Consider the following 229,221-nt stretch of genomic DNA (forward strand, 5'->3'; position numbering starts at 1 on the left):
GACGACAAAGATGAAACCACTCCTCCGCGACTTAAATCTTCATGGATATCTGTAAACACGCCTGTACGGAGGAAGCACAGGCACTTGTTTCTATCCATTGGAAGACCCACTATCAACGTATATTTACGAGAAAGTACCCAACTACTTTTTTTCACCTCTCCGCTTAAAACCCTTATTTCTCTGTCAATTCAGTCTCAAATTTTTTGTTCCATACACCATTCGATTCATGAAAAGTTTTTCTTTCAAGTGATATGCATTGTATTTTCCCTTAGAGTACCCCCTCGTAAATATACGTTGATAGTGGGTCTTCCAATGGATAGAAACAAGTGCCTGTGGGAGGAAGGGCTCATTTGAAATGTTAATGGATATAGATCATGCCAAATCAATAAGAAGCAACCCTAACTACACAAAGATGTAGAGAAAATGAATGATTAGCTTGAAAAATAAATATACTCTCTCTATATTAAATCTATCTTCGATTGCAATGAGTATGCTCCTTTAGGATAAGGGGGGCTGCCCCACTCATTGCAATTATTCTCTTTCTTACAATATTAAATATACCCAAACTGTGTGGCCTGTGTGAATTCAATTAAAACATGTCCTTAGGAGCTATGCTGCCAATTTTTTTTATGCATTAAAAACATTTCAGTACAGACCATTTACTTTTAATGGGGTGCTATGGATTTCACCCCAAACTTTAGATTTCTTTGGTTTTCTTTAAAGCCTGGCAAAAATATAACCTTATCACATATAATTAAATATTGTTAGAAATATGAAAACAGTCGAATGTCTTAATACTTTTTTTTCAAGTTGCCTTTTTTTCAATTGAGGAAGATTCAATGGTTATTTTTTTTTTTTATTAAAAATACACTCTTTAATACATTGTCTTGTAAATCTTTAATATCTACATTTTTCTGATGAAAATACTCTACTCATGAAAACATTCTAGTCAAGAAGCATACATGTCTGAATATATTTCTTTAAAACAGTTCTAGTCATAATGACATTCCTTGTTTATAAGTGTTCCAGTATTTAATAATTATACCATATTTTATGTCATAAATTGGATAATGACACTATGTTAAAGTTTCAGTTTTGGTTAAAAAAAAATTTATCTGAAAATGCCTGTTCATTTGATGTTGGTTTTCAGCATGTCCAGTGTTTGTTGTTTTAAAATGTTTTTTTTTTTTCTTCACAAGAAACTTGGTTTAGTGTAACTGTTTGTTTAAACTGTATTTTGGCTGATAAAATAAAATATTTTTCCTACCTACCGACCCTTCAGTCTGAAGGTACAGTCGGAAAACTGCAAACAAACATATTTTTAAGGTTGACCTCAGTTAAGACTATTTTTAACGTCATTTGTACCACATTTTATTTTGACGACAAACATTTTTCAGAAGTTGAATAATCGATAGACATTTTAAGCTATTAAAATCCCATGAGGTATTTAGGTAATTTAAACTCGTTAACTAAGCGACTTTTTTAACTTTCGCCGCTCCACTAATATAAGCTCATTGTAGAAAATATATTAATTTTATACTGTACAAGCTTTAGAAACAACTTTTGCGGTGACTTACTTAATCATTTTTCTTATAGACTTGACACTTGTTTTGGACTTTTTAATACTTTGAGAGTCACACAGAGACCAAAAGCAATTTCTATTAAATTATTCAAAGATGTGATGTCAACGTTTACAGTGATCTATAATAAAATGCACCATAGAAGCTCCACTAAATGCATGGTCCAGGAGAAACAAGTCCGGCTAGAATTGTATTTTTTAGAATAAGAAACTGTAATTAGTTTAGACGATTGCTATTTGGTTTGCTGGTATACAATTATCATGATTATATAACTTTCCTTTATATTGTCAAAAGAGGCAGATGATATAAAGAAAATACTCAAAACTTAAAAGTCGATACGAAACCTTACGCGGAAACGGCACAAACAAAGTTATGAGGAGACACTCCGTAAATTGTATGGACACCATCACGAATTGTGTCTCTGTCTTAACTAGCTAATGACATTTTTACCACGTCTTAGATTTTTGTTTGCCATTAACGTCGTCTGGTCTTTTTAGTACTGTTATACCACTGTCCCAGGTTAGGGGGAAGGTTGGGATCCCGCTAACATGTTTAACCCCGCCACATTATTTATGTATGTGCCTGTCCTTAGTCAGGAGCCTGTAATTCAGTGGTTGTCGTTCGTTTATGTGTTACATATTTGTTTTTCGTTCATTTTTTTGCATAAATAAGGCCGTTAGTTTTCTCGTTTGAATTGTTTTACATTGTCTTATCGGGGCCTATTATAGCTGACTATGCGGTATGAGCTTTGCTCATTGTTGAAGGTCGTACGGTGACCTATAGGTGTTAATGGCTGTGTCATTTTGGTCTTTTGTGGATAGTTGTCTCATTGGCAATCATACCACATCTTCTTTTTTATACTATCCCCGAATTTGCGAGTTTTGCTGAGTGTGATTTCGCTTTACTATAAGACGTGTCAGTGTTCTTTGCTATCCAGAATTAATTTATTTCGTTATGATGTTTTATTTGTAATTCTGATCGGATATTGTTAAATCTGTTATCGTTTGCAATTGTAATTCTTAGTTTTAATATTCTATCCGTATGTAAAAGCGAAGATAATTAATCACCCAGTTCAATTATAACATTTTAGTCTGGGGCAACTTGACGTATTCGATTTTTTTTTATAGTTTCATTTAGAAGAAATATCGATATAGCTTGGTAATACGATTAATTATCTAATTACTAACACAATTCTACTTTAAATAAATTCTAATTGTTATAGTATATAACTAATACCATAATTACAAACCTGATTTTTATACGCCCGTCGTCTTTTAGACGGGACGTATTATGGTATACCGTTGTCCTTCTATCCGTCCGTCCGTCTGTCCGTCCGTCCGTCCGTCGTCCACACTTCGGACAATAACTCAAAAACGCTTTCACCATTTTCCATGAAACTTTAGTGAATTGTTTATATCTATTGACGTAAGCTCCCTTTCGTTTTTTTTTAATTTCAGATTTTAAGTTTTGGATTTATGGGGCTTTATTCATAAAAAAGGGGGGATTTTCCACACTTCGGACAATAACTCAAAAAGGCTTTCACCAATGTCCATGAAACTTTGGTGAATTGTTTATATCTATTGGTGTAAGCTCCCTTTCAATTTTTATAAATTTCAGATTTTAAGTTTTGGATTTATGGGGCTTTATTCATAAAAAAGGGGGATTTTCAACACTTCGGACAATAACTCAAAAAGGCTTTCACCAATGTCCATGAAACTTTGGTGAATTGTTTATATCTATTGATGTAAGCTCCCTTTCAATTTTGATAAATTTCAGATTTTAAGTTTTGGATTTATGGGGGCTTTATTCATAAAAAAGGGGGATTTTCAACACTTCGGACAATAACTCAAAAAGGCTTTCACCAATGTCCATGAAACTTTGGTGAATTGTTTATATCTATTGATGTAAGCTCCCTTTCAATTGTTATAAATTTCAGATTTTACATTTCCGTGTTATGAATTTTTATGCTTAAAAAAGGGGGGATTTTCCAATTTTGGGACAATAACTAACACTTTCACAAAATTTTATGCAACTTTGATAAATTGTTTATATCTATTGACATAAGCTCCCTTTCCATTTTTATAAATTTTAGATTTTACGTTTTTTTATATAATGAATTTTTATACTGAAAAAAGGGGAATTTTATGAAACTTTGGTGAATATATTAATGTAACATCCCTTTTGATTTGTATATATTTCTAGTTGATCATATAAATTCATTTAAAGCATAAAAGACAAGTTAAAAGAGCAACGGGCGTATCATGCGCTAAAGCGCAGCCCTTTATTAACTATATCATACTTTGAGAAAATTTACCTGTGATGTCATTTTGTAGCGTTATTCAGTTGGTGACATTTTATGGTTCTTTTGTGCGGTTTTATGTGCTGTCCTACTTTTTGTTTTTTGTTTTAATGTTTGGTTTTATTATGTGGTTAGTCACTACTTTGGTGTTGACATGAACATCAGTAATATGGTCATTTTTATAAATTTACTGTTTGCAAAAGTATGAATTTTATTCTAAATACTAAGGATTTTTTTTTAATTCAAGGCATAGATATCCTTTGCCTTATTTAGCACAACTGTTTAGAATTTTTGGTCATCAATGCTCTTCAACTTTGTACTTGTTTGGCTTTCTTTGCTATTTTTGATCTGAGCGTCACTAGTGAGTCTTATGTAGACAAAACGCACGTATGGTGTATTAGATTATAAGTCTGGTACCGATGATAACTATTAACATGTCGAAATGTCCTATTGTAATGTTTATTTGTGTATTTCTCTGTTCTGAATGTTTTTGCATTTGTTTGTGCTGTAATCCTATCATGTAATGTTGTCATTTTGGTGTCATATTTGACATTGCCATTAAAGCGAGAGGTTTGGCTAGCCATAAAACCAGGTTCAATCCACCATGTTTTCTTAAATGTCCTGTACCAAGGCAGGAAAATGTCAGTTGTTATTTCATAGTTCTTTTCTGTGTGCGTTGCATTGTTGTTTTGTTTTTTTGTTGCACTTCAGTGTTTCTGTTGTTTCGTTGTTTTCCTCATATGGTTGATTATTTTACCTCAGTTTTAGTTTGTAACCCGGATTTGTTTTCTCTCAATCGATTTATGACTTTCAAACAGCGGTACACTACTGTTGTCTTTATTTGCCACTCCATGAAAAAAACCTAACGAAACGCACGAATAGACAAACAATATTACAAAACTATTACATGTACATAGAAAACCGAAGACCGAGCAACAAGAATACTTCCGAAATTCGGTTGTAATTGTTGGTGCTCCGGATTGGTATAAAGGCTTTTTTATATGTGTAAATAATCAAAAATAGTTTAATATGCAACATGTCTACCTTGCCGCGTTTTTTTACTTGTCTTGTCCCTTGTCAAGTTGTTATGTCTAATTATTTTTGTTTAAATTAACCTTCTAGACAAAAAAAAAAGATAATTAATAAATAATAGAAAACAAAATATCTCAGGCATGTACCGAAAATTGAATCCGCGAAATGTTTTAAGCAATCACGTTTTGAATGATTATAGAAACTAAGAATGTCACTTTGGAGTCTTTCGCCTCTCTGTTGCAACCTCTCTAATGAATTCATTAATATTGGTTTTAAAAGTACTGTTTAACTAAATACATTTATTGCATAATGCAACGTGAATGTTGAAGTGTGGGTGTAAGTCTTTTCCGGATAATAAATCTGAAAGCAGAATTATTCAACCAATGAAAAAGAAATATATTTTTGTTTAAAGATAAAACATGTATTTGTGAAATACTTTTTGTATTTAATCATAGACAACGGGGATATTCGATTGTGTTCCCTAGTTTTAATTATTATTCAAATTAAAAATTGAAAAAAAACTTACCTTCCCTTAGTGTAAAAAAAAACAATTAGTAGTATGAATATGATGTAGTTAAAATCAATTTTTTTAATTACACTTTATCCTGCAATCAGTCAACTATTGTACAGATAAAAATGTAACATGTACTAAAATGTACATTTTGGATTTATTTGTACTTTAACAAATAAAGTCTGCTGTTTTTAGCTTCCATGTTGATAAAGCGAATATTTCTGTTTGCGTAACAGTTCTTTAAGGTGTTCTCTTCGCTGTCCGTGTTGAAAGTATTTTTTGATTTGTATTTTAACAACTTAAGTGTTAAGTGCCACGTGAAAATTACAGGTTAACATCAATATAAGTATATTGCGGAAATATAAAATATGTTTGTGCTCGCTACGGAACAGGAGAAAAGCTCGTCGATCCTCGCTGTTCGTCCTGTTTCTAAAGAACGAACAATGTATTTTCTCTTTCTGACAATATTCATATATTGTTTATGTATTTGCCAGTGTTGTTTGATTAAGAATATATTTCTTTTTATTATTACATTAAGGTTCCACTAAAGTTAAAATATAGGACACTTCATAAACATCTAAACTTTGCCTGTATTTTTCAACCTATAATGAATAAAGTCATAAACTATGAGAACATATGTTCATTTAAACATACTTTACATATAAACACTGTGTAAATTGTAGATAAACTTGAAATTGTTATGTTGTGGCCAGACCGGTTCTTGGGGTGAACACTAAATTTTCAAAAAAATCTGGAGACCTGCGAGACGACTTTATTTGCTTAAAATTGGTATGGACGAATACTGTTACATGTAATGCAGGGCAAGCTCATGTTGATTTGTCACATACATATGTTTTAATGGCATATTTGTCCAATTTCTGTATTGTACCTTCGATATTCGTTCACTTAGATACATGAAATTAACTGAAACTCGAAAATCAATACATTTTATGAAAATACAGGCAAAGTTTAGATGTTTATGAAGTGTCCTATATTTTGACTTTAGTGGAACCTTAACCATTGGCTTATTAATGAAAATAAAGTAAACAATGCTAGTTACTTTATGATATATTCCCGACCATTCCCAATTCGCTTTGGCAATGTCTTGACACCATCCATTGTTGGGTGACGTCTGATTAGTAAGTCTTTTTCGGTTTGTGAATCTGCAGCATTTTACAAAGCAAAATCATTCAATCAATGACAACGTAATATATTTTTTCAAAAGATAAAACAAACATTGCAACTATCGTGTGTATCAAATCACAGAAAAAAAAGGTCAGATCAAACCTATCTTATCTACTTGACCTCCGAAGACCTCTAATGGTAATTTAAGCGATATAAACATAAATATAGATATAAATAGATACGAACTCGTGCAATTTGATGTTTCTATGTTTGTCAAATTTCATTTCATAGATTAAAAGGATATGTTAATCGTTGTGTTTCCCTGTATAAGGATGGTTTTTTTTGTAGATCGAATCAGTCAATCAAATGATTTGCCTTTGTTTCCCTTTCAATGTTTACATCTTCTTTTCCTTTAAATAACTCAACTCGCACAATTTATGCGTTATCCATCTCTAGCCAAGGGGTTAAATTGAAATTCATATACATACGGATTCGATGTGGTCGTTTCACTTGTAGGTGAATAATTCATCAATGTTTCAAAAGCTTATTTTGACAAAGTTGGACCATACTGTCTAAAACATCGAATTATTATTTCACTATTTCACGTTCATCAATGATTGAACAAAACACATCATATGTGAGATTTGTTTTATATATCTCGTATTTATAGCCCCTTTTAAAATAAATGCTAAAAATAACTAAAATACCATTTATCAGTTTTATTTGAACACGAATATCATTTTTATATATTTTATTTTTTTTTCAAATATAATTATGGAATGCAAAATGAATATGACAAAGTAAATATCCATTGAAAAAGTAGAGATGTTTGAACGTTGAAGTGTGTTTGTAAGCCTTTGTCTGTTAATAAATCGTAGGACAGCATGTTAAGAAGCAAATACAACCAATGGATGAAAACTAACTTAAAAAAAAAAATAAACAATAAATGCAGTTACTGTTTGTATTTAATTACAGAAAAAAGGAGATAAAAAATGTTTTATTTTCAGGGAATGAATGATGATTGATTCAGGCTATGGCCATGGAAAATGTTTTTATGGGCGCAGGACATTTGAGTGAAAATAATTAAACTACTAGGGGACATTTTAGCGCCGATATAAGAGCCAATTTTAGCGCCGGATTAATCTGTTCACCTGTATATTTCATAGCCCTTACTTGGTTGAATAATACTCACCTTACTATAACCATTCCCATTATGGTGAACAATTTAATAGTTGTCACTCAGCTATTTGCGATTTCCTTGATACTATTATCAAATTGCAAACAACCACATATTATATAAAATACAAAGTTCAGACGAGATAAAGAGAAAGAACAGTTACTAACGCAATACTGTGAACAGTATTGTACAGGGTATATCCAGATCCAATTACGGTCTCAAGGATATAAATTCCAGGCTAGAACGAATTTAACATTTCATTTAACCTTTTAGGGCTGTATTTTATCTAGGATATATATTCCAGATTAGAACGGACTTTTAACATTTAATTTAATCTTTTAGACTTTTAGTGCTGTATATTTTAATGGACATGATATGTTTTATATTGTGCTGTCTTGAGTCAATTAATATTTCGTTTTATTAATTTATCATTATATTATTTATTATAAATTTGTTAGCAATATTTCACTAAAATGGGTACTGACAATTTTAATTTTCGCTAAAATGGCGCTTAAATGGGTTGTACTTTGGCGCTAAAACGTCAGATTAGTTTTCGCTAAAATGTCCTATCAATGTGCTTACTTGTCCTCCGCCGGTTTTTATATTCTTTTTTTTTCTTGTTTCACGTTTTCGTCAATTAATTATTTGATAATTGAATACACACCCTTTGGTATATAGCGCTTAACAAAAAGAAGACCAACATAACAATTAATCATAAACATGCAGATTTAAATCAAATGAATTTTAGTAATCATCTTTTTTTTCAAGTTTTAAACTTCAGTGATTTTTTAGTCACGAATATATTCTTTTTTTTTTGCATAGTTGAATTTTTCGGTTTTTTTTATAAAGCTATATAATATTACATTTTCTATATCCATGGGTTATTGAAGAAAATAAAGCATAAAATGTAAGTAACTATATATTTCCATTCATTCTCAATTCGTTTTAATGCAATGAATTTGACAATGTCTTGATAACATCCATATACAGTAAAACCTGTTTAAACCGAACCTCGTCGGGACTAATACTTTTGTTCGGTATTGGCTGATGACATACATTTTCTTCCCTTTAGTTTGAAGAGTACACATGGCACTTTCCTCCTTTAAATGTTTATGAAGAAATCACTGGTAGATATTTTTCAATATTGGTAACGTTTTTCATTTTTAAATGTTTTTTTTTTTTGGCGGGAATGAAATAAATAATGTTTTAAAAGATCAAAACAATAAGATTATAAAACTCTTGAACCTGTATTTGATAGACACAAATATACTGTTTAACGTGAAACAAGAATGGTTTGATATAAAGGGAACTTTTGAGAGTTTAGATAAAAAGCAAATATCAAGTTAATATTCGGGAAAATCCGAAACTGAGGTTGCTATAGTTACAAAACTAAGTCGTTGACCCCATTTTTGTCCACCATATTTTGTTCCTCAAATCATGAAATACTTTCACACAAAATTTTAACGAAAAATCACTGGTAGAACTGAATAGGCAGTTTGGTCTTTAAGAACATTTTTGGTTTATGCAGATTTTCGGTTTATACATGCATGAACTGGTTTAGCCAGGTTTCACTGTATTTGACAATGTCTTGATAATACATCCATATACTGTTATAACACGTCATAGAAGTGAAAGTATCGGATTTATTTTACTGGGAAGTCACGTTATTTCATTGCATGTAATGGCATAATACATTTTGATAGAGGCTTACGGAAGAAATAACAATTATCTCCCTTTCTACATTTTCTATAGATTTTACACAGATATTTGTGGCATGCCCTGGAAATCAACAGTCAATATTGACCACTTGGAAAAACCCAAGCACGGGAATGAACTATGACATTGAAAACATTAAAAACCCGTGTACCAACATGAATAATCAACACATTAGGAGTACAATGATTGACAAATGGGGTGTGTTACCTATTGACCAGGTAAACTATTATATAACTTATAGATAATTTTACTTCCTAACAGGTATAAATTCAATCTAGTCATTCCTTAATCGAATGGATTTTGTTTATTCGAGAGCGTACCTGACGAGTCAGACGTCTTATTACATGTCTATCCTGTTACACATGTATTATCATTAATATGGTTATATTTATAAATGAAGTGTTAACTTTACCATTTTTTTTTTCGAAATATTAAGGATTTTTTTATCCCAGAAATAAATTAACGTAGCTGTATTTGACAAAACTTTTAGGTCTTTCTACCTTTCAACTTCGTACATTCTTTAGGCTTTTTTTCTTTTCATATTTGAACATCGCTGGCGAGTCTTTCGTAGACGAAACCCGAGTCTACCTCATAAAATTTCTATCCAGGTATCTATAATGATTACATTCAAAATGGATTACGGTAGAACTCCTCTCGACTTATGCATTTATGTTTTGTAATATGTAATATACTACAAAGATTTGCGATGTTTTAAGCATTGCACATAAAACAGGGCTACATTTTCTGAAGATACACATCATTGTTTGTGTATTAATCATATCTTTCAACTCATAAAAGCATGTGTAATACCCTTGCGTATTTACTTTAAGACTCAATACTGCATTGAAATACATCTGAATTCAAAGTTATATTTTCATTTCAGGTCAAAGTTGAGCTATTTAAAAATGGAGAACTAACTGTACAGATTTACTTTGATGGTCATGGTTCAACAAATTCTGATTGGTTTTCAAAAGATCGACTTCGTTCTAATTCGTTCAACGACTTGACTCAGTCGTCTATCACCAATTTGTTTTCAATGGACGGGTAATAATAGTCAAAGAGAGAGAGATTTATTGCTATTTTACATATGTTCCAGCCTTAAAAAGATGTTCTTATATCATCGGCAACCTAAGACCTTGCGTTTCTCTCCATATTGTGACTTTGTTGCTCTATATCCATCGCAGGTGCACTGATTGGCATATTAGTTATTTAGAACAGGGTTTATTGATTGGGTGTGATTGGACTTTTTTTTAGTACAGCGACTACATTTAGATCGCATTCGTTGATTGGTTAATATGTTAATAAAGAATAATAAAAAAGTATAAAAAAGATACCGACCTCCGAGTCAAATTCAAAAATAAAGCGTCTACAAAAACTGACAAAAGCAAGCGCTATCATTCAGACAGTCGGTTTTTCTTAAATTTTTAATCGTTTCAAAATATATACTTTATAACCTCCACAATGTTATGCTAATAAACAGTATGGTTTTTGACCATTGATTCGCATTGTTGTCTCATTTGCAATCATATTACATTTCGTTGTTTATTAATAACTAAATAATAGATACAGCGATAATAAAAATCTACATAATGACTCTGTCTCTGTTTATTTTTACAACAAGTATAATAATGTATCTCCTTATTTTTGTAAACAGGCATCCAAATTATGGCCGCCATTTATTCATCAGTAAAAGATCCGGAGGTTGTAATGCAGACTATGGTTGGTTGGTAGTGATCGACATCTCTGATGCCACTAGCCGTTATTGTAACTTTGATAGGCTACCAGGAAAGGCTTATCCATATATTTTGTATGGCGCTGATCATCATGTGGCACGATTTAATTATGGTAGGTCAGGCTCGTTGGTTCATGGTTAAATACTATATTACGTCGAATATACATTTACTGTAAATTCAGAAATTATTGCGAGGTTTTTATTATTGCAAAAAATGCGACAGAGTTGTAAACGCCATAATTCAAACTCTCATTTTGAAATATTTTATATGAATTAGACAGGACTTTTCACAATATCGTAAAAAAATTAAATCGCATTTAAGGTGGAATCCAACACCTTGACTAAAATTAATTTGGCTCGTTTAATTTTCATTAAATTTTGACAAAATATTTGCTGAACCTTTGAAAAAATTATAAAATTTCAAAAACAAACAATCACTTTCTCGGAAAAAAAATGGTTGCACAAACACTCCTTTCAATCATTGAGAAGCTTGATATTTCCGTAACAATACATTGTGATTAAAACTTTTAACTGATTTTACAGAGTTATCTCCCTGTAGTGTCAGGTACCACAGTAGGTCTAAAATTACAAAATCGCAATAATAAATGTTCGCAATAATTTCTGAATTTACAGTATAATAATTCCTTATTATTTTCAAAATGACCTAACACTTTGATTTGTGCTTTGTGCAGCTGTTTTTAACTGTATTTAAATTGTAATTGATGAAGTAATGAGTAAGGTATCTTAACTTTTAGCAAAAATCGTATTAACATCAAGATATACATATTGATGACTCAGATGTGTACCTTTCCTTAAATTCTTCGATTGCTCATGCAGTTCTCGCTATATTTATTTTTCTTCAATTTTACTCGATCGTTTCATAATTTGAAGTGTACCTGCTGATACGAGTACCACGGACTTTTGTCTTAGGTAAATATTTGACTTATTGGAGACCATATGACAAGTCTCTTATAATAATTATACAGTTTACAAACTTGTTATATTATAATGTTCGAATGTAAATAATGAAATGCTGTAGGTCCTTGACTCAAAATTCATATAACCACAACACCAATAGCAAAATCAAAGTGTGTTTATAACTGTTCTTCATATCATAGACATATCTATGTTTTCGTAACGCAGGAGAATCTTACACTAATGTACATTCTAATGCAACAACGTTTTTAACGTTCATTTCGATTGGATAACGTCACTTATTTACATGGCATCAATTGACAATTGATGTTATGGGACGTACGCGCAAGCGCAGACGGCATATGACAAATTTTAAATACATGTTTTAACGTTGTTTTCTGTCAGTTTCATTAGAATGTAGATAACTATATTTTATTTTAAGCTCCGATGGCATCAATTGGGGATTTGATGGTCGCAAATACCTGTTTACTGTCTCCGCTAACACGTCGCCAGTAAACTTAATTTGCGACCATCAAATCCCCAATTGATGCTGCCACAGCTTAAAATACCATACAGTTATCTCCTAAATGTCTGTCAGTAGTGCCTGCTTAGGTAATGACGTACATGGTTTGGCTACGATGATGGTTATGCGATTCTCCCAAAGTCAGCAGATTTGGGTTGCGTCAAAACAAAATGGATAAACGTACAGCAGTGATACACGTATTGCCTTTAACGGTTAATGGCACCGTTGAGTGGTTTTATAGAGTAAAGGTCGACATTGCTACTTTACGACTACATTTCAAAACGAGGCTGCATTGTTAAGTATTTAAGCAATATAACACTTCTCGTGATAGATTAATATTTAAGTGCGTAAATCAAGTGAAGGGTGCAAAAGATGTGTAACCTACATTTTGTTCAATTCTAAAAGCCTTGATAAAAGGGTTGATGAATAAGAGTTTCAGACACCTTAGGGAGTGTCAATTGTAGACGGTTCTGAAAATCACTAAAGGATTTTGATCTAAGCGTCACTGATTACGAAACGCGAGTCTGGCGTATTAAATTATAATCCTGAATACCTTTGATAACTATTTCTAGTATATACATGTAGCTATTAACACATCAAACATGGTATCGGATGTGGTCTGAATATAAATTGACCTGCACATTATAAAATAATTAAATGCACAGAGTATCTTATATGGCTTTTTCAATATCAATCCGTATCAATCCGAGACAGGAATATAATCCAAAAATCTCCCAACCGTGACTGATATCGAAACCATCACGAATAGTTACAAATAAACTCATCATAGATTCCAGGATAACATTTTATATTTACGCCAGACGTGCGTTTCGTAAACAAAAGACTCATCAGTGACGCTCGAATCCAAAAAAGTTAAAAAGACCAATTAAAATACGAAGTTGAAGTGTATTGAGGACCAACAGTACGAATACCGTTGATCGTACACTTACAACATATATATTTGTGTGTGTATTTTCCACAAAAACAAAATTTATTCTATTTGAAAATATAACAAAAACTGTATTACTAGAATTCCCTACCATAATTATTCGCTTTAATACTTGTTCTTTTATTTTTCAGACTATGAAGTAGACTTAGCTGACAAGATGATTATTTCAATCTCAATGGTTTGAAATTCAAAATAATATATTCTACTTGAAGTTATAAAGACAGGAACATAGTAATTTGTATATATTCTCCAATAATTACTAACAATATAGGTCCATAATAAGACGTTTAATCCTTTGGATTTAGTCTGTGTTTAATTAACTGGGCTGAAGAACGTCCATAATCTATTTTTTTTTTTTCATTTTCAAACTTCAATTATATATTTATTATAAACTATTACATTATTCTTTTCTTAATTTTGAAAAAAGAAACTATAGAATGGACCGTCACTGTTTTTTAGCGCGGTGTATATGTAATCTTAAACTGACCCAGATTACTCATTACTCATAAATACATTTTTTTTTAAATATCTTAATGGATTTGTTTGCTATACGATACACACAATTGATAATGGAAACGGAGAATGCCCGACCAAAGAGCGGAAAACAGCCGACGGTCCCAATGGTTAACAACACAGTAAAGACCATTCTACACCCGGAGTCGGGCGTCAGCCCATTTAAAAAATCACACTTATTAACTTCGAAACATTTAAATGAACCAAAATGTAAAAAACAAAAAACAACAAGATAGATAAGGACTAGAGGTTCCTCTCTTGGGACAGACACAAACAACGCAGAGGTGTTTACACAAATATTATTAAGGCACTACTAGTAGCAACGTACTAACATACAAGCTCGAGATCTCAATTAAACTGATTGAAATATTATGTCTTCTTCACATGAAAATCAAGCACAAATTCCTCCCGTACGGAGGTTTAGTATCCTACCATCATAAAACATGCTTTAATATATTGTCTTTTAAAAGTCAGCCCTTGATTTATCCACATCCTCATGAAATATAGAACTGTTACAATAGGGGTAAAACCTGCTAAACCCCTCCGCGTTGTGTGTTTATACTTTTATAATGATTAAGATAATAACAAAATGTTGACTACTGTACCCCTCTTTTTGACAAACCCTCTAGTGTTGGTTAATACAATGTCAAGTATAAAATATGACATTATAACGGTTCTCTAGATATAGAGCAAACACAATGTGTAACAGTCGGACCGACGGACGGTCAAGAGCAAATTCAAAGCTTGATTTGGACTAACCAATAGATAATCTAATGCTCTAACATAGGGCGTTCCTGATGAAGGCAATTCAAGAAAAGTGATTTGGACGCATGATATTATTAACGTGTTGTTTTCGTTATATATTATTACATGAACATTGAAACCAAGGAGAAATATCTTGAATTTTGTGCTTCAAATCCACCAAAACATTCAAGATATAAATAGTAAAAAACACAAATACCGAACTCTTGAGGATAATCCAAAACAGAAATCCTGAAACAAATGACAAAATCAAAAGCTCAAACACATCAAACAAATGGCTATCAACTGTCATATTCCTGACTTTGTAAGTTATTTTCTTGGTGAATTAAACCTTGCCATAGCTAGCTAAGCCTATCACTTCTATGGCAATCGCATAGAAATTCCATTATATTGACAACTATGTGGGAAAAACAAACTGTCTGTTGTAGTTCTGTCTTTCAAAGGGGAAGTAATTCAATTTGTTTCTGTAAGACAAGAATACAAAAAGGTATCATTAGTTTATATCTATTCATAATGAACTCTGATAGAAGTTCATATGTTGCATATATGTTGCGTTCGGAGGAATCAATCTGATGAGTGAATAATTCTTTTCCGCTGAATTTGTAGTGGGTTCTATATTAAAGGAAAGTGGGGAATATGTCAATGAGAAAACAACCCGACCAAATAGCAGATAACAGCCGAAGGCCACCAATGGGTCTCCTATGACTATGATACATAAATTAACAAAGGACTACTAGCAGTAGTACTCTTCCACCGCTGTCAACGGTAAGTGAACGGTTTCGGACACCATCCATCCTTACTAATTAGATAAATACGTTTTATTTACACAGATATCCAGTTTTGATTACTTGTAATGTGTTTGGTGTCAAATTCTGCATGTGTCTATATCAAGTCATGAGCTTTTAATCAGTGGTTGTTGTTATGTATCATATATTTTTTCGTTCATATTTGTCATCTCGGGGCATTATGTAGCTAAAAATGCGGTATTGGTTATGTCATTGTTGAAGGACGTACTGATATATAGTTTCCACCTCATTTTTCTTATATTTTTATGAATTCTCCGACTGGTACATGTATATACGACATTTCTGAATTTGATTTTCCCAACAACTTTTTGTCTATGTTTAAACTTAGATTGGTTTATCATGTTCATTTCTGTGAAAGAAATTTAGAAATTTCATAATCAGATTCTATATCCTTGACCTTATTGTTTTTAGACTTTCTTGTTAGTGTAAATATACTCTTATTTGAAGTTCGTAAAACGTATTTTTACAGAAAATCCGTATTTGTTCAAAATATTGATATTCAAAGAGTTATTTTCCATATTACAAGTGACTAAGAGATTATTAAGACGTCCAAAATCAGTAATAAACCTCAAAAATTACTTTAACTTTACTTTGTTTTCGTTTGTTGCAAAATTGTGTTGTTATATTCAGCCATTTAATTATCTTTTTTCAAGTATTTGATATAAATATACTACATGATATGGGAAAACTGATTGATTAACGAATGACAAACGTCAAGCAGCAAATATTTGACATATATTTTTTGGATGGTTACATAATTATAGAATGCATTTTTATCACAATGAAAATAGGCAGTCTTGTTTAAAGGTATTGAATTGTGAAACAAAAGTTAATTTCTACTGTTAAGCAATTTCTTCACGATTTTTTCCTCTAAGCAAATCAAACTTGGAAACACTTCGTTGGCTGTTTCTCAATACCTCACCAATATTGTGTAAGTTTGAAAGATTTGGAACTTTCAGAGCTGGTGAAACTCGTCCAGACTTTACACTTTTATTCCAAGAATGCACACCTGACTGCTCTTCATCATTCAAAAACCAATTGCATACGTCAGGATTTTCTTCTTTCCTGCATAATAATTCAGTAAGTATTTTGTGACAAGCTACTTCTTACTCCGGGCAATTCATATGTTAAGAAATATAGAACTTGCCGATACCAATTACAGTTTTGCGAACGTCAGCATTGCAATCCTGTCCTTCACAAAGATAGTCACCAATCGTCGACACACACTCGCCAACCAATGTTTCCATATCTTTATCATCGTCATGGTATTGACGACGGGCGCACTTGACAATTGTCTCGTCTACCTTTTCCATGTTTTCCCGCCTATCCATGCAATGGTGCCAATTAAGTCAGAGGCTGGACTGGCGTTGGCATTGGCACACCACAAAATTGCGATGACAAGAGAAACTAGTTTCGACTTCATTCTGAAATTTGAATATTTTCATTAGAATAACAATAAGTTGTTTATGTAACATGCAGAGTGTTTATTTGGTCACTGATAGTTTGACAGAGAAAAGAGGACTTACACAACAGTGTGTTTATTGGTTTTCTTTTTTTGTGGGGAAAAATAGGAAGGATACATTTAGTTAGGATATTTTTAAATATTTATTAAGATAATATTTAAACGTACACAAATGTAGGTATGTACAATTGTGTTGCGATTAAAAACAAACAATACAGATACGGGTAGCACTTTGTCAAGAAAGCTGATACACAAACCACGCCTCTTTTGGATAGATATTTGATATTCATTGATATATGATATATATATGTTTTGTTTACATACTGGTTCCCAGATACGATCTTTATGTGTCATATCATAGAGACACAGTAACATGAGTAAGGACATTTATCAGTAAACAACTGTTGGATAGCTGACAAAATAATTTTAAATATCGTGATGACTCATTGAAGTTCGGGGTGTAGTATAGAATTTTAAAAGAAACTTAGAAGTGTAAGGCGTATAATTATTGAAAACATGTCGCACAAACCTAGGTTTGAAACTTTGCGAAAAGTGATACTGCATATGATTTAAACAGAACTTTCCATCCCAGGCTATGAGGTTTTACAAAACTTCAGCGTAAACGTGGCTCAGTTGTAGCCGTAAAAGTAGTCTCTATGGCAAATGGTATTGTTTATATTGTCAGTAGTGCAACCTTATTAATAACACTTTAGTGTAGGCATTTTGAGGCATACACATATGTACATGTATGATACGTTGTAGGTAGAGAAACCAAATAAACTAGCATTGCAGATAATGAAATGTAACTGATACTTTCGAACACGAATCTAATGTAAATTGTTTGCTTCTTTGACATACTTGATTTTTCCTTTCCATAAACGAGATACATAACGTTTGCATGTACATGTATTGTTAAAAATATAGCAGTAATGTCTTATTATTTAATTCTAAATTCAATTTTAAGCCGGAGTAAATCATGAAAATAACGTTGACGCAACATGTGCTTTTGGACTAAGGGAACGACACTGAACTTCAAAAAAGGGGTCGGGTACTGTTTTTTCCTAAAAAAAATATTCTGATTCCCACATTTATAAAAAAAAATCTTTTCAAATAGACCGCAAATAAAAATATTCTGTATTCATATATTATATCTTATAGTTCTAAATTTTGAACAAATAAATTGATTGATAGCGTTGAAAAACTAAATAAAACTGTTTGCACTGATCGATTAAAAAAACCCTAAATATCTGACTCAATAAAAAAACCTAAATATCTAACTCAATAAAAAAACCTAAATATCTGACTCAATAAAAAAAACCCATAAATCCCCTCCTTGCGATTAATTGGTTGCTTCCTAAGACATCAATTATTCAATCTATACGGTGTGCGTTTTGCTTAATTTTTTAAGGACGTAAGGTGACCTTAATTCAAGATGTACTTTTCCTTATTTTCAGGTGTTTGTGGGTAGTTGTATGTCTCATTGGCACTAATGCCACATCTCCTTAAATTTGAATAATGAATTAAACATTTTACAAGCAAATAAAAGCTTACCTTTAAAATGTGGCTTTATTGAAAAGACCGTAAATGCAAGAACTACCCCAAAATCTACGTCTCAAGACTTTTTATTACAATAATTTCTCAATTTTTCCAATGAAAACACGATAAAAAATCCACCAAAATATTACGGATTAAACAAGTACTGTTTTCCGCCTATGTTCTCTCAATACAATGATTGGAGTATATTCCGCTCTATCATAATGTATAGTTATGCATTTCATAAGACGTGTAATTTATTATATAATACCGTTTATTCTGCTTTAAAATAATAATTTATAACAACAAATATCAACAAATTCTGTTTGATCTGTTGATTTAATGCGCCATATTGTATTTACATGTTCTGTACTTCCTTTTCGTCATATTTACATAACAGTGCATTTATTATGGTTTTAAAAGACGTAAAAAGTACAAGAGTATTCAAGTAGGAGATCAATTGAAATCAGGGGCGTAGCTAGAAGAAAATAATGTGCAAGCAAGTACCGCCGAGCGGAGCGAGGCGAAAAAAATTTGGGACCCTTTAATGCAGAAAAATGTTTTTTTTTCGGTTTTCGGTCATAGGACGGTTTAAAGAGGAGCTACATGTAGATCAGGACTTATTTAACAATTTATGAACGTAAAACTATTAATACTTGAATCTTCCGAATAGAGTAAATCATGGTTAATTTAATACATAAACAACACATTTTTGAATTACAGAATTTACTCAACATTGACCAAAATCTGCTCTTTGGGTCTAAGCAGAAACGAACTACTCTATTACTTTGTCAACATTCACACTGAAATCCCGATCAATATTCAGTAATGCTAGCGATGATAACCTGTCGTTGTTCATTGTTGATCGTACATTTGTTTTCAACAGACTTAATACCCTGATAGATCTGCATGGTAGCACTCGCGAGATGTTATAAACCAGCGTACGTGTTCTCCATCGAGCGACCTCCCGATTGAAATTGTCCGCCAAATACATGTCAGATCATTTTGTATGTCTCAGACAATGTTTAGAATTATTCGTTGGTTATATTTCCTACAACACGAGGAAGAAGCAGATACGACACAAAGAAGCTATTTTCTGATAATACCAGACACCCTCTACTCTCCAATTTCATTATCATAATGGTCTACGTGTGTGAACGCAAAATATAATCAATGAGACTTTCAAATGCTGTTTTGGCGTGTTTTCATGGTGATTGGCTCTGGTAGTCTGTCGAATACACCGCCTCGGCGTATCATAGTTTCCATTATATCAAAGGGTTTCGATAAATCTAATGGTCGATTGGTACATCGCATCGCAAACAGATAAGCCGTACTCTGTAAAATGTGCTCCGAAACTACACGTCTTAGACTGAGTATAATAAATTCAAATCTGGTAAAAGATACTGTCCGATTTTTACATGAAATCCAATAAATAAAGGCAACAGTAGTATACCGCTGTTCAAAACTCATAAATCCATTGACAAAAAACAAAATCGGGGTAACAAACTAAAAGTGAGGGAAACGCATTAAATATAAGAGGAGAACAACGACACACCATTAAAATGTAACACACACAGAAACGGACTAAGCATTAGACATCAAAACCAATACATGAATTTGGGATAGATAAGTACCGTGACACGTCTTATAGTAATGTGAATTCACACTCAAAAATAAGAGAAAACAAACGACACAACGGAAACACAACGTTAAAATGTAACACACACAGAAACGAACTATAATATAAACGTTTATTTTGAAATGCCGTTATTTAATGACAGTTCATCAATTAAAAAAGTGACAACATATGTGTTTCCTTTAACCATAATTAATTTATAAATTTTTATTTTGGCAATTTTTTTTTTTTTTTTGCTTGCCGAATCGATGTGCACGCAACTGCGTGTTAGCGTATAGGGAGCTACGCGCCTGGAAATAAAAGTCAACCAATCTACTCAAGTTATAAATTTCACTTGTTTCGGAAATAACTGTAATTTTTTTTTCTGGCAATGATGAAATAACATAAAAATGTGGTGCACACTGAATAACCCGCGTAGCGAGTTATTTTAAAGTGTGCATCTTATTTTTTATGTTATTTCAAATAGACAAAAAAGGAATAACAGTTTAATTTATAATTCAATTTTAAGCCGGAGTAAATCATGAAAAAACGTTGATGGCGTCACGGTCTCATGACAAAATAATGTATCTGAGCTTATAGAAGAAACACTGTCAGACAATCAGAAGCTGCGTTACATCCAATATTAAATCATTGGTGCATATATCAAAGTTTTGAAAGTTGTCAACTGATTTACTGCCTATATTTACAACAGCAAAAAAAAACCAGATAAACTGATGGTATATCAGATATAGAACAGATCGAAATAAAAAAAAAAACAACTTTTATAATAAAGACATTTCAGTGACCTTTACATAATTCGTTTGTTGTGCTTGTAGGTTGTACATGATGTGTTGATAAAAAGGGGCATAATTTATACCAAATAGATAATCAAATCTAGACACAAAAAAATGGTGGCAATAAACAAAAAGTGTTAGAAAATATTTCATAGAAAAATAGGGATATTAGAGTAACATGAACTCCACCAGGGGTAATGTCGGGTGATCCGAAAATTTATATCACTCATATGATGCTTTGATATTATAGCACGAAATTACTAAACTGTTATGCCATTAAAACTCAGAATCAATAAGTAAATACATTTTTGTCTGATTAATGTTAAGTGGCTCATATTTTATAAAGACTATATTGTTTTCAAATATTTGATATAACTACATGTACTTTGAAAAACTGAATGATTAGCGAACCCATAACAATAAACAGCAAATATTTGAATATATTGGATAATCCTTTGAACAAATGCATGGCTTTATAAAGTAGATATAAGAAGATGAGGTATGAATGCCAATGAGACAACGCTCCATCCAAGTCACAATTTGCAAAAGTAAACCATTATACTATTATATCAAAGTATGGCCTGCGACAGAGAGCCTTGGATCACAGCTAACTGCAAGCTATAAAGGGTTCGACAAATGACTAAGTGTAAAACAATTCAAACAGGAAAACCAACGATATAGTCTATAAAAAAACGAAAACGATAAACACATTTGAACCATATCAACAAACGACATCTACATGTATGGACTTACAATGTAGTATCAACCACTTTTGGACTAATTCTTAATTTTTGAGAGACGAACAGAAACGTATCAAATTCCAATTTTTTAGTCCTTAGTTTGATCCGACCAAGGAGGTTATATGACCTCCTTGATCCGACTGAGGATCAAAACCTCTACTTCCAATATTCAATGGTGTCAACTTTGCCACCAGACGTGGCCCTGTGGGTATTAATAATTCACAACATGCGATTAAGTATGTGCATAATAAGTAGTGAAATATTTTTGATTCTGAATTAACTAATTGATCAATATTCGAATGCACTAATTGAATGTATTTTTAATGATAATGGGTAGTCCTGTTTTAAGTATATTGTTCGTCGCGGTCAGCAGTCGGTAAATTTCGAACAAAGTTAATTTCTACTGTTGAGCATTTTTTTCAAAAAGCCTTTTTCCCTTATGAAATCAATCTTGGAAGCACTGTTTTGGCTGGTTCTCCTTTCCCCACCATTTTTGGGAAGGTTTGGAAGATTTGGAACTTTTGGAGCTGTTGAAATTGATCCTGATTCCCCGCGTTTATTCCAAGATTGCTCTCCTGGATGATCTGCATCATTCAAATACCACTTGCATACGTCAGGGTTTTCTTCTTTCATGCGAGCTAAATCGGTAAGAGTTTTGCGACAAGATTTTTCCATAACAGGGCAATGCATATGTAAGTACGCATAGAACTTGCCTATGTCAATCAAAGCTTTGGCCAATTTCTTCGTCTACCCTCTCCATGCTTTTCCCGCCTATCCATGCAATAGTACCAACAAAGTCAGAGGCAGGACTAGCGTAAAATGGCGATGACGAGAGAAGCGAGTTCCAATTCCATTCTTAAAAATAAACAAACTACGTAACATGAGAATTTGTATGTGACGGTCCCTCAGGTCACATGACATTGACCTCAATAGATCATTATGATGCCTAACAATAACTTGAGTGTATTGTTTTTGTAAAACGAGAAAAAAACAATTTCGTGTTTAGGGGTTTCCTTTTAAAAAAAAATAGGCAAAGAAACTAGACCTTTTTTTTTTTTTTGCTCCATTATTTTATCTTGAGTAGTATGGGAACCACATGCAATTTATTTTGATTAACAACCAATTCGCCCATTTACCTTTAGGGTAGACCTGTTGAGGCAAGCACATATGACAGTCGAGAAACCCAATTCAATGTGCCGTATTCAAATAATAAATGATAGATTCATTGATTGTAGTTGTATGCTTCTTTGATTGTACCCTTCCAAAAATGTTTAATATATATAAGATGTGGTATGAGACAACTCACAATTTATTAAAGTAAACTATTATAGGTCAAAACACGGTCTGCCACACGGAGCCTTGGCTCACACTAAACAGCAAGGTATAAAGGGTCCCCAAAAATACTAATGTAAAACCATTCAAAATTACTAAAAATGAAATACATAATTTTTGACAAAACTGTTTGAGGTCGACTAGACTCAACATCGGCTTGTGTGCTAAGGTGGCGTATTACAACCACCGATCAATAAATCCACAATCCGTTTAGTCCATGATTGATTGATTTTTCGTGTTCTAAATGTTCAGCGGCAAATATTTCAGGTATATTCAGGACTTTTTCCGGTGATTTTTGTTTACTATTTACTACACATTATGTTTATCAGAATATGTTTGTCAACATTATTTGACAAATTAAGACGTTCCGGAACCTTTTATACCTTTTTATACGTTAAATGTTTTGCTCATTTTTGAAGGCCGTTAGCCTAAGTGGCCTGAAGATGTTCTGTTTCTAGTCTTGTTCTTGTGTTCTTAAGTCAGTATATAGTTTTCAAATATAAGTTTTTCATATTATCGACTTTTGGTTATATATGTTTTGACAGGTTACACAGTCACAGACAATTCCGGCACACGGTTAGAAAGGACCAACAAAAAATAGTAAAATCAAACAAAAATTAGTTGCAATTTGGGGGCACTTACGGTATTCTAATTTCCGATGATTTTCTCGCCTAAAACAAACATGAAACAATTAATCCCCCCCCCCCCCAAAAAAAAATAATAACATATATTATACAAATTGAAATAAGAATGATCATGACAATATTGTATTATTGTAGTGTGGTTTTCCATAAATAAAAAATTGTAGCAAGGATATAGTCAAAATGCAAAAGGTGGTGTTAAACACCTAGAATCAAACATCAATAAATTAATGTTTGGATTTTTTTCTTCTATTTTTAGCTTTATTCGATTGGTTTCATTTCTGCAGTCTTCGTGCATTATTCCTATAGTGTAAACCCAGAGTAGACGTGGCCGGGTACTTATATATCCAAACAGCAAAAAGACAACAAGTACAGATCTGAGAGGACTCTCAGTTATACTGACAGCTAGTTCAAAGTTGATTCCTTTTTTTTTTAAATTTTTTTTTTAGAAATTCTATCTTTTTGAATTATCTACAGGTGTATATGACGTACTTGGTTTGTTTGCGACTCATTTAATCAACAACAGGACGAGAAAAAAGAGAGTATGCATTTATTGAATTATGCCAATGTAAAAATTTAAAATAATATAATATACAAAGCGCGTTCTACATTTTGGTTTCTGTTGAAAATAGAAATCAAAATGTAGAACGCGCTTTGTATATTATTTTATTTCATAATATTCACCGCTACCTGTACTTCTGACATATATCGAGTCGATATTAGAATTGAACGATGGACAATAAGTGCGTGAATTTTTCTTGCTACCTGATTGGAAGATATTACGAGACGTGAATAATCAAAGTTTATTGATTGGTTAGGACAATCCAAACCTAGTAAATGTCCTTCAATCCCGTAGAGTATCGGATTTGTCCTCTCTATTTTAGCAATTAGATTTTGCCTGGCCATTAACAACGTTAAACGATATATACTACTTCATAACGTGGGACCTCACTTGTGTGGTAAAATTTGTTGATTGATGCACGTGGTTATTCTTGTAAATGAATTAATCTACAAAGCGAGAGCACTTTCCATTTTCATCAGCTAAGAGTCGACTAGCCCTTTTTGAAAGGCTAATGCTTGTAAGACATACAAATCAAAAATTAGTGAGCGTAAACGGCAGAAAAAATGTCAGCAAAACATTTTTGGTTTGTTTTGTATAATATATTCGCCAGGTTAACAACTGAATCGGTTGCCAAGTCAATTTTGAAGTTAAATGTTGGTTTTCATTAAATTGTTAACTTTAGAACGATGTTTTTCCGAAACCAACACAGTTCTCTTACTTCACAGACCTGAGTTTAAATTCGCTTCACATGTACAAATGTATGTCTCTGTCCGAAGTCATGAATGAGCCTTTGATTCAGTGGTTCAGTAAAAAGAATAGTGGCAAAATGAAACAAAGTGTGAGTCTGACCCATGAATGATTGCAAGACCTGAAAAGTTTAAACAACGGGGGTTCAGACTAAATTTACAAATGAAAGAAAATCTTTCCTGATGATTGTTTTTCGGTTGTTCAAGCTATGCAATTTTACCAGGGTGTGTTTCTTGTTCACACATGTAGAATGCTCCTTCAAAACGTGAGTAGTGTCACCGTATTACACTGTCGCAACAAGTAGGTTGGGTAAATCGGAATATCTCAATACACAACAACCACGCTAGAACATTTGTAGGTAATTATTAACAATTGGATTAGAAAACATCAACGTCGATTCTTTTACATGTTTTATTTGTTTCTTTATTATTTATTATAATAAATGCTAAACACCTCCAGCTTTGCTTTGGGTAAACTTCCATATCGTCCCATAATCCCGGTTGAGGTCATTTTTACATAGCTTCATGCATGTATCTTGCATTGATTGGTTTGAATCAATAATTCTTCCTACACATATGCATAAACTACAAAATGTATTTACCACTGGACGTTGCGCAAGCAACAATCAATCGATCATTCAAGATGCTTTAATGAAAAGGAATGAATATCATAATCAAGAACGAGATATGTTTGTTCGTTTATTGCATACATTTTTGTAATCTTCAAGGTAAAAATACCCTGTTATTGACATAATGCAAAATAATCTAATTCAACATAAAACATGTATTGAAAAGAAGAATTTCGAAATACTAGTAAAATTGAAAATATTACCTATAGTTTCCGAACTTTTAACTTTGCAAAAGTTTAAATGGAGAATTATGAATACGTTGAATTAGTAAAAATCAACACACTCTTAATGATAAAGTAATTTTATATAAACCACCGTCGATAAGGTACACAAGCTGATACTTTTGATTAACTATAATTATGTATAAAATAAGCCTGTCAGGTTTACGTGTACAATTTAATCTAGTAATTATTTCTATCTTTTTTTTTTTGATGAAACGAAGAAATAGAAATGAGAAAAACAAAAAACAACCAAGATAGAGAAAGTTATTCTTTTATTCCTTCACAAAAACACACTTTGAAAGTTCACATCATCTATTTGTTATCGTTTCCTGGACATGATTGAGAGTAACAAAGATATAGGAAGTTTTTATAAATTCTTTCAAGATATTTAGTATGTAAACTCTTTAGAACTTGAATTGAACCTTCAACAATGAAATACTATGCAAATAACTGATACATTTGTGACATGGGTTAGTATCATTTTGAAAACTAAATTTTGACAATGTAGTATAATATATGATTTGCGAGAGGTCACACTTTGGTCAACCGAATGTAAAAAATAAAAAATGGATATTTCTGGATCTCCGCTAGTTTGGATATACCACACAGCCTATTATATATATTTGGTTGGTAATTTGGTGTTTACTTAACATCTAGTAGCAAACATTTCACACATATTCTCGAAGAGAATATTTTTCTGCGGTATTTATTGACTGGAATGAGGAGACGAAAGTTAGGAATATCACTGTAAATAGTAATCATGTTAGTTAGCAGCGGACGTTTTACCTGGCAAAAAGGAATCCTTCTCTCGCAAATATTACACATTATTATTCATTTACCAGCAGTCAGTCACTCCAAAAGTACATATAATTATTTATCGTCGATGGCAATACATTGCTATTTTTAAGGGATCATTTTTATACGCCCGTCAAAATTTTGACGGGACGTATTATGGTATACAAATGTCCGGTGTCCGTCCGTCTGTCTGTATGTCTGTCCGTCTGTCTGTCTGTCTGTCTGTCTGTCTGTCTGTCTGTCTGTCGGTCTGTCTGTCTGTCTGTCTGTCTGTCTGTCCGGCGTAAACATGTCGCACCGTAACTTGTTATTGAGTATTTTGTAAAAAAAGGGGGAGGGTTTTTTTACATGTCGTGCCGTATCTCAAAATCGATTGATGATTATTGCTTAAAACTTTACACACTTCTTTGTTATATTAATCTAAAGATCTGTATACTTTTTGGTGATGACTCAAAATTTTATTTTTGAGTTATTGAGTATTTTGTAAAAAAGGGGAGTTTTTTTTAACATGTCCCTACGTATCTCAAAAACAATTTATGATTATTGCTTGAAACTGTACACACTTCTTTGTTATATTAATCTAAAGATCTGTATACTCTTCGGTTTGATTCAAAATTTAATTTTAGTGATATTTAGTTTTTTGTAAAAAAAAACAGGGTACTAGGGGTGTTTCACATGTCCCGCCGTGTCTCAAAAACAATAAATGGTTATTGCTTAAAACTGTCTTAGAAACTATTACCTATAGTTTTTTGCAAAAGTTTAAATGGAGAATTATGAATACGTTGAATTAGTAAAAATCAACATGGTTAGCAGTGGACGTTTTACCTGGCAAAAAGGAATCCTTCTCTCGCAAATATTACACATTATTATTCATTTACCTGCAGTCAGTCACTCCAAAAGTACATATAATTATTTATCGTCGATGGCAATACATTGCTATTTTTAAGGGATCATTTTTTATACGCCCGTCAAAATTTGGACGGGAAGTATTATGGTATACAAATGTCCGGTGTCCGTCCGTCTGTCTGTCCGGTGTCCGTCCGTCTGTCCGTCTGTCTGTCTGTCCGTCTGTCTGTCCGGCGTAAACATGTCGCACCGTAACTTGTTATTGAGTATTTTGTAAAAAAGGGGGAGGGTTTTTTTACATGTCGCGCTGTATCTCAAAAACAATTCATGATTATTGCTCAAAACTTTACACACTTCTTTGTTATATTAATCTTAAGATCTGTATACTTTTTGGTGATGATTCAAAATTTCATTTTTGAGTTATTGAGTATTTTGTAAAAAAAGGGGGAGGGGGTTTTTACATGTCGTGCCGTATTTCAAAATCGATTTATGATTATTGCTTAAAACTTTACACACTCCTTTGTTATATTAATCTAAAGATCTGTATACTTTTTGGTGATGACTCAAAATTTTATTTTTGAGTTATTGAGTTTTTTGTAAAAAAGGGGATTTTTTTTTTTTTTACATGTCCCTACGTATCTCAAAAACAATGTATGATTATTGCTTGAAACTGTACACACTTCTTTGTTATATTAATCTAAAGATCTGTATACTCTTCGGTTTGATTCAAAATTTAATTTTAGTGATATTTAGTTTTTTGTAAAAAAAAAACAGGGTACTAGGGGTGTTTCACATGTCCTGCCGTGTCTCAAAAACAATAAATGTTTATTGCTTAAAACTGTCTCAGAAACTTTTTATGGTTATTGCATAAAACTTCCACAGGAGACGTCGAGCGTATCATGCGCTCGTGGCGCAGCTGTTTATTTTTAATAAATTGTTTTAAATATCCTTAATTTCTTAAAAACAAAAAGTTTTAGATGGGCAGCGGTTTTTTTTAGTACATTTCCATTAAAAATTACTGCAAAAAAAATATTTAGTGTTGAACGCTTTTTTCACTCACCGCTACTAGATGTTGGAGCCTGTTTTTATAGGTGAAGAAACTTAAGTCGGTATGCTCTGAGAGAACCTCCGCTCTATGGTTGGAAATCTTCCAATCATGCCACGGACAAGATTTGAACTCCCGACCTTGATGTTGACAGTCTAGACTTACATGTAGGGATACAGCAGTTGGATCAGTCAGACAACTCGAAAAGGCCCCTCTCTCCCCCCCTCCTCCCCCCCCCACACACACACACAAGATATTGGTTGGTACCATAGCAATATCAAGTCAATGTAAACTGGCTTTTTTTCAAATTTCAAATGGTCTCCAAAGGAAATAAGGAACACACTTTCATTATCATTATTAGTATCATTATAAGTTGGTTGTCTTAATTAGAAATAAATGTCATACACACGGTAAAGGAGATGTTCTTGATTGACATACCATTTTATTTACATACCATTTTCTTTAAGTTCAGAGGTCATATTTTTGTAGCATTTTCTCGTTACATGTAGTTAAGATATACATATGTAGTAGATGTAAATGTGACGACACTAGCGCAGTATTTATGGGGTCTATGCTGTAGAGTTACACTTACATGTCACTAAGTTTGCTCTTAGATACTCGTGTTTTAGGAATTTAAAAAAAATCGAACTAACAAAATAACATAAAGCTCTCTGTAACAATATATATACGACATACATCTCCATCACGCAATATTGATATTAATAAACATCTGTCACAAACAAACGTACCATATAAAAGTACTGACACTTGAGCGGTTATTTTCAGTAATTGTTTTCGATCATTGCAAAGTAGGAAATTATAATGTTTTTTACTGCAGCACTGTTCGTGCTTTGTCTTCTGGGAACTGCCAGGCTTCACAAAGCTTCAATTTTATATGATCGACGAAATGTTGTGTCGACGTCACAGACAGGTAAGGAAGCAACCATTTGATTTTTAGGGGGAAAAGGGTAAGGGGTAGGGATACGAGGTGCTGGCATGGATGAAAAGTTCTGCATTTTTTAGTTGTCATCTCTGTCCTGTCTTTTTATATTTCACCGTATCCTGCATTTAAAAAAACGTTTATCCTGACTTTTTAAACATAAATTGTCATCCTGCCTTTTTACCAATTGTTCATCTTGCCTTTTTATTTAACTCCAAACTCTTGTCCTGCCCTTTTTTTTATTTGCTCCTAAACCTCCCCCTTAAAACTCAAATGGTCCATGTAGCTCCTTTAGAGTAATTTTATGTCCTTTAAATTTGTTGCTATCAATCCATTTTGGGGTACAAACAAAAATGTAAATGATTTGATAGTTTACAATTTAACAATTATATCATTATAATATAATAATATAATAACAGATTTTATTGCATAGCAATATGATATTTCCCACAGAAAGTAACCAAAAGTTAGCGTGCAATAAATTCTAATATTGCACTAGTGCAATAATTTTTCAAAATTCATGACGTCATCAACGACAAAATCTTAGTTTAAACCAATTTTTACTTTCAGATATTATATTGGTATACAATAAAAGGGTTTTTGCATGAATATTGGAGAATATTGTCAATCGTAGAACATATATTGCACTCACACGCTCGTGCAATATAAAATTCTACTCGGGATAATATCCCCCAAATATTCATGCAATAACCCTATATTATTTCATAGCAATATAATATTTCCCACAGAAAGTAACCAAAAGTTAGCGTGCAATAAATTCTAATATTGCACTAGTGCTATAAACCTTCAAAATTCACGACGTCATCAACGACAAAATCTAAGTTAAGCTCGTGCAATATAAAATTCTACTCGGGACAATATTCCCCAATATTCATGCAATAACCCTATAGTATGAGTAAGATTATAGAAATAAATAAGCAAAAAAAAATAAAATCGATTGTTTTGTAATTTGTATGGCATTCAAGATTTTAATATAAAAAAAAAGAAGCAATAATACCAGGCTGCTAAAAGTGATGGAGGACGCTCTCTGTGGATAAATACAGAATTATTATCACTTAGTAACACAATTTAATTCACTGTAAAGCCCCAGTCTCACTAGACCACGATCGCACCACGCTCACCGCGATCTAAAATAAATTCAGATCGTGGTGAGGTCGCAGTATGAGCGGCATGAAAATGTAAATTTCCATCGCTTTTACGATGCTACTACGTCCTCATTACGCTTCTACAACGATCCCGCTACGATTATACGACGTTCTCACCGCGCTTATTCTGCGACCTCACTACGCTTATCAAGATCTTTCTACGCTCATCATGTTCTCACTACGACCATACCACGAGTTATCCGATTGCAACACGATCTTACCACGCTTCTACTGCGCTTATAGCACGTTCTTACCACGATTATACTACGTTCATACCACGATCTTACTACGTTCTCAACACAAACGTCCACATCGTGTTCCATATCAATACAGTTCCATTCTTTCTATTTCTGATAAATACGTAGATTTTTCTGAAACAATACAGTCATGCCACCAAAATCTACTAGAACACGTGGGCGTGGTGGTAGGGGTTGATGTAGAGGCAAAGGGAGTTCTGATAGTAACGAATCCTGATCCAGCAGAGATGACGGACCGACCCCAATGCAACCTAAATTACAACCTATTGCTGGTTCATCAAGCTCAAATGACGATATTTTAGTGAACGATAGCAGAGATGACACACATGTGTCAATATTAGTAGATATAGGAAGATGTGGTATGAGTCAATGAGACAACTCTCCATCCAAGTAACAATTTATAAAAGTAAACCATTCTAGGTCAAGGTACGGCCTTCAACACGGAACATTGGCTCACATCGAACAGCAAACTATAAAGGGACCCAAAATTACTAGTGTAAAACCATTCAAACGAGAAACCCAACGGTCTAATCTATATAAAAACGAGAAGCATGGTTCGGAAAATGGACAAGAAGTCCTTATTACAAACAGACAAACAAAACCTTGAGAGATTTCATATATTTTATGTGAAAATGACAATAAGAATGAAAGTCGTAGTATGAACGTAGTGAGGTCGTAAGAAGAGCGTGATGAGGACGGAAAGGGCGTGCTAGAATCGTACTGTGGTCTTGAACAGCGTGGTGTAAACGTGGTATGGTCGTAGTGGAAGCGTAGTTGGGTCGCGTTGAGAACGTGATGGTCGTAGTGAGGTCGCAATAACGTCGCTGTGAGATCGTAGCGCAGTCTCTCCGAATAGAATCACGCTTTCGCTACGCTCTCGCTACGATGGCACAGCGACCTTTGCGATCTTTCCACGACCTAAGTGCGCTCTCACTACGCTTCTACTACGACCTGTTTTCATCACGACCGCACCACGATTGTTTTGAACATGTTCAAAGTTGGCCACGCTCACCACAATCTTGAAGACCTCACCACGACCGTGCTACGACCTTACTGCGATATACACGATCGTTCTACGATCATCAAAATTTGCATTTTTTTCGCAGATCGTAGTGCGATCGTGGCCTAGTGGGACTAGGGTATAATTGATTTTTTTGTCGAATGATGACATTCAACTGAAGATTCAGTTCTAGTCACAATGGAATGTATTTATTTGTTTACAAGATTGATCGTTTATATAAATATACAGTGTTTAATAATTTCTATTGTTTAACAATGCAAGCGTACATTTTAGATAAATACAGTGAATGAAAACTACGGTTCCTTATTTGTGCATTGTGATTTAAAATTCGTATGTTTTGTTTACAACTCTTTCTTGTATTGTTCTGGTCGTACTATTGCAAATATTCAATTTCATGACTGTATTATGTGTTTCCATAAGTTTACCATAGTACTATCACATGGTTAGGTTAGAAATTAATGGTAAACCATGTGTTTAGTGTTATAATCAATGTCTAATCTTACCGTTTTAATTCATTGACATAACTGAACGACTCGATTATCAATTAACAGTATTAGATAATCGTTGCAAAGAATCCACTTCAAACTTTTGTGAATGACGGTTTTAACTTTGCAGTGTTCCGAGAGTTTATGTTCTATGTTGAAGGCAAATGTAGTGACCTGCAATACAAGTACCGTTCAATTGTGTTTAGTCATATGTCTTGTGTTTCTGTCTCTGACCTATGTTTTCTGTATTTGGCATGTGTAGTGCATCATGACACAAGACATTGTTGCGTGAACCATTATGAACTTTCGTGCAGGACTGCAGTGTGTATTTTTGACATGGAATTCGAACTCTTGACGAGACTATGACTTTTTGACTCTTGACCTATGCACGTTGGGTGTGTCATCTTGATACAGTGTGTTCCTTGGTATATTACCTTGACCTCAAAATACAATTTTCAATTGACCTTGCTTCTGAATATGTGGTATGTAGATGTATTGTCATAAGATGGTGAGTCTAGTGGCACGAGGAACTTCATGTGAGCTTGACCTTTGCCCTCAATAGACAACTTGTATATTTTGTTTGAATTAAATGAAGAATTGTCTGATTGGCACTCATACCACATCTATATTAGATTTAGAGCTATGTTTGTTAGTTTTGGTTACCACGATGTCCCTTTCCTGAAAATCTGCTTGGTGTTTTTTTTGACAAGGAACTCTTGACCAGGCTATGACTTTTTGACTCTTGACCTATGCATATGGGTTGTGTCTCTTGGTATGATTACCTTGACGTCAAGTCAGGAGTCTCTGGTTGTGTTAGTCTTGTATGTTTTTTATTGTAAGTTCATTTTTATGTTTTGGAGTTTGAACTAGTACACATTTTGTTGAGAGGCCATCTGAAACCCGCCTCCGGTTGAGGGATTTTCTCGCTTTATTGAAGACCCATTGGTGGCCTTTGACTGCTTTCTGTTCTTTTGTCATGTTACTGTCTCTTTCACACATTCCACATTTTCATTCTCAATTTTAAAGAATGTTTGATTCAAATGAAAACTAAATCCTTTAATTTCCGCGAAAAATAAGAGAGAACATTTACTGCTTCAGTAGCAGCATGTGCTGCCAGTTGACTTGTGATAGATAATGCTAAATATTTCAATCATTTTACCTTAAATTTTATTTCATCGACATGTAGGTATGGATAGTCTGTTTTTACATCTTAAAAATTCACACAGAAGGTATACGAATAAACTGAACTCAATGCAAAGAACCTTTAAAGTACACTTAGACAGAGAGCTCAATCTAGTGAAACTCTTTGTTATGCTGGTCACATGTAACGTGAAATTTCACTGTCTGTTACCAAACTGAACAGAAACCCTAAAAAAAATATGCAAGTTAATTCTATTAGAAGTAGAATTCAATGGAAGTAAATAACCTGTTTACTGAAATAAATGTATAGAATATGTCTATTGGCCACAGATGCCTCTGCTTGTGAAAAACACAATGAATAAAATTCTACATATTATACATGTAGACGCAGGATTCACGGGATTCACGTAATTTTGACCGTTTTGTGACCATAAGCATTGTGTATAAGTTTCAAAACATTTAGTTGAGACAAACTAACGTTAAAGAACTGAAACAACAAATTTAGCATTTTTCCTATTTTAAGGATCAGTGTTGTCATTTGTATCATTGGTACTCGTACCACATTTTCTTACATCTAATAACTCATGAACAGTGACGCCACCCAATATCGAACTTGATAGATCTGTGTTATGGGGTAATAAGTATTGCGTATAAGGTATATAACATTTGATTGAGTCAAACTTTTTTAAGAGAACGGAAACGAAAAATTCGGCATTGTCTATGTTTTTAAAGGGACACGATAACTCATGAACGGTTAAAGTGACGCTACCAAATTTCAAATTTGATTTTGTGTTGTGTGGTAATAAGCATTGTCCCAGATTAGGGTGGTGGGGGTCCCGCTAACATGTTCAACCCCGCCTTCTTCGGTATGTATGTGAATAAATAAAATCATCATATATACATGTACCAGGACTAAATTTAGTATATACGCCAGAAGCGCGTTTCGTCTACAAAAGACTCATCAGTGACGCTCGAATCCAAAAAAGTTAAAAAGGTCAAATAAAGTACGAAGTTGAAGAGCATTGAGGACCAAAATTCCTAAAAAGTTTTGCCAAATACAGCTAAGGTAATCTATGCCTGAGGTAGAAAAGCCTTAGTATTTCAAAAATTTAAAGTTTTGTATTAAAACAGTAAATTTATAAATATAACCATATCAATGACAATTCATGTCAGCACAAAAAAGTGCTGACTACTGGGCTTGTGATACCCTCGGGGAAATAAATCTCCACAGTGGCAGTGGCATCGACCCAGTGGTTGTAAATAAACTAATCATAGATACCAGGACTAAATTTAGTATATACGCCAGACGCCACACTGTCGCAGGTCAGGAGCCTGTAATTCAGTGGAGAGTTCTCAATGACACTCATACCACATTTGGTGGAGGGCGGGGATCCCGCTAACATGTTTAACCCGGCCTTATTCGGTATGTATGTGCCTGTCCCAAGTCAGGAGCCTTTAATTCAGTGATTGATGTTTGTTTGTGTGTTACATATTTGTTTTTTCGTGCATTTTTTGTAAATAAATTAGGCCGTTAGTTTTCTCTTTTGAATTGTTTTACATTTTCATGTCGGTGCCTTTTATAGCTGACTATACGCGGTATGGACTTTGCTCATTGTTGAAGGTTGTATGGTGACCTATAGTTGTTAATTTCTGTGTCATTTGGTCTCTTGTGGAGTGTTCTCATTGGCACTTATGCCACATCTTCTTTTTTATATTGTGTATAAGTTTTGTAGTATTTGGTTGAGGCAAACTAAAGTTAGGATAACGGAACTCATTTTTGGGGACGTTCGGGACGAACTTTATGCCACTCCAATATGGCGCCAATACAGAAGTTCTGGCTATTGTGCTGGTATACTCATCCACTAGCACTGTTGTAACACACACACAATTTTATTATTATTTTATTATAAAAATATTCAATCTTAACTTTGATTTCTTTATTTTAGGCCGAATGATTATATGCATGCCCTTCACAAAGAGTATCACATTTGACAAATTAATTGTACATATACATTTTTGTAATATTTTGCAGCTTATTTTTCAACTAAATAAAGCTTACAAACTTAAATTGATCATCTTTTTCTTTTTATATGTTTTTTACCATTCTGTTTCGATCAAAACGATTTGTTAAATATACCATTCCCGTATGCAGGGGGCGTGAGTCCAAATACCCTCCCCCCCTTTGGAAATTCTTGGCTACGGGGCCTGTATACTTCACATGTATTTCTATCAAATCTGACATTATTACAAAGCCAATTAAATAAAGTTACGTCGAACTTGAAAATAAATGAGCAATCAAATATATATGCAAGTCGTCAACTGGTCAAGTATCACTACACACATCCTTGGCTAGATGCACATATCGTTGGCCAATTGAACGACATGTCGTAATTGGGGGTGTTGCTAAACGGCGGAAACGGAAAACGGAACGGAATACGGAACGGAAACAGTAAACGGAAACAGAAAGAATTAACATAGTAAGTAAGTAAGTAAGTAAATTTTATTTAGAGTCGGCATATATATACATAATAACAGAGAAAACATGAGCTCTGGTGAGCTCTTTAACCGACTATCACATAAAAAACATGCAGCATCATGCAAATACTACCAAATAAAACTAAAAAAACATGCAATATAATGAAAGCAACTCTATTTGATTTGTGAGCCTCCAGAGTCAAAGTTCATGTGGCAAGTGCCTCTATGTGCATTGAAACGGGGGAATCAGCAAATCACTTGGGATCATAAAATATAACAGACTAAAAGCATAAAAACAATAATAAATAAATATAAGCACTAGCATTTAATGGCAGATATATTACAAAAAAATGCATAAAAAGCAGAGCAAAAGGCCATTATAAAAAGAAAGAAAGAAATTTCAGCTTTGAGACAGCACTGGGTGGAAACGACATGAACTGCAGTAACATTTTTGACCCCCACACCAGGAATTTATATAATTCCTAAACTGGTCAAAAGAAGTCATGAGTCTAGCCTCATTAGGAAGTGAGTTCCATACTTGTGCTGCCTCAAATCTAAAGGATCTTTTACCATAACTGGAGGTTCTAGGTCTAGGTACCTCAGCAGTGTTTACATACCTGAAATTATATGAACTGTTTTTTATTACAACTAAATCTTGAATAAATAAAGGACATTTTTTATTAATTATTTTAAAGGTCTCCAAGGCAATTGAGCGCATTCTACGAGTTTTTAATGATGGAAGGTTCGAAATCTGCAGGAGTGTTTCGTATGAGCTCTGATGGTCTTCATAAATAAATCGAAGCGCTCTTTCTTGTATTTTTTCTATTTTCCTGGTATTTTGTTCCCCACAGAAATGCCAAGTCAAAGGGCAATAACTAAAGTTAGACATGATAAAAGAGTAGTAAATTGTAAGCTTACTCAGTTTGTTTAGATGTTTCCCAATTCTTTTCAAAACATTTAATTGCCTTGCAGCCTTTTTACAAATATTTGAAATGTGTAAATTAAAGTTTAATTTAAAATCAATCGTAACTCCAAGTAGTTTAACCTCATCCTCACATGATATAGAAATACCATTCAAATCAAACACAATCTTTTTATCATGTGTTTTTTGCCAAGAGAGATAGCTTGAAATTTCTCTGGGTTGGCCTGCATTTTATTGGAAGAAAACCACTGTATTAAAAAATTGCTGTCTTCCTCAAGAGCAGAAATTACATCTTGTAAGGAATTTCCAGACTTTGACAAAGTATTGTCATCAGCATAATTATATAAAGAACAATTTTTTACAAAAAAGAACAATCATTAATAAAAATATTAAATAGGATAGGTCCAAGGATAGAACCTTGTGGTACCCCTTTAAATATGTCAAGCATACCACTTAAATTTTGGTTTACTTTCACACACTGTTTTCTTTTTGTTAAATAACTATATAACATATCAAGTGAGGATTTGGATAGACCATAAGCTTTTAGTTTCAGTAGCAGTAAGTCATGGGGGAGACAGTCAAATGCTTTTGACAAGCCCATAAGGATAGCTGCAAGGTATTTATTTTGATCTAAGGCTAATTTCCAATCTTCAATTACTCTTAATAAAGTTGACTGACATCCAAAACCAGATCTAAAAGCTGCCAAAAAAGGACTGAAGATTTTATCAAAGTACTGCACTAATTGTACTTCTATGGCATTTTCAAAAATTTTAGAAACTTACTGGTCTATAATTTCCCTTTTCTAAAACACTATACTTTTTGTGAATAGGTGCAACTTGAGCTTCCTTAAGACGGTCAGGGAAGGTCGATGATGATAAGGACAAATTAACAATATCTTTTCTTTTTGTTAATTTTATCTACATAGGCATGTTTTATATAGTATTTCACATGTTCACAAGAAAAAAAACACCAGATGAATGAATTTAAAATAAAAGATTTCAAAGCATAAAGTATTGAAATAATTACCAGGAGATGATGAGACTATTTTTTTGAAATATTTGATAAAGTCATGTGTACGTAGTTCATGCGATTCAGGATAGTCTGTTCGACTTTTCTTTTCTTTTTAAAATTTTGATCAATGTCAATAAGATAGCAACCCAACAACACGAAACAAATCTCTATGGGCCTATAAAAGATTGACATCGGCCTTGATTCTATAAATCGAATGTGAGGTAATAAACTTGGGGGAAATCCTTTGCATCAGTTTTCTTCTTTGTTTTTTTTAATTGCCTTGAAACAAAATTAGTGATGTGGTGTATCTTGTTGCGTTGTTCTGCATTGGTGATTTTCGTTGTATCTTTTCTTGTATAATGGAAAGAAAACCTAAAAGAAACCTAATAGGACAATGGTGTATGGACAAAATCCGATATGGAAACTATAATAGAAACTTGTATATACTTTAGTTTTATGAAGAAAAAAATGACAAAATCTCTCACTATACAAAGCCTGTCTAAACATTTACAATACTCAAGGATTTGTATAGTAAATCCTTGCAATACTGATGTATGTTCAGTGTTTGGTATTTACATAGGAAAAGCATTATATCTCCTAGAATTTAAATCAATTAATACGAATTGATGTGCAAAATGTGGCGAACAATTCGTAGCCTACATGGATATATACTATTTGCACAGTGCCCTCACGAAGATTTTCGTAGTCATGTCCCAAGTTTTTCAAAAACAAATTGTTCACGTTACTTTTTAAATATCTTGGTTAATTCTTCTCTGAAAATTCAATATCTCTCAAGTAGCCGTGAATTTTGTTTCATAATATTATATTAAGTGAAAATAGTGTCACTAATTCAGTATTCTGTTTTACTATATTTATAGAAGAAACAAGTGAAACTGCGAGCTACTGCTCACTGATGATACCCCCGCCGCAAGTGGATAATATTAATAGTGTAAAAATATGCAAGTGTTCGGTAAACAGGAAGTTGTCGAGTGATGAATTTTAAAAACGAATCACACGGTATAGCTGACTTATATAAATCCTGAAACCAAATTTCAGAAATCCTTGTATTGTAGTTCCTGAGAAAAATGTGACGAAAATTTTCAACTTGGCTATCATGTGTAAAATCATACAAGTGTTCGGTAAACAGGAAGTTGTCAAAAAAAGAAAAAAAAAGGCCAAAAAGACCAAAAGACAAACAGACAAACAGACAAACAATTGTACACAAAACACAACATATAAACTAAAGGCTGAGCAACACGAACCCTACCAAAAACTTGGGGTGATCTCAGCTGCTCCGGAAGGGTAAATTGATTCAGCTGCACATGTTACACCCGTTAACATAGACATATTCATTCACACAAGAGGAATATTGAAATTTGAAAGTTACTTTTAATTTTGGTAGTTTTTAATGATTTTGGTGTTATGTCAAGACAACTGAAAACTCATTCTGCTCTGTTCTTTTTTATGACGGAAATGATATTTTATTTCACACTACGCATCTGATCATTTTGATGTTTCTATTGGCCATACACCCAATTTTTTCAAGATATCACTGATATCATTTACTTAATAACACCTGACCAGAACAGTTCCTTGAGATACCCCAGAATCAACGGTCTGTTGGACCTGTTTGATGCTGTTCAATTTACCACGACTCTTTGCTTGCAGAAGCATAGGAATGAGTAAATCCAACATTGCATGTGTTTTACCTGGTTTCCTGTAGCTGTTTAATTTTGATTTAATAGTTTATATGGGGCGTTTTCAAAATATGAAATAAATATATCTGTAAGGTGTTCACTAACGATTTTTTTGGCGCAATACATTTAATTGTAACTGCGACATTAACGTAAATATATAAAAAGAAGATGTGGTATGATTGCCAATGAGACAACTCTCCACAAGAGATTAAAATGACACAGAAATTAACAACTATAAGTCACCGTACGGCCTTCAACAATGAGCAAAGCCCATACCGCATAGTCAGCTATAAATGGCCTCGAAATGAAAATGTAAAACAATTCAAACGAGAAAACTAACGGCCTTATTTATGTACAAAAAATGAACGAAAAACAAATATGTAACACATAAACAAACAACAACCACTGAATTACAGGCTCCTGACTTTGGACAGGCACATACATACAGAATGTGGTGGGGTTAAACGTGTAGTAGGATCACAACCCTCCCCTTAATCTGGGACAGTGGTATAACATTACAACACAAGATTAACTTGAAGTGGACGTGGCCGGGTACTTGTACATCCCAACAGCAAAAAGACACTAGGTATAGTACTTGCAGTTAACTGACAGCTAGTTCAAAGCCACTAACAACCAACAAAAATTCATGCATCTAAGACGTAACCATTGATGGTACTATAATAATCTAGTCTAAGACGATAACGCATTATGTTGGAGCATACTATATGTTGCAGCATCCTTCAGTGAATGCATGTTTGAGATACTTCATACTTGAATAGCGGAAATGCACAAATGTCTCCTGTTGTCCATTCATCACGTATCATGCTGGAATCGATGATTGTTGAAAAAATGGTGAATAATAATATGATAGCTGCTAATTCATTTTATATTTTTTTTAACATTCTATAACCTATTTCGTCTGGCCCTCATACTTTTTAGGTATTGAATCAATATTCTTATTTTGTTTTCGTCCATACTTAAGTTATTATGTCTTTCCAATTTGGATGTAACGGTTTATTTAGTGGTACATATTTAGTTGATGTCTTCTTAGTTGATACAATTATAGTGATATATTCAATCAATATTTTTGCTCTGTCATGGTCGTTTTCTGCTAGTACTAAGACCTGCTTTAGTCTTTAGTGGTATACTTTGAGAGTTCTTTTTTTAACTGACCTGGGTCCAGCTAAGTGAGCTTTTCTCATCACTTGGCGTCTGTCGTCCGATTTTCGTCTTTGTTAACTTTTACAAAATGTTCGGGCTCAGTCTCTGAAACTACTGGGCCAAATGTTATTGAACATATGGCTTTTAAGGAGTCGCCCGATAGTTTTGGTTAAACTTTGCAACAATTATCATCGGTGTATCTAGTTTAAAAACTGTGTGAAAAACATGTCTAATCTGTCATCGGACTCGGACTTCTTTTAAAATTAGGTTTACTGTGTATTGCTTCATATGTGTTTCTTAATTCTACATTGGCTAGAGGTATAGGGGCAGGGTTGGGCTCTCACAAAATATGTTTACCCCCCCCCCCTTTCCGCATTTTTTCGCCTGTCCCAATTTCAGGAATCTCTGACCTTTGTTAGTCTAGTTTATATGTTTTGGAGTTTAGTGTGACGCCCATTTTCACTGAACTAGTACACAATTTTATTTAGGGGCCAGCTGATACCACCTCCGGGTGCGAGATTTTCTCGCTGCGTTGAAGACCAATTGGTGGCCTTCTGATGTTGTCTGGTCTTTCATCGGGTTGTTGCTTCTTTGACTTTTTTTTATTCTCAATTTTATTAGAATCTTGAGCTCTACCTTATGTCCATTCACGTCAAAACGGTCAAATGACTAGGAGTTATCGACCTTATTTGACGAATTTTCTCACTTACATGTTCGCCTGTTATATTGAAATATATGATAGATAGAAACTTTTAATAGCAAAAATTATCAGCAAGATCTATTGATGTTCATAGTTCTTTTTTCCCTCCCCTTAAATTCCGTCTATATAAAAATTTCTTTCCGTTTCCGTTTCCGTTCCGTTTTCCGTTTCCGCCGTTTAGCAACACCCCCTAATTGGATGGTTTTAAAACTTCTAGAAATATTAACGGAAATAAGAGATGAGAAAAGGAAAATAAATGAAAACAGAACAACTGGATTAAATAAAAGGATGTTCGATATACTGTATATTTCGGTTTATATTTAAAATATATACGATGCTTTCTTTCATCTAATTTCCTAATCAAAATAATTAAAATGAGAAGATAAATACCTTACAGCTTCCTTTACCGTCGATGCTGCGGAATGTTTAATGTTATAAAACAATTTTAGCGTCTTTGACCTAGTTTATCTTTTTATTCGGATACTTGCGGTTAACTTCTCCAAGTTCAACGGGAACATTAGAATGATCTAGAATAGAACCCAGATGGAACCAAGAAGTTGGGTTGCTATAACCAAGGTTCAGAACCAAAAAAAAAAAAAACAACAGATGGAACCAAGGTTTAGAACCAGAATGCCCGGATAGAACCTATAATTGCATTCGGAATTCTCATGACTTTTTATACCTTCCACGAATTTTCCAAATCATTTATTTATTTAGTATACAAGATTAATCGTTGATATAAATATACAGTGTTAATTTCCAAGCGTACATTTTAGATGAATAAATACGGTTCCTTATTTGTGCATTGTGGTTAAAAATTCGTATGTTTTGTTTACAACTCTAATTGTATAATTTGTTCTGGTCGTACTATTTCAGATATTCAATTTCATGACTGTATCATGTGTTTCCATCAGTTTACCATAGTACTATCACATGGTTAGGTTATAAATTAATGGTAAACCCTAGTTTTTAATGTTTTAATGTCTAAAATTACCGTTTTAATTTATTGACCTACATGTAACTGCACGACTCGATTCTCAATTAACATTAAGATAATCGTTGCAAAGAATCCTGCTCAAACTTTTGTGAAAGACGGTTTTAACTTTGCAGTGTTGCGAGAGTTTAATGTTCTATGTTGAAGGCAATTGTAGTGACCTGCAATACAAGTACCGTTCAATTGAGTTTAGTTATATTTCTTAGGTTTCTGTCTCTGACCTAGGTTTTCTGTATTTGGCATGTGTACACATCATGACACAAGACATTGTTACGTGTACCATGATGAACTTTCGTGCAGGAATGCTGTGTGTATTATTAACATGGAACTCTTGACCAGACTATGACTTTTTGACTCTTGACAAATGCACGTTGTGTGTGCCATCATGATACAGTGCGTTCCTTGGTATATTACCTTGACCTCAAAATATAATTTTCAATTTACCTTGCTTCTGAATATGCGGCATGTGAGCTTGACCTTTGCCCTCAATGTACAACTTGTATATTTTGTTTGATTTGGTATATTTCTATATAATTTATATATAACTAAACAGGCGTGTGTCTTTATGGAGAAGCTGCTGAAAGAATACTCAGTCTGGCGTTGGCAATGAAAGATTCAAATCCAAAATGTCATAGTAAGAAATTTACATTAGATATTATCAGAAACGTTTTCGACTCGTATATCGCAAAAATATTATTATAACTAACTGGAAATTGGCAATGTAAGAAATACAATGTTTTCAACTATCTAACAGAACGAGTTTAACACGATTTTTGTATATACTCATGATCAGTAGCATTATGTTTATTGTACGCTCTTTCGTAAAGGGAAAATTTGAAGCTTATAGCACGTACACAATGTACTCGAAGTTTAATATACAGTAGATAGGTTTGAAATGGGTTTTTTTCCATGCCTGTTCGTTTTTATTTATACTGTTTTACGTAATAACGTAACTGTCATGTCGGGGCCTTTCTTGGCTTACGATCAGTTTTGCTGTCTAAAGACCGTACAGTGATCTGATATATCATTTCTCACATCTAAGCCATTTGTTCTTTGGTAGATACATCTAGTTGTCTCAATGTCAGACAGTCATATCACATCTTCTTGGTTTTATATTATAAGTTAAGTATTTTATATTTTATAGGAAGACGACCACGCGATTGTAATGATATTCCAGAATTGTGTCCAAGTGACGTATACACAGTTTATCCAAGATACTCAACTGGATTTGACGTCTATTGTGAAATGAAAATAGACGGTGGACATTGGACTGTAAGTTATAGAAGTGAGGAAAGATAAATGATATTGTCATTTTGTTTAGTTTCTGTTGTTACCTATTCTGACATCGGACTCGGACTTCGCTTAAACTGTGTTTTACTGTGCGTATTGTTGTGTGTTTGTTTTTCTGCATTGGCTAGAGGTATAGGGGAGGGTTGTGAATTCAAAAACATGATTAACCCCTCCGCATTTTTGCGCCTGTCCAAAGTCGGGAGCCATTGGCCTTTGTTAGTCTTGTATGATTTTTAATTTTAGTTTCTTGTGTATAATTTGGAGTTTAGTATGACGACCATTCTCACTGAACTAGTATACATATTTGTTAAGGGTCAGCTGAAGGACTCTGCCGGGTGTGGGAGTTTCTCGCTAATTGAAGACCCATTGGTGGCCTTCGGCTGTTGTCTGCTCTATGGTCGGTTTATTGTCTCTTTGACGCATTCCCCATATCCGTTCTCAATTGTATAATTGTTTTATTAGCCATTGTATTATTTTCATCAATCATAATTGGCGAACACAAATGTGTTTTTCCCTCTTACATTTGTAGATATAGGAAGATGTGGTATGAGTGTCAATGAGACAGCTCTCTATCAAAGTAACAATTTATAAAAGCACACCAATATACATTTTGTAGGTCAAGGTACGGTCTTCAACACGGAGCCTGGGCTCACACCGAACAGCAAGCTATAAAGCGCCACAAAAATTACTATTGTGGAACCATTCAAATGGGAGCATTCTCTTCTTGGAGGTGGTCATTAGTTAATATCTTACATATATACCCTGTAGACTGCAACACCTTCAAAGACAGCTGCCATTTTTATCGAGTTACGTAAGATGAGATGTGATTTTTTTGCTTAAGATTTTTCTTAATGTGTATTTTTATAAGGGTTGTCTTTCAATGATGCTACGTCATGATAAACATAAAAAAAAGGTCAAATTTTAATCGAAAACTGGTTATAGGATTGTCTTAGAATTTTGATACTCAGTTATACGGGTAAATGTGGAAATTTCCTAGAGAAAACTGCTGGTAACTGGTATATTTCTAAATCATTTCAAATGGAAGTTAAAAAATCTCAAATCATTTTATTCAAGGTTTTTCAAAGACGAGAGAATGGAGCTGTTGATTTCTTTCGAGGTTGGGATGACTACAAACATGGATTTGGAGACATCGAGCATGAATTCTGGCTCGGTAAGCTATATATTTAAAGTTGTCTACATTTTTTATGCCCCATTTATGAGCATTATGTTTTCTGGTCTGAGTGTCCGTCCGTTCGTTCGTTCGTACGTCCGTCTGTCCAGCTTCAGGTTAAAGTTTTTTGTCGAGGTAATGTTAGAGGTTTTGGTCGAGGTAGTTTTTGATGAAGTTGAATCCAATCAACTTGAAACTTAGTACACATGTTCCCTATGACATTATCTTCCTAATTTTAAAGCCAAATTAGAGGTTTTACCACATTTTCAAGGTCCACTAAATTTAGAAAATGATGGTGCGGATGGGGCATCCGTGTACTTGAGACACATTCTTGTTTGTTTATCGGTTGTTGTGACCATTCAACCTCCAAAAACTGAAGTAATCTATATTTGACCAATATGAAACAGTCCTAAAAGAGTACTTATTTATATATTATCAATCTAGACCTGTTTATAGGTACATCAGTTTGCTCTTTATTTTATCGACAGTTTCAACGTTTTTCAAGTAGTTGTTTCCATTTGATTCAATTTTCTGTCTTTAAAAGCCCAAATAAATTCAGGTTTTATACGCTTGGACACATACATGTACTTCAGTTGAATGAATGATGATTTATTTCTACAGGGAACAAGCAGATGCATTCACTTACAGCACAAGGAAGGTACGAAATGAGGATAGATCTGTCTGACTTTGATGGGAACCATGCATTTGCAAAATACAAAGATTTCAAAATAGGAGATGCAAGTTCAAAGTTCAAACTTACGGCAACTGGATACAACGGCACTGCAGGTAAAAGAATGTAACTTAACGTATCCTACAAACTGACCACTTTTAATTAAATTATTAAGTTTGTCTGAATTGAATATAATTGCGATGGATTTAAAACGTAAGGTTCATTACATTTATGTACCAATATTCCGTAAAATGGATAAAACAGGATTGTGTTTCAAAAAGAGGATATTAAATTTACTCCATTAAAAAGAAATAACTTGATTTATAAAAAAAAAAAAGATCAGCAACTTAAATGAAGTAAAAATTGACATCAAGCACATTGTCAAGATATATTTTTCTCCCTAATTCTATGGAAATTAACCCCTTTCCGAACCCATTGTATAAAAGAATTAATCAACGTGTGGTTGCTGGTGATCTCAAAAGATCATTGGATGATTTTAAGGGTCATGACCTTTTTAGCTAACTGGATGAATCAAAATAATTTTTTATGCTAACAGGTGTTAATGAAATTGACAACTTCGTGCAATGTGAAAGGCACTCGAAGGGGATTTACAGTTAACAAAAAAAGAAAATGTATTTTTTAATCATTAGAGAAACAGATTCTTACATAGTTACTCGTGGATTATCGGATTTATCCAATCTCGAAAGTTAAATTATAAATTTTAACTATCTCGATATATCCCTTTCCTGACATGTATCATTATTTTTATTTAATCAACGTGTGGATCGTTTGATCTCAGTTCTTCATTGTTCAAAATTCGAATTTTCTTGCTTTCTTCTGAATTTCCTATTGGGACGGCACGAAAAAAGGCGACCATGCCTGATGACGTCACATAGAAAGAACACATCTTTTTGCAGATCATTTGAAATTGTCTGCATATTGTTTAAAAATCATTAGAGAAACAGATTCCACCACCAAATCTTGTGTAATACGATATTTATCCACTCTCGACAGCTGAATTTTAAATATTTAAATGTCTGGAGTGGATACATATCGCATCACATTAGATGCAGTGGTAAAATCTTTATTTATCGCTATTTTGTGCATTTTCCCTTTGATCTTTTTTTGTGATCATTTTTCATATCATGCTACTGGCTTGAGATGGAAAATTATCGCTAGAAACTAAGGACGCATTTGGCGTTGCTAATGAAATTGACATGAAATTAAAAACGTCGTCATAGGTAAAATAGTGATAAACAGATTATCATTGGTCAAGCGAGAAAATCAATCTCGTTGAGATGATCAACGATAATCTATAACTACATGTACATGTACGTAAAAAATAAGGCTAGTTTCCCCGTTTTTTTTTTCCTGTTTTGCTATGATACCCGTATGTTGTAAGGGAGAGAACCAGCCTAGCAGATATTAAATACAAATGTTAATACCCTACATGGAACAAATTGAGCCTCCAATGAGAACTCTTGTTATACATGTATGTGGGATAAATAATTTGTTATGTCTTATATTATTAATCAAATATTTTTTAATGATTTGTGGTTCGTTAAAACTCGATCACATATAAATTTGTATTTACTACGTGCTGTGGGGTCTAGCATTTCGCAGGTCAAGTCAGCATATTGGACAGGTCATACATCATGCTACTAAAATACATTCTAGTTTTACATTATGCATGCAATATATGTTGATTAATACTATGACAGTTGTAGCCTTTGGTTGAGGTCAACACGATCTTATATCGACCTATTGAAGCATATCGACCTCAGACTTGATCCCCGGTCTGTATTCTTCTCTTACATGTATATAGATAAAATTCGTACCGACCTCACACAAGGGCTATAATTGCATAATATCAGCTTCAAATATTCATTTTAAACAAGTAATTATTTTTCAATAACATTTTATAGGAAACAGCTTGGCACACCATAATGGCAACGCCTTTTCAACCAAAGACATGGATAATGATAATTCCAAATTGTGCTACTTTTTACACTGGCGCTTGGTGGTTTAACAGTTGTACTACGTCTGACTTGAATGGAGTATACTTCAATAAGACACCAGACCAGAAACACGATGGTGTCTACTGGCGAACATGGAGAGGAAATAACTACTCACTAAAGCATTCATTGATGATGATGCGGAGGATAAATTAATTCGATTAAACCATATACTATTAGACCAGTCTTGTTATTGTCTTAAAAAACGAATACTGGAAGAATTCACAAATATGCATTTGTTATCGTTTGATCAAATCAAACTGAAACGGCCTAGCATGAAAAAAAAAGAAGATCAACGGTAATTATTACCAAATGTTGCACACTCTTTAAACTATTGCTACATGTAATTAGAAGTAAAGTTTAGAAAAAAGTGCAATTGATCTAGATCTGTTTACAATGTTACGACTATGTAAATGATTTGTTAGAGCTGTTCTTTCAAGTTCAATTGATATTTGCAGAGGTTGATTTACAACTGATAAAATTTCTAAATTGCTATATAAAGGCAATAGCAGTATACCGTTGTTCGAAACTCATAAATCGATAGAAAAAAAAACAAATCCGGGTTACATGTACAAACTTAAACTGAGGGAAACGCATTAAATATAAGAGGAGAACAACGACACAACATTCAAACTGTAACACACAGAAACTAACTAGTAAGCATTAGACAAAATCCGATGATAATAACAAATATATAAGGAATCGATACTTTAAAAGATTTACTGACAAATTAAAACAAAAGTGCGTAGATTTTGCGAAAACTTTATTAAATTCTTACAAAGGTTTCAACATTTGGTTTTGAATTCTGACTCTTCATTGTTGTTGTTATTGGTTTTGGTAGGCGGCTTACTTATATAGTAATTGCGCCTTGAATTCATATAACATAAATATTATGTATGTATACTTTCAGTCCTTAATTTATTTTAGTATTATACGTTTTGGCGAGTAATGATATTAAACTTTGAGGAACATGGTTCACTGAATTACTAAGAAATATATATGTTGAGAGACAAAAAAAAAACTCGCACATAACAGAAGGTTTGACTCTTCATGTGCCTATACTTATGTATAGGAATTTTACAACAAATGTGATATCAAAAAGATGTAACAGTTGTTAAAAGGGCTGGTGTATCATGATACAATCCATGATATCCTTTTGGTCCTTTGAAAAAAAGTTGTCAACGTTTAAATTTTGTACATTGTTATAAAATCTTTGAAAATTGTCTTTATCTGTACTCACAATTATTTTCATGTAAAAACAAAAAAATAATATACGTGCATTGTTATTCAGTAATTTTAAATAAACCAGTTATGATAAGGCACCCAGACAGTAGTTATATTTTGGCGTTGTATATAAGAGTAGTACTTTTTTTTTACTGCTAATAACTTCTTTGTACCAACTCATTGTAAGTGTGCTGATTGATATGTTCTCAGGAAACACATGATATTTATTAGTTTGAATGGCCTCCATAAATATGAGCACTCGTATATCTGAACTTACATGTAAGGTCATTGGTTTTATGCTCTACTACCGATAAAGTCAGCTTCACTTAACTGGATGTGGTCATTCGTATAAATTATATAAGTTTTCGCATTTGTCACATTTATCATTTGACAGAATAGGGGAAAAAAGACAAACAACAGTACACAAAACACAACTAAAGACTCAAATATTGTAAAAACAATCTCAATAAAACGTGCAATGTAAACATCAATGACACAGCAACATAAAAAAAAAAACTATTACAGAATAGTCATCTGTTTTCCTGTCAGTTTTCAACACAGTAAATAGCTATTTATTATTATCGACCTTTTAAAATGGATGGTCGCACGACAACGCCGATACTCTACTCAAATATCATTATTCTAATATAAATCTATATATATAATAAATAATTAAAACATCTTTTACGTATCAACAAAAACGCCTACACAGCTGTCATGGTAAAATGTTCCTTATGACATTTTGGTAATAACGGCGTCGGGCTGAATGATTACATGGAAAATAAAAAAGAACACAAAAAAAAACACGAGACAATAATGTTGAAGCGGTAAATCCTAACGCCCTCTATGGTACATGTGGCGAAAGCACAACGGATAAATTATATTATTATAATCACTGATAATTAAACTAATGAAATGACAATTATTCACTTACTGATGTCACGTATGGTCAGAACGTTGAGGTTAAATCCGATATCGCGTGTAGATAGTGTCTCATTCTCTGCAAGAAACTCTTGTGACTCTATGAAGAGTCTAAAGGTGGCCTGTTGCAAGGCAAAGTTTATGTTCACATCCAATTTTCCCTCCTTTGCAAGTGACGGTCTTCGTTCCCACCACCTTCATCCCTGACAGCCTCTATTACAGGACCTACATGTACCAGTTGTATATCTTGTTAATTTGATCTCGTCCTGAATATGCTTGAAATATTTGGCTATGACGTTAAGCAACCAACAATCAACCCATCAATCTAACTGCTTTGTGTAACTCATCAATGTTCTTATAATGTTGAATGACAGGCATGGGTTTCGTTATAGCTATAATCAAAACACAACCGATTTCAAAGCTTAAGAGGAATTAAAAAATCATCACAAAACTGTCAAATCTTGCTATGAGAATTTATACTTATATGTTAAGGAATGCTCCTAGAAATTGATGCATCTGTTTGTCAATCTTTCTTACCTTTTTATTGTTTTCTTTTCTTGTACCATTTTGAAAAGTGCAAGACTACATTTTAAGTGTTAATTTACACGGATATGTGCTCTAATTAAAATCGAAAATTATGAAATAAAAAAGGGGGGAAGTTATTTCTTCGTGTTTTATAAGTTATAACGCATCATATCAAATCCTATCCTCATGGAGAATTCGACATATCTGCTTAGTGCAAATGCATGCAGTTTTTGTGCAAACAAAAATAGAAACTGATATAAAATTGAAATGTAAATATAAATCAACAGGTCAACGTGAATTAGAAAAAAGATTACTCATACCATATTTCCAAAAATAGAAATGGGCTTATGTAATGTTACCAATACTTGTCATAAATAACGACCTTATTACGTATACAGATCAAATGTCAGTACATATCTACAAGGCATGATCTTCATGTTTATGCGTGTCGGAAGAATACATATCATATATGTATCTGTGTTTTAATGTGCTCGTGTCGAAACAGTCTATTATGTTAGTATTCTTAGCTAAAGAGAAGTGAGGATGAGAAGAAAAACAAATGACTTTTACTCCGCCACAGATTCATGTGTCTGCTTCTAGTCAGTAGTAATATTTATCTTATCTTGAACTTATAGCCGAATTTGCGCATTAATACACGAGCAACATGACGGGTATCATATGTGGAGTCGAATTGCTTACTATTCAGGAGCTTTTTAGAGCGGATACCCAGTTGTATTTTTTTTATGTTTTATAGACTGTTGTTTGTCTTTTTGTCGTAAATTGTTCTATTGCCGTTTGTTTTTCGACTTTTTGAGTTTTCACATCTGTTTGTGTTGACTTGAGTTAGGAGATAACTGTATTGTATTTTAAGCTCCGACGGCATCAATTGGGGATTTGATGGTCGCAAATTAAGTTAACTGGCGACGCGTTAGCGGAGACAGTATACGGGTATTTGCGACCATCAAATCCCCAATTGATGCCGTCGGAGCTTAAAATACAATATTGTTATCTCCATTCTAATGAAACTGACAGAAAACAACGTTAAAACGTGTATCTAAAATCTGTCATATGCCGTCTGCGCTTGCGCGTACGTCCCATAGCATCAATTGTCAATTGATGCCATGTAAGAAAGTGACGTTATCCAATCAAAATGAACGTTACAAACGTTGTTGCATTAGAATTATCATTGATATGTTCATAATAATAAATTAACTGTTAACAAAACTTTAAATTTTTGAAATAACAAGGCTTTTCTTTACCTCAGGAATAGATTACCTTAGCTGTATTTGGCAAATCTTTAGGAATTTATGGTCCTCAATGCTCTTCAACTTCGTACTTTATTTGGCCGCCTTTTAAACATTTTTTGATTCGAGCGTCACTGATGAGTCTTTTGTAGACGAAACGCGCGTCTGGGGTATATATTAAATTTTAACCCTGGTATCTATGACGAGTTTATTTACAACCACTGGGTCGATGCCACTGCTGGTGGAGATTTATTTCCCCGAGGGTATCACCAGCCAAGTAGTCAGCACTTTTGTGTTGACTTGAGTTATCATTGATATGTTCATAATAAAAAAATAACTGTTAACAAAACTTTAAATTTTTGAAATACTAAGGCTTTTCTACCTCAGGAATATAGATTACCTTAGCTGTATTTGGCAAAACTTTTAGGAATTTTTGGTCCTCAATGCTCTTCAACTTCTTACTGTATTTGGCCTTTTAAACATTTTTTGATTCGAGAGTCACTGATGAGTCTTTTGTAAACGAAACGCGCGTCTAGCGTATATATTAAATTTTAATCCTGGTATCTATGACGAGTTTATTTACAACCACTGGGTCGATGCCACTGCTGGTGAAGATTTATTTCCCCGAGAGTATCACCATCTTAGTAGTCAGCACGTTTGTGTTGATTTGAGATATTATTGATATGTTCATAATAATAAATTAACTGTAAACAAAACTTTAAGTATTTGAAATACTAAGGCCTTTCTACCTCAGGAATATATTACCTTAGCTGTATTTGGCAAAACTTTTAGGATTTTTTAGTCCTCAATGCTCTTCTACTTTGTACTTTATTTGGCCTTTTAAACATTTTTTGATTCGAGCGTCACTGATGAGTCTTTTGTAGACGAAACGCGCGTCTGGTGTATATATTACATTTTAATCCTGGTTTCTATGATGATTTTATTTGATATTTTCTACTGACTTTTATCGAACATCTCATCTTCTTATCCATTCAACGTCTCATTTCTTTTTAATTCAATATTTCATATTCTTTTTTATCCAAACATGTCAAGGATAAGCCTCATGGCTTTGGAAATTAATTAAACATTATTATTCTTTAGTTTATATCTTTGCAACAGATGGAATTTCCTAAACAAAATTCTGGACATTATACTTGCAAAGTATAAAAAAAAAATCGAATTTATACGTTTTCGCCTATTTCTACTTTGGAACCTGCAGATATGCTTTCGAAACCTATGAGAAATACTCGCTAATAAAAGAAAAGAAATAGGAACGTTTCACGGCGTTTCGTTTAGAAATATATAAAATATCAATGAATCACAATGTTAAACATTTATCCAAACTATTAAAAGTCTAAAATAAACAATAAACAGGGCACTATCATGAACTTACGTAGCTTCGTTTCGTGTGTATTTTTGTCTATACGCCATCCAACTAACCATCGAGTTGACCTCTAAAGTCATCCGATAACCATATAAGCGATGTAAACATAAATATGAATAGATTAAGCAAACTCGGGCTGTTGGATTTTTCTAGGTCTAGTTAGTTTTATATTATAAATGAAAAATAAATGTTATCATCGTTTTTACCTTATTATAATGATTTATTTTTGGATCGAATCAGTCAATGAAATGATTTACCTTTGTTTCACTTTCAATGTTGCCATTCTTTTCCTTTAAATAACCTTACACATACAATTCACGTGTAATCCATCTCAAGCTAAGGGGTTAAATGGAAGTTCACATGAATACGGATTCAATGAGGTCAAATTATTCACTTGTAAGTGAATAATTCATATTCAATGTTTTGTTAGCTTATTGTGACAAAATTAAACCATACTGGCTGCTAAAAGCGAATTATTATTTCACTATTTGCATTTCATTAATGACTAAGCAAAAAAAAATAATATTAGATTTTTTCAGATATCTCGTAGCTAGTGCCCCTCTAAAACTTGAATATATATTTTTATGTTTATACCTTGCTCAATTTGATAGCAAGAGTATAGTTAGAGTGAATATCTGGAAGATAAAATTGAGAAAGGAAATGGGGAATGTGTCAAAGCGACAACAACCCGACCATAGAGCAGACAACAGTCGAAGGCCACCAATGGGTCTTCAATGTAGCGAGAAACTCCCGCACCCGTAGGCGTCCTTCAGCTGGCCCCTTTAAAAATATGTATACTAGTACAGTGATAATGGACGTCATACTGAACTCCGAATTATACAAAAGAAACTAAAATAAAAAATCATACAAGACTAACAAAGGCCAGAGGCTCATGACTTGGGACAGGTGCAAAATTGCGGCGGGGTTAAACATGTTTGTGAGATCTCAACCCTCCCCTATACCTCTAGCCAATGTAGAAAAGTAAACGCATAACAATACGCACAAAAATCCGATTCCTACGTCAGAAGATGTAACAAAAGAAAATAAACAAAATGACAATAATACATAAATAACAACAGACTACTAGCAGTTAACTGACATGCCAGCTCCAGACCTCAATTAAACTGATTGAAAGATTATGTCTTCATCATATGAATATCAGGCACAATCCCTCCCGTTAGGGGTATAGTATCATACTATCATAAAGTATATGAAAAGAACATAACCCGTGTCATGCCAACAACTGAATAGATGTGTTTAGTTCCGGTGCAAAGAGCCTATACGTGAATCAATATTAAAGCCAAAATATTCAATCTTTAATGACCTAACAACAGTATCGTAACTATATCCCTTCTTAATAAGTCTGTTTAAAGGTTTTGTATTTAAAAGTATATTACATAAATGCATGTAAGAAGTTTGACAAGTACATAAGACAATACCTTGACCTCGATTTATACCTATGACATGTATGATACTGAAATGTTTAACCGTTCTATTATAGCAATTGTAATCGAAAACTAGACACTCACACTGCTCTAAAATACAATATCTTGACTAAAAATCATACAGTTCTAATCTAAGAAAATCTATCACACAAGATCTAGAGCTAAATAGTGTTTGATATCACTTTTATCTGCTCCGGAAAGTTAGCCAGTCCTTAATTGCTCCTACAACGAAACGTCAACAGTTCAGTTTGAAACGGCAGGTCGAGATCGAAAGTGTAAGATGTATTTCATACCGGTCACCAAAGTCACAATGGCGTATTTCACATTTTAGAAAAGATAACGTTAACCTTAAAGCTTTTGAACCAATAGTTTCGATCTTTGTTTCATCAATCTTTTTGTACCAAAGTATCTGTCGGCGTACTTAAGATTTGTTGTTTAGTATTATGTAATAACTATATCAAGTTGTTTATCTTCGTATACCAAACATATCAATAAAGTCTTAAATTTTCCCGGAGTATATATCTCCCAATTGATACGATATTTCCTATCATGATTTCCTTGATAGAGGGTTGCTGCCCACAAGGGAGCTATAAAACCAAGATGGTAAAGTTGAGATCATCCCTCCGTATGTGAACAATAAATACAAATATAAGACATACGAGAAGGTGCTCAATTTTCAGCTGTGCACTTTACAAGTAATAAAGTTCTATAAAAGACTGAATATGTCTTCGGAATAATTTTCTGACATTTCAGATGATGTTATTAAGATGAAATGACTGTTTAAGACTTAAATTCATTTACAAATGAACGTAAACAAAATATTATCACCTTTCGTGATCATAATATATTACAAAGTGTTCTTAAAGTACCTCAATGTTTCTGTAATGTCTTATCTTGGTAGGGCACGATCTTTAAATATAGGTTATTCGTGATTCGATTCTTCAGATAGTTGTCTCACTTTGCTTGGACAAGATGAACATTTTTCTAGCTCTATCACTGGGGGTGTCTCTGGTACTAGCTGTACCGGTGCAGGTAAGGAATACAAATAACTCTTCATAATTGGTTTACTTAATTATGCTTGTGATTCCTATCATTTAATTTAAAAAACAATAAAGTCAGGTTACATTAATTTATGTTTCAAGGTTCTATTTATTGCATATGCGTATATTTTTCAATGTTTGATATCTATATATATCTATGTGTGACACTTTTGCGGAAGCCTTCCATATTTGAAATATACATTCTGCATGGTCGGTCTTTTGCACAGTTGATACAGATATTATATTACAGTTGAAATCATAATATAGTGTTCTTTCTTTCGAAGTACCAAACAAACCAATAATAATTTTCATTTTCAAACCTCTTGCGCATTGAATAGAATCAATATGGTAGGCTGAATACCAGATTTGTATATGATATTTGATTTTTTTTTATCTAGGTCGATGGTGAGTCTTTTCTTAAAATAACCTTATACTTATCTTTCTATTCTTGTACTATCTGGTGATTGAGTGCTTTTTATTCTTTATCTGGTTTTGTAATTTCGCCATTCCATGTTGACAACTTTCAACTTGTCATTTCTCAGTTCCATGGTTATATATTATAATATATAATATTAAATATAAATTTGTAATTGAAACTAAAAACTATCAAATGGGAAATGAGAAATGAAACTATGGAAGTATGCAATGTCAACATGGGAATGAGAAAACTTTAAAATACACAAAGATTAACAATCACCCATCTAGTGCATATCAGTATTGAAGTTCCATTCTTGTGAAGGAATTACTTGTATATCTGACAAAACAAAAAATTATTAAAAGTAAAATCACAAAAATATCGAACGCCGAGGAAAATTCAAAACGCAAAGTCCCAAATAAAAATGCAAAATTAATCGCTCAAACACATCAAACGTCAAACGAATGGATAACAACTGTTACAATCCTGACTTGGACAGGCATTTCTTATGTAGAAAATGGTAGATTAAACCTGGTCTTATAGCTAGCTAAACATCTTACTTTTACGACGATCGCACCAAATGCCTTTATATTGACAACGATGGGTGAACATAAATAATAGTTCTAAATGTCAAAGACACAGGTACTGCAGTCAACATTGTGTTATAACCTTACTCACTAATAAAAAACAAATATGTAACAAAGAAGCACAAAATGGTATATAGGCCAAGCATATTAGCAACAGACCCTTTATTGTAACAAGTGTAAAAGTTGTTCTTCGTCTCAACTTATAGCGATGCTTTCAATATGAAAAAAAAACCGGTATCAGATCATGAAACTAAAACAAAAGTACCGAACTCCAAATGAAATTCAAAAAGGGGTAATAAAATAAAATATAGACAAAATCAAACACTATCGACAAAAGGAACATGAGCAGAACAACAACCATATTCCTGATTTGTTATGGTTATTTTCTGAAGAAATGTTAACTATACACACTGTAAGGCATTTACAAATGACAAAAAAATACTATACCGTATTATAATCTATGAAATGGCCTAATATAACTATACTATGATAAAACAGGTCTGATTTTGTTATAAAACAAGAAACAAAAAAGCTAAATGATATGACCGACATAAACTAACGACAAAAATTAAAATACAGGTCCTTGACTTGTGAAAGGCACATGCCAAGCATGTGACGAGGTTAACATTATACAGCACAACAAACGAACGAATGGTTAATCTCGTTGAAAAAAAGTCTATTGCACAAATGAGCTTATGTACATATTCTTGACTATGGCAAATTCGAAAGGAGAATAACCACCTTACTAACGATTGATATTTTGCACAAACACATATGAAATATTTAGTGCTTCATAGTGAGTTCGCTGCGCAAAAGGACAGCTAGTAACCATGAACTGTTTTCTAGTCTGTGGTCGGGTTGTTTTCTCTTTGACATATTTCACCTTTTCATTCTCTATTCTATTCTTAATGCTAGTTTAGTTTATCAAAAGAAATGTGCTGATGTCTCATTACAAAAATAAATGTCATAAATACCGACCGTTTCGAGGTTAAATGTGTACACCTATCTGCCAAATTTTGACCTATTTGTTCATGTGGTAGGTTTAAAGATTACATTGTTATCTATGGTTAAAGGTGTTCGCACCGAAATAAAGCCTGTTATCATTTCAAGGCAACATTTTGTAAGAATCTAAGGAGGAGCTTAATTATTGTTAACACAGTAGAAATACAATAGCAAGAAACTATGAATTACTATCATGATAATTAAAAAAAAAAAAACCCATATATTTAACAATAATAATATTAATTTAAAACATTTGATTATAACAATATTATATAAAAGAAACTTAGAATACTAATAATTATTATATTTGAATACCTTACATGTTATCAAAGACGAGAAATGTTTTATTTACCATTGAATATAAAAATTTAACAAAACTGTTATTATTTTTCAGACCAGAACCCAGAAGAAGCAGGTGATTATAAAGTCTAAATATGCGAATTGCTTTTTTTTTATTAACCAAAAAACTGTGAAATAAACTTAAAATCAATATCAATACCTTTATCTAAACCTTATTTCTAAAATACAATTACAGCGCATATTGTTATAGTTACACTGTGTTAGTTGTTGGTAGCAAGTTAAGGTCAGTTGGTTGTAACATTCTTAACTTTATATGTGATCATGGATAAAGACTAGAAGTTGATTTTTGTTAGGAACAAACATTTCTATTTTGTCAAATCAATGTATTAGAAATTTACAGTTTAAGGTGGTACCCAACACTTTCACTAAAATTAATTTGGCTCGTTTAATTTTCATAAAATTTTGTCAAAGTATTTACTTTGACTCTTTAACAAAAATATTCAAATATAAAATTTTTTGAACCAACCGTTTTGTCAGAAAAATTACACTGGTTATATAGCAATTTGACAAACATCAATTTTGATCATTGAGAAGATTACTATTCCTTTTACAACACAACGTAATTAAAACGTTTAGCTGAATTTACAGAGTTATCTCCCTGTAGTGTTAGGTACCACCTTAAGTTGTATTTGTATTGCAGGATTTTTCGAAGGAGATATAGAGATAGAACCAGGGGAGGAGCCATATGTAAGTGTGACTTGTAACTTTTGTTTAATTCATTTTATAATATCAAGGCTGATAACTTACAACAAGGGACTTAGTCAACTATTTTTTATATTCAAATACTATTTATTATATAGAAATTTAACACAAACATGACCACCTTATAGAAGAAGACACAAAATAATGAAATACACTAAAGACCGGTGGCTCCTTGTCTGTTTCCGTCGAACAAGAGAGGAGAGAACACAAATGGGACATTCACACCCAAGAATCGGAATAATATAACAACGCCATGGCTAAAGAAAAAAAGAAAATAAAGAACCAACAGAAAAGCAAAAGTATACAAAACACAACACAGAAAACGAAAGACTGAGCAACACGAACCCAATCATACATCTGGGTTAATCTAAGTTTCTACGGAAGCTTACTCAACGTGTGACACCCATCATGTTGCTTTTGTTAGTACAAATCTGGTATTTAGGTCTAACTCGATAGGTCACATTCGAGCAAATGGGGAAGGGATTGTTGTTACGACATTTGGAACACATGTTACTCATAGTAATTATCTTTATTCCTTGTATATAAACATGTATATTTGATCGTACATGTTTTGTTTTTTTATAGTTGAGAAATGCTGTTGCCAACCACAGACTTCTCTGGCCACATGGTGTTGTTCCATGGACCATCGATGCAGTCCATTCGAGTGAGTAAATTGCCTTAAGATATCGATAATGTCTCGAGAAAATTAATATATGTGCCAAAAAAGATACCTTAAACATACTGAGAAACTAATGAAAAGATTATATTGTATTTCCGAATTTGTTGCCTTTTTTATTTCTATTTCCTTAAATTAATTTTCCTATTTTTTGTGCTCTCAGGACAAGCTTCTCATGTCCAAGTTTTCCATGATGCCATGAACGAAATTATGGAAAAGACAAAAGTAAATGGAAAGAAATGCATTGACTTCCAACCACGCAAAGCTGAACATGGATATATGCAATTTACTTACGGAAGTGGGTAAGTACAGATTATCTCAGTTTGTTCCATATTGTAAATGCAGAAATATCAAATCGCAAGAAATAAATCTAGAATGTGCTTAAATTTTGGAAAATGACCTTTTAGAAGCTATAAATGCCTTAAATAAAAAGAAAAATAGGTATTTATGGGTCAAAATATTCTACCCTGTATTGAAGGGGGGAAAAAGGAGTCCGAACATCTGACACAAATTGCTAAACCTTACTAAGTACATTGTTTATTGATTGATGACATTTGAACAAGCTGCCGATGCCAAAATTAAATACGTACAATTTTTATTTAAAGATGCCACACACCAATTGGTTATCACAGTACACGCAGATCTGACGTCACATTAGGTACCGGATGTCTGCGAAAAGGAACAGTCATGCATGAAATCCTTCATGGTTTAGGATTCTGGCACGAGCAAAGCAGAGCAGACAGAGACAACTACGTCACAGTTCACTGGAAGAATATTCAAACAAGTAAACACAAACCTATTATTTATTACAACATAGATTTTGAAAATGATTATAAAAATCAGGTGACTTATGTTTTCCCTAAGGCGACACCGATATAGTATCTCATTCTTATCACAATATGTCAACTTTTCTGACACTGCAATACTGATCTTTTGAAAGATTATTTTATTGTATTAATTCTTGTACTATCTCATCAAACAAAAGTGTGTTTGTGTCACCAAGTTAACCCCAGATGGCACAAATAAGCAAAATCTATTATCATAAATTATATGACAGTTACTTGTTTCAAAAAGATGTTGAGTTAATCATTTAAAGTCATGTATGAACTATCATTGCTTAGTTAGCAAACAGTAAAATTTGCAAAGATGAAAACGTTGTATGTACTTTTTTTTTAAATTTTGTGTTGTTTTTGTATGGGAGATAGAAACTTATATGTTAAACCCAGTTTATACTTAAATAAAAGAGAAGTTGCAGCGTATATGAGATATTACTAAGTATTAAAAGTTATGAAATTGACGGATCATGGCTTTTATACTCTCCGAATTAATTACAAACATCATTTAAGATTCAAATAGTTTTTCACACAATGTTCTTCTTCGTTTGTTGCTTACAGGTCATGCACGTAACTTTGACAAGTACCAATTAGGCACACAAATTGATCATTTGGGTATGCCATACGATTATGGATCAGTTATGCATTATCCAGCATATGCATTCGCCATTGATAGACATCAAATGACCCTTGAACCAAAACAAAGTGGAGTAACCATTGGACAAAGAGTAAGACTGAGCGAAACTGATGCCAAAGAAATTCAGATTTTATATGGTTGCATACCAAGAGGTAGTGTTGGAACAGTCACATCTGCACCTGGCGCAACAACTCATGCACCAGATATTTCACACGTTTCTACACCAAGTAAGATTCATACATTGTGTTATACAAGTTATTAACTGTACATTTAGAACATATACTGATATAAGTTGTTGGTCGATTACAAACAGCAATGCTTTTTTTCATTGTTTTTTTTTCTGAATGAGATGTGTTTCTCATGCTTTTTATATGATCTTATATTGTATGATTAAACTGTTGTAATGTTATCTAAACCCAAAAATAAAACTCTTTTTATAAGGGGAACAGTAGGACTCCGTTACACTAACGCCACAATATGATACATATAATAATGTGGTATATTTTCGATAATCTCTATTACAGGAAAAGGTACATTTGTAATATAAGAGCCCTTATCTGAATTCCAATAAAAGTAAAAATTGTTCAACCTTTTTAAAATTATGTTAGTTTTATAAAGGCATTATCACTTTTGGTACATGCTGAATTTGGTATCCGAATGACCTTTAGGTTGTTTCCAAATAGCCTTCTGACGTAAGGCAAAATAAATTTGAATTAAGACGTCAATTTTTCATTTTGTGATGTCAAATTTTACGGGAACCCGTGTGTTTTTAAAGAATAGCACACACGTTTGAAAAAAAAAGCAAAATCACAAAAAATACTGAACTCCGAGGAAACTTGAAAACGGAAATTCCCTAATCAAATGGCAGAGTCAAAAGCTCAAACACATCAAACAGTTGGATAATAATAATATTTCAAGGTCTCCGTTTGGTACAATTTTACTGATATCATTCTATAATTCTAAGACATAGCTTTGAGACAGTCCCATATTCAGTACTTTGCAGACGAAATATCTAAAAGATTCATTTGTTAAAATTATCAATTTAAAAAAATCAAAATCTAAGGTTCAAACTCAATTAAGCAACGTAAACTTTATATTCATTTGGTTTCTTCTGTTTAGGTTTTTTTAAATGTGATATTACTCCTCTAGTAATTTTGCAATGTTACTTGTCAACTGTTTTGGAGTTGAGGGTTTTTGGTGAAAATAAATCCATGGACGTGCCTTGGACGCATGATGATTATAAATGTTTTCTTTATTTACCATTCAATCAGTTAATTCCAGGCTCGTTTACAATTACATTGAAATTAAAGGATATGAGTTTATATCTAGTGATACCCAGTTCTCATTCGTCATTAAACCAAGATTTTATGCTCTTGTATAATAGGGAGAAGCCTTGATATCCACAACCTTTCTATACTAGTGCATGTATACAATAACGGTTTGTAAATAATGACCTACTTTTTTGCAGATCCTCTCATTACAAACCAAGGTAAGTTTTTGCATTTTGTTTTTAATAGCTACAAAATTGATGTTGTGAAACTTATATTAAGTTTCATGTTATTAGCTTATTTGCTTAATACTCATCTCAAATAAAAACACAATAATATGAGCTTGCATATGATTGTTATACTACTGAGGCTTAAAAACAGGAAAACGTTTGTAACATAAAAATATAATTTATGCTGCAAAAAAGGCTAAAGATGGAAGATGAATGACAATGTCATGACAACAATAAAAAAAGTAAACATCAAGACAAATAAGTTTACAAAACATCATTGAAACATAAAAAAAAGGCTTAGCACACACAGGTTTATTGGATTGTAATAATTCTTCTCCAGTGGTAGCAGCCGCCATATCACATGGTCCTATAATGCATAAATGTTTCAATAAACGCATTATTATCAGTAACATGATACATAAATTAATGACCGAAAAAGTACAAATTAGATGAATAAATACTCATTATATTCTACAGCTGCCACATGTTCCTTTGATGCTGGTTTGTGTGGATGGTTACAATCAACAAGTGATAATATTGACTGGAGAACTGGTATGGGCAGTACACCTAGCCGAAACACTGGTCCACATGCCGACCACAGTGGAACTAGCGGAGGTATATTTGACTGTGTAATTGGTATTTCCATATATGTATTTTTGTCTTATATTTCTGATTTATTAATAGAACATCAGCGCCATGTTAATTGTCGAAGGTCAATTAAATTAAGTTCAATCCAAAAATACGCACGAAGTTGTGTTACTTCTTGACAAAGCTATGCATTGATTATTGTTTCATTTAGAATATTTACTCATTACTTGGTCCGGATTGCTGCATTTCACATCGATTTACATGTAGTGGTTTTATTATCATTAAATTATTGTTAAATTATGTTTCAGCACGTACTTTGTACAAAATTCTGCTACCATGTTTTATACGTTCAATCATAAGATGATACATTTTTCTTACAGGACATTATTTGTTTTTGGAATCCAGTGGACAAACGAACAAAAACGCCATCCTTGTTTCCCCACAGTACCAACCTGGAACTTATTGTTTCTCAGCATGGTTTAACATGTATGGTCATGAAATGGGCTATATCTATTTTGAACTACTGATCGGAGGAAGGAAACATGCGATGAGGTCTTACCACGGTGACCACGGTGACAGATGGATGCACGTGCAGACTCAAGTTAACGTTCGTGGATCCCATGCATTCAATGTTAGTTTATTAATAGCACATTCTAGTTAATGATATTGCATCATACTAAATAAATGCAACAGTAGTATACCGCTGTTTGAAATTTATGAATCGATTGAGAAAAAAACAAATCCTGTTACAAACTAAAACTGAGTTAAACACATTAATTATAAGAGGAAAACTATGACACAACAGAATCATAACACTTAAATGTAACACACACAGAAACGAACTATAATATAACAATGGCCATTTTCCTTGAATTGCCAGTGTCATACGTTCTTTTCTAAAAGCATTTGGTTCACAACTTTGAAATTACTACAAAGCGTCTACTATACCCGTTCTGACTGATAGTCATGGAATAGCGAGTCATGACTTGTGTATGCTACATGCACATGTATTAATTATTAGTAATAAAGTCATCTGCATAGGTTTTTTTCCAAACAAACACAACATTTCCATGAATTGAAGTATTTTTGTTTTGTTCAGTATACACACGGTTACCTGTAAACTCCTCCTATCTTTGAATCTTCTATCACCTAAGTAGAATCTTATGTAACGTATTTAACATATTTTACTGTGTTAGTATTTACTTTTCAGTTCCAAATTGAAGGTAGAACAGGAACTTCATACCACAGCGACTTGGCTATTGACGATGTATCTGTCACACCAGGAGCATGTAGTCATGGTTAAAACTAGGATATGCTTATTACAATTATTAAAATTTAAAATACTATTAAAACATCTTTTTTCTTATTTCCTGATTGAGAATGGACATCAATTTAATCGGATATACCAATTGCATGGTTGTTCGCTACTAATTTTCAAAAATTCATTGATATTTTGTTAAAGGAATTCGAAATTTTTGCGTTACAATCCAAACATTGTCAATAATACATATGGTATCTTTGTATTTTTGGATATGCATCGATTTTGGGGTGTTGGATATAAGAGGTAGATAATAGTGGATCATTTTCAACTTCATATTTTTTTTAATTTTTTTCGCTATTTTGATTCGAGCTGACGAATCCAAAAAATATAAAATTTGAATCCTGGTATCTATGCTTAATTTATTATAAGGGTTAAAGCAAGTGGGATCTGGAAAAACAGAAAGAAAGAAGTGAAAACAGAAATGCATTCCCCTGTCACCCATTTATGTTTGAAAGGCATACGTCTTAAAAAAAATTCTGTCTAAAACAGTTATCAAAGGTACCAGGATTATAATTTAATACGCCAGACGCGCGTTTCGTCTACATAAGACTCATCAGTGACGGTCATATCAAAATATTTATAAAACCAAAGAATAACAAAGTTGAAGAGCATTGAGGATCCAAAATCCCAAAAAGTTGTGCCAAATACGGCTAAGGAAATATATGCCTGGAATAAGAAAATCCTTAGTTTTTCGAAAAATTTAATCTTTTTTTAACAGGAAATTTATAAAAAAATGACCACATTATTGATATTCATGTCAACACCGAAGTGTTGACTACTAGGCTGGTGATACCCTCGGGGACGAAACGTCCACCAGCAGTGGCATCGACCCAGTGGTGTAAATAGTTATCAAAGGTACCAGGATTATAATATTTGTTTTTATTTTTACTCTTATTTAAAAAGTTTTCAGCTGCGTAATGTCCAGAACCAATATTTCTTTACAATAATATTGCATTTGCCCGACGTAATACGGCGGGTTTAATTTACTGGATCACATGGTTATGGTCCGTAAATAAACATGCTTGTCACCCTTCCCCGACACGTTTATCTGACATAGAGCTCACCAGTCTTTCCTCTTTCATCTGTAGTGAATAATTTAATTCAATACTAACAGGAACAACAACAACAAAATGTTCAGTCTTATTTTAAACAAGTCGAGATTCCCCCGAACAAAAAGGCAACCACGCTATCAAGACACAACATATATGGTTGGATTGAATAGAGATATTGAATAAATTAATAGTTTTGTACATTTATTGTTTATTAGATGAAGGAATAACGGTACATACAACTTATGATATTTTGGGTATAAAACAATGCAATCTTAACAGTTTGTTAATGTTATGTACAAAGCAAAAATAAATAATATTCACAGAATAATTATACAACATTTAAGGAATGACTGTAATATTTTTTCTGTCTATGAAGAAATAACATAAAAAATTTGGTGCACAGTGAATAACGCGCGTAGCGGGTTATTTACAGTGTGCACCACATTTTTTTATGTTATTTCGAATAGACAGAAAAAATATTACAGTCATTTCTTATAATTTAATTCTAAATTCCATTTTAAACCGTAGAAAACCATGAAAAAACGTTGATGACGTCACGGTCACATGACTAAATTATGTCTATGGGCTCATAACAAAATAACGTCAGCCAATCAGAAGACGCGTTACATCCGAAATTAAATTATTAACTGGTGTTTCAGTTAACAATGACACACGATTATAAATTAAAATGTCTTCGAAATAATTTTATCTGAACATTTAATACAACAAAACTGATATGCAAAACACATACACAGACTGTTTGCACTTAGCCAAAAAAGGCGCTATTTGAGATATGATATCAATGATTATCATTTTTTAAATTGAAATTTTTAATACGCTTACATGTACGTCATCTAAAAGTCCTGTGAATAATTGAGCGCACAATTGATAGAATTTAATTATCTGGTTTGCACAGATATATTTGAAATGCAGTTGTGCAAAATTGGATGCGGCATAGCTGTATTACCAACAATTTTGATTTTGTAAACTAATCAAATTTCGAGATGTTTTGTGTCTATAGTAAAAGACAAAAACGTAGTACATTATGAGAAATGAAATACAAATGCTACCCATAATAACAGATTTATTACATATATATTCAAATAGTGTTTTAAACTTGCTCACTCATGTGCATCCATCCATCTACTATTCACGTTTACTCAACCATGCATACAAACAGTTCAGCAGTTAAAAGATGCTTACGATACGTGAACCTTTTTTTATTTAGCGCTTTCTTATATTAGTACTGTCATAGTTTTGTTAGTCAATTTTTAGCTCACCTGGCCCGAAGTGCCAAGTGAGCTCTTCTCATCACTTTGCACCCGTCTGTCGTCGTCGTCGTCGTCCTCTGTTAACTTTTACAATAATCTTCTCCTCTGAAACTACAGGGCCAAATTAATCCAAACTTGGCTACAGTCATCTTTGGGGTATCTAGTTTAAAAAATGTGTCTGATGACCCGGCCATTCAACCAAGATGGCTGCCACGGCTAAAATACAACATAGGGGTAAAATGTAGTTTTTGGCTTATAACTCAAAAACTAAAGCATTTACAGCAAATCTGACGGTGTTAAATGGTTTATCAGGTCAAGATCTATCTGCCCTGAAATTGTCAGATAGAGCGGACAACCGGTTGTTGGGTTGCTGCCCCTGAATTGGTAATTTTAAGGAAAGTTTGCCGTTTTTTTGTTATTATTTTGAATATTTTTATAGATAGAGATAAACTGTAAACAGCATTAATGTACAGCAAAGTAAGACCTAAAATTAAGTCAACATGACCAAAATGGTCAATTGACCCCCTAAGGCTTGTAAGAAGTTATTGTCCTTTATAGTCAATTTTTAACAATTTTCATAAAATTTGTAAATTTTTACTAACATTTTCCACTGAAACTAATGGGCCAAGTTCATTATAGATAGAGATAACTGTAAGCAGCAAGAATGTTCAGTAAAGTAAGATGTACAAACACATCACCATCACCAAAATACAATTTTGTCATGAATCCATCTGCTTCCTTTGTTTAATATTCACATAAACCAAGGTGAGCGACACAGGCTCTTTAGAGCCTCTAGTTATCTTACGGTTCATCAAAGGATAAGGTCCTATACATCCTTTTATAAGGTACATCCAGAAAAGCGCGACGAACGCATGCATTTCATAATTGTATTATATTTAACATAATTTGTCGATTTTGTTTCAATTTTAAGAGGATCTATAACATCTATAAAACTTTTAAAATCTCTCAAAACATTCTTGCAAACGTCATTGTATCATGTGTATCTAGTGGTCTTATATTTCAAAGTTCCATACTGCAATATCCCACTTGATCAATAATAATATTTTTTATAGTATAAACACCTTTTTTAAGACTTCACATGCACTATTTCAAATTGTCTTCATATCAAGGTACTCAATATAAATGTGTATATTATCATATACAGTATCGTGCTATTTGCACTTCAGGATAAGAAAGTACAAGTAGGCACGGTCTAATATATTGTTTATGATAATGACTTCTACTAGTACTGGTCTATAGTTAATCTGGGTAGTAAAGTTGTCAGTTTATAACGTTATGTTGTCTATGGTGTATCATGTGTATATGATAAAAATATAAAAATAAATGAAAAGTTTTAATATCATCCAACAGCCCCTTTCGTAGTCTCTCGGACCCAGTCGACATACAGTGGTACTTCAGTATATACACCTGGAACATTTACAGCACATCCTATACCCCAAGAAATAACTCCGGCTAGGTACCAAGTATCTAGTGTTGCGTTTTTGGAACACAATAATGGTCCACCGCTATCACCCTGTAACAAGATCAAAAAGTAGATATAACATTGATGGGAAAGCCTTTGGTCAAGATAGATACAGTCGACTCTCGTTATGTCGAAGTCAGCCGGACCAGAGAAATATTTCAAGATGCACATAGTTCGACTCCAACGAACACCGGAAGTTCGACAATCTAAGGGACACAACTCTTGCTTAGCTTGGTAAAGCTAAAATAAATCCGGGTGGATATGACAAGGGGATCGATATTCTAGTATCAGATCGATGTGTGTATGTCACAGTCTTTTATTATTATAATGACATTATTTTTACTTATTCAATGTTTCAATTAAAAAAAATCCTATGGTTTTTCCAAGAGAGTAATTTTCAATCGATAGTTTTGTTATTCAGGTCGGTTATAGCTGACAAAATTGTTTATTCTCGGATACAAGAGATTTAAGAAAACTTTGATTTCTATTCATTTTGTTTTATCTTACTCTTTCTTTTCAAAAGAAAATATAACATGATTAAAGACGCCGTTTGAGTAGTTTTTAGGTGATCATCAACGGAAGCCACAATCCTCACTTCATACAGACCCAAGCTCATTAGTGTAAATCACAAATTATTTTTTTTGTAAACATTTTAAATACTTTTTCATGAACATTAACAATGTATCACTAATTATTTATCAAAATTTTATAAAAGATAATCTTGGGTAAACACTCATGGAAATAGCATGTCATAAATCAATACAGTGGTCAGTGACCGGAAATTTAATTACACGTGTATTGTCAGATTAACTATTCAATCCATTTAAATCCCGGAGGTCATGTTTTGACATATGTGTATAAGTTCGAGATAAAAAATTAAGTTTGAATGCTTTTGTTAACCTTGGGACCGTAAATTTAGTTCGACTCAACCGAAATTTCGACTCATCCAATTTCGACTCATCAGGAGTTGAATTATATACTTTTGTATGGAATAAAGTTCGGGACCACGTGAAAACTTCGACTCATCCGAAATTTCGAGACAACCGAGTTCGAGACAACGAGAGTTAACTGTATATGCATAATCGATAAAAGGTTTTACATTTCATATAAATGTTTTTCAAACATTCATGTTAGACATAACACATGTTGATGTTCTTTTTATTTGAATTACATAAAATTGTTTGCACATGCGTAATTCATCCCTAGGTTAAGGTTAAATTGAAGTTGGCATGAATACGGATTCAAATTAATCAAATAATTGACTTGCAATCCAACTATACATTAGCAATGTCAACGTTTTGTTTTCATAATTGAACCCAACTGACTCCTAATACCGAAACCTTATTTCATTATTCCGCTGATATAAATGATTGAAGCAAACAAAATCTTAATAAATCTTCAAAATAGAAATTAATGCCCATATCGTTTATCTAAATTGCCCTGTTATTGATATGTTATAGCTTATTATTCAATAAATTGTCGAAATCAATAAAGTGTCTATAGTATTCTAACCTGACATGCATCATGGGCAGGTCCTCCACTAGCACATATCATATTATCTGTCAGTTTGTATGATGACTTCACTGGAGAGTTTTCTATTGCATTGTTACAGGAATCCCAATTTTCAATGTTCAAAGTAACTTCCTTTAATGCTCTTTCATAGTCAGTTGCTGAAAATTAACAATTTTGAAATATTGATATAAACACCACATCAGGGCAAACGTTTAAAGAATGAAAAATATGGTTTATCGTTGTTAAGATTTTGAAACATAATATGTATCTGAAAATGTTATGTTTTTTTAACTTTACAGCAAAAATTCTCATATATTTTACGAATATCATCAATTTCACCTTGAAAACAGTATAATTAGAGACAATGAAGCGACCAATGACTAATTATATAATCTTAATGGAAACACTATGATTTATTTTCATGCCAATACACTGTCCCTTTTTCATACATCCCGTCATTGTGTTATTGTGCTCTAGTAATGTTTTCTTTTCTTTTATTTCGTGTTTGTTAATAATGTTCATATTCTGAGCTTCACTGATGAGTCTTAAGGAGACGAAACTCGCGACTGGCATATCAAATTAAAAAGCCTGGTACCTTTGATTAAACTATTTATAAACAATGTTGAATGCTGGACCACTAATTTGATCCGACTGTCATATAAGTGAGTGATTGAGCTAGCTATCAAACCAGGTATACTGATAAGAAAAAGCCTGAACCAAGGCAATAATATTTGAACGTTGTTATCCATCCGCTTGATGTGTTCGACCTTTTAATTTTGCCTTTTGCTTAGAGACTGTCCGTTTAGAAATTCCTCCGAGTCCGGTGTTTTTCTTATTTTACTTTTTTCCAGTCCTTTAAAATGTTACTTTTAATCTGAACACCATCACGTCATTAAAAGTATTTACGAGTTTTTATTTGGATTCTTTTGGTTCAACAAATTTTGTTTAAGTCATGTTTTATACAACATTGTGTGTATATAATGCAACATGTCAATAGATGGTATATTCAACAATGGTAGTTTGGAATGATTCTTTCAATAACTTAAAAAAAAAAAAAAAAAAATACCTTACTTCAAGTAAAATTTAAAATTGAAAGTCACTTATCAAATAGAAAAAAAATCATAAGCTCAAACACATTAAACGACAGGAAAATAAATAGACCTTCTCATATAGTTGTTCCCTTTAAAATTAAATATTGTAAGTCATACACGAAGTAAGAAAATGTATGTAATACGTCTTAATTGATTAAAAATATATCGTTATATATAGAGAAAAAAACAAACAGTAACATTGACATGAACTGATGTCATTAAGCTATAATATAACACAACTCAGTTGAAATACTCCCTTTTATGTTGAAAATACTACAGTGAAACCTGGCTAAACCGAATCCTGCTTAAACCGAAAACCTGTATAAACCAAACATTTTCTAAAGCACCGTCATATCAAATTATATGTGTTGTGAACCTGATAAAACCGAACATCGGCCAAAACCGAACAAAATCTTAGGTCCCGAAGAGGTTTGGTTAAAACAGGTTTCCACTGTATTAGCAAAAAATTTACCTGTTTCATCTTTTCTACCCCATCCGACCGCATAACATCTTGTTCCGGCTGGTGTCACATCAGTAGGATCAGGCAGACAGATAGGACGGAGGTAGTCATTAAAATAAACAGGTTCGTCTAATTCTATCAATGCTATATCATTGTCTACTGTGAGAGGGTTGTACTTTGGATGTGGGTAGAGATTTTTAGCTTTTCTGACTTGACGATACGCTGAATATGCATATCGCCTAGTTGCTCCTATCTTCAATGTTATTGTCGATGCATCCTTATTTCTAAATAGCCAAAAAATACGTATTTAGTGAACTGTTATGATAGTCTAAACATTGCACATTGCAAGACCGTTGAAAAGAAATTGAGTATATAGGACTCATTTGTTAAATTGTATTTGTTTGTGAATTCCTTATGTTGTGTTAATTATTCTTTACGATTCTTTCATCATGTCTTTTCGGCGTCTGTTACTTTATATCTTAACAGACTTTTCAGAATTTGTCAAACACCTGATAATATCATAACAATCTTTATGAACAAAATATTTTAAGGAATATGGCGAAAATGAACACATCGTGTAATTGATCTATTATGCAAGTGTCAATATTTTCAATAAGCTACAAGGAAAGCATTATTCCGCAAGACTTCCACACTTATTTCAACATTAACCCAAATTTATTGTTTAAAATAGTAATGTTTAAACAATATAAATATCTTACCCGCCTACACAGTGACCAGCAGTCATGACCCAGCTGTGGCCTATCAAACTTGCTCCACAGTAATAAGCTTCATTTTCACCGCCGTGTAATGAAATCTGGGAAGGCCATGTTCCGGGGTCGACTTCAATGCCATTCACAATTCGTAATTGAGACGGATGTTTTGCCGGTCTGTTACCACATACTAGAATAAAAATGGAAACTCAGACATTAAAAAATACCACACACAGTGGTGTTATAATTCGTTTCTAAGGAACTAGAGACTAAAATAACTATTAATGGGAATCTATATTATAGGACATAAATTATGTCAATACTTTGCTAATTATTAAACGCGATCGATATGTGTTCAAACTTGTTAAACCTGCTTGTCACGACAAACCCATTTTTGTAAATATGAATAAATTATATTTTTAGAAAAATGTTTTATGTACTTTAAAAGGATGGACACAGAACCGAATTTAAGGAAGACAAAAACACAATTATTAATTTGAATTGTCATGTAGAAAAAACAGTATTTTTGTGATTTGGATGCTGTTTCTATGTCGTTTATCTCCAATTTGATTTGATTAAAATTTAAAAAGAAAAATCAATGATCGCACTTTTATACTCATGCTTGCAATTAAGAATGAAGCATAATTTGAAACATGTAAAACTTCCTTTTTCTGTAGTTGAATCAGGGTCGGATCCAGTTATTTTTAGGAAGAGAGATCAAACCCAGGATAAAGGGATGTTGCATTGATCGTCAAAACAATGGTTCCCCTGGATCCTCCACTATATATTTTACCTAATGTTTTCACAATAAGATAATAGTTGGTTTACCTGCATTTTCACAAGACAAATGAACAACTTTTCCACTGGTACAGCTAGCAACACTGTAAGTGAAAAACGTTAAATTTAATAAATATCACAATATATACAATAGAAAGAATAATTAAATTCTTTATTTTTAATTATGGATATTAAACATAACAATCGTATTTTTTTCTTTTTCTTTTTAACAAACTCATAGCCTGCCATCCATAAAAAGTTGAAAAATACAAACAAACTAAATGTTCAATTTATATATATGATGTCTATTTAAAGAATGCATCAAGCTTTCGTGTCCAATTTACAAAAAAAAAACAACATATGTTGAATTTGTAAATTTTACAATTCTTAAGTTAATATGTAATTACCATAACTTCAATTGGTATTTAGACTAAGCAATACCTACATAACTACTTACAAATAAGAATGTGTCCCAAGTACACCAATGCCCAATCTGCACTATCATTTTTTACGTTCAGGGGACCGTTAAAATGGGATAAAATCTCTAATTTGGCATTAAAATTAGAAGGGTCATAGCATAGGGAATCTATTTATTGAGTTTCAAGTTGATGGGATTTCAACTTCATCAAAAAATACCTCGACCAAAAACTTTAACATGACGCGGGACAGATGGACAAACGGACGAACGCACAGACCAGAAACATAATATCCATAAATGGGGCATAAAAAGTATTAACAGTAATAGCGAATTCTAGTGTAAATGAGTGAAGTTCAAAAAACCTGATAAAATAAACCAACAGAACGAAAATTAACTTTTTCAATATTTCCAAACATCATCTAATCACAAAAATATTTTGATTATCTCCCTTTTATATAATATATAATGGTATAAGACATAAATGAAGAACGTTGCATCTCTGTAAACATGGTAAACGTCTGGATTTTTGTTGTGAATATTGAGCAATCGGTGTTGACATGAATATCAATTATATTTCCTGGTACTTTTTATAACTATTTACTTGGTCGATGCCACTGCTGGTGGTCGTTTCGTCCCCGAGAGTATCACCAGTCCAGTAGTCAGCACTTCGGTGTTGACATGAATATCAATTATATGGTCATTTGTATAAATTTCCTGTTACAAAACTTTGAATTTTTCGGAAAAACTAAGGATTTTCTTATCCCAGGAATAGATTACCTTAGACGTATTTGGCATAACCCATAGGAATTTTGGGTCCTCAATGCTCTTCAACCTTATACTTGTTTGGCTTTACAACTATTTTGATCTTAACGTCATTGATTAGTCTTATGTAGACGAAACGCGCGTCCGGTGTGTTTAATTATAATCCTGGTACCTTGGATAACTATTGACATGCTTGTATATGTCAGAATTGCTTGAAATACTAAGGATTTTCTATAAAGTAAAGTAAAATGCCTTATCAGAATTTGTCAAAACCTTTCGGAATGTTGTGTCGTTAATAGTCTCTAACTTCATACTTAATTTTGCCTTTTCAATGCTATGATCCGAGCGTCATTGATAAGTCATTTGTAGACGAAATTGTCGTCTGTCGTACAAAATTTTGATCCTGGTATCTATGATAAGTTTATTTGATGCTGGTATTATACTTACGATTTTTGTAGGTAGGATTGAAGAGCCATAGTGTCAGAACCATTCTTCAGATCTATATGTATAACTGACTTTAGGTTTTGACCTGGATTTGTCGCTTCGAATGATTTGGTATCTCTTAAAAAATAGGTTAATGATACGAATTAATAATAAAAAGTAGCGACCAGAAATAAACTGTTTACAAAAAGGAAAGACAATACAATATCATCGATATTTGGCATCACATATTTTGATCTGAGCGTCACTGATGAGTCTTATGTAGACGAAACGCGCGTCTGGCGTATAAAATTATAATCCTGGTACTTTTGATAACTATATAAACCTTGATCCACACAAACATGTCAAGTATCAACTACGAACAAAGAAGTGATTTCATTAAATATCTATATGTATTAAATATTAACATTTATAAAAAGCTTCTATAGTTACGACGATAAATTGAGGTAATTCTGTAAGGATTTGTTGTAATTTTACTGTCAAATGTTATATATTTATGGATTTCCGATCATTTGGTAACAAGCTTGATTGAGGGAGAAAAAATGGTATAAAAAGTAAAAAGAAAAAAGAAAAAACGCACCCAAAGAAAAATAAAAAACGGAGAATCCTTGCAGATAAATCGAAGTAAAACATGATATAATATGTTGACCGTTTTAAGAATATTATTTCTATGATATGCAATGTTTGTTTCAGTCTCGTTGAAATCTCGTTTGAATTTATAAAACATGCGATACATGTAGAAAAAAGCAATGAATTTAAAAAAAAATGAAACTTGACTTGTAAAAATATTGTGTATTCACAATAAGTCGTTTTTGAGTAAGAAGTTTTTCAAATTCTATTACCAATTAAGTAATTTTTTTTAACCAAAATATTGAGAAAAAGGTTGAGGAGTACAAGAAATGATTTTACCAGAAACATGTACATGTTTGTTGTTCCAAATTTCTTAGATATGTATTTTATATGCATTTTGATCTTAAAACAGAGAAAAATCACAAGTTTTCAAAATTTACAGGATTGTAAATTTGACACGAAAAAGCATCAAAATATGATAACACTTTCTTATATTAACACCTACCTATAGTTTTTTTTCAGTTAAATTCATTCAAATTTTATCTTTATCTTTATTAAAAGTATGAAAGAAAGATTTATTGTGGAAGTGTGATTTTATTCATGATAATAGCCCAAAAATTGGTAAAATTTTATCAAAAAATGGGAAAATCATCAAAATTGGGTACTTTCAAAAAGGATCGTAGCAAAAAAAAGAGTTCACCAACGTATGATTTTTTCTTCACCAATATTTTTTTATTATCCAAAAATCAGGTTTAGAAAAAAAGTTTAATTCTAGAATTTTTGTTTGCTCCTCAGAGGTGTACATCCCTAAAGACTTCCTCGAAATAAATTGATTTAAACAGAAAAACTAGTTTTACTCCACGGTATATTCTAATCAAATCATTGTTTCTTTATGAATCCTTCCTTCATTAGCAAAAATCTGTATAAAGGGTCCTCACATTAACTCTTGTTTATTGAATAATTTGAACACAATTAACTATTGAACAGCAGTATACTACTTTGTGTTTATTTAAGGATGTTTGCTCCTCTATTTTTTAATTTTTTGCCAGATTTTTGGAATCCTCTAGTTTTATCCATGTATTAACATTAAAAAAATTTGCCCACTAACCCCTACTTTTCTTTTTATATTTTTATTACATATAGTTTAAGAAGCCATATTTCACAATCTTTTAAAATCCCTGTTATTTTTCATAGTTTTTTTAAACAAGAAGAGTGCCAATGTTAAATGTAAGAAAAATCAACAGAGAGAATTATTTCCCGCCAAATTTTCAATGGCTTATATCTCGAAAACAAGCACACGGACCCATCATTTTTTTCTGCTATTTTAGTTTCTTTATTTATATACTATCAATTTATAGCAGTCTTTTAAAAAGCTTGTTATTTTTAAACAGAGTAGCGAACCTCCTTAAAAGCGTTCAGGAGCAAATCTTCTTTAATTATTTACATGTACAAATGACTTTTAAAAAACAATCCAAGTTAAACACATATTTTGAATATTTCAAAATAAATGTGATACAATCTTACATATAAAGCAATATTTTGATGTAGCATTTTATTCAACAAATTGAAATGAAACAATTTTAGTTTAAAAATAAAAAAAAAAACAGCATCGAAATAAAAAATAAAATACAACGTTTTGAAATTAATTTGTTTTATGCGATATGTTGGTTGTAAAATGGCAAAGCAAATGAACGTACTTGTAGCCCAGCTGATTACAGACCATATCACTGAATGTTGCATTCCAGTCATCAGAACAAACCTCCTGCCAATGTGAACTAACACCATCTTTAACTAGTAAAATGCCCGAGTTTGTACCATTTCCAAGTCTAACTAAAACCAAATTAAAAACAATCATAGAGAAAATGTTGAATATCGTGATAATTAAACATTTAGCATGCCACATTTAGGACAATATTTGGTGTTAACTATGCTTTATACCCATTGGTGGTCTTCGGATGTTATCTGATCTTTGGTTGAGTTGTTGTCTCTCTGACACATTCCCAATTTTCATTCTCAATTTTATTACAATCATTATGGAAATATCGAATACGCTTTTTACAAAATAATATTACGAAATTTGCACCATTCAAAAATGATACCCGAAGGGTTTCTTTCAACACTTTTTAAGCGGTTGCTATGCATGAAACAGCTACGATACAACGGTATGACACAGCAAACATGGTTTGGTATAGAAAAAGTACGCGAAGCAAAGAATCTTATAAAATTGATAAAAATATTAGTTTAATTTTTGAAACAACGTTGAAAATAAAACAAGTTACTAGCTAAGTTAAACGAAATTCGATATCATATAAAGAATTAAACCTTAAGTTAAATAATAACAGTGAAGGTCAGAATGAAAACAAGTTCAAAGATTTAACTGAACTGTCGTAAGGTGGTGCATAACATTAAAAGGGGATAACTCTGTAAAATTCAGCTAAACGTTTTAATCTGAAATCTGAAATTTTAATATTTTGATCAAAGGGCCAAAGTAAATTTGTTGTTCAGCTTTAATGAAAATCAAACGAGCAAAATTAATTTTAGTTAGATGTTGAGTACCACCTTGGAGCTTCCTTGCACTATCATTAGCAACATTTAAGCTAAATGTACATACTGCATTGTGCTTCGTCGACGTTTTCATAACAATCGCCAACACCGTCGCATACTAAATTGGTACTTATGCACTGTCCGGAAACTGGATGGCATTTTTCTTGTCCTACTGGACATTTGGCTATAAAGAGTATAAAAACATTAGCACACAAAATGCAATGATATCTGTTATTGAAAAAAAATAGGTATGAATTTGTAACTTCAATTAAGATGTATTCTAGTACTTTCAATTTTCGTTTGTCTAATCAAGTCAAAAATGTTGCAAGAAATGTATCTATGAATCGAAATGTATGTCAATATAACACCATGAATTGCTTACTCTATCATTTACAGGGTCAATCAAGAGCAACTTTTGTCGTAAATTCTAATTTGTTATAAATAAAAAGATCATATCAAAATGAACATGTGCGCAAAGTTTCCAATCGATGTAAAACACAACTTCATGGTTAAGAAACTCAACCGAGGTTAGGTGAGGATTGGGATTCCGGTAACATGTTTAACGCCACCATATTCTGTATGTATGTGCCTGTCCATAGCCAAGAGGCATTTAGTTCTCTCGATTGAATTGTTTTACATTTGTCATTTCAGGGACTTTTTTAGCTGACATGTGGTATTGTTCCAGGCCGTACGCTGACCTATAGTTGTTAATTTCTGTGTCATGTAGTCTCTTGTGAATAGTTGTCTCACTGGCAATCACAAACACCTCTTTTTTTATTTATATATCAACCAAAAACGTTATTCTGGTAAGGCATTGTAAGGGAAGTCCGAAAATTTTCCCTCACTTTCCTTGATGAGACATAAGGGAGCTACCATTTGATTTTTATGGGGGGGCTAGGATGAAAAATTTTGTCCTGCATTTTTTTTAGCTGTAATCTCTGTCCTGCCTTTTTATTTTTCACTCTGTTCGGTCCTGCCTTTTTTTTTTAGTTTATCCTGACTTTTTTTACATAAATTGTCATCCTGACTTTTTTTTTTTGCAAGTGTCTCATCCTGCCTTTTATTTTACTCAAAACTCCTGTCCTGCCTATTTTTTTCAAATTTCATCCTAGCCCCCCCATAAAAATCAAATGGTAGCTCCCTAATAATCGTCGACATCAATAGTCGTGATCTTAATTTTCCGTGCTACAATCTCATTTTTCGGGAAATATCATTTTGTATACGAAAAAGTAACAACATCCAGAAATACCTTTTCTTATGACTCATTTGTAGGCTTATTTTTTTTGGTCGTTTTTCCTTATGCACAAAAAATCCTCCAACAAAAAGAACGAATGAAATTTATCTTACTTACTGTTGACAGTCACCACCGATCACGAATTAGTTGACGGATAGTATGTGTGAACTCACTATCGAAACATTTTTTCGCAGCCTAAGAACATTCCCGCCAAGTCGTATGAAGCGTTATTTTTTCCGAGTGTGTTTTTGTCTCATAGTGATATTTTGACTCGTAAGGCGAGGGAAGCATGTATAACAGGAGAGGCTTACTCTTCCTTACTTCCCTGTATTTTATGCGATTTACCAATTGTTTTGTTTATTATCCTGATTTGAATCTTGAAACTATGACATCGGTAAAGCTACTATCGCCTAAGTTTGTCATTTTAAGTATCTCTCTATCTAATTGAAATCTCCGTGAAAATTTGACTAATTTGATTTTTTTTTATGTTTATCCATTTCTCAATTTGAAGTGTTGCACTACGAACAGATTGGGTTTTAAAAAAGGTGGCCATTAATGCCAGACGTATGGTCAATAATGTCATCTAATGAAGAATAAAACCATTATCGTACTTCAAACAAAATGTGGTTTATATCTTGCTTATTTGAAAAAATATAGAAAAAAAAACATTGGTCAGTGAATATGTTTCAAGTTTCAGTCTGTAACGAAGACAATTAATAAAAACAATAAGTTTGCTTGCATGTAAAATAATGTTCAATAAGTATTAATATGGGATTATCAATATATTTTAACAGCGACGAAGCTATAAATTGACCTACCACAGAGTTCTTCGTCTGAATTGTCTTTGCAGTCTTGATAACCATCACAAACCCACGATGACGGAATACACACATCCGTGTCACAGCGTAACTGTTCAGTGGGACATGCTGCAAATTTCAATGACTTATATAAAAGTAGGTAAATGTAATTTATTTATTTCCATATTTGTTGCAAATATATAGAAAGTTATAATGTCATTGTAACAAAATATTTTCTTTTCGGTTTTCTCTCTTTGTTAATCTTATAATCTGCTTACCCTTCCGGAGCACCTGAGATCACCCCAGGTTTTTTGGTGGGGTTCGTGTTGTTTATTCTTTAGTTTTCTATGTTTGTCATGTGTGCTGTTGTTTGTTTGCCTTTTTCGTGTTTAGCCATGGCGTTGTCGGTTTGTTTTAAGATTTATCAGTTTGACTGTCCCTTTGGTATCTTTCGTCCCTCTTTCATAATGAATGTTGTATTATACATACAAAGTATCCGTGTTAATGACCAAAAGAAAAACAAAAACTACTGTTTTGAGTGTTTTATAATTGTTTCAAGCAAAATTTAGTTCAGAGCGGGTATTTTCTCTTAGGTATACTCGATTACATAAAAAAGGAAGCAACTCGATAAATACAATTAAAGTAGAATACAAAATTACGAATACTAGTAGCAAACCAGAAAAAAATATTAAGGGTAGAAGAAAATTTTATCATAGACTGGAAAGCCAAGCAATGCTACAATTGAACGTGTAAATCAATTTACAAACAATAATGTGTCCCCAATACGCGGATGCCCCAACCACACTATCATTTTCTATGTTTAATGGACCGTGGACCGTGAAAATGGGGGAAAATCTCTAATTTGGCATTAAAGTTAGAAAGATCATAGCATAGGGAACATGTGACAGACGGACGAACGAACCAACGAATGCACAGACAAGAAAACATAATGCCCATACATGGGACATAAAAAAAGATAAGCACCACATCTTTAGTTTCACAGCTATAACATACAGTTCACAAACGTATGAAACGACAACTTATAAGGGATAATCTGTATACCTGCTGTAGATCGTCACGACCTTGAATTCATTAATTTTTTTTTAATTTTTTTTTACTCCTGTTGATATTCATTTTGAATAATAAAAATTATTTCTAGTTCGTAAATATCGTAAAGAAACAAAATGTTCTTCCCCATGTTAATGTTGAAAACAATGTGATCTAGCATAGGCGGTTTGTTTTCCTCCGAAAATACACGTTTGTGCTTCAAAACGACAAAATGAGATGCTTTTATATATATATGTATATATATATTAAGATATCAAATTGAGTATTTACCTCCAATCTTTCTAGGTTCGTGTGCTTCGGCATACCCAATACAAATAGATGTATCATTTACGTCTGGTAGGGCGTCACAGTCAAGATTTTCTGGCCATATCATGCTGAATATGTTCATAAATACTTCACATCCAGCCTTCGTGGCTGTGAGAATTCAAAATAAACGAGAAGAACTATTAATTGAACTTGTATAAACTTTTATATACATTTTTCCTATAAGAAATAAATGGTAACTCAAAATTCTTTTTAGATACTGTGGAATGTTGTATTAAGATGTTAAAATCTTTTAAAAAAAACCTGTCAATTGTAATGTTATCCTTTTTTAGCTTCTTAAAACGTTATTGAATGTTTAAACTGACAGTTGTCAGTACATTATTTCAAAGCGGTTCACCAGTGGCACAACATATTATTTTGATCTCGGGAAAGAGTTTAGAAAATTGTCCCATTTATGCACGTTTCTCTTTCAATTGGACGTGATTTCATGTACATTGTATTTCAATGAACCATAACTTTACCTTATTAAACACATATTTGTGTATTAGTTTACAAAGTATATGAGTTGTTGAACAGGCTAAGGATGTCTCACTGAAAATTATTTCATATTTCCAGTATTTTTAGTCTGCATACTGTATTTATTAATACTATTCCCGTTCGCTGCTCAGTTTCAAAATAAATAGCTTTTCATAAAACTAGTATATAATAGGGGATTAATTAAGGAATAAAAAAAGCAAAAACATATATAGAGGTCACAGTGCGCTTGTTTTCGAGATATTAGCCATTGAAATTTTGGCGGGAAATATTCTCTATTGACTTTTCATAGCTTTATCATTCACAAGTTAAAGTTTGCAAAAACTATTAAAAAATAAATAAGATTTTATAATACTTGACAAATTGCTTGGTATTATACATTCACAAGATTTTAAAAGAGAATAAACAGCTGCGCCATGAGCGCATGATACGCCCGACGTCTTGTGTGGAAGTTTTATGCATTAATCATAAATAGTTTATGGGAAAGTTTAAAGCAATAACCATATATTGTTTTTGAGACAAGGTGGGACATGTGAAACTCCCCACCCTATTTTTTTTTAAAATAAAATTTCAAATCAAACCAAAAAGTATACAGATCTTTAGATTAATATAACAAAGACCTGTGTAAAGTTTTAAGCAATAATCATAAATTGTTTTTGAGATACGGCACGACATGTAAAAAAACCCTCCCCCTTTTTTACAAAATACTCAATAACTCAAAAATGAAATTTTGAATCATCACCAAAAAGTATACAGATATTAAGATTAATATAACTAAGAAGTGTTTAAAGTTTTAATCCATAATCATGAATCGTTTTTGAGATACGGGGCGACATGTGAAAAAAACACACCCCTGTTTTAGTTACAAAGTGCTGTAACTCAAAAAGTTTAAATCTTATTTTCACCAAAAAGTATACAGATCATTTGACCATCATAAGAAACAACTATATTAAGTTTCATGAAATTTGGATAAGCCATTCTCAAGTTACGGTGCGACATATTTACGCCGGACAGACAGACGGACGGACACCGGACATTTGTATACCATAATACGTCCCGTCAAAATTTTGACATGCGTATAAAAATGGTGGTCAATGGGCAAAATTGTTTAATGCATTCAAATGGATAAAACCAGAGGATTCCGAAAATATGACAAAAAAAATCAAAACATGACAAGCAAGCATCCTTAATATATACTAAAGTCAAAGACAGATACCTTTACATAGACTTTTACACGGTGGTATGGTGTGCTGACCTACAACTTCTATACCTGTGCATTTCGGGACAAATGCTGAACAGGCAAATAAGGAAGCATGTTTATAACATCTTGTGGCGTCATCGACTACGGTTAACAGATTCACATAATGAGCTGCTTCTCCTTCAGAAATTTCTCCAGCATAATTAGGAAAAGCTGTAGTTTTATAACCCATACTCCAACATCTTGCAAAGCTTTCATTCTTATATTCAAAACAATGGGCAGCTAAAAAATTAAATCATAAAATCTAATTAGAAATTATTCGATGAACGTGACGATCCGTTCCTAGAAGTTGTTGTTAAAGGGTGGATATTAGTTAGATAAACACAAACTACTATAAAGACTTTTTGCTCTGATAAGTGCTATCAAATAATCTCAAAAGTTAGGATGAAATATATGAATTAATTATAGAAAAAAAACATGAGCCATTGGCATCAAACTATCCTTATTTTATTTGAAATCAAGCATCATCGTTTTGACAAGGGGTAAGTAAAAAATATCATACATGTCGGTTTGTTGTCATTTTTAGATCATTGTCAATATATCTAGATTTATACTGCGCTCGTTCTATTTGAGCAGTCAAAATGCGTTGACTGTATATTTCTATGTCATATACAGTCACTGACCCGATATCACTTTTCCTCATGAATATTCAAATAGAAATTGCCGAAATGATATTGAATTATTCATACGACCTCTTCAACCTGTTCTTATTTCACATGCATACAACGATTCGTGGAACGACTCAACATTGTTTCCCTTGCAATTATTGGAAAACATATTAAATTTGTTAATATTTTATGATTGCAACCTATAAATTAGTATGTTATATGCTTATGGTTGATATTTAAGGATTAAGTCCATACTCAAACGATTTCGTTCACCATCGAGTGTTGGTTTTAACAGATAAATGTAAATTTCATTGTGTTGTATATTTCTCCACAAGTATGCTGTGAGGCCTTTTTAAAGGGTATTTCCCCCAATATTTAAATTAAATAAATAAACTTAACGCATTAAACAACAATTGAAAATGTTTTTTTTAGATTGCAGTATAAAGACAATAATAGTATATTGACTTGACATATCACCGATATAAGGATTCGGCCCGAAACGGGGAAATAGCTCAGCACAGCTCGGCACAGCCTCGCATTTCATCGTTTCTAACCCTTTCTGTGACCTTTTTATAATTTTTCTAAAAAGCATGATATAAACTACATTTTGGCAAATTATTGAAACAATCTATGGATTATAATTTAGACATCCCATCTACCTTAAATATTATTTTTATTTTATAAAGTGCGTCAAAAGAGTTTTGACACTTTATAGAATCATCCTTGTGGTTTAATGAATAACCTTACTATATATAAACGATATATATCTTTTACATAAATACCATCTTAAACTATTTCAATAAAAACGAGAATGTGTCCAGAGTATCACTATCATTTTATATGTTAAATGAACCGTCAAAATGGAGGAAAATCTCTAATTTGACATTGAAATTAAAAAGATCATATCATACGGAACATGTGTACTTAGTTTCAACTTTATTGAACTTCATCAAAAACTACCTCGACCTAAACTTTTAACCTGAAGCGGGATAAACGAACGGACGAACTAACAGGCGAATAGACGCACAGACCAGAAAACATAATGCCCATCAATGGGGCATAAAAATGTTTGGAATCATTATGTTATTATGTAATATACTTACGTTTATAAGGATTAACTGCACAGACTGAGGGATCATTTGAATCTGGTAGCGTATCACAGTCAACTGAGAATGTTTGATTTACACAACCATCTTTTACATCTATAAAATAATCACCAGTACCTACTTTTAGAGTTGTATGATTTATATCATGAATATCACGACGATTGAATTCTTTACGGAAATGTATACGATAGTCCTTTACGATGAACAATTAACATTTGATTTGTTTGTCTCATTCTGTGTGAAGTTTAGGTGGTTCTGTCTGATACATAAAGAATGAGGTACGATAAGAGCCATCAATTGGCTCCTTTAACTGTACACGTGTTCATTCCTTTTAAAGTTATATGTTTTTTTTTCGCGAAGTCAATAGGATGATTTAATCTCTAGACACGATAGTGTATACATTCTAGTTTTGGCTGTCACTATTCTACAAATCTTTAACAAAACGAAAGTTTGACCCAAAGCCTCAGCCAAAAATATTATCAATGCTAAGTTCATTTCTTTGATTAAGAAATAGTCTAACAAGATATCGCTTTGGGTAAAAGTTTGCCTATAGCTAAATACAAATGAGAGGCTTTGAAAACGAGGCGAGTTCGGCAGTTTTTAGAGTTGAGCGTTTAAGACCGGAATGTTGAAACATTGCATTAGAAATTTTTAATGAGTCCAATTACAATAATAGACCTACGTATATCTGACAGCTGCCTAATGTCATGCAACAATATTTTGGTTTGAAAAGATGTATTATAATTTACAAAAAGATGTATTATAATTTTTAAAAAGATGTATTATATTTTTTAAAAAAGATGTATTATATTTTTTAAAAAGATGTATTATAATTTTTAAAAAGATGTATTATAATTTTTGAAAATCATATATTTAAATTATTTTAAAAAGTAAAGGGACAAAATGTACCCTTATCATACCTTCTTCTTTATTTAACTTCACTTTTATCATGTTTATAAAAATGTCGTAATAATACATTGGACATTTTCAATTTAGTTAACGGAAAACAGATCCCGTGTTTTATATATAAAGATTTATATGTTTACTTATCTTAAATATTTATCAAAATTAGATACTTTAACTCTCTAATTCTGAGTTTGAAAATATCAAGTTGATAGATATCGGTATCAACTAGAATGTATGGTATCTACTAAATCTAATATGTATGCATAGATAAATCAATTACATTTTATTGTTTACATCTAGATTCGAATATTCCTAATGATTTCATGAACGTATTCCATAGAAGATAGCTACAAACAGAATGTATCTCGGAAATTTACAAACCTATCAGATCAAATAACAATCAGAAGATCACAAAGCACCCAAAGATCAATACAATAATGCTATATTTGACGTTTGATATCTCAATAGAACTACAAAATAGCCATAGAGAACTCATCAGACCCGTCTGATTTTAGTACTAATGGTTGTTATCTAGACAGGGTGAAAGTCAATATCAGGTTCTACACTTAATTTACCATAGGACATAAAAAGACAATTACATTTCGACACAAACATGACAAATGCGAAGTGAAAGTTCGCAATTCTTATGTCAGAAGATTTATATTACATCGCCTTCTATTGTGAGGTACATAAAAGTTTTCAGAACTTTCCCAAAACATGATTACACGCTTTGAAAAAGGTTAAAATATTAAAAACGAAAGTGATGACAAAGATGTCAGTAAAAGAAAAGTTCAGAATACGTAAACTAGACAGTTAAATTCATCTAACATTATCATTTAACAAGAAAAGACACTCAAGAATAAACAAATGATCTCCAACAATAGACATTTAGTTGAGTACTATAGCATAATGTCGAAGTTCAAATAAATTGAATGAATAAAAATGTCAATGATTTCAACGGAGACTTCAAACGTTCGGATATCAAACGTGCAATAACGAACAAACCCATGATATAAACTTACTGACCACGTAAAAACAAAACATTTATAAAAGACACTTCGCTGTTGACATGAATATCAATAATGTGGTCATTTGTATGGATTTCCTGTTAACAAAACTGAATTTTTCGAAAAACTAAGGATTTTCTTATCCCAGGCATAGATTACCTTAGCCGTATTTGGCACAACTTTTTGGAATTTTGGATCCTCAATGCTCTTCAACTTTGTACTTGTTTGGCTTCATAAATATTTTGATATGAGCGTCACTGATGAGTCTTATGTAGACAAAACGCGCGTCTGGCGTACTAAATTAAATTCCTGGTACCTTTGATAACTATCAAAACTGAACATTCAAAACCGAACTGACAGCGATTTCGCAATAAGATAAAAAAAAAAGTTCGAAACCAAACAATATCAAGATATGTCGATTTTGTATGACTGCCAATGAGACAACTTTCTTCAAGTTATAATGCTTGGTTGTAAGCAATTATAGGTCACCATATCGCCTTCAACAATGATAGACTAACGTCTATAAAACATACCGAACAAATAGAGACCTATCAACCATAATGATAATATGATTGCTTGCCCTACTTTTGAATCTTTTTGGATTATAGCTTATCAACATTTTCTTCAGCCTATGATTCAAATATTTTGGCTGCAGGCATCACTGAAAAGAATTAGTGTGTGGTATTTTTAACCAACATTTTTTTTATAAATATTGAAAGAGGATATTCACTATCTGCTAACTTACCTTCACAAAACTGACGACATGGTGGAATTCGTCGTCCATTTCGACACTCAGGTGACAATAAAGCACAAAAGAATGAGTTTGCAAATGCATAGCATTGGTTATTTAAGAAATCATTAAATTGTTCTAAATTATCCGTAAGTTCTTTTTGATTTTTATGTCCAGCAAAGTTCGGGAAAGACGTATATTTATAATCAGTTTTGTTGATACACTGCTGTAACGTTATAGACTGGCATAAACCTGAAAATAAAATAAAACTTTAAATTGTCTAACATAGATATAAGAAAGATGTGTTATGAGTGCATATGAGCCAGCTCTCCATCTAAAACACTTTTAGTAAAAGTTAAACCGTTATAGGTCAAAGTACGGCCTCCAATACGCACAGAGCTCATGCTACACAGCAAGTTATCAAGGCCTCAAATTGACAAGTGTAAAACAATTCAAACAGGAACGTCAACGGTCAAAACTATATATAAACGAGTTATGAGAAACCCTTATAAACAACTTCAACAAACGACAACCGCTGAACAACAGGTACCTGACTTAAGATTGGTACAGACAAATTCACCGAGTTTAAATGCCAACCTGCACCCTTACATGTAATAGAAGCAAAACATTACAACACTACAAACATAGTCTGTTTCAATCTCATTAACATCAGCAATCATTTTTAAAGCGTTGACACTAGTTTAATTTTGTTAACACCAGCATCAGGCTTACCCACTACGGACTAGATTTTTTCTAGCAATATATACGTCCATTGATATATATCTACCGAGTTTAAATGCCAACCTGCACCCTAACATGTAACAGAAGCAAAACATTACAACACTACAAACATAGTCTGTTTCAATCTCATTAACATCAGCAATCATTTTTAAAGCGTTGACACTAGTTTAATTTTGTTAACACCAGCATCAGGCTTACACACTACGGACTAGATTGTATCTAGCAATATATACGTCCATTGATATATATTTATGTATGTTTGGTTTTATTATATGATACAACTGTGGTTCTGACGATCTGTTCGACTTGTTGGTTTGCATTTCCCTTTTTAACTTCATTGAGAATAAACAAAACTAGAAAGTTGTATTATATGGTTACTTACCAGGTGAAACTGTCGTATGTATTGGCGGAGGCCCTGTAATAAATATTCATATATACTTTATTTCTCATTTGAAGTTATATCTAATGCTTTTCAGAACTGAATCTATTAATATTCAGAACTAGAAGGGCCAAAAGGCCTTAGTTATACCCTTAACATTACCTTTTGTTATATCCTATGCGAAAACCTTAACTTATAATCTTAGCTTTGCAAAATTCGACAAACCAGATACATTTTCTGTTTGCAAGGGAAAAGGACCGTTTTCAAGCAGGCATTGAATCAAAAGACACTCAATGGTATATTTATATGATATTTTTTTTAATTTTGTTTGCTTTAAATTTATACTTCCTAGAAATAGATTTCCCCTCTTTTTTCGTTTATGTTTATTATTTATTATGTTCATTGTATCCCTATTCTTTAAATGATGTATATGACACAAAAAATATTTGATATCATTATAAATATTTTGATATGAGCGTCACTGATGAGTCTTATGTAGACGAAACGCGCGTCTGGCGTACAAAATTATAATCCTGGTACCTTTGATAACTATTTACACCACTGGGTCGATGCCACTGCTGGTGGACTTTTCGTCCCGGAGGGTATCACCAGCCCAGTAGTCAACACTTCGGTGTTGACATGTATATCAATAATGTGGTCATTTTATAAATTTCCTGTTTCCCACACTTTGAATTTTTGAAAAAACTAAGGATTTTCTTATCCCAGGTATAGATTACCTTAGCCGTATTTGGCACAACATTTTGGAATTTTGGATCCTCAATGCTCTTCAACTTTGTCCTTGTTTGACTTTATAAATATTTTAATATGAGCGTCACTGATGAGTCTTATGTAGACGAAACGCGCGTCTGGCGTACAAAATTATAATCCTGGTACCTTTGATAACTATTTACACCACTGGGTCGATGCCACTGCTGGTGGACGTTTCGTCCCCGAGGGTATCACCAGCCCAGTAGTCAACACTTCGGTGTTGACATGTATATCAATAATGCGGTCATTTTATAAATTTCCTGTTTCCCAAACTTTAAATTTTTGAAAAAACTAAGGATTTTCTTATCCCAGGCCTAGATTACCTTAGCCGTATTTGGCACAACTTTTTGGAATTTTGGATCCTCAATGCTCTTCAACTTTGTCCTTGTTTGGCTTTATAAATATTTTGATATGAGCGTCACTGATGAGTCTTATGTAGACGAAACGCGCGTCTGGCGTACAAAATTATAATCCTGGTACCTTTGATAACTATTTACACCACTGGGTCGATGCCACTGCTGGTGGACGTTTCGTCCCCGAGGGTATCACCAGCCCAGTAGTCAACACTTCGGTGTTGACATGTATATCAATAATGTGGTCATTTTATAAATTTCCTGTTTCCCAAACTTTGAATTTTTGAAAATACTAAGGATTTTTTTATCCCAGGCATAGATAACCTTAGCCGTATTTGGCACAACTTTTTAGAATTTTGGATCCTCAATGCTCTTCAACTTTGTCCTTGTTTGGCTTTATAAATATTTTGATATGAGCGTCACTGATGAGTCTTATGTAGACGAAACGCGCGTCTGGCGTACAAAATTATAATTCTGGTACCTTTGATAACTATTTACACCACTGGGTCGATGCCACTGCTGGTGGACGATTCGTCCCCGAGGGTATCACCAGTCCAGTAGTCAACACTTCGGTGTTGACATGTATATCAATAATGTGGTCATTTTATAAATTTCCTGTTTCCCAAACTTTGAATTTTTGAAAAAAACTAAGGATTTTCTTATCCCAGGCATAGATTACCTTAGCCGTATTTGGCACAACTTTTTGGAATTTTGGATCCTCAATGCTCTTCAACTTTGTCCTTGTTTGGCTTAATAAATATTTTAATATGAGCGTCACTGATGAGTCTTATGTAGACGAAACGCGCGTCTGGCGTACAAAATTACAATCCTGGTACCTTTGATAACTATCAGTAGGTCTCATACTTATATGTTTCCAGAGAGAACCTTGCGATTAAAATGAAATAAAGTTTTTTTTTCAGAATATCACTTAATAATATATAACGTCAGTTCAGTAGATTTGTTGTTTATTGACGAATACAGAAGAAGTCATCCAATCGGTTATTGATATACGTATGGGAAAGGAAAAATGGTAAAATGACTATAGATTCCAAGTCATGCATACCAAATTATAAGTTAATCACTTAAATGCGTTCATTATGAGAGATTTTGCAAATGTCAAAGACGGAAGCTCCATTAGGTTTTGGTAAATCTGATTTGATTGTGATAAGATCTTACATTGTCATTGTTCTATAATAACTCTTTTATATACAAAGTTATTTTTCTGATTTTGTGAAAGGTCCTTGACTTTGATCTCCAACATAAACATTTTAATCTTGCACATATAAATTAAACCACGTGGTGAATTTCAGTCGAAAAAAAAGAATCAAAGAACTATCAAAACATTTCTTATCCATCTTCAGTTTTTGATGTAGTTGACACTGCTCATTTCTTATTTGGTTTATTTCGGACAGTTTTTATACATATATTCTTTTTGGATTTGTCATTGTTCGGTGTTCCTCAATTATATTTATTGTCTCCCTGAAATCTTCCTCCTCTTATTTTATTCTCACAACCAAAATAAAGTTCATTCGTCAAATTTACGACATATTAAATCTTGTTTTTATTGAAAACACTATTTCTGAATATTTCGAAAATCATCGTGTATACCACAAGTTCATAATGCCGTTTTAGTTATACATTTCACTTATATGTGAGCAAGTTTCAAATATACGCAAGTCAATATATTGTTTGAATAATCTAATAGATTATACATAAAACCTTATGATTCGTGCTTTCACTCGTTAATCAATCATTTCCTCAAACAATTAAAAAATGAATGAAAACTAAACATATGTACAATTTAACCATCTGTTGGAATGTATTTACTTTAAATTAGTGTTTGTCCATTCACGTGTAGCTCAATATTTTGTAATTTTGCAAGCAAAAAATGATATATATGTGTTTTTTTGGGTGTAAAGGACGGTTGGCTTATTGTAGTAAATCATTTTATTTTAAAACAATTTACATCAGAGCTATGATAGTTTTTAAGAGCCAGTTTTCCAAGATCAACAAACAAATATTGTTATTTATAAAGACAAAAATATAAATAATAGTACTGACAAATATAAAGAAGTTTATCACCATATCGAGCTATGTAAAATATAAAAATAGGTTTTACCGTACCTTAAATTTAAAATAGTTCTGTCACCTACATTACCTACCTATTGGTAATATTTTTACATCATTTTTATCTATGAAGAACACACTTTCGTCCAACTCTGTGATGAGCAATGATTTTATGGACTCTGCTGTTGATGATTTGATATCTATAGATGATTTTAATATTACAGTAAAATGCACTATTACACTTCCTGATCTGAAAAAAATATTATTGGTGGATTATTTGTTACGCCCAGTTAAGGTGGTACCTAACACTACAGGGAGATAACTCTGTAAAATCAACTAAACGTTTTAATTACGTTGTGTTGTTAAGGGAATATTAAGCTTCTCAATGATCAAAATAAGTGTTTGTCAATCTGCTATATAACCAGTGTAAATTTTCTGATAAAACGGTTGGTTCGAATATTTTGAAATTTTTATATTTTTGTCAAAGGGTCAAAGTTAATACTTTGTCAAAATTTCATGAAAATTAAACGAGCCAAATTAATTTTAGTTAAAGTGTTGGGTACCACCTTAAAATAAATAAAACACACAATACTCAGTCAAACGAATAATAGAAGAAAAAAGACATGGTTCTTATTGATAGGGTCAACAGTTTGTTGTTTCGTATACATCAACATTATATTTGATCTGTCTTCAACAATAATCAAAATACTGCATATTAGCCGTAAGCTAACTGATAATTAAAATAAAATGTACAAAACAATAAATTTAAACTAATAATATGCTATCATAGATAATATAATATATACAGACACTTCAATCAAAGAAATACAAGATCCTGACATGATAAAGGCACATAAGCCAAATGCTGGAATGAAGAAAGAAATGTGTGTTTCTATTGTTTTCCTGTCGGCCTCTTTAAAATCGTACAAATATTTGTTAATCAGACTTGAAATTGATGTTGAATACTAAATGATGAGTGAAGTCATTTTACATCTGATTTTCATAGTTTGTTTTTATGTCGTACTGTTAAACTAATGTCTCTCTGGTTAAGGAGTATAGCTGCCGGAAACATGCGTGAATCTGCGTGAATCTGTTACAATATATACGTGCAACTGAGGTCCTCTATTTTGCAGTTTGTTTCTGTATATCGGGGTGTTTTTTTCGTTTATTGTTTTGTACATACATGAGCCGTCAGTTTTCTCGCTTGAATTGTTCTACATTTTTCATTTTTGGGGCCTTTAACTGTTGGGTTTTGTAGATTGTTAAATGCCGTACGGTGACCTACAGCTGTTAACTTCAATGTCACTTGGTCTCTGGTGCAGATTTGTCTCATTGACAATGATAAATGTACCAAGTTTTTTTTTTATTTCATATCATAAAAACCAGTCATCATTGACAATCATAAATGTACCACGTCATTTATTTTGATATCATAAAAACATTTTTTTTTAAATTAATTTGAATTTGAGAGTAGAACATTGAGAATATTGCTTGTAAATGTCAATAATGCTAATATTGTGTTCTAGGATAAGCAGTAACGACGATCATGTTAGATAAACATTACCCGAGTGTAACAAGCGACGGTTACAGAACAAAAATGCAATTAATCTCTCTAACATGAAAAAAAAACAAGCAATAAATGATAAACTTGATTAAAAGTATGAACGTGCTTAATTGCTTGGAATAAGATATCATTGTTGAAACTCTACAAATATAGATTTATAACCACGAAAACCACTGTGCAAAGAAGTTATGTCTCATTTTACTTCCGCCTATAACCTCATTCAAGAACTTAATGCATAAAAGCCAGCGTGTTATACCAACTGAATGAACAATTGTCAATAAAATTCCAAGGTCTGATTGATAAAAATTAGTTACAAAGAATTGTATCATTCAGATATATCGACTTTTCTATTATATAAAGACTGCATACCGATACAGGTTAAAACAAAATTTGGCATAATTACAAAGAAAATCAACTTGTGAAAATTAAGGCGACAGAAGTCAGCCGATGTGCAAATCTTCAAAGAGATAGAATGCAAGGCATTACGAAAAACCGTAGAAGAATTCGAATAAATTCCCAAAATAGTTTGGCCAGTTGCGTATACAGAAAAGCCTATGCGAATACCTACTCACTCAAAATGTCTCAATCGATTTGGAGAAAAAAATATCATTACATACAGCAGATTATTTAACAGGTATTTCAAATTGCAATGTCGCAAATACACGCAGAGACACCGAAATATCGTATCTGTCTACCTATTCGTGATTGTGACCAAACTATTGGTATAGTGTCGATTTTATTCGTTCTTCGTCAATTATTCTAAAGCAGAAATTATGTAAGGAGAACATCCATGTTTATGAAGTCTGTACAGTTTCATCATGAATAGGAAAGGCTGGAAATAAATTTACAATTTTAGTAATTGTGAAGGCGAAATTGACCTTAAAAATAGCTCGTCCTTCTACTGAAGGTGTTTACATTTTTGTGTGTTAATAGTTTAACACCGATACGCGATGTTGTATTACATGTCTATTTTGATATTTAACTATATTGTACATGGCTACTTTTATCAAACAAATATAATATATACTTACGATAATGAATTGATGATGGTTGAATTATATACAGATCTATAATCACTTGAACGAAATATTGCATTTATCTGGAAAAAAGTAAAATTAAATATTCGTTAGATTGTTATCTTGAAGTGTCCATTTATAAATTAGAAACTCACTCAGGCAAGGTCGACCTGAGATAAGGTTGGCTATAAATTTTAGGTCTGTACTGGTTATAGCACTGTAATTCCATAGTATTTTATACATATTGGGTTTCTTTTATTCGGCTTTAGTGCATCTAATGAATGTTAGTTCTTTCCGACGCATGACATTTATAAAGTGTTGTTTTAATATTTCATAAATTTGCAAACTTTTAAATTCGCTGATTAAAGGCACTGTTCACTACAACTCAAGGAATCAATCGGGTTTATCAGGTGAGTGCGTTAAGTTCTATAGACTATATATCAACAAATTTAATTTAAGTGAAAGGGATCAACCAATGCATAATATATAACACTGAATTATAAACAATATAGTCTAATCACAGATTTGTTTTACACTGACAAGCATACAGTGTATCAATCAATGATATGCATTGCAGTCCTGTCCTGTAATCTTCAAACCAAACCAAACGAATGAGAATTACGGTTGATAAACGTGTTGTGCTTGGTATATGTAGCTTTAGTTTAAACATATTTATTTATTATGGATTGGGAAACAAGTTTTGCAACTTATATTAATCCCTTTCCACTTTGCGGGTGCGAGTGCTGCCTTCTAGCGGCATTAGCCTACTCTTTTTCGAAATCTACAAGGGTGTATTTAACGTACAAGAGATATGACTCTCTTAACATGGGTCAGCCATTTATCGTCCCCTTCCGACGGACTATCAACGTTTCCCCAAGACCATACTCGCAGATGGTGTTAAGGGAGAGCCGAAAATTGAGTTCCTGAAATTTTCATCCCAAACGGGAATCGAACCAGGAACCTTTGTGTCAGTAGTCCGATGCACTAACCACTACACCACGGCTCTCTATGTAGCTTTAGTTCACACACTTAGAAGAGTACTTCGATAAATTAAGACAACACAAATCAATTGAGATGACAACTGAGGGACTCGTATGAACTCCAAAAGGAGAGAGATCTGGTGCGTCGACAGGGTAAATGTTTTTTGACCTGCATGAAGGTAGCATGGTAGTATTTGCATTCCATAATTAAGGTTGCTCTTTTGTGTACCCTACTTAAGTCAATGTATCTGAACAGTGTGATTGGACAAACAATACAGTATCAACTGAACATACTTTCCAAAACTGAGGAATGAATCAGGTGTAGAAAATATGGAATAATTTTACATACATGTACAGGTGAAAATGATTTTTGGAGAATTTAAAAAAAAATTGTATTCACTGCATGATAAAAGACATAAAAGCACTAGATGTCTTATGTTTTTTTTTAAAGATATTAATAAATGTAAAGGGTCATGATACAAATTCATTTCTGAATACTACAATGAAGGTAAATCAGTTAATTATTTATTTATAATTTTTTGGCAGTGTTAGACAGTGGTGAAAATTCTAAACAGGCTATCATTATCCCTTATTGGCCAGAAAATACTACCACGCCGACTGATTCAACTGTCGTTCGAATTTATAATCAGTAAAAAAATTAATAGTAGATCAAATTATCGAGACGGCCTTGTATTTTGCGGTTTTTAAGTCTCATTCTTATATCGTTATATAATGTCAAGTCAATCCAATATCATTGTATATCAATATGTTTTTCAAAATCAAAGGGGAAATTGAAAATTTACATTTATAAGACAACAAAAAACGACGTCAGGGCAAACAAATCAGGCAAACCAGGAAAGGGTAAACAAAACTTCCAAAACATTTCCCTACACACTCAGTAATAAGAAAACCACTAAGAAATTGTGGATACATGCAGTCGATCCGAATGGGTAAGCAGATACACTAAAAAGTATACAGTTATTACCACTTTGACCTTTTAGAAAAACTAATACTAAAATTTAATACTATTAGTTTATAAAATTTGATCGACACCATACATGTGAAATTTCTTTGTGGAAATAAAACAAATACATGAAAATTATGTTTATGATGTTACATGATTTTCAAACTAGACATTCGGTATAAGATAGCATTGATTGACCAAAGATAAAACATTCCAAGCTCAAATATATATTGATCGTTTATTGTGTCGTCATCTTGGGGTTAATAAAAATCAAAAGCGTATGGTTAAAATGAAGTTAAATTCCATAAAACATCATTGTTTGAAATAATTATTCATGCATAAAAAGAAAACTATTGATATTAAAGTGTCATAAAATATGAATCAATGATATTTGTATCTATACATATGAAGACTTGTTATCTCAAATTCAAGACAACTGAATGCATATTATACAATTTGTCCCATGAGTAACAGATCTTATGTAACCATTTACAAAACGAATTTCCCTCGACTAGAACTGGTTTATATTTGTCATATTACTACGCATTTTCAATACAAAGTTTAAGATATTTGTTTTATGAAATGATACAGGACGATTATAAAATCTAATGTTTCTGGTATTCATCGGGAAAACATGTATTGGATGCATGATCTTTATGGCTTCGAATTAACTTTCAGTAACTGCGGGTACCCTCTGGTCGATACTGTGTGCTATATATAGATCTGAGGAGTCGAGTTATTTTCAACTGACTTCTATATAATAGTGAAGTACCACTATACTAGGCAAAGGAAGGGTTTGGCAGCCACAAACATGTTCTAGCCTTCCATATCATATTCTGTTCCTGTTCTGAAACAGGACAATTTAGTGGTTGTCGCTTGTTATTTTTCATCATATATTTTTTTGTTTAAATTGTTTCGTACATATAGAACATGTACACGTAGGCTGTTGGTTTTCTCAATGGAATTGTTTAACATTATATTATGATAGGGCCCTTATTAGCTGGATTTGTGTATGGTTTTGACTGATTGTTGAAAGTTGTACGGTGACATATAGTTGCTGCAATCTACGCCAATGATCTCTGGTTGATAGTTTGCTTATGTGGCAATCATACCACACCATCCTATTTTATATAAATCGTTTAAACTTAACATGTGGATTTCTGGAATAAAAAAAAATCAAGTGCAAAGTAATACATATCAGATTGTAGAGTAACTCATCATAGATACCAGGATTGAAATTTTATATAAACGCCAGATTTCAAAAGACTCATCAGTGACACTCGAATCAAAAAATGTTAAAAAGGCCAAATAAAGTACGAAATTGAAGAGCATTAAAGACCAAAAATTCCTAAAAGTTTCGCCAAATACAACTAAGCTAATCTATTCCTGAGGTAGAAAAGCCTTAGTATTTCAAAAATTCAAAATTTTGTTAACAGTTAATTTATAACTATAAACATATCAATGATAACTTAGCTGACACATCGGTTTGAAAAGTTATTTAGACGCAAACTTGTGTAGTTACATAAACAGTACCATTTTTTCTATGCTAGTCGCGCATTTCGACAATCAAACGCTGTGATGTCCCAGTACAAAATATTAGAAAATCCCAGCTTATTTAAATGATTCAGAGCTATTCCTGTTGAATTAGTGTTAAAGTACAAAACACGCCTGTGAAACTACATTTAGGGATTGGGATAGTTCTAAGAATAGTGACCATTTAAATAGACCTCTTATACACACTGTGTATTTTAATAGCTTTTCTAAATATGGTACTATATAAAAACAATAAAGACGAGAGGTTTCATTTAATTACTTTAGGTTGGCAATCATACGCTGTTTCGTTTATCCTTTTTCAAAATAATGACATAAAAACAACTTTATTGAAATTACCCACCGAGAACATCCTACTGGTATCTTTGTCAAGCGTTTTATGGTGTTTTCAAAAGAAGTCTTTGAAGAATTGAAAAAGGCGTTTGCACATTTTTTGTCTTTTACCAAATGTAATTTGTTATTCGATTAAAAGACGTGATCGTCATAACCTGTGGAGTAGGATATGATAACCCTTCAAGATTAGTCATGGTTTTAAATTATGTTCTTTCGTTCTTTTTTATGTGTTTCCGTAGTGTTTTGTAGACTCTTGATTGTCTTTTTCTTTTTGTCTGCTATATTTTTGAACAGCAGTGTACTATTGTTGGCTTTATTTACCAGTCTCGCTTCATCCCCTCTTTCTGACAAATGTTAAGTTATAGGTGCTTAGTTGTTTACATTTATAGGAACATTCTGAATACTGAAAGAGAGCAATGGTGCAGTGGTTAGGGCATCGGACTACTAACACAGAGGTTCCTGGTTCAATTCCCGTTCCGGGATGAAAATATATAGGGACTGAGTTTTCGGCTCTCCCATGACACCATATGCGAGTACGGTCTTGAGGAAATGATGATAGTCCGTCGGAAGGGGATGATAAATGGCTGACCGGTTTTACGAGAGAGCCATTGCACGTAAAAGACACCCTTTTAGATTTCGAAAAAGAGTAGGCTAATGCCACTACAAGGCAGCACTCGCTCCCGCAAACTGGAAAGGGATTAATATAAGTTGCAAAACTTGTTTCCCAATCCACTATAAATAAATATGTTTAAATTAAACTGAACGATTAGTATTATATCACGTTTTATGTTATTTTTCATTGAGTTTTAAGAACTGTGGACAAGTCTTTAAAAACTCGTCTTTTGCTAATTGCGCATTTTCATCATAGGGTATCGTTTATAATAAATTATTTTTGAACGGTACATTCTATACAAATTATTATGTATCTGGTAATTATTATACACAGACTCTGTGATCAAGTTGACACAGTACATAATATTAATATGGAGGAAGATCTCATATACCTCAATCAAATCTGAAAAAGTTGATCAAAATTTTCAAAAAGCAGCTTGTATTTCAAGTGAACAATGATGTGTCGTTATATTGCATAGTTTATATCACATACGAAATATGAACCATGCATAAACTCATCATAGATTCTAGGATTAACATTTTGTACGTCAGTATCGCGTTAATATACAAAAGACTCACTATTGACGATCCAATGAAAGAGTTAAATAGCCAAATAAAGTACGAAGTTAAACAGCTTTAAGGGCCCAAATTTCGGGAAGTGTTTGCGAAGTATCTATACAATTATATATTCCAGAGGTAGAAAATCCTAAGTATTTAATTTTTTATGTGTAAACAGTTGAGTTATTCATTTCACCATATTAATTATAATTCAACATAGAAGTGTCGACTCCTAGGCTTCTGATACGATCCGGGATTAAACCTGCACCAGCAGAACCATCGACTCAGTGGTTGTAAATAAACTCATCATAGATACCATAATATTAAATCTTTGATACTTTGAATACAGCATTCATTTGACCATCTCAAATATTCATTGGATTTTGTCTTAACTCGGTGACATGTCTAATAGAATGTGAAAAATATACATTTACAGTAATAATCTCCTGGTGACATTTTTACAAATTCAAGATCATTTTATCAATTTCAAAATTTTTTAAGAACTTTCAAATCTACATTTCGTTTTTAAATGGCAACAGCTAACGACCGAACATTTACAATAGAAATGTCATTCGTGGAAATATATATTTATATAGATAATCATTACTGCATTTTATTGTGCGAACATTTCACAGTAGGATAAACAATTCAAAATAAAGGAGTTGATATCGACAGGTGTACATAAATAGAAAATCTATGAATGCAAGTTAGTTTAATGTACTGATTGATTGATTTTTTTCTATCAAAATATCTTATGATATAAAAGAATAATTTCATTGAAATTGACCCGTGTCAAAATATTTTCTATGAATAATTGCTACCTAAATCTTTCCGATGAATTTAATGACGTCATATATATAGAATATCGTGCAACAAAAACCCTTACGACATATTTCATCAATTATTCTTGATTTGCATTACATACATCTATTTTCTAATACTCCATTACAATACGTCAAATAATGTCGTAAGTCAAAGAGACATTCATGTATATTTCAATGTTTTATTTCCGTGTTTGGACGCAATTGACATCATATAACTTTATATTGTTATTTGAAGAGAATTGTAACAGATACAAATTAAATTTACATTCTACTTTAATAGAAACAATTACACATCCACCCACTACTAATAAACCATCTGATGCCAAAACGCGAGATGAATCCGATAGTAGTGTTTACTGAACAATCCATTCGTAATCTAGAAGCAATTGACTCGGTATCCGTTTTTATTTTGCATGTAAATAACCATGATTAGGTAACACTGTTTATCAGATGCTTAATATTGCTAAATAAGCAAAGTTTCATCAGTCAGATAAGAGACCACTTTCTGTGAATCAATATTAAATAGGCTTCTATAGATGAAGAATGCAAATAACAAAGTTAACGTACATTGGTAAACAATGACATATACTAATATCGTCATAAAACTTATTATCATTCACAAAAATGTCTTGTCATTTTGGATGTATATAAGAGCGATCATTAGCAAGAAGCACTACAAATGTGTTTCAAGATTTTGGTGTATAACTTTAGCCCTTGTTTCAAAAACGTTAATTCTCTCTATAGTTGAAATGTTATAAATAACGTTTAAACCCATTTTAGAAGGTACTGTGGATCCATTTTCGTAGAATACCATTTTGGGGGAGTTTTATGGATATAGGTAAACCGCGATTGTAAATGTTAATCGAAGTACTCCTTTTATTTTGACATGATATGGTTTTGACAAAACCATGAAGACAAAATATCCTTGAAAATATAATCTTCCATTTCAAAATTTTTGCATCAAGTTGTGTCCTTTACATGTGACGTCCTCAGTCATGGTCGCATCAATGTCACAATAGTACATTCAGAAGAAACCAACAAAATTTCGACCAACTGTTTGCCGAGAACACACATTTCCCTAGTGAGGAGAACTTTTGTTCACCATTTTTTGGTAAATGTGGAAATAGTGCAAATATTAGAAAAATTATTTGATATAACCATTGCCTTCTTCGTGAAATTTATATAAAATCTCTTTGAAAATAATATAATACATTTACTTACTTTATAAATAAAACTATTTGAAAAATAACGATACGCCTCCGATTTAGAGTCTTTTAATGATGATGTATATACAGAAAATGGTCCCTGGATGATCTTTATACTGCCCGATATCCTACTTGTTTTAAAAAGCACTGAAATATAAAAGATAACAAATTATTATACTGCAACATCAGAAAAGTGTTGATACATGTCAAGCTAAAAATACCAACTATAATAAGACAAGGTTTAGTGACGTGCGTCCGAAGCGTTTTCCTGATTTACCTTCATCCGGTACTTTCAGACAAATACATTTAAAAGCCATGGATGTACACCACGTTTAACACACCATTTTTTCATAAAATGTCCTGTACCAAGTTCGGAAAATGGCCATTGTTACATTATAGATCGTTTCTGTGTGTGTTACATTTCGGTGTTGTGTCTCTGTTGTGTCGTAGTTCTCTTATATTTGATACGTTTCCCTCAGTTTTAGTTTGTAACCCGGATTTGTTTTTTCTCTATCGATTTATTAATTTTGAACAGCGATATACTACGGTTGCCTTTATTTAACACGTTAGGAACTTTATAACCCAAAAAAAGAGACTTGAAATGAAAGAGTCTTCTGTTCAATTAAAACACCACTATGGCATTTTTGAAGAACTAGTTTATTCAAGAGTAAATTTTGTCTTACATTGAATTCTGCATATAGATGTACTGGTATGGTTTTAGCTATCCGATTTGTAATAAATTGTTGCTGGAATTCTTTTTTATTGTTTACATTATCGAAACTAAGACCAACATATACATTATGAAAAGAATGCCACTTTATATTGTTTTTTTATATATATATATATGCATGAATTATTTCAATAACTAGTTTTGTAAAAAAGATTTTCTTCGTAAAATGTCTGCACCAAGTCAGGAATATAACAGCTGTAGTCAAGAGTTTTTATGGTATATGACTTTTTGAGTTTACCTTGGAGTTCGGTATTTTTGTTAAATCTTTGTCGTTTAAGGAAGTAGACCTAGCTTAAGGGAAATAACTCTTAAAATCATCAGTACGTTTGTGTCAACCATTTTCAAAAATATATTCTAAGCTTCTAGGTTACATAGATTATTTTCAATCTGTTTCAGGTAAATGCTTAAAATACATTGATGAAACTGGACTTTAACAAACACATAACTGATTTAAAGAGTTATCTACCTGAACCAAGGTCTATCCCCTTAATACTAAAGTGTATTCATAAACTATTTGTTTCTATTATGAAATTTGCTATTTTGGGCTCACTGACTTGTTCTAACATTTTTTTCGTTCGTTCTTAATTTTCTTAAAATAAAATAGTGTTAGAGAAAAAGATAATTGTTATCAACATGATTATTTTTTAAAGTCTTTTAAAATTTTGCAGCTACATGTACTGCTGAAAATATTTGGACCTCAGTTTGTGAAACTTACACATAACCAGCATCACTGTTAATCGGAATAGTTATACTCATTATCATTTGAATACAGATCTGCACGAGAATCTGACAACACTCAATTTTACCTTTTTTAGAAGACCTTGATATATTCGGAATATCTCATTGGTTGATATAATAATTAGCAATACAGAAAGTTAGATCATAGACACTATCTGTGTTAGCGAAGCGTTACTAACAAGACAAGCAATATTGTAAATCGAAAGTAAGACGTCCTCATTTAATGGGAATTTGTAGTGATTACTCGAAGATCTAAGATGTCTAATTGGAAAATCGAATGGTAATGGCCTAGTTGTTGAAAATAATTTGTATAACTCTAACTGCTTTTGAACTAATTAGAACCATGTTTCCAGGTAAATGTTCTGGTGTTTAATGAATAATGGGAAATTTTAAGAATATGTACAATGCCGTCTTATAGAATAGTTGGTTCTATACCATGTATACGGAGCGTTGCTAATGAAAGAAGATTAGAAAACCGATCCAGACGCATCAAATTCGTAAAGTGTTATTTCATTCACACGTGGACACCAAAGAAAACACCAATTTGATCTATGACGTAAATTTTACCATAAAAGTATTATTATGACGATACAATACTTCCATGAAAGCAGTAACATAAACGGCTTTGAGTTTTCAATTCGCTATTAACATTAAAGTATTATAGGTCAATATAAAACTGCCATGAGTGTAACAAAAGTACAAGACCACTGAGGAGACCATAATTGTATAAGATACGCATAATTATTGTAACATTTATTTGCACATAATTAATTTTTAAGTAAAACGACTGACCACATGATACATTCGGTTTACTGTTGTTTGCGCTTGACAAAGTTTTTTTCTATTGTTTTCGATCGATTGAAATGGCTAATTGCTTTCTACCATATATCCAGAAGGCTTAGGTAAAATCAATTAAAATGACTGGAAATATCACGATTGATAAACCACGTGTAGGTTCATTGTGTTTTACATGTACGTGAGCTCAATAATAGGATTTGTCGATGGCAGATCAAAAAGTTTGAAAAGCGGGCTATATTAAAATAAACAATGTTCTTTTAATTAAATTGAGATTGGAAATGGGTCTTCAACACAGCGAATAAATCCTGCTCCTGGAGGCGTGCTTCAACTGGCTCTAAACATGCTAAAAATAATGTCTACAAGTTCAGAAAAATAGACTCTAAACTGTATTTTCCATATTCAATTAACATTATGGGTTCTTTATGAGAGCCAAACCTTATGGATGCTAATCTCAGTTTAAAATTGGAAATGTACGACCAGTAGCAAAATATTTACGAAATAAAATTTGAATTCATTCTCATAATTCTCAAACATACTAACCTACTGGTTTTTCTTCATCAGATTTACCTAGAATAAACAAAATATGATATTAATAATCTTATAGTATCTATGATATCAATATAAGAAACATGATCACCAAATGATAACAAATGATAATATTTTCATCAAAGACCAAATGAAAGCAATCATGTATGTTTTCGAATTCACCAATCAAACAAACTAGCCCCTAGACCACTACATACGCTAGATTTCACATTGGTTTCGAGTTTCAATCTGATACTGTTTCATGGATGCACTCAACACATCTCTCTTTTTAACCTGTCATTTATCATCATGGTCATGTTTATGTGACAAAACGCTACATTCTAAATCTAATTCCAATAATTTAAAAACAGGGACTGATAAAATCAACGGCATTGAAAACATCTAAAGACTGGACTATCTTTCTGTGCAGCGTAATACACGTAACCTCATCTGGTGGAAAGGTCAATTCTATTGTTTATTTGCTTTGAACCATTATATAGATTAAAAGTTATTTTGAAATCACAATACGTTGTTTTATAGTTATCTGTTTATTCTGTGTTATTTCAAATATTTGTATTTTGGCTTACTGTCATTACTGAAGCAGACATATACATTAGAATTCCAATGTAATTAGTTTGTTAGATGTTTATACTTGCTAATTACCGAGAGAGGAAAAAAACAACCTTACGGTCTAGCGGTACATATGTCATGCTTGTATTTTCATTCAATGATTTTGACTTGTATTGTAAAATGTAAAATACAAAAATACTGTACTCAGAGAAAAATTCAAAACGGAAATCAAATGCCAAAATCAAAACATAAAACACATCAAACGAATGGACATCAATTGGCATATTCTTCATATGGAACAGACATTTTCTAATGTATAAAGTGGTAGATTTAATCAAATGTATATCTAGCTAAACCTCTAACTTGTATGATAGTCGTATAAAATTACATTATATCGACGGCTATGTGTGAACAAAACAAACAGACAAAATAGATAAATCTGTCAACAATAGGAGTACAGCAGTCAACGTAATGTTATTATCTTAATAACTATACAAACAGACAAATATATAAACAAACAATTATCATGATACAAAAGTGACAATTTATTCCAAATACATATCATTCGACTATTTTGAGGATTTAATGGTATAGACATCTCTGGTTTGGAAGAATGTACAGCCATTAAAGGCATTTAATTGACAGAAGAGCACGATACAAAACTTAGGTAGGTACATGTTTAATGTGAGGATGTTGTCGGAATAAAGTTTGGTCAGGAATCGTAAAAAAAGCATTTGGTGTTTGTGTAATAAACACAGTCAAATGCGTGTGGCGAACACTAATTTAATACGGGTGTCTATGTTGGGTTGCTATTATTCACGTTAGAGCATAACAAATAAGAAGATCGTACATAGGTAGTGGAAATGTTTGAATGTTTGGGAATGTTTTAGAATAACAATTATATATGTAATCCTCAAGAATCCTGAAGTTGAGAAGTCGTTGGGAGCAGTGTATTGGAAAAGTAAAATCACAAAAATACTGAACTCCAAGAAAAATTCAAAACAAAAAGTCACTTATCAAATGGCAAAATCAAAAGCTCAAGCTTATCAAACGAATGGATAACAACTGTCATATTTTTAACTTGGTACAGGCATTTATTACCAATGTCATTTCAACTGATCGGGCGGAGCTTACGTTTTAATTTGCATAAGGACAGTCTATTTGAAGATGTGTGTGATTAGGATGATTGCCGTTATATATAATTATTACTGATTTCTAATCACCTATCAGTGATATCAAAGGAATTAGTAAAAAAATAACTGGACACTTCATTCATGAGTTTATCCTAAAACACCTATCTATGGATGGAATGGTTTATTATAAGCGAAACAGTTGAACTCCGCCCAGTCAAGTGAAATAAATTAAGTAATACTTATGTAGAAAATTCTAGAAATTGAATCCTCACGTCATAATTTAATTGGTATCTGTTATTTCTGACTGATGATTAGTTTACTATTAGAGATATTTTTCATATTGTAGAAAAAACCCACTGTTTACATTTCCAATCGTCAAAATCTCTCAAATGCATTGTTAAAAAAACTCATCATAGATAACTGGATTTTTTTGTACGCCAGACGCATGTTTTATCTACAAAAGACTCATAATGTACGATCAAAAGTAAAATATTAATATCACTCCAAATAAAGTACAAAGTTGAAAGCCATTGAGACAAAAAGTCCCGAAAGGTTTTGCAAAAACAACTAAGATATTCAATGTGTGAAGCAAACACTCCGCTTGGTAGCTATACAGTATGTTACATTTTTGTATTTGCCTTAGAGTTAACTATCGACGAAGACCCAAATTTAATGTACAAAAAAAAAAAAAAAAAAACATGAACAAGGCAACAGTACCAGTTTAAACATTGTAAATAAAGGTTAACTTAAATATTGTTGGGGTTGGAAGAGGTTATTGTATATTCATTGAAATTGAAATTACTACATCACAGGAACAATATCCATGATTTTATTTAAAATCATAAAGGTAAGTACCAACACCTCTTTGCCAAAATATACTGATACTTTTTTTTACAGCGGTCATTTCAAATGGCCCACTCATTTGACAACATGGCCCATTATTTTTTAAAATGGCCCATTGAATTTATTTTTGAGGGGCCCTGGGACCATAGTGAAAAAAAAAACCTTCCAGAACACTGGAGTTTGATATTTTTGTTATACTTTTCTACTAACAATGACTCTACACATTCAACACATAGAAATAGGAATTTGGCGGCAAATGTAGAAATTGCTAACAGATAAAGATGGTAATTGTCGAATGAAAAGTATCCTTGAAGGCAATTTAACAGACGCTTTGACAGATAACCAGGAGCGTTTAATCGTCCGATTTAAACACACTTCTTTTATAAGCACTTACAGGACATAGTTAGAAAAATGGGCATTGGATCGTAAAATCTCTCCACTAATTAACCATCTGAGTTATAAAGTGTTGACATTGACGGCTTCCAGAGGGAAAAACCAATAACAATACACATCGAGAAACGTCTACACAAGACGTTAATGTCTAGTTCATGTAGCCTTAAGGAAGAGAGGTGATGTTTGTCGTTTACAGATTCAATATCTCAAAAAACCTATTTTCTATGCAACTTCATTTTTTTTCTTAAGTTTTTTTTAAAGGAAATGGAGCAAGTTTTTAAATAAATAAACGGTATGGGCTTTGCTCATTGTTGAAGGCCGTACGGTAACCTATAGTTGTGAATGTCTGTCATTTTGGTCTTTTGTGAATAGTTGTCTCATTGGCAATCATACCACATCTTCTTTTTTATATCAATACATTTGGTTATTTGCATTTATAAAGCGAGTACCAGGTTTGCTTGCTTGGTTATAGGTTAATCTCGTACATTCATACCAAAACATAGACTTTGGTAAATTTTTACACAACCGCCGATTTGTAAGAAACTGAAGAAATGCTACAACACAAGCCTTTTGACATTATTCATTCATTTTTTGAATAACAGTTACTGATGAAAAGATTAATTTGATGCTGGTAAAACAATTTTTAAAACATCTTTTTAAAAAAAATGCTTAATTCAACTTATTGGGGAAATGAAAAATGAGTAGTAGAAAGAAAATAGAGTACGATTTTTTACATTAATTTACGTTAATGACATTATATATTTTATAATGCCACTGCTAGTGAACGTTTCGTCCCGCGGGTATCACCAGCCCCGTAGTTAGCACTTCGGTGTTGACATGAATATCAGGTATATTTTTATAAATTTACTGTTTGCAAAAGTATGAATTATTCGAAATACTTAGGATTGTCTTACCCATGGCAAAGATTACTTTAGCCGTATTTAGCACATTTTTTTGGAGTTGTTTCTGAGTGTTCTTCAACTTTGTACTTGTTTCTGCTTTCAAACTTTTTTATCTGAGCGTCACTGTTGAGTCTTATGCAGAAGAAACGCGCGTCGGCGTATACAATTATAAGACTGGTACTTTTGATAACTAATTATAGCCTTGTGATACATATCTTGTTTATAAATAAGAAAGACGGGAAAAAACAGGAAAGAACAGGAAGGATTGAAACACTTTAGACTATACAAACACTACATGTATGTTCAAAGATTAAACTAAAGCTGTTTTATACATAAAACACTTTTTTTAGTCTCAAAAGTTGACTGGGGTCACCAAGAAATTCTTCCAACTTGACAGGAAAAACAAGCTGAAGAGGGGCATCCATTTTTGTATAGATAAACTGTCATGCTGCATCACAATGAGGTCGTTAAATGAGATGCTCATTTACAGTCGAAGTTTCCATCAGAAATATAATGTAGATTACCTCTGGAATATATTACCTAAGCAGGATTTGGCAAAACTTTCATGAAATGCTCTTCAACTTCGTTCTTTATTTGGCCTTTTTAACTTTTTTAGATTCGAGGTCTACCGATGAGTCTTTTGTAGACGAAACGCGCGTCTGGTGCATACATAAATTTCAATCCTGGTATCTATGATGAGTTTATTTTCAGGCAGTCAGTCGAGTTAAGTAACTTTGCAGAACCTATTTATTTGATTTACTGCCTCTTCTTTCTATGAATATGAACGAAGCATTTATCAGTGTCCAATTTACGTTTTCATTCCGTAATACTTTTAAAAGAACTTTCATTGAATGTTCGTCGTTACGGAATATGTTGGGTTAATAATAAAACTACTATAATTATTAAAGCGATTGATTGATTGATTGATTGATTAACTGTTGCCTGACAATCGACAAATGTAAATTGTGACATGTACATTCAGGGCCAGAAACTGTTAATATGAATACAATACTAGAAAGGATCTGCAATATATGACGTCAGGATTGAAGGGCGAGAATTTGAACTACCATTTGAAAACAATCTTATATATGATCGGGACAGATATCATGCAACATACCTCTTATGGACCCCTCAACATTTGTTACTTATTGTTTTACGTGCATAGATAGTTATCAAAGGTACCAGAATTATAATTTAGTACGCCAGACGCGCGTTTCGTCTACATAAGAATCATCAGTGAGACTCATATCAAAATCTTTATAAAGCCAAACAAGTAAAAAGTTGAAGAGCATTGAGAATCCAAAATTCCGAAAAGTTGTGCCAAATACGGCTAAGGTAATCTATGCCTGGGATAAGAAAATCCTAAGTTTTTCCAAAAATCAAAGTATGTAAACAGGAAATTAAAAAAAAATGACCACATAGAGCGTCGCATTATCTATTCAAAAGGCGTCGGATTTAACATCGTCAATGTAACCGGCCCAAGCTGCCAATTGAGGGATAACATACAGTCAAATGTTCGCCACATTTTGACAAAGGTTGTACTACCGGTCGGAAGAAGAGCATGGTGATAACTTTTATGTTCCAAATGTTAACCTTGAGGTTCTAGACCAATTCATAAAATTTAGAAGGAATTGAGTGCCGAAATATAACCCTTACAATCTAGTCAGGTTAAGATAAACTTTGAGAGATACGAGATGCTTCGGGATTCAACTATAATCATACTTGAAATTCTTGTGTCATTGTGAGACAAATCCAATATCGTAAAGACTTTATCAACATATCAGATGAAAACCATACAATTTCTTAAGGGACAACTTGTGTACAATGTTTATCACTTTACTAAGTGATTTTTCATATAATAAACATGTTCTATAATTTTACTGAATGAATATGGAAATGAGGTTCGGGTTGACAATACTTAAGATGTAGAGTAGAAAAGATTAATTGATTACTTAGCTTTAACTATACATATACAGAAGTAAATCATTTTTATCGTAAAGAATTTTTTTTACATTTAAGATTTATGAATATAAAAAATGACAGAGAAAATAACTGCTTTATGATTTTTCTAAATGGCGAAACCATTTGGGATTTCAGAATTTAACAAAATGCTGAAGACCTGCGAATGTTTACCTTTATAGTGTAAATTACCCTTAAACTTGAACTAGACACACTTACATTGTATCTGAATAAGAACCGTTTTATGTATAAGGGATGGTGTGCGGTAACATCAGAGGACCCAACTTAAAGGATTGACTAAAAATAGAAGTATTATACTGTAAGAGGGGAATCAAAATCCACAAGATTGAAAGACAACCAAAGAATACATATGAAAAACGAAAAAAAAAAACCACACCAGTTAACAAAACACTATATAAACATCAAATGAAATAGTAACGTTCACAAAACAGAAAACTATTAGATCATCAGCAAAAACAAACAGATACACAACACTTGTCGTATTAGGAATCCACAACAGAAAACTCAGATTAAACGGTTAGAACAGGTACAGCGAACGCTGCAAGATTTATAACAAACCAACCATACCATCCAGAGAAGCCAATCAGTGTAACATCAATTGTTCAAAACTGGAATACATTGGAACAAAGAAGAACAATGGCAGATGTCATCCTCATGTACAAGGTAGTCCACCAACTAATACCTATACCAGTACTCTACATTCCAATACCGGATACTGTAATAAGAACTGGGACAACATCCCTAATGCGCCTCGAAATGAGGAACTCAAAAGTCACGTGTAAAGAAAAAATATCTGTGTAGTGATATTGGACATGTTTCTATTTTTTCCAAATGACTGACAATTGTGGTGATTAGGAAAGTAGAGGCACATAGAATAAATTTGTAAAAACTATGGAGCTATTAGATGTGTTCAAAGTATTAAATTTTCGAAGAACTTATTGTGTTAAAAAGGGGATATTTTACCACAAGGAGCCGCATCACGAAAGGATGTTCGGGGTATGCTTATTTACGGAAAAAGTAATCTCACTTCGTACCCCGAAAATTTAACCACAATAAAAATATGTGAAAATGTCACAGCTTCGAAACGAGCTATCATACATATCCAGACTGAGCTACAAGAAAAAACGTTACCATTACCGCCTATGTAAAACAGTTAAAGATATTGACCCAACTAGAAACAGTCACAGTTTGAAATTCGTGCCATACTACTGCAGAATTTCATCTATCAACACTCATTTTTCCCAAGAACAGTTACCGTTTGGAACACTCTGTCAGAATCGGTTGTGCTCTCACCATCACTTGAGGCCTTCAAAGCATCCCATCATAGGAGCACCAACCATACCAGGAGAACCAACATCAACTAATGAGTTTTAACTTTGTATATACATAGATGATGTATTATTATATTTTTAATCAACGGTCCGTTATTTTCTATCGGATCGTTTGCGCACATCACACTTCATTAACAGTATGGTTGTTATTAAGATCAACTGAAAATAATTCTGCTCTCATAAAGGGTCACTAGCTACACACGAGAAACATAAAATAAATCAAAAATATGATGTGTTTCTTTGTTCAATCATAATCTAATCAAAGTGAAATAGTGAAATAATAATTCGCCTTTAGCAGCCAGTATGGTTCAATTTTGTCAAAATAAGCTAAGAAATATTTATAATGAATTATTCACTAGCAAGTGCATAATACGATCTCATTGAATCCTTATTCGAAGCATTTACCAGTGTCCAATTTACGTTTTCATTCCGTAATACTTTTAAAAAAACTTTCATTGAATGTTCGTCGTTTCGGAATATGTTGGGGTAATAATAAAACTACTATAATTATTACAGCGATTGATTGATTGATTGATTGATTAACTGTTGCCTGACAATCGACAAATGTAAATTGTGACATGTATATTCAGGGCGAGAAACTGTTAATATGAATACAATACTAGAAAGGATCTGCAATATATGACGTCAGGATTGAACTAGAAGGGTCTTAAAGGGTCACTCGCTACACACGAGAAACATAGAATAAATCAAAAATATGATGTGTTTCTTTGTTCAATCATAATCTAATCAAAGTGAAATAGTGAAATAATAATTCGCCTTTAGCAGCCAGTATGGTTCAATTTTGTCAAAATAAGCTAAGAAATATTTATAATGAATTATTCAATAGCAAGTGCATAATACGATCTCATTGAATCCTTATTCGTGTTAACTTCAATTTAACCCCTTAGCTAGAGATAAATAACGCATGAATTGTGCATGTTCAGTAATCTTAATAAGTAAAATAATGTCAACATTGAAAGTGAAACAAAGTAAATCATTTGATTGACAAATTTTATGCACAAACAAATCTTTCTTATACAGGAAAAAATGATGATTAACATATATGTCACTTAATAATATGAAATTAAACCAACCTAGAAAAATCAATTTGCACGAGTTCGCTATCTATTTATATCTTTATTTTGTGTTTTGTAATTTATATCGCTTATATGACCATCTGGGGTCTTCGTAGGTCAACTCAATAGTGAATTAGATGGCGTCTAGACAAAAATACACACGAAACGAAGCTACATATCATCGAGTCAATGCCCTGTAAATTGTTTATTTTAGACTTTGCTTTTATAGTTATGATAAATGATTTACATTGTTTAGATGAAATATGAGAAATTGTGCCAATTGGTGTACATGAATTTGACAGCTAGTGCCTCTAAAATAACCATATGATATAACAAAATTATAAAAATAGTAAATTAAAGGGTTATTAAGCCTCTTCTAGTACTACTTATTGTAATAAATTAAAATCACTAACCTGCAAAAACTACTAAAAGAGCTATGATCAAGGCAATAAGAATAATGGCTATCACTACAGTTGCAATTATACGCATGTATTTGTGTCTTTGATTTGTCTTCCGGAAGTGCACTTCGGTTGGTCGTCCTGGTCCTGAAGCGTAACTGTAGTCATTTCCGGGATACTTGTCGTTTGCTATCACATGATCGTCATTTTGAAACTTATTTCCATCCTCTTGAAAGATCGGATTATCAAAGCAAGCCTGAAGAAGAACAGTATTATGATCATCATTGGTTTTATAATAACGATTCGGATTGTTTAAAATCTTCAGTGGGATTTTTTTCATTAGTCGTCCACTCATATTGCAACTCCAGAAGGAATACTCTTTTAAACCAACATCGATTCATTCGGTAAATAAAGTATTTATATTCCGACCATAATTAACTGTATCCTCATTATATTGAAAAACAGATTCCCATTACAGCTAAATAAATCAAAATTTACTAAAGCTATTTTCCTAGAACTAATACCAAATATATTGGGGTGAAAGTCTTTTCTTGTAATGTTGTCATTCATATTCCCTCCTCTTATTGTAAATTCATGGGAACTTTATGTTCAAACTCGATTGGCCAAATCAGTCTTTATGTCCATTGGTTTACAAACAGGTTTCCAACTGTTCACAATTCATCGGAAAATCATTTCCTAAGTTCACACTATGTATTTCTATGCAATTTATACATTTATCATTACAAGTTCGTGTTAATAAAATTTCTTTGAATCTCTATTTCTAATAATATAATTAAATGTTATCACTTATTTTCCTGATTACAATAAACATCAATAAAAGAAGAAATTAGTCTTAAAATTGAAACGACGGATCCAAGACGTTTGTCTGTTATCCTATTCATTCGGGACAATCTAGTTGTCACCGATAAAACACGAAAGTCACATGGGAATACAATCAAGGTGTCGGGTCTTGCAGTGCGGTTCCGCTCTACGACCAGAAATTTTAACATGTGATGATATTGGAATATACATAACTATACAGATATTGGGTCTTATTTTATAAGTTGTGGTTATTGGAATTTGAAATTGACTTATTATTTTTACTCCGTTCTTATCACTAAGACTTATAGGAAATAATTGCAATCTATTTTTGTAAGGTACAGACGAGTACAATTATTACAATTTTTAGATTTCAATAACAATGGTCAATAAAACAACTGGAGTCGAACTACATAGTCATTGAGTATCAAAAAATCTCAAGGCAAAGCTGTCCTTCCGTCCGCCCTCTTTGACATAAAAATTAGTGAACGTTTATTTTTGCGTTTTTCTGTATAGAAATACAATTTCACTAACTAACATTATTATTGATTTTGAAGTATAATTTACTTAATAATTCATTATACATTTTTTTAGTTTGACCCCCCTCCACCCTTTTCATCCAAATCCCTCACAGCCCTTCACACATTCATTTCAAAAGCTTACTACATGAACTTGACGAAAATTACGATCAGATGCCCGCTAAATGCATTTGCACTTAATACATTTTAACATTTTAAAATTGTTTTTGAAGCTTTTATATCGTGTCAAAGGTGTACAGTAAATATTTTCTATCAGTTAATAACACTTCTTCACAAAGAAATCGCAACTGCTTTTGTCAAATGTCAATTTCACGCACATTGAAATATACATCGATTTGATTTACAAAATTTAAAAATAAAATCAAAATGACACACTTTTTTTTATCATAACTAGTCAAACAATTTCACTGCATAAAGTTTTAATTATTCATTAGTTTATCTACTCTATTTAAACACCTTTTTATTCTTGAATAGTCAAAAATCTTATCTGCATCTAGCATTACAATAAATCACAAAATTAGCATTTTCTTAATAAAAGATGTAAAATAACCGTTCAATAGATACATAAATTTGGAAGGCCATCAATCTTATTTGTTGACAAATATGACAACCTAATTTCAGTTCATCTTCAAAACTTCGTCGTCATTAAATTTGACTTCATTATTTGAGAAAAAAAACGTATATGGCAAAGGAATCGAAAAATGTAAACAAAAATGTAAAACAAGAGGGTTCAAGTTTTGGCACAGCTCAAACAACTAATTAAAAAGTATTTAACCAGTATTATATTGATAGTGCTGATGAAAACTTATAGCTTTGATGAAAACTGACAATTAATGAAAAGTTAATTGTATTGGTATTGTGTAATATTGGTCACAGTTATATGAAATAGATTCCCTATATAAATGAGCATAAAACAATCTAATATCATGTTCATATCGGTAACCGTATACATTCATATCGGTAACCGTATACATTCATATCGGTAACCGTATACATTCATATCGGCAACCATACATTCATATCGTCTACCGTGTATATATATCGGCAACCGTATACATTCATATCTCCTACCGTGCATTCATATCGACAACCGTATACATTCATTTCGTCTACCGTTCATTTACATCTGCAACCATACATTCAGATCGGCAACCGTTTATTCATATGGGCAACGTGCATTTGTACCGGTTACTGTTTACAATCATATCGTCTACCGTACATTCATATCGTCTACTGTACATTCATATCGTTTACCGTACATTTAAATCGTCCACCGTACATTCATATCGTCTAGCGTAAATTCATATCACTGTACATTCATATCGTTTACCGTACATTCATATCGGCAACCGTATACATTCATATCGTTTATCGTTCATTCATTGTATTATAAATAGCAACCCACCCTCTCCGATCTATGCAGTAACTCGAATAATATACAGTAAAACTCCTTTCAAGTAATTTACTTGAAGACGTGCAGATTCTTCTACATGTGTAACTAATACGGAATCCTAGTTATCTGATCGATGTTTGCGGTCAATAAAGGTTGAAATCTATACGACATTTAGTTTTATGATTTGAAACGGCTGCAGAAAGTCAAAAGTCAGCCTTTTTTTTATTAATTATTCAATAAATCAACTTGTTTCTGCTTTATAAACAACATCAATATAGACTAATGAAGGACAATTTATCGTCTTAAGTCACTATTCAATCGCCTGAAGAGTCTGTTTTTTTCTTCTGTTACTGAATATTAGATACAAAGTTATTAATCACCATAAAAAGCTGACGTTGCTTAAAAGCAAACAAATGAATATATATATATATATATATATATATATATATATATATATATATATATTCTTTCATTGCAAAAATATATCTGTACAGTATCTCAGATATTTTTTACAGATCAAATTCAATTTAATGGTAACATTCGTAAGTTCGTATTTAATATTATGCTGTAAACCGTTATAATACATGCATGTCGATTTTAAGAATGTGTTTATTTAAGAATTGAATGCTTCTTTTTGTAAATTTATTGGTATGTAAACGAGTTTTCCAAAGTACTATAAAAACATGTGCGCATTATAAACGTTTTTACAACCCTAAAGAATTACTAAAAGAACCATTTTAAAATACTTATAAGTACATTTTTAAATAGGATCATGAAAACACGATATATCAAGTTTTTCTTTTATTTACCTGCGCATTTTATTGTGGAATCTCGTGACACAATGAATGGTTCATTTCAATTTAAAATGAAGGTAAATTTGAGAATGATGCGAGATTGTTCTAAGCCAATCACAAGAAAAACATATTACAATGTTTCAAGTATGTAATGTAATTATATTCATTTGGAAAATTCTATTTTATTCTATATTTCGCCGAACAGATCGTGTTTAAATCAGTCCTTAGGTCTAATGTAGCGGTAAAAGCGCGGTTTAATATCTAAAAGAAACAGCTTTTACTCCACTGCATGTTTGTGTTTGTCCCAAGTCAGGAACTTCTAGTCTCTGTCAGCCTTGTGAATGTATATATTTTTTAATTTTGGTTCATTTGTTTAAAATGGCGTCCATTTCGCAGAGCTAGTAAACCTTTTGGTTTATAGGTCAGCTGAAGCCCGCCTCTTTGTAAGAGAGCTTCTCGCTGCGTTGAAGATCCATTGATGGCCCAGGGCTTCGTTGTGGTGTTTTATCATGATTGTTCAACGTCTCTGACACATTCCCCAGTTCTTCTCCCATTCATATGGTCTTGTATAGATTTACTACTGTATCTATATGACCATATGAATAAGGATGTTGCAATGATCCTAAAATAAAACAGCGTGATTTTTTATTTCGGGTAAATAATGTTCAATCAATCTTTTTGCTGTGTGGAGTCAGCTGGACCAATATTTGTGTTTTCATTTCAACGCGGTGTTGTATGTCCCTATTCTATTGAATATTCTTGTATCCTTATTTTTGATAAATACTAATAAATTTAACAAAATTTTATTCGTAAGCTTGTATTAAAAATTGGTTCTTTTACGGTGACAGATATCTGCATAACTTCCAACGGATTGCGTAATGATACCGTTGATGCATCAAAGATACTATGATGCTGTCATACTGTACATGTCAATTCTTAAAAAAAAAAAAAATTGTTATGTAACTTTTAGGGGAAATGTTCCTACCATTGTATAGACATAAATGCATACCAAATAGTTCCTTCAATGTTCCTGATAGTATAAGTTTAGTTATAGAGTTGCAATACACATTAGTCCTTAGGTCTAATGTAGCGGTAAAAGCGCGGTTTAAGATCTAAAAGAAACAGTTTTTACTCCACTGCATGTTTGTGTTTGTCCCAAGTCAGGAACTTCTAGTCTCTGTCAGCCTTGTGAATGTATATATTTTTTAATTTTGGTTCATTTGTTCAAAATGGCGTCCATTTCGCAGAGCTAAGTAAACCTTTTGGTTTATAGGTCAGCAAAAGCCCGCCTCTTTGTAAGAGAGCTTCTCGCTGCGTTGAAGATCCATTGATGGCCCAGGGCTTCGTTGTGGTGTTTTATCATTGTTCAACGTCTCTGACACATTCCCCAATTCTTCTCCCATTCATATGGTCTTGTATAGATCAATCTTTTTGCTGTGTGGAGTCAGCTGGACCAATATTTGTGTTTTCATTTCAACGCGGTGTTGTATGTCCCTATTCTATTGAATATTCTTGTATCCTTATTTTTGATAAATACTAATAAATTTAACAAAATTTTATTAGTAAGCTTGTATTAAAAATTGGTTCTTTTACGGTGACAGATATCTGCATAACTTCCAACGGATGGCGTAATGATACCGTTAATGCATCAAAGATACTATGATGCTGTCATACTGTACCAACTTCCAAGCAAGGACCGAAGCTCATAAACTCGGCAATTAAACGCAGGACTTCGGGAATGTCCGGAGAGCCGACAACCTTGCTTCGGAAGTTGATACTGTACATGTCAATTCTAAAAAAAACAATTTGTTATGTAACTTTTAGGGGAAATGTTCCTACCATTGTATAGACATAAATGCATACCAAATAGTTCCTTCAATGTTCCTGATAGTATAAGTTTAGTTATAGAGTTGCAATACACATTTCTAGTTTAGATAATTAACTTTCATCATTCTGTTTCTTTTTAAATATATGTTTAATTTGTTGATGTTTTTTTTATATTGAATATGTTGGTTTTTTATTTGCGGGAGGGGTATGTTTTTGAAAAGATTATATGACCTTAAATTTTAACTCTTGACGAGAAGAACAACACTATCAAATTGTTCCAGGATCTAAGAGACTGTTTCCATTGAAAATAAGAGGAAAGAATTATACAAAATTGAGTGTTGAAAACAAACAATTGTTGTTCCTGTTGATTATCGAGAACAGGTTTTATTTTGAACAGAATTTCTAAAAAAAAAAAATATGGCAAAAATAAAATCACTCCCCTTTACTACTGAACCAAGACGAATGGTCCGTCACGCTTTAAATTGCAAATCTGAACTTTTTGTACCAACTGTCATTCATAAAAGATTAGTATCATTTAGTTTGTCTTATACATAGACATGTATTAGTCAACTTATTCGCATGTCCAAAGTCAAGAGCGTCTGACCTTCGTTAGTCTTGTATGTTTTTGAATTTTAGTTCATTTACATATTTTGGAGTTAAGTATGATGTCCATTTTCACTGAACTACATGAAGTACACATCTTTTAGGGGCCAACTGAAGGCCACCTTTCGGCTGTGGGATTTTCTCGCTGCATTGAATTTTCTCTCTGCATTGAAGACCCATTGATGGCCTTCGGCTGTTGTTTGCTCTTTGGTCGGGTTGTTGTCTCTTTGACATATTCCTTATTTCCATTCTCAATTTTATGATTCGTATATATATGACTGTACTCTCTAAAATATCCGATAATCGATTCAGATTCTTGTTCGATAAAAGGCTAAAACTAAAATCGTAATATTTATATATTATCGTCAGAAATAATTGTATTTAATGAATTTTTATTAGTATAGTGGCCATTGTGATTGACAGTAATCTAATTGTATAAACACTAGAAATACACTCTTAGGATCTTACTAGTTATTAGCAAATATTAGTTTTTGAAAGAGAAATTACTATTTAATGATCGTCAATTGACTCTTCAAGGCTAATAACAAAGTTGTATTGTCTGAAGAACAGATTTTAAAGTACGTAAAACATATAATTTATTGATTTTCATAACTATCGAATTTACCATATACAACCTCGGAGGTTTGAATTAGCAACTAGTGTTCTGCTTGAAAGAAATTTGTAAAGGATTTGTACAAAAATTGCTTTTTAATTAATTAGAAATCCATTAGATTATTGGCTTTTAGTGAAATAATCAAAAAGAAAAGTCTTTGCTACTGTATATATGAATACAACGAACGATTCAATATTTTCCTTCAGGGAACGTGGGAAATATTACAAAAAGGAAATGTTATATTCAATTTGTTATTTGTATTTTAAGTGATTTATTTACAGTAAGTGATTAAACAAAATGCAGAATTAAATACCAACTGAAAACAATGTTGGTTGTTTTAGGTTTTTTTTTTTTTTTTTTTTTTTGGGGGGGGGGGGGGGGGGGGAGGGTTATTACTAAATTTAATTTGTAGTTTAACTGTAGATATTTCTAAACAACTTAATTAGACAATGACATTTGCTTTTTATTTCGCACAGAAGAAACAGGTAAATGTCATTATCGCTATTTTTTGCATTTTTCCTTTGTTCTGTTTTTGTGTGATAATTTTTCATTTCATGCTACTCGCTTGAGATGGAAAATTATCGCTAGAAACTAAGAAGGCACGTGGCGTTGCAAATAAAATTGACATGAAATTGACAACGTCGTCATAGGTAAAATAGCGATAAACAGATTATTATTGCTCATCTCAACTCGATTGCTTTTCTCGCTTTCGCCGTCCCGGCTCAAGCGAGAAAAGCTATCTTGTTGAGATGATCAACGATAATCTAGAAATCCGACAGGCCAGCAATGCCCCCATCATTACTTCATTTCAAATAAAATGTAATTGTACTGTATAAAAAAAAACACATGGCTGTAATTGCGAGTGAGACAACCATAACAAAAAACGTGTTTGTTACAAACACTGAAAAAAATTAAAACATACAAATACCAAAAAGCACAAAAAGATCTCAAACTACCAGAAGTTACCGTAGGCAAGTTCATGATCCAGCATCAACTTACACATGCATCATGCTATCCAACTGAAGATTAAGATATAAATCTGTCAATCTCCAATGAATTTAAAGTAGGTGATGAAATGATAAGCAACTTAGATTGATTGATAGATTGGTAGATTGATGTTTAACTACATTTTCAGCACTGTTTCGTGGCTGTCAGTTTTTATTGGTGGATGAAGCTGGAACGACATTTGGAAAGAAACCTGACAAGACTTTGTCTTAAAAAAGCCTAAGCTAGGGCGATAGAAAAACAAATAAATATGGTAGGATGTACTTGCAAGACCATACATGTTTTAATGAATGATGATAGATAGCAATTCATTCTTGGTTATTTATTTTATTATAAAAAAAAATCAATGTAAATAAAAGGTTAGTACCACGATAAAGACATCATTCAAAGACCTTGATACTAAGATAATTGATAACCTTTAAGGAAGGATTCATTCAAAGGAACAAGTAATAAAAGGATCGTTTCTTAATGTTAGATCTCAATAAATAGCATCATCGTAAAATATACGATGTGGCATCTTATTTCTAATTAGTTTTCTACGTGTACAATTATACCTCCAGACCAAACGTTTGAGTTATTTGTAGTGACGAATTCCCCGACTAATTTAAAAGATTAATCTGCAGTTATACATAGATATATCTAAATCGTCAATTGAAATCGCAAACACAACAATTACTACATATTCTCTCTATTTTGTTACATTGATATGGATACGGTTATTGTTTAATCAAAGCTTTGTAGAGAATAAACTTTGTTGTTGCTTCTCCTTCAGCTTTCGTCAATCCTAATGCGTCACAATTAGGCGCACGACATGTAACAGTTGACAAACAGACGGTCTACGATATGTTTACCATAATACGTCCTATCGATGAAGGGTGTATAATTAAGAAATAATTCATGGGGGCTTGAATATATCGTGATTTTACCACGGGTTGGCCCTTTATGACAAATATTTTACCCCTGAGCGATAGCGAGGGGTAAAATATCGGCATAAAGGGACAACCCGTGGTAAAATCTAGATATATTCAAGCCCCCATGAATTATTTCGATTCTGATAGGACACATACGGCAATTCTTTTGGATCGAAGCGCTCTAGGTGTAGGCAAATATTTGCCGTTCCCATAAATAAACGCACTAATAAACTAGCGTAAAAGAACGGAGCAAACTGCATTAGTGACATGCTTAAACTATTTAAAATAATGTATTTAGACAGTTTTGGATGAATTTGAATGATCATTTATTTATATGTCTTATATGATGTACAATAAAGGGCTTTTGCCACATTTTAGCATCATTTGTGTATGTTTCCTTGTGATGATTTTCGGCTTCACAAGCGTGTATTTTCCCGTAAAATGCTTACATTCTAACGTCATTGTTCTATGACGTCGGGTATCTCATTCATAAAAAAGCATATGACGTGGGAGTACAATCGGAACAGCACTGGCAATATATTCATATTTTACCACGGGTGTGTACTCAAAGCGTTTGAAGGACGTCATGTTAGAATAAACATTTAATTTAAATGACACAGTCCCGATCGGTCCCAACTGCATTTCTTTAAAAGATGTGAATGAATTAAACATTAATATTTAAGAGCTATTAGAATGAAATTCAAAACAGTGTGGCTGTGGCCATTGATTGACTCATTAAATTCATCCATTGACTGGGACAATTTACGTGAACGTTTGTCTGTAACGACCACTGTTAACGACGTACCTACGATAGACATTTAAACTGTGGGGTCACCAAAGGTTTCTTAACGCCTTTAATTATAAAATAATTCGAAAAATTAATCAGGAATAACCTTTATGTTTTGATTTATATAATTGATATAAATCAAAACATCGTGTTATTTCTGATTAATTTTTCGAATTACTTTATTAAGGTGTTGAGAACCTTTGGTGACCCCATAGTTTATGTGTCTTTAAAAAGTACATAGTGAGCAGTGATCGTTACATACAAACGTTCACCTAAATTGTCCCAGTCAATGGATGAATTTAATGTGTCAATCAATGACCACAGCCACACTGTTTTGAATTTCATTCTATTAAACCCTATATTCCAAATGACGAAAAATACTAAGTTATGACATGTATCTATACTATTAAACGAGAAGACCTCATTTTGTGTGTCGCTTCTCTTCCTTCCACAATAAATCAATCATCATGCCTCTGTGTCCTATAGGTAACATGCATAGTCGCATTTTTCATCCATTCTTATGATTATTCAGATTGAGTTATTTTGGGAGAAAAACGACAAAAAAGGAGTCCGGATATGATTCCGTCATCAGACTGGCTTTAAGTCATAGATATGATTTCCGGTTTGAAACATGCACAAATACAACCAATCGTATGATAGATAACAAAAATGAAAAATAAATAAGCCAATCAGAGCGTTCTCCATATAATGGGTTTAGATCGCAAGAATCACAACTTCGCTTTTAGCTACATGTAAACCACGATTATACTACTTTAATATATAGGTACTCTCTGTATTCTGTCTACTGTTTTTTTTGAAAAATGTTTACTATTTAAGGGGTCATACCAGTTGCATATATATTAAAATAAGTAAAACATGTGACACAAGTACAACCAATCGTATGATAGATAACAAAAATGAAAAATAAATAAGCTATTTAGCGTTCTCCATATCATGGTGTTTAAATCAATCACAACTATTCTACCTCCTTAGAGAGGACAATTATTTTTCGCGTTTCGTATATATCATGGTGTTTGAATCGCAAGAACCACAACTATTATACCTCCGTAGAGAGGACAATTATTTTTCGCGTTTATCTACATGTAAACTACGATTATACTCCTTTAATATATAGAGACTCTCTGTATTCTGTCAGGGACTTTCTATGTTAGTATAGAAAGTCCCTGATTCTGTCTACTGTTTTCTTTGAAATGTTTACTATTTAAGGGGTCATACCACTTGCATATATATATTAAAATAAGTAAAACATGCTCAACTTTTAAATTATCTAAAACCATCTCGACCAAAACCTTTAACCTGAAGCGGGACAGACGGACGGACGGGCGACCGAACGCACGGATGCACAGACTAGAAAACATAATGCCCATAAATGGGGAAAAACAAAATATTGTTGAAAGGGAAAATAGTGATTTGGCAAAAATGAAAGTAAAGTAGAGATTAGAGGGAGGCAGGACCTTTTTCGGGGCGTCGGGATCGGGTGTTTTTAAGCTCGGGATTTGGGGATTGACCCTTACGGGATCAGGGAATATATTTTTCGATTTCGGAATATGAATTTCTTTAATTTCTGCATCTCAGGATTTCATAGTTATAAGCCCGGGATTTTGGGATCATGACCCCTCCGACCACCCCTCAAATTAGCCTTAGTCGGTCTTAGTCATTTATACATGATTCATATCCTACCAATGGCATGTTAATAAGGCTCTTAAAAGAAAAAGCACTGATGGGTTGTCCTAGAAGCATATTTTGTTTGACTAATAATGGTCTATATATAAGCAGTTACATTTATTACATGTTTGAAACGGTGCACATTTTTATTGTAGCAAAGGAGAAGAATAATTGTGGTCTGAGGCCAGAAACACGAAAATGAATTCAATTTAACAGAAAGGAAACAAATATCGGACTTTGGAAAAGGGGAGAGGGCTTTTGGTACCTTTTATGAAATTCTTCATACATAATATCTTTTACATAAAATCATCCTACACCAGTTCACAAGCTGTATGAGCGCGATTTCTCGGGTGTGTTCTAGTAGTATTACAACTAGTGAAGATATTCCTGACTAAAATCAATTTTCAGTGTTTGTAATAGCATAATCTTCAAACAATTCTCTTAAAGCCGAAAATTTTAAAAGCTCGAGTTAAATTTCACCAGTAATCACAAAAACAAAATTGACAGACCTGTGAAAAATCTTACTTTTTACACTTTCGTTAAATGAATAATGAATTGCATCAGAATGGGTTCGTTAATTGACACCTCCTTATCGTCTGACGTCAATTTTTAGCTTTAGTATGTGCCTCTTATTGACACTCTTATTTGTATACCATATACAATGAAATAGTTTGTACACATATTGATACAACGTATGTTAAGTTATTTGTTGGCGGCGTTTATTTTTAAATTATGTGCAGTTTTCTATTTTCTCCTTTTGATTGAGAAAACATGTTGTTGATCAAAGCGGGATAACTCAAAACAGTACTGGTATAAATTATGTTTACACGACATGAACAAATTATTTGTACATTAAATCAATAAATCTTACAATAAAACGGGAAAATCTTACTAGAATTATAACAAAATCTAATCAGACAGTTTTTTTTGTTTAAGACTATAGATTCCTGGTGTTTTTCTAAACGCAGTTTACTCATCTTGATTGCCTATCTGGAACATGTTATTTTGCCTTTGGTATAAAATAAAGTGTTCGAAGTGTCTTGTAATGAAAAACATCGTACAGCTGACTCTTAATTATTAATAACAAATTCATAAAAATATTAAGCCTATAATGCCAATGTTCTTTAGTTTTCTATGTTGTGTCATGTGTGCTGTTGTTTGTTTGTCTTTTTCATTTTTAGCCATGGCGTTGTCAGTTTGTTTTAGATTTATGAGTTTGACTGTCCCTTTGGTATCTTTCGTCCCTCTTTTACTCAATTATAATTATTGTAACCTATAAATGGTTACTTTAAGATAAAAGTTCGGGAAGGTGAAATACATGTATATATAAAACGTTTTGGAGGATAAAATAGTTCTTTAGAAAACAACATATCAAGTTCAACTGACTACTATTTTATTACTTCTTTTTTTTATCTTCATACATGTACAATGCAGTTACTGTATTACATCATGGAAGTAATATTCAAAAGGCAATAGTACTTCGAAAAACTGTCCCGTGTTTGAAAAAGTCTATAAACCACCTGTCAGAGGTTTTTCGGGCTGTTTAACTGGTCCAATCTACGTTTTCTGTATGAAAAAAAATATGGACTCAACAGGCCAACAGCAAATTAATCCATAATTGATATGAGAATAAGAAGATGTTGTTTGATTGCTAATGAGACAACTCTCCATCAGAGATGAAATGGCATGAAAGTAAACAACTATAATAATTGTAGGTCACGGTACGGCCATTTATGTTCGTTTGAAGCCTTTAACCTGGTAGGGTCAAGTTTTCTTATTTATAAATTTTATATACATTGTATTTTCTTGTTAATTACATTAATGTAGATGCACAAAATGAAAATCTTTAAAGATTATTAGATAAAAAAAATATATCCGTTTAAATACGAGCTTATAAATGTTCAACGAACAAGATTGAAGAAATTTTGTAAATGGGTTTTGAATTTTGAAGGTGTAAGTAAATAGAAAAGAAATCAACGAAAACTTACATTTACGACCAAGACTTCTCTAGATATTGAACGAATCCTCGCAGGCTGTAACGTATCCATAAGATTAACTGATTGATTGTTGCTTGCTTAATGTCCATTATCCGTAGGAATTAGTTTTACAAAACAACATCATGTCTCTGTAGAGCAGCAAAAAGCAGCAATTGTCTAAATATATTGTTCAATGTCTCTGTACGGCAGCAACAAACAGCAATTGTCTACATATAATGTTCACTGTCTCTGTACAGCAGCAATAAGTAGCAATTGTCTAAATATAATGTCCAATGTCTCTGTACAGCAGCAAAAAGTAGCAATTGTCTAAATATAATGTCCAATGTCTCTGTACAGCATCAAAAAGTAGCAATTGTCTGAATATAATGTCCAATGTATCTGTACAGCACCAAAAAGTAGCAATTGTCTAAATATAATGTCCAATATGTATCTGTACGGCAGCAACAAGAAGCAATTGTCTAAATATAATGTCCACTGTCTCTGTACAGCAGCAAAAAGTAGCAATTGTCTAAATATAATGTCCAAAGCTGTATCCGTATAGTGTTTGCGCTATCGTCTTAATGAATAAAGTATGAAGAACTTTGCGATAGTAATTTAGTATAAACAATATCTGATACCGTAAATCAGCTAATTAACGTTTTGTAAATATTTGTGGAGTGACATACATTCTACCTCCTTTATATTCATTTAAGATGTTGATATCGCAAACGTGTTAATATCCGAATGACGACAGTGTATATTACATAAATATGACGATGAACATGTACATTTCAGAAGATTTGTTTTTCATTATCACAATAAGATTCTAAATATACAACATCAATAATTCTGAAATTATTAATAACAATTTAAGGTCTTTGAATAAAACACGCAAACAAATATATTCTATTTTCTGATCTTGTCATGAACTATCAGAGTCAACAACTTGTCAAAATAACACAAATATTCAAATGTGTTAAAATAAACAAATATAACCAAACAAGAAATGTGCTAAATGCTCTAAAACGAATGAAATGTTACAAAAGAAAGAAAGAATAGCCCTTTAGATTAACAAACAAACTAATTTTGCAATAAAGTTAACATCTTATAAACAAACAAAGTCAAACGACCTATACATTTTTGTTTATTTTCACGTTATATCTTTAGAAAAATGATAAATGAATTCGCAAATAACTAATTAAGATTGGTCTATCACCTTTATCGCGGCCAAGTTGTTCATTAAAAAATATGAATGCAGGATCGAAGTTCAGAAATTGGGTTATCATACATTAATAAAAATGTAGTTTCCGATATCCTTTTTGTTACACATTGATGCTAATAAAGGGGAAATAACCACGCCAAAATTTATGATAAACGGAGCCACTTTCCTATCGTTAATTTTCTTTTCTTGATGTCGATGTTCGTTTCCTCCCCACATGGAGATACATGCATATAATTTGCATTTTTTATTTCGGATTGCACGGCAACTTTGAAGTAATATTTCATTACGAAAAAAACCTCTTCAAAATATCATACATTACCCAATAAAACTTTGTACGTCAGACCTTTAAATTTTGACCACAAATATAAAGATGTGTATTTGAAAAATATTGAAAACAACACCTTTAATAATTTCTTGCGTCCGAAGCGCTTTTGTGGATTTATCTTCATTAGGAACGCTCAAAGCCAAACATTTGAAATCCTAAAATAAATAGCCAAAATCATCTTAAGCCATCTTTTCCTGAGAGAGTTGAAACCTTAGTTTCTTAATAATTTCAAAATTTATAAACTGACAATTTTAGTAAAGTTTGTTAAATCATAGCAGTACCGAAGTGTGACTCCACCTGCAGATTCCAGTCTTTTTTTTTTTATTAATGTTATTTAAAAGCTAGTAATTGTCTTTCAAATAAGTCGCCGTGGCTCAATAGATTTTACATTGAATTTTCCAAAGGTATATATAAGTATCACATCTCGTGTTTACAAACATACTCGTCCCGCTGACTTTAAACAGGCAGGGATACAGTTTGCTCTACCTAGACGTGGTTTCCCTTTTCTTAAATTGGAGAAGAAGTTGATAATTCAAAATCTTAAGTAAAACCATAGAAAATTGTGTTGTCTTTTGTTATTATTGGTGTTTTCCTGTATTGCTTTGAATTTTAAAAAGATGAAGATAATTATTGTAGATATATAAATCAATACGAACGCATCTTAGAGACACAAACAATCATTATGATTCATAGGTCGATTACAACATTTGGTTGTCGCTTACGACAAGTGTTAGTTCACTATGTGTGAAGCCAAAACCTGCTTTAAGTACATATAATTTGTTAGCTAAAAGAGAATTAATTTAATAACAGATTGCTTATATCCACTTCATTTATAATTTCAAATTGGTTAATAATTGTCTCATTGTCATTGTCTCAACAATGTGCGAGTACAAGTCTGTATGCACGTACGTTTCTATTTAAATCTGTTACGGAATTTTCAGCTGGTGTTTGTTTTAAATGTTTTTGGAAAAACAGAGACGAAAAAGATAATTTTGCAACTGCGTACTTCATTGTGAGATCGTGTAGGTATTCCCATATTTACACCAATTAGTTCAGATTGCAATATAGCTTCACATGAACATTACAAAATTACATGTCATTTGAACACTTGTATGCAGTAATATTATGCAATAGAACACATTGAACAACCAACTTCTCGTCAGAAGTGCATGCCATTAAGATTCTAACTCTTAACTGTATTTAGGTTCAATTTGCTATTTCAGGAATACAACGTTATGGGTAACATTTTCAAAAGTGTATACATTGTACCATGTATCAGCTTTCCATAAAATGTCAGCTAGATCTTTTTGACAAAATTGTCAAGCCCATTTTGTTGTATGGGTCTGAAGTATGGGGTTTTAGTAGTAATGAGGTATTAGAAATGATACATTTAAAATTTTGTAAATTACTTTTAAATCTGAAATCCTCAACACCAAACTATATGGTTTACGGGGAACTAGGTCTCCATCCGGTTGACATAGATACATGTATAAAAGTTTGAGCAGTATTATTTTGGGCAAATTTGATATCCGGCAAACAAGCTAAGTTTTTCTGTATATTGTATCAACTTTATCGCCATATGAATGTTCATTTTAACATGCAGACTAAATTGATTCTATTTGTCAAAAAAATATTTCAAGATTGTGGTTTCTCATATATATGGGAAACACAAAATTTTATAGATAAAGATTGGTTAAAAACTGTTATAAAGTTTACTGTTAGACCAGTTTCTTCAGAATTGGAATTCGCTAATTCAAAATTCGTCAAAAGCTATTAACTACAAAAAATTTAAGAAAAACTGGGAATTTGAGGAATATTTTAATATTTTGAACTTTAAAGATATCGTTGTTCTTTGTCGATTTCGAACGACAAATAACAAATTGTCGATTGAAACAGGAAGGTGGCAAAATGTACTGAGAGAAAACCGTGTGTGCCATCTATGAAAAAATCGACAAATTGGTGAAGAATATCACTATATATTGGAATGTACTTTTTTCTATCAAAAACGTACAGAGTATTTATCCTCCTATTTTGTATAACGACATAATACATTTAAATTTTCGGAACTAATGTCGAGTACACGAAAACCAGTCCTGAAGAAATTTTGCTTATTAATACAAAAATATTAATACTGTGTTTGTCCTCCTGGCTAGTGACTTCTGTAACCTCTCTCCTTGTTTTATATATATTGTAAATAGTTATTGTTGTTATCTCTGTACTGATGTATATATAATATATTGGCTTTATGAGAATAAAGCTATATACCAATTGCTGTGATTGGTTAAAAGCTTTCAATCAACAATAAATATTCGTACTCAACCAATGACGAGACAATATTTCATTTTAAAATGGTTGTAATATTGTCTTTTACAAAGTCAGGAATATGACAGTTCTTTTCCATTCGTTTTTGATGTGTTTTGTCATTTTATTTTGCCATGTGATTATGGACTTTCCTCTGAGTTCAGTATTTTTGAGATTGTACTTTTTATATAATGAAACGGCAAGCTGTTTATTTTTTGGGTTGTACTTAGGTGAGGTTTCGGAATTTGTTTCAGATGTTCTGACTCATCGGGTTTTTACATACGATACAGAATAAAATATTTTGCCCCATAAAACCCTTTTTTCTTTTTATGTAAGACTTCAATAGCTCGTAAAAGGTCATTTACCAAAATTTAGTCAGTGTTAGATTTTTTTCTTTACATTTGAGACCCAATCAATACCAATGCAAATATATGAGTCAGCATTTTCCCGGCATTTTTTAAAACTCAAATATCTCGAAAAAGAGCTCGTTAAACTATCAATATGTCTAGCTTATTTTGTTCATTAACTTATGCTATTTCGATTTATAATATTTTTTAAATTCCTGGTGTTCGTGAAGTAAACTTTTGTATTTTCCAAAGAGGAAACATTTTATTAGAGGAAAAATCAACACAGTCATATATTACCTCGTTATTTTTTAAATTAATATCATAAAATGTGTCAAAAGCCTGTCCTATCACAAATATCACTAAAGCAAATTCCAACCTTTTATTTTGTTGATGTGATGCGTGTCTTCAATTACCATTTTGCGATAGTTGACAAATAGAAAATTGAAATGAACATTTCACAACACAGACCGCATATCATTAACGCAAATTGATTTCGAGGTTATTGTAGTGTCTGTGTACTATTGATCAAGGTTAAAGTGTTTATTTTCCCTTAATTTCATGCCAAATTAAAGACTGACTTTTGTGCGTCTTGGAAGAAGAAAATAATGGTTCTATCGATAAATAATTTGTCAAAGTGACATAGGCTATAATTTTGTTTTGATTATTATCACACAAGAAAACATATCGGCCACGGAAGTGAACTTGTTGAAAACATATTAAAAGTGCAGATAAAACAAGACATTTGTACTACTGATCTCTATCGTAGTAATAATTGTTTTTTATTTCTACAACTAGGTCAATTCCACTGCTGGTGGTGAACTGGTTGTCTTAAAAGGTATCAACTGCAGTGAACCCAATGATTAGAATTTTAATACGAAATTTTAAATGCATTTATGTATTTTTTTCTGAAATTTTAAAGAGCACAATTCCGCCTGTTAAAGATAGTAAAAGTTGACCTTAGACTATTAATAAATAAAGGTTACTTTAAATTGTGGCTATGTCTTTGGTACTGTCCGAGAAATCAGTTCAGACAAAAAACAACTTTTATAGCATCAACTATGTTCATCTTTGATATCGACATGCTTATATGTTTCTCCTTATTTTCAAAACAATTGAACCCTTTATTTCATCTATTTCATTTTCAAATTTGCAGGTTTTTTGGAAATGACTAGTCATGATTAAAATTAATGAGCGATTATTCACCGACATAAATAACAATGCAATAATGGATAAACTGCTTGTGTTTAATGCCACTTTTGAAACACTGGGCAATATTATTGCTGTAAGTTTTTATTGGACAGAGGAAGTCAAGAGTACCCGTGAATAACCTTCGGCAAGAACAGCCATTCCTGGACAATTAAGATCGGATTCAAACGCACCTTACAACGAGCAGGATTCGAACTCGCAACCTAAGAACAATGATATGATATCTGTTGTGATGAAAATAAAATTACAAAAAAAAGTTGTTTCCTAAAGCTAGGTTCAAACTGCCGATCAAATCAACTTGACCAAACCCGATCAAGACAAATTAAGTGATCGGAAGACTGGTCTGACGCAATCGACCAGACTGTTCGGGTTGATCTACTTTGGTCGTCATCGATCTGACTTTCTACCCGAGAATTTTTGACATGTCAAAAACATTCGAGTAAGGATCGAGAAGACAGTCAATCGAGAAGAAATCGAGTTTGGTCGGAATACAAAAACTTTACCGATCAGTACTCGATCATTTCGACCTGTACTCGACAAATGTCCGATTATTTCAAGATTAACTCGACCAATGCCCGATCGCTTTTAGATCACCGCGACTTCTATATTTTATTTTATCACAGACCAACTCGACCAATACCAAATCCCTTCGCGACCACCTTCGACCTCTCAATTCTCGATTCTCTCAAGTATGTGCAGATCTGGTTAACTCTCAAAAATTTACTTCTGCAAAGAGACATTGGCTACATTATTTTTTACTATACAAAAATTCCTCCATGTACAGTACATATCTGTACTTTTGCAAGGAGAGTTAAGATACCAAAGTCGTTAAGGAACAATCAAATTCAAAGGTCGAAAACAAATCGACACAAAAAACGAAAACCAACGAGAGAACAAACAGCAGTCCACACAACAATATATAGAAAACTAAAAACACAGCAACACGTTACCCAACAAAACCTTGGATGATCTCAGTACTTCCGGAAGGGAAGAACATCCTACAATTTTTCATATACGAAATTAACTGTGCAATAAAATTCATTATTAGACTGCTGATGACTAAGTTATCTTTCAAAGTTGGTTTATAAGAACATCAAGATTATATTTTACCTGTTTTATGGGTTTTTTTTTCTGTTTGACTGCCGTATTTTCCGTTTGTCCAAAATTGTTTGTAGTATAAAAAAAAAAAGAAAAACTGCCAATGAGACAACTCTTCACAGAACACAAAATGGCACAGAAATGATAAAAAACAACTATGATAGGTCATCTTACGGCCAAAATTTTCGTTCAAACTTTTGACGCAATCCTCACAAAAATTAGACGAAAGACAACAATTTTTAATTTGATTGCTTGATAAATATAAGTAAACAGTTTCCGAAAAGGTATCATTTCAGGGTATTGAACTTCTACTTTCGGACAAATTTTGGGGAATCATGTGACATGTTTGCCCTCTTTTTGCAATATTTTTAGCAAATACATGCAGGTTGTTGCCATAAACCAAAAAGAATTATCTTTCACCATTTAGCTACTGGATATCAAATCTATGAAAAAACACTGATTATACATCCTTATGCACATATATGACACAAACAGTACGCTTTATTCGTAAGAAAGCAAGGAAAAGGGGATGGTAAAATGTATGTATATTGCTTTTTAAGAACTAATCCAGTGACAAATCTCATTTTGTGGTGTTATTTTCAAGAAAAGAGCAACAAAAACTCTCACCATTATATCAACGTCTACTATGAGGATTTTTTTTATAAACATTTGGTTCCTCTTCGTTGAGTAAGTGCAAGTCTCTCATACTGCCAACACAGTGGTGGCCGTGTCAGCCACTGCCTCGCCTACATTTCTCGGCGCACGTTGCTGTTTATACTTCTTAATTTGTCTTCTATGCTCCCTCCAAGCTCCGTCACAGCTATTAACCTGTCTCTCTGTTCTCTTACCACCTTGCCCACAAATAAAACTGCTTTTAAATTATTTCTATGCAGATATTTTAAATATATATTTTTACTCAGGCCTTTTACTGAAGTCACTCAAATAAACGGAGAATGTGTCCATGGAATACAGATAATGTACCATCTGGCATGTAACAAATTCGCACTTGAACTGTGGTATGGGACTAACCATTGTGTATACATTTCATAAAATTTGGTTGAGCCAAAATTTAAATAAAATTAGAAAACGGAAACTGTTAATGTTGGAACGTATGGACGTTCTTACGGACGGACAAGTGTAACACTATGCCCACCCAAAAGCGGCGGGAAATAAAACATTCGGACGTTTTTGTACTGAAATTGTGTATACCTCATTCATTTCCGACTATCATTACGACCCATTTACGATCAGGTCGATCTGGTCTGGTCGAGATCAGGCTGAGATCAAGTATAGTTGATTTGCTCTAGCTAGTCGAGTAAAGATCGTGTAGAGATCGTAAATCAATCGGAATTATCAAATATGTATTCATTTTGTTGTCGGGATGGAGTCGCGATGGAGTCGTGAATGGTCCAATTAAAGTCGTGTACAGTCGCATAGCATTGAGAGAAAGTGTAAAGCTGATCGTTTGTTTTTATGACTTTAGACAACAGTGCAATGATTGTTTGTTGATTCCACCATGTTCATTGTGTGCAATGATTTTCTCACAAGTCCTTCAGCAGTCACTTTCGAAAAAGGAATAGCTTTTATTCTATTTTAACAATGTCCTTAGGTTTTGAGGAATTTAAAGACGTTCCCCCCCCCCCCCAAATAAAATTCTAAGATCACAGAATTTAATCCTGGCATCTATTATTAGTTATTTCTAAGATCACAAATATGCTTTTTAATTTTCTTTTCTATACCTACTGTGTAATAAAAAAAAAGATGGTTTTCTGATAGAAACATTTATGAAAAAAATATTTAAAGTATAAAAGTATACATCATTAGGTCCTCTTTCTTGTGCTAAAAAAAGATATCAGGAGCTTGTTAGTGGTAATTTTAGTACGGTACAGTTGAACTAGTAGAAATTCGGTACACACTATTTATCGTTCCAGTTCTTTTAATCATAAACTTGCAAATAAACAAAGCAAAATTAACCTCCCGCACAGAAGTATCGTAACTGATTAATGAATTGTCGCATATAAAAGGTTATTTGGAAGAGTTTCAAATTTCCAATACATTTACATAACTTATCTTTTGATATCGTAAATGTTTCAGTTGCCATTTTTGTTATAGAAAAAGAAAACCAAAACATTGCATACATTTTGTATTTGTACGTGATTATACGGGAAAGTCATAAATGAAACACTTAATTTTCTAATAAGTTCGATAAAGCTTCGATTTAAATGTATATTATGTTAAGCTGGGGTCACACATTCACGATTTTTACTACCGTCCTTGACAGGACCATTCCCGATTAAAAATTCTTAAAAGTCTGATCAAGATCCTGTGAATCGTGGATGGAAATTTAAACTTTAATTAAAATTTGTAAAAAAAATAATTTGATCACGACAACAATCAGATAGTGTTCAGGAAGCGTCGATATTCAACCGTTTCCAAGCGATTATGTCCCGATAATCCCGTTCTGAATCCGCTTCTGATCCGATTCGTATTTTTTGCCAGGTAAAATTCGACCGAGTCTGTCACGACTGCGTCCCGACTCTACCGAATGTAATCCGACAGAGATCAGACAGTGACCAGACAGTGAACCAACGCTGACGGAAGTTATCCGTTCGAAAACTGTCGGCATATTCGGGATGATCAGGTACTGTCGGAACGTAATCCTATCACGGTCCGCTCTATCGCATTGCAAACGGCTTTGTCTGGTCTCAGTCGTATTGTATTCTGTAATTGTCGTGACTCTGACGTGGGTATCATTGACGAATTTCGTATTAATAACGGGACTGTTTCGGAACGGTTTCGACAAAAAACGGTTCGCATTCGACAAGATCTGGATGCAATCTGGACTCAATCGGCAGAAAAACAGCTATGAAAAATTACTCCAGATCATTCCCGTTCTACAGGACACCGTCCCGAATACACAAAACATTGTTCGGAATTCGATCCGATATAGCAGAATCTGTCACGACATAGCCACGATTGTAATCCGACTAGACAAAATCGGCTGAGTTGCCCCGAATGTTACGGGACGCACCTAACTCTCGGGGTGCTTTGCCGAGCTATTCGGACCCTTCCCGACCCGTAGGAATCTGTTACTAACTAAAACGACTGCGTTCAGACAGTGATAGGACATTCCAGATAATTGAGGATAGTAATCTGACTTTTTCACTTTTCGTGTCGTATCGCTGTCTGATCTCAAACGGGAACTATAATCGGCAATGTGTGAACCCCGCATTAGACGTTTTACAAAGCACGCTCCCGATCAAAGATTAGTTTTAGAAAATTAGTTTTGCGTGCGAATAACTACTAATTCCAAAAAAAATAAAATCATACAGTTGTAGGTCACATTCAAAAATTAAATACAAAAACCCATTAGATTATCACAAATCAAATGCTGGAACAGTTATATTAAGGATGTACTTAGGTGAGGTTAGGTGAAAATTAATAAATCAAGAATTTAAAACTGATTCTTCAAGGATAAAAATAAGCTAAAAATATTAATAGGTGATGGACCTCCTTTTCGAGATATTTTAGATTTTTAATAAAAAATATGTCGGGGAAAAGGCTGTCTCGGGACTTTTACCTTATGATTTCATGGGTATTAATTGGGTCCCAAAACAAAAGAAAAAAAATTAAGAATCTTCCGAGGCTAAAATTTTGGTAAATGACCTTTCATGAGCTATTTTGTCTTATATGAAAAAATAAATGGGTGTTATGGGGCAAAATATTTTACCTCGTTTTGTATGGAAAAACACCAAGGTGTCTGAAAATTTGACACGAACTCCAAAACATCACCTAAGTACATCCTTAAGTCAAGTCTTTAAGTTAGTATGGAATTATACATGACAACGAGTTCAAATAGGTCGATAAATATCAAATGAATTATCAGTATTTACTTTTATATCAAATTAAAAAAAAAACTAGTAGACACATTTATAAAGCCAGCGGTTGTTTTTGTTTTTTGTTTTATCCTGCAATCAGCAAACTATAATAGATCAGATAAAAGGTTACCGTATATATTAAACCATTTGTTTGCTTTATTTGCACTAAGTTATGAACTTGATACATACATACAATGTATATATAATGTGCTTTTTCGCTTTTCGCCTTTTTTTAAAACTTGGACACAGGTTTACATAAGCCGACAATATATACATATATATATAGTTTATATATCTTTCACATTTTTTATGTTTTTTTCCCTTGTTATAACTTATACCCACCATTGTTTTGTATTGTTTGTATATATGTAAAATTGTATTCCTCTTGTTACACGTATACATTTGTATATGTATTGTGTCTGAGTGATCAAATAGAGTTAAAAAAAAAAACGTTTTTTTTAAAAATGCCGTCTTATAAATCATAAACAAATATTTTTAAAGGTTTTGCCATACGAAATAAGTCTTAAGGGGGCTCCTGGGTATAAATCAATTTTTTTTTTCTAATATAGGATTTCGCTATATTTTTTTATAAATGAACTTTATCATATACTTAAAAGAAAAATGAAATCAAAAAATGGGGTCACCGTTCATTTAAGCTCACAATCTGCCTCCGGAAGAAGCATACATTTTTGTTAATGTTCTTTTTTTCTGTTGAACTAATAGGAGAAATAGAGGTAATAACAGTCTCCGGGACAAGTTTGCAATTCCGCTGAGTGCAAAAGTTGTCACCTTAATTTTTGGAGTTAAGTCAAAACAAAGTTGATAACTTGGTTGGTATTGGTTCCCTGATATTTGTCCTAAAATTTTTTGGATCTAGCACCACTGTTGAAAAAGTTATGCCCCTTTTTTCAACAATTTCCTCAGAGGAAAAGTACTTTTCCTCAAGGGAAATCAAATTTCCCTGAAGGAAAAAGATTTTTCCTCAAGGGAAATTGTTTTTTCCTCAAGGGAAAAAGATTTCCCTTAGGGAATTTGCTGCATAATTATTTCCTTTGAGGAAATTCTATTTCCTTAGAGGAAATTCTTTTTCCTTAGAGGAAATTCTTTTTCCTTTGAGGAAATTTGCAGCTTCAAATTTTCCTTGGAGGAAATACTTTTTCCTGTGAGGAAATTTGTAGCTTCAAATTTTCCTTGGAGGAAATACTTTTTCCTGTGAGGAAATTTTTGACAAACACTTTTCCTTGGAGGAAAATTCAAGACAACAAATTTCCTCTAGGAAAATCATTGTTCTTCAAATTTCCTCTAAGGAAATTTCTGAAGATCAAATTTCCCTTAAGGAAATGTTTTCCCTTATTTTTACTTGTTGAACATTTCTTCACTACACCATGTATACAAACAGTATGAATATAATAATAACAAGACTGTATAATTGATGCAAATGATATTTAAAACTTTAATAAATGTTTGACTCAACATTTTAATGACATTGAAAATAATACAGTCTGACTGTTTAGATCTAGGTATTGTTTATACTTTTTTTATAAATTTAACTTTGATTTATAATTTTTTTTGGAGCAAATGCTTCTATTTTCTTTGTAATTGTTTCAATGCGATACATTAATAAGCAACCAATTTGAATGTCATACCATTTGTGGTGTTCTAAAGAATTTGTTTATATATTTGCAGATTAAATAATAAAATAAACACTTTTCGTGTTATTTTAAATTAGAATTTCTTCTGTTTCAGCTTGTGTACAGTTATTCAATCCACTACGTAAGAATTCAGTGAATACATTATTCCATTCACTAAACAATTCCCTTCAATTCTAAGAGAAATCATTTTTGCAAATTGTTCTTCAATGATCTTCTTCTGTATATTTGATATGAGGGAGCGATGTAAATGAGTGGATAAAACTGGTGTTCCTTTTTTCAACAACAAAATAGTATTTGTTCAGCATTCTCCTTTCTTTTGATTAAGATATGTTGTTGCTTTTATGCAATAGTGTTTTTGTGTATCTATGATAGAACTCCATTTTGTTTATGGTCATTATCATGTGATAATGTTGAAATTTCCTATTTCTTTTTTGCAGGAAAGCACACATTCCATTTCAAATTAATCCAATTATGCACTATGTAAATAAATTTCAACTATAAGTTTCCTCTTCAGTAATGACCTATTGATCATGAAAACCAAGATGTCTGATCACCTATAAATACACAAAATAAACAAATAAAATGTTATAAATGGAGAGAGAAACAGCAATAAATGTTTTTCATGTGTATCTTTCCTTATTAAAATACATTAAGTAAACTTGAACTCGAGAAAAATAAATAACTGCGATGTAGACTAGAAAGTATAAAATGCCAAATAAAGTATTCACGAAAAATTAGTTGATTTACAGAAGTCAAGTCCCTGTTTGCAGGAAATTTACATCATTGGTTGTCTGGTGGAGAGTTGTCTTATTGGCAATCATACCACATCTTATTTTTATATAACCTTGTCATATTCCTATTGTGCCTGTCCAAAGTTCAGAGCCTGTAGCTTTTGTCAGTTTAGTCTGACACTAAAATTTAGTGGTTGTTGTTGTTGTTGTTTCATACCGGTCATATTTATTTTTTGTAATTTATTTTGTTATAAACTAGGCAATTACCATGATTAGTTTTACAGTTTGGATTTTTTCAATGTTTCATCTTTAGGTCTTTTATAGCTGCCTACTTTGACTATAGTATAGGGTATGGATTTTCTCATTATTGAAGGTCGTAACAGGCCTACAATTGCTTTCTCAAAGCCATGATAGTTTTCATATTTAATATACCACATCTTTTAATTTTTATAGTAATCATGATACTAGTAATCATCTTTCAAGTTCAATAACTTTTTTAAAATTAAAAGGTGCCTTACCATTTAGGTTTAGTTGGCTTCTGCAAATTTTACATTGCCTATCATTTCTGCTGTATATAATTTCTCTGTATCTTCTATAGTTCTTGTCCTATACATAAAAGAGTAAAAGTTGAATGACATCTTGCATCAATATTTTTTTCTGTTTAATGTACATTATGTATATTAATGTGTGTTTAATAAAAATCTAAACCATGAGTGCTTGATAAGCTTCTTGCCCTTATAGCTGGTCTTTAAGCTTTAAATGAATTTTAATGATCGACTAAAAAACTATGAGCACTGTGCAAATAAGACCCCTGCCCTCCAAAAAAAACAAAACATGCACAAACAGTGGTATTTATTGACATAAAACATGTATATAATTTGGCTCCATTTATAGATATATATCTCAAGTGACTATAAGTTTAAGGCTGTGATTTTTTTAACAAATCCATAAATTTCTAAAACCTTTCAAAGTTTTTGAAAATGGACAATTTTAAAATAACTTTGCAACAACTAAAGTTCCTTAACTCTGCATCTTATAAAAAAATATACATGATAAATAGGGAATGATACTCCAGCTTGCATATTATTCAAAGTTTTAAAGGAACATAACTGAAGAACGGTAAAAGTTTTACTACCAAAATTTGAAATTGATCTGATTAAAATTGTGATAAAAAGTATTTTTTTAAAGTTTAATAAAATTTGGTTGAGGGAAACTTAAGTTAGAAGGCCGAAACATTTTTTTCCATTTTTAAAGAACATAACTATAGAATTTAGTAAAAGAGACACTACCAAAATTCAAACTTAATCTGTATTTTGTGATGATAAGCATTGTGTATTGATTTCATAACATTTGTTTGAGACAAACTAAATTTTAGAGAACAGGAAACCAAAAATTCAGCATATTTTCCCCATTTCTAAAGGGGCATAACTCTGATACTCTAGTACAGTAACACTGACATCACCAAAATTCAAACTTGATATGAGAATTGTGATAACAAGCTTTTGTAAAAGTTTAATTGAATTTGGTTGAGGCAAACTAAAGTACTGTAAGAGAACAAAAAACAACTTTGGGACAGACGGACAAACGATCTGACAAGTGTTAAACATTATGCCCCCTCCACTTTGGGTCATAACAATAAAAAGGGAGTTTGTCAAGATATAAAAACAATTCACCAAAGTTTCATAAAAATTTGTGAAAGCATTCTTGAGACTATCCTAATCCCAAGTCATGATAGTACAATGACATAAATCAGATTTTTTTTTAAATTAAAAGGAAAATTATCATGTTTATGTTATACAAAAATAATTCACCAAGTTTCATGAAAATTGCTCAAAGCATTATTAATAGTATACGTACTGGAAAAATCCCCGCTTTTATGAATGAAATCCCTAACTTTAAATTAAAAATTTAAAATCCCTAAAAATTAAAAAGGAGCTTAATTATCATGATTATATCAATAGATAATTCACCAAAGTATTATGAAAATTTTATGATTAATGTATTCTAATTCCAAGACTATCTAAGACATGGTTTGTTTGAATTAAAAAAGTTGGAATAAAGTACCTGCTAGAATTCAGGAGAATTAGACCAAATCAGGCTATCTTCTAGATTATCAGACAATTGACTGTACATAGAAAAGGAATTTTCTTTTTTCTTTTTTCTTATTTAGCTATTTGTTATCTCTGTCCTTAATATATACTGAACTAAGCCATTTTTTCACATATTTTTTTTGTTTTTTCTCTCTTGTGACTTGTTATTTAACATAACAAAAAAAACCAAAGGCAATGAAAGAGAAACTGACAATGCCAAGGCAAAACATAAGATGCAGAAAAGAAAAACAAAACAAAACACTAAGCAACACCAACATCACCAAAAAACTAGTGTTGAATTCATGTGCTCAGTCAGTCAGTGAGAGTTCGCAGATCCTGACCTACTATATCTATGCTTAAAAACCTAAAAATCATATAGTTCTAAACATATTTTGTAAATTTATACTTGATTAAAATGTTGTCATAAATAGCATAGACACCTCTGAGTTTTGAGAACCACATGTGTTAATTGTGCGAGTATAATCATTGATAATCATGCACAAGATTGACTTTTTAAAGCCTATATATTGAAATTTTCTGAAAATATTGCATGCATTTATTAATATGACCAATTTCAAGAAATGCACAAAGATGTGAGATGATTTATATAATTGTAATTTCAGGAATTTACAGTAAAGGCTTTTATCCTCACTGCATTTTGCACTTTTCCTAATTCAGGAGCCAGAAGTTATGGCCTTTGTGACCTTTGTATGATTTTTATTTTAGTTTCTTTTTTTTTATATTGAAGAGTTTAGTATGACGTCCATTATCACTCAACTAGTATACATTTTTGTTTAATGGCAAGCTAAAGCATGCCTCACAGGCACGGATCCAGGGGGGGGCTGAAGGTTGGACATGTTGGAACCCCCTTTCTTTATTGGACGATCAATGCATTTGAATGTGGACATGTAGTTGGACACCCCCCCCCAAAAAAAATTGTCCTGGGTTAGGAACCCCTCCTTTATATGACTAGATCCACCCCAGTCTCAGGTTGCGGGATTTTCTCGTTGCAATGAAGACCCATCGGTGACCTATGGCTGTTATCTGCTCTTTGGTCATGTTGTTATCTCTTTGATACATTCCCCATTTCCATTTCCATTTTCTTTTCGGTTCTATCATAAATATTAGAAACGAGTTTGGCGCCTTTACAAAAATATAATTGTCTGTGCTGATAGGGGAGTATGTGTGCATACCAATATTTAAATTTTCTAGGCCTTCTTTTTGAATATTTTGTGCATTTCTTGGTAAAATACTGTCAGACCTCGAGTGCTGTTGTTTTACAAAAACGGTCAAGTAATGTAGGGGAAAGAAACTAACTAAAAAGACCAAAATAAGCCACAACTAATGGGGGTCTCATTGGGGGTTCTGTTCACGGATCCCGCTTAGTTACTACTTATTTTTTTAGATTCTCGCATGATGCCATCCCGCGTACACTATGTAAGTGAACAATTCTGCTATTTTTGTAATTTCCCATGTCCCGCTAAACTTCATTTCCCATTTTCACGGCACAATAATTTGAGGGAGGATAGGACCTTTATCGGGACTGCGGGATCGGGTGTTTTTAAGCTCTGGATTTCGGGATTGACCCTTTCGGGATACGATAATTCTTTTTTCGAATTTCGGGACTTCTGGATTTCGTGTTTTTTAAGCCCGGGATTTCGGGATTTCGTGTTTTTAAGCTCGGGATTTCGGGATCAGTACCCCTCCTACCCTCCCTCATAATTTGACTTTCATGTGTCACGTTTACAAAAAATACGCCTCGACAATCCCGAGTCCCGCTCAGACCCCCCTTATAGGTACATAATGAATAGTTTTACTTTACTATGTAGTCAGTAGTCGGGTCAAATACACATGTATACACTTTTAGACGACCTTAGATTCATTTCACAGCGAAAATACTCATTTATATTGAACATTTTAGATCACTTTACATTTAGATTTTATAACTTTTAAAATAAAGACCATATAGATTTAAGATCATTTAATCGAAAGATTATAATTTGTCAATGCGCAACTGTAACCAGGTACTGAATTTTTTTTTTTGCATGCGTTAAGTTAAAAGTGCCGGGAATAGAAAAGCAAGTTAAACTTCTCATCTGGACTTTTTAATAAGTCTGTATACGGACCTCTTCTCTATTTTGGGATTGAAAAAAAATCTAAAGTTAAAAATGCGGTTTTGAGCCTATTTCTTCTTTTTAATTTGGTAACACGTTAAGCCATTAGTGACACTAATATGGTATATTACCAATAATAAGGCCATATATTTCGGTGTGTAGAAATACCGCAAAAGACTTCTTAGTGCACTAAGAAGAAAGTTTTTGCATTAAGGACACTAAAACGATGTTTTAAGATCACAGCGAACATGAATATAAGAGGATATGATTAAATACCTCAAATCTATAAAGTTAGGTATCAATAGATTTTGTAATTTTGAAGTTAAATGACTTTTTAATCAACGCCTGCCACTCGCCACGTGACCAACGGTTTATTGCAGATTCCCGAATCATCATGTTCAATCAACCTAATCCAATAAACAATTGTCTTTTGATCGTTACTTATTGATTAATCAATGGTTGTTAACCTAACGGTTTAGCGTGGTATAAATTCAAGTTTATGAAAGAAAAATAAAAAATAAATTTTGTGTTTTAAAACTTTGCCTTTGTTATATATATTTAGTTTTTAAGGAAATTGCTATGCAAGCTTTTTTTTTATTTAAAGAACCCTATTTTGAGATAAAAATTGAGAAACAAATGCTTTTGATATTTCATTTCCTTACTAACAACACAAGAGTTTACATACTATCATTATTCCTTGAAAGACATTTGAGAGTATGTGGTGTCCATGGGGTTCTTCAAAATCCGATTACAGAAGTAACATATAGAAAAACTCCAAGAGGTAAAATTATATTACGTTTTAAAAAGAGAATTATAGAATAAATCATAACTGTCTTCTATGAACGATAACTTTAAACTGGTGTCAATGCTTTTTTTTTTAACAATTCATCTTTATTTCAACAATTGAAGATGAATACCATTTTATTTTATAATGTAATAAGCACTATGGGCAGGCGCGGATCCAGAGCTTGAAGTGGGGGTTTGGGGGAGGGGTTATGTGAGAAATGTTTAAAACACTAGAGAAGTTTTCATGTTATACCAAACCATATGTTTTTCAATAAATGGCACACTTTTTTTCTCGCTTTAACCCCCTAAATCCGCTAATGATGTGGGAAAACTAAATTATTTAGTTAACTTAATCATATGACTCTTAAGCCCGTTCTGCCATTATTAAGAAACGCTAAAGAACGGAAATGTATGATTTTAAGATTTGGAAATAAATGAAATTGGTGTCACAAATGGTATGTCTGCTTGTATTTAAAATATTTTATAAATAGATATAATGCTCATATACATAATTATTAACGGTTGTTTTACTTCGCTTATTTATAGCATTTAACAAATAACTTCGTATTCTTATTTTCGGCATCAAATAAAAATAATGGAATAAATATATAGGAAGTTCCAATCAATAGACAACGTACAGAACAGAGCAATTCGATATTACTTAGGCGTTCACAGATTTGCACCAATTCTAGCACTGTATGGGGATACTGGATGGATACCAAGTCAGTTTCGGCATTGGGTGAACATTATTCGATACTGGAATAGGCTTTTATCGTTTGAAGACGACCGATTAACGAAAGTGGTGTTCAATATGGATTATGATCGTTGCACAAACAATTGGTGTAGTGACACTAAAGATATTTTCACTAAACTTAATATGTTACATTATTACGAAAGTAGAACAATGGTGGATTTAAAATCTTTTGAACAAATTGTACGAACTTATTACAGTGATATATGGAGAGAGTCCTTGATAAATAAACCAAAGCTACGATCTTACTTAAACTTTAAAACTAGAGCACTATGTAAAACTAAATCTTACGAAACACGAGCGATCTGTGCTAGCCCAGTTTAGATGCGGATTATTACCGATCAGAATTGAGACTGGTAGATATATTGGAACGTTACGCACGCTGTTCCTACAACCCCTAGGATTTGTAACACAATCTTTGAAATTTCCTCCGCAAAACAAAATAAAAATGTTAGCAAACACGAACCACTATAAAACAAATTCAATATATGTTTTAAATTATGTTTTTATAGCTCTTGATCATATACTAAGTAATATCTAGTATATTTGAGGATTAAAATAACAAAGCTATGTGAAAAAAACGGATGTCCAACGTTACATTTATGAAAAACTGTTTTGACTCTTATGTATAGTGATCATATTTCTTATTCTCTGATCTTCCGGAAACTTGGCAGGAACAACGGTATGTGTCGATTCTTTGTGGCGTTAAAGCCGTTATTTTGCCAAATTTCATTTGACTCGGTGTCCGCATATTAAGCTTGAATAAGAAAAATGTCCAACGACGTTTTTCGGTAACTTAATGACTGAAAGTGAATTTTATAAGTAGATATAGCGGAAAACGAATAAAAAGAGTAAGACAATAACAACATCTACCAAAAGTACAAATATTTACCTCATTGTTCGTGAGTTCAAATATTGCAGATTTTATAAAATCTTCTCTACACAGTCGTTTTTCAAGCGGTAGCCATTTTGTCCAAGTTGATATTTCATTTTTCAAAGCAGTTAACGCGTATTTTTTAACTGATATTTCAATAAGTTATTTATAATTGATCAAAACAAAAGTTAGATACACGAAGAGTACAAAATGCCAAAATTCTTTTCTTATTAACTACATATTTGGGTCTTTAAGGAATAATTTTTTTCAACACATTACAAAACGGTAGCCGTTTTGTCCAAACGTCGAAAAACGTCGAAAAATCCGAAAAACGCTAATTTCCGACGTTACATGTCCTAAAGTTTCAATTAAATGTTCATGATAATTAAAACAAATCGTTTGGTGAAATTTGGAAAAAGATGTTGATGGCTGCCGAAAAAAAAAATAGTGCATGTTGCTACATGTATAGACTCCGACCGGGACATAGATTCGACACAGGTTAAATTTTGCAATTTTTATTGATCGTAAGTCCACAGAATGTTTTACCTTGCAATTTGTCCTGCTATTCATGTTATAACTGAAAGTTATTCCTGTACTACATGTACTAGCGAAGCCGGAACTTTTCGTCAATATTAACTTGTGCATGAAATTGAGGTAATTGAAAGACAAATCCAAAACAGCGACGAAAACCGTTTCATTGAATTAATAAAACCTGGGATTATATTAGCCGTTTTTACGGACAATTCAAGAGTAGATTACTTTATTTTAAAATGTATATCAGAAGTTAAACAATTTAAGCAAGCAACTTTAGAAGACTTGGAAAATAATTCTCAAGCCAAGATTCAAGAAATTAAAGGGGTGTATTTCGACAAATTATGTGCCAAGAAAAATACAATTCTATTCAAATTAATCAAGGTTAAAAATGTTTCGATTTACTTGCAGAGTGTCAGATATATTTGTATTGGGGTTGAATTAAGATATAGAAATTTTACAATAACAGATGATATGCACCATGAAAGTTAAACATACTATGATAAAAGTTTTGCACATTATTTATGGAAACCGTATACATGTACTTCCGTCCAATTTTTCCTTCCTACATTACTTGCGACAGTAAGCACTGCATTTTTAGGGGAAATAACTTAAAAGGTAGACATTATTAAATCGATTTCCACAACTTGAAGTAATTTATGATAAAATGATATCACAAAAAGAACAGAACCAGAATCAACCAACAACATATAAAAAAAACGATTAAAACTTGCAAAAATTAATCAAAGTCAAAAACCCTTTTTGTCGCCGCATTTTTAGTGTAACGTCGTGTTGTAGGAACATCGTGCACAACGTTTGGGGAACCAGTAGAAAACAGACTATGCCGATTTTGTAATTCTCAAAATGTTGAAAGTGAGCTACATTTTCTTATAAACTGCACATTTTATAATGATATCAGACAAACTGTTTTTAGCGAGATATTAATGGTGCCTGACTTTACGCAACTAGATGAGCAGGGAAAATTAACATTTCTAATGGTGAACCATCCAAGGAAAATAGCTAAATACTTAGCAGCGTCACTTTTCCGTAGAAAACAAACAGTTTACTCTATAGTTAACATTCTTAAACTTTTTCACAAACATTAGTTGAATAATATATGAACTTTTACAATCGTTAATTCTTAATCTATAATTATCTGTAATTTAAATTTAAATTGGCAATTGACACGTGATATTAGAACATTTATATTGAACTAACAGTAAAAGGTGACTTATTGGTCCATTGGGCCGGGTGTATTATATGTAATTATATTTTGTACAAATTTATGCTGATTTACACATGTCACTATAATAAACAATTTACTTACTTACTTACTTACTTTATATTTTAAAAGACAAGGAAAGTGAATTAAAAATATATACAACAAAAATAAGCCAAAGGAGATGTGGTACGGCTGTCAATGAAACACCTATCCACAAAAGTTAAAAATGAAGAAGATGTCAGAAATAAATTGGTCATAATTTATTTACAGTCTAAAACATCGAAGGGACTAAACATCAACCTATACATATTTATACTTGTAATGCATTTGTATATAAACATCGAATCAGAAATATGTTCCTTTCCTAAACATGTTTAAAAACATTGCTGTGATAGTTATCAAAAGTACCAGGATTATAATTTAGTACGCCAGACGCGCGTTTCGTCTACACATGCAAGACTCATCAGTAACGCTCAAATCGAAATATTGATAAATGGCATAGTTCTTAACATTAGAAAAATGAATGAAGTATTGGCAACTGGACGTTAAGCAACCAAATATCAATCCTCACTTTTCCGTGAAGTGTTCACAATTATTTGTCTTTTTAAAATTAAAAGGATGAAAAATCCCAAACTGAAAAGAGTTGAAAATACGCTATTAATTTAGAAGTAAAAAATATAGCAGACAGAATAAATACGGCAAAAACAAACAAATGAAAAAAAAATAGAGAACAATTTGAAATACCATATACATGTTTAATCAGTATACTAGTACATTATTCACGGGCCAAGGTTGAGCGAACATGAATTGCTATCGATTATACTAAAGGTGACAATCAACTTTTTGAGGCACGTGTCGAGAAAACATTAGAAAAAATATAATTTAAAATTATGAAAGGAGTAGGTCCTTAGTGCACATTTTTGTTCTTAGTGCACTAAGGAGGTCCTTTGCGGTGTTTCTACGGACCCCATATATTTGAAGCTGTTCAAAATTCTGTACATTATAGGTACGTATATCAGATCGGACAATAATTTTCATATATATAAAAAGAATTACTGTATAAGTTATCTAGTATGAAATATGTCCACTGGACCGACCGTGTAAGTGCTATATATATTATATCATGTATATAGCCAGTCAAAAAGATGTGGTATGATTGCCAATGAGACAACTATCCACAAAAGACCAAAATGACACAAACATTAACAACTATAGGTCACACAAGGTCGTTAAAAACTTCCATTTGTTGTTGTCCACTGAAAATAAGCTCATAAAAACACGAATCCCCGTTTACTCAATTCCACCTTTATTTGTTAATATTTCTTTATCTTTTTCTTTTGATTTTATCATATCTTTTTTGTGAAATATTTTGTGTGGTCGAACATGAAATTGCCTCCGATGCTACAAAGAAAATTTGTTTAATGTCATCTGTTGCAATATATGCTAAGTACTACACGTGGACAGGATGTTCCCCAGAAAATAAGTTATACACACCCCGATATAACCCCGAGGGTACACGCTACTGTCATATGGAAAATTACTGGGTCAGTGACCTGTAAGATGGTAATCAGCCATGCAACTAATTAGGTTACTGACCATGTCACTTCAATTTAAAAAGTTTATCGTTAGATATCAAAATGATAAATTCATTTTAATTAAAAATTTAAGAACTAAAGGATTTATCATTAAAATGAAGTAAAATGATTCAACCAAATCGTATATAGATTATATACATATTTTTTTTTTATCTATGCCGGAAAGAATTGAAAAACTGTATTTATAATTTTTGATTTGTTTTATAGAAATCTGTGTAGGTCTCATGAAATGGAACTCACGCAACGCATGCCTAATTAAGATTTATAAATTTATTGAAAAATATAACAAAAATTTAGTTTTGATATTAAATTAAAGTTACCTTTCCGCGCTGTAATTTATTTGATATGACATAAATCAAGCAATTTTTGTTGAGGGATTTATGGGTTTGTCCATACAACGTATAAAAAAAGAAGTGTATGTTATTAGTATTTCACATGCCTTGTTTTCGCCTTGAAGCTCATTATTCAGAGTGTTTCAGACAAGATGATGAAAATAACGTGCAAGATACTTTTTTCGATCATCGTGAAGAGACAATTTTAATTCCCATTCCTCGATGCACTCTACCCCTGTTGAATTGTATATTTATAATTCCTCGTGCTTTTAATTAGCCCCCCCCCCCCCTTTCGTGGTTACCGTTATGCCAACAAATACCCGGGGCTTGATTTACATGTAAAATCATGGGCGGATCCAGCCATGATAAAGGGGGTTCCAACTACATGTCTCCATTAATAAGGGGTGTCGTTGCCGCTGGTTTTCTACGGTTACCCCACCCTTTTCATATAATTTAGATTTCAAAAGTGTATACCTTATTCATATATTGTGTAGGTTAAAATGTTATCTTTTCCCATATTGTTTGCGTTTTGATTGGTGTGTAATGCAACAGTGCAATACCTAAGTGTCAAAAGAGAGTTTTTCCCGACCTATTCACATATTTTTAAGGTTCCTATATACAAGGTGATAGGACGTTCGGTTCCGTTGGAATAGGTTACCTTTTCACGCTACATGCCTTAAAACTTTTCCTGATGCACAGGTAACCTATTCCAACGGAACGTCCTATCACCTTGTATATAGGAACTTGAGAGGATTCCCGAGATTATCATTTATGCAATGATTGCTCACAAAATGCAAGGGGAGGCCAACCCCGGATTCCATCCCCTTCGACCCGCCACAGAATACAGATATAATTGATAATTGTTATTTAAAAGTCATATACTATAGCCACTATAGTACTAGAACCGAACACCTGTTTTCGGATATATATATATACATACACTACATCTTCCTATGTCTATATAGCTGATTTACCGTAAATAACTGCGAGAAAATGAATAATACACAAGTTGATAATTGTCTCTTCTCTGCTAATTTTAATGTGCATGCAATATTCACTCTGATTTACTTGTGAGACCACCGACACTAATAATAATTACCTACAAAATAATAGGTGCTCCTTTACTGGGAAGAACATTTCGGATCCGATCAATTTATTGGTTCCATTCCCCCATTCTACACTTCTCCTTAGAAAAAATGCCTTGCACTGCGTCATAATTATCTGGACTACTAACTTACTTCCATATAACTTCGAAAACAGACTATAATCTATTTCACTGGATGAGATTGGGCTCACGGATTTTTTAATGGATTGGTAATTTTTATTTATAGCACAAGTTTACAAAGCAAGATTAATCACATTTTTCACCCGGCCTACAAATCAAATGGTTGCCTCCTTACTGACTTACACCTACACAAGCTAAAAAAACATATTCATGGGGGGGGGGGGGGGGGGGGGGGGTGGGTTCAGATGGGGGATGCTTGCCTCAGTCATGTTTCTGTGATTCCCTATATAATCAACAAAATTTTTCATACAAAAAGGGGGGCAGGGATTTCTCCTTAATAAGAAATCTCTATTTTCAGCATAAGCTCATATAAATTTGCCTTTTGAAGAACTGAAATAAATATGAGACGGCTAATGATTTTTCAGATGCTTTACATTAAAATACATCCATGTGACATTCACAATTATATATAGATCCAAATTTAAAAAGCTATTTTTTTCAATATTTAAATAATGTAGGATCAAATCTTGATACATGTATGTAGTTGAAATTGTTAGCTTTAAACATGTTAAACATTAAAAAATGAACACCCAAAGTTTAAACCACGTTTAAACATAAGAATGACCATGTAGTCTTTATTAATGTATGCTATTGCTATGAAACTAGGTCATTGTAGGTAAACTGTCATCTATTCCCTTAAATCTTTGTTCCCAGTCACCCCAAGTTTGATTTAAATTAGTCAAGTATATCTACTCTATTAGGTCTCTAGTTTGGATAGTTAATAACTTGCAAATTACAAATGAATTAAAATCATACTCCTCCCAAATTTATTTCTTTAAATATTATGGATGAAATACATGTAGCAAGTAAGGGATGAAATTAAATTGGATGAAATGTGGCATTTTTTTTTTGATAAAGTAGTATGTCGTCTGATGTTGTCAAACTTAATTATAGACCCTTAAGGGGCGGATCCAGTCATTTTAAAAAGGGGTGGGGTTGGGATTCTAACCCAGGACAAAAGGGGAAGGGGGGGGGGGTCCAATTACATGTCCCTATTCAAATGCATTGATTATCCAAAAAAAGGGGGTTCCAATCCCTTGAACCCCCCTCTGGATCTGTGCCTGCCCTTTAAAAATAAAATTATCCTTATTTTGAGTTAAAGCTTATAGATTTTTCTATAATGCTTCTCAGGGGCGGATCCAGCCATTTTAAAAGGGGGGTCCCAACCAAGAGCAAAGAGGGATTCCAACTATATCTCCCATTCAAATGCATTGCTCGGTAAAAGAAAAGGATTCCAACCCTCAAATCTATGGTCAGGTTGTTGTCTCTTTGACACATTCCCTTTTTCCATTCTCAATTTTATCATGTAGTCGTCGTTGTCCCAGGACATTTAGTTTTCGCTTAATAACTTTAGTACAAGTAATAGAAATCTATGAAATTCAAACACAAGGTTTGTGACCAGAGTTTTGTTCAGAGTTTAGGAATTACATGAATTAGGGGCCAATAGGGGCCAATATTAAACTTTGTTTGATTTTATAGAAAATTGAATTATTGGAGTTCTTTGATATGCCAAATCTAACTGTGTATTTAGATTCTTAGTTTTTTGGTCCTGTTTAAATTGGTCTACCTTAAGGTCCAAAGGGTCCAAAATTAAACTTATTTTGATTTTAACAATATTTAAATCCTTGGTGTTCAGATTAATATGCTGAATCTGAATATTTACTTAGATTTTTTTATTATGGGCCCAAATTCAAGTTGATCCAAATCGGGGTCCAAAATTTTACTTTGTTTGATTTCAACAAAAATTGATTATATGGGGCTCTTTGATATGCTGAATCTAACCATTCATTAAGATTTTTGATATTTTGACCCATTATCAAATTGGTCCACATTGAGTTCTAAAAGGTCCAAAATTTAACTTTATTTGATTTCACCAAAAAATGAATTATTGGGGTTCTTTGATCATGTTGATATGCTACATCTAACCATGTATTGAGATTTTGAATATTGGACCATTTTAGAGGTTAATTGTCAATTTAAAATTTTTAAGTACTTGGACCGCATTCATTCTGTGTCAGAAACCTATGCTGCATCAACTATTGAATCACAATCCAAATTTAAAATTCAGAGTTGTATTGAGCTTGAATGTTGTGTCCATACTTGCCCCAACTGTTCTGGGTTCAACCTGTACGTTTGTATCAAGCTGAGCCATGCATAGCATTTTTATCTGATTTATATATTAATTTAAAATTTTGACAAGTGAGACACATACAGATTATACTGTTAACAATATTTCAGAGTTTAACGTAGTCAAGCGAAACAAATTTTAGAAGAATAGTTGAATCATGTCTTTGTTGTCAAATGAAAAATTAGTACGAACACAAAGAAAAAGTATGGGAATGTTTGTTTTTTAAACTATTGACCAGGGTGAAAGTCTTTGAAAGTCATGACTGGCAAAAAGTTTGTGAAATGAAATAGCACAAATATTCCATTCTTTTTAAATATAACTGAGTATAAAGAAAAACACAAACTGATGTTTTATAATAGTTTTTACCCTTTTTATGTTTTATAGGACAAGAAATATAGAAAAATGATGAAAAATATAAACAGTTACAATAGAAATGAGCGCAAAACAAGATAAACAGAATACAACAAGGCCTAAATGGTAAGACCACTTCTATATACTGTAAATTCAGATTTTTCAGGGAAGGGACAACTTATTGTGATTACAAAAAAAATCTGCATAAAGATCTATATAGTTACATGATATATATTTATATATATGTTTCTGTTATCAAAATATGATTTCTTATTTTTGCGATACTCACCCAGTCACATTATTCGCATTACTGAAAAGTTTCGATAATTTCTGAATTACAGTAATAAAAGAAATTGCCTTTGAATGATGACTCATATAAAAATAAGAAAATGTGGTATGGTAAATGAGTGACTTATCCACCAGAGTTCAATGAAGCGGATGCAAGAAATTAAAGGCCAATCATGGGCCTGCCTTCAATAATGAGAAAACACTTCCTTTATAGGTCATCCATTAAAGATCTCAACATATAAAGATTTAAACAATCCAATTTAGTTCAACATGTTCAAAGTCAATAACAATTAATAAAAAAAAATCATGCCTAATATAAAATATTGTTTGTTTCTCCAATCCTGACCGACCCTGCAAAAATGGCCCTACTCATAAAATTTTATTGTCAAAACTAAGCCAAATATTATTTTATTCATTTCTGATTTTCGGGCTTGCCGGATCATCCGATAATATTCAGGCTTTTGGGAAAAATAAAATTATTTACCTACCTACCTACCCACACCTGGCTTGTCAGAATAGGGATTAGGGAAACAAACAATATATTAATTTAGGCCTCATGTCTGTGAGCACTCAACCTGACCATAATATAGGACAGTGGTTCAAATATTAACACAACATATGAACATTCTATAACAACTATTGCAAGTGGCTCAACTTTAAATATCACTGCAAGGCACTAAACAACGAATATTAAATCTTGGACACAAAGCACTGAAATAAGAGAACTCATAAGCATGACAAGTAAGAATATCAAATGAAAGTTTCTCAAAATGTTCATTAAAACATGATAAAATAAGCTTATTTATATTGCTGTTTTTTTCTCCATTTATAACATTTTTTTTTATTTTGTGTATTTATAGGTCAGATATCTTGGTTTTTATGATCATCAACAGGTCCTGCAGGTCTATACTGAAGAGGAAACTTAATTGTTAATACTTTTCTACATAATGTGCTAATTGGATTATTAATGTGAAATGAACTCAACTGTGTGTTTTTCTGGAAAAAGAAATAGAAAAAATCCTACAAAATTGCTATAAACAAAATGGAGTACTATCAAAGAACACAATTGTGTAAAATGTAACAACCTACATTCATATTAACTGATGGATTATGGAGAAATTAAGAAAAAAATAGTATCTTTGTCATGTTTGTTGTCGAAATAAACACCTGCTTTATCAATTCATGTACATGGCTCCATCATATCAAATATACAAAGAAGATGTTTGAAGAACATACGTTGCCAAAATTTATTCAACCAATTGAAGGAAGATGTCTTGTGGATTGAATTATTTATGCACTGAACTGTTATGTAGGGGGTCGAATACACAGCAGCTGAAACAGAAGACAAGTTAATTTGACATGAAAAGTGTTTATTTTATTTAATATGCAAATATGAGCACAATATTCATGATATTAATAACATCACAAATGGTATGATATTCATAGCATTTTGCTTATTATTGTATTGTCTTAAACATGCTAAACAGTCAGCCTTTTGTTTTTGTATGTTTAATACTCACCATGAAAATTTGTATTACAGTATTAAAGTTTTAATTATCTTTTGTATCAATAATTCAGTCTAGGAGAAAATATATTAATACTGTTTGTACTGTTATGAAATTTCCATAGAGGAAAAACATTTCCTTAAGGGAAATTTGATGTTCAGAAATTTCCCTAGAGGAAATTTGAAGATCAATGATTTCCTTAGAGGAAATTTGTTGTCTTGAATTTTCCTCCAAGGAAAAGTGTTTGTCAAAAATTTCCTCACAGGAAAAAGTATTTCCTCCAAGGAAAATTTGAAGCTACAAATTTCCTCACAGGAAAAAGTATTTCCTCCAAGGAAAATTTGAAGCTGCAAATTTCCTCAAAGGAAAAAGAATTTCCTCTAAGGAAATAGAATTTCCTCAAAGGAAATAATTATGCAGCAAATTCCCTAAGGGAAATCTTTTTCCCTTGAGGAAAAAACAATTTCCCTTGAGGAAAAATCTTTTTCCTTCAGGGAAATTTGATTTCCCTTGAGGAAAAGTACTTTTCCTCTGAGGAAATTGTTGAAAAAAGGGGCATAACTTTTTCAACAGTGGTGCTAGATCCAAAAAATTTTAGGACAAATATCAGGGAACCAATACCAACCAAGTTATCAACTTTGTTTTGACTTAACTCCAAAAATTAAGGTGACAACTTTTGCACTCAGCGGAATTGCAAACTTGTCCCGGAGACTGTTTAATATCGAAATAAAAAAATAACCTACATTTGTAATTACAGAAATCGGTTAAATTTTACAATTATTTAGTTTATGTACAGCTTATATGAAAACAATAATAAAAAATATAGGTCACCGATGAGTTAAAAAAGATATTTCAAATTTAATGCCAAAAAATTGCATTTTTGCACCAAAGGGAGATAATTTGGAGCTTTTTCAATGATATAAACATTTTAAAAGTCATCTGGGGCCAAACCGAATCGATTTTTTGGGTTAAATTTTTTACCATATCATAAAGTAATAACTAATAGTGTAATAAATAAAATTTGTAATGAAAAAATAAAGGTTCAATTTTTTGCTGAAATTTTTGTACCCACGAGCCACCTTAAATGTTTATTTCTCCATAAGAAGACTGATTTATATGGTATTTTAATTTTTCAATTCTGAAAACGCGTCAGTTGTTGTCGTATTTTCCATCTTGGTGCACGTGTGTTTCGACATACAATTTCAGTAAACTCGTCAGGAGTTGTCTGTTGTGTTATCTAAGTATTTTATGTCATGTCGGGTCAGGAATGTTGTCAGTGGTTGTTTTATCTGCATGTTTCGTGTCATTCAGGTCATGCACCCTCTTCAGTATTTCTAATGTTCCATCTAAATGTTTTTGACATATTAGATCAGTAACTTCGTGTAAGAGTTTCTTCTAGATAATTTTCGTTTTTTCTTTATTCATGATAGTTCTTTTGAGTTGATTTTCTGTACTGATTTCGATTCTATTGATATCGAGATAAAAGGGATTGAGATTGAGATAGGGAGGAATTGAGATATATGCAAAACTGGTTAACCAATAATCTCGCAACATATGAATGTCACTGTTCTTTCAGGAGCATCCCTAGTGATTTACTTAACAAGATAGCCATCTCGGTCGGTCGTGTGGTAGCGCGTTCAACTCGGGTAATCAAGGAACCAAATCAAAGACATTAAAATTGGTATTTGCTGCGCGGCATTAAGTAGTAAGAACAAAGACTAGTCGGCTCGGCGTCAGAATAATGTGTTTTAGTACTTCCTGTCTACTGTTACCTCGTGAAATAGCCCGATACAAAATATTATACTCAGGATGTCAGTGTACTATAATAATGCATTTATCTTTTTTTTAGATTAAGATAAATCATAGTGTCCAAAAACATACAAGAACAAGATATTTTTTAACCAATCTCAATGTTTTTAATTATCATTTTTACGTAATTTTTAATGGAAACAAACCCTCCGTTCAACTATCTTCTGAAGCTGATAATTTTTCTTTTACAATAAATTGAAAATACAAAATATTTGAAGTTTAGTGGCCAGCTTGATGTTTTTAGACGCTGATCTACTTCTAGCTCAGGCTCTGCTGAATAAATCTTGAGACATGTTGGAGAAAGTAATTTTTTTTTAATAGGCGGAAGTTTATTTTTTTCCATTTATGTTTAAAAACTTGTAAAATACATTTTGCTTAATTGACAAAATTATAAGATAAACAACTAAAAACTTCTAAAAAATCTAGAATAGATTAAATCATGTTTATAGACTTAAATGAAGCTGCTATAAATATGATTCAATCTTTCGTACATGTTTTGATCGAACTCAAGTATTCAAGAGGAGCGAAAGATACCATCGCAGAGGGACATTCAAGTACGGACAGCGCAGTCAGACATCATTGCTGTCAGAATCGTGCCCAACTAAAGCATATGACCATACTTTTTGACAAGAAATACTCTGCTTCAAAACAATTTCCCGATATTGGAATTGAATGTACTTGACGAAATGTACCAAACAACTATTAAGACAGTGCAGCATATAAAATCACAGTTTTCCTCGTATAAATCATCATTATCTTCTTCCGAGTTTCCTTTATAGATAATTTTTCGTTTTTCCTTTACTCATAGTTCTTTTGAAGTTATTTTCCAAAGAACCATCATACTGAATAACGGAAAAAAGAGTCAATTTCACAAAAATTCTTACGACTAAGATTAAGCGTACTACGTTTACTGAATTGTCCATGACTTACGATTAATCTTAATCTTATGTCTTTTCGTGAAACCGACACTACAGTCTCAGAAAGTTTTTAATGGCGCTTGATGAAGATGACGAAGATACCTATTGTACCTTAAACAACCGTATACGTGACATGTATATATATCTATACTATTAAACGAGAAGACTTCAATTTGGGTGTCGCTTCTCTTCCTTCCACAATAAATCAATCATCATGCCTCTGTGTCCTATAGGTAACATGTATAGTCGCAATTGTCATCCATTCTTATGATTATTCAGGTTGAGTTACTTTGGGAGAAAAACGACAATTTAGGTGTCAGACCACCAATTACTCCCTCCAATTTAGAACGTATGTAAAAGTAGTCCTACTTTGACACAAAATAGTGCTTTTGATGTCATTGTTTACTTAAACTAACCAACAAATTTGCAGAAATGAAACTTTTGGTGAAAGGGAAATATATTTAGACCATTTTGAGCCAAAATTCACTTGTCTATGAGTTTGCATTAAAAATTCAGGATTAATGCGCTACATAGTACACTAATTTAAGATTTCCAGAAAACCGGGAGTTATTTTGGTAGTACCTGTCTTTTCAAAATCAGAAATTTGTTACAAGACTTTAAACATTGGTTGAAAATTGGCATGTAGGAAGGTGATACATGTACAATTCAGGATATACCTGGTTTCCTTGAAGTTAAACTTAAGGTAAAATATTTAGAAAGCTGTGAAAATTGCAAAATTTGGTTGAACAGATAGGGATTTTTAATTGGTGGTCTGACACCTTTAAAGGAGTCCGGATATGATTCCGTCATCGGACTGACTTTTAGTCATAGATAAGACTTCCAGTTTGAAACATGCACAGCGTTCTCCATATCATGGTGTTTAGATCGCAAGAACCACAACTATTATACCTCCTTATAGAAGACAATTATTTTTCGCTTTTATCTACATATACTACTTTAATATATAGACTCTCTGTATTCTGTCTACTGTTTTCTTTGAAATGTTTACTATTTAAGGGGTCATATCAGTTTCATATAATATTAAAATAAGTAAAACATGTGACACAACCAATCGTATGATGGATAACAAAAATGAAAAATAAATAAGCCATCCAGAGCGTTCTCCATAATATGGTGTTAAGATCGCAAGAATCACAACTATTTAGCCTCCTTAGAGAGGACAATTATTTTTCGGGTTTATCTACATGTAAACTACGATTATACTACTTTAATATATAGAGACTCTCTGTATTCTGTCAGGGACTTTCTATGTGAGTACAGAAAGTCCCTGATTCTGTCTACTGTTTTATTTGAAATGTTTACTATTTAAGGGTCATACCACTTGCATATATCTTAAAATAAGTAAAACATGCTCAACTTCATCTAAAACTAGCTCGAACAAAAACTTTAACCTGAAGCGGGACAGACGGACGGACAGACGAACGAACGCACGGATGCACAGACTAGAAAACATAATGCCCATAAATGGGGCATAAACATTTATTGTTGAAAGGGAAAATAGTGATTTGGCAAAAATGAAAGTAAGGAAGAGATTAGAGGGAGGCAGGACCTTTTTTCGGGGCGTCGGGATCGGGTGTTTTAAATTCGGGATTTGGGGATTGATCCTTACGGGATCCGGGAATATATTTTTCGATTTTGGGATTTCGGGATATGAATTTCTTCTCGGTATTTCATGGTTTTAAGCCCGGGATTTCGGGATCAGGACCCCTGCGACCACCCCTTTAGCCTTAGTCGGTCTTAGTCATTTATACATGATTCATATCCTACCATTGGCATGTTAATAAGCGGCTCTCAAAAGAAAAAGCAGTGATGGATTGTCCTAGAAGCATATTTTATTAGACTAATAATGGTCTAAGTAGTTACATTTATTTCATGTTTTGAACGATGCAATTTTTTAATTTTATTTGACCTTTACCAAAAGAAGCATTGTAGCAAAGGACAAGAATAGTTGTGATATGAGGCCAGACGAACGAAAATAAATGAATTTAACAGAAAGGAAACTAATATCGGACTTTGGAAAAAGGGAGAGGGCTTTTGATACCTTTTATGAAATTCTCCATACATAATATCTTTTACAAGAACAGTTCACAAGCTATTTATGCCCGCGATTTCGCGGGTGTGTTCTAGTATATTGTAAAACATGAAAGTAAACAAATAACACAGTCAATGTACATTTAACTATGTAAACACTATTGTTCCTATGAAATTTTCAGTTTAGTACCATTATAAAAGTTCGACCTGCTTTCAAAATCTACATTTTATGTGTTTAATTTTGTCATTTAGATCCTTCCGCACTATAAAAAAAAACAAATTTTAAGTAATACGATACTTACGTCAAAACATAATCCATACAAAAGTTCACTTCTATCTCGTTCTTTACGTATGAGTGGCATGAGTTCAAATATGGTCACTCTCGCAAAAATATAAATTCTACCATTGTATTCACTATAAAAACATCACAAGTCACTAAAAACTTCAAAATTAACCCTGAAAGCCCCCGTATGTATTCAAAGGTTTATAATTAAAAGAATAAGTAAATGTTACAGTTCCACATAGTTCTGAGGTGTTCAACATAGATGTAACTCCTACAACATTACATGTAATTAGTAGTCTGTTAATTAACCAATTATCATGTCCTCGCGGTATTACTGACCGATGAACATTAACACGTTCATAGACACAAGATAAACAAAAATGGCTGGATTCCTATTGGGTCCTTCTGTACGATTTTCAGAGCAAACAGTGAACTTTTCCTTTCAGCTTAAATAGTTTTAAAGCACTTTTTAAATGTGTTGTGACCACTATTTGAACATCAATCTTTCTTTATAAAAGAAAATTAGACATTCGATGAAAATCTCCGAAGCCCTAGCACGCGCGATTAACTGTCGTCTGCAAAGGCTTAAATCACTCGTATTAGAAGAAAAATAGATTATTTCAAATTATATCAAATGTTGGCAAACCAATATAATAATTTGTATTCTCCCGGATGACGTTCTTTAGCTTTGCAGCGTTTTGCATGACAAAAAGAAAATCTACGACAGCAAAACGTTTTGTACAACCCTTAATTAGTGTTTGACAACAAAGACAATTAGAAATTGAATATTTCATAGCGGTTTGATAGAAAGCGTCTCCTGGAAATGACTGTAATAATATGCTTTGATCTGGAAGACTGATGTGAAAAACAAATGGGTTATAGCATGTTTAACTTCGGAAAGAAAGTCAATTTCTTTAGGTCGTGTCGCGCTGTTATTTGTAATTGACAAATCGTACAATTATTCTACACAGCACGAGATGCTATTATACAATAAAAAACAATCTTGTATTATGAACAATGAAAAAGCTATCCATAGATATTTCTTGTTTGTTGTTTTTAGTCGAACAGAAAACTAGAACACAACAACTGGTACAGTTTCTCTAAATACCAATCAACTAATAATAAGACATAAATATAATTAACCAAATACTTATTCTTAGGATGTACTAATCGTCTGGAATTATGGAGGTTCACTAATTATTACGGAATGTTACGACCATTTACCAATTAAAACAAGATCAAAAATGTATACTGTTACGTCAGAACCAATGCACAACTATTTGTTAGTCTCATTCCGACTTTTGAAATACGTTTATTATTTATGAATCATTGAACTTGCTTAGTTTGAAAACACAGTAGTATCAGAGGAGAAGATTTTTAAAAATCGTTGACGACAACGGACAGGCGGACACCGGTTGACGTCAGTCCATCTGGACGCCAAGTAATGCCGAAACCCTTAAAGTCAAACATAGCTGCAAATAACGCGATTATATAAATCGCAGCAAATGTTTCAATCTTTTTTTTATATTTATTTTTAGTACTTCAACAATGTCAACAAATCCGGCATCGCCAGATCGACTATATAGAAAGAGTTAATTGCGACCAAAAGGTGTCTGTGAATATAATATGGTACGGTCGCTGTGAGGTCTTAATGATCGTGATGAGTGTGGACCAACTTTGAACATGTTCAAATCAATCGTCGTGCGGTTATGGCGAAATCGGGTCGTAGAAGATGCGTAGTGAGATCGTAAAGGAAGTTGTACCATCGTATCGAGAGCGTAGCGAAATCACGATTCTAGTTGGAAACACTTTGCTATGATCTCACAGCAACGTTACTATGCTCTCACTACGACCTTTTAGTCGTTAGATCGCAGTTTGAACGTGGTATGAGCGTGCTAAATAATCGCTGTAGAAGCGTGCTGAGAACGTGACGAGCGTAATACGATCGTGGTAATCGTAGTGAGGTCGCAGAATAAACGTGCTGAGAACGTGGTCTATTCGTAGCTTGATTGTTATAAGCGTGATGAGGACGAAGAAGCATTGTGTGCACAACGAAAATTTAGATTTTCACGCCGCTCATACCACGACATCATCACGATCTGAATTTATCTTAAATCACGGTGAGCGTGGTGTGAGGGAAGGATAGGTATAAAAATTGAGGTTGCAAGTGATAAGTTTGAGGACATGAGTCTACATTTAAAGCTTGCATGTTAAATAAAAAACGGAGACAGATTTTCAGAATTATACAAAATAACATAAAATATTCATATTGCATTAGCATGTTGTAAACTAAATACGTCTCTAATATTTGCTACTGAACAAATACATTCACTAATTAACAGATCAACGATATTCCCTTTGTCCAAACCATATACACAATGTACAATGTACTGTCTAAAACTAAGCTACACAATCGAGGTCACACAAATACATGAATTTTATACACATCTTCTGTCAAAGTATATTTTGAAGTGAAATTAAAAGCGGACGAATACATTCATAAAAATTTTACATAGTACAAAAATCAAAAATTTAAATCGAAAAACCACGATCAACGAACAGTAAAAACGAGATAAAACTCTAGATTAATATGTCTTAAAAACGAAGGAAAACATTTATGTATCATGCTCCGCTATATTGTTACATGTATAATTGAATAACGATAATATATGCTATATGTTACTGTTTATAAGTACATGTAGGTGTGAAGCCAAGACTCCTGCACTAGAAGCGAACAGGAATTACATATCTCATAAAAAAATTAACGGTACCTATTTACTGTAACACACAGTTATTAAATAAGTATTTAATGTGTAAGTATTTTGCAGAATCGTATTTGTCATTTAGCTTTTCATTTTTGTTTTGTCGTTTTGCATGGATAATGATTGTCCCTCGGCAATTCCATCTATTTTTATACATTTGTATGTGTTCTCAAAAGATGTTACATTTTGGAGATCACATTTACCATTCATATTGAACAACCTTCAACGTTACCGCAAATTTGATCAAAACAAAATTATGAAATATATCGAGGTTACACCGTTCTCAAGACATACATTTTTGACACCTTATATTTCGCGATGCTTTAATGACAAGATTAAGAAGAGACTAGTCAGAAAAATCTCTTGTACAGCAAATATTCAATTAGAAATGAAAAATACGGAACAAATTATTATATAAATGGAAAAGAATAACTTAAGCCAACTGGAATTCTTGATTTACATTTAGATTAAATCATTACTTTTCAATCTTTGCCCAATTATTGTATAACAGAAAGAAAAACGCAACGAAATAGAACTTTACAAAAATATGAAATCCATATTTTGCTTACGAATGATGTTTACAATTATATTAGATTTGTTATTGTTTGCTTTCTGCTAACATGCATATCTTATTTCTGAAATATGGAAATTGGAATGTTCAAAATTCAATAATTATGCAAGACTAAATTTCGTTTTTAAATATTTGATGTAATATTTCGAATTTTCGTTACAATATTTAATGCATAATGAATTATTACCCTACATTTATCCAATAAATAATAATATAAAAATAGAGGCTCTCATGAACATGTCTCTCTTATCTGATATATTTGGTTATAATTGATGCATGACATAATGCAACCATTATACTTTGCTGTAGTTTAAAAGATATAAGCATTGAATTTTGTTCTATTTTTAGCTAAGGCGGCCATGTTGGCAGGTTGGGAGGCGGGGTTATTTTTTTTAACTAGATATCCTAACTACGATTATAGCCAAGTTGGTTGAATTTGTCTCTTACGTAGTTTTAGAGGAGAAAATTTTTTGTAAAAGATTACAAAATTTGACAAAAAAAAATTCTATTAAGAGCAACAACTCCTTAAGGGGTCAATTGACAATTTTGGTCAGCAATCAATCAACGGTTTGTTTGATTAGTTTGAAAATTTCAAGGCAGATAGAAATAAATCTGATTATAATGTTAGCCCATTTCAGATTTAGTGCAACTGATTTAGTTTCAGAGATATAAGCCAAATTATTCCCCACTATGCTCTATTTTTAGCCATATCGGCAATGTTGGTAAGTAGGCGGGTGCGTCGTACACCTTTTTGCAACTAGATACCCTGATAATGATTGTGGAAAGTCATACAGTTTAAGCTCAATTCAGAAGCGTATTAGTTCGAACCTGCTTATGGCATAATATTGATATCGGATCAACTAATTTTGGATCTTCAATGCTCTTTACTCTTTGAGTATGTTTGTTTTGTTCATGCATCGTTGACAATGTAATGGAATTTGATGCGACTGTCATACAAGTGAGAGGTTTAGCTAGCTATAAAACCAGGTTCAATCCACCATTTTCTACATTAGAAAATGCCTGTACCAAGTCAGGAATATGACAGTTGTTATCCATTCGTTTGATGTGCTTGGACTTTTGATTTTGCCTTTTGATTTTTGATTTTGCCTTTTGATTTTTGATTTTCCTTTTTGAATTTTCCTCGGAGTTCAGTATTTTTGTGTTTTTACTTTTTAAACTTTGTACTAGTTTGGCATTATAAATATTTTGATATGAGCGTCACTGATGAGTCTTATGTAGACGAAACGCGCGTCTGGCGTAATAAATTATAATCCTGGTACCTTTGGTAACTACTTATGACATTTTCGAAAAAAAAATAGTCCAAACATATCAACCTGTAATTGATCATACACTGTAATTCATTGATCTATAGGAATTACATAATTCAAGACAGCACTGAAGATTTGCGTTAATCATTGTGTTCAGATATACTGTCTATTATCATAACCCAATTGTCCTTTTTAATAGTTTATGTGACGTCTTCGTATAGATTATCGGGTTTTCTACACATTGATATCGTAAAATATCAGCCACGAGCCACAATGTGAACCTTTTTGGCGAGTGAGCGTAGCGAACGAGCTAAAAATTTTCACATTGTGTCGAGCGGCTGATATTATCAGATTATTACATGGCATTTTTCATATCGCATGTATTATCAGCCCTAGGTTCAATATCAGCCCAAGAGCCGCATGGCTCGAGGGCTGATATTGACCGAGGGCTGATAATACATGCGATATGAAACAAGACATGTTATGATCTTTTTATCATATGCTTCAACAGTGGAGAAAAAAAAAACAGATTCATATATTGATCCTTTAACGTGGTTCCCAAATAGGAGTTCAAAGAGTGAAAAGTTCACTGACGTCGGACCCCAAATTTAGTACATTCAATATGGAATCTTTCGATCATATGAATAAACAGAGAAGAAGAATATTTTAATATGGACGAATCGACAAAAATATACATAATACACATGTTTGGAAAATCAACTTTTTAAAAGTAATTTTCTAAATATTGTTTGAAACTTTAAAAATGCATTTATTAATATTAATAATTTGTTTGTTTGTTTGTTTTTTATTTATTTGTTTTTTTATTATTATTTTACACAATTAACTTTCTGATATCCAAATAATTGTTTTGTACACTACTTTGTAATGTTTTTCATTGAAAACGTAGCATTGAGGTGTATTTTCCGGAATTTGCCGAGTATCACCGGAATGCCATGCGATAACGTTACGGAAAGGCATGTGATAACAATCGAAACATGTGATAAGGTCAACCTTAAAAATATGTTTGTTTGCAGTTTTCCGACTGTACCTTCAGACTGAAGGGTCGGTAGGTAGGAACAATATTTTATTTTATCAGCCAAAATACAGTTTAAACAAGCAGTTACACTAAACCAAGTTTCTTGTGAAGAAAAAAAAAACATTTTAAAACAACAAACACTGGACATGCTGAAAACCAACATCAAATGAACAGGCATTTTCAGATAAATTTTTTTTTAACCAAAACTGAAACTTTAACATTGTGTCATTATCCAATTTATGACATAAAATATGGTATAATTATTAAATACTGGAACACTTATAAACAAGGAATGTCATTATGACTAGAACTGTTTTAAAGAAATATATTCAGACATGTATGCTTCTTGACTAGAATGTTTTCATGAGTAGAGTATTTTCATCAGAAAAATGTAGATATTAAAGATTTACAAGACAATGTATTAAAGAGTGTATTTTTAATAAAAAAAAAAATAACCATTGAATCTTCCTCAATTGAAAAAAAGGCAACTTGAAAAAAAAGTATTAAGACATTCGACTGTTTTCATATTTCTAACAATATTTAATTATATGTGATAAGGTTATATTTTTGCCAGGCTTTAAAGAAAACCAAAGAAATCTAAAGTTTGGGGTGAAATCCATAGCACCCCATTAAAAGTAAATGGTCTGTACTGAAATGTTTTTAATGCATAAAAAAAATTGGCAGCATAGCTCCTAAGGACATGTTTTAATTGAATTCACACAGGCCACACAGTTTGGGTATATTTAATATTGTAAGAAAGAGAATAATTGCAATGAGTGGGGCAGCCCCCCTTATCCTAAAGGAGCATACTCATTGCAATCGAAGATAGATTTAATATAGAGAGAGTATATTTATTTTTCAAGCTAATCATTCATTTTCTCTACATCTTTGTGTAGTTAGGGTTGCTTCTTATTGATTTGGCATGATCTATATCCATTAACATTTCAAATGAGCCCTTCCTCCCACAGACACTTGTTTCTATCCATTGGAAGACCCACTATCAACGTATATTTACGAGGGGGTACTCTAAGGGAAAATACAATGCATATCACTTGAAAGAAAAACTTTTCATGAATCGAATGGGGTATGGAACAAAAAATTTGAGACTGAATTGACAGAGAAATAAGGGTTTTAAGCGGAGAGGTGAAAAAAGTAGTTGGGTACTTTCTCGTAAATATACGTTGATAGTGGGTCTTCCAATGGATAGAAACAAGTGCCTGTGCTTCCTCCGTACAGGCGTGTTTACAGATATCCATGAAGATTTAAGTCGCGGAGGAGTGGTTTCATCTTTGTCGTCTTCACAACGATTTGTAGAAAATGTGCCATACTTCAAGCTGCTGTCGAATTATTTAACCACTGAAATTGGTTCCATAAAGTCAGGCTCCACAGATTCTGTACCCGATTTGTTTGAGACAGAATGGTTATCGTGTCAGTTATGAATATCCGCTGCATCAATGTCAATGATATCATCACACATCATTACATGTGCCTGAATCTGTATAAACAGTTTACTAATAAACTTTTTTGTTTGTTATCTGTCTTAAAATTGACACGAGACGACAACGTAAAAAGTAAAATCACAAAAATACTGAACTCAGAGGAAAATCAATTCGGAAAGTCCATAATCACATGGCTTATCTATTAGTTGAAAATGCGGCTTTGAACTAGCTTTCAGTACCTGTGAGCATTCTTTGTTCAATAATGTGTGTCTTTGTGTTATTATTATGTAATAAAGTACTCCTCCGTGACTTCATGGATACCTGTAAACAATTTCCATGTGCTTTATCATTAAATGGTTACATGAACGCTTGACGGGAAGCTAAGAAAAACCGAAATTGAAATGCGTAATTGACCCAGACTTTAAATCATTTCTGGAAAGGACCCAAAGTTCTGGATCGCGTCAATAGAAGTATTAAAAAGACATTCTTCAAATATAAAGCAATAAAATTTTCACAGTCGGGAGGATTTTCAAGGGTCGGTCGGTAAACTGCAAACAAACAATATTTTAATTTAAGCCTAAACTTTTCATATCAGCCCGCTAAGCACCAATTCGAAAAATATGGAATTTACGTTCATTTAATGCTATTATCATACAGTAAAAATCATATGTTATTTGGTCTAAGTATATGATAATTTACGATATCTATACGAAGAAACCCCGATTATCTTTTTATCGTTCTATTACTGGTCGTTTCTTTCTCCCTAAGACAGTTTTACGCTTGACAAAAGCAAGCTTGATAACGTCTCCTCTCGCATTGTGACGTCGCTGATAACTTCTCCTCTCACATTGTGACGTCGCTGATAATGCCTGGTTTCGTTTTGAAGTCTTGATACGAGAATTACGAGCAACAGAGCAGGGTGATATAGGCGGAGGGAAGGACGATAATTAAGATTATCGAGCAAGTTTGGTCATCTGATATGAATATTCAATCTTAGTTAGCAGTTATTCTAAGGACTCTATTTTGTGAAAATGAAAGATCTTTCATACATGTACTAGCAAATATCATTAATAACAATTTACATACAGAGAACAAGAAACAAATCGAATTTAAGATGAACTGTGTGCACTGTACTCCAGAGAGAGAAGCAGAGCATGCGCGAAATGAATGATTGTCAGGTTGAATAGCCATAACAACAACGTCATTATTTCTACATTGGGAGTTCGCTGTATGAATTAACACAATACAACTATTAAGGTTAAATGTAGCTCAACTAATTTGATTCAATGCTTTGTTTCCTATTTCGTGCATAAAATTAGTATTTCGAGTTTCCTCGAAGCTGTTATTGAAATTTGCCATTATTGTCGCACGGGAATTAGAAATACATCTTAATTAATCGGACACAAATTTGAAACTAACAGTAAACAATATAATTATGCAAATAGTATTTAAAAGCTTTGGCATGCTGTTTTCAAAATAAAGCAGCTAGTGTAACGTGTTTGGCTTATGAACTATATGTTCGTATCCGTTTTCACAGAATCTGAAATACTCCAATATCAATCTTTTAATTAACTCGAAAACCTAACTACAACTTGGATTGAGGCCTTTCTTAAAAACTACAAAACCAGTTTTTAAACTTTGAAACTTAATAAAGAAATAACACTATTTACACAAATAACTTTATATATCAAAAAGTAGTCTGAAAACTAGAACCTCAATTTATCCTTGATCCTTTCACTGACTCCGAGGTCCCAACTGATTTGAAAAACAATTATATTAAACTTAAGAACAAGTTTAAAAAATCCTAGGTTCCTGAAACACCTAGTTCTGAGACACCCAGTCTCTGAGACAACTAGTCCCTGAAGCACCTAGTTCCTGAGACAACTAGTTTTGAAGCACCTAGTCTCCGGAGCACATAAGTCACCAGATTATTACAAGCTATCTGTTCGAGGGACTGCGACCATTCCCGAGAGAAATTACAGTTTCGGAACAACGCGGTAGCTTGCAATAATTGTAATACTTAGTCTCCGAAGCACAAAAGTCACCAGACTATTACAAACCATCTGTTCGAGGGACTGCGACTATTCCCGAGGGAAATTACAGTATCGGAACAACCCGGTAGCCTGCAACAATCGTAAAGACTTTAAAAACCGCTTGGTTCAAAACCACAACGCTTTCAACTCAAACTAGGTTTATAAACTTCTCAATTCTAACTTCTTTATTGGTATTTTCTTCCCGATGTTTAACCATCAACGGCCAAATAACAAATGAGCGAACTTACACAATGAATCGGTGTCTTTATATATATATATATATATATACCAAGAGCGCGGACGTCGAAGAGAGCACCCTAGCAACAATTAACGCGTCTCATAACAACCAAGGATAAACGAACGATTTTATATGTATTTATCGTTAACGCATTGTTCAAACGGGTAATTTATTATAGATTACAATTCAACGATAAATAACACATATTGACTTATGTCTAAACTGCATTTTTGTCACACTAGTATATGTCATTCATATGACTTTGGAGATCGGAATTAGTTTTCGGACTTTTAGATCATCAATGCTCTTCTACTCAATCTGTGCTGTATTTGTCTTTGTTTTTAATCTTTAGTCAATTCAAGTGTCACTGATAACCGTTTGTAGACGGAACTCGCGTATGACGTACCAACTTACATAAACCTTCGAACCTAGTGCATATATCTTTGATTATTTTTTTTTTTTTGCATTTTGAGTGGACAGCATTTTTTACCTATACATACGTATTTGTTTATATTTCTTCAAATGTCTTGTCTTGTACTGTAAGCTTCAACACGGGTGTGATAGATGGTAAATATAAAAATTGTAAACCAACTTGTTTTCGCAGATACTTTATTTCGCGTGTAGCCCTTTTCACCCGACTTCACAGGCATTGATTTCTGCGATCTTCTAATTTTCTTGGTGCAATTAAAAATGGAAACATAAGTGTTACTTATTCGCGACAATTTATATTCGCGTTATTTTTTTACTAGCGAAAGTCGCGAAAAATAAATAGCTCGCGAAATTAATTGGTTTTCATACATGTATAGTTTTGTATATAATGTGTTATATTATCTTTCCATTACTACACTGTATTCTCCACGTTCAATTAGACCTAGTAACCTTTCACCCTAAAATCACTCTTATATGAATTACTTATAATTGCATTAATTATTTTGTCAGTCAACATTAATCGGAAGTTCAAACAAATATCTTTGGTTTCGTAAGAAAATATTTGTCTTGATGTTTTTAGACTAGCATAGCCATACGGGAAATGAATAATAAATTACCAATTTTAAGCAAAACGCACTACAGAGCAGCACGCTGCAAATACATCATTCCTCAAGGTCGTCTGCAATTACCGGAAATTGGAACATTCTAAGTTACTCACTTGCGACGGTTCCGTAAATGATAAAATCTCTGAGTGCTTTCCAGAAAATAAAATTTCCTTCTAAAGTTGATTTAATAATAGTGATTTGTCTACGCCAAACGTGCTTGTGACACCTAATATTTCATTTTTCTATCACTTGATTGGGCAATTAGAGCAAAGACATGTTTAACTTTTGAAATAGTTTGTTTTCAATAGTAGAGTGAAAACAAGTTCAACGCACTTTACTGGCCTAATTAAGGGATGATTTATGTATTTGTAAATGTCCTACTTGTAAAATTGCTATAATTTGATAGTGATTATTGCAAAGAAAGACAGAATCAAATCTAGAATGTGTATACATTTGTACATTAAACCGCAGGCTTCCCTTTTTCTGTCTTATTTAATTATTTTAATTATAAGGAGGTCAATATATATATCACGTTGCATAATTATAACGTAATAACTCAACTCACAATGTCAGTCAAATATAATTCCGTACATTAGAGTTTTCTCAACATCTTACGAACGGACGAAACTCTACGAACGTATCGTTATGGAGCAGTAATTTTGTTATAATAAAATCCATAATAAATGTCTACCGATACTGCAGTGTGTTTTAAGGACAACAGTTAACAACTAAATATCCTTTTTTTCAACCTTGCATTTTATTGTTGTCTTTAAACATCCGTGTTCCAATTTATTTTCTGTTGTTGACTGTTTCGTTTTCTTACGTTAAGTTCCGTTTGTTGACATGTCGTATATATGCGTTCGATTTATCTCCCTTATCCATTAAAAAAAAACCATTTCTTTTATAATGTCCTTGACAACACATCTAGTTTGCAATTGGTTGATTGATTGTTTGGTGTTTAACGTTCAGTGGCAAATATTCCATTCATTTCATTGCGATATTAGCGTTTGGTAAAGGATTGATAAGTGATTGAGAAAATATTTCATATATCATTCCACACGTCCCTTCTATTGGTCCAATTGGTTTGAGTTTCATTTTTTCGTGTCGGAAAGTATCTTGGATAGATGTCGTAACATAGCTTTTTTATTTCTAATATTTATTGGGAATCAGTTAAAGAAATTTAAAGGTGCACTCGATGTATCGTTAGAAATATAGTTTTGTGTGTTCTTGTTGAAAGTATGAGTGCTACCCTGGTAGTCACATAGTTATCAAAATATATATTTTTATAAATTACACCCCTAACTAAAAAGAAAAATGAAAAATATGAAAAACAGAGGAAATATGCACAGTATGCCATAGAAGCTTAACGGAAACAATAAACAAGAAAAAAAAATATGTATATACTAATAATTATACTATAAAGGAAACATACACACATAGAATAAGAAAGGCCATTATAACAACAAAAAAACACAATATATAAGTTTAAATATGTATTTCAATATTTTCCTTTATTTTTCTTGTTAAGTCTACCAATTTATAACAATATATCAATAAGAAGAGATCATTTGGATTTTAGTGGTTGGGGCAAAGAAGTTATCCCGGAACTTATTGGGATGTTTTCTTTTCAAATTTAAATCGAAAGGCGTTCACTCCTAGATTTATTTTACCTCATGTCTACGAAAGAATTTTTACCGTTAATTAAATTCTAGCCATCATCTGCCATGATTCAAAAGATTCTTATCCCTTTCCATCCATAGATCTATATTTACCTTTTTCACATATACTAAATAGTGATGTTGTCATCATGTTTATTAAAGTTTCATGTACGATTACTGTCCTTTGATTAAATAGTATATATTCTTCGCTTAAATTTATAGATCAATAAGACTTTCAACTGTGTTGATTGAACAGTAAATTGTATATTATATATTATATAATATCAAATAAATATAATATGTATTTGATTCAAAATGTTTTTAAAAAATTAAGCATGCATATTTTACATGTAAAAGACATTTCAAAGGGAAGAAGAGCACAGCCGATAATCCAATATTATAAGATAAATTACTGCTCCCTCTTTTCTCGTTACGGCAAGTTACGTCAAGTTAGGGCGATTTTCGTTCGTTCGTAAGATGTTGAGAAACCTCTATTGGGCGACATATATACTTGTGCCTTCCCATGCCGCTAAACTTATATTTGCGTGAGAGCAACAAAAAATACAGCTTTTGCCATAACACGTTCAATTAGACGAGCGAGATTACATCACAAGACAAATATGCATCATTACACAAAGGGACACAAATCTCGATTTTTACTGCAAAACATATCGTCGCTGGGCTTCTAAAATGTTGTATATTACAAATTTTTCAAGAAAAAAATATCTCACAAACAGGCTTTGAAAATTTTGGCAAAATGCATGCTTCCAAAATGTCGTATGTGAACTTGAACATTTTTGTAAATAGCAGTGAAATAGAAACTTTGACATTTCTGGATTATCCAAGAACTTAAATTATTTTCACAGAAATAAAGAAATGTACAATTATTTTTTTCCCAAAGCCATTCTACAACGATTTTCAAGTTTTCATACTACATTTTGGAAGCTAACTTTACAAACAACTGACATTGGCAATTTTGTATTATGTCTTATTTCACACATTTTGATTGGTCTAACTGTATGCAATTTTGTAATACCAAAGATTTCCTCCCGCCCAGACCATTGGTGTCAAAAAGTATTTTTAGCCAAAAAAGTCATATACGACATTTTAAAAGCCCAGCGACGATATGCCAAAAAGAATTATTTTCAAATTTATTTTTAGCTCACCTTGCCCGAAGGGCCAAGTGAGGTTTTCTTATCACTTTGCATCCGGCATCCGTCGTTATCCGTCGTTGTCGTCTTCGTCTTCCGTCGTCGTCGTCCGTCGTCGTTAACTTTTACAAAAATCTTCTCCTCTGAAACTACAGGGCCAAATTTAAGATCATTTAACCATACTTGGCCACAATCATCATTGGGGTATTTAGTTTTAAAAATGTGTCCGGTGACCCGGCCAACCAACCAAGAGGGCTGCCATGGATAAACGTAGAACAAAGGGGTAAAATGCAGATTTTGGCTTATATCTCTGAAACCAACGCATTTAGAGCAAATCTGACATGGGGTAAAATTGTTTATCAGGTCAAGATCTATTTGCCCTGAAATTGTTCAGATGAATCGAACAACCTGATGTTGGGTTGCTGTCCCTGAATTGGTAATTTTATAGAAATTTTGCCGTTTTTGGTTATTATCTTGAATATGATTATAGATAGAGATAAACTGTATACAGCAATAATGTTCAGCAAAGTAAGATCTACAAATAAGTCAACATAATCAATCATGGTCAATTGACCTTTTAAGGAGTTATTGTCCTTTCTAGTCATTTTTTAACAATTTTGTAAATTATGTAAATTTTTACAAAAGACTTTAACTACTGGGATAGATTCAAGGTTCATTAGATAGAGATAATTTTAAGCAGCAAGAATGTTTAGTAAAGTAAGATCTACAAACACATCACCATCACCAGAACACAATTTGTCATGAATCCATCTGTGTACTTCGTTTATGATATGCGCATAGACCAAGGTGAGTGATTTAGGCCTTAGGTCCGGTAATATAGTACTTGTATATATAGCAATTAGTTATTGAATTAGTTGTCGTTTGCCCGGGTCCTTCAATATATTACGTATATGTGGAGACATATACTTGTCTCCTAATGTCGCTAATCTCTATCGTTTGATTAAGAACAACACAAACACATCTTTTGTCATCGCACGTTTATTTAGAAGAGCGAGATTACATTACATGACAAATATGCATCATTATGCAAAATAGATACAACTCTCAACCACACAACAGAATTCCATGAATAATAGTGACATACTATTTAGACATGTATATCGTCAGGAACTTTTTCTTGGAGTTATGACCCTTTGAACTCCAATCAGTCGGTCCTGTTCTTGTTTGCCCAGTGACAGTCTTGGGGCATGGATTATGTTAGTGTGCTCCCTAATAAAGGTTCTTTAATTAACTACAATATAGTAGAGTTTACCTTTATGTATTAACTTGTACGATTGAACGAGAAGTAAGGATCAGCTTTGTTAATTCTAGGCAATGTTTTACAGAGACATTTAGGGTTTCAGTTGGATGGACTTGTTGCAAGTGCAACCTCTGTATCGTGAAACTTTAGTTGGTTTCACAAAAAAAAACCCAACTTACAACCAAGATTGAACGTATGTCATGAAAATTACAATCCAGTGCACTTACAATCAATCTTATTTTCAAGTTTTTTTTAGTGAATCCGACTTTCGAATATTTAAAAGAATTTGTATACGCGATGTGAACATTAGAGAACAATGTTCTTGTGAAATAGCATTACGGGAATATTTTATTGTATGACAACAAAGAAAGGATAAAGGGGTATTCATTCATGACACAAAATCAGTACGTTCACGTCAAAATATACAAAAATCTAATGAACGACGCGTTTATTGCCATTCTTCAACAAAAGTCACAATGAGGCCTTCGACACGGAGCATAATCTAACACCTCACTGCAAGTTGACCTATATATACGGTGTTATATGTAAGCCATGTCGCTGGAATAGGTCACATTGTCCAGCTTGAAAATACATGTATGTGAATAGGTGGGAAAACCAGAAATATATCATAAGGTCAAAAAAGTTCCCATATACTGGTTGTATGAAAAGCCCTGTCATGCTTTCACAGCCGAAATTCTCGCCTGAAGTAAACATAAGGAAACTGAGCTCTGAGCAATTAAAGGTGGTATTTTTTTCTCTCGAAAATTGCCGGAATGTGATTCTCGTCGTCAATATGGGAAAAGTATTAGTACTTGCGCAATATATGAAAAGGTAATATACATTTTTTTTAAATCTAAATTCTTTGAAAAGGGTGGGGTAACAGAACCATAGCGACACTATCTATCGATCAAATATTAAAGTCTCAATCCCCATGTGCAAGTTTAAAACGGCCACTACTACATGAACGCTTTGAGTGGAATTTCTGGTCGTTAATCTCAACAATTTCATAGAGACTCGGGGATCGGACAATTTCTTATAACAATAAAACGTTCATAGTTACTTAGGAGCAGGACAATTTTTTAGCCATCCCCATTTTTCTAAATCTGCTTTACACGCACATATAGATATGCTGCAAATAATTTTTATTTGAGATTTACGGTGGTATCTTTTTTTAAGATATCTCTGACCGCTGTTGTTAGTACACTGGGAAGTGATAGTGAATAGCAAATATAAGTTATTTCAACTTTACTTTTGTTCATATGATACATAAAAACGCGAAATTAATTGAAATCAATAGAGGAAATAAAAATAACGGATTTTATTTTTTCATAAAAAGGAGAGAGTTAAAAAATAATTGTCCTAGTATCCCCAAGTACATATGAACAATTTTTGGTTATACAAGTACAACATCTTGAATAAATGACAATCGTAATACATCTTATTTTTATATATAAATCATGATAATACCCGTAAAACCGAATGTTTCAAATTACTGAGATCTCTGAAAAACGATATTGGCATTGACGTCATCGAACTGTCTAAATTAAAATGCTTGAATAACAGTTTTTTTCCCTTACATACCTTCATTGAACGAGACTACAGACTTGATCTAGAAAGTGACAGCCGGAAATATTCTTTTGAAATAAATAACTCCTCATTTACCTATCGTAGACGCATAGAATCGTTGCATCTATACAGTGTTTTTAAAAATACAATTGAAAGTCCTTATTCTCTACATGTTATAAGTTTACATTTATCAAGATTGGTACCTAAATGACACACTTTGCTAACAAGAATCATAACAAAGTTACCTTACAACTTGAAGATCACACAATCGTCAAAACAAAAAGTGAAATGTAGCGCTGTCATCGTGTAAATTGTATCATGGACAAATGGATAGTCTTTTAGTCAAAATGAGGTTACATTAATTCATATTATGTCCGATATGTTTTCAAAGTTAATACACATTCATTATACAACAATAACTGATTACTTGAGCTCCCTAGAACACTTGTATAAAAATGTCGACACTCGAAAATCGGCAAAATTCATTTAACTATCGAATAACCACTTAAAAGCATTTTTATGATATAGATTTTACGTCTTCAAGTTGAAACAGCGCATAAATATAATAATACTAAATAATGCAGTATGATGTGTTTTTCAAAATACCCTTAAGGGTAGGTGTTTATTTGTTTTTGTATTTAACATTTAAAGTACAATCATATTTGATCTTATAAATATGCGATTTAATACTGATAAAATAAATCATGCATATGTTTATTTCTTGTCAAATGTATAAATGAAATTGAAATTGAAGAAAAAACAGCAGAACTGTTATTCCTATGATATATCATTATAGGGCTTAAAAAATAACAATGCACCAGAGCTAGGAATAATTTGTGCAATCAAAATGAAATAAATTTTGCCGAAACGTTTTGAATATGTACGACTGACAGCGATATTTTAGTTGCTTGCTTGCGTTTGATTGTTTAGTAACAATTTGAATTCATATGCTTCGGGTAACAGTTAGTGTTAGTGTTCCCGGTCAAACCAAAGGTAGTCGTCGTTAGTTTCGGATTTTAGATTACAGTGCATGTATTTATGAGATTAAATATAGCCGTAAGTTTTATTATATCGCATGTAATATTAGTGACTGCTTTTTTTTGTGTAGGAGTCGTAAGCGTACAAAAAGTCATACCCGAAAACATTTTGTAAAAAATGCCGAAATTTTGGAAATATAAAATAATCGAAATTCAATGTTCGACAATGTAAGGTTTTAGCCTGGCAACATTCTATCAACGCAACCCTTTAAAAGTTGTTGCAAAAATTCTTTAACGTCAAATTGACAAAGAGATACTATACTCAGCATACAATGTAGATCTTACTGCCAAATGTTAAATTTGCAAACTCCCAGTTACCGTAAATGTTTGCGTGTTCAATGATAAAACCTAATGGCATTTTCAAAACAATTACCATAAAACTCTGCATACATTTTCCATATTATAAAACTGTGCAAAAACATAACTTAAATCACATTAGCGAACGCATATATTAAATATTGAATAACACGTTTTGAAATCTTAAAGTTATGATATTAAGCACTTAGTCTAGCTTGAATTTTACATGGATCTGCACTAAGATTTCGGCGATTTATTATGTGTGCTATTGTTTGTATGTTTTCAAATACAAAATATTGTAAAAATTTAAAACATCAGTTAAACAGAGTTTTCTTCATCATATTTGTTTAAATTCCATATTGATTATTGATCGGTGCGAATAATATCATATGATAAAAGGTTCGTAACTGAAAAACTGACAAAACTGTACTTATATAGCTGACTTTGCGGCACTGGCTTTGCTCATTGTTGAAGCCCGTACGGTGACGTATAGTTGTTAATGTCTGTATCATTTTGGTCTCTTGTGGACAGTTGTCTCATTGGCAATCATACCACATCTTCTTTTTTATAACCCAATATTCGGGAAAAGCAAATTCTTTGATTTGCTTTGGGAATTTCAAAACAAAAATTAAGCGGATCGAAATACCAAAAATACCTTGTATGATTAGGATTCTAAGAAAGTTTCAATTGATTTTATAAGGGGTTAATGATGGGGCAATAGCGGTGTTTCAGTTAAAACATATCTTATTTGCATAAACACAAATTTAATGCGATACAAGTCAAATAGACTTACGACTGAGTCTTCTCCATAAATCATAATTATGTAAAAATACAATGAATAAGAGCATGCAAACATTACAATTTTTCAACATTTATATTAATTGGACTCTAAAAAAACAAAAACAAAAAAAAACCAACAACAACAACAACAACAACAAAAACCACACAACTTAACCTTAGATGATGATGTACATTTGGTATGTTTTTTACTATCTAAACAATAAGGAATCTCTTCGACCCAATAATAAGCTCAAACACATGTTTAAAGCTATTTTCATTTTGGTTCTGAGTTTATTTACACCACTGGGTCGATGCCACTGCTGGTGGAGTTTTAATTCCCCGAGGGTATCACCAGACCAGTAGTGTGCTGACATGAATTATCATTAATATGGTCATTTGATAAATTAACTATTTACAAAACTTTCGAATTTTTGAAATACTAAGGCTTTTCTACCTCAGGAATAGATTACCTTAGCTGTATTTTTGGCAAAACTTGTAGGAATTTTGGTCCACAACGCTCGTCAACTTCGTATTTTATTTGGCCTTTTAAACTTTTTTGGATTCGAGCATCACTGATGAGTCTTATGTAGACGAAACGCGCGTCTGGCGTAAATATAAAATTTAATTCTGGTATCTATCTATGATGAGTTTATTTACTAACTGATGTTAATAGTTCTACATTTAATGGACAGCTATTTGGGAGCCAGTAAGATTTTGTAAAAGCTGTCTTCTTATTTCTAAATTCAGATACACACAGCAGTGGGAAGATGAATCAGAAATAATATTACCTCTATACATATTCTAATTAAAAAAGTAAGCAGAACATCGAAGTTAAGTAAGCACAAGGTTAAGTTTACGACTTTAATATTTCGGAATGTATTTATTTCTATTGGGATTCAAGTTTTTGAGTTTCATTTTGAATTTTACTATTGTATCTGCTTCGGGGTTTGAAGTATCAAGATTATTCCATAGACGTATAGTTGATGGTATAAATGATTCATTAGTTACAGCAAGTCTGCAGAATGGAAGCATTATACCGTTACCATTGCGTAGTGCATACACAGTTATACTTTGGATTGTTGGGGGAATTAAAATACTCAAATATTCTAGTACATTATTTTGTGTAATATTATAAAACGTTTGAATGTTTCTTCTTTCTCGCCTCTCTGCCAATAGGTGTATGACATTTGCCGATTTTTGAAATTACCATTCCTTTATTTGTGCCGACTTCATTTTTTCATTGTAAAATTGTAAAACATGTGTTGGTTTCAAATACAGATACACAAAACACAAATACTGAAATGCATAAATAAATAAATAGATAAATACCTTTTTCTTCTGATCAGTTACATTCTCCATTTTATAACTTTCATATACAATGTCTTGTATGGAATAGTTTAAAGTAAATAAATCTTTAAATTTGTAAATGTAGTTTTGTGTGTATTAAAGCAGAAACTTTATTTTGAAGTAAGTCATCGAAGTGTGTCGACATTAAATAAAAATACGATATTTGAATACACCCCACCCCGTGAACGAAACCTGTATCGATCAAGTTGACTTTGAGCCATATGAACTACTTTTATAAAAGTCACATGCAATTCTATTATATTTACAATAATGAGGGATCTGATGGGGGTCTCATCACGATTCACGAGCTGATTTTTTTTGTCAACCATGACTCATAGAAAATAAATTTCCATAATTACGGATCACGAAAATATAAAAAAAAAAAATCTCTAGAAAAACGAATCATGATAGCCAAAATGCGCCGATCACGAAAAACGAAAATAACCCATCAGGCTCCTCAACAATGTGTGATCAAAACAAACACACATAATACTATTAGGTATACATTTCAACAAAAAATTTCTATAGAGTTACATAATTCATCTTCTGAAAGATTTAATACCATTTTTGATAGGATTTTTTTATATAAATAAAATCTTGCCAAAAACTTTGTTCCTGCTGTTTATGGAACAATATTGTTGCCTTTGTGTTGGTGAATTTTATATATAAAAAAACAAGAAGTGGTATGATTGCCAATAAGACAACTCTTCACAAGGGTTCAAATGATGTGGATGTATGCAGACCTAGAAGCAACCGTTCGACCTTCAACAATGACAAAATCCCAAACCATATAGTCGGCTATAAAAGACCTCGACATGAAGACAATACAATAACAATGTACCTTACACTGTGCAATACCCATACAGTGCATGAATGAAGATTAAGTACGTCAAGCTACATGTATTTTATTACACATACATATAATAGTCATACACTTTTAATAACCTGCAAGGTATTCTATTTATGTGTTATTTAATCGTATCAATGATGCATACCTTTAAAAGTAAGCTGTCTCAAATGTATGGAAACGTAAACAATATATTAAGTACTCATTTTCAGTACATATATACTTTTTAGTCGTCCCACTATCAACATAACTCTGCTGAGCTCACTCGACAACAAGCTTCATATACATGTAGTGACTAGCAGGTACATTTATGTAGACATCTTGATAATCGGTACATATACCACTAACACGCCTTTTAATATCCGTTAAATTATCATTCTCAAAAAGTGTTTTTGATGGTCTTTTCGGTATCGCTTGCATCATTTTGTAAATCATAATACTAGTAATCAATGTGAGGTAAGGCTCTGTGTTGAAGGCCGTACTTTGAGCTATAATAATTTATAATTACTTTACGTAATACATTGTGACTTAGATTGAGAGTTGTCTTATTGGCACTCATACCATATCTTCTTATGTATATCTTAGTAACGCATTGTCATGTATAAAAGTAAGCTTTGAGGAGAAATTACACCCCGTAATTGTTAAACATATGTTTCACATGAAATCGAATTAAACAAACCTGGGATATAATGTCCTTTTATTTGCCTGGGATGCTTGATTCACATCCTGTTCGTGTCTTTTATAATTTATGTTTGGCAAAGATACCGGTATGATTCAAGGGAGCGGTAACTAGTAACTATATAGGCTGGAAATATATACACATATTTGAGCTGTAATGCAAAATAATAATTGTTGATTGTATTTAAATTGTATTGCATCTTTATTTGTCATAGTTTTAATGTAAATAAATTATTATTGAAGAGAGCATTATTGAAAATTGGTGTAATCTAAAGGAGTTACTCTCTCTAAATAAAGATATTTTGTATTACTATTATTATTATACAGAATGCAAGCACATGTATACGTGTAATTAGTAAGAAGTCGACCGCATGCGTGCATGCAAAAAAACATAATGCAAGGAGAACACGATTGGTCCTCAGTAGTGCATTTATTATTATTGTATGGAAACTTAGAGCGGTTGCGGTTTAAGACATCGAGAGTGCATTTCTTTCTAACATAAACGATGCAAACGGCTAAGCGCGCACATGTTTTGATAATTTCTTTCAAACATACGTTTGCAAAGTTTACATAAAACTAGGTAAACGATAAAAAATGTGTCTCCAGTTTGTCTTTGTCGTTTGTTAGTACAAACGCTACATTCGTTTCTTACTTCAACCTGATTAAACGAAGTATTTGTTTCTACGTTTGTAAAAAGTCTGTTTACCAACAACATGTGCATGCATTATTGAAAGTTCAGATAGGGTCAGTAAAGACTTATCAAACGATGTATTTGTTTCTACTTTTGTAGCGTTCAGAAAACAACAACAAACGCGACACAACGTTTACGAAATTTTGGTTAGAAAGAAATGCGGCCCGAGTGAATTTTTTTTTCTATTTTGTATTTTTTCTAATCCGCGCACTTTCTGTAAATTAGTGGTCTTGTTCGTATCGGACGCATGATTTTTAACGTGTTGGTTTTTTCTCTTTTTTGGTGCAAATTGCATGATACAACATCTCCTTAATCAGTATCTTTTAGTTGCGTTGTCCTTAATTTCACTATATCGTGGGCAAAAAATTAAACGGTTACCTCTGCTAGTTTGCAAAAACAGAAACTCAAATTGAAAGATCAGAAACCTTCTTCGTAGATTTACAGTGAGACGGAATTGAACATTAATGTTTACACCATAATAAAACTTTTAATCGAGGATAAGCTATCAATGTAACCAACTTTGAATGACTTTATGAAGCAACGATGTCCTCTAAGATAGATTTTTAATTCGAGTAGATATCTTTGACCTTTTCACACCATAAAATGAAACACATTTGATTCAATACAAAGGTTTAAATCCTTTTAACATGTTTAATATACCATAGACATTTATCCAACATCTTCATTTATTCACATTAATGAGATAAATTACCGATAAAAAGAAAGATTATAATCTACAACTTAACATAAAGATGGCGAGATAGCATACCTTTTGTATTGTAGTGTTGACTATAGTAAATAATTATGTACTTAATGGACACACTGTTATGGGTATATGACTTTGTGATACTTCATTCGAGAGATCGATCATTTAACATAAAAAAAGGGGAAGGGGTTAAGGTTTTTTCATAAACAAAATATTCTGATTCCAAAATTGATGAAAAAAATGTTCTGTTCAAGCGGAAAACAAAAAAAAAATGTTCTGAATCAAGGATTTCCTCCATACCTTAAAGTGTTGAATTTTGCACAAAATTATTTGATTGATAGCCTTGAAAAACTAAATAAAATTTTTCACGATTTGCGCGAAAAAAATGATTCCGACTCCGACAAAAAACAATAACCCACCTTGAATTTAAATGGTAACCGTTGCTCCATACGCACAATTCTGATTGAATTGTTTGGTAATAACTCACATGTAATATTCACTCTAAATATGGTTTAAATCTTGTAATTCCTTCCACATTCATATTTGAATATGTAAAATTTGCCAATCTTAATAACAAAATCATGAAATGGCATGAAGCTATCAAATCATCCTCACTTTTGCCACGGATAGTCTATTTGCAAATTAACGAGTTGATTCTCTTATTGCAAGTTTTCAACACAAAATTGTTTCCCTTTGCCATTTGAAAACTGATTTGCATGGACATATTAGGCCAATTTTGTCCGGTAGGGCATAAAACAAGCAAATCATAATAAGTTAATAGTGATATATACTAGAAGTCGAGCGAGGACGCTATATAAACATTCTAATCGAACATCGAGTATGTAAAATGTGCAATTCTGGATCTATTGAAGATAAGCAACACTTCATATTATACTGTGATCGTTACTCTGTTTTTAGAAATAAATTATTTACTGCAATATCACCAGATCCTGCTTATCCTCTACGCATAAAATGAACTTCCTCCAAATGCTGCCTTAAATGAACTGTTATCTAACAACAACAAAAGTATAGCGAACTTTATCTTGGACTGTGATAGTATCAGAAGATAAATTATTTCACTATTTTACTTGAACTGTTGAATTTTCGAATAATTTAGACATTCGTCAAAAACTATGTGTTATCTATTTTTCAAAATTTTGAACTTTTATTTGTCAGTGCATCGTAATTTGGCTGGCTGTGATGTAATACTGTATTGATATGTATCTATTGTATATATTGTATATATACAGGTTGCACTATAATAAATCATTCATTCATTCATTCATATACAAGTGTATCATATTATACTTTGTATTATTGTAAAGCATAGAAAATACAGCTTATGATAAACAAAAGTCAGCCTATTATTGACCCCGCCTGATAAATGAAAAGTGAAAAAATTAACCAGTGGGAAAGCCACGGATCAGTTTTGCGCCTCCTTCCATATGACGTAAAGGCCAAAGAATCAAGTGCGACAATCGCGATTTGAACGTGGATATAGGAATACGACTATTAAAAATGAAAGCATAAAAACTGCCCCGCAATGACCAAGAGTCTTTCAACAGCAAGGAATGACTTAATATATATATATATATATATATATATATATATATATATATATATATATATATATATATATATATATATATATATATATATATATATATATATATATATATATATATAAAAATGTCTAAGAATATAACTAAAACACACTAATTGATACATTAAAAAGTTCTATTAGATGTTAAATAGAAATACGCAATATTTCGCTAAACAAATTAGCTTCATCAGGCGTGTGCATCTCTCAAGGTGAAATCGGATGCATGACAGAAAAATATTTTTGTAGCTTAATCTATACAAGATTTGAGGGATGGGTGTAACATATTAATTCGGTCATAAAATATGTTTGTAGCTACAACTACATGAAGTTGGAATAAAAGTTTAACACATTTATAGATGTTCGATTAATTGTATGAATTTTTATAAATTAATTTGTATGATTTCAAGATAACTATGGTTTTGATTTGCTTTGAAATCTTTTTTCGTCTCTCTCATTGAGTCCATCAGGTTCAAGAGTTCGTAACTGGTGCATCCAAAATCTCTCTCTTTTTTGTCTTCCTTGTGTATCCCAATTTTGATTTTTCTCAATGATTCATCAGCACAGTCACAAAGAAAAATTACAACATATTTATAACATCAAATTGCAAAACGCAAAATTGCATTTATGTTCTAACGTGTGGAACTTGCAAATTACAATATGTTGGTGAAACAGAAACCCCATTTAACATCCGACTAAATAACCATCGGTCATTTTATACAAAAGAAAGGAACTGCCCAATTACAAGACACCTTTTAAGAGCAGGACATGATTTTGAAAACATCACATTTCAAATCATTGAGAAAAATCAAAATTGGGATACACAAGGAAGACAAAAAAGAGAGAGATTTTGGATGCACCAGTTACGAACTCTTGAACCTGATGGACTCAATGAGAGAGACGAAAAAAGATTTCAAAGCAAATCAAAACCATAGTTATCTTGAAATCATACAAATTAATTTATAAAAATTCATACAATTAATCGAACATCTATAAATGTGTTAAACTTTTATTCCAACTTCATGTAGTTGTAGCTACAAACATATTTTATGACCGAATTAATATGTTACACCCATCCCTCAAATCTTGTATAGATTAAGCTACAAAAATATTTTTCTGTCATGCATCCGATTTCACCTTGAGAGATGCACACGCCTGATGAAGCTAATTTGTTTAGCGAAATATTGCGTATTTCTATTTAACATCTAATAGAACTTTTTAATGTATCAATTAGTGTGTTTTAGTTATATTCTTAGACATTTATATAATTTTAATTCAGTAACTGTATCAGTTTATTTTCACAAACTGATCCACGCTTAATTAGATTGAATGTTGATTGTTGCTATTTTTAGACATTATATATATATATATATATATATGACTGACTCATATACATGTATTGCTCCTGTTGAGAGTACACACTGTGTTTTATACTTGAAAAAAACATTTTATACATTGAAAGTGTCATTCCAAGAAATACAGACTGTAATAAAACATTTTATTCCAAACTTTGCAATTCGACGCAATATATAAAGTGCTTTTTAATGTTAGTACAATGTTTAAACCAAGATAGAATTTGTTTGAGACAACCTTCTTGACTGTATAAACTAAGAAAGTCTTCTTAGATAATATTTATTATCTTTCTAATTCTAAACATAATGAATTGTCATAGTATGTTAACTTAAGGTTAATATCTCATAATAAAAAAAATCCGATAAATTAAAAATAATTCTCAGGAAAATTACATGGAAACTCGCGCAAACGGAATTCATGTACCTGTCAAATTCTAATTCGCGCATATGTAGGTCACCCCAAAGGGCATAGAGTAACATGGCGAATCAACCAAATAGGGAGAGAAAGGAGAGGGGAGGGGTGGTATTAATGTTTTCTTTGTTGGATTGACAACATGTCATTTATCGATCATTATGGGTCAAATGCCAAACGTCTTACAAGCCAAAATTCAGATTTAAGTGTACTACATGTGTACCATATAATATCATAAGAACGAACGACGAATGCAGCCTGGTCACATTCCACTATAATCAGATATTTTCAAAAGTCTTCTGAAACGCGGTGTACATGTATATGTACTAGTGTAGTTTTGAAAAGATGAATTTACTGGGAAATATCCGATACTATCATTTATGCTATGCGGCTACGTATATGTTGATCTTAGGAAAATTAATGTTCAAATAATTTGTTAAAATGAAGAGACAATGCCTATAAACACAATTGATGTATAATCTGCATCTTATTATCATATGCTATTAAATATCTAAATTACTTTGATATAGGTTATAAGACGACTGATGTAGTATGAGTGACGTTTAAACTGCCGGTTCTCATCCCACAAAAAATTCAATGTGAATTATTATTTTGATAGAAATATTTTTGTATCTAAGAGTTGTTGCAATAGGATTCTTAACATCAACTACAAATGTCAATAAATATTTATAAACTAATGGACTAAAGGTACAATTGTATCAAAGGTACAAATGTACGCTTTAATGGTGCAAGACAATGAAAGTTGCAAATTCTAAAGAAAAATCGCAAAGAAGATTTCCTCATTAAATGGACATATCCATGTTTTTCGTTCATTTTTTTACATAAATAAGGCCGTTAGTTTTCTCGTTTGAATTGTTTTACATTGTCTTATCGGGGCCTATTGTAGCTAGCTTCGGGTATGGGCTTTGCTCATTGTTGAAGGCCGTACGGTGACCTATAGTTGTTAATGTCTGTATCATTTTGGTCTTTTGTGGATAGTTGTCTCATTGGCAATCATTACACATCTTCTTTTTTATATATCCAGCAAAATTAATTATTGTATTGTTGTTATTTTTTTATTTTCCTTTATAATTTTTTTGTCAAAAGTATGAAAGTTAAAAGGAAATATAAACAGGTAAAACAATTTGAAAGAATATTCATTAAAAGTTCAAAAGCAAACAGGGGAATTTCATTTGAAAATTCTTTATATATTTTTAAAAATCTCTAAAAGAAAAAAATATCGACAATGAATATTAGTTAAAAGTCTAGAAACGCTCTAATTCCTTATATAAAGGAACTATGAAAAAGGTGTTATTTTCAAGGCAATAAATTAAGTGCTAAATGTACATGTACAACTGTAGTATAAAACCAACAAAAACTGTCCTCTCACAAGACATATTCGTTCAACGAAACATCCTTTTGATAATGTTACTTTCCAAATTATAGAAGTCAACACCGAGTGGGACACCACGGCGTGAAGGAGAAGAGAAAACTTTTGGATCCACCAACTCCACACTTTAGAACCTGATGGTTTTAACGAAAAAGACGAGAAAAGATACAGGAAAGATAAAGAATAATTTAAAAAAAGCATCGTCCTTTCTATCCCGTAATATTGGCCTATGGACTTTGCTAACTTCAACTACCAATTATGTATTTTCAAGGCAGCTAAATCCAAGTGCAACATACACATTGAGCTGCAAAATTTTCTTATTTTCCAGGCAGCTAAATTCATGTGCAACATAGATATTGAGCTGCAAAATTTTCTTATTTTCAAGGCAGCTAAGTGCAACATATACATTCAGCTGCAAAAGTTTCTTATCATCTAGATCCAATTTCATTTGGATAGATGCACGCTTGATAAAGCTAGTTGTCCTAGCGAAATATTGCGTTTATTTTCATCATTTTGTAAATATTTTAAACATTCTTATATTAACATACTAAATAGTATGTTAAAATTACATTGTTAGGCAATCTACAATTGCAACTGTAGTATAAAATACACAATTCATTGAATAAAGCCTAAGATATAAATTATACTATAACAAACGACTATTTACAAATGTACGTTAGAAACAACTGGTTTTACAACTTTACCGTATCATTTTCAAATTTTAACCAATTTGAAACACCATCTGTAAGTATATAATTTTTTTTAAGGAAAATGATTTAGATAGCTACATCATATATGAATATCAACGTAATCTAAAAAATTGTTTTATTTCATATGAAAATGAGAAAATTAAACAAATAAATAGTTTTTTGTTTTGATCTATTTATTTAGACTAATATATTGTAATTAAGCAAATGTTCAAGAAATAAACAAAAATGTGTATTGTGACAAATTGAAGTGCACTATTTGTTATGTTATCAAGCTGTATCCTGAAAGCTGATTTCTCAGACAAACTATAAGTACAAAATGTATTATATGATTTACTATAAAAAAAAAACAATCTAATTATACAATTTTTTGCGATGACTTGCTTAAGACAAAGAAAGAAAATAAGCATACAACATTAAACACCTTAAAAATTTACAAAACTAACACACTTCAGATTTTCAAAGGTGTCATAGAGTAACAAAAGTACCAATGTATACTCCTATTGAAAAGTTTTATGTAATATTAGCATGATTAGCGTCTGCGAGCTTTTTTGATAAGTCAAGTAAATATCTGATTCCACCTGCATTTACCCGTTCAAGTGCGAGCATCAAACTATGGATAGTTTTGACCTTTGAATTTTTCTTCCATTTCTTCAAAATATCTTCAACCAAACCAGACAAATCTTTCGGGAAACTAAACAAACTCTGATCAACTTCAGTGAAGCTTAATCCAAGTTCTATTCCCAGCTGCAGTGGACAATTTCCTATTTGGTTTGACAATTCCTTCAGATGTTGATCACTTGGAATGGCTTGGAGATTGATGTCTTCAATTTCTGGTACAAAGAAATACAAATTTAAAGATCTAGATAAATAAGTCGTGTTCTAGTGTAATGATAAACTGTGTTATAGGATTAAAGCAAACTATTCAACCATGTTGTGTTGCAGAGTGAAATAAAAGATTACATCCTCAACCCAAGAACACTATGATTGAATATATCAAATATTTGCTCGCTAAAGTTGGAAATATTTTATGCATATCAAGGTCGAAGAAAAATTACCAACCGATACCAAAGGCTGTTTCTGCAAGATAGGTTGTGATGGACGGCTGGGTGGGTGGGTGGGGGTATTTGGAATGCTGGTTCCTAGCATTAAGTCAATACGAATTGTGATTCTTGCAAGGATTCTGTAATTTGAAGAGAGAATGTTGTACTCACCTGACACAGGTTATCTGATTAACTTTTCAATTTACTTTGATGGGTATTTCAGTACACAAAAAAAAAAAAGATAATAAGAAAGAAACCAAACGGACATCCAAATTTAGCAAATAGCTTAACTAAAGGACGAAGTTATTTCAATATCTCACAAGTCAACCCTTAATGTTTATCCAATATGAAATGATGTATGTAATGAAAATAATTTAAGACACTCAGTTTTAAATAAAATATACACAATTAAGGAAGATACACTGATTTAAGAGAAACGTTTTAAATCTGAATATTGATATTTCTATGTCCCTAGGAGACATTCAAAACATAAGAAATAGGATATGAAATCGGATAATCACATTATTACCTTAAGTCTTAATAAGCATTGTTAAAGATACAAAATTATTTCGAAAAAAACCAATTCGTCGCAAATGCGTCCACATTTGGGTTCAATGACGCCATTGCTATCCAATCCTTAGTTGGTAAAATTGTTAAAATATAAGAATGTCAACAGAGATAATGACGATACACAATCTTAAATTATTAGAATATAAAGAAAGGTTTGAGTCATAAACTTTTGATTACAAGGTAATGTTGTAGTTACATTTTAAATATTAATGAATTATCCTTGTTTACCCATAGCACTTTTAAAAATCTCAATATGAAAACTCATGGTTTTTGTAATCAAAATATATGATTTCCACCCAAAAATGTAATACTTACCGAACAACGTCGTGTTTTCTCTGAAAACCTAAAAAACAATGAAATGATTAAGAATAAAAGGACATGAGGTATATCAGCACACAAGCCGAAATATTCCAAAAGGAACAAGGGAGACGATCAGCAAATATACATTTTTTTCTGTACAAATTCGTGCATTTATAGATTTGACCGTTTCTGTAACAACTATTTGCACCAACTGACAAAGTTTCTGACTTTTGGACAGGCACACTGATATGTGAGTTTAACAACTAGCGTTCAGTGATCTGCATATATTTTATTTACCTTTTTAATCTACAGAATGGAATAAAAGAATGTGATATAAAAATAAATTCAGAAAAGGAACTGTTTTTAGAAATAAATAGATATTACTTTGGTTCTCGACGAAAACACTGGACACTTTAAATTTGCAAAACACTCATTTGCAAATCCGCCGCCGCCTCAAATAAGAGCTACAATGTTATGAATATAACCAAAATGTGCGGAATTACATGGGATTCAATAATTTCATTGGTTTTCTACTGTTACTATTATATTTATTTTTCTATTTGATTTATAAAAACATGGGATTTTCAATATCCCATGGGACAGGGCAAAATTAATTGTAGTCCCATGGGATATTTGTTGTCCCATGGGACACAAAAAATCCCATGGGATTATTATTATCCCATGGGATTTTAATATCCCATGGGACAAAATAAAATCCTATGGGATTCAAATTATAAATATATAGATATAAATATACAGTAATGTGTATGTTACAATGTATTCTATTTGGTATTAAATTGTTAAAAGATGAATCTTTTTAATTGAATATCTTTTTTCTTTGGAAATGTTAATTCAACATATTGTTCTATAACTGTTCAAAACTAAACTTTTAAACAACAAAGTAGATAATGTAAGTATCAATATATGTTTATTTATGAATTATAGAATACTTTCTTGAAACACTATTATTTACCATTTGAAATCAATGAAAAACTCTAATATAAGGCTGAACATACTAGTACTGTAAATTCAGAAATTATTGCGTGCATTTATTATTGGATTTTTGTCATTTAAGACTAATATGAGATTTTAAGATATGAGATCACTTTAATTCATATAAAATATTTCTAAATGAGAGTTTGAATTATTGCGTTTACATCTGTGTTGCAATTTTTGCAAATATAAACCCTCACAACAATTCTTGAATTTACAGTAGCTATTTAAGTAAATCTATTTTTTTCACAATATCTCTCCACACAAAACATTAATAGTTTCTTATCATCCAGCATTGTGTGATCTTATAGTCAACTTTTTGGTCATTCAGCGCACAGAACATTGACATTATTGTGGTTTCAATATCTTTGGTATTTAAAAGAACTTCAAATCATTGACTGAGTGATGAAAATAATAGCTGATCCAACTTTTGTCTTTGAATTTATTCTGGTCTTGTTTCTATGTTTTCTCCATTTATTCTAGATGATGAATTTCAATCCTTCTGAAAAAGAACCAATAAAATCTGAAGTATTATATAAAATTTTTTGCATACATGTAGCAATAATATGATTTTTAATAAAAATAGCTATGCGGTATGGATTTTACTGATTGTTAAAGGTTGTCCAATGTCATCAGTTGCTAACCTCTTACATCCTTTGGTCTCTGATGGAGAGTTGTCAAATTAGCAATATACCACATCTTCCTATTCTAATACTACGGGTATATAATAATCAATTAATTTATTCTTCTTTATAACGTTTGGGTATTTTCCCAAGTTATTTATATCATATATAAAGATCAATGTTAAAACTTTAGGCAATTATAATAACATATTCCATTATTCACTAGAATTTCAATATATTATACAAAATGCAGACAACAGAAACAATGTATCTTTAAGCTTTTGAAGTTCTGACAGAGTTCAATTTGTGTTTTATTTCAATGTAAAAATACCTTGAAATCTTCGGACATATTGGAAATTATCATGATATAACATTGATACAAAAAAATATATTGTTTCATACTTATTTTTTGTGTTGTTGGCTTGCTGTCTCATTTTACAGTTATACATACATCAATAATCTTCTTCTTTATTAAAAGTAAATATGGGATATTTTTATTTTTATAATCTGAAAACATTATATTTCTATCGAATAACTTATTACCAAGTTCACAAACACCAACGTGTTTGTCAGATACTAATTTTAAGACATGTATAAATGTTTCAGACCATATAAGTATTTGGACCGTACGTTTATGGTCCGAAACATATAAGTATACTCTTACAGTCCGACCATATGCATACAATCAGACCATTTGAGTATACCCGGTACTTGTACTGTCTAATGAGGCCCCTCATGGGGGGGGGGTCCTAGTAATCACATAATCACCATTTTTTTGCCAATATAATCACATAATCATTAAATATTTGCTTATCTTTAGTAATCAAATAATCATAAACTAAAAATACAGTCCTAGGTAATCAAATAATCATGAAATATTTGGCTTAATAATCAAATAATCATTAAAAAAACGGCCAAGTAATCACATAATCAAAAACCCCATGAGGGCCCTCTCTAATACCAGAGCTCAACCAAACATGTATTTTTATTTCTACTGCAATTAAACTTTTTGTATTAATCTATTAAAGATTTCAGTTATGTTGATCTGTAATGTATTAAAATTGGGCAGACTGTACGCGTAGTCTAAATACTCATAAGTTCTGGAACATAAACATGATTAACAAGCATTCGACAGGATGTCATGCTAAAATCCCTTAATATTAGTACTAAATTTTGAGTATATATATGTAAATCCACAGGCTACTTACTGAAATTAAAGAGGATACAATTTAGAGGAAGGACTGGACAGATGAATGCACAAACACTATTAAAACAGAGCATAAAACTTACCAAAAACAAGATGTTTTACATTTATCCTTCAGAAGCAGGAAAATTGAAAGTTTTTTTTTCTTTCTCTGCTGTCCATGGTATAAAGTTTAAATTCATTCATGCAAAATATGAAAATCTGCAAAAGTAGGACCTTGAACCTCAGCTTATCCACATTTTGACTTTTGAGCTGCATATTTTTTTTTCTTTTCATCTTGCTGACAATCTACATGATCTAAACATAAAAAAAGGATAAAAACATAATTCTAGATTAACTTTGTGTTTTTATTTTTGTTGATACAAACAATTTTTCCCAGCTTAAAAGGAAAACATCATCACAAAAAAGGAGGTCATACTAACCTCCTAAATATTTAAACAAACCAAAATAATTACTTGATTAAGATCTTGTCATAAATTAATACATGTAGCATTGATACTCTTATTTTTGAAGACCATATATATATATATATGTCTTTTGCATGCTTATATTCCTTTGTACAACAGTATGCATATTAAGATTGATTCCGAGGACTTAAATGTTAAATTAGCATTCATGATTAATTTTACAGTTTCTCAGCTCCATGTGTACAATATGAGAGTATCTTGCAATACTGTATATTCTGATATTCAGAACATATTGTGAGGTTTTTATTAATGCAAATGAGAGCTGTATATCATTCTCATTTCTGAGACATATTTATGAGCTGAAGACCAGTGCCAAAATTTCCTCACTGCATTGAAGACCCATAGTTGACCTTCGTTCGTTGTCTGCTCTTTGGTTGTCACTTGTGTTGTTGTCTCTTTGACAAATTCCCAGTTTCTACTTCCCATTTTATAACATGTATGCAGATTTTTCGTAAATTACAATAATCAATCACGCAATTCTGTCCATTATTTATTTGTTATTGAAAATAAGCAAAAATAAATGCACACAAAATTAAACATTGTTAATAAAGGCTTTTTTTTAAATTCAAAACAGTTGCCTACACCGTTAATTTCCTTGTTTGATTTATTTCATATTTTTAAAGCCTTAATAGCTAGCTAGATGGTATGCCTGGATGGATTCAGCCATTTTATAAAGGGGGTTCCCTGTTCCCAACCCAAGATTTAGGAGGGGTGGTTCCAACTATATGTTCCCATTCAAATGCATTGAGTGTCCAAAAAAAGGAGGGGTTCCAAGTTGAACTACCAACCCCTAGAATCCTCCCCCTGTGATCCGGAATTTTTTTTCACTTAACCACTGGGGATCTCAACCATTTAAAAGTTTTTCAAACATGTGAGGGTGGGGGTGACCCCCCATTGACTCTCCCTATATTTCATTTGATGTGTTTTATTGTTCCATACAAGAATATATATGGTTTAGGGGTGGGGATCTAAACCGTTTACAAGATAATAGCACATTCTCAAATTGAACGGGACGGGGTGACCCTCAGGGACTTCCTTTTAATTTTAATTGATTTGTTCTATTGTCCCATTCAAGAATATATATGCTTTAGGGGTGGGGATCTGGACCGTTTACAAGATAATAGCACATTCTCAAATTGAACGGGGATGGGTGACCCCCAGGGACTAACCTTTAATTTTAATTGATTTGTTTTATAGTCCCATTCAAGAATATATATTGTTTAGGGGTGGGGATCTAAACCGTTTACAAGATAATAGCACATTCTCAAATTGAATGGGGTGGGGTGACCCCCCAGGGACTTCCCTTTAATTTTAATTGATTCGTTTTATTTTCCCATTCAAGAATATATATGGTTTAGGGGTGGGGATCTAAACCGTTTACAAGATAATAGCATATTCTCAAATTGAAGGGGTGGGAATTACCCCCGAGGGACTCACCCTCCCTTCTTTCTTCCTCAAAAATACCTGATCACCACCCACCCCCCTTTTCCTCATTTCAATCACCCTGATATGATCTGATAGTTTTATCACTTACAATAGGAATTGGTTTAAATTCCCCAATTAATTCTAGTCGGTCAAATATATGAATAAATTGATTTAAATTTCATTTTTGATAAAGAAGGACAAAAGTTTTCTATCGTTAATAGAACTTGATAGTTACTAAGGCAGCAACCATTTGATTTTCTGGGGGGGGGGGGGGGGGGGGCTATGGTTTTTTTTTCTGGACAAATTTTTTTTTTCGCGGCGAAAAACAATCTATTTTTTTTGCGACAAGTCGAAAACTATTTTTTTCTTTCAATTTTAGCATTACATATATAGTGGCAGCTGAGGGTGAAACAAACATTTTTTTTTTCTCAGGATCAAAAACAAATTATTTTTTTCTCCAAAAACTGGAAACAAACTTTTTTTTCCAAAAAAAACCATAGCCTTCTTAATTAATATTTTCAAATACTGACGGCAAGTGTTGTAATGTATCAGTGTCTTATTTGAGACCAACGTGCTATTTACATGTGCGATCGAAAATGCAGGGGAAGGAAACTTGTCAATTGTGTTTATTTTTAATCCAAAATAAAATAAGCCGCCGTAAAATTAATCTTGGGTAAATTCCTCAAATTGATGCAAGAGGCTTCTTTTTTTTTAAGCTATATTTTTAATGACTTACACTTTTTACCATTATTCTCTTTCTTTCACTATTCTTTATTCCTTTTTTCTTTGCCCGTTATTCTCTATCTCAGAGTTCTCTATACCCTCTTATGATCTCTTATGTGGACTTTCGGTGGTTTATTTTTTTAGTTCTGTGATAAGTCAATATTTCATGCAGGTTCATGAAATAATGGTTTTATGCATATCAGCCAAGATTTTGCGTGGAATTTTAATAAACAATTCAACACCACATGTTATGTGAATTTGATTAAAATCGATGAACATGAATTTGACAGCTAGTGACCCTTTTACAGGTAAAATTCAATTAACAAATTCTGACCTACTGGCATTCAACACCAACTTACCTACTTGCTGTATATTGATAAATGTGATTGTAGGTCAATACCTCAACATCGTGAATACGCCATGTGAGGTGTTGGTTATGTGTGCTACGGGGTCACTGGTGGCGCCTTCAAAACAGAAGAAAAAAAACCAATTAAAAAAGTGTGGAATTTTGTTGTTGAAAGTTTAAGTTGTAAATTCCTGAAAAATGTACTTAATTCCGTTCAACTGCTAACATGTAAGTTCGATACGAAAATAGGATAAAAAGCATCCGAAAAATTTGTGATCAGTAATTGAAGAGCAATGGGTAAAAAAAAACTGAAGAAGAAAAGTAAAAAGTAAAAGAAAGTCGTTGAATTAATTATTTTACAATTGTTTAAATATATGAGAGAATGTTTTAGGCAAATTGTCTTTATTTACAAATAAATGTATTTAAGTTCAGGAAATGATTTATTCTTCTGGCGGCTTCAAATATTTTTTTATCAATAACTTATACACAAGGAGACATTTTTTTACTTTTGACAGCATGAACCGCAGTTAATTAGCAAACACAAATTAAGACACAAAATCGTTTACAAATAAATTTTATAGAAGGAAAAGGGGGGGGGGGGGGGTAATACGCTCACATACTTCTAAAAAGATTTGCATATGAAAGCTGTCTAAAGATAATTTTAAATTATTTCGGGAGTTTTGAAAAAAGAATATATATATAGAAATTAATTTTCGACGTCTATACTGTTACAAAAAAAGGTGATTCTTTTTAAAGATTTGGTACTTCAGTTTCGACTCAAAATTTCTTTTTGAATTGTTAGATGGCAAACTATTTAGGATAAGATTGTATCTGTTCTTTAAGTATTTATGGTGATATTGGCGACAAGTTTCATTATATTATAGCAAGGGCTTGTATAATGATGGAAAATTGTATGTTGCAAAAGGAAAATAATATAAAGTAAACTTAGAGAAATAAACTTATAAATAAAATAAAATTGAATTATATTGCATTGATTAAGATCTAAGACAAAGTAGGTGACGTAAGATTAAGTTATAAATAGTTTCGTCTTTTTGTAAATAACATATAGTTAATCTCAATTCTAGAGGTCTTTTGATCATAGCTATTAATCTGACTTTGAGAAATAAATTAAATAAACTGTCATCTTTTAAAAGAATAAAAATGTTTGTAATTTGCCGTAGGAAAATACCCCTAAAGTGTTTCTATTGTTCACTTAATAATTCTGTTAAGTAAGTAAAGATTTTGATAATCCTTTAATTGATTTTACATAACTAAATACAATATATGTCAATCAAATAAATCTATAACATAAAAAGAGAATAGTTGACCAATAAAAAGTTACTTTAGAAAATTCAAAATTGACGCTAAAATTTCATAGGTGAATAAAATAATTCCAATCAGCACGTGAAAAAGGGAAGACCGCAACCTCCCAACATCACATATCACACTTAAATGTAGATAGCTGTTTGGAATAAATAATTGAAACATCATTGTATTTTATTCACCAGGTATGTAAATTGTTAAAGTATAAACTATTTCAAATAAATTTTAAAGTAAGAATTTATCTTCTGATCTAATAACTTAGTTTCGTATTTAAAACTTAACTTAAATTCATAAAAGATTTTCATTAACATAAAAAAGTTTACTATTTAGATCACATATCACACTTAAATGTAGATAGCTGTTTGGAATAAATAATTGAAACATCATTGTATTTTATTCACCAGCGCCAGGCCTCGAAAGGAGAAAGTGTCCGGGATGAGGGACACGCCAGTAGAAGGTATTACATAGACCTGAATATGAGCGAGCTAGTATTCCCCAGATTCTCCGAAAGAAGTTAGAATCCCCGTATAGATAAAAGCGAGCGAGAATAGTCCCCAAGTGAAAGATGCCAGTCCCCCAATATATAACTTTATAATCGTTTTGGAGGGAAAGGGGAGACAACCCGACAGAGAAGCGATTCTTCCCCCTTTTCCTGCATTACACTTGTACAAGTTTTTTATTAAAGAATTTCAGCAATATAAATAGACGAAAGTAGGCAAACAATTATTAAGATCTCCAAGCGGGCCAAATTGTACATCGAAAAAGATCTATATTTCTAAACGTTTTTAAATGATATAACTTGAATAGAAAATTTCCCAACTATGTGAAGATTCTTTATATTTCTAAACGTCTTCGATTATTACATACCAAAGAAAAATTTATTTAGCATATTCATATAATTTTATATTTTTTTCCAAGTAAACTTTTTTTTGTAAAGTTTACTTCTATGTGTTTATAGCCATCAACAGAGACACATTCTTTGTCATCACCAATCAGCCCTAATCATTAAAGATCAATTGACAAAATTCAAATGATGATTGGTATTGAACATGTTGAAAATGATCATCGGTCATCCGTGACGTATTCTAAAATCCTAAATAACGGCGCATGTCGATAGATAGATAGTTTATTAATTATCGTCTCGCCATTTAAATTTCACCAAGGGGTTGAAGCAATGAAGGACTTTATAAAACCAAGGATGTGTATAGTTACTATACAAATCCTTGATAAAACCAGAGACATATAATACAATTATATTATATGTCTCTGATAAAACTATGTACATGTACTTATTAATATTTCTATAACAAATTATAAAAACGTTTAGATCATCGATTTATAAATGTCTCTTTTTGCCTAAAATATATTTGCAGGTTTTGGCATTTTTGTAAATAACATTAATATTTTGGCATCCCAATGCAAAACACAGGTGACAGCCGATTCAAACTTAAATAACTTCTTGAAAGTTGGTTTTATTTTATCAGAGACATATAATACATGTATTATATGTCTCAATACATGTATTTATGTCTCAAATTTTATCAAAACAAAAATTACAAGATTATGAAATAAGTTATGAATCGAATGAATACCCTCAACACTAAAATACATGTCCTAAGTGACTTTTTATGTCTTGCGTGCACCGAGGAGATCCTTAACTGTTTTTAGACGTACCATTATTATCTATGCATATATTTGAAGCATTTTGTACATTATAGGTATTTATATGTGTGCATCAGACAAAATGACTTCCCAATTAGCAGAGGCGGATTTAGGTTTTTTTCCAGCCCCACCCCACACACTAATCTTGGAAAATGGGAGATTATATAGGGAATCACTGAAGCATGACTGGCAGGGACCCCCTCTTAGGCAGTCAATGGGTCCCCACTTATGAAAATTTCTGGATCAACCACTGCTTAGTTCTAGTTATCTAAGGTCCTAGTGTGAAATATAACCAATAGGAATAGGTCTTTTTAAACACTTTTACATAGGCCTACATGTATACGTTTTGTCAAGGGTTGGTTCATTACCGACCGTGCAAGGGCTGTATAGCCAGTCAAGGTCGTTAAAAACTTCCATTTGTTGATTCACGCAATCTTGAAATAATGATTACTCAATGCGCAGTTACTAGTTACTGAAGTTGATATTAGCTCCTTTTCTTCTTTATTTCATATAATTGATTTTTTGATTTTTTTTTCTTCGAAAAATTTGTGGTGTTGAAATAGGGAATAGACACAGATACCTAAGCACATTTAACAAAAGAAATTTTGTGTAATGTCATCAATCTGTATTACACGTAGACAGGATGTTCTCTAGAAACTTTACGTTATACACACCGGAGAGTACACGCACTGTCGTAATGGAAAATTGCTGTATGTTATAATTACCTGTAATCAGCTTTGCAACAAATCAGTTGACTGACCATGTCATTACAGTTCAAACAGATTTCCCTCAAATATATATATATATATATATATCAGGGGCGGATCCAGGATTTCAGATTAGGGGGGCGCAAAGTTTTATATGTTCGCCGAGCGGAGCGATGCGAAATTTTTTTGAGGTAAATTATTTAGATATTCTTCTAAAGGGATGCAATGTAGGTATTTCGAACTATTGTGAGGTAAAATTAGCGAGAAATTAAAGTTTCAAGCAGAAACCGCCTAAATTCCGTCCTTTTAACAATCACCAGTGACTGACTTATAACGGATGGACGGACAGATGTAAAACAATATGTTCCTGTCCCGCGAAGAACTTCAAGTTATGATGGCAAGGTCTCCTACAAATTAGAAAAATCTACAACAATCTTCTAACACCCCTAACTTACGCACTAAGAGATTCATATTGCATATATGAGTTTATAAAGCTTCAGTTATAAAGCTGCAGCCCAAAAAACAGAATCTGAAGATCATGTGAACATTTTATTTTGATTCTGTGTTCCTATGCAAACCAATCTAAAATCAAGACACCAGCACTTATTGTAAAATGATCTATATATATAGCAATATCAGGTAATAAATATCTCAACTAATCATTTCAAGACATGGTGCTGGTAGTTGTGACAAAAAGAAAAAAAAGAAACATCACAAAAATAAATAACCCTTGTTTGCACATCGTCAATGTGTCCCCGATTGTACATGGTTTCAATAATGTGAAATGAAACCGGTTCACTAAAGAATTACTTTAACACTCCATAACACCAGCCCCGACAAACTTGGTAAAGACATGGAAATGTGAGGAGTTGACAGATAGACGGGCGGACTGACGGAAGCAAGGTGAGACGAGACAGATCACAATTAACAGCTCACCTGACCAATACTAGTATTAGATTTCACAAACGGAAATACAATGTAACAATTGTTTGTACTATAACTGCTACAAACCTATTTTATTTGTCATCAAACGCAGCTCCGCGTTTGACACCTTCCTTTTAAGTATATAATATTAATAGAACTTAAATAAATCGTAGGTCAGTTGATTGATAATCACGTTGATTCTGTTAAACTGACTATTGTATATACTTTCAATTAAAAAAGATGGAATGGACTCTTCTGATACTTAAATAAGAAGACAACCCATGCTTTGCAAATTTTAGGAGGGGGCGCACGCCCGCCACGCCCCCGCCTAAATCCGCCCCTGTATATATTCATTTTTATATCTTTAAAATTTAAAACTTTAAAAAGTACACTTTGACAAAATTATGAAATATAACGAATTGAACAATTTAAAATAGTATTTTAACAAAGTTCAAGATATATAATTTTACAACGATCCTAAAAATATCCAAACAAACGATAAATCTAACGATATGAACCTACGCAGTTTTATATTATAAGACTGACCTAGGACTGACACACACCAGTTAGCTAACTCAGTGTGCTGGGTGAGGTGTTGGAACTTGATATACATGTATCATTAAGTTACAGTTCTGTTAAGATTTGACTGCCTTTTTACAGGGAATTTCTATTCTTACAGTTAGTATATACTGTTCCTGGCTTAAAATGATTCTGAGAATCTCTGCTCAGCAACTGGTGCGAAATTAGCATTTTTTTTCACGTGATTTAATTCAAATATCTTGTAGCAGTAAAAAACACAAATTAATGTATTTTTTCAAATAGCTTTATTCAGCTTTAAATAATTATAGCGAAAAACAGCGAACATGGGAAAATGAAATGTTTTTAGTAGCCTCATTATTAAATCTCCCGGTGAGTGTGATCAAATAAAGAGGTTCTCCGACTCCGTAATACTTGGAAAATCTTATCTGATTCAGGATCAATTCATCGATTACACTCCCCTATCACCAGTGATTCTTTGTTTTTAGCTGACATTCTGAAAAAAAGGTGAGTAAGTGTTGACTCGCAATATGCATGATTAATAACAGATATCGACTCGTTACCAGGACTACGTACTGCAAAAAAAAATTATTCAGTTTACTGATTTAGATGGAAGGTAAACGGACAGAAAGTCGCAGGACAAAAAGTCACAGGACATGAAGTCACAAATTTGATAGGACAAAAAGTCGCAAACAAATTGTTGACAATTGGTTTGAATATATATGAAAAAGATCTTGAAATATTTTCTTTTTATTACATATATTCATTTTTAATTTAAGGAAATTGCTCATAGAGCTTGATAAACACGATAAATGGAAATGTATTAGATTTTAATCTTGCAAAGGATATATTTATGGGGCCATATTTATTGGCAAATTGAAGCCATTTAAGTACCAAGCCACTTTGAAATTTTGTTTTCATAACAATTATTTGATTATTATTGATATTTATTGAATAAATTTTAATTACTAAGTTGCTTCTCAAATAAAACTTCAAGAAAAATACAAAAAAAGGTGTTTTCTTGTTCAAAGAAAAATAATCTCTAAACTGAATTGTGACTTTTTGTCTGTGACTTGTTGACCGTGACTTTTTGTCCTGTGACTTTTTGTCCTGTGACTTTCTGTCCTACATTCAGATTGAATAGGGGTTTGGTTGATCCTGTCTCCCTCTATCTGAGACTACTATCTCAGTGATGAACTTAATGTTTTATGTATTGTGCTTGTCATATATATATATGTTGGATAAAAGCTCTAGAGCTTATGTTGTATTGTATGTATAACCAACTTTAAATAAATCTTTTTTGTTAGCCCATAACAACTAACAAGTAAGATTTAGGTTTCTTCTTTTTGTAATACAAACAATTATTACACCTTGAAAGGATTTTTTTTACTATGACGGCGTCCAAGAAAAAAGTTGAAATAGCTAGACACTAACTTTATATTGGACCCTAGTAGCTTTATATGTGCTTGTGGTTGCAAATGTAAATGCATGGATGCCTGCTACACTGTAGAATACATAACAAGGAAGCTTTGCTTTGCTCTTCATGGAGTACGAACTCGTCTTCATAATTAAAAACCTTCCGCCAAGCAAGCGTAAGGGTCTTTGACAGTAACCAACACTTATCTCACGAGGCGTACCTAGTATGTCTTTTTAGGTATATATATATATGAACATTTATTCGTCATTGTGCAAAGTGCTCCTTTGAAGGAGGGATTTTCTAAACCAGAACAGAACAGAATAGCCATGCAAGACTTTATTATCATTTGGACTAATATTATGGCACATTTTGTCTTACCACAGGGATTTTTTCTTGGTTTTGTCATTTTATCAGATATTATAAGCATAGGTCTACTTGTTGTACGAAATGAATGCAAGGTGTCATTTAAAAAAAGAAGATATCTGTTTGCCAAGGTTAATTTTACTAAGACCTCATTTTCATAAAACAATGATAATATTAAACAGCAAGAATGAGAATCAAGTCAAAGTTATATACAAATGAGGCAAAATTTTCAGTTGCCTACTTTTTATGTATTAGTAGTTATTTTTGTCATTAAATGATATTGTTTACCCTTTTATGTGTAGGGCAAGAATATTAAAGATATAAAAGGGAAACTATAAACAGAAGAAATTATCAACAAAAATAGATTTACAAAGGTCAACAAAGCCTAAATGGTAAGTCCACTGTTGAAAAAAGTTTTAGCCCTTGAGTAATGATTAAATATTTATTAAAATAAGATGTGGTACGATAAATGAGAAAACTATCCATCAGAGTTCAATTAAGTGGATGTAAGCATTGTAATTACTTATTAGAGGCCAATGATGACCTGTTAGTAATGAAAAAAACTCATATCCTATACATGATATAGTAATCTATAAAAGACAACGCTAACAAAAAATGAAACAAAGCATCAATTCAAACTTCAAATATACCAGACTAATTTATAAAAAAACAAAATATTATGAAAAACAAAAATGACGGATATGAACCAATATCAACCACTGAACTATGTACAAGCTCCTGATATTGGACAGGCATTATATGGCTGGGTTGATATAAAAATAAGCAGTATGATTTCAAATAAGACTTTTCTCCAATAGAGATAAAATGACATTTAACAATGTTTAAGGAAGCTCGAGGGTATAAAAATTTCAGAATTTTTTTTTTTTTTCATAACTAATTTTATTTATAACTTTATTAGTTTTTACTTTTTCATATGGTACAGAAATCATTCTAAAAATTCAAGTCGTTTTGGCCCCCGACAACTTTTAAAATGTATATATCATTGAAAAAGCTCCAAATTATCTCCCTTTGGTGCAGAAATGCCATTTTTTGGCATGAGAATTGTAATATCTTTTTTAGCTCATCAGTGACCTATATTTTTTATTATCATTTTCAACTAACTTTACTTCAACTAAACTATTGTAAAATTTAAGCGATTTCTGTAATTAAGTTCTTTTTTCATTTCAAAATTACCTCTATTTCTCCTATTAGTTAAACAGAAAAAAAGTACATTTACAAAAATGTATATATATGCTTCTTTCAAAGGCGGATTGTGAGTGTGATTGAATGGTGTCCCCATTTTTAGCTCACCTGGCCCAAAGGGCCAAGTGAGCTTTTCTCATCATTTGGCGTCCGTCGTCGTCCGTCGTCGTTAACTTTTACAAAAATCTTCTCCTCTGAAACTACTGGGCCAAATTGAACCAAACTTGACCACAATCATCATTGGGGTATCTTGTTTAAAAAATGTGTGGCGTGACCCGGTCAACCAACCAAGATGGCCGCCTCGGCTAAAAATAGAACATAGGGGTAAAATGCAGTTTTTGGCTTATAACTCAAAAACCAAAGCATTTAGAGCAAATCTGACAGGGGTAAAAATGTTTATCGGGTCAAGATCTATCTGCCCTGAAATTTTCAGATGAATCGGTCAATCGGTTGTTGGGTTGCTGCCCCTGAATTGGAAATTTTGAGGAAATTTTGCTGTTTTTGGTTATTATCTTGAATATTATTATAGATAGAGATAAACTGTAAACAGCAATAATGTTCAGCAAAGTAAGATCTATAAATAAGTCAACATGACAAAAATGGTCAGTTGACCCGTTTAGGAGTTATTGCCCTTTATACTCAATTTTTAACCATTTTTCGTAAATTAAAGTAATCTTTTACAAAAATCTTCTCCTCTGAAACTACTGGGCCAAATTAATCCAAACTTGGCCACAATCATCTTTGGGGTATCTTGTTTAAAAAATGTGTGGCGTGACCTGGTTAACCAACCAAGATGGCCGCCACGGCTAAAAATAGAACATAGGGGTAAAATGCAGTTTTTGGCTTATAACTATGAAACCAAAGCATTAAGAGCAAATCTGACAAGAAGTAAAATTGTTAATCGAGTCAATATCTATCTGCCCTGAATTTTTCAGATGAATTGGACAACTGGTTGTTGGGTTGCTGCCCTCCAATTGGTAATTTTTAAAGAAGTTTTGCCGTTTTTGGTTATCTTGAATACTATTATAGATAGCGATAAACTGTAAACAGCAATAATGTTCAGCAAAGTAAGATCTACAAATAAGTCAACATGACCTAAATGGTCAATTGACCCCGTAAGGAGTTATTGCCCTTTATAGTCAATTTTTAACAATTTTCATTAATTTGGTAAATTTATGTAAATTTTTACCAAATATAGTTCTCTGTTACTAATGGGCAAAGTTCATTATAGATATAATTGTAAGAAGCAAAATTGTTCAGTAAAGTAAGAACTTCAAACACATTACCATCACCAAAATACAATTTTGTCATGAATCCATTTGTGTCCTTTGTTTAATATGCACATAGACCAAGGTGAGTGACACAGGCTCTTTAGAGCCTTTTGTTTTAATTTAATTTTTCTATTTTTCTATAAAGTGTAAGATAAAGTTCATTTATAGAAAAATATAGCGTAACCCTATATTAAATGTATTAAGAAAAAAAATTGATTGAAACCTGTGAGCCCCCTTAATTTAACAAAAATAGTTCACTGTACAGCCTTTGACAATGAGCAAACGCTACATGTATACCGGACAGTGGGTTTAATAACAGCACAACATTTGAACAAATTGTAAAAATTTGTTGCAATGGGCTTAACTCAAAAGACTGCAACAAGGAACCAAACAATAACCAGTAATATGTAAATTCAGGCGCGGATCCAGAGGGGGGGTTCCGGGGGTTGGAACTCCCCTTTTTTTTAAACGATCAATGCATTTGAATGGGGACATATAATTGGAACCCCCCCTTTGTCCTGGGTTAGGAACCCCCCCCCCCCCTTTTAAAATGTCTGGATCCGGCCCTGAAATCATAGACACAAAGCACTGAAATAAGAGTACTAACAATAGATATTTAAATGAAAGTTTATTAAAATGTTCATAAACATGATAAAATAGTCATTTTATTGCTGTATTTCTTTTCACTGATAATTTTTGAGTTTTGTGTATTTGTAGGTCAGACATCTCGGTTTTCATGGTCATCATTCAACAGATCAATACTGAACAGAAAACTTGGAAGATGATATTTTTCTCAACAGTGCGACTTATTTTATTAATTTGAAATGGAATGTTTTTTTCTACATTAAATAGAAAAAGGAAATTTCAACATAATGTCAGACTATAAACAAAAAGGAGTCATATCATCACGATCATAGATGCTCAAGAACTTGATCATGTAAATGCAACAATGTAATTATCAATTGAAAGAAGGAACGAATGAAAAAAATATTAGTATGTTGTTGTCCAAATAAACCTACTTTGTCTTCTCATTTGAATCGCTCCATCCAATAAAGATGTACCGAGGAGGATCTTTGAAGAACAGATTGAAAAATGTTTTGTCTAAGAATTGCAGGAATATTCTAGTGGATGAAATAATTTATTGACTTGACTCTTATATAGTGGACTAAATAATTGTACATAGCAAGCAGCGAAAAAGAAAACTAAAACTTTAACACAAAAAGTGTTTAAATTATAAATTTGCAAATATAAGCATAATATTATGTACACCACAAAGGTATATAATTCAAATTGTTTGCATATTCAATCATGTATTGCAATGAAACTATAACAAAAAAAACCTTACTTCATGAAAAGAGTAAACTATTCAGTCAGAATGTGAAATATTTTTTTCAGTTCTATTTTTCATTATAAAATAAACAAGACAAAGATTTCAAAACAATATTTTTTCATTTATTTAAACATGTCATCATTTTGTTTCAGTGAAAGAACTTTACTCTTTGACCTTAAATTTTATTATACATTCCAAAATCAGAATTATAATCTTTATTGTCATATTAACAAATAAAAAACATGTTTGTGACAAAATGAAATTTTTTTTAATAAAATATAAAAAAACTTGCATACATTTAAAACTTTTTACTACCAAACAGCATTCATTGCAACATACACATACTGTATATTTATATCTATATATTTATAATTTGAATCCCATAGGATTTTATTTTGTCCCATGGGATATTAAAAATCCCATGGGATAATAATAATCCCATGGGATTTTTTTTGTCCCATGGGACAACAAATATCCCATGGGACTACAATTATCCCATGGGACCAAAAAAAATCCCATGGGATTTAACCAAAATCCCATGGGATAATGGTAAATCCCATGGGATTTTGCCCTGTCCCATGGGATATTGAAAATCCCATGTTTTTATAAATCAAATAGCAAAATAAATATAATAGTAACAGTAGAAAACTAATGAAATTATTGAATCCCATGTAATTCCGCACATTTTGGTTATATACATTACACTGTAGCTCTTATTTGAGGCGGCGGCGGATTTGCAAATGAGTGTTTTGCAAATTTAAAGTGTCCAGTGTTCGAAGAAGACTTTTTACTACTTTCAATAAAATGTAGTAACAAAATCATGATAATCGTACATTGTATTTTTAATAATTCAAATCAAAAATGAAAGAAAGATCTTGGTTTAAACTGACAATGGCCAAATGTTTGTATTGGTGATATAACATTGTAATATGTTTTAATAATAAAGCATTATTTCAAATGAAATTCTATCATTCCTTATTTACAGATTGGAGGACAATTAAACATTCAAATCGAACACGTCCTGTACCTGACATATAAGATGGCTATCCAGATCCACTGCTCTCAAGGCATCAGTAAGATCTTTCAAGGTAGGTTTTTCCATTTTTGATAACTTAGTATTTCTCCATTGCGTCAGCGCCATCGACATAATGCCCTCGGAACTGTGACCATCATACGTGTACTCAATGCTCTCCCATTGTTTCTTATTCATTCCCAAGTTAATGAAAAACTCTTCAAATAGTTTTATTCCAATTTGACCGCCTAATCTAACCAGGTGCTTATCACTTGGTTCTATCCCCAATTCATTGCTTGTCAGTCCTTAAAAAGTACATTTGTATATGTCATCACAATGTCATACACCAGCGGGGAGTACAATTAGGTTAATGTTAAAAGCACATATAAAAATGGAAAATAACATTTGAAAATACCGTATAAAAAGGGTAAATTAGCATTGTAAGTGGTAAAACATATAATTTGATTTTTTTTCACTAGAATGTTCAGTGCAAATAATTTAAAGAATAATATTATGATAGTCTAGTACTTAACAATTACATTTGACTATATAAATAAAGAACAATAGTACATTACTAAATAAAAAGGATAAGAGAGATACAATATTACATGTATTTCATAAAATATAGTTTTTGCCATCCCTCCCATTGTTTAGCCAAGTGTCCCATAATTCATTTTCCTAGTTTACATATAAGCTCGTTTGCAGTTAATTCATATGCGCATTTGCCTGTGTTCTTAATGAAACTCATCCGTGCATATGGTATTATATTTCGACCATTGTCGATGATTTTGCGTTATATATTGTTGTGGGACTAAGATATTATTCAAGGTCAATATTAATAGTTTGCTATAATTACCTTCACATCCAGGTACACACATCTTTTGGGTCTGAAATATGACCAAGAATTTAATAATAACAAAAACATTGTATTTGTGAACTGAGAAATTGTTTTGTTATGTGATTCGCAATGTATTTGTTTTACTTAATTGATCATAAAGTAAATATGTTGAAGTTAGAAAATCATATTCTACGGATTTTTCTTGAAAAACCTTACCATTTAAAATGTTTATTAAGGCCCATCTTGGTTGCCGTTAAACCTTATTCAATACTTCCTGATATTTGCAACGTGCATATTCGAAGTCAGTAACTAAACCGTCTGATGATGTTATACATTCCAATTCACATATGAATCACCGCAGTTATAAAGTAAAACCACCAAAGTTATGAACACAAAGTCGAGTCAACTTTAAGGATTTTGAATTCACCTGTATGTGGAATTATATGTTTTTGTTTTAACAAAATTTGCCTACCTTGTCAAAAACCCAGTATCGAAGGTATCTTGTGTCATGTTGTTTCTCTTTTCTACATTTCCAGTTGTCAATTTTCAGGGCATCTTGGGAAGGTATGAAGCAAATATCGCTTCCGCATGGAATGCCTACTTCTATGGTGTATAGGTCTGCCACCTTTGATGGTGCTATTTTCCTACCAAAACTTTTACAATGGAACAAAAGGGACGACTCAATGTTCCTTGTTAGACATTCTTGTACGCTTGCAGCAATATCCGGTGATATAGAAAGTAATGAGCTCTGGTTGGCCATAAATACCATAACTCGATTGTCTTCTATCCATATTCGGAGTTCAATGTCCTCACTGACGTCTAAGACTGAAGCTTTGTGATACAGACATGGTTTTTGAAATTCATATTTTAACGGCCAAGAGTGAATTGCTGTCCCGATTATTTTGTAAGCCAGTGCAGTAGGGATAGAGTGACGGGCTAAAGTATATCTTAAACAGATTGTTCTTTCTTCCATACTGTCAACTAAATAAAAGTTCGATGGTCTAGTTGCCTTGATTGTGCATGGTACAATGAACAAGTCAGGGTTAGAAGAATTTTGTTTAGCTCCCTTTGGGACTATCAGAACATCTAAATGTATCAGGAGCTGTATGACAAATTCTTTAATGGTATCATCAGGCATATATTGATGAACAGTTTCTTGTTGCCAAACCATGAAAAGGTCTTTCTTGTAGATTTTCCCTGTCATCGTCATTGTATGCAAAATTGATGCGAGGCACTGGTCTACTGGAAAAAACTTTTCATCTGTTACGAATGATCTCAATATGTTTACCAACGCCGGAGGATGAACGACGATGTGCTTGTCTAACCCAGGGAGGTTGTAGTACATCAATTTACCAAGGGAGTGCTGCACTAAAAGAAAGTCTTCTAATTGAGATTCATTTAAAGCCAGGTCTTCATTAAGCATGTTTACATTTCGTAGGTCTTCCCTTGTTACGATGTTAATATTTTTCATTCTCATGTTAGATAATTGTAACTCTAACGGAACCCATTGCATTGGCCGACGCTGTCCCCATGAAGATTGTTTCATTGCAAAAATTACGACTTGATCTGTCATGCGTTGGATTTCGGAGTCATTTTCATCTATTCCTGTTATAAAATAAACCGTATCCAGAAATATGTGATTTCTATTCTCATGTGTGGAAAACATCTGTGTAACATCTCTGGTGAAGTTTTCTTTCATCTTAACAGTATCATCCTAGAGGGGAAAAAATCAGTCAAAGACGATGATAAAATTTTTACGTTCAATGTCATTAAAGGATCAACAATTTGATTTTTATATGGCTGCCTCTAAATAATATAATATACATATGTTCTGCTCCCAAATGCAATACCATTTTTTTTTAATTAAGGGCTTGTCTTGTAGTCATACCCCTAAATTGACTCATATTGCTATATAATTAACTATTTTTATTAAAGATATCAACTACTGTATTGTAACTATTGCATGAGATTTTCGGTACATCAAGAAATTGGGTGATGCTCGGCCCCTCATATAATTCACTTTTTGATCTTAAAATTGTTTTAATTTTCTTATCTTAACAGTAAAAAAAACAAAAAACTCCGAAGAAAATTTAAAACGGAAATTCCATATTCAAATAGCAAAATCAAAAGCTAACCAATATAACTGGCACTAATACATTGTAAGATTTTCATCATAGGTTTAATACCCGATTTCTACTGGTGAAGGTAAAGGGGAACGTAAGTTTAAGTCTACTTATTAAAAAGGTCTTTCTAGTTCGGATGGGTTTATACATTTATAAATATATGAGCTGCAGATGTCGATTCTCATCATACTTGTGTATGATGTGCATTACCTTGCACAGGTCCCTGTGTGTTGCAGCAAACATAATCATTGGCATACAGTCATCGGTGTCTTCCGTGTATGTCAAAATAGAATCAACCCAGTGTTCAAGTACGGCTGAAATAACCAATTGAAAACGTTAAAAAACAAAACACCAATAGTCATATTTTTTATATATATAAATGTTTAAAGTCACAATGTCTTGAATTAACAGTACACTTATATATACAATCGTTTTCTTCTCCTCTAAGGAAATTCGTTGGATTAATTAAATGGGTGTAATTAAAATACATCGCGTATTGAAGGTAACAGAAATAGGTAGGTACGTTTAAGATGAAAATAGCCTTGTAAAGATCGAATTAACCAAAGGTTTTCTTTCAGTAAAAAACGTTTTTACATGTAAAAATGTATGAAATGAGATACACTCTTGAACTCAAAAATCAGACAATAATAACTCAAAAACACTTTTGCGATCATAGTCAGCGTAAGGTATATGTATTTAATCGAAAGTGGTACCCTGCTTTCCAAGCTTTACATTGCTCCAATAATAGTATTACATGAAACTTGTGAAAGTAGAAATATCCACCATAGGAACACACGATGTAAATATAAACTAATTAAAGTAATAAATCAATGCAGTTGCGTAAAACGTTTATTACATAAATTATGACGTGTTGAAAAATGGGTATCAGCCCTCTTTATCATTATTGATACAATTTTAAACAGGATTAATACAGAACATAATGTAAAAACGAAGTTCATTGTATAATTTGATTACGTATGAAGCAAACAAATATGATGGAACTCTCTTCGAATAACATTTTCGGTTACTTAAGTCTACTAGCTGAAACACGTATTCCTCTGTCTAAATTATATATATGAAAATAACGCCGTTGCATTTCTCAGACAAAACATTTTCAGTTTTCACGTTTTCTTACATTCATCAAGACAAAATTGCAGATACGCTGCTTTGTGAAACATCATCCGACAGTTTGTTTAATATCTAATTAAAACGCAATAATATTCTTAATCCGTTGAGTTCAAATAAATGTTCATATTTTCTAAAAGGATACATATTGCTTTCATCCTAACGTAACGGTACCCAAATTGCACCAATTTATCAAAAATAGCAGCGAAAATCTAACAAGATTTCCTAGAGACTAAAAAAATGGTATTTTTATGATTTGATACTATGCACGTCTTTCAACATAGGTAAAAATATTTAGATATACACAAAACGTTCACAATATTTACCAACAGATGAAGTGTTTACTGAAAAAGCAAAATGTACTGAAACGTCGCCATACGACGTCATCAAAACGTCATCTTTTTAAAATTAACAAATACAATACGTTTCAAGTATCCATTTCTTAAAAAATGAAGAGTATAAGCATTGACAAATATCCAATTGTTCAAAATATTTGAAAAAAATAAACAAAAGCTCTGTTATTCGACTTTTGACGATGCGAATTTAAGCATGGATGCAATTTGGGTACTCCTCATTACAGAATCTGGGATGGTTTGGAGGTAAGTTCAGACCAATTTTTCTATGATTCCTTGTGGATTGAAAATCAAATTGGTGTATCTTTATAATAAAGAAGGATACGGCTACATGGAAATTTTTGTCTTGATCATAAAAAAACTTAGTTGAAAAAACTGTCAAAATAGGTGCAATTTGGGTACCGTCACGTTATATGAGTCATCATATTTAGCATTTGAATACTCAAAAATATGATAATTTCCATGAACATACAATGTTTGTAATATTTTCTCATGTTGTTAGTCTTACATGCAGCTGTAACCCCCTCCGGATATTCTCCAAGCTGACTATGTAAACCAAATCGACCATCAAACAGCAATAAAAATGTGCCACTGTGTTGTATGAAAAGCTGATGAGTCATATCATATGATTTCTGTCCACCAAAATCGATCAGATCTGAAGGTGCTATTTCAATTCTGTATTGCCCATTTCTGACTTCTTCTAAAATGTCGGATTGAATTTGTAGCCTCTCACATTCTAATGTTTGTATCTCATTAGTTGCTAAAGATACACTCATGTGTGACATGTGCATACTTTTATCTTTTATTACACATTCTGTCGGTGAAATAAAATGTTGAAACACAGTGTGCTCTGTTGAATCTGTAGTAGCCAATTGTCCTTCTAGCATGGCTGTGTTTGTCGATTGAGACGTTATAACATCTGTTTGAACTACTTGACTGCTGTTTCCAGGACTTGTTTTTGTTTGCTGTCTAGTTGCAATATGAGACCTTCTGCAAATGTCTGGCTTTCCTCGAATGATTTTTGCAAAAACTTCATGTCCTCGTTGGCCTTATGAAATACAATAAATTGTAATAAATGTATAAGGTTTTCTTGAGTTGAAAAATTCACCAACACAGATTGATGAAATTATATATATCAAACTGATAAGAGAATGATTACGTCTCTTTTGTTTAACCGCGTAACAACATTTGACATTAACTATCGTTTACTTCTTTTTCATATGTTTTTTAAAATCTTTTAACTTAAGGTGGCTGGTGGTCTCCATTCATCTCGGATTTTGAATAAGCAGTTTACCATTTTGGCAAGATGTTTAATAAAATGTGCATATTTTGAGAGTAGTATGTGTAAGACTTGTTACATTAATGTAGAAAATTACGAGTTTTATCATATTTATGGCTGTATTTTCTAAAAAAAAAACACAGTATTTTGTTTGGTTAATTTTTTCAACTTTGCCACATAAGGAGAGATAACTCCAATAGTAAGTAAGATCATAACTCAGATATGTAATTTGTATGATAAAAAATGTTTTAGTATCTAAATATGAAGAAATAATTTAAGCCCGATGTCCCTATCTTCTTTTCTAATCTGAAAGTATGTTATAAGAGCTATCTTTTAATATTTTATCTAAACATTCTAGTATGGTGTAGTTTTCTTTTTATCACACGTAATTGGATTTGCCATGCATAATCCACATCAGTTTTGCACCGGTAGCGTAAAAAAAAGTCTGGTGACCCATACTTTTATTATTTTTCGATAATAGGCATCATGATGAAAACTACATTTTTTTAAAACTCATTATTGTTTTTTTATGGATTTTGGATAAACGATAAACTGTAGATATACATAGTCTTAAAAAACCCACCTATCTTTTTTACACTCCAATGGTTTGATATCTTCAAAAGAGATATTTTCTTTGATATTAAACATCAGTTAAGATTAATTAAGTTAATTTCAATTAAATGGAAAACTGGGATTTTTGGCAATTAGAAGAGAGAAAGACAATATGAGTCTGACTAGAACCACCAAAGGTTAAACATACCCTCTCTAAGCGGTTCCATTTTTTTCTCTTCAATATGAATACCATTTCTGCCAAAATATATGACTAGTCCGTCTGTAGAATTCCAATTTAGCGGAATTGTGTTGCCTATGAGCAAGCTTGCCAGAGTACTTTTCCCTGCTTTACATGGGCCACCTGATAACGTACAATATTGTTATTTACAATCTAGTCTACAAATAAACGTTCGAAATCAAAAAAATGAACTAGTGTTCAAGTAATTTCAAAAGCATTAAGGTGAACAAAACCACGAATTATGTTAAGTAAAACAACAATGATATTGATGATATAATACATGTAGTAGTTCACACAGGATGTTTCCATTTGATTTGAAGATTCCTTGTAAATCGGTATAATTTTCACATGAAACCAGATTTTTTAATGTATGTTTTGCTAAAAGCAGAAGAGTTAATTCCATTATGAACAACAAAAATAAATAAAAGACAGTAAGACTTTATTTGTTTATGTCGACTGTGAAATCTGCAAGAACAGACACAATCACACTGAGAGAACCAAACAAATAAAATAAGTATGCACATAACATTGTGTGATGTTTTCAGTTCAGATATGTCTTTTTGTCGATGAAATTGCTTTATTATCCTCATATCAAATATTTATCTTTTATAATTGATAGAAAACAAATAAAGGTAAACATGGTAAAGGAACACAGGGACATCAGTTGTGACATTAAATTGTATAATTTTCGGAACTTTTCAGTCCATATAGCATGTAAAGCATATTGCGTATGAGGCCAAATAATAATATATGTGTGGGTCATGTTACCCGACCGACCCTTGTTAAAAAAAAAACGACCCTAGAACTTTTTTTTCATGTCTGAAAAATAAATTTTCAAACGATCAAATTTTGAGGATTGTGAATTAAAATAATTAAATTCATAGATTTCTGTCATCTGAACTTCCAGCAGAAGTATCTGTTATGAAGCTAAAATTCAAGAATTGATAACAGAATGCAACAAAATTAACTAAAAACGTATCATGACTGTTTATTTTACGGATGAATTGTATCAAATATTTATTAGATACTAAAATATTGAGATCTTGTGCAATTATGACATGTAGAAATCCTTTTATGCTTTAAAGCGATTATCGTACAAATGTACTTTTTTAATACACAAATAGTCGCAAATTTGTTTTGTAAACGTTGTAAAAGTTTTGCTCGATATACAAGGGAATGGGTTCATTTTTCTACATTTGAAAATGCCTTTATTAAGTCAGGAATATGACAGTATTTGATGTGTTTTGTCATTTGATTTTGCCATGTGATTAGGGACTTTCTGATTTGATTTTTCCGAAGTTCAGTATTTTTGTGATTTTACCTTTTATTTATTATATTCAAGGAACACTGCCAATACTAAGTATATCAATTATTGTGAATGATGTTTTATTTTTTTGATTGTTATTGAGAATACAACTACCAAGACTCAAGCGGTTCTCGTACGACAGATATTCGCCATTTGACAACATACTCTGGAATTCTCCAGCATTAACCAACCAAGGGAGGTGAATGTCCTTGCCTACAAAGGTATAAAAAGACAGTTTCCACAAATATATATACATTGAACACATACTTAAACATGTACATCTTGTGATTCATTCTCAATTCAAAATGTAAATTTGTCAAAAACTCAGATGTTTAAACTTCAGGTTTTATCTGAAATTTTTGCTATATTTGATGTCCATACATGGATATTTAAACCTCATCTGGACAATATCTCTTCCGATTAGGCAACACTTTCGTACTTGTAAGTTGTAAGTTGAACTTTTAATCTAATTTTAAATCTTATGTCATTCGTTTTTAATGTTTTTTATCGTATCAATTACATATACATGTACCCTATATCTCCTTTTATCGATAGTCGATTACCATATGTGCATGCACTTCAGGGAGAAACCTAAGTACTTTTTTTTGTTTTTGTGTCGATGTGAAAAGTCAATCAAGCCTAATAAAACTAATTTGCACTGTTTGATTTTACTGCTACACCGATGTCCAAATATGTTTTATCCCTTACATTCAAATTCAGAAAAATATAATCTTTATTGGTCGTAAATTAAATTAGTATAACTCACTATGTATACTATTTAGTTGAACTTCGAGTTGTAATATTTTATCTTCTTTTTCTTTCTCTCTTTGACGCAAATCCTGAATGTCCTTTAAGTATAGTTGTTCAGTTTTCTCATCCATACAGCATGCTTGTAAATGTTCAACTGTGGAAACAAATTCATTGTGAGATTTATTACACACTTTCTCCAATCTTTCTGCAATGGTCTTAAATATATAGAAATATTGTTTTAATTCCAGAGCGGTAACTCTTGTATTTCCTCTGTGTATAACTTCATTTCTACTTCTACGACATCTTTCCAAATCATCTCCAATTTCGATTTCATTAACCAATGGCCCTATTGGATGTTCCCATCCCCTGGTTGGTCGAGCAGCAGGCTCATGCAGATTTCGTAAAATAGAATATATAAGAGGAATATCAAAGTCAAAGTATCCTTGTTGTACAGCCTTGCTAAGTTTTGCCCATTCTCCAGGTTTGAGTCGGCGACTTAAAAATTTGTTTCTACTGCAATTCGTATAAATTGTACGGGGATCTTCAAAATGCAACAGAACCTCTTGCAAAAATGTAGGTAAAAGATGCTGTACAGCGTGACCGAGACGAGCATAATTAGTGTGATTACAATCATCTCTTCTGGTATTAGTAGGCATTGTCTTAGAATGAAAATCGTATATAGGATCATCTGTCTTTTGTTGTTTTAATTTGCTTGGACATTTATTCTCATTGCAAGACGTCGTATTTAATTGAATGGACCTTTTGTTGTGTCCAATCAGCATGCTACTTGTTTCCGTGGTTTCTAGTATATCTGGCATCTGTAAACCTGAAAAGTTAATTGTATTGAAATAAAAAAGTGAATAATAAAAGAACAACTGCTTGTAAAACCTACAACCTTAAAAGTATACACAATATATGATATCGGCAAAAAAATGAATTCTAATTTCCAATTTGCAATCGTTATTTTTGTATCATAGTTTCGTTTTATTTAGCTGATGCTGAGTAAACATAACAATTTAATAGAACATTTTGTACAATAGTACTTCATACATGATACTTAAGATAAATAGCAGATATGCTTGCAAAAACTTCTTTATTTAGGTCTTACACGAATATAAAAATTATCAGTTGTATCTCTAAATATATTTATACCAAGCTTGAAAGTTGATATTTCCCTGTGTTTTAGCTTTTGAAAGTCATGAGAATATAACGTATCACGACTAAATTGGTTTTTTATGTCACGCTAACACATTTAAATTGCACAGCAAGATCCCAACCACAGTTGGATGTTTAAATGCATTATGATTAAACAGTAAAAGTAGCTGTTTAAGAATGTGTATTTAAGTTTTACTAATACAGATTCATACCGTTTAGTTGATCTTCAAGTTGTAAGATACGTTCTTCTTTTTCTTTCCCTCTTCGTTGCAAATCCTCAAGATCTTTCAAGTACTTGTTTTCCGTAGTCTGGTCTATACAGCATGTTTGTAAATGTTCCAACTCGAAGACAAATTCATTTTCATTTTTTCGGCAAAACCTTTCAAATCTACGTGCTATCAACTTGAATTCATTATAATATCTGTTTAATTCTTCATCTGAAACACGGGTGTTTCCTCTGTGTATAATTTCATTTTGCAATCTACGACATCTTTCAAGATCATCCCCTATTTCAATTTCGTTTAGCAATGGTCCATTAGGATGTTCCCATCCCCTGGTTGGTCGAAGAGTAAGTTCATGCAAATGCCGTAGTATATTATATATGAGAGGAATGTCAAAGTCAAAGTATCCATACTGTACAGCACTGCCAAGTCTTGCCCATTCTCCGGGTTTGAGTCGACGACTTAAAAATTTGTTTCGACTGCAATTGATATAAATCTGGTTTGGATTTTCAAATTGGAGGAGAACCTCCTGTAAGAAGCTTGGTAATAAATGTTGTGCAGCATGACCAAGGCGAGCATAATGGGTCTTATGGGATACGTACGTATTATCAGCAGAAGACATTGTCTCAGTGTAACAGCATCATGATTTCTAGGAAATATCAGTAAACAAGTCTTATTATTACACGCACTCTAAATACGTTCTCTTTCAGCATTATGTTACAAACGTATCGCACTACGTTAAATTCATTTAAGTATAAGCTAGCCAATTCAGTATGTTTTTCTGCATGATGATAATGAATCCGTCATCTGGTTCTGTTGAATCAAAAAAGAAAGAAAATATCACAGACTGAAATATTGTTATTAAGAAAGTTGATTATTTCAATGCTTTATATAACACTCACTTATTCTAACTAATGGGTCAAACCCACTTTATTAGATTTATATTTGCATAGTTAATCAAATATAGTAGCATGCTTTTTAAACGTAGTTTTTACTGATATTTGGATATGTTCATGAATAGTTTTATACACTCTTGATATGATTCATTAGGACTTTCCACTTTTCCTTGGAAAGACCTATTGATTTTGTTCTGATTATTTAAAAAAAAAAATTTCTTCCGCCATTTTTTTTCCGTCGCTGTATTGATGTTTCGGAAGATGACGCTTTGATATTTTGAATATGGTATCATACAGTTTGAACAGTTTTGTAACTACTACCGAACCTCCCCGAACACTGTTTTTCTTGTTATATCTAAGGCTTCACAACCGTATAAGAAACCGACAATTTAATTTTTCCAAATTGCTCGTTATATCCTCATGATGTTCTGTTTTATTTTTACCGAAGCCGTATAGAGATTTCATATGAAAGTTATAGAAGTGAAATGTATTTTTAACTGAAAAAAGCATAAGTGATAAGGGTCTAGGGTCTATTGATTTCAGGTCCTTTGTCCAAAAAAATCAAACGAGGTCAAGGTCAAAAGTCAAGGTCAAAAGTCAAGGTCATGTTAAAAATTTTGATTTTGGCTTTTTATCTCTTATTTTCAGAAATCATATAAGATATCGACAAAATGTTTTCACACAATTGTTAGTTGGGACATGACGTAACAGGTAAATTTTAGTTGAAAGGGTACGTAGACATTTCAAGCAAGTTTCCCTCTTTTTACTCCAATATTATTTGTATGGGTCATGTTCAAAGTTTTGATTTTGGCTTTTTATCTCTTATTTTCAGAAATCATATAAGATATCGACAAAATGTTTTTACACAATTGTTAGTTGGGACATGACGTAACAGGTAAATTTTAGTTGAAAGGGTACGTAGACATTTCAAGCAAGTTTCCCTCTTTTTACTCCAATATCATTTGTATGGTAATATGCCAGATTTAGCTGGCGTTTATGGTAGAAGCATTTTAGAATAAAGAAGTATAACTCTCTCTACACGACCCATCTGAAAAGTTTCGTCGCTCTCGTTAAATCTGGTACGATTATTTTTTTTTATGGCTGCCGAATTAAACGTTCCAACGCGAACTTGAAAAAAAAAAACGGGACACATCTGAATAATTTTGATGTTAAATACGACATGAACTTTTATTTGTTTACAAAAACAAGAATTCAGAAACTTTGGTAACTTGTGAAGTTCATTTAAATTTTATTGTAACACGGAAATTACCGAAGTTTGGACAACAACATCTGACGCCATGTTTCGTCTGCTTTTGGTTCCATTTTCAGTGAGGTCAAAACAAATTTCCTCAATAATCACAGATACTTTATTGTAAAGCCACAAAAACATAATTGATGATAACATATTTAGCGTAAATGTTTCTTCCAGCCATGGGAACACAGAAAAAACCTTTGCAAGCAATACATTTCCAATACATGCGGCATGTGGGGTAAACATCGACTGGTTGACCATGACTACTTCATCTGCCAAATAATTCCTCATATCAAGGGACAGTGATAATGACGCTGGTTATACTGTTGAATGTGAATACGGTTATTCATGTAGCCCAAAGACTAAATCAAAACTTAACAAAACATGGTTTAAAATAAAACAACAAGTATTCAAATAAATCACAATATTCTAATTGTGTACTTCCTTTGGCAAACTTCCAATAAATCTTTTCGCTGATATGTCCATATCAGATATCTAAATTATACAGTCCCAGGAGATTGAAACTGTTTTGTTTTTTTTCTCTAAAATGAGACTTGAGTCAGAGTAGTACATTTAAGTACAGACTGTATATATTGTATGCTCCATATTGTCCCAAATGGAATTTTATCGGAAGATTAAGGTAATATGATACCATGACTTTGACAGGTATATAAGGTAATGTTACTTGGACGTATGTGGGCTACATCCTTTAAAATTCAAACTGCAGCAGTCGCTTTTTTATTTTTATGCGTCAGTTTAAACATGATCAAAACATTTTCACTCTACCGAGTACTATATCACTATATCAGGTTCACATTTCAACCTATTTAGCAATACACACTTATGGGTATATAACATCACAGTACCAAAATTGCACTCTCAGTAACCAAATTGCACCTATTCAACAAAAAAAGCTGCGGAAATCTTACAAGTTTTCTTTCACCATGTGAAGTCATCTAATTATCATCTTTTTAAAATGAGCAAATTAAATTTGCTACTAGCATCCTTTTCTTAAATAATAATAGTTGAAGCATGGAATAATTTCAAATTGTTCGAAATATACGAAGAAATAAAACAAAACATCTGGATATCCCAGTTTTAAGGATTTGAAATTAAACATGTAATGTAATTTGGGTACTGACCTCATTACAGAATGATGGACTGCTTGGAGGTCAGTTCAAACCCATTTTCTATGACTTTACATGGACTCAAAATTAAATTGGTTTAACTATATTGTAAACAAGGATTGTCTACAAAATAAGCACAGAATGGACTTGTGTCTGGTTCATAAAAACACAGTTAGTGAAAAAACTGACAATATAGGTGCAATTTGGGTACTCTCATGTAAGCAAATTCACAACTACAAAATTTTTTTCATGACCACAATGAAAAAAAAATTGCAAACATAAAGGCAATAAAATGCTTCGCCATGTACAGCTTGACACGACCACAGATGGTCTTGATGTATAGATTTTTCGTACTGATGTTGTTTATCATTTTAACAACGTGTTTTATAGTTCTTTCATTTGTCTTTGTTCTATTATTAATATTACTTTTACTGTTGAATGGTTTCATGTGATATCCGTTTCACGTGGCTCGGTACTTATACATCTCGTCAATGTGTTTGTATTGGCTTTAATTTTTTTGTGGTTTGTTTTGTATTTGCGACTTTTTGTATTTCTTTTGTTCTTATAACGTGACTCTGTACTTTAAAAGATCCCGTCAGTATGATATTGTTCTATTATATGTCATTATGATATATCTATATTATGAATTACAATATACGTTGAACCACAAACGTCAAAATCATTCAATCGCGTAGTGGTATTAACTATTTTTGGATTCTTATAAATTCTATATATAACTTTTGGACTAGTTTAAATCTCGGTCTATTTCTTAAATTTATTCTTACATACTTTTGATTTTTTAACCCTGTATGCTAACATTCCAATGAAAATTTTAAAATTGTTTGTACGCACATTGAACGACAAATGTATGTGACGTATAAAATTTTCTGACGTCAGACACTCAATAAATGTGTTCGTAGATAGTAGATGTTTTTGTGTTCTGTTAAATTGTTCCTTTTAAAATTGTTAAACGATGATGACTGATGTACCCATATTTTGACTATTATATTTATTGTGTCTGTTTATTTAACGCATCAAAGTAAAAATATCGGAAATTGATGAGACTGTCATTAAAGTGAGAGGGTTAGCGCTATAGAACCAGGTTTAATCCACCATTTTCTACATTTGAAAATGCCTGTACCAAGTCAGGAATATGACAGTTTTTGTCCATTCGTTTTTGATGCGTTTTGTTATTTGATTTTGCCATGTGATTATGGACTTTCCCAATTGATCTTCCTCTAAGTTCAGTATTTTTGTGATTTTACTTTTTATGTCAGTTGAAAACAAACATATTTTAATTTTGGACCCTTCAAACTTAAATATGGACTTATTTGAAAACAGGTATCAGGTGAACCCAAACATTTCTATTCAGCAGCAGTCTTTAACTACATATCGCCGTAATTTTATATGATAGTCCTACAAAAATATTGAAAATGTGTACATTTCATTTTTTTCTAGCTTCTCTCTTGTGAAAGCGGTACCTTTTTGGTCACTATTTATGTGTTGCGCCTAATTAAGAATTGTAACACTTTATAGTGACTGAACAGGTTAAACAATAACTTCCCAAGAAACAGAAAAAGAAGTTAACTTGGAACAGCACCCGAGCATGCCAGCATATGTATGGAAAAAAGAACTCAGATCAGAATAGCATGGACAATATGTTTGTTATATGTCCTTGTGAATATATAGTGAGAAAAGTTATCAATAATTCTGCAGATAATGCAATTTTATCAAGTGTTTTGTACAATTTCTGTTAAATTTTTCACACAATGAGTGAACCATTCAAAAAGGCTAAACTTAATTTTTATTACTGAAAGTTTCAAACAATGACAAGTGTTTTATTTACCAAATAACTCATGTGTTTCTGTGAGAAAAAAAAATCATGTTCGATTTTGGGAATTAAAGGGAAAGATGACCCTTTTGTGGCGCACTGGCGCATGTCAATTGTGAATATACTTACCAAATATATTTTCTTTATCATGATGCTGACGTCGACATCATCAAGGAGTACAAATTGTAGGAAAAATTAACAAATAACAGATAAAATAATTAAAACACCTTATTGTGTATGCATTTCTTGCTCTAACCTTCCTTTTGAGTATTGAACCTTTTAGTACAATTACATAGATCTCCATTCACTTATACTTAAGTTATTGTCTGGAAACCAAATGTGTCTTGAAAACAAGTACAACATGATTAAGCATTACCCGAAAGCAAATTTTTGAAATGCTTGTATTTCCCATTTCCATTCTCAATTTTATTTTGCTGTCATATAAAAACTTGAAAAGTAAGCTAACAAAAAAAAATATATGCAAGAAATGACATAAAACTGACTCTAAATTAGTACATGAAATTGATGTAGAACCCACAAACTGAAGATGATCAGGAATACGAATGGTTTTTTGTTCGAGTCAGATTTTTTTCACCGAAGCCCTTCAGCGCTATCAATTAAAATTATTTAGTCAAAATTTAACATCGTTTTTGGGTAAAGATCTGTATTCAAAATATTTTTTTGTCCTCTTCTTGAAGTGATTTTTTTTCATCAATTTAGGAATTTTTATAAAATAGAAAAACACCATACCCCTCCTGCGTTTTGAAGTGTTCAATGATAGTTCTCTAAACATTTTCCATCTAAACTTATTATTTTATTCTAGACAATAACTTAATGTTAATGTAGCCTAGGACATTCGTCCTGAACATGCATGAAATATTTGCCACTAGACGTTAAGCAACCAACAACCATCAATATATATAGGACATTGTCTTTGTATAAAGCTGGCATTTAAGGTAGCGCCTGCCTCATATTATAACTCATTAACAATATAAAGTAGAGGCCTAGAGTCTTTTGATTTATGAAGGTCATAGGTAAGTTTAACGTTTAAGATTTTGACCTTGGGCATTACCCAATATGTATATATGATAAAGCCATGGGACTTTTGCATAAGTTGCAAGCAATGGGAACTTGAAAAACCCAACCGGAAGTGACCTTTTGTAAGCAGATAGTAGCTATTCCTTTTGTACTAAATAAATGTAAAAGTATATAAAAACATATAAAAACATATATTTTTGGAATCAGTTTCAAGTAAACTATCAAACTATACCAGAAGTGACATTTTTTAAATCCGAAGTAAAAAATGATATCCCTTATTTATATCTGTTTGTCATGTTTGTATAGAAACCATATATGACCTCATATGTATACATGATAAAGACAGGGGAGTTTTTGCATTAGCTTACAGGCAATGTGACCTTGTAAAAGCTAACCAGAAGTGACCTTTTGTAAACCGGGTGTAGCTATTTTTGTACTATCAAAATTAATGTTAAAGTATATAGAACCATACATTTTTGGAATTAAGTGTCAAGTAAACTATCAAACAATACCAGAAGTGACGATTTTCAAACCTGAAATAAACAATGTTCTCCTTTATTTAGATCTTTTTTGTATAGAGACCGTATATTTTTGGAATCAGGGTACAATAAGTTATCATTTGACACAGAAGATAAAAACCCAATATATTCATATTATCAAAATAGATCCTTACTGGTGGAAAGACCTTCAATTGTTCTATGAACAATTGGTTTTTAATTATCTTTTGCTCTGTTCCATTTAATCTTCATTCACGTGTCCAAAAAAAGACTCAGGCAATATGTTTATTCAAATTAAACTAAAAAAACATGTGTAATTGAATATGATTGTAATTATATAAACAAAAAGGGGCGGAACATATCACATTCATATACTAACTAAACAACGAAGATAAACTGCAAACGTCAGGGACAAATAAACAACCAAAATAATATGTGTCCGATCACAATTATTTTTGTATTGAAATTTAAAGACACTTAACAGATTTTTTGACAGAAGTTGAAAAGGTTTTTATTGGTAATTTTGTTTTTAATTTCAATGATCAAATAACGACCTTATTTATTCTTCGAAAACAAATATGATATTTGTGTACTTATATCAGTAACAGAACAAGACCTACAATGTACTTACCCAACAAAAGTACTGTAGAACATAACGTTTGGATTTGTGTTTCTTTTTGTCTTTGTTTTAAGGAACGTAAGTTGTTTGTCGTTTTGTCGTTTACGTTGGGTTTTTTTATTTGGCCATAGCCTCATATCGTCTGCCCATGTTGTTATTCTATCTAAGCTTAGAGGATTCAGGTTATTCGTTTTGGTTGTATCAATAATGAAATTATGTGTGTTCAGATAGCTTGATTCTCTAATGTTTACAATTTTTTAAGACCCTAATGGCGATCGGATATCGATGACCCCTTGCGGACATGAATAGTACATACTAAGGGGATATGTAAAAAGACCTGTCTATACCAAAGAAATATTCAAAATCATAAGTCAAAAACAAGCTGACAAAGCCATAATCAATAATGGTTTGCTTCTGTCCCGTATGGGTCCTTAGGGGTTCAGTAGTGAACCGTACACCGAATGTATTGCATACGGAACTTATCTTGCTAAGTTATGTTATTATGTATGTTATTATGTATAAAATTAAGCAATGCATTACAATAACATTTATCGATGACGTCACTATTGACAATTCACGTGATGTAATGACATATAAAATCTCAATCTTCCATACAGACATAGTTGTCGTCCTTTCCTCCTCAATCTAGAAGGTAAGGACCTAGATTGAGGGGGAAAGGACGACAACTATGTCTGTATAGGAGATTGATAAAATCTACTACCCATCTATTTTCAACAGAGGGTAGTCCCGTGACGGTGTCAAACCAATCATAAGTGATAATTTATCCGAGGTGGATTTTTCATTGACCTACCATTATTTATAATTTTCAATTTTTGGAAAACTTGAAAATGAAAGTGAAAATACAAATTCCATATTGATTGTATGTCTCTTAATCTAGCATTAGATATTTTTTTGTACAGTATGTTTAAATACATTAATCAATGTATAATAATCAAAAATATCCTTTGAAATAGTTTGCATATCTTACCGTTTACAGACCTTCTTTTATCAAATCAACATTGGTATTTAACATACCATGGATGATTGCCTTTGACAAGTTTGAATTGGAACACTTGTCAAATGCGTGACTCGATAACAAAATAAGTCTATTTATAGGATAGTTATTGGGTACACTAAATATAATAAAGGGTTATCGATCTTGCAAATTGTATTCGGTATATCGACGACTCAGTGCATTGGTCTAAAACGTTATGTATTAACATAGCTGTTGAAAAGGTTGCATATCTGAGAATAGTTTATATTTAATCTGGATTGATAAAAACTAAATAAATGATTTGTGTTTTGATTTTTCAAATTGTCCACGAACGAATTTATGTCATGGTTTAACTATGATATTAAAACACTTTGAATGATTAACGCAGTTGTTACATAACTCTGTTTTATGAAATGATGCTAGCTATAATATTGCATCTAGGTGAACTGGTCCTCGAGGGAGATTGCAGACTTTGTCCTGGTGTTTTCCAATTCAATTCATGTTTGGTCCTCATTATTTTGTTAATGATATTTTTTTAGAATAGATACCATGTGGGTTATCAGATGCAAATAATTCGCTGATATTTGTTTCTAAATTTTGATTCAAATGACTTTTGTACGATTATTTTAAATAATACCCAAAGGAGCATTCATAGATTTAATGTTGGTGACGCTCATTTGTTACCAAGAATGCCGAATTTTAAGGTAGGTTAAAAAAAAGAGAAATACACAAATTCCGACCAAAGCAAACCCAAGGCTATATCAAATAAAGGTACATATGTAAAAAAACTTTCGTATTCCTGACACCAGAGTTCTTGTAGGGAGCATTCTTCGTTTTATGTTGTTACTATATTGTGTCGCAGTCTGTTCCCTTAGGCCATCGTACTGGTCTATTGTCACACGAAATTGATTTGCAAGCCGATTTGATCAGTAATTGATATATCGTTGTCGTATTAATAACGTATAGATAGTATTCAAGAATGTCCAAATGTTTTGAAATTTTAGATTTCTTAATATTGTACCAGACACCTATAGTTATGAAGATTAATACTATTTTAATATAATAGATAATTTCAAAGTTGAAGTTGGATGCATGAAGACATGTTATAAATAAAAACAACAAGTTATCAATTTAATACTACTGAAGCATTTTTTTCTGGATTTACTTTCAACTAACGTAGTCACAATATTCTGACTCTGGTTCGACCAGTCTTTAATCACCCATACTTTTAAATTGTGTATGATTTCTGAAATAAGTAAGTACACATCAAACTTACTTTTGTCATTGGATTGACCTAGTCGGAAGATAAATGCCTTGTATTGTCTTAATGTTAAGCCAAATATTAATAAAAAAAAACCCAAAATATTTGTTCAATTTACAATTTCATTTATTGAAGTCTCTGTAAGTTTCTATGAAATCTTTGAATACTTTATAATTCCAGTTCTTCTGAATATATTTTGTTTTTAATGAAATTTAAGTTAATTTTGTTTCTGTATGCTTTAATTTTCAATTTGAACATTAGGTCAACAAAATATCACAAAACAAAATATATTGTTCATAATTCAATGTTTAATGAGTTCCATTCCAAAAATAAATTATTAACAAAATATTTTCCAATTGTCTATAATTTAAACTTTCCGATTATCCAACAAAATGTTTCCAGATATACAAAAAGTAAAATCACAAAAATACTGAATTCAGAGGAAAATCAAACCGGAAAGTCCCTAATCACATGGCAAAATCAAATGACAAAACACATAAAAAAACGAATGGACAACAATTATGCCACAAAATGTCATTACCTTTTACCTGCAGTTTTGACATAAAGAACACGCTTCCCTTACCTATGTCTGCATATATGTGAATTTGCAACAATTGACACGCTCCATCATTGTACATTTAACGTAGAATATAGTTCATGACTACTAAAGGCAACATATACCGCTGTTCGCAAGTCATTAATCGATTGAGAGAAAAAACATTGGTTAACAACTTATCTGAGATAAACACATCAACCATAACAGAGGAAAACAACGAAAATTGCTGATTGTTGATTTTAAAATGTTGATTTTTTTCTTCATATGTTTCTCTCTATGTTCGATATTTTTTGCCAAAAAAAAAAAAAATTCGGATAATCAATTCATTTATTATGTTTATTTTAAGACGATAACAACTTAATTTCAATTCGGTTTACCTTTTTTGCAGACCTTATCTATGTGATAGCGTTTGATTATACAACATTTGTTCAATCTATTTTAGTTTAAAAATAATATATATCACACCAAGTTGAGAATAAACCATGGTTACAAAAGAAAAGACAAACAAACAACAGTAAACATGCACAACATAGAAAACCAAAGACTTAGCAATACGAACCCCACCTAAAAGTAGAAAGGATCTCAGAGCTTTGGAAAGGTAAGTATGTCAGTGCAAACTCGATGATTAGTCTTAATCGGTATGTTGTTTTTGGCGAAAAAGGACGTGATTGTAGATACATTTGTTGTATGTAAACCAACTTATGATTGCATCCGCATCATGTCATCTGTCAGTTTTTAAGTCGACTACTTATTTATTTAATATATGGAGTCGACATAGGCCGTGTTCAATTAGTTTAATGTAATGTACACTGGTTTCACGTAAAATTTGTTCTCATCCATACACCTAGTTTAATTACCTTACATTGGATTGTTCACACTTGTAAACTATATGTCATTTAAATGCTCATTACCTAGAATCGATTTCAAATTTCTCGGACAACTTTTCTAGTAGTTAGGGAAAGACGATTTGACTACAAAAAGTGGTTATGTTTTTATTTCTTAAGCATTTTTCTGATCCCAAGTGTTTGACCCTTACAAAAATATTGTGGTAAAGTAGATGACAAGAAAAAATATTCTGAATCCAGATTTTCTTCATACCTTAAAGTGTTAAATATTGAAATAAAATAATTGATTGATAGCGTAAAAAAAAATCAATGAAAACGTTCGCGCGAAGAAAAAAGTCTGACGACGACAAAAACCATAGCATCCACCTCGAAGTTACATCGTTTCATACACCTTTATGAAAGCCATTTTGATTATTTGCAGTACTTTAAAGATATTTAAGATGTTTCGATTGTGCAATAAAATACGTAGGCTACAGTAGCAATCTTTTAGAGGAAGAACAGAGATTGAGATGTTTGGGATTAATGCATTTCTATCTTTTCTGTTTGTTTCAAATATCATTTCTCCTCTGATGAGTATTTGACACAGACAATGAAGTGACTACAATTTCAGACCGGTTTGTTCTAGGCAATAATTCACATTAACAAAATTAAATTTGTAAAATTATAACGGATCATTTAATTCCGAAAAACATATCCGTATACCTTCAGGTCAAAAGACTAATTGAAAATATAACAGATTTTAGACGAATCTACGTGTTTTCCACACGTAGGCCGGACAACTGTCGTTTATATACGCATACATTCGCATAGACGAAATATTTTGAAGCTGTATATTATAGCGAGTTCATTATTTGGGGAAGTATATTTGTATTTTTTCTCGATTAATCATTTTTGCGTAAATAAAACGGTCACGAGTTTAAAGCAAGAGCAATGACCAAATACTAGCATGCATATACTTCTTTACAACTACGACTTTGGCTTAAAATAACAGTTTGCGCATTGCAAATTGATGCTCTTTTTTAATTTCTAAGTGCATAATTTCGGATTTGAGATACTAGCCAAACAATACGATTTACCGCATAATCTTTTTAGTAATGCATTTATGAGTGATTCGTCAATTGAGAAAAGATAAGTGGCAAATATTTCTGTGAACGTTAAGTCGATTTGGGAAGATATTTTCAAACAAATTATGATGATGCTTTGAATCTTGGTAAAGGGCTAATAAAGCCACATACTTTTTTTTTATAATAAAGCAATATATCAAGTTTAGACAAAAAGTTATGTATTAAAAGAGCATTATTTATAATTGTTATAAACATCAATTTTACTTCAAAAACGTTTCTTCTTTAAAAATACATGGTTAAATTCATTACCTAAAATCTAGTTTTGTTTACACTTAACCCACACAAGGCCTGAAGTGACTATCGACTGCATGCGGACAAAAACTGATTTAAATTACATGAAAACATTGAGTTTTATCAATGGGAGCGTATTTATGTTTAGTTTACGTGTGAATTACACTAAAACAACACAGATTTTAGGTCAATGTGAACACGGCCATATACACTGACAGGAGTCAACTGAGGAATCGAGACAAGTTTATTTATTTGTAAATCTGTTTGTACCTTTGATAACTATTTACTGACCTTTTTCGGTATTCACATTAACATCTTTGTATTATAGCTCTTAAATAAAGGAGCAAAGACAAAAAGAACAAAACATTTCAAGTAGAAATGTTTATAATATTAAAGGCACTAATATAAACCCTTTAACAGTTGATTAATTTTAACATATTTGTAAATCTTATCTTGTGGATCATGTTTACCATTTTACGTTTATCTCTCTCATTTATTGATTTAAGGTTAAAGACAAAGTCGTAACAAATGGTTGAAAAATTGTCGTTTAAGATCAATGAGTATGCTAAGAAATTCGTTGACGATTCTGCACTTGTTGACTAATTTGTAATTCTTTTTTGTTATTACAAAATGCAACTGAAACACATGCTACAAAAGTTGTCATCGAAGGAGTCGATGAACGATTTCAATCATTTGATTTATTTGTAGATCTTATCTGACTTTTCATTTTAGCTATTAAAATTTACTATTATATATCTTTGACAATTTTAAGATAACAGGAACACACGTACATTCAATAAAACATGTAGACATCGTAATCGTTGGGTACTTACGTAAACATTGACAAGCATAGAAACTAAATCTGTTAAAGGTTTTTAAAAAAGTAAATCAACAATAATACTTAAGTACCAGAAAAATTTAAATCGGAAGGTTCCTTATCAAACGGCAAAATCGAAAGTTCAAACACTGCAAATGAATGTAAAAAACGATTGGGGCAAAAATGCTGAACCTCTCAATTGTGTTACAA

The 229,221-nt window shown here is 32.2% G+C and overlaps 3 protein-coding genes, 6 long non-coding RNA genes and 1 pseudogene across 13 annotated transcripts in view; 5 read left to right on the forward strand and 5 right to left on the reverse strand.

Annotated features, from left to right (window-relative positions):
- Positions 1-10,459, forward strand: part of LOC143046741 (uncharacterized) — a 15,511-nt gene extending 5,052 nt beyond the window's left edge. The window contains exons 2-3 of the long non-coding RNA XR_012969253.1: positions 9,477-9,658; positions 10,324-10,459. This is a non-coding gene — a long non-coding RNA (uncharacterized LOC143046741). The remainder of the gene's footprint in view (positions 1-9,476; positions 9,659-10,323) is intronic.
- A 5,897-nt stretch (positions 10,460-16,356) lies between these two features.
- LOC143046743 (uncharacterized) lies at positions 16,357-18,815 on the reverse strand. Its single transcript, XR_012969255.1, has 2 exons — positions 18,654-18,815; positions 16,357-17,064 (listed from the first exon to the last, which is right to left on the reverse strand). It is a non-coding gene; the product is annotated as an uncharacterized LOC143046743 (long non-coding RNA).
- A 10,579-nt stretch (positions 18,816-29,394) lies between these two features.
- Positions 29,395-47,895, forward strand: LOC143046744 (fibrinogen C domain-containing protein 1-like; annotated as a pseudogene).
- Positions 47,896-55,408: 7,513 nt separating this feature from the next.
- Positions 55,409-64,149, forward strand: LOC143044795 (meprin A subunit beta-like). The gene is made up of 10 exons (XM_076216958.1): positions 55,409-55,491; positions 58,474-58,550; positions 59,151-59,229; positions 59,405-59,543; positions 59,847-60,025; positions 60,636-60,938; positions 62,180-62,200; positions 62,687-62,824; positions 63,178-63,428; positions 64,008-64,149. The coding sequence occupies exons 4-10, from the start codon at positions 59,440-59,442 to the stop codon at positions 64,098-64,100; spliced, it is 1,089 nt and encodes a 362-aa protein (XP_076073073.1). The 5' UTR covers positions 55,409-55,491; positions 58,474-58,550; positions 59,151-59,229; positions 59,405-59,439; the 3' UTR covers positions 64,101-64,149.
- A 3,165-nt stretch (positions 64,150-67,314) lies between these two features.
- LOC143044798 (atrial natriuretic peptide-converting enzyme-like) lies at positions 67,315-178,277 on the reverse strand. 4 transcript variants are annotated; one of them, XM_076216963.1, is made up of 20 exons: positions 178,140-178,277; positions 112,069-112,309; positions 103,443-103,469; positions 100,653-100,783; positions 93,625-93,692; positions 91,125-91,279; positions 87,845-87,877; positions 86,737-86,973; positions 84,076-84,174; positions 82,323-82,586; positions 80,579-80,722; positions 79,262-79,369; positions 77,277-77,393; positions 76,363-76,495; positions 74,102-74,215; positions 72,526-72,578; positions 71,707-71,887; positions 71,000-71,271; positions 69,437-69,594; positions 67,315-67,975 (listed from the first exon to the last, which is right to left on the reverse strand). In XM_076216963.1, the coding sequence occupies exons 1-20, from the start codon at positions 178,167-178,169 to the stop codon at positions 67,802-67,804; spliced, it is 2,739 nt and encodes a 912-aa protein (XP_076073078.1). In that variant the 5' UTR covers positions 178,170-178,277; the 3' UTR covers positions 67,315-67,801. The 4 variants fall into 4 exon arrangements, with proteins under 4 accessions (XP_076073078.1, XP_076073077.1, XP_076073076.1 ...); XM_076216962.1 differs by lacking the exon at positions 178,140-178,277 and adding an exon at positions 158,699-158,877; XM_076216961.1 differs by lacking the exon at positions 178,140-178,277 and adding an exon at positions 125,019-125,552.
- On the reverse strand, positions 136,810-141,343 carry LOC143044796 (uncharacterized). The gene is made up of 3 exons (XR_012968781.1): positions 141,050-141,343; positions 138,285-138,372; positions 136,810-137,589 (listed from the first exon to the last, which is right to left on the reverse strand). It is a non-coding gene; the product is annotated as an uncharacterized LOC143044796 (long non-coding RNA).
- Positions 149,018-153,672, forward strand: LOC143044797 (uncharacterized). The gene is made up of 3 exons (XR_012968782.1): positions 149,018-149,375; positions 151,859-151,951; positions 152,974-153,672. It is a non-coding gene; the product is annotated as an uncharacterized LOC143044797 (long non-coding RNA).
- Positions 178,278-186,473: 8,196 nt separating the features above from the next.
- On the reverse strand, positions 186,474-216,728 carry LOC143044801 (uncharacterized). Its single transcript, XM_076216964.1, has 11 exons — positions 216,347-216,728; positions 214,564-215,006; positions 213,912-214,010; positions 212,462-212,614; positions 210,931-211,470; positions 209,155-209,258; positions 207,294-208,535; positions 206,840-206,870; positions 205,999-206,288; positions 188,469-188,496; positions 186,474-187,373 (listed from the first exon to the last, which is right to left on the reverse strand). The coding sequence occupies exons 1-11, from the start codon at positions 216,361-216,363 to the stop codon at positions 187,054-187,056; spliced, it is 3,267 nt and encodes a 1,088-aa protein (XP_076073079.1). The 5' UTR covers positions 216,364-216,728; the 3' UTR covers positions 186,474-187,053.
- LOC143044799 (uncharacterized) lies at positions 189,363-193,952 on the reverse strand. Its single transcript, XR_012968783.1, has 3 exons — positions 193,696-193,952; positions 191,360-191,570; positions 189,363-189,948 (listed from the first exon to the last, which is right to left on the reverse strand). It is a non-coding gene; the product is annotated as an uncharacterized LOC143044799 (long non-coding RNA).
- LOC143044800 (uncharacterized) lies at positions 195,648-204,498 on the forward strand. Of its 2 annotated transcripts, none has more exons than XR_012968784.1 (3): positions 195,648-195,742; positions 201,470-201,559; positions 204,359-204,498. It is a non-coding gene; the product is annotated as an uncharacterized LOC143044800 (long non-coding RNA). The 2 variants fall into 2 exon arrangements; XR_012968785.1 differs by lacking the exon at positions 195,648-195,742 and adding an exon at positions 199,968-200,003.
- Positions 216,729-229,221: the final 12,493 nt, after the last annotated feature.

The sequence above is a fragment of the Mytilus galloprovincialis genome, chromosome 9 (assembly GCF_965363235.1).
Source record: "Mytilus galloprovincialis chromosome 9, xbMytGall1.hap1.1, whole genome shotgun sequence".
Taxonomy (NCBI): Eukaryota; Metazoa; Mollusca; class Bivalvia; order Mytilida; family Mytilidae; genus Mytilus; species Mytilus galloprovincialis.

Bases quoted from the DNA above. Each gene is read 5' to 3' on its own strand.
- LOC143044798 (XM_076216960.1), bottom strand. From the start codon at position 112,408: ATGAGTGGACGACTAATGAAAAAAATCCCACTGAAGATTTTAAACAAT. The intron at 76,496-77,276 runs GTATGTACATTT...ATTTGGTTTTAG, and splicing joins CGTCGACGAAGCACAATGCA to TTAGACTTGGAAATGGTACA. The intron at 72,579-74,101 runs GTAAGTATAATA...TTTCACTTACAG, and splicing joins CAATCCTACCTACAAAAATC to TGTTGCTAGCTGTACCAGTG.
- LOC143044801 (XM_076216964.1), bottom strand. The intron at 214,011-214,563 runs GTGAGTTATACT...ATACCTTTGTAG, and splicing joins TCAACTAAATAGTATACATA to GCAAGGACATTCACCTCCCT. The intron at 209,259-210,930 runs GTAAGACTAACA...TGGTTATTTCAG, and splicing joins GGAGGGGGTTACAGCTGCAT to CCGTACTTGAACACTGGGTT.
- LOC143044795 (XM_076216958.1), top strand. From the start codon at position 59,440: ATGAACGAAATTATGGAAAAGACAAAAGTAAATGGAAAGAAATGCATT. The intron at 60,026-60,635 runs GTAAACACAAAC...TGTTGCTTACAG, and splicing joins CTGGAAGAATATTCAAACAA to GTCATGCACGTAACTTTGAC. The intron at 63,429-64,007 runs GTTAGTTTATTA...TTTACTTTTCAG, and splicing joins GTGGATCCCATGCATTCAAT to TTCCAAATTGAAGGTAGAAC.